The 288,358-nt window shown below is 38.6% G+C and overlaps 5 protein-coding genes and 1 long non-coding RNA gene across 10 annotated transcripts; 2 read left to right on the forward strand and 4 right to left on the reverse strand.

Moving 5' to 3' along the window:
• Positions 1-49,501: 49,501 nt before the first annotated feature.
• On the forward strand, positions 49,502-51,806 carry LOC307158370. The gene is made up of 5 exons (XR_013821220.1): positions 49,502-49,632; positions 50,620-50,692; positions 50,788-50,936; positions 51,071-51,173; positions 51,709-51,806. It is a non-coding gene; the product is annotated as an uncharacterized lncRNA (long non-coding RNA).
• A 32,523-nt stretch (positions 51,807-84,329) lies between these two features.
• On the reverse strand, positions 84,330-94,184 carry enc1 (ectodermal-neural cortex 1). The gene is made up of 4 exons (XM_079873012.1): positions 93,859-94,184; positions 92,420-92,719; positions 90,335-91,859; positions 84,330-85,520 (listed from the first exon to the last, which is right to left on the reverse strand). Exons 2-3 carry the CDS (start codon positions 92,711-92,713, stop codon positions 90,378-90,380), a joined length of 1,776 nt encoding a protein of 591 aa, XP_079729138.1. The 5' UTR covers positions 92,714-92,719; positions 93,859-94,184; the 3' UTR covers positions 84,330-85,520; positions 90,335-90,377.
• A 2,999-nt stretch (positions 94,185-97,183) lies between these two features.
• Positions 97,184-108,053, forward strand: hexb (hexosaminidase B (beta polypeptide)). Of its 3 annotated transcripts, XR_013821222.1 has the most exons (15): positions 97,184-97,933; positions 98,124-98,272; positions 98,819-98,884; positions 99,550-99,596; positions 99,726-99,836; positions 100,280-100,381; positions 100,913-101,045; positions 101,144-101,324; positions 101,438-101,524; positions 101,740-101,812; positions 102,135-102,309; positions 105,860-106,037; positions 106,867-106,957; positions 107,151-107,255; positions 107,611-108,014. XR_013821222.1 is itself a non-coding variant. In XM_079870922.1 (14 exons), the coding sequence occupies exons 1-14, from the start codon at positions 97,692-97,694 to the stop codon at positions 107,672-107,674; spliced, it is 1,626 nt and encodes a 541-aa protein (XP_079727048.1). In that variant the 5' UTR covers positions 97,184-97,691; the 3' UTR covers positions 107,675-108,053. The 3 variants fall into 3 exon arrangements, 2 of the variants coding, with proteins under 2 accessions (XP_079727048.1, XP_079727047.1); XM_079870922.1 differs by lacking the exon at positions 105,860-106,037 and having other exon boundaries at positions 107,611-108,053; XM_079870921.1 differs by lacking the exon at positions 102,135-102,309 and having other exon boundaries at positions 107,611-108,053.
• A 103-nt stretch (positions 108,054-108,156) lies between these two features.
• Positions 108,157-119,937, reverse strand: gfm2 (GTP dependent ribosome recycling factor mitochondrial 2). 2 transcript variants are annotated; one of them, XM_079870919.1, is made up of 20 exons: positions 119,391-119,937; positions 119,032-119,113; positions 118,880-118,925; positions 118,456-118,553; positions 116,574-116,699; positions 116,155-116,243; positions 115,909-115,997; positions 115,695-115,755; positions 115,430-115,615; positions 114,269-114,349; positions 114,011-114,159; positions 113,775-113,915; positions 113,290-113,389; positions 112,791-112,980; positions 112,620-112,696; positions 110,740-110,878; positions 109,506-109,688; positions 108,747-108,862; positions 108,483-108,665; positions 108,157-108,291 (listed from the first exon to the last, which is right to left on the reverse strand). In XM_079870919.1, exons 1-20 carry the CDS (start codon positions 119,424-119,426, stop codon positions 108,163-108,165), a joined length of 2,301 nt encoding a protein of 766 aa, XP_079727045.1. In that variant the 5' UTR covers positions 119,427-119,937; the 3' UTR covers positions 108,157-108,162. The 2 variants fall into 2 exon arrangements, with proteins under 2 accessions (XP_079727045.1, XP_079727046.1); XM_079870920.1 differs by having other exon boundaries at positions 118,456-118,539; positions 119,391-119,738.
• A 4,994-nt stretch (positions 119,938-124,931) lies between these two features.
• On the reverse strand, positions 124,932-152,694 carry aif1l (allograft inflammatory factor 1-like). The gene is made up of 6 exons (XM_079870865.1): positions 152,526-152,694; positions 152,270-152,331; positions 141,729-141,795; positions 136,736-136,777; positions 133,783-133,945; positions 124,932-127,912 (listed from the first exon to the last, which is right to left on the reverse strand). The coding sequence occupies exons 1-6, from the start codon at positions 152,548-152,550 to the stop codon at positions 127,825-127,827; spliced, it is 447 nt and encodes a 148-aa protein (XP_079726991.1). The 5' UTR covers positions 152,551-152,694; the 3' UTR covers positions 124,932-127,824.
• A 1,180-nt stretch (positions 152,695-153,874) lies between these two features.
• Positions 153,875-237,321, reverse strand: lamc3 (laminin, gamma 3). 2 transcript variants are annotated; one of them, XM_079872587.1, is made up of 28 exons: positions 236,520-237,321; positions 222,228-222,532; positions 211,890-212,020; positions 210,967-211,133; positions 205,721-205,909; positions 204,570-204,687; positions 203,012-203,110; positions 202,475-202,611; positions 196,376-196,492; positions 188,131-188,329; positions 187,053-187,156; positions 182,478-182,711; positions 165,011-165,199; positions 164,535-164,786; positions 163,825-163,978; positions 163,482-163,624; positions 162,766-162,944; positions 162,191-162,377; positions 160,942-161,183; positions 160,754-160,830; positions 160,382-160,516; positions 160,014-160,266; positions 158,735-158,878; positions 158,407-158,509; positions 157,346-157,548; positions 155,744-155,887; positions 155,426-155,525; positions 153,875-154,938 (listed from the first exon to the last, which is right to left on the reverse strand). In XM_079872587.1, exons 1-28 carry the CDS (start codon positions 236,887-236,889, stop codon positions 154,688-154,690), a joined length of 4,926 nt encoding a protein of 1,641 aa, XP_079728713.1. In that variant the 5' UTR covers positions 236,890-237,321; the 3' UTR covers positions 153,875-154,687. The 2 variants fall into 2 exon arrangements, with proteins under 2 accessions (XP_079728713.1, XP_079728712.1); XM_079872586.1 differs by having other exon boundaries at positions 157,346-157,536; positions 236,520-237,033.
• Between the last annotated feature and the right edge of the window lie 51,037 nt (positions 237,322-288,358).

The following is a 288,358-nucleotide window of genomic DNA, read 5'->3' on the forward strand; positions in this document are numbered from 1 at the left end:
TAGAAAGAGTGTTCAAGACAAAGGGAAGCTGGAAATGAGACCTATAGCAGGTTCTTTTGTCTCACGTATAAATAAGTCAGTGGAGTCAGGAGAGGTTTCATCAGTAGAGCAGTTAGTTCAGCTTAATGCATGTGTTTGCTTGAAAGCTCTTTGAAGTCATCCCTAATGTGCTTTTGATAAGTCAGGCATTATGGGTAATTACTTCGCTACTTGTTGAGAGAGAGAAAAAAAGAGGGAGGGATAGTGAGAGTAACAGAAAAGAGAAATAGAGATTCCCCAGAGGTGTATTGTCCTGCTTTCATAGTCTAATTTCTGCAAAACAGCACACAATTTTGTATAATTTGTTAGAACAAAGGAAACAGAGAGAGACAGAGCAACTGAGAAAGAAAGAGAATATTAAAATTTTATTAAAATGAATAAGGGTCCTGATGACCCAAAGCTCATAAGATATTGGAACAATATAATTATCCATTATTAAACTTGCTGCAGACAGCATACGCGGAATAAGAGTTTAAGACCATTATCTCATGGACCTCAAAAATGATTATTTTTTAATATCCATAAATCTAGTGCAACCATTTTTTCAGCATCATGAACGAACTGAGGAGCATCATCTAGACACACGCAGAGTTGCTGGGAATCCAGCACTTAACATTTTCCCTCAAACTTCACTCCAAAAAAACATAATTAAGGGTTTCAATAAGAATTATGAAATTATTCTGAATTGTAAACAAATGTAGAGGCTGAAAAAAGTCATAATAAAAGTGCAATCTGTGACTGTTTCTTTCCATTTCCAGAGACTCCAAGGGTGTGTGTGGGGGGATTCCAGTCTCTGTGAGGCTGAACATGTTTAATCTGTAGGATACAGTTCTCTCTTACTCATGCACTGATGGGGGATTTCTTCAGAAGCTTCTCTTCAAGCTCACATTTTCCAGGAAGATGAAATGACAACATAAACACAGCAAATACTTTCCTTCCGAGGATTCTTTCCTCAATTGTTCAGATATGTTCCTCACTGCATGATCATATCATCTGAATTTGAAGTCTTCACTACAATTAAATTAATTGAACATTTCCACCATTATTTCTAAGGAGAAAAGATACATTATATTCATACACATAGTACATACAGTATATATATATATATATATATATATATATATATATATATATATATATATATATAGGCTATATATATATACACTGTAAATATACACACACACACACACACACACACATATATACATATATATATATTATACACACACATATATATATACTGTACATATATATATATATATATATATGTATGTATGTACAGTATATATATATATATATATATATGTGTGTGTATATATATGTATATATGTGTGTGTGTGTGTGTGTATATTTACAGTGTATATATATATATATATACGAAAAATAGTAAACAAAAGGTAACATACAACGTCGAAGCATTCTGTGATTACTCAAGAGCACTTAAGTTACAATGCTTTTAGGAAAATGTCCATAATTCTAAAATGATTTATATACGCAGTTTTAGGATCTACTTTGGATATCAATCTGAGGAATTACATAATAAAAAAAAAAATCCGACAAAACCTTAAACGAAGATCTTCAAAACAGCAGAGCTCTTGGTCACTCTTCTCTTCTTTTCTCCTTTTTTTGTCATACAGATTTTCAGCAACCCTCATCACAAGGGTTGAGAATGAGAGAGGAAAACCCCAGATCCTTCTGAGGATTCCTGCTTCCCTTTGTTCTTATTTTGGATACCAAAGCAAGAAGAAAGTGAGGATGTAATCCCTGAAACACGCTGGTGCTTGACATCAACAAACACACTGTCAGCTTTTCAAAGCCGGGTGTGTGCACTCATGATTTGCCATGCATAGAGATGAGAGATACGAGTGGAAATGTGGTGGATATGCAATAGAGTGCAAGACACAAACACAAACAAACACATGCATTTTGACAATGACACTCTTTTTCACTTGTAGTCACAGCCTAGACAAGTGCTCATACACCAGTGAATGTCAGACTGCTTTAGTTGTGCACAATCACATACACACATTTGAGAAATGCAGCCTGCATAACATCAACAGTCTAGATGTAGATCTCGTCATGTCACTGCCTGCAACATCAGGTGCATTCTTCAATCATAACGTTGCCAGAGTGCACATGAAAACACAATCAAACCACCCAAGATAAGAAGTTCCCAGAAGGTCAATGGTCCAATGGCACCCTTTTGACTTGTGTGTGTGATCACGTGTCAAGTGGGGAAAAGAAATTAAAAAAATCTAAGAAACAAATATGTCGTAGCAAGGTAGCATGCAAGTTTAACTTGGTCAAAACTGGTCATCTAATACAATCACTAACTGATAGTTGGTGAAAACTCAACCAGGGGGTATCAGCAAACTTCCAAGGTGGAATAAAGATGACTTAAAAAGTATTTAAATAAAATTATTAATATATTCAAATAAAATGATTAAAAAAAGCACATAAAATCAAGAACAGAATGTTTCTCAATTCACTAAATGCCTATATTTTTTTAATTAAAGAACATGCTGTTCTTGAAACTTCTGTAATCACAATCACATGTATTGTGGGCTAATTAAATATATAAATAAATCCAGTTTAGGCTAATAAATAAAGGTTTGAAAACAAGCAACTTTGTCATAAATACAGCAGAAATACTGAAAATATTTTAGCCTGCCCTACACTCTTAAAAAATAAAGGTTCCAAAAGGGGGGTTTGACAACAATGTCATTTTTTGGTTTCCTCAAGTAACCTTTTAGTAAAAAAAATTCTTAGTGAAGAGCACTAACCTGAAGAACCGTTTTCCATTCCTTTTGTGCAATGGAAAGTTTCCATTGATGTTCAGGGTTCTTTATGAAATCATAGTGCCAGTAAGAATCATTTTTTTGCCAACAAAGAACATTTTCCTTTGAGTGTATATGGGCGTCATTTGACCAATGTGTTGGACGATAGGGACTTCCCTTAACAGGGAACATTCTCAGAACTTTAGCTAATGTTCTGGCAAGGTTCTTTATGAACAAACATTCTTCCAGTCACATTAATAGAACGTTCATTCAAAGTTATTTAAGTTGATATTTCTAGTTTTTTGTTTCTTTTTTTCAGATTGTTCAGACAGAGAACATTCAGAAGTAATGTTTTCAATAATACTTGCAAAATTATGAAATAGAGAAAACATTACCTAAATGTTTTTTTTCTAACGTACACACATCCAAGGAAAAAACATTAAAGGTTCCATATAATGTGTTCATAACTTCATGGGAACATTAGGAAAATGTTCTTAGAACATATTTTTGTTAGCTGGGTTTGAGTCACAAAGGTTGAAGCACTGGTTTAGATGGTTTATCAGGACCTTAACTCAAGGGGGACAAGAAAATTCAGACTAACTCTGACTGATCTGATGCGGACCTGGTTGAGCTGGTTCCTTAATTACGTTGACAAACCAATGACCTCATATAGTCAAGGATCACAGTGTCTTCACTGCTGACTAATCAGCTCTCAATTTGTATCCGGCCTCTGTATTAGCATGCTATCATGCTAACAGATTCACCCAGGCTTAAAAGCAACGACTAAGCATAAGTGTTCAAAAGCAGTAAGTGGTCGGTCAGATAACTTTAGCAAAACATGCCACTACTAAAACCTTTGCCAAAAGCTTATTTCCACAGAATGGCTTAACCTCTACTCGACAGAATACTAAAACCTTCAAAGCAGCTGATGGAGAAACATTAATCAACCAACATTCACTACTATGACAGTCATTGCAGAGGGCCTCAAGGTACAAACACATTAGACCGGGGCAACAGCTCATTCAATGGATGCAAATGAACACACCATCCTCAGCGGACAGAAGCGCTTCTGTGGGACAGTATAATTGTTGTCATAAAAATCCATCATCAGATTACAGCAAGGCAGTGTGCGTTTTGTCGCATGTGGAGGTGTGCGGGTGCACTTAGACGTGATTTATTCAGCGCAGGCCATGAAGAACGAACCTCTGCAGATGTTCATTTAAGAATTGTAAATTAATCTCCTTATCGGCACAGTTTTACTGCGCTATCTCTCGGCAGCTTCTGACACCTTCACTTAAATGCTTTAACTAATGTTCATGGCTTGTTACCTTCCCTCAGCTTGCTTGTTAACCGACTCAACCCTGTTGCACATCCAATTTATTTAGAAGTCGAGGTCAGAAGTGTTGTTCGTGGACTGCAGCAAATTTTCATTCACACACATGAAGCCATTATGCAAAATGAACATTTCTTCTCTGAATGAAGTGTATCTTTCATTTTGATTTTGATTTTTCATTAATGCATGATAGATTGCTTGAACTCAATGTCTTGGTCAAAGGTGGGAAATGGTCACAGTGTACGTATTTTCCGTCACATTTTCCATTGCATGAGTCATCCAAAGGCTCATAAATATTTAGACAGCATGGAGACATTCACAGGGTCACAGGAAATGGATCTACGCCTGCAAGCTCACCTTTGACAAGCGCTTGAAATCACAAAGCTGTTGGCACTTACAACTAGAAGGGAAAATGCATTTGCTGAGATCGATCATCAAGCATTAAAAATGGGTGGAAGTTACTCAAAAGAAGAGTAAAGAAGCAGTATGGATGTGTGCATCCTTATTTGTGAAGTATTTAATATTCACTGAGCATTTTGTGATACTCTGTAAGAAACTCTTTGTGTTCATGCAGGTGTCAGCATTTGTGTTTACCACATGATCTCATGTGTGCCCACTTCACGTATGCATGAATGTATGCGTGTGCATGTATGTGAATGTAGCCCATCAGTCTTCACCAGGGCTCTTAAACACTGCTCTTATGTCCTTGCTCTGAATAGGTCATTTCTCCAAGATCCTGACAGCTGCTCTGGAGGGGAGGAGCAGGAACAAGAGGCCCATCCTAAACTCACCCTTCTTGGGCAGACAGCTGGGCGAGACCCTGGCTCTGGCCTACAACACTAGAGCCTTGTGTGCAGCTCAACATCTCTCTCTGAGCAGCTTCAGCAGAGACTGACAAATACTAACAAACTGCATATGACACGGTATATACTGTAACATGATATTTTTTAAATGTTTAAAAGATCTGCATCAACTGCAGAATGCAATTACTTAATTTGCATATGACCTTACTATATGCATGTTTACATAGTAAGCATAAGAATCCAATTGTGGTTTTGGAAACTAATACCATCATTTTTTCAAAATCCAATTTTGTGTAAAATACAGCAGATTAACTTTTGGTGGTCTGATAATGAGAAACTAAGTTAATATGTAAAATTGCAATTTATATTACTTCCAGTTAATTTGTCGCAATCGAAATAGAAGGTCAAGTCATTACTGCAATGCGGTCTGGTTGTATACTGAGTTGATCATGCATACAGAAAATGTGCATAATGGGTAGTATGGCATTCTGAACATGTCTTGAGACAGTTTCTATCCTTCTGTCCATTGCAGTCTCTTAAAAAGGAAGTATGCATTAATTGTGGACTCTTTTAACATGTTAATATTGCGTGGTTTCGCAATTTTAATTGCAGCATCTGTCTGCGGTCTGTCTTTTGTATGTGTGTCTGTGAACAGGAGAGTAAGTCACAGCAGGAAGTATAAATTCCCTATTTCTGTAACTTGGTACAGATTAGACTAGTCTGGTGTGAAATCCAGGATAAGCGTTTAAGAAAAGAAGAGGATATTCACCCAGACCAAACACTCATTCGTACACTGGAACAGGAACAGTGCTCAGCAGGAGCCCGGCACAAAGACATTCATTCCCAGCAACATGCCTTCTCTGAAATTCAGCCATCTTTGAGCTCTTTTAACTGTGAAAACAAGTTCAATAGACAGAAAGGCTGGAAAAAAAGTATATACTGGAAATATAAATAAAAGGCAGTTAATAAATTAATAGCAGGATTGTTTAATCAAATTAAATGTTCTATATAGTTACCACTAAATGTAAACAAGACAAAAATACTGATGCAAAGGTGGCTGACCCCTTCAAGTCAAAGAGATATTGTTAGCGAGAACATCATTTTTTTAATTATACACACACTTATACATACTGTTTGAATAATGTCCAAGCATTCTTCTGACATTATTATAAAACATTTTTATACAAGTTTTCAAATGAGCTTCAGTAACACTGAAGTGTGTGGTAGAAAAATTGCTCCAAGTCATTACAATGTCATTTTTTTCAGCCATGGAAAGCCCAGCAAGCACTGAACAGTTCTCAGAATTACCCTTCACATGACACGTCTTGCACATGTTCCAAATATTAAGCAAAGACATTAGCATTTGCATAAAACTTACCTGCACAATCAACATGAAATTCAACTTTATACGGTGGTTTAGCCTGATCGTTAAAGATTTGAACTGGTAACTGACAGTTTGTAGGTTCAACTAAGAGTCACATGACAGATCTTAGTCTGTGAGACCCAATTTCACGCATTATACTCTTTGACCGAATGTGAAGTTCCTGTAGTTTTCCTTTGTATGACAGATACTATTTGAACACTGCAGCAAAAAAGGTCTTTCGGTGCTTATTTTTGGAGGTTACAAACGAGTTGACACAAGATGCACAACTATGCCAGTCATGAGAAGAAAGAGGAATTTGCATTAAAAAAACGATTTCACCTCATTGCACGATGTGGTGGTTGTCAATACTTCATTCTAACATAAATCTGAACCGATTGTTGTATCCCACCACCCTGAATAGACATCAGATTATGATAATATGGCTTCATCAAGAAAGAAATCTGAAATCTGCATGCGCACGCACACATTACTTAAATCATTAGTTGGTGGTCCATTTCTTTATGTTTTTGTGAGAGTACACTACCATTCGAAGGTTTGGGTGAATACAGCAAGAATAAACTAACTTCTATCTCAAATAAATGCTTAGGCCTACAATTTATTTCTATTCATCAAAGAATCATGCATGGAAAAAGGTATCAAGGTTTCCACAAATATATTAAGCATTATTAATGTTAAAGGGTTAGTTCACCCAAATATTCTGTCAGTAATTACTCACCCTCATGTTGTTCCAACCCCATAAGACTTTCGTTCATCTTCAGAACACAAATTAAGATATTTTTGATGAAATCTGAGAGCTGGCTCACTCCTTCATAGGCTTCTAGGCCATTTCATTCTGCCGGCCCAGAAAAGTTAGTAAAGACATCATTAAAATAGTCCAAGTGACTACAGTGGCTCAACCTTAAGTTTATCAAGCAACGAGAATACTTTTTGTGCGCAAAAAAAATAATAAAAAATAACGACTTTATTCAACTATTCATTTTCTTCCGTGCGGGCCTCTGATGTGAGTTCACGAGAGCGCCACGACGCATGCGCGAGAACTGAGAAGATGACACAGATGGGTCTCGATAGTGAGTGTAGTGTTTAAAATGATTCTAAAGTGTGCATTTCCTGGATGTCCGAATCGTGAGAAACCAACAAGAAAACGTAAAAGTGCCTTACCAACTGAACTCACGTCAGCTAACTTTACTAACTTTTCTGGGCCGGCAGAATGAAATTACATAGAAGCCTATGAAGGAGTGAGACCGCTCTCAGATTTCATCACAAATATCTTAATTTGTGTTCTGAAGATGAACGAAAGTCTTACGGGGTTTACTGACAGTAATTACTGACAGAATTTTCATTTTTGGGTGAACTAATCCTTTAAGTATGGCTCTTTTTCAACTTTGATGATAATAGAAATGTTTCTTGAGCACCAAATCAGTATATTAGAATGATTTCTGAAGGATCACATGACACTGAAGACTGGCGTTTGATCACATAAATGCAGCATTGCTGAGCATGAGACTTCTTTGAATGAGATTTTTTGAATGCTAGTGTACATATTTCCTGCTCTAAATAACTTGAAAGACCCACCTGCCTTATAAAACACACAATGACTTTAACAAATAATAATTCAGACATGCATGTCACTGCAGATAACTGCACATACCTCCATTTCTCCAGAAATAGTGTAGAAAACACATACACAAACATCCAGTCCATTCCTCTCTGCAGCACAATTCACCAACACAAGCACATGATGAACCTGTACACATACAAATATTGCAAAAGGACAATTCTGGTTACAATTACTACAGAGCTCTCTCTCACACACACAGAGACACACACATTCTTCATGTGCCACCCTGCGTTCCCCATTCCATTCCAGGGTGTAGTTCTGCTCCATCCAATCGTACAGCACGTTATTGTCTTAAAAGGCAGAGCGCATTTATTTCCTTGACCGAGAAAACACTGATCTATTTTCATTTTTCTCTTGAAGCAGCTGGATGTCACACCTGTTAGTGAGGAATGCAAATTGAGGTTCTGTGTGAGTTTGTGGGTGTGTTGGGGCAAAGAGAAAGTTTAAACATTTCCCTCTCTCCCGCCTAGCATGCAAATCAAACTAAAATCACATTGCATAAGCTAACGATTATCTCAGTTGATTTGATAAAAATGCATATGGAACCTAGGAGAAAAACAGAAAAATCAGGGGACAGTGTCATTGGCACTTTCCACGAATGCGGTACACTTTGGTGTTTTATTACTTTACACATCGGAGGCACAAACCACAGGTTTTTATTTTTTTGTGAAAACTATTAGGTATGGTCAGGAAACAACTAACCTACCATGAAAAGTAGCTCATTTTAAACATTTAAATGGGGATTGGCCTGTCCCACTCTATCCAACAATTCAATTCAGACAATTCAATTAATAAACAGCAACATCATAATTTTGACATAATCAGATATAAACAGATATTCAATAGTAGTAAAAAAATGTTTTAATTATTAATATTTTGTTTTAAAATTAATCATTTAAATGACCAAAAACATAATATTTAGCCAGTTGTTCATGCTGACATTTTGCTATTATATATATATATATATATATATATATATATATATATATATATATATATATATATATATATATATATATATATATATATATATTCCCCCTGCAAACCTCATTTAAAATGAATAGAAAATAAAATCAGCACATATAATATTTAGTTTGACCTCTTATGGCTGACGATCAATCATTTTCTAAAGGTTAAGCATCTGCTTTAACTGACCATTTATTAAAAAAATTCCTTCTTAAGAGTATCAGGCCCTATATGTATATCCTATTCAAAGAAAGTTCAAAAATAACTGGAGCCTAAAGCCATTTTTCTTAGACTTGTCCTTTAACGGAGGGACAGTCTGGAATGTGGACGGACAGATAGAAGGAATGGGACAGAGAAATGATGCAGGCCAGATTCTGTGTCCCTGTGAGCACTTCAGCTCTTATAAATCATGAACTTGCACTACCTGCTGTGCCACGGCTACAACCAAGGCCATTATTTCTGACACCTATGGGAAGATAAAGAGATAACGAAAAAAATAGAATGAGAAGATTTTAGATTCGCTATAAAAACAGAGAAAAACAAAGAAAAGCCACAAACGACTGAGATGAGTAATGACCATCATACATTGCTGCTCACAACACATTTGAATGAGTGTGGGTGTGAGAAGAGAAACTCTGTCATGCCAGACATCTAATTTAAATATCAACAGCGTGTGCAATTACTCTCATGTGTGCACAAATACACACTTATAAACATGTCATCTACGGTGTGTTTGTTCATTTAAAGCAAGTGGATATACAAATGAATTCTTCCTGTTGACCTACTTCCTGGGTTGGTCATACAGTAAAAAAAGTATCTACCCAGTGCGTTTACACACCCATAAACAAAGACTGGATCAAATTTTTTTTATTAAAAGCTGCCTGATTTTTGTTTGCATTTCCAAAGTAATTACCTAATACCAGTACATCCTCAAAAATTCCCCGTCTCCTACCAGCGAGCTGTCGCCAGCAGTGTTTATTCAGGGCTAATAATGATGAAGTACACCTGCTGCTGGATTAAACATGTTACAGCTGTATGTGTGAAAATGACTGATGCTCTCACTAGCTTTGACAGTACGCATTTTAATGTCACATCTCCTCTTATGCATGTCCATAAAAAAGGCATGAGAGTTGCATGGCTAATATTAAGACAGCTTTTCTTTTCTATTTCCAAAAACGTATTGTATATCTGTAATACATGTTGTAGCATTGTTTAGCTAGCAAATGTTTCATTTTAAATGACTGATGTGCTGCCAGTGTGTAATATGATACAGCAATTTTGGCTTTAATCTTCGTCTAACTGCTTTATTTGATGTGCCAATATAGTTGATTTCCACTTTATCTAATATCCGTGGGCTGACAGGATGCCTTTTTGTCCTGTGGGGGTACACGGAGAGCACAGGAATGAAGGAGAAGAAAAGACGAGAGAGGTCTGGGGTGTTTGCTCTGTTTCCTGTGGGGCAAAGTGGGGTAATATCACTCCCAAGCCCCTTGATACTACACAACAAGAGGTCCATTGTGTTGAGAGAGAGAGAGAGAGAGAGAGAGAGAGAGAGAGAGAGAGAGAGAGAGAGAGAGAGAGAGAGAGAGAGAGAGAGAGAGAGAGAGAGAGAGAGAGAGAGAGAGAGAGAGAGAGAGAGAGAGATGGGGTTACTCAGCTGTTAAAGGAATAAATCCCTCTCTTCAAAACTCAATTATATGAAGTCTAGCTCTTTCAAGCCACTGAAGACAGTGCAAATGCATATTACATCATTAAATCCCAAACTGTGATTTTGCCAGTGCCGTTTCTCAACACACATACAGTGACCATTATAAAAATGTCAAGGCTGTCAAATTAAGTTGCAGTTTTACTCGGTTTAATAAAATATAGGGGAGGCCGTGGTGCATGTTGTATAAAGTTGTGAACAGAAACTCTTTGTTCCTGACAATAATTTACACAGGGATAAGCAGTAAATCCAAACTAATTCAGTAGATCAAAACTATGTCTGTATCCAAAGAATATTATAGCAAAATTTGAGACACAAAAGCACGGAGTTGCAGTTAAATCAGGATTTGAGCTTGGACCCTTATGCATGCTAAAAGAAAGTCTCACCATTAGACTAACCCATCCTACATTTACACACAGAACGAACTACTAAGTTGCTACAAAGTTTTTTTTATCATGTTAAAAAAAAGATACATCAATAAACATCTAATTATTTTCTTTATACCTGCTAAGTGGTCGATAAAATAAAAAATATAACCAAAAAAAATATAGGTATCAAAAAAGTATAATGTTCAGCATGAAAAATAGCTATTCATTTCAAGATTTGCTAAAGCTTACATTTAACAATGTTATTTAATTACAGAACAAAAAAACTAATATTAGCCTATACTGATAATATCGTATTATGGTAATGATATACCATGCAAGGTGTCCGTTCCTGTTGCCCTAATACCAAAGCAGAAGAATAATTTCCTAGCATAGTTTTGTCCTGGACTGTTAATCATGAAAACACCAAACTTTTTCTATTCCAAAAAGTACTCTGTTACTAACTTAACCTCGGTTCTCTGAGAGTAAGGTAACAAGTATTGCGTAGCTATACGCAATGGGAAAACTCTTTTTCTCGAGAATATTGAAGCCTTTATTTTAAAACGCAGTGCAGCTGCACAGTGAGCACAGAGCAGAGCTGACTATAGTGCACTCATTGGCTGTGCTGCGGGAACTGCACGAACCTAAGGCGAAGTGGCTGACGCGCAAGAACCAATCATGGTGCTTGGTGCTTCGTGCCCGAAGCCCGCCAGAATGGGCGTGGCTTCTGGCTATATAAGAGGGCCATTTCGCCATAGGAATCAGGTTTAAATCAACTGAAGCGACAGCACCTGTACCAAGCGTAATAACACGGCAGGGTACGCAAAACTCGTTCCCTTACTCTCAGAGAATCGAGGTTATGTAAGTAACCGAGTACGTTCCCTTTCGAGAACGGTCTCTTGTATTGCGTAGCTATACGCTATGGGAACCCATTTTAAAACGCTGTGCTATCAGCTTAACACTTCACTCGAAGCCCAAAGTTAATAGTAGAGCTAAGGTCAAATCCAATGGGGGCCGGACCATGTAGGGCCCCGCAGAGGGGTAATAAAAGGCTTGGGCTCCCCCAAGGCCAAGGCCTTTATACAGAAAGAAATTGAGCCTGCAGAGCAGGAACCTCTATGTTATAAAATCTTACAAATGTGGACGGCGAGGACCAGCCGGCCGCCGCACAGATGTCTTCAATTGGTATACCACTGGACCAGACCCAAGATGAGGACCCAAGATGAGGACCAGACCCAGATCCTCTCGTGGAATGAGCTCTAACGCCAATGGGGCAAGGAAGGCCCATTGAAGCTGAAGGCTGACTGCGCATGCGTCGCGACTGAGTGCTTTGTTGTGTTTGGAGCTCCGTCGAATTAATTCAGAAACCTTGTTTTTCTTCTTTACACTCTTTTACAAACGAACTTTTTCATTTTTTATAGCATGTGAACATATCTGGAATACTATTCTCCTTAAAAAACAATCGGATTGCTCTGATATCGCTACATATATCCAACCTTTCGAACTTCCGCTACTAGCCTTAGCCCGCTAGCATTACACGCGTGGTCGCGCCTATCGATCGACTTATTTACACCCGTATCACTGAAAGCTATAATTCGCCATTATAGCACATCTGCTATAATGGCGAATATAACGGATGTGTGTCTAACGTTACCTTTGAGTGCAGGTGAGGACACCTTCGAGCTGCATTCTGTGCAGTTAGAGCTGGAATCCGTGGAGAAGCAGATCCGCGACCTACTAGAGAGACAGGCCGAGCTACGAGATCGACGTTTCGCGCTTGAAACATCACGCGCCGATGCTCACAGGTCAGTGGTTAGTAACCTTTTGACTCCGACCTCGTCTACTCCATGTGTTTCTCTGCCCAGGATGCGATCATCCCTGGTTTCATTCACTCCGGCACCGACACAACAACATGGACCCTGGGTGATTCCACAGCGGAAGACGCGGGCCAGGACCAGAGCTAGGACCTCTCCGCCCCTCCCGGCCTTCGAGATCTCCACCCGGAACCGCTTCTCCCCTCTACGCGAGACGGAATGCGACGCTGTGATCATCGGCAGTTCCATCGTCCGGCATGTCCGTGCTACCATAGGTAAAGGTAAGGTTCGCACTCACTGCTTTCCTGGTGCTCGTGTTCTCGATGTCGCTGCACAGGTTCCCGGGATTCTGAACGGTGACGAGCCCGTCGGAGCTGTCGTGCTGCACGCGGGAACGAACGACATCAGGCTACGGCAGTCGGAGGTTTTGAAGAAGGACTACAGGAGCCTGATCGAGACGGTACGCAGTACATCGCCTGAAACAACGATCATCGTGTCTGGACCGCTTCCCACCTACCGACTAGGACACGAAAGGTTCAGTAGATTATTTGCTCTAAATGAATGGTTAATGTCATGGTGTAATGAACAGAGACTGCTCTTTGTAAATAATTGGAATCTTTTCTGGGAGCGACCTAGGCTCTTCCGTGCTGATGGCCTTCACCCCAGCAGAATCGGAGCGGCTCTTCTGTCGGACAACATCTCCAAGACGCTACACACCATATGACTAGTAAGTCAAAGTCCAAATCACACTCTTTGCTGTCCAAACTTAATTGATATAAGTACCAATGTAGAACATCATATTGAAACTGTGTCTATTCCTCGTTTAGTGAGATCAAATAATAAATCTACTGCAGGATCTAAGAAATATCTAATTGTGATTAAACCAGAAAATCTCAATATTAGTGAACAAAAACAATTTATAAAGCTAGGTCTTTTAAACATCAGATCGCTTACACCTAAGGCAGGGGCGTGTCTAGAGGGGGGGCACGGGGTGGCACCGGCCCCCCCTGGAATATGATTGGCCCCCCCTGGTGCCCCCCCCAACATCATTGGGCTAGATTTACTGTCAACATGACAATGCCCAACGCCATTGGATCAGAGCGCTGTCAATCACTGCTTGATTTGCGATTCGCAAAGCAGAATCTCTGGTCGCGTTTTTCAAACAGGAGTCAGGAGAGAGACACCTCGACATGTCACTGTTTATGGTATACACACTCAATTACAGTATATTATATTGTTAATTTCGTTGACTAAAAATGTTCGCCATTATTTTCGTCAACGACATTTTTTCACAGACGAACACGAGACAATAACTATATCAAAAACAGTTTTAAATGACGACAACTATGACGAAAATGTATTGACATTTTCGTCAACGAATAAAAAATAGACGAAAATGTTAGGGAGGGACGATTGGGGAAGAGATCCAGTCAGAACTGATTTGCGTTTGTGGTAGATGCGCACATTTGAATTGTAACGTGCTGATCTACCCAGCGGCACACGAGTTGGAATGCGCTTCATGCTGCATCATGTCTCACAAATTGTTCAAAAATGTAAACGTCTGGGAGAAAGAGAAGGGCAGACATATGGACACATCTGAATAAGAGTGACGACGCGAAAGAGAGCTTTATTCGGTATGTTTTTCTGTGTGAACACACACACACGCGACCCGAAGAGTGCAGCCCTGCACATAGACAGCTAAGCGCGCTGCGCACAAAAGACTGAATTGAGCTCTCTTTCGCGTCTGAATGGACAAATACACACAACATGTCCGTTTTTGAGAGTATTCACGTAAACACAGTCGGTTATGTCTTTACAGAACGTACAGTTGTGAGAATATCGGATGTGCATTAGCAGTGCAATTGGATCTGCACACTCGGTCTTAAAGTGACAGTGCGTAATAAACCTAATGCCTTCAGTACACTTAATATTGTTCAAACAACAAAAAGAGAAAAGCATTCACTGCTCTTTAATAGCTTTAATAAAGATTAATTATATTTAATTTATACAAATAAATATATCTGCTTGAAAGAATAAACAATGATGTAAGTAAAGACTGCATAATCATTCATTGAAAAAAAAAAGACTGTTCTACTTTAGGAGAAGTTTTTCCAGTTGAATTTTCTGATTTCCCATGGCCCCCCCCTCACTGGTTCTTGGTCCCCCCTGTGCCCCCCCATTTAAAAAATCCTGGAATCGCCCCTGACCTAAGGCGGTTATTGTAAATGAAATGGTCACAGATAATAGTTTCGATGTACTTTGCCTTACTGAAACCTGGCTTAAACCAAATGATTATTTCGGTCTTAATGAGTCTACTCCTCCTGGATACTGTTACAAGCATGAGCCCCGTCTGATTGGTCGTGGCGGTGGTGTTGCTATAATCTATAAAGATATTCTTACTGTTACTCAGAAAACAGGTCACAGGTTTAATTCATTTGAAGTACTTGTGCTAAATGTTACTCTCTTAGATGTAAGAAAGAAATCCATATTATCTCTAGCCTTGGCTACTGTATATAGACCGCCAGGGCCTTACGCTGATTTCCTAAAAGAGTTTGCAGACTTTCTCTCAGATCTTTTGGTCAATGTCGATAAAGCATTAATTGTTGGAGATTTTAACATACACGTAGATAATTCAAATGATGCTTTAGGGGCTGCGTTTACAGATTTATTAAACTCCTTTGGGGTCAAGCAAAACGTAACTGGTCCCACTCATCGTCTTAATCATACGCTAGATTTAATTATATCACATGGAACCGATCCAACCGATATAGATATTATACCGCAAAGTGATGAAGTCACTGACCATTACATGGTCACTTGCATACTACGTACCGCTGAAATTTGTCATGTTGCGCCGCGTTATCGACCAGGCAGAACAATCCTTCCAACAACTATAGATCATTTCTCAAATAGCTTACCTGATCTATCTCAGCTGCTCAGTGAACCCAAACAAACAGATGAACTAGAGGAAATGACTAGCACTATGAGCACCATTTTCTCTAGTACATTAGACATCGTTGCACCAATTAGATTAAAAAAGGTTAGAGAGAAAACTAAAGCACCATGGTACAACAGTGTTACGCATGTTCTAAAGAGAGAAACTCGTAATTTAGAGCGTAAATGGAAACAAACTAATCTAGAGGTCTTTAGAATCGCATGGAAAGACAGTATGTCACGTTATAAAAAGGCCCTAAAAGCAGCCAGGGCTGAGCATCTCCGCAAACTAATAGAAAACAACCAAAATAATCCTAGGTTTTTATTTAACACCGTCGCTAGACTAACAAATAAACAGACGTTACCGGAGCAAAATATTCCGTTACAGTGTAGTAGTAATGATTTTATGAATTTCTTCACTGAGAAAATAGAAAGCATCAGAAACACAATTGTAAATGTACAATCTTTAATGATGTCTTATGATTCAGCCTCAATTATCACCCCGCAAGAACAATTACAGCGCTTTGCAACTATAGGACAGGAAGAGTTAAATAAACTTATCATTGCATCTAAACCAACAACGTGTTTATTAGATCCAATACCAACTAAACTACTGAAACAAGTGTTACCTGTAGTGGAAGAGCCTCTTCTCAATATTATTAACTCGTCTTTATCCTTAGGTCATGTTCCAAGAATATTCAAGTTGGCAGTTATAAAACCTCTTATTAAGAAACCACAATTAGATCATAATAACCTAGCAAATTACAGACCCATTTCAAATCTTCCATTTATGTCTAAAATACTAGAAAAAGTTGTGTCCGCTCAACTGTGCTCTTTCTTGCAAGAAAATGATATCTATGAAAAGTTTCAGTCTGGATTCAGGCCGCACCATAGCACAGAAACTGCGCTCGTTAAAATCACAAATGATTTACTTTTAGCTTCTGACCAAGGCTGTATCTCAATACTAGTTTTACTTGATCTTAGTGCTGCGTTCGATACTATAGATCACACAATACTCTTAGACCGACTACAAAACTACACTGGTGTTCAGGGACAGGCATTAAGCTGGTTCAGATCATACTTATCAGACCGTTACCATTTTGTCTGCGTAAATGGGGAAAAATCGTAGATAACGTCAGTAAACTACGGTGTACCGCAAGGATCTGTGTTAGGCCCTCTGCTATTCTCAATATATATGCTGCCACTTGGTAATATTATAAGAAAACATGGAATTAATTTCCACTGTTATGCTGATGACACTCAATTATATATTTCATCACGACCAGATGAAAACGCTAAATTATCTAAATTAACAGAGTGTGTTAAAGATATAAAATACTGGATGACATGTAATTTTCTGCTATTAAATTCAGATAAAACGGAGGTATTACTTATTAGTCCAAAAAACTGCCCACAAAACCTCTTACAATACAACTTTAATTTAGAAGGGTGTCCTGTTACTTTATCCTCTACAGTAAAAGACCTGGGTGTTATATTAGACCGCAACTTGTCTTTTGAAAATCATATTTCATATGTTACAAGAACAGCCTTTTTCCACCTTAGAAACATTGCTAAGCTACGTAACATGCTATCTGTTTCTGATGCAGAAAAGTTAGTTCATGCATTCATGACCTCGAGACTAGATTACTGTAATGCTTTATTAGCTGGTTGTCCTGCATCCTCAATAAACAAGCTACAGTTAGTCCAAAATGCCGCCGCTAGAGTTCTTACTAGATCAAGAAAATACGATCATATAACACCAATTCTGTCGTCTCTACATTGGTTACCTATAAAGTTCCGTATCAATTACAAAGTATTGCTACTGACCTATAAAGCCCTAAATGGTTTAGCTCCCGTGTATTTAACGGAACTTCTATCGCCCTACAATCCATCGCGCTCTTTAAGATCACTAAATTCGAGGCTTCTGGTCATTCCTAGGATATCTAAGTCCACTAAAGGAGGGAGAGCGTTTTCACATTTAGCTCCTAAACTCTGGAATGGCCTTCCTGATATTGTTCGAGGCTCAGACTCGCTGTCCCAGTTTAAAACTAGATTAAAGACGCATCTCTTCAGCCAGGCATTCACATAATACTTACATTTTATACTACAGTTGAATCAGATTGAATGCATTAATATTGCGAACAGCAGCTACGCTAATTATTTCCCATATGCTTTTCTGTTGTTATCTCGGGACGCTAGTCCCGAGGTAAATACAGATCGTCAGCTCCAGTTTGTATCCAGCCTCTCATGGAAACTACAGATTCTCCAACACCCGTGCAGAGACGACTCGGCGCCTGTGAAGAGACGACTCGACGCTGGCTATGTTTATGCCCTAAATCAATACATGATTAACTAACTGTATTTCTCAATGTACATTTCTGAAATGCACTTTCTGTAAAGCTGCTTTGAAACAATATGTATTGTGAAAAGCGCTATACAAATAAATTTGAATTGAATTGAATTGAATTGAAGCGTAGGCTAAAGCGATAGTGTCTACTATCCATCGTTATAGTCTCTGCTTGGTTACCGGAAGCCCTTTGGTGCGGCCACTGAAGCATATGAAGAGCTGTTCTGACTGCCTGAACGGGGCAGAATGCTCTAAATAGACTGTAAGGGCCCTAACAGTGCAGAGTAGAGACACATCTCTATCTTCTTCCGAAGGGGGAAGAGCTGATAGAGAAATGACCTGAGCTCTGAACAGAGTCGAGAGCACTTTGGGAACATAGCCATGCCTGGGCCTGAGGACAACTTTGGAGACGTTGGGCCCAAACTCAAGGTACAGAGAGCGCCTGCAAATCGACCACTCGCTTGACCGATGCTAAGCCTACCAGAAGTGCGGTCTTCAGTGAAAGAGGCTTTAGATTAGCTAACTGAAGTGACTCGAAAGGTGGTCCCTTCACGGCCCTGAGGACCGTGGAAAGGTCCAGGCCGGTATAAAAGGGGGTCGAGGCGGGTTCAGCCTCCTGGCCCCTTTGAGGAAACGCACGACGAGGTCGTTCCTTCCCAGTGACTGGCCAGCCACAGGAGCGTGGAAGGCTGCTATGGCCACCACATATACTTTGAGCGTGGAGGGGGTTCGACCCGCGTCCAGCAGCTCTTGGAGAAAAGGTCCCGGGCTGCGCACCAGTCGGTGAACACTGACCATTTCAGTGCATAGAGGCGTCTAGTTGATGGTGCTCTAGCCTCAGTGATGGTGTTTAAGACCTTTTCCGGGAGGCTCCCGGGTACCCGTTGAGGGGCCATACGTGGAGGGTCCACAAGTTGGGACGGGGATGCCAGATCGTCCCGTTCACCTGCATGAGGAGGTCCCTCCTCAGCGATATAGGCCAAGGAGCTGTTTCCAGCAGCTGCGCCAACTCGGGGAACCAGACCTGGGTCTTCCAGAGAGGGGCTATTAGGAGGACAGCATTCCCTGATCTGTTCGATGAGCTGAGGGAGCATCGAGACCGGAGGGAATGCATAAAGAGGGCGGCTGGGCCATGTCTTTGGAAAAGAAGATTTGGCATTGAGAGTTGCCTTCTGAGGCGAAGAGGCCGACCTCTGCCTCGCCAAAAACACTCCAGATCAGCTGAACCATCAGGGGGTGAAGAGACCATTTCCCTGGGGGAACGTTATCTCTGGATAGCATATCCGCATCCTGGTTCAGAATGCCTGGCACATGCGCCGCTCTCAGCGAGTGCAGGTTGCCGTGTGCCCATAAGAGGAGTTGTTTGGCCATGATATGCAGGTTGTTCGACCTGAGACCGCCCTGGCGATTTATATAGGATCCCACTGACATATTGTCAGTCCGGACCAAGACGTGGTGGTGCCCCACCAGGTTTGGGAGGAAGGCTTTTAAGGCCAGAAAAAAAGCTCTCATTTCGAGGCAGTTGATATGTAAGCGCCTTTCCGGGCTCGACCAGAGGCCAGAAATGGGCCTGCCCTCGAACAGGGCTCCCCAACCTAGGTTGGAGGCGTCTGTTGAAATCACCATCCTCCTCGAGACCACTCCCATGTTCACGCCCGATTGGTACCAGTCGGCTACTTTCCAAGGAGCCAGGGCTTTGATACAGCCGTGGTTTACTTTGATGCGCAAGTGGCCTGAACGCCATGCATGAGCCGGTACTCTGGGCTTTAGCCAGCGCTGCAGGGGGACGCATGTGCGGTAGGCCCAGTTGGAGCACTGACAATGCTGAGGCCATAAGGCCCAGAATCCTCTGAAATGTTCTGAGGGCTGTGTGAGAGCCCGCCCTGAACGGGCGTTCAGAACGCACATTCCCCACTGTCTCAGGGGGGAAAGATCTGCGTCTATGCACTTCGTAAATGTACGAGGTGCCAGAGACAGGGCGAATGGCAGGACTGTGTATTGATAAGCCTGCCCCTCGAAGGCGAATCTCAAGAATGGCCTGTGATGGGGGGCTATCTGGATATGAAAGTAAGCGTCTTTCAGATCCACTGACAAAAAACAATCCCCTGGGCGAATTTGCGCGAGGATTTGTTTGGTTGTCAACATCCTGAATGGCCATCTCATGAGGGCCTTGTTCAGGTGTCTGAGGTCTAGGATGGGCCTGAAGCCGCCATCCTTCTTTGGAATGAAGAAGTAGCAGCTGTAAAAGCCTGACTCGCTCAGTGACAGGGGAACAGTTTCTACAGCTCCTTTTGCCAACAGGTTTGATACTTCGGTGTGAAGGATGTGAGCTACGGTGCTTCTCACCGTCATCTCGACCACGGCGCGAAAGCGCGGGGGTCTGCAAGCGAATTGGAGCGAGTAATCTCGTTTTATTGTGTTCATTACCCATTCTGACACATCGGCGATGGCTGCCCAGGCCTCGGCCCGATTGGCTAGGGGTTAAATGAAGTCTGGGGGTGGGCCGCCATGCAAAGGGGACCCGGCCACCCAGATGTTGTGAGTTGGAAAAATTTTCTTTTTGTGGTCTATTTGGGTCGCTGACAAAACAGCATTTGTTTGCAGGGGTGCGTGTTTTAGAACGGGCCCATTGACTGCAGTATGAACATCTCCAGTCGCCTGAACTGAAGAGGGGACTGGGAGAAGTGTGCAAGCTCTTTTTGAGGGTGGTCCAGCCGCAGCAGGACTCACACCCTTCCCTTTTCCTTTCTGTCGTGCGACAAAGAAGGGTTTCGAGGCTCAGGGTCCAGCACAACAGCTTGGCCAGCGGCGGTGTAAGCTCGGCCGGCGAGAGCTGAAGTGGCTCTGCAGGGTTTCGATGGATGAACTGCCTTGGATCTCCCTCCAGTAGCTGTGGGCGGGCAGAGGAGTGCGGCCACTGCTTCCTCTAGGGGGGGCAGCTTCTCGTATCCCTTCTCCTCAGCGCCATCAACGGTGGAGAGCGCTGCGGAGATGGATGTTCTCAGACGGGCCGAGTAGGGGGCGCACCATGATTTAGTCAGCTCGTCGTGTACCTCAGGAAAGAACGGCGCTGGTCTTTGACGAGGAGCCTGGTGGCGCCCCGGCAGGAACCATTCGTCGAGCCGGCTCTTAGCGGGCTAGACCAATCGAGCCTGAGGTCTTCAACGGCTTTAGTGAGGACGCGGAGGAGCTCTCAGTCCAAACACAGCCTCGCGCCTACTTCACTGAACTGAGATGTGGGGGCGGGGTCAGCTGAGCCCGCCCAATCCTCACACTCGGATGCAGCCAAAGACAGGATGTCATCTTCCTCCTCTTCTGATCCACCGAAAGAGACGAGGCCTGCCACTCGCCGAGAGGGGCGTTGGTCCGTCTGAGTGAACAGAACAGGTGAAGGGGTCTCCCGTGAGAGACTCAATACGCTCAGGCATCCTCTGGCCCCGTCGTTTCTTCCTCTGCAGTTCGAGGAGGGTGGGGTCATCTTCTGAGAAGAGAGCTAGCCGCAAGCGCAGCATGGAGATCGGCATACTCTCACAGTGAGAGCAGCCGCCTTTGCCGAGTGCATTTTGCTCTGCATGATGCACAATACGGATGCGGCATTTGAAACAAAGCCAGTGTTTTGAAATTTGCTCTTTTAACAGCGTGTCGCAGCTGCAAACACACTGTAAAGCGCTTTAATAGGATATAGGCTTCTTGCCGGATGGCCGCAGGTGAACGGCAAATCAGAAGAGGCGGCGTTGAGTTCTAGCGTGTAGATCGGGAGGCCGCTGTCCGCTGAGCTGCTTGCTGCAGGTCGCTCGTTCCGCTGCTGGGGCTCGTCGACAGCGAAGGCTTCTTAGCAGGAGAAACAGCGAAGTGAAGAGTTCGCTGAAGGAGATTAAGGGTGTACTCACACTAGCCAGTTTGAACCGTGCCCGAGTGCGTTTGACCACCAAAGCGCGGTTCGTTTGACTAGTGTGAGTGCTCCGAACCGTGCCCGGGCGCGGCTCGATTAGCCGGCCCTGGCCCGGTTGGAAGAGGTGGGCCAGAGCACGGTTCAGTTGGACTCGGGCGCGGTTCGCATGCAGTGTGAGCGCTAACCGTGCTGGAGCACGGAACAGGACGCGTGACGCAAACCTCCTCATACGAGCAGCACGATTACGTGAAAATTTTCGTGCCACAAAGGCGATAGATCTGTTTAACAACAGGCTGTGAGAGGGCTGTGGACCAAACGACTCAAAATTATCCACAAAGTAAACAGAGCGATGGACTCAGAGCGATGCGCGGCTCTTCCTGTTTATCCCGAAACCGTCACACCATAATGACGTAAGCGTGCTCCGGCACGAATGCTGAAACCCTATGTGAGTGCAGGCCAGTGGGGGAGTGGGGAGGGGGGACAATCGTACTCGGGCCCGGTTCATGGCAACCGTACCTAGTGTGAGTACACCCTAAATCTGATTCCTATGGCGAAATGACCCGCTTATATAGCAAGAAGCCACGTCCATTCATCGCAAGGCACGAAGCACTATCATCAGCTGCTTCACCATAGGTTCGTGCAGTTCCCGCAGCACAGCCAATGAGCGCACTAGTCAGCTCTGCTCCGTGCTCGCTGTGCAGCTGCACTGCGTTTTAAAATAAAGGCTCAATATTCTCGAGAAAAGGAGTTTTCCCATAGCGTATAGCTACACAATACGAGAGACCGTTCTAGAAAGGGAAACTGTTATGTCTGCATTTGTGTGTGTGCATGAATCAATTACTTGCATGGCAGTGAAATTGAGAGTGTGTTTGTGTGTGTGGATTAAAGAATATATATGTGAGTAATTATGTTTATGTACGCGATGGCAGGGCTGCAGGGCGGGGGGATCTGACAGGTGGCTGGATAACCAAAAGCTGCTGAGAGAACTACTTGTCTGAGATTAAAAGTTTTGATAAAGTGGTAATGAGAGAACTGAGGGAGAATGAGAAAAGAAAGGCAGAGAGAAAATGCACATTAGCAAATTTCATGTTTGAGCTACACACTCTCAGAAACTAAATCACTAAAACACATTCAGCAGTTAACTACAAATATCCTTTATTTTAATTTTATATTTCATTACTATTTCTGGCACCTTATTTTAATTTGATTTGTTAAATAAATTGATATTTTTTGTTACTGTTTTTGTTGTTGTTTATTGATGCTTTAGCCATATTGTATGTATTATAAGCACTAAAGTACTGAAACTAAAATTAAAAAGGAAAAAAGGAAGGGAAAAGTCACTAATAAAAGGTTACTAATAAATCAGAGCATTAACAATTAACAATTGAAGAGAGAACAAAGAGAAGAGGATAGGAAGAAATGCAGCAAAAGAAAGAACAAATGAAAGAGAAAAACACAGCTGGGACAGTAAAAATATTTAAGTGAATTTAAGTTAACTCGTGTAGGATGAAAAAAATACAAAGTTTTCCTGCATTCTCATAACTGTGGTCTAATCCAAGGCCAACGCTAAGTTCTGTACTGGGAAAATGAGACTCAAAACGGACACAAACGCTCCGTTTGGTGTTGTAAGTGACTGATTCCAAATGAGACGTGAAACATCCTCCTTAGTAATAAACCTCCTGCTGTGACACACACACACACACACACACACACACACACACACACACACACACACACACACACACTTACTTTGATCTTCAAAGCTTTGTCTCATCCTGCAGAAAATGACGACAGGCGCATGAGCAGGGTTGCGTGGGTAATTAAATGTACAACACTCAAAATACATTGACGGATACAATCCTATTAACAAAATTGACTACTTTCTCTCTATTTTTCTTACACAGTTTCTACAATTCTCAATAGCTTAAACAGAAACCATGGCCGTTTCATCAAGTTTTTAATTGATATGGTACATTCTCACTCCCCAGCTGAAGGTAAGTGTGCCAAAGCTGAATGGTTCATACTAGAGAGGCAGGCATTAGCTGGTTAGCATCAAAACTTTAGCTCCTGCTGTTAGATTTTGTAACTACACTATTATGCTGCCAAAACCCACTGAAAAAAACACATTACTAAACTTTCAAGATCATAACCCTTGTGAAAAAGAAGTATGCTTTAACATACATTAAAAAAACAGTAACACTTTACAATAAGGTTCATTAGTTAACATTCGTTAATATTTTAACTAAAATAAACACTGAGCAATACGTTTGTTACTGGATTGGTTCATCTTTGTTAACGTTAGTTAATAAAAATACAGCTGTTCATTGTTTGTTCATGTTAGTTCACAGTGCATTAACTAATGTTAACAAATACAGCCACTGATTTTAATTAGTAAATGTTGAAATTAATATCAACTAAGATTAATCAATGCTCTAGAAGTATTGTTCATTCTTAGTTCATGTTAACTAAGGTAGTTAACTAATGTTAACTAATTAACCTTATTGTAAAGTGTTAACAAAAAAATTATTACGGAAATAATTAACTTTAAAAAGAATATACTTAAGTGTAACCTGAATGAAAGTCCACAGTAGTCGATTGGCGAGTTCACGCGCATAGGTTATCACGCGCGTGAACTCGACAATCGACTACACTGTGGACTTCGACCGAAAACAGGAAGAAAATACAGGTATGTGCGCTGGCTGAAATAACATCATTTTTATTCATATCTTTCACATCTACTGCAGTCAGATTCACCGCGTTCACTCTGAAGGAATCACTCACATGGCTGGGCACTTGTAATGACACATCAAGGATGTTAAGAGGCTAAAAGCAGGTTTAAAACTTGCCCCATTGAAGTCAACAGGGTGAAAGCACTCTGACAGCACTCCAAATTTACAAAAAAATGAGCTCAATGTTAAAATTGACCGGAGTTCTCCTTTAAGTGGGTTTTCTAGTAGAAGAGCAGATACCGGGTGAAGTCAGCAAAAGTGACTTTTCAGCTAAAAAGGGACAAATAAGCTTTTTGGTTTAGTGCTCTTTAAAAAAAGGTTTGCAATAATATGGCCAGCAGCCATATCACCCTGTAGCCCAAGACTGGTTGCCCACTGAAGCTAAGCAGGGCTGAGCCTGGTTAGTACCTGGATGGGAGACCTCCTGAGAAAAACCAGGTTGCTGCTGGAAGAGGTGTTAGTGAGGCCAGCAGGGGGTGCTCACCCTGTGGTCTGTGTGGGTCCTAATGCCCCAGTGTAGTGACGGGGACACTATACTCCCAAAAGAGCACCGTCCTTCGGATAAGACGTTAAACCGAGGTCCTGACTCTCTGTGGTCATTAAAAATCCCAGGATGTCCTTCGAAAAAGAGTAGGGGTGTAACCCCGGCATCCTGGCCAAATTTGCCCCTTGGCCCCTGTCCATCATGGCCTCCTAATCATCCCCATATACTGATTGGCTTCATCACTGTCTCCTCTCCACCAGTAAGCTGGTATGTGGTGGGCGTTCTGGCGCAATATGGCTGCCGTCGCATCATCCAGGTGGATGCTACACATTGGTGGTGGTTGAGGAGATTCCCCCATCTATGTAAAGCGCTTTGAGGTCTCAGAAAAAGCGCTATATAAATGTAACAAATTATTATAATGGTGGGTGGTATTGAAATGTTGTCACAACAGTACTTAATTTAAATATCAGCATTTGATTGGTCAAATATAAACCATGCAGGTGTGGCTATCAAGTGCTGGAATGTCTGAGAAAGCACGTTACTGTAAGTGCCCTTAAATAGTTAAAGTCTAATACAATTGTTAAGGTTTAAATTATAATACAAACACTCAAACAGTATTTCTATATACAATATACATTTTTATTACATCTGTTTATGTGATAATTACATTTTATGCAATGATGCGCACGTTTCTTTGTTCTAATTTAACAAAGCATCAAGTTTTGTTACTGTCCCAATTTATCTTAACGCGTTAGATAAAATGGGACAGTAGAATTCACCTAAAGTGGGACATCATATAAAATAAAAATAATACATTGTTTAAAAAGTTGTTTTGTTTTACAGAAAATGTCGCAAAGCTATGCAGAAAGTAAAAATGGGAAAACATGTCAACCAAACAGAAGAGAGGTATCAGTGGAGTGAATAAAGAATGAAAGGGGCAAACAATTAGTACATGGTAAGAGTGGAGGCAGGCCAGGAACCTATACAGTAGATTTCTTTTTATTTGGCCAGGGCATGGTGTGCTCTAAAATCCACCTTTGAAAAAAGAGTGAAAGGTGTTATGAGTGGATGTAGTTATGCCTCTTGCAGAAAACCATTTTTGTCAGAGTCGTCTGAGAAGGAACTAGCAAACATGTTAAAGCTTCTTTTGCAAAGATGTGCAAAAAATAGCTTTTGAATATGCAAAAGCTAATGGATTTAAATGGTTTTCTAAAAACAAAAAGAAAACGGGTTATTACTGATTCCAAAACGTTTTAAAAATCATCATTAACACAATCCGCATGTGTGTATGTTTGAATAAAGTTAAACATTTCTATTAAAAAAAGGATTTGTACAATATCCTGTTGTAAAATTGTATTATCCAAGCACAAACTAGATGAAAATGTGTGTCCCACTTTACCAATTGCACTGTCACAATTTCACTGAAAACGGCTGTAAAATAAAAATGGGTTCTTATCATTTTTGAATCTCTGTATATTTTGAAAAAACACCCATATTCCTTCAAAAACCATAGTTGGAGATACAAGAGACCTTGAACAGTAGTTTAAAACATTAATAGTGTAGGTAGAATAGATTTATTCGCATTTAATACACAGTTTACCAAAAAGTTTACCAATTTTGCTGACTTCAGAAAAAGATTATTAAAACAAAATGATTTAAAAAGTGCTTTAATTAATTTTACATTACAAATAGCTCTTTTGTCTACTTTAGTGTGTTAAAAAACAGTCATGAAAGTGTATAAGTCAACTTAAGTGACTTTTTTTATTTAAATTATATTATCTGCAAGACATTTTTAAAAATATACTTTTAAGATTTGCAGTGCACTAGAAGAGCAGATTCCAGATTCCTATAATTAAGCACACTTCTTTTTCATAAGGACGTAAAAAAAGTGAGTTGCTATAGCCTCATAAACTAACTGTACTGTTGTACATGTAATGTACTCACCCATAGCAATTCATTAGCATAACATAACCAGGATACTTCCTTGACAAAAACTATTCAAGCAAATAGTCTGTCTTATTGAGAAGGACTGAACAAACGCAAACCTCAAAAGTCAATATATGAATTCATGACTCTACACGCCTCTTCTCCTCTGTGGAAAATGATCCCCATCTCAATATCCTGACAGAGCTGAGGGTCAGAGCTTAGGGTCAGCTGTAATGCAGTGCATCAAGAGGTTAAACACATCACAACAGAGGTGGGCTACGCTGGATAGTATCAGCTGACATGTGCACCACTGGAGATCAAACCACTGATCAGATCGGTGCTGGGCCATTTCTCTAACTGCCAGACTAATGCTGCATTAGCATGGGATGAGCCGGTCCATCTGAAGTCCACTGACCTCAGGCTAACGGTTTTCCCTGTCATTACACTGTCAAGTCATTTGTGTCAATGGCGCTAACAAATCCAGGCACTCAGCCGTGATTTTAGCGAGATGTGCTGTAAAATAAAACACCAAATGGAGCATGTGGATGCTGTGGATGTTGGGATATGTGCATAGATATTGTGTGCTTGCTGGTTACATCAGTGTAAAATATTTGTGTAATGCAGTTGTATGCTCATCAACCTATTAAGGCATTTCCAAACAATTTTTTTCTGAATTTCTGGCAAGAAAAACATTCATGACAAGATCTGAAAACTAAATAAAGCATCTTTATCAACTCCTTCACACTGAGACCAAAATATCAAATTGCAATGATCTGGGTTTTTTCATGGATTTATTAAGAATTCAGTTCCCCTCAAGTTCACACAGGTGTGGTATGACCACTGGTGTTGTTCGTCATATTGACAATAAAATTGAATGTGTTACAATCATTTTTAATTGTAGCTTAAGTGTCCAAACACTTTGAGGGGCCACTTTATATAGACAAATTCATGAATAAAGTTGGGTATTTGAGATGTGATGAGATGTCCAATAATAATTTCATGTGGCAGAAACTCAGTTCATAAAACCATACAGAAGAAGCATTGTTTAGTTATTGCTGTTCAAACAGGGCATTAGAATGGCTAAAAAATGTGATCCAAGTGACTTGGGCAGTGGAATGATTGTTGGTGCCAGATGGAGTAGTTTGTATATCTCAATGACTGCTGATCTCTTGGAATGTTCATGCACAAAAGTTTCTACAGAGAATGTGTGAAAAACAATGAGCATTCAGAGAGCAATGGCTCTGTGCAAAAACAGCTTGAGAATAGCCAGACTCATTCACACTGTAAGGAAGGTGAAAGTAACTGACATAATCAACTGTTAATGCTGTACAGAAGAGCAGAAGAGGACAAAACTGGGTTCCTCCTATCAACTAAGGGAAAAAGGTAAAGGAGGTTATAGTGGGCATAAGTGTAGATGGCAGAGTTACACTGTGTCTACACACAGGGGTATTTTGCGGGTGGGACGGGTGAGACATGTCCCCAACACTTTTTGCCAGGGTCGATATTGTCCCCACCACTTTTTGAAACATCTCGCGGCACAGGTGTACCTACAAATAAATAAAATATCTCCAGTTGACTAGCAGCAGAGCATTCATTTCGTTCGTTTGTTAAATAAGAGGCGATCTAGAGCTGAAATGTGTTGTTTTTTAAATCAAGCTGAGCACTCGTTGCTTCTCTTGTGGTTTGCGCAGTCTTCACACGGACGCGTGCTTCAATCTATTGCTTGACGCCATTGCTTGACTCTCTATTCATTCTGGGGAAAACAAACTGCACACAAACGTGTCCCTGCTTGATATATACAACCACTGATGAACATATTCGGTTTTGATGAAAAAAAAATATATACGAGTGCAGATTAGAACCCATAACCTCTGACACACTTGGCAAAAGTTCTACCACAAGACCATTAAAGTGCACAAGGAACTAATGTGGATCTAAAGATTTATTCACGTGAAAATTCTCGGCACTAACAATATATATTAGTAAATCTCACTAATATAGTAAATCCCCCCCCCCATATTTTAGTTATTTAAAGGGCGCATTAGTAATATGAGCCTGGCGGGTGCACAACGCGTGTACACTCTGCTTATTACACACACAGGGACGCGCAGCAGCACACAAACATGCCAAATATTAAAAATAAAAGGATTACAATGTAAAGATTATTATTGTGTACATAAAGATATGGTGGAATCCAGCTTGTCCCGTAGATGGTCTGTTGCGTGTTTTAACCTAGCACACAAGCTAATCTGTTTCCTCTCCGGAGGCGTTCAGTCTTTCCGCTTGCAAATTCCGCCATGTAAATAGCAATCTGCCATGGCTGGAGTGCAACTGGCTTTTAAAGGGAATGGGAAATGACACGCTGATTGGTTTATTGCATGTGTAATATATTGCATATATATATATATATATATATATATATATACTAATGCAGCATAAACACATAGGCTATATTGATAAAAATATAATATAATATATTTCTAATATTTTTTTATTATTTACATTATAAATGTTTCATATTTTCAAGTTAGTTAACAAAAGCACAAGCACACCTGCATGTACTAAAATATTTAGCCAAGAGACTATCACTGTGCTGAGGAGTGCACAGCCATTACTTTAAAAGTATAGTTATAATTATCTCCATGATGATCGGCCAATTGTCAACCGAACCACAGGCTCTACTCTTCAGCACAATGGTAACCCCAAAAACTCAGACATACCAGACAACCTTTTAAATTCCAAAAAAACAGAACATTAAACACTAACAGATCTCTGTTAATATTGAGCAAAACACATAAAATAACACTTAATTTTAACATTTAATCTCCTTTAACAGCAGAAGCAAAGCATGCTGGGAACTAGAAATCTGTTGTAACTCATTCTGTGAATGTGTGTGTGTGTGTGTGTGTGTGTGTGTGTGTGTGTGTGTGAGAGTGTGTGTTTGTGTGTGTGTGTATGTATATATATATATATATATATATATATATATATATATATATGTGTGTGTGTGTGTGTGTGTGTGTGTGTGTGAACATACATTCACATTTATATGGGAACATGCAATAAATGTAGCCTTCACAATAAAGAATAAAACTTTGTGAATATTGCATGTAATGCTATTTTTGTCTTCATTCATAAATATTTGATATGTATTAATATATAGCTATACATGGTCAATGCATATATTGCAGTATACTGAAAAATATAAACACTAGTTTCCCATATATGGAAATGTATTATGTAATATATCGCATTATATTTTGCATTATACTCCCATATATTTTTGTTCCAAAGAGAAGTGCACTTGCGCCGTGCGCTTTAGACCATGCGCTAAGATCGTTAAAATAGGGCCCTCAGTGTCCAAATTCACTTGCTTGTTTTCATTCACTCCTTTAAGAGGTCTATATTAATAAAGTAATGTATGGAATAGTGAATGAGGTATAGGGGGCAATTTTGAACATAGCCCTTCTCTCGCCTCCTAAGGGGGTGGAGCTAAAATGTGAGGAAAAAAAGCAAGGAAAGGAAACGAGGATGCACAAATAAGAAATGAAAAGCACCAAATAATTCACTAAGGTCTGAAGTGAGACATTTCATTTGGGATATTCCCACGTCCAACCTTGTCTCGAACATAAGACCAGATGATGACGAGACGACACCAATGTCATTAAACGATAACTGTGACTATCAACATGAAATAACGTTGATGAAAAATTATTAACTACTAGTTAAAAAATTAAAACTTGACTAAAACCACACATTATGTCGAAAAAAAGAGGAAACAAAATATTACAGACTGTTTTTAACAAGCCACTACGAGCTTTCATGCTTGCTCCACTAGGAGACTGTACGGCCTAAAATGGAATGTTTTCACCTCTTGGTGTAGAGAGCGTGGGTGTTGGACCCAGTTAACTGCCCAGTGGCTTCAGTGCCGGAGTTCCTCCAAGATCGCTTCTCTGCTGGTCTTATCCTGTCCACACTTAAGGAGTATGTGGCAGCAATAGAAGCATTCCACACTTAAGTGATGGACCCCTGGTGAGGCACCAGTTGGTCGTACAGTTCCTCCATGAAGCATGGAGAATGAAGCCTGTGGCTCATGCCAGAGTCCTGGCCTGGGATCTGTCGGTGGGTTCTTGAGGGGTTATCCCTGGCCCCCTTCGAGCCACTTCTCATGCTTAAGATTGATTTCCTTTTGGCTATTACATCCCTTAAGAGAGTTGGGGACCTTCAAGCTCTATTTCTCCTCCCTGCTTAGAATTTGCTCCTGGGAGGGTGAAAGCTATCTTGCACTCTAGACCAGACTACTTGCCTAAAGTGCCTTCCAATGTGGCGAGGTCTACAATTTTACAGGGCTTCCATCCTCCACCCGCATGTGTCGGAGAAACAAGAGAGGCTTCACTTACTCTGCCCTGGGCAGGCCTTAAGAGATTTATGTTCAGAGGTATTCTCAATGGAGGAGGTCAGACCAGTTATTAGTGTGCTTTGGGTCACCCAGAAAGGGATCCCCTGCCTCCAAGCAAACAATCAGCAACTGGACCTAGGCGTAAGGGTTCATTCTACTAGAAGCATACCATCTTCTAAAGCCCTGCTCTCTGGGCTCTCCCTGCAAGAAATATGTGATGCTGCAGGCTTGGCCACCCAGCATACGTTCATGAGATTTTACAGTCTGCACCTTTCTTCTACACCGGGCTCACAGGTGCTCTCGTCCTAAGATGTGCCTGGACAGTTTTACACTAGGACAGGCATTAGTCTGTGTGGCGCAGTGGGCATTTCAATCCCCAAAGTGTCATCATACAACGCAGTTCTAGTTCCCTCGAAAAGGAACGTCTCGGGTTACGAGTGCAACTCTTGCTCCCTGAGAAGGGAACGGGATGCTGCATCCCTTTGTCACACCTTTGTATCCCTTTGTAGCTTCCGTGTACGCTGTCACATGCCATGTTAAGTGTTACGTCATGACGCAGCACCAATCAAGATTGGACTAATTTCACATGCTTCAGACGCTTGCACGCCGAAGGTGTTCTCCAAAGTGTCGTCATACGACGCAGTCCCCTCAGTGAACAAGGGTTACAGTTGTAACCTGAGACGCTCTCCCAAGAAGGTGACCACCGCTGACGCACCGTCACACCAACATTCGTGCTGAACTTCTTCCTGGTTCTCTTTACCAAATGAAAGATGAATGTAGAGCAGAATCTTCATCAGAAATGCTCAGCTCCGAAGCGAAAGCTTAATGATTGAGTGCTGCATGCTTTCTTATATACGTGGCACGGGGAGTGTTTCACGATGCAAATCTCACTCGCCAATGTCCATTGGCTTGTTCTTCTACCACTCGAAGGTGATTGGTATCCCAATTTGTCAGTTCTGTTCTGACGTAACGTCGAACGTGACTGACTGATAAGGAACTGCAATTACGCAAACTCTGTGTGACATTAAGGGCCCTATCTTACACCCGGCGCAATGCAGCGCCAAGCGCGGCGCAAGTGTTTTTTTGCTGGTTTCAGTCCGACGCAGTTATCATTTTCATGTCCTGCGCCACGTTGTTTAAATAGCAAATGCATTTGCGCCCATTTGTGTGCCCATGGGCGTACTGGTCTGAAAACGAGGTGTGTTCTGGCACATTGTTGGCGTGTTGCTATTTTGAGGCAACAGAAATAGACTGCGCCATTGACCAACTGAAACCTGGTCTAAAGTCAATGGCGCAGTATTTTTTTTTGTAAAAAAGATTTTTTTTTTCACTATCAAATAATGTAAATAGCGAATCTGCCATGGCATGCGCGCAACTGGCATTTAAAGGGAATGGGAGATGAGACTCTGATTGGTTTAACGCATGTAAATCCCAAAACACACCCATTATTCATTATGAGAATAGGGACAACCCTTTTAGACCATGCACGCCGACCATTTTTCCCGTCGTTAAACTAGCAAAAGTGGATTCGGACACACCCTAAGTGAACTTGCGCCATGCGCTTTAGACCATGAGCTTAGATCGTTAAAATAGGGCCCTAAGTCTTCTTGCTGTTGTTTTAATAGAAAAACAATAATGTCCTTTGGAATGATTGGACTAGGAATTTCTCTGTTTTAATTTTTGAGAGAAGTTTCTTGTTTTACCAGTTTTCATAATGTAGACAAATTTATAGCTATGAATCATATAAATCAAGAAACTAGATGAGGTAAAATAAACCATGCATATGAGTTGACATTCTCTTTATTTGAGTTTATAGGTGAAAGTGCAATAACTCTGATGAAATGTAAAATACATTTATCAAATGACAACAATCGTTGTGATTATAATTTTGAGCAAAATATTTTGGATTATCAGTTTAACCATTGCAGCATGACGAAAATGTGACTAAATTTTTAGTGACTAAAACAAGACTAAAATACTCAGACATTTAGTCGAATAAAACTTGACTAAACAATAGACTAAATATCATAAAAACTAAATGTACATTTGACACAGGACTAAAGGGGGTCGCACACCGGACGGGAAGCACAGCGCCGCATCTTTAAAATTCGAACACATTATTCTTTATGAGTGTACACACACCGGCGGTTCCATTCGGCGACTGTCCGCGGCGCCCAGCTACGGCTCAGGACCTTGTTCAAAATTCTGCCACGCCACAGAGCGCCATTTACATAGTTTTATATTAAATTTACATTTATTTGTCTCAATTAAAGCTTTATTGCAGACACAGGTCAATATAACACATCATACAGTACAAAAAGGAGATACAAAATATACATAAAAAATTCCATATTAGCCTATAGGATATACAGGTTATTGCACCAATGTCGTCTTAACCTAGAAGTGTATCTATAACAGCTTTTCAGAGGACTGACTAGGGCTTCAATTATATGGTTCACTGACTTGTCCAGGCGACACATAAAACTAAACATCAGTTGTCTTAAGAGTGCCTCCCAGGTTGGCACTCTAGTAGAATAAATATGATAAAAACTAAAAGTACATTTGACACAGGACTAAGACTAAATTAAAAATAGTGGACAAAAATGAACTCTAGTGCATGGTTCATGCTGCTATTGACGTAATGGTGGGGGTAATATTATCCTCGTGCATATTAGAACTCTCAATTCCAATTTAGCATAATTTAAATGCCGCCACCTACCTGATTATTATTGCTGACCATATGCATCCCTTTAAGATTCTGTCATATTCTAATGGATTCTAATAAAGATATTTTATCTTAACAACTTTTCAACTCGACATAACAGTGGTTTTCTGTAAATGTTTTTTTTTTTCATAGTCTTGAGGTAACAAAATCTGGAAAACAAAAGAAGATATTTTGAAAATGTCTTTTGAAAAGTGTTTTTTGTCCATACAATAAAGTGATTTTTGGGGTCCAATGTTTAGACCTTTCAAAATATCTTCTTTTGTGTTTTTCAGAAGAAAGAAAATCAGGTTTTGGTAAAAGATTACAACATTTTTAGTTTTGGGTGAACTTTCCCTTTCAAGTTGTTATATATATTGCTACATTTTTTCATCACACAGCGGCCAAGCAAAACTATAAGCTCTTACAGTATAATGATTATTGTACGATCATGTATTGTTTTCATTAATAATTAGTCAAACTGTGCATGTGTACTGCAGATGTTGTTCTCTGTAACTAACTCTCAGAGACCCTGATGTTTATTTTATTAGACGAGGTTAACCATCTTCCTGCTGTTCATGGGACAATGAACTATTTGTAAACGGTATTGTATTGTGCGTCAGTGAATTTGTTTTTGGACAGGCCATCCCAGCTTTCTCTGCATTTTATATTTGTACTGCTAACTTAACCATAATAGAGAGGAAACCTGGCATTGAGAACACATCTTCTTTCTCTATGTATCTTTGCTCTCTCACTTCTTATCTCTCTGTGTCATTTGAGAGCCAAGGAACTGTTTTTTCAAGCCTGTTCTTCTGCTTTAATGAAAATCTGCAATGGATCTTTTGACAGGAACTTGCACTCAGATGATTTCACTTATTGTTAGCGGTCAAGCGGTTTTTCCAGATCCTCTGAATCACACTGAGGGTGTGTTGGTGTGAACCACAGAAGAGTCATTAAAATTCATTCATTTTTTCACGCTTTCCTATGAATACTTACCTCCACAAAAGCAAGTATATACCTTTATCTCACTTACTTCCCCTGATACTCACACACACTTACTTGAACAGGTGAGTCATTAACATTATGCCTATAAAAACATAAAAAGGTAATTGTTTTGTTGAAAGCCTCGGGCTGTTCTTTACCACGGTTGTCAGACCAGTGTGTAAAGAGAGAATCTGGAGAAAAGGTCCACATACCTGTACCAGATGACAGAGCTTTTTACTGAGAATATAACAGAACGGTAAAGCCTGCATACCGCACATAGCAGCTTGATGACATACAGTCACATGCAGGTTAACTCATGTGAACCCTTGTGAAATGAATCTATTAATTAGCATTGGCATAATTTCAGAGAAAGGGCAGAAATAGCTTCACGCCTGGCAGAATGTCTTGTCGCTATATGAAAATGCTGCAATCATGCCTTGTTTATGAGCTGATTATACACCTTTTGATCTTTTTCTTGGTAGTTTAATGATTATAACATTTTTATGTTACTGATTAATATTGAATTACCATGGTGGAGGTTAGGAACTGTTAAGCCCAATTTATACTTCTGCGTCGAACTTACGCCGTAGCTACGTCGTAGGCTGTGTGTAGCGCGCGTACCCTTCGGCGTACCCTGACGTGCACCTCTCCAAAAATGTAACAACGCGCCAACTCTACGCGGACGCAAGCGCTGTGATTGGTCTGCTAGGACCGCTCCCTCGGGTTTCACATGCTCCCTCTGCACGCGTCAACGCGGACAACGACGCAGAAGTATAAATGAAAACCAACGCGTTGCCTACAGCGTAGAGGCTCCGGTGTAGGTCTGACGCAGAAGTATAAATCAGCCTTTAGTCTGACTCTAAAGTGGGTTGTGTGTCTGTGTCTGTGTATTTAAGACTATGAGTCACACAACAGCCCGATTTCAACCGACACAACCAGGTCAAGAGGAACTGAATTACACCGAGCTACCCAGCATCATGGATGGATGTCAAAGACAGTCTTTTCAGAACTAAACATCTCTTCATTAGTTCTATATATCTTTCCTAAAATACACATTTCCTTCCTTCCTGAAATCTTTCCTCATTCTGTTTGATTTCTGTCTAGATTGCCTTCTGGATTGTCATTTTGTACAGAAGTCTTAAGAGACCATGCATTTTTTTTGGTGATCACAACACATTTTTCTTGTGATCTTAACATAACAAAAGTTGTCACAAGAAAGCACTCATCATTTCTCTGGTCGGCCGCAAACTATTGAATTGACATCTGTCACACATTATACAATCATGCAGACTGTTTAAAGGAATCTCTGGCACCAGAGACAGCTTGATAACCATCAGCCATCATAAAGATATTTTAAACTTTTGTTTAATTTTCTTTGTGATGTGTAAACAATCTGTAATAAATGAAAAAATGATTAATAATGCTGTTGTTAAGGTTACCACCTCAGTTGTATGCAACTTCTACTTAGAGCACTGGCAAAATATTATATATATGTACCCCTCACCCAGGTCCTACTCGTCCCGCTCTGTGTGGGCCTCGAACCCAGGTCTCTGATGTGGGAGTCAGGCACTCAAGGAGGCTAAAAACTGCAGCCTCTAGCATCAGTCGCTAGCACCTCTTGAGATCAGGGAAGTGAGGTTTTACTCACACAACGCCTCCGTTACACTCACCCCCTAAACCTCACTCCCATCCAGGTCATGGCACCAATGTGACCCCTCATCCAGGTCCAACTAGCCCCGCTCAGAGCAGGCCTCGAACCCGGATCTCCAGCATGGGAGTCAGGCACTCTAACAAGGAGGCACAGTGACTACTAGATGACCTCCGTTACATATACATAATTACTCTATACCATTCAAACGTTTGGGATCAGTAAGAATTTACAAAAAGAATAATAATTAAAAAAAATAAAAATATTTTTTTTACTGACCCCAAACTTTTGAACAGTAGAGTTTATATAAGTATTGCGCTCAAGAAACTTGGAATCACAACAAAACAAGGCAGAAAATAAAATAATATATGTCCTCCAAGGGTTTCTGTAGTTTTGACAAACACATACAGTAGTTTTAAAGCATTTCTGTGAAATGACAGATATATACTTTCTCTCTCTTTTCAGCCTCAAAACATTTTTTACATCCAAAGATCATTTAATATAGGGCAACTTTAAAAAATGTCACAGATAGCTTACCTGTAGTGTTCTAGATGTCTGTTTTCTCTCTTTCCATCTTTTTCCTTGCTATACTTTTCAGAAAAAAAAGATATAACAAATAGGGCCAATAATATTACATATAGTGATATAACACACAAACATTTTAAAAACATAAACAGTTTTTTTTTTCAGAAATGTGTTGAAATAGCTACTTGGTCAGGGGCATTGTTTCTAAAAAGACACAGGGCAGATTTAACTAAATAACTAGTAATTAAAGGTCCTTAAAGGAGAAACAGCTGCGATGCATGCCTACATGCATCTTTTGTTCATAATCATAACCCCACCTCTGCTTAATGTGCTCTTTCTCTGTCTATTGTTCATCTTTTCCTTTTTCCATACAGCCAATTTCTGTCATACATTGTGGGTGTTTATCGTGGTTTGTGTTAGGATAATCAAAAAGTTTGAGCTGTGCAGTTTTGTTTTGTATATTATTGTTGTTTACACCTATAGCCAGGGAAGATTCAGTGACTGTAATGAATCTCTCATGGAAGTTGTATTTTATAGGCAACAAACACACTAAATATTCTAAGGATGAGTTGACAAAGACGCACACAAATGAGCACACACACACACACACACTGCAGATAAGAGTTTTATGCATCACACTGCCAAGGACTGCTCAAGATTGGGCCCATAAATCAAACAGACTCCCTTTACACACACAGACACACATACAAACACACACACACACACACACACACACACACACACACACACACACTCACACCTACACACCCTCTGCCACTGCGTCCTTGACATTAAATGGATTTTTTCTCTACCCTTCCCGGCAGTTTCTTCATTACTGAAGTTATGGAGCTATGATTTATGTAGCTATGGCCATCCCCACTGCACAATTTTCAGCCAAACAACTGCACATCCCATAAAAAAAGAGAAGAGGAAGATGTCCCTTTTTTATCTTCTCTCTCCTTAATTCTCTCTCTCTCTCTCTCGCTTGCTCTCCCAAACTCTCTTCGGCACAAACCGCTATGCAGGGGGTAATATAAATTGACAATGTTATGTGTGCCTCTCTATTTGGCGAGATGATTTCGCACACGGTTGCTGACTATAGACTGTACATTTGAAAAGAAATGTGCTGAAAGCAATCTCCCATGGTAAACTTCACGATAATAAATAATTCACTTCCCAAAAGAAAATATCAACACACCTTCAGATAGAAATAATGCTTTTGAGTGATTTATTGTTTGTTAGTCTCTGCTCAAAAGGTACAGGATAACTCCTTGATCTCACACCTTGGCTTTCATCCTGTTCTGAGACTGGTAATAATTTTATACACATCCTCACACAGAAATACAGTGAAATCTTAGCACAAATTTCACAGAAATGGCTCAAATGTCAGCATTTTCTCAAATTTTAAAAATGTTTATACATTCCTTCTGAGAACTATACAGATTTTGGTCAATTGATGAACTGATCTTTGCAACATTGACTTTGTTATTGAACTGGATTGAATCAAAACTGAACTGGCTTGAGCTAAATAATGTCTTCAGTCGGGCTGCTTTAAAGCTGAAACTGAAGTGGTTTCATAATTGATGAATTTTGCAACATTAACACTGTTATTTTGTTGTTTATTACAGTGAAGCTGCTTTGAAACAATCTGTATTTTATAAAGCACTATATAAATAAATGTGACTTGACACGTGTTTTGACCGTGAGGTGTATTTGGATAATGGTAGAATTAATTAAATCACAAATACTAAGATAAATGCAAATTTCAGTCCAGGAAATTCAGTCTGTAAAGAATACAGAGTCAGATATGACAAGATATTTATTTGTAGAGACCATTTTTATTTTGACAGAAGGCCTATTTGTAGTATTTGACTTAGTATTTGGTATTTTCTCAAATGACAGGAGCACTTCAAAAGTGTATGCAAAATACCAATACTAATAAGTCAAGTCAAGTCAAGTTTATTTATATCGCGCTTTTCACAACATAGGTTGTATCAAAGCAGCTTCACAGTATTAAATTAAAACAATACATCAATTTTTGTTTCTAGTGGAACGTCCACGTTTGGTAATGCTGATCAATAGTATCGTTGATTGATTAATTAAATTAAATATCCCCAAATATCCCCAACTGAGCAAGCCAAAGGCAACAATAAGCCTTATTTTACGGTTGATATTAAAATTCTATTCGTAATTCTATATGTTGTTGTCTAACACTGTAAAAAGAGAATATATATATATATATATATATATATATATATATATATATATATATATATATATATATATATATATATATATATATATATATATATATATATATATTTATATATTTCTTTTTACAATGGTAAAACAAATAATTTTAAATACATGAAATTCTACAAATGAACTTAAGCATCACAACATTATAACGTAGCCTACATTATTAAAAAAAAAACCCAGATATAAATTTTGAAATTGGCTAAAGATTACTTAGAGGTTATTAAATTAATGTATTAAAGATAAATTATTTTAAACGCGTGTTAGATGATAGCAAAGATAATCGAAATGTAAAAATAGAAATTTATATGCACAATTAAATATCCAATATCAGTCAATACATATGAAAAATGTCTAATATCATCTGAAAACTGATAATGCACTGATTGTGCATTTGTTCTGACAGTTCAAGTTCTCAAGGTCACAAATATTTGATGATTACTGATCTAGAAATAGTTCCAGAATCGTACATATATATTTTTGCCATTCCATAAAATTTTTACATTTTCAGTGTGCTCTCAGACTTTTGGACCCAACTGTATGTCCCTTACATAAGGTGGGTGTGTGTGGGTGTGGGTGTGGGTTGGTGTGGGTGTGGGTGGGTGTGGGTGGGTGTGGGTGGGTGTGGGTGGGTGGGTGGGTGGCTGGGTTGGTGTGTGTGTGTGTGTGTGGCAGATTTTCATGTATGGTTGACATGCACTCTCAAACAGTATCTGAACACGTAAAGACGCATCACCTCGATGATGTAGCTACAAGGTTAAGTTTGTCAAACACATAATAAAATAGGATGTAAGAGGTTAAATTTAACATCACCCCTTCATTTGTATGGCTCATGTATTTCCATATTCATATTTTTACACATTTTCATATTCTTCAACTATGTCTGCAGTGACTCCATGGAAACCACATCAGAGTGGGAAGCGCTATAGACAGCTGCTATAAAGAGTGAGAGAAATCCGTGACTTGATCTGTAATAATAATGAAAGTTGATTTGAGGATTATTTAGCTATTCATCCATTCAGCCTTGGTAATGAGACATTTCCAAGAAGAGCAAATGAATAGTGCAGATGAAAATAAAAGAATGAGTATCAGACACGAGTTGAATGAGAGGAGAAGCAGAGGAGCGAAACTAATCTAATCTGTGAATTCTTTATTTACTTCTATAGATCACTGATGAAATATTGGCCTGTGATCTAAAGTTATTTGAAGATCTGGGTTTAGAAATGCATAATACTTAAAGGTTGTATCAGCGATTTCAGGCCCAAACATAAATGATCACATTCATCTACTCTTTCCTAACGATCCGCTAGCTACCCGCCCCATAAGCTGAGGTGAGGTTTTCGCGTGCAGCCGTCATAGGCAGCCGTGCACGAGCGCAAAACCTCACAACACCCACCCCTGTCGGTGATTTATTGGAACACTATTTATTTTGTTTTTGAGTGGTTGGTGAAACCAATTGTTTTTGTGAGCAGAACTGCAGATCTCAGAGCTGCCTATGGAGACGCGTTTTTTTGACGGCATACTTATGGGGCGGGCAGCTAGTGGATCGTTAGGAAAGAAGATGAATGTGATCATTTATGTTTGGGCCTGAAATTGCTGATACAACCTTTAATGCTCCATATACATAATGCAAAATGAATCCATATGAGTTGTTATTTGAGTTACTGTTGACTTTCTATCAGCTCAAACCAGTCTAATCATTCTCTTCTGGCATCAACAAGGCATTTTTGCCCACAGAACTGCTTACTGGATATTTTCTCTTTTTCTAACAATTCTCTGTAAACCATAGAGATTGTCGTGCGTGAAAATCCCTGTACACCAGCGGTTTCTGAAATACTGAAAATACACCAACAATCATGCCATGTTCAAAGTCACTTAAATCACCTTTCTTCCCCATTCTGATGCTCAGTTTGAAATTCAGCAGATCAGCTTGACCAGGCACGTGCACAGGTAGGGCTCAACCTGTGCAGAGCACATGCCCTTTTTGCCCTTACACTCCGAAGTGCCCTTTTTTGGTGGAGGTTTTTTTTTTTTTTTTTTTTTTAAATCAATGCTATTGGTCACCCTTTACGTCTGTCTGTCTGTTTTACAAATATTTAGCCAATGAAAGTTCTTAAAACGAGCTTGTGTAAATCTTATTCGATCCTCAAGCTGTCAGTAAGCTGATAACTCCGCTCCCTCTATATTCACTGAATCAACTGAAGTTCCACAGCAGCCGCACAGTAGTAATAGACAGCAGCTGAATTTTTGAAGTTTTGCGAAGGGTAAATAAATATCTTGTTGTCTGAATAAGTACTACTAAACACTATGTCTATAAAGGTTCATATTTTATTTATTTGATGTCTGACTCACTGACTGAGACATGTGGGACGTCGCCTGAGAGAGAGGTCTAGGCTAGCATTTGCCATCTAGACCATGTCTGAATGCCTAAATACATTGAGCTGCTGCCATGTGATTGGCTGGTTAGATATTTGCGTTAACGAGCAGTTGAGCGGGTGTACCTATAGGCTGGTGTGTGTATGCTCTACATATTTTATCTTTAACTATATATTATAATTGTATATACTTTAAATGTATTCTGTATAAAGTACTAATATTTGACCAATCACAATTAAGTATTCCTGAGAGCTGTAATAAATGCACAGTGTATACATGGATAGTGCTGTATCATTTAATAATAAACTGAGCAGAACAGACAGACAGTCAGAAGAAGATACCTTTGTATTTGTAGGTGTCTCTGATTTATTTCTGTTCATTTATTATTAAATATTAACTTAATTAAGTCATGGACTCCATCACGGACAGCAAGCCAAATCAGTCTAACTTCATTTGACTCAAGGTTATGAATGTGAACTCATGAATAATGAATATTCCATAATAACATTTCACTCCCTCTGTCTTTTCTCTCATATTCACTGAATGATGACGACAATATAATCAGAACAAGTGAAAATGAGTAGGCTGCGCTATACTCCCAGGGTCAGATAGAGTTACACCTAACACACACTGAAACACATGTGCAGCTGCAGAGATGAATATCTCATAATTCTGTAAAATGCAGAACAAAATGTATTTTTCCACTGGGGCTAACCGAGGCTCTCTATGGAGAGACAGAAAAAGAGGACCGTCGAAAGATGAGAGAGGAGGAGATATATGTGGCAGAGTCAGGGTGGAGATGTTAATCCGATGAGGTAAAACTGTCACACACATTCCAAATGTCTTTTAATACATCCATGATGAAGACATACACATGAAGGAACTCTTACGTATATGGACTGACTCTCTCTACTGACAGACTCATACTCTGACTCATTTCCACACAGGACGCTTGTCACATTACATCAAGGCAGATGTGTTCTAGCTCTCCACTTCAGTGTCTAAATATTTTGTCCTTTTCTCTTATACACGTACACGTACACACGCACACACACACACAAATTTAACTAATGAATCTTCTCATATATTTCCTCACTGTTGCTATAAAATAACAGCCTCTGCACATGCCAACATGCCAAAAGATTTATGTCTTTTTCTCCAGGTTGTTCAATAAATAATTTCTCTCCTATGTGATGTGATGACAAAGCTGAGCTGATCTGAAATATGTTACACTCTATAAGTTTGCAAACACTTACAAACAGACAAAGCCTCAGGGCCAATCATTCACCTGACACACATACAAACTCTCTGTTCTTTTGCCAAAACTCAGCTGCATTTCAGGTGTTCAGTTTTTACCACAGTGTCTGTCCAGCATATTGCATAAGCTCTGATATCATTCTCTATTCTGCTTTGGCTGGAGGTGTTATTGCATAAGTTTAGCAATATCACCTCCTCATTTCTGTTGCATAGAGACAGGGGGATGATGAAGATGAAGATCTACTAGTAGTGCCTTTGTATTTGTGGTGTACATATTTATACCGCATTATGAGTATGTAATGTAAAAAAGTAAAATTCTAAAGTTTGGTGTCAATAAAAAAAAAAAAAAAAAAAATTACAATAATGTTTAATTTGTTAATATTAGTTACTTTATTGTATGAACATGAACTAACATTGAACAGATAACTAAACAACTAAACTACAACTAACAATTTATTCATCTTTGTTCAAATTAGTTAATAAAAATCCAGCTGTCCTTTGTTTGCTCATACTTCACAGTGCATTAACTAATGTTAAGAAAATACAACATTTGATTTTAATAATGTAAAAGTAAATGTTGAAATTATCTTTAACAAAGATGAATAAATTCTGTAGAAGTGCAGTTCATTATTAGTTCATGTTAACTAATGTAGTTAACTAATGCTGACTAATGAAACCTTATTGTAAAGTGTTACCGACATTTATAATGTTACAAAAGTTTTCTATTTCAAAGAAATGCTATTCTTTCGAACTTACTATTCATCAAAGAATCCTGAAAAAAATGCATCATGGATTCCATAAAAATATTAAACAGCACACTGTTTCCATAATAAGTAAATAATAAGAAATGTTTCTTGAGCACCAAATCAGCATTAAACCCCAACGTGTGTGTTTTGGCTTCACAAACCACATGTTTAAATGCAGGACTGATCCAGTTACAGTCTCTCTCAATGTCAGACTGATGTGAGGTCAGTTTACATCTGAGTGGCTGTTACACTCTGCTGGAATCCTCACTGACCCTGAGAAAGCCTCATCTCTGGAACAGGATTTGATGCTGTTTTCACAAGTTTCACGAGGGGGGTTACACAAAGATAAAAGACAACTTCCAGACACAATCTCTTGAAGACATGATTATTTCGTTTTTAAACAGAGGACTTGCAGACATGTAGGCTACACAAATAGACAGACAGAACCACTAATACTTGAAGAAAGCTTTCTATTTATGTTTTGTCAAAGATAGGCCAATTCTTGTTGATGTAAATGAGAAAATCAACACAAGAGGCTGTGACTACTTTGCTATCATTTCAAGAGATATGCCGGCTCGCTAAAGTGACGTTGACAAAGGAAGCTGATCGCTGCTTGTGTACTGTTGTGCTGAGTACATTAGCGTCTGATAGATTAGACACATTACACTGCTAAATGGTTTTCACAAATACACAGACTCATCACATGCGCATATGAACACAACCCCATACAACGACGATTTCAAATGTAATACATATACATACTGCAAAACTGGTAACATTACAATAAGGTTTTAATTTGTTAACATTAGTTAACTACATTAGTTAACATCAATAACAATGAACAATACTTCTATGACATTTATTAATCTTAGTTAATGTTAATCTCAACATTTACTAATACATTATTAAAATCAAAAATTGTATGTTAACGTTAGTTACTGCACTGTGAACCAACATTAACAAAGGTTAATAAATACTGTAAAATATATTGCTCATTGTCAGTTCATGTTAGTTAATGCACTAACTAATGTTAACAAATGAGGCATTATTGTAAAAGTGTTACCCCAATATTAAATAAAAAATAAAATAAAATAATGAGTACTTAACAATGCTTCATTTTAAAATATCTAAACATCTTTAAAACAAGATGAAATTGCTTAAGATACTTTTTCAGAGAATTCAGAGAATATTTATAATATATATTTATTTATACATTTATTACCTCATTGGCAAACTGTTTTTTATTTTTATTTTAAGCATAGACCTCACAACATTTTGTTAAATGTATGCTTAAAACAAGAAATAAACCATTTTAATAAACAATCTTGTTGTGATGTTGAGACATTTTTATGTTTTTATTTGATGTTTTAACAGTATGTGAAAAATATGGAAATGCCTTGATATAAATTGTAATGAAATGTTTGGGAAACATTGTTATATCTACCATGGCAAAAGGGGCTTAAGCCCAGCAAACAATAAACAGAGAAGCTAATGCTCAAACTTAAGCCAGAGAGGCAACCAAGGCTTACTAATGCTGCCTTTAGTATTTCACACTGACTACTCCCTCACAAAAGGCTTAAGACTCCCTTCACTTAATTCTCCTCTCTCTCTCTCTCCCTCTTTCAGTTCCTGCTCCTATCATTATTTGCCATTTTCAAACCTTTCCTTTTGGCAGCCATTTGGCCTGTGTTTTTAAATGGGAGAGACTGTAGTTTCCAGCTGTCCAGAAGAGTCAACACACGCCTCTGAGGAATGCGACCTTGCCTTTTCGGGTTTTTTTTCTTTTTTTTTCAGACATACAGTGAATGTTCAAAACCAACTCAGAGCAGTGGGTTATTCTTACAATAAGCAGACGTGTACAGGCTATTGTTGAACATCAGTCTGGCCAGCTTCTAGCTCTCTGCATACGTCTTCTCACTTAATTAATCAATTCATAACAAAACAGGATCTTATACGAAATGGTAAATGTTCTCATGAGTTTCTTCCCTGATGATTCAATGTGTATGTGTTGTCATCTGGAAAATGTCATATTTAGAGTGTTTGCTTATCTGGAAAATATTGCTGAAGTAGTTTCTGCCTCAAAAAAAAAAAAAAAAAAAAGAAAAGAAAGAAAGAAAGAAAGTGAATTACGCTATCTTTAAACCATAGCTATTTCTCGTAAATGCAACTATATATCTCCTAATTGTAACTTTAGAATTGCAACTTTATGTATCACATTGTTTCTATATAACACAATTACCTTTTTTAAATTACCTTATTTTTATTACTTAAGGCAGACACAGTTTATACTAATACTAAAGGTCCACACCAAGAATAAAACAAAACAAATATTTGAAATGGATAATAGCTGGTCTGAACCTAAGAAGGCTCAATGCTGCTAGTCATTCATCTCTCATAAACTTAGAAACGTAGAAAGCCAAATACTATAAAAGTTTACAAAAAGATGAAGGACAAGCAAATAAATATCTATCTAAAGGTTTGCAAATTGATCTAAATCCATATTAAATAGATAGGGCATTTACATAATATATATTAATTGGTGAGTTTTTTTTTAAAGGGGTCCTATTATGATTTCCACTTTTTCAACTTTAGCCATGTGTGTTGCTGTTTGAGCATAAAATAGATCTGCAAGGATACACAGCTCAAAGTCCACTCCAAAAGGAGATATTTTATTTAGCAGGTCAAGAACTACAACAAATGGCTCGTTTGGACTACAATGCGATTTTTACGGATCTTATGAAGTCATAATGTTCCTCATTTAAATAATCCCAGCCTGAGGAATATGCAAAAAAGGGGACGAGGCCTGGTTGAGCTGCATTAGAGAAGACAGTGTTGTCGCCATGTCAAAGAGACATTGTTTTTTCCACGTTTCCAAAACTCATTTGTTTGATTTTCCTAAGGCTGATGAACTTAAGTTTATCTGTGTGCTGCACATTTTATGAAGAACAGCTTGTTTTCTGTTGCTTTTGTAAGTTCTCACTTTTGAAAGACGGTTCACCACTCCTTAGGTAAATGAACCATGGTTTAGTGATCGATTATTGTTTGTATTATCTTAGTTTTCCGACAAATATCACGATTAATTGGTGGATAACATCGTATCTATACTGTATAAGAAAATTACAAAAATCATACCACTCTGATACATCCTGTGAAATCCGTGCTTGCAAAGTCCGTGTCATGAAATCTGTTTTGCACAATCCTCTTGTTCGCTAACATTGTCAGGGTCTGAATCGGGCTCAAAGTGGTTTGAAATTGTGTCATCATTAATATTTACACCAGAGAATAACTCGCAGTTATGGAGGGGCAGGACATTTCCCGAACACACTGTGGGATTACAAATTTAAGAATCTGTTTAAGATCAGGGGTCCCATTTATAAAACTGTGCGTAGGATCCTTACTAAAAGTGTACGTGCGCTCGAAAGCCAAAAATGGCGTACACCAAAAAATATTCAGACTTATAAAACCATATGTATGCGAGAACCTGCGCAAAATTTCCTTTATAAATCCCAGTCAGCGAAATATTGTGTGCCCATGCATCTCCTCCCCGAAATAACCATATGGAGCTAGTTTTACAATGCATATCCTCATCTGCATATCATTTGCATATACATATTCATCCATGTGATACTACATTTAACGGTACAAGACATTAGGAAAATATGAGATACGGATGTGCCATCACATTGCATTGATAAAAATCATTTAGTAGCCTATCCTTGCCTTGTTTTTGAATAAATAAATCAAATAGTGTAAAATACATTTCAGATAAAGTTTTTCTCAATCTTTTCCACTGGCCAAATAGTATTTTTAATTGATTTATATATTTAATGGAAACAGATAGGCCTTGTTGTGCATTATTTGCACGAAAATATTTTCTCAGACAATCTGCTGTGTGTTAGATAAGCAATTCTCTTTGTAGTTCATACATTAAAACAACATGCCACAGGAAAAGTGTCCAAAAGCATCGCATCCACTACAAATATTTATATTTATTGAATATAAAAAAATATTGTAACTTAATGATTTCATGTAATTAACTCTATTAATGAGAATGGTATATTTAATCTAAATGTTTATATCAGAATTAAAACATAGTTTAAATCATTCTTTTATTTATTTAAACTGTTATTGTGAACATACATTGTATTTATGATTAGGATTCATAATGAAGATTTACGGTTTTCCTTCATCTGCCGTTAGATAAATATGCGTTAGTTTCACTAAACGGCCCAACGCGCTCGCTGGCGCGGACATTTAAAGGGTAACTAAACCCTAAAACAGCTTTTTTTAGTTAATGATTTGTAAGACTGGGTCTTTATTAGTGCTGTTCATTGATTCGAGTACATTTTTTGACATTTGGGTATAAAGTGTTTTAATTCTACAATATATGGTGTAAAAACGTCTGAGTGCTGCCCTCTTCAGTTTGAACGGTGGCTACTGCAGTTGAATTTTCCTATTGGATGTTGTGGTACTGCGTGACGTAAGCAGGTACCAGCTCACCACGTCCTTGGCAGCCCCTGGAATAAAAACATCTTGTTTCGTCAAAACCACTGTAGAGAGTCAGGAGTTGGAATTGCGAGTATTGAAAACGATCAGGATAGCGTATATTAGCATCTAGATAGCATAGCATTTATATAGTTATTTAGCTTCTCCAAACAGCTCGCGCTGAAAAGCGACGCAGTGCCAAACGCTGCTCCTCCTGCATGTACTCCATCACTGCATATATTTTTAGTCACAATTTATGTTCCTTCCTATTAGGCTAAAGTTAAAACTCTGAGGTCGACAAACGCGTCAGCGCGTTTTGCTGGATTTTTTCACATAGCAGCAAAATAGACTTACAATTTACATTTATTACATTTATTGTTAAACAGACTTAAGAAATATGAAAAAATAAACTGTTAAATGTCTATTTTTTATATGTCCACTTACAATCGAAACAAAACATTGTGCTTTTGTAAAATAAAGAAAATAAACAGGGTGTGCTTCTTGCCTCTGCGTCTCCATGAACTTTTTTCTGGAGCACGTCTCTAAACTTAAACAAAATACTAGTCACACAGGCATAAGCAATATCTTTATAAATATTTAAGTCTCTGCTATTAAATTATCTAATTCAAAACGAAAACAAATATTCTCTGTTTATGTAATCTGAAAAGATAGAGATGTCAGTCATTCTCATATGGCAACTCATCTGCGCCTACAAAGAGAGTGCGCTATTGAAACGAGTCTCAGGTGCACGCTGCGGCTACCAACAGCACATGTTCTCAGTAAAGAATCCTGCTGAAGATAAAACCAAGTCTCTGGGTCTTTGCTTCTGGAATTTCCAACAACCCGCTACACTGTAAAAAATCCAACTTGCAAATTGTTTACTCACCTTAAGATTATAAGTTGAGTGGGCAAATGTTTGAGCGCAATGTTGAGTTAACTTATAAAAACTATTTAACTGCATGTTTAGTACTATTTGTCCAATGAACACAAAAAAATAAGTTGAGAAAACTTAATGTTTTGATTTCTGCGCTGGAACGTTTAACTTCCCACCATCGCGCATGCGCAGTCTGTCTCTATGTACGTTACACGGGGTTTCCTCCTTCAACCACGCTATCGAAGGGACTGGATTCATCTCTGAGGTAAGTTTTATTTTGCTTTATGAATGAAAATAAGCTACATTGATTGCAGACATATGTTGGTAAAATATAGTATTATGTTAAAAGATATTTTCTGTGGAGACGATAAGTGTCTATTGTTAGAGATTATCCGCGTAGCACATGGCTAACTTACTTAGGCCTAACTATTGACACCTAACGTTAAAGTGAGGAAACATGCTTGAATGAGAAAAGACAAGAACGTGCACGAAGTTTAAAATGTTAAGCGCAGTAAAGTCGTTAAAAAAGACTCAAATCTAGTGCTTGCGCTGATTGAGACAGAAGAGAGCTGTTTATCTCAGACAGAACATGAGTGCGAATTCAGTTATCTTTCACGGCTTATTGCTAATTAATAGTGAAATACACACAATTATTTCAAAAAACCCTCTGTGTGTGTAGTATTCATGTAAATACAGTCGGCTATGTCTTAAGTGAACAAACAATGTTGTAAAATCCAGATGTTTCAGTATTAAATCTGTGCAATAGCTCTTAAAGTGACAGTAGTCTATTCAATTTAAATTCAATTTCAAGTTTATTTGTTATATAGGCCTATATACAAATGTCAGTGACAATTTGTACATGCTTAGGTTGAGGCTCAGGCATTCTACAGTAGTGCAATATAATTCAATATAATACAATTTAGAGGGGAAAAAAATATAGGCCTATATATGCTAAACAAATGTTATGTTAAAAATACGCATGTTTGCTTTGTATATTAAATAATGTTTAAAGTGAAAATATGTTATCTGCCGCTGTCAGTGTCCTTCCTGTTAATCAACGAAAGACAAAATCGCTCACTGCTCTTTAATAACTTTTGTATTTTTAAGGAAAAAATGAATAAATTTTTTTTCACATTTGATTATTCCATTTCTGTAGTATTTTTACTATATGTAAATTAACCTACTGTAACTGTTTTTTTTTTTTGTTTGTTTAATATGAATCTTTATGTTATGTTGTATTTGTCCCTTTTAGACTAAAGAACATCAGTACAGCAACAAGAACCTCTGATGTGCTAAAACAGTGGCCTTTGTTTTTGAAAGATCAGGTGAGTTTATCATTTTTAGTTAGTAGAACTGAATTAACGTGTAGGCCTACACTTAATTCTTACTGTTTTAACAATGTTTTTTTTTTTTTTTTCAGGGTCTGTGCTGAGTATTACAGGTTTACACAAACTAATCAGAAGAGCACCTTTTTCTGTTAGTTAGATGAATACACATCTAATTGTACAAAACAAGTGGTGGAGCGTATACGATGAGATGAAGATCCTCCTAGACCAACTTAATCATCAGGTAATTATTTTGCATGAGGTCATATCTCTCTGGTTAAAGGCTGAATTTTGCCATCTCCTTTTCAAGGTAATTCCCATGCTTCTCTTTGGATATAACATGCATAGCTTGTTCCATATTTGTTTTCTGTCTTTCAGACACAGAAACTACAATGTGCTTGGTCAAAGAAAGGCTACAACTCTCAGAGCTCTACCTTTGTTTATGAGGGAAAAGTCAGGAAACATCCTGAAGACTTGCCTGGTAAGAAGATGTGTGTCACCAGCATATACACTCACACTTGATATAATTTCACCTGTTCACCAGATCCCCATGACGTTGTGCCACGTGTAACTATATTAAAGGAATAGTTCACCCAAAAATTAAAATTAGCCCATGATTTACCGTACTCACCCTGAAGTCATTAGGTGTATATGGCATTCTTCTTTCAGACAAATACATTTGGAGTTATATTAAAACGATTCCTGGCTCTTCCAAGCTTTATAAGGGCAGTGATATAGTGGCAGACTTGAGGGTGAGTAAATCATGGGCTAATTTTCATTTTTGGGTAAACTATCCCTTTAATACTGATATGGCATCTAACAGCACAGGTGCAGGAAATTGGGAGATGTATTCTGTTTATCAGTTTTAGTTCTATGGCTGAATTTGAACAAGCTTAAAAACATGACCACCTTTACTTTTCAAGTGAAGGTACATGAGCACATGTTTAGGGTCACTCTGTGGTGTAAAGTAATTTAAAATAAATAAAAAAGTTATGTCAATTTATTTTCTACTGCAGGACACAGAGCCAGAAGACATTCACAAGGGGAGAAGATGAGGATCTTAACTATCATTGAAGATGATGTTGCAACTGTTCCACTCCAGCCCAATTATAAGGTGCCTCTCTGTAGTACTATAAGAGCAGATTGGGCTAGATAATGTGCAAGAACTTTGCCACAGCTGTTACTCTCATCTTTGGCTTGATTTATGCCCTCAATTTGAACTGTCCTAAACAATTAAAATACATAAAATACACTTTTGACTAAATTAAAAATTGTTTATTGGTCTTGACTTAAAGTGCTCAGCAAGAGTCCAGTCCTTCAACAAATTATTGTTCAAGTAGCTGCAATCCATATGGATATAAGATTGAGCATTTATTTGTTCCAGTTTGTACTCTTATTTAGTGCATAGTCTTTTTATGGATTCATTTCTTCTCTAGAACATAAAGATATAAACCATGTTTTATATAAATGTAACACATATGATTTAATCCATGTCTTCTGAATACAATCGGATATCAAGATTTAAAAAGAATTGTTAGTTTATTGTTTCTCCCAAAACTGTATTACTTCAGAAAATACAAATTACAGCTGCATGTCTTTGTGTCCTATGAGTTTGAGACAGAAAAAAGTAAATAATTATGATTTTGGGGTAATATATTCCTTTGAATAAAAAAAGAAAATTCTTGTCATGATGACAGCTAATTGAAATGACATTTTTATTTGCCTTCAACATGCTTCTGAATAAATGTTTTGTTAACATTGACTCACTGTTTTCAGTTTTTGACTTGGGCAAAGTTATTGTAGTTTCCAGTCTTAACATATTATTACTTAGTACCAATTTCCTTTAGGATTTTTTTGTTCACTCAACTTCAGACATTGAGACAATTTTTTTTGAATTGGCTCAACTTAAAAAGGTTTGTTAAAAAATAGTTGCACCTCTCCAGAAAACTAACAATCTTAAGTTAACCCAATAAAAAAAAAATTGTAAGACTTACAACTTAATTTCAGTCAGTCTAACTGTTATTTACAAAAGTTGAGTAAACAAGAAAAAGCTAAAGGAAATTAGTACTAAGATTTTTTTTGTTGTACTGGCTTAAAATTTTTTACAGTGTAAGCACTGCCAATCACAACACACTGGACCAGCTAACCAATCACATTTCGTATTTCAGAAGGAGGGGCTTCATCGAAATAGGCGTGTTCGAGCCAGACTGGGGAGAGAGGTGCTGTAAAATGTAAAATATGTGAAAAAATAATGTGTTTTTTGAACAATCAAGCACAAAAACATATTCTAGTACACCCCAAAAACAAAATCAAGACTTCGTAAAAGGGCATAATAGGACCTCTTTAATAACAGGATGAAGGAGAAAAAAAAAAAAAAAAAAAAAAAAAACAGGATAAAAAGTTTTGTTGTACAGGATAAAAAAAAAAAAAGTGTAGTATTTTTGGTTGTGAATGGGTCCATAAGAAATGCACTGTTTCAAAGTTGTCTCGTGGACTTCTCACCTGGATGCTTTTGCATTTTTCCCCACATTTTTTAAGATGTGTGTCTGATATTTATGGACGAACATAATGTTTAAAGTACAATGCACTGTTTTCCAATGTGACTGAATCTAGGCTGAAGGTTGTGAGATGTTACTTTGCAAAGTTATCAGAGGATTACTATAATTAAGCAGTTAGCTGCAGTGCTTACTCAACAAACAATGAGTATTTTCTAAGTAAGTGTTTTTCCTTTTCACCCCAGCCTCTCTTTCTCTATTCTTGTTTTTTCCCCTCCAACCTATCACTCATTGTTATTGCTCTGTTTATTTTCCCTCTCACTTCTGCTTGGCTAACACGGCTCTCATTGCGGCTGGACAAATGTGTTTTTGAAAGACCATGAGAAATGTAATCTTATCATCTGTCAAAACAAGACCCCCAGCTTAGCGGGAACCCAATCCCGGATCAGGACGTTAGCATCGAGCCCGGCTCAGACTGGACCGTGTCATATGGGGCGAGTGTTTTTGACACATAACATAGCGCTGAGCACTAAGCTTAGTGGACCCTGGTTGTATTCCACTGACCCCGATTTCTAGTGACGCCAAGATGAATTGAAGAGTAAGAAGGTACACACGTAAAAAGCCTAACTTTAAAAGAGATTAGAATTATTCTGGTTAATTAGCGTGGCTGTTGAACAGGCTTAGAGTGCTTAAAAGAAACGTGCTGAGTTAAAGACTGTAGAGACCACCCACTACTGTATAGTAGGTACCGTATATCCCATGACACACTGACCTCAATGTTCATTCATCTCTCACACACTCATATATATATACACAAACACTCTTCCCCTTTAATTTATAGCTCAAATAATACTCCTCCACATGTGCATATCACTGGCACACACAGACAAATTACACAATCCCACACAAAATGGATAAAGTTACGTATTCTATTATTTTGAAGTTATATGCAACTCTAAACTTAATTTGCGTGATGTTGTGCCAGGCGGCGAAATTCTGCTGCACTTGATGTGGCTCATTCAAACTAAAACCAGGAGATGCTAAAGTTGCTTTAACAAAACTCAGAAGCTGCTATGTACTGCTTTTTCTTTGGCATCACGGTTCAATTTTCAAAAGCAAAGATTTAAATGGGTGAGAGAGCGAAGTCTGGTGGTAAAAAAAGTGCTCATTACTATCCTTACTTACTATGGATAACTTTAGGTGTCTAATTTCAAGAAATGTGTGTTGAGATACTCGTGTGGTTTGACTACATAACACGGAAGGCTTTACACCAAATATATCCCATAAAATTTCCATATGAGTGTGCATACATAAGTCTATGTGCATACACAAAATCTTGTTTATACATCCTTGTTCATACTATGGGAACTTCCCTGCCACATAGCCTATGTCTTATGAATGTTCTAATAGACTAACCACACTTGATGCAACTTGACAAGGTTCCAGTGACAGGTAATTTGACTGCCCACATTTTACGATGAAATGGACGGAATGCCATTTATTGTGTCACATTGTGTCATTGACATGGTGTCTTCATTGTGAAATACACACAAGACATTAGTTAAAATATAACTAATATCTTACTGCGTACAAGTAGCCTACACTATGTACTGTAAATGTGTTCGAAAACATCAACCCCCTGAGAATTTTGACACTTTGCACTTTCAAAAAAAGAGAGAAAATCAAGTTGAACAATTATTGTAAGATAAAATTGTTTATCTAAATTGCTTTGTGACAGAAATCACTATTCACACATGTAAATGTCCAGTCAAGTTTATTTAAATCAATTTAAATATCAACCTAATGCATCCTTGCTGAATAAAAGTATTTTTTTTTTCTTTAAAAAAAAATTGTACTCCGAATTTATGTACTGTGATTGATTTGAACCCAGGTCCCCAATGCACACTAATTAAAAACAGCACCAGTATAGACTAACACATCTTGCACTTACATAAATACTAAACGTTTTGTCATCATCTCGCCTAGGGCACCAAATGAGCCAGAAACTGCCACTAGTGCCGCCTCAAAAAAAGTCGCTTCACAATTCCGCTGACTGTGTTCTCTTCTCTCAAGAAGTGAATTAAGTTATTAGACAGGTCAGTCAGAGTCTCATACAAACACAAAAAGAGCAAGAGACACATGAGTGACCCAGTCTACATATTCAAATTTTCGCTCTCTTGCTCTACTAAATAGGACATTTCCATTTGACACAAATCAGGAGAACAGAGTCAGACAAGTTAAAGACAGTGTAGCAGATAGCAATTGAGTATAAGGCCATGTACCGGTAAAGCACAAGTTACACTAAACATAAAATGTGCACAAACAGCACAATGCATGAAGTCATAATGGTATACTTTACAATAAGGTTTATTAGCTAACATGAACTAAGAATGAACAACACTTCTACAGCATTTATTAATCTGAGTTAATATTAATTTCAACATTTACTGATACATTATTAAAATCAAAGGTTGTATTTGTTAACATTAGTTAATGCACTGTGAACTAACATGAACAATCAATGAACAGCTTTTTTTTTTATTAACTAACATTAACAAAGTTTAATAAATACTATAACAAATGTATTGTTCATTGTTAGTTCATATTAGTTAATACATTAACTAATGTTAACTAATTAACCTCATTGTAAAGTGTTACCATTATAATCTATTAACACAATTGAATCAAAGGAATGAAAGTACCATTTTAATCAAATTTAGATAATAAATGAATATTCTAATTTTACAATTTATTAAATTAAAAATAATAAAATGCACTAATAAGTGGCATCATCATATTTTCAGTTTGTTCAAAGAAACATAGGGAAACACTTTATTTTACAGTGTCCTTGTTACAAATGTTACATGTATTTACCGTAGTAATAACAAATTATGCATAATTACATGCAACTAACCCTAAACCAAATCCTAATCCTACCCTAACCGTATAAGTACATGTAGTTGCTTAATATTACTCAGTACTTAAATATATAATTACACTGCAACAATGACACCTTAAAATAAAGTGTAACCAAACATAGTTATTAGTTTCTCTTGTTTATCAGGTCAAAATAGGACGTACTACAGCAGTTACTGTTGCAATATTCAGTTTACTCAACAGGTACAGCTGGAAGTGATCGTAGTTGAATTGATTGTTGCTGGTGGTACTGGTTTGTGTTTATCTTGAATAATTTGAACAATAGACTGAACATTAGGGAAAAGCTTTAAGTACTGTTACCAAACAATGTGTATCTGTTTGTTTCATGTGTGTGTGTGTGTGTCAGTATGAGGAAACAAGTCTCTCAGCTGGATGCTAACGTGCAGATGACAGTGTGGATCAGCTAGCAGCTCCATAGGATAAAAGAAATGGGGGTTAAATGTGCCCTCTGACCTTTCCTATTAGCAGCATAATGGCAGAGGACACTTGCCATTCATATCTACCTCTGCCTAAAAGGATAACTTCCAACAGAGAGGCCTTCAGGCACGCACCCCACTGAATTCAACAATGAAAATCACTGCCCCCACTCCCTCTCTGCCCAGCAATCCCTCCGAATCACTAACTGCCCCCTCTAGAGCCAAACCGATCACTTCAGACCCCTAAGCAACCCCAAAAAAACCCCATAAACTTAAGCAACCTACTGACCCCAATCTCCAACAGTCTACTAATACTTCAGAGTTTATTAAAGTTTAGTGGCCAGTCCAACAAGAGCTCAACTCAAAAAAGCACCCAGAGGTGCTTAACTTATTAAAAAAGTCCTTTTATTTATGGAAAAAGCCAGTAAAAGTCCTTTGCAAAACATACAAGTGTGCGGGATCTCACGCGATCACCCAGTTTTGCTGAAAAAGTTTTTTGGTATATCCAAATTTTTTTTTCCGAAGTGTTGACAACTTAGTGTTAACTAATAATTGTTGCAAACTGGTACCACCAACAAAATATTAGTGCATTTGGAACTGGGCGTCGTTACACCACATCCTTATGCATCGCTTTCTGCCAGGACTTTTACGGGCTTTTCCCAAATCACGGAAGTGACCTCAACGTCCGGGTTAGCGGTAGCATAAGCCATCAGGCAAGTGTTATTTAAATAAACTCCTGATGTACTTACAAACTTTCCAATGCCTCGTTTTATGAGTACAGTTTGGCCATGATTTGGCCGTCTGAGACAAATTTTCTGAATCCTAAAAGATTAATCTGATACTGTAGGTCAAAATCAAAGTATTTTATCGCTAGTTTGACATGTTCACCGATAGCTGATTAATGACCATTGCATTCAAATTTTACCTCCGATGAAATTGTGACAGTGTCAGAAGTTGAGGCACAGTCCTGTAGTGTGGCTTCTCCTACGACCAGTGGCGGCTGGTGGGTTTTAAAATAGAGGAGGCACACTAAATTTTAGCGGTCGGATCCCCTCCCAAGTGTTTTTTTTTTAAAAACTGCCTTGAAATGGCTTTTCTGGTCACTTTTAGACAGAAAATTTACAGAAAACAACATATACCAACCCGTTCTCATACCCAAGGCGTCACTTTCAACCATGCTTCAATATCTGACGCTCAAAGCACCCTTTAGCGTCCATATGAGACGCATAACCCTACCACAGACCTAAACCTACCCAACCGAAGCGTCACATATTGACGCTAAAGGGTGCTTTGAGCGTCAGATATTGACGCTTCCGAAAGCGTCAGTTACATGACGCCTAAACCTACCCATAACCGAAGCGTCACATATGGACGCTAAAGGGTGCTTTGAGCATCAGATATTGAAGCATGGTTGAAAGTGACAAAAAGTGACGCCTTAGGTATGAGAATGTGTTGTATATACAGCAAGACAATATAAATATAATTACACTCACCTAGCCTATCACATGAAGCAAAAATCCACCCTTCTGTCCTTTAAATGTCAATTAACAGAGCACGTTTGGCCGCTGATTGCTGTAGCCTGTAGTGGGGAGAACAAGTATTTGATACACTGCCGATTTTGCAGGTTTTCCCACTTACAAAGCATGTAGAAGTCTGTAATTTTTATCATAGGTACTCTTCAACTGTCAGTGACGGAATCTAAAACAAAAATCCAGAAAATCACATTGTATGATTTTTAAGTAATTAATTTGCATTTTATTGCATGACATAAGTATTTGATCACCTACCAACCAGTAAGAATTCCGGCTCTCACAGACCTGTTAGTTTTTCTTTAAGAAGCCCTCCTGTTCTCCACTCATTACCTGTATTAACTGCATCTGTTTGAACTCGTTACCTGTATAAAAGGCACCTGTCCACACACTCACTCAATCAAACAGACTCCAACCTCTCCACAATGGCCAAGACCAGAGAACTGTGTAAGGACATCAGGGATAAAATTGTAGACCTGCACAAGGCTGGGATGGGCTACAGGACAATAGGCAAGTAGCTTGATGAGAAGGCAACAACTGTTGGCGCAATTATTAGAAAATGGAATAAGTTCAAGATGACAATCAATCTCCATCGGTCTGGGGCACCATGCAAGATCTCATCTCATGGGGCATCAATGATCATGAGGAAGGTGAGGGATCAGCCCAGAACTACATGGCAGGACCTGGTCAATGACCTGAAGAGAGCTGGAACCACAGTCTCAAAGAAAACCATTAGTAACACACCACGCCGTTATGGATTAAAATCCTGCAGCGCACGCAAGGTTCCCCTGCTCAAGCCAGCACATGTCCAGTCCCGTGTGAAGTTTGCCAGTGACCATCTGGATGATCCAGAGGAGGAATGGGAAAAGGTCATGTGGTCTGATGAGACAAAAATAGAGCTTTTTGGTCTAAACTCCACTCGCCGTGTTTGGAGGAAGAAGAAGGATGAGTACAACCCCAAGAAAACCATCCCAACCGTGAAGCATGGAGGTGGAAACATCATTCTTTGGGGATGCTTTTCTGCAAAGGGGACAGGACGACTGCACCGTATTGAGGGGAGGATGGATGGGGCCATGTATCGCAAGATCTTGGCCAACAACCTCCTTCCCTCAGGGTCTTCCAGCATGACAACGACCCAAAACACACAGCCAGGGCAACTAAGGAGTGGCTCCGTAAGACGCATCTCAAGGTCCTGGAGTGGCCTAGCCAGTCTCCAGACCTGAACCCAAAAGAAAATCTTTGGAGGGAGCTGAAAGTCCGTATTGCCCAGCGACAGCTTTGAAACCTGTAGGATCTGAAGAAGGTCTGGAGGAGTGGGCCAAAATCCCTGCTGCAGTGTTTGCAAACCTGGTCAAGAACTATACAGGAAACGTTTGACCTCTGTAATTGCAAACAAAGGTTTCTGTACCAAAGTTCTGCTTTTCTGATGTATCAAATACTTATGTCATGCAATAAAATGCAAATTAATTACTTAAAAATCATACAATGTGATTTTCTGGATTTTTGTTTTAGATTCCGTCACTCACAGTTGAAGAGTACCTATGATAAAAATTACAGACTTCTACATGCTTTGTTAGTGGGAAAACCTGCAAAATTGGAAGTGTATCAAAAACTTGTTCTCCCCACTGTATATCTTAGCTTAGCCTAATAGGGCGTGGGGTCTTGCTTCATTTTTAATTTGTAATTATAATCATTTTAATCGAATGTTAGTTTGATAATACTTTGATAGTTTGATAATTGATCAAATATTTAATCTCTCTACTCTCCATAAGTAGTTGGTACATCAGCGGTGGCAGTTCAAATTAATATCACGTAATTTACGTCTCTTCAATGATTGGTTGATATACCAAGGGAGTCTAGCCTCCTCTGCCATGTTTCCTTTCTCAACACTCCGAATCGCTGAAAGCGAAATACTCAATGGTGACTGGCTAATTATTTTTATTTTTTTACCAAGTCTCTGGCTATGGATTTGCCTCCCCCTCCCCTTCTCTATCCCCTCAGACTCGTGTTTCGCAGATTCGACAACAGTCAAATCAAAAACCAATAGGAGCGCAGAACTTGATGGCGAAATTAGTGAGCCAACAACAAACCACACACACATCTTATTTTTTTTCCATTTTTCTTATCAAGAAAACCCACAACAAAAATTAATGCTACAGATGTTTTTATTTGCTAGCCACTATTTCTATCCTGCATGTAATTGCAGCCCTACAGTCTTCACGATAACAGTCCTGAAGGACTATTATAAACTGTACAGTGATTACCCGGCTTTAGAAAAAAACATTACTGGTGTGCATCTTGAGTCAAACAATGGCACTGATATATTTTAAGATATGTCAGTTCAAGATGCTTTCAGTTAAAACAACTCAAACAGGACATTAGTGTTTTGGACCCCGTTTACACCTTTATTTAAGTGCTTGCTTTCCATTTAAAACTTCATACTTATAATGATAGCTCTTAACATCAAGTGTAAATGGGATCTTGTGGTCTGTTAGCAGACTCGCTGGTTCTGTTTGTGCTGAACTTGCTGTATGGTTTGTCCACTATTTCACAAAGGACCAGTTTCCCAGAGTTGACTTATACCCAGTTCGGTAATGTGTGGTGATTGCTCACTGCAAGCTCAATGTTCCTGGATTAAGATGATGTTGAGCACATGAAGCTCCTGCAGAGTTTCAGTCTGACCCAGTATATGTACAGCATCGTGATTCACAGAGTTCAAACATAGTCTGGTCTGGAGGTCTTCTGTATGTGAAGGTTTATGGAATCAGCTGTTGTCACATCAGAAGGATGCTGGGCTAAAGGTTTCCAGTCTGTGGTCGATGACTCTCTGAAGCTGGTTTGTCTGGGTGCCTTTAAAATGTCTGGCCTGGGGCCCTTTTCCAAAACACATGTTAGTGATTTAAAGAGGAAAAGGGGGGTGCGAACTGCGAACGAATGGGTGGGTAAATTTGCATCTTTGTGTGAACATGAACACACTGGCTATGGGTTCATTAAAAAAAGATGCTTAGAAACAAGTGACAAGATGTTTATTTATGAAAAATCCTGTCACGTTTTGAATGAATGCACAGCCAGTGTGCAAACATACAAATTTACCCAGCCATAATAGCAAACAATTACTTTAAGCACTTTAACCAGATATGCAACACATCTTCATCCACAATTTCTATTTCCTTCATTACAACATCATAACACTCATCTATCAGCCTCTCAGCCAGACAGACCTGGCAAACATCAGGTTATGAGTTTATTTTTTTTATTTTTTTTTAAAGAAAGGAAAAAAAAGGTAGAGACAGACAGACAGACAGACAGAAAAAAATAAGGTATGAGAGGAAGAGATCTGGAAAACATTCAAACCCTTAAAATCCTTAGTTTGGTTGATTCGTTGTCTTTTAATAGCACAAGGGATGTGGAAGTATAAACAAGGTTAATAAATAATAAGTAACCCTGCTTTGTAAATATACTACTACCATGCAACGTTTCAACACGTCTCGCTTGAAAAACAAAGAATCAAACTGTTAATCTGTTTTGGTCATTTACAAATTAGATTTGCTGGAATACAAAAACCCAAACAAAACATGGCATAATGAAATACAATTAGCAATCCAAAATCCATATGGTCACATGGAAAGCCATTGAATGACACAGGATAGCAGTGGAGGTTATAAAGGCCCTTGCTGTAACCTCTGACTTTTGACCTCTGTACTGAGAGTACTACAAGTTAAACAAATGGACTGTTGTAGTAGAACAAGGACTGATACACACTAAAATTACAAGAGTCATGAGAGCTGACACACATGATCCTCCTGCGGCTACAGGAAATGTGGAGATGAAGAGCTGCCCTTTGGATAACCTTCCTGATATTGGGCCAGAGAGACTCAACCTGAACTCCCAGTAGGATGTAGATGGAGAGTGAGAGAAAATGTATGACAAAGGTACACAACAACAAAAGAATGGGTGAAAAAAAAGACTGGGATAAAAAAGGAGGAGGATAAACAAAGTGACGATGAGTCTGATTGACTGTCTGAGGGATATGAGTAATCTGTGTGGCAGGGGAGAAGCTTCGGGCTAACAGATAAAGCAGCTCCCCCAATGACATCAGACTAGACCTGATCAGGAGGAATTCCTCTGAGGAAGAACCTTATCTGGGAAAAATGGGCCTCATGTCTGGTAATGGGCTAGGAAAGGATAAAATGTGTGCATGGAGGGGTCAAAAGCAGCATCAATATGAATAAGGCAAGACAGTGTGTGAGTCAGTGTTTGTGATTGTTAGCCCTCATTCTCTATAAATGAAGCAAAGAGCTTTTCAAACACACAAACAAAACAAAAACATGTAACAGCCAAAAAGATAAAGAGACTAAAATCATGCGTATTTGAAGATAAACCTCCACATCATGAAGATCATTTTTTGTGGTTGTTGTTGGGGGGGGAGGTGGTGGTGGGGGGGGGGGGGGGGGGGGGGGTGAATGGAAAATGAATGATGATATTTAAGATATGTTTAATTGTTGTATTTTATTTATTGAACTTGGCTTTTCCAAAAAAGTAATACAAAAGATATTAGAGACAAAAAGGAAGCTTGTTTAAAGGTGCTTAAATTTGAGAGATCATAGCCTAAATAAAAACAAAACAAAAAAACAGCAGATTATAGAAACCAAACAATGCAACAAGCCTGTGTTTACATGACACTTTAAATCATCAGGTTCTTCTTCAGTCTGAATGGCAAAATGTAAACAGACATGTGCACACTGAATAAGCTGACAGCAGCGGTCGTGCTTACACACAATGTGAAATTGGGCTAATAGGCCAACATTTAGGTTTTGTATAGACCATATGACATTTACCAGATAAAAGAACACTTGTTTCAGGATTTCATGATGTGGAGGTTCTTTATAGCACTTTCAAAGCATGGTTCTTTATGGAATATTATAAAACGTGTTCTAGCACCAAAAAGGATTCTGCTATTATTCTGCTGTCTGCTATTGTATAAGCCAAAGAACCCTACACTGTTAAGAAAGATTTTTCTTAAGAGTGTATTTGTTTTATACACATACATTAGTGTGGCTATATACAATTACAATGATATAAAGACGTCTTAACAGCAGGTATGTGAACTCCAGCTCGAGGAAGGACTGGAGACAAAAGCTCCATTTAGGTCCACTGATCCAGCTACGATTGGACCATTTGAAAGAGTAAAGGGATTTAATTGGCTCTGTGACACAAGGCATCACTTTCTGTCTTGCTCTCTCTTCTGCTCTCTCTCTCTCTCTCTCTCTCTCTCTCTCTAGCATGCTTAATTAACTCAGTTCAGTGTCTGTTTTTCCACTCAGATCACTTTGATTATAAATGTCAAAAGCCATAAAATTAGTGTTCCAGAGACTGGATAAAGCACAAATTACCATATAAAAATATCAGCACTGGAATAATAGATGTTCACGACATTGGCCTTTGGTTATTGCTTCCCTCAGGGACACAGTTATGAAAGTAAAGTAAGCAAGAGAAAGAGAGAGATTGTATTTTGATCTTTTTGATTCATTAATTTTTATAACGGAAGTATAATAAAAAGTAAAACATAGTATTGAAACGCATGCACTGCTTTCATCAGTGCACTGATACCATGCTGTTTATGATAAGGCTCATATAAAAACACAGTACTCTTTGTTCATAATCTTTTAGATTACTAGTACAACACTCTAAAAAATTATTCTGTGGCTTAGTAAATATCACAGTAATATTTAACTTTATTAACTTAATAAAAATCTCTGAATATCATTTACTTGATTGTTTGAGTTAAACATACCAAAATAATTGACTAAAAATCCAACAGTTAATTTTATCTAAAATTTACAGTTATATTTAAGTTTTTTTTTGACTAACCAGTTATTTATATATAATACACTTAATATATTTGTGAAATTTCTATCAACATATTTGAGAATGGAGAATTAAACTGATCTGTATCAAGAACCACAAATTTACCACAAATACTTAATTCAAATCAATATTATTCATATATTTAACACACTCTTAAGAAATTGAGTAAGTTTACTAAATTACAACAATGCACCCCGCCCCCACCCTCTGAGCTGACGACACTCAACGGTTGAGTGAGCGCGGGCTGTTTGAATTCTCTCCAGTCTCCAGTCCAGAACAGTTCTCTCTTCTCAGGATCGCTGGGTTGTATGGAATACTATTTTACAAAGGTTTAGAGAAAATAAGTTAATATTACTCATAAATAAAAACAGTTAATATTACTCATAAATATTGGTTTTAACTTTTTATGTTTTTCCCCAATTATTTCTACTCAATTTTATTTGTTAAATGTACCAGATGCAGTTACTCAGATCTACTTAATTTTTTTACTTACATTTACTCAGTTCATACAGTGTATTGTGGTAATTGATTCCACTACTTTAAAATTTAATCAATATTTTTAAGTGTAAAAATGTTTCACTAAAAAAAAAAAAAGAGTAAATCATAGTAAAACTTTTTAGAGTGAAAGAAGTTATTAAGACCAGTTAACAGATACAACTCATAAAACAGAGTGCAGCTGATTACGCACAGTTAAAGTTTACTCAATATCCTAGTATTGAAGCGCACAGTGTTTGGTGTGTATGAGAGAGTGAATGGGAGGAAGTGAGGTGTGGGAGGACACTCACAGCGACACTCTCATCACTCAAACTACACAATAATGTAGAATCATCACATCCATTTCAGACCCGAGTCATTTCTGTGACAGATTCACATCAGTCTGGAAAGTAAACAAACATAATCAATTATATTACATCTGAGAAACTCCTCATATCACTTCTTGAAAAAAGAGAAACTCAAACACTGCAAACTGACAAAGTGAGTTCACTTGTAATTTAAAAGGAATTAGTCTCAAAATGAGAAGCTTTTAGCAAAGGAAGTTGAAGTGTGCTTTGGAGTAGAGTTTCAGGATATACTCCCTAGCCACTTCTTAATATGATTAAGTATGATTCAATATGCAAGATTTAATCTTGAATATTTAATGCTCATAAGATTAAACCATATTCTCATTTAATCCGATTGAATTATACAATTAAATTGATGCTTTTACGAATATGAAGAATATGGTCTCTTTTTATATAAACTCATTTACGTAAATCTATGTGCATTAAAATATAAACTCAAGTAAAAAAAATAGGGGGGTCAGATTCAAAAAATAAAAAAATAAATGTATACTTTATGCATTAAATTGAAAAGTGACAGTAAAGACTTTTACATTAAAACAAAATATTATTTCAAATAAATGCTGTTCCTTTGAACTTTCTATTAATCAACTGTTTAGTTCATCAACATTGATATTAATAAAAAAAATTATTGAGCAGCAAATCAGTATATTAAAATGATTTCTGAAGGATCATGTGTAATGATGCTGAAAATTCAGTTTTGCATCACAGTAAAAAAAACAAAACATTTTTTTTAATGCAATTGAAAAAAGTTATTTTAAATTGTATTTATAATATTATTTCACAATATTACTGTTTTACTTTATTTTGATCAAATAAATGCAGCCTTGGTGAGCAGAAGAGACTTCAAAAATATTAAAATCTTACTGACCCCAAACAATTCTCAGATTTCAGTTGTTCATTTGTACACTATAATCAAATGTCAGTTTTAAAGCTTCCCTTGTGTTTTCATCTTTTCAGTCATAACATTGCTACAATTATGTATGTACATTTATGAGCGGTGGTGCAACATTAAACTTTTTTCAAATAATAATGATTTTACATTGATTAAACTTGCAAATACTACATAAAATAGTACAGAGTAAAGGAAGAGAAAGTACAAACACACACGCACAAAATCTTTTTTCTATTCCCATCCTTCCTTCCCCACATCTTGTGTCCAAACACATTTCACACATGCGTCAGAAACGTTGACCTAGATTAGGCCGCTTGCTAAGCTAATATCAGAACACAAAGGGATTAGCCTAAGATTTGGATAAAACCATCTGTGGGGTAATAGTTTTCTGCCAATTACAATCTAACATAAACCAGGGTTCATACACATTTTAACCAATACTTTTCCATGACTTTTCCATGACTTTTCCAAGACTTTTTGGCACATTTCCATGACGCCTATGTATTCCTGAAAATGTCAGTCGACATTATAAGAATAAAAATTTGTGTTAAAATTTACCCTCAAAATTAATACCGTACATTAGGGGTGCGCAATATTGACAAAAATATGTCTCGATATTTTCAAAATTTTTCTTGATAATAATTAGATGATATTTTACTGATTGTGTTTTTGTACTGGTACCCTGGCCGGTTTAGGCCTGTTGTTGACAGCAGACTCACGAAGATATTCATATTTTTTATATTCTATGCAGTGGTCAGTTCACAGCAGTGACCGAAATCAACATTTTTATTAAGGGGCAAAATTTGCCACATTCATAGAATTTTGCCAAATTCTAACATTCAAATTAAATTATATTAGAATAACACAGTACGAATGTCAAATTAAATCATTGAATTAAAATCCATCCTTGCAGTGCAGAGGTGACACAGAAGTGGCATCAAAACTGGCATTAGCCTACTATATTTATACTTCATTTACAATTGCATAAATAAAGCTATTCAATATTTAAATGATTTATAATTTTAACTTTTTAATTAAAGGATACTTTAAACATTAAACTAAAACCACCAGTAGGTGGCGGCAAGTCACTGTCTTAATAAGCGAGTTATTGGAGTCATTTATTCAACCGATTCGTTCAAACGGCTGATTCATTCAGAAAAACAAGTGATTGTTCATTGAATCGTTAAAATGATTCATTCAAAACGCGGATTTCATTAAATAAATAAATAAATAATCGATGTCTGTTGGACTACAACTTTATTATGAAATTCTCGTCGGCGATATAAAGTGAAAATTGACAATATTGTGTCCAAAAAGTAACTCGCAATGTTAACTTTATTGTTAATTTAACTGTTGTATAAAATAAATAGCACATTTGCAATTGTGCAAAGGAAAACGGCACTCTTGCTCATGTGATATTCTAATATAACAACATAATATGATATAAATATAAGACAAAAACTCATTTGGGGGCATAACTGCACTGACACATCACGCAGTGAAAGCAAGCATGAGAGACAAACGCGATGTCAGCTCGCACTCGCAGTGCCTCGTACATAGTTAAAACAATGATTACAATATCATCATAGTTCATAGACAATATCGCACACACTCCTAAGAACATATAGAATGAACTCACAATTGAACTGACTTTTACCCATTTTCTTCTCTCCTCTCGCGTGCAGGAGACAGACGTAGGCTAATATTCTGCGTATCGTTTCACATGCGGCCAGAGCAGCAATCCTCTTTCCGCTACATTCTCGACCCACCGGTGCTTGCAAAACTTTAGCATACTCGTGCCACTTTCCTGCCATTTCAATTAAATTTCTGTCAGCACCGACTTCGCCTCAGCAACATCGCAACAAGTGAATCGGAAGTGAACTGAACGTTATGCCGCCCGAAATAAGGACGTTAAGACAACGCGAAATATTTTTTTTATTAAACAGTTTTTGTATTAATCACATATTATGCTGTGTTAAAAAAAAAAAAAATCCATGACTTTTCCAAAACTTTCTGGGTCTTTTTATTTTTCCAAAACCTTTCCAGGCCTGGAATTTGCATTTTTCAAATTCCATAACTTTTCCAGGTTTTTTCAAAACGTACGAACCCTGATAAACACAATCACTTCAACAACTCAGCCATGCTACATCGATCCTTTCAATCAATTCATCCATTCACTGAGAAAATGCATTCGCTTGGTTGCTAGTTTGTGGTACTTGAGTGTTTTAATGTTTTCCAAGAGTGTGGCCTGTTTACATGGCGTCCTGACAGACCAGACAGTCCAGACATAGTGTCAGATTGGATCGCGTGTACTGTCAGTAGACTTTGTTTTTCGTCTCACTCAATGATGTGACTCATCCAGCAGACATTTGTTTGTGTAAACACAAATCATCGTTAACCCTTGTAAAATAACCCTGGTGTTTACTAAGCAAATAAGTCAGTGATGTCCATCCAGCGCCTAGACGTGTTGTTCTTCTGCAGCTGTCCACCTATTTGTCAAGTTGTGTTAGTAAACTTTGAGATCTTCAGGTCCTTAAATGGAAAGGGCTGTCAGTGAGTCCACAGGCTCCACCCAGACACATTCTGCATATTAGTGTGGACTTTAAAGGTAAAAACAGACCAGCTATTAATGAAAAGCAATATTAGATGAAAATACACTTTAATCTTACCCCAAAATGAAAATTCTGTCATCATTTACCATCATGTTGTTATCGTAAACTAAAACTAAAAGTAGGCTATTAAAAACTTTTTCGTTAATTGAAATAAACCTGAAGTCAAAAGCACATAACAAAATTACTCAAAATTGAAATGGAAAAAAAGCTAATTCAAAATATGAATTTCCTTCTGAGGAACACAAAATATGTTCTGAAGAATGTTTTTCAACTGTTTTTGTCCATTAACAGAAAGTAAGTAAGTACACTGTAACAATTGATCAGTTGACTTAACTTTAAAAAGTGAGGAACCCTGTCGCCTCAAATTATTAAGTAAATAAACTTAATGCATGCAACTTGACAATTCCACATAACTTAATTTTTTCAATTACACGTGAAGTTTATTTAATTAATAATTTTAAGGCAATGGGCTTCCTCACTTTTTTTTAAGTCAGATCAGATCACTTTTTACAGTGTACTTAGAAATATCTTTTGTGTTCCACAGAAAAAAAAGAATGTCATACACATTTGGAATAACATGGGGGTGAGTAAATGATGACAGAATTTTTATTTTGGGTGAACAATCCCTTTAACTCAGTCCATAGTTGTGTAAATGTGTCCAGCTTGTGTTTACACATGCACGTACACACAAAAAAATAATGCAGACATGGCTGTTTGAGAGCATGCCAATCATGTTGTATGTTTGCCATATGACTTTTGCTGATTGTACAGTATGTTTGTGTGGTCCCTAAAAAAAAGATCAATAAAATTTGTTCAGAACATAGTTTTTCACTCAGAATGTATGTTTGTGTTCCTTGCTCACACCTCTAAATTCCTATTTTACAACTTGCAAGGTAGGCTTGCTCGCTATACAAAAAAAAAAAAAAAAAAAAAAGATTCTGGATCTTATTTAGACACACACAGCGAGACCAGGCAGGAAAAATGAAGGGAGAATAAAGAAGAAAGAGACATTGATACCTTAAAAGAGATGGGGGAAATAGAGAAACAAACTGAAAGAGAGAAGGGAAGAGGGAGACATCCAAAGAAACATTCACTGGAGAGTCTTGGCAGACTATCTCGGCAGCCTACAGTTAATAGGCCACCGTGGGAGATACAGGACTCATGCACTCACTCACACACACATACATACTCACATACACAACAATTGAGAGGACAAAACATAATAAAAAAGATCCCCAGTACTGTTTCTTGAGCACTGTGGAGGAGAAAGTGTGCTGTATAGAAAGGCTACAAGGTGAGGTGTCACAGAAAGAACATTTTACCAAAAATGTTACAATTCCAAACAGCTATTGGAATTCCTACGATACTTTACTAATTACAAACTCTCCAGGTTCCTCCTCTCACCCAAACACACGCTCGCACACACTCCATCTGCTCGCGTGCTGTCTAATTAGGGAGCAGCTCATTTAACTGATGAAAGGGAAGGCGGACCCCAAATGGCAGACCGCAATCCCAGTGAAGAATCCAATGCCTCTGGTGTTTTACCTTATTAACAACACAAACTGGTGCCTCAGAGGCTGCCTTTGGGTATTTGTGTGCTTTTATGCTGCCTCGTTAATGGTGGCTATCCTAACTTCATACGTCATTGACCGATTCGACCCCTTATGATTAACGACACGGTCTCTTATTAGTGGGGGTTTTTTTTATTGAGGGGTTTTTAAAGAAACCGTTGATTTGGTCTCTTTCTCTGTTCATCCTACACATCACACACACACACACACACACACACACTCTTAATGGTTGCGTATTGCAAATGTTTCATATTTGCATCTTGTTCTAGCCACATAATGACATGGAAATTGTAACTTTTAGTGAACCTCATCCAGTATGCCTATATGCAAGGAGGATTATTTTCTTTGTCAAATTTAATGTAAAATTAAAATGGCTAATTAGTGTTTTCTTAAAGACATGACAAAAATTCCTCTGTTCGATATAGTGCAACACATCTATTTCACAAGTTCACAAGTTCATATTATCCAAGCATAAGATATGGTAAATGAATTTGCCATTGCGTTCTAAAATTCCCCCTTGTACTACAGAAAAAAAATAGAAATAGATAAAAAAAAGATAATAATAATAAAATAAATAATAATAATAATAACAACAAACAAACAAACAAACAAACAAACAAACACACAAATAAATAAATAAATAAATATATATATCACTGCAAGCAGCAATTATCGGGCCAAGCGCAAAGACAATAAGACATGCCAACATGGCTGGGAGTGTCAGACCAACTGCAACAATGAGAAATTAAAGACATTTAAAGATGATTTTAGCCAAAATTTGCCATAACTAAAAGTATGATTTAATAGATTATCAGGACACATACCGAGTCCAAGAATGTAAGGAGATGACTCCCGTGAAAATAAGTCAACCAAATCCAAAGTTATAAACATGTAAATAAATTTTTACCACTAGGTGGCGCTGGTCCGAAACTTCTCACACTCTTTCAGAGCATCATGCCGATGACCCATTCCAAGTTTTGTAACGATATGTTCATGCGTTCATAAAATACAGAATTTGTTACAAAATTTAAAATGGCCGACGCCCAAAATGGCCGATATGGAAAAATTGGACATCAGTCGACTCGGCATGGCGCCTTGAATCTAACAAGACAAACTTTATGATTTTTGGACAAACCGTTCAGAAGTTATAACCAAAAATAGCCATTTTTCGTACCTCCAGACCAGTAGGCGCCGCTGCGCTGGAACACAGCATGTAGCCTCAGGTTATGCTTGTGATGACATGTACCAAGTTTGGTCTGAATACGATAAAGCGCTGTGGAGATACAGCCTTACGTCTGTTTTCGCAAGCACTATAAAATTAGTTTGCGTGGTATTCGAGAACAGTTTGACGAATCAACTTGAATTCCATAACTTTTTGTTGGCATGGTCTGAAGATGATCTGATTAAATTTTCGTGAAAATCGGAGCAACGGCCTAGGAGGAGTTCGAAAAAGTATTTTTTTTCTGAGAACTCAAAATGGAAGAAAGATTTCCATGACAGAAAATTACATCAATCGGCTTGAGCCAAAGAATCAGAGGAAAGATTTTTGAGGACAAGAGGACAAGATTTTTGTTTCTAGCCTTTACGGTTCAAAAGTTATTAGCTTAAACATGAGTGAAACTTAGGACAGTTGGTGGCGCTAAAGGGATTGAGTTAGAGACTCCAAATTTGCTATGGTGACTGTTCAGACTGTCCTCTATCAGTGTGCCAAATTTCATAACTTTCCCACAAGTGGTTATCTGGGTTGCCATAGACTTCCATACGTAAGAAGAAGAAGAAACAGAAGAAGAAGAAGAAGAACGCCAACGATTTCAAGAGGTGCCTACGCACTTTCAGTGCTTGGCCCCTAATAATTTATACAAACACATACAATAATACATTTATTTAGCCAGGATATATTAAATGTATCAAAAGTAACAGTAAAGACATTTATAATGTTGCAAAAGATTTCTATTTCACATCAATGCTGTTCTTTTGAACTTTTTTAAAGAATTTTTTTTAAACTGTTTTACTGTACTTTCATCATTTTGTTTTCTCATTTTTGCTATATCTCTTCATAAATTCTATACTGCAAAAACGGATCAGAGTAAAAATTAAAGGTATTGATAAAAAATGTAAAAAGTAGATAAAAATCAGTGACTGTGGTACACTGAAGTCATAAATTAACAGTTTTACCAGATTAGGCCTATGTCATGTACGTCAAGTGCACAGCCCTTTCTTAACTAAGCATTAGGCAAGTATTTAATGTTAAATTAATCAAAGCAACAGAGCAAACAGTCAATATATGTCCGGGTCAGGGCAGGCTGATATTGACAACATCCCTCCCTCAGTAATTACTTTTCCAGTTCGTTAAAGACGAGCGTCTTTAACGAGAATGGCAGAGACTGATAAGAGTCTTGCCTGGTCTCGCGGCAGCTGAAGCATGAGCATTCTGTCCTTTAATTAAAGGTCAATAAACCTGATATATTTCTCTTTTCTTTATTTCGGTTTGAGCCTGAGTGGAAATTCACTAGTCCATGCTGCTGCAGGGTGTCCATCACTGATTCAGACTGATCAGTGAAGCACACTCCTCTAGTCTGTTGTTTTAAATGAGGTTTTCTTGTTATGACAGCCCGTCTGTCTCAGAGTTTCTCCAGCATTTTCAACAGCTCTGGGATTAATGAGAGAAGACGGGTTTAGAGAGACTGCAGTTACTCCCCCACCCCACGAAAAAAAAAAAAAAATTAGAGATTAACAGCTTCTTTGGCACTGAAAAACAGCATCAAATCTGTGTGTGTCGCTGTGGTTTTGGGTCTGGCTGTGTTTTCAAAGCTGATGAATAGCAAACTGTACCCAAGTACGAAATAATGACATTTAAACAACGTTTTACCAGTGTTTATCGCAATCAAAGAATCACAGTCGACCTTTATCATGCAGGTGCTGGAGTTAATGGAGAGGGTGACAGTGTGTTTTGATATGTAATGAGCTGTTTCTAGTTCATGATAGAGGTTAAAATGAGATGGCAATAACAGGGTGTAAAAAGAAAAATGTGCACTTACAAAGAGTTGAATTCCAGAAGCAAGGTTATTATACAATGGTATTATAGAATTAAAATGCAATTGAATTAAATTGCATCCAAATTGTATGTGCTAGCTACACTACTCAATAAAGCATTAAAAATTCATCCCAACAGTATTTTTTTTTTTTTTTTTTTTTTTTTTTTTGCAGGATAATTATGACAGTGGCTGGTAGGTAATCTATACCGAATGATGGAGATATGCAAAAGAGAGGGGGGGGGGGGGGGTAAAGCTATTGAGATGTTATTCAACTCTGACAGGCCTCGTAATACTGATCCAAAGAGTGCAGCCAGGATTTGGAGGAGAAGAAGAGGAGAGAGGGAACAGGCTTGGACAATTCCAGTCTTTTGTGTGTGGTCTCAATCACAAGCCCCTTGAGACACACCCCTCCTCTGCTGCCTTCTGTCTCCATCCAGCGCTCTGTTTACACAGTCACTTTCTTTTCCCTCTCTTCCTCTTCTTATTTAATGTGCTACAGGTGGGCCTGATCACAAACAGGCACTACTGAGGGCAGCTAACCTTCTTGGAGGTCAATTTATGGGCCATTATGTGTGTGTTTATTTTTGTGTGAGGTCTCAGAGTTTATGTTGGTCATTTGGGAATATATTTTGCTTTTAACCCTGACTGAAACCAAAAACATGATGGACAATGTCACATCATATGAACTTTTGATTTTGGTACTGAACCTGGATTAAGGATTAGTTAACCCAATAATGAGTCACAAACTCACCTTCTTGTTTTTGAATCATGTAAGCTATATGTATTTATTTTCAGAAAGTTACTTTTAAAAGTAATGTGTTACAATATTGTGTTACTCCCTAAAAAGTATTTTTTATCTAAAGTAATGTTACATTACTTTTGCATCACTTTTTCCTGTTTGTTTTTTAATAACAAAAACACAAATGTTCTACTTTTGTCAAATGTAAAGGCCCTTTCACACCAAAAGTGAAATAATGAGGAAGGTGCAGGAGAAGAAAGATCAGCACTCCTCAGCAATAAAAACACACTTATTAGTGTGGCTGATTTGGATCATCGAAGGTCAGCAGCAAAGACATTGGCTAATAAAGTGAAATAAAAATAAATAAAGTACATTTGTGTAATTTACCATATTAATTGTGTTTATGTAATATATTCTGAGTTTCCATTTCACTGTTTTTATCCATGATGAGGAACACTGAATTTGTGCACATTAATCTAGAACTACAATAACCATCATGTTCACACAGCGCACACAACACCTCTGCACCTTAATTAACAATTTCTCTCACCAGGGGGACGACTTGAGTGTGGTGTTGGAGTCGAGGGCCTTGCTTTACAGTGGTTTGCCTCATACTTAAAGGTGCATTGTGTAATATTTAGGAGGGTATGTTGACAGAAATGCAATATCATATACATAACTATGTTTTCAGTGGTGTATAAAGACCTTACATAATGAACCATTATGTTTTTAGTACCTTAGATTGAGCCATTTCTATCTATACACTGCGGGTTCCCTTACATTGAAATAGTCATTTTGCGCCGACATGTTGCAGTAGCCCTATACGGAGAAACTACTACAGAGCGCGTTTCGTCACTATGTTGTTCTTCGTGCAAAGAAGCTAGCTAAAGTCAGCGAATAAAACACTGACACAATGATGAACAAGTAGCAATAACATATCGTTTTACTGAATAATTAAGTCAAACATAATTTCTTACTTAATCTTTGTAAAGAAACCTCATTGCTTAACTGGATACTCTCTGCTGTCTCAGACGACAACATATTTTCCTGTCGGCCACCGTAACTTCTGTTGGTTGCAATTCGCAACCTCACCACTAGATCCTGTCCGATTTTAGGGGAAAATCCGGTCCATCGGAGACGTCCAATAGATTTCTTAGGCGCGCTGAAAGAACACAGACACAGTGTAACCACCATGGGAAAATCTCAGAGTAAAACTAGGAGTTGTGAAAAATATGATAAAGCATTTCTTTCTGGCATCATGTTTTGCCAGACGAGAAGTTTATCTGTGTATCATCTTCTTTCACGCTATGGCTGGCGCTGAGCCAAAGACGGATGTGCTCAGCGCTTGTCATATATCACAACTATTCAGTATTTTTAACCATAAAATGTTTATTTTAGGTTTCAGAACAATACATGTATAGTTTGTAAAATACACAATGGTGTCTATGGAAGCAGCATTAACATTTCAAATTATATTATATTAACACCGACGAGTTTTATTCATATCAGATAGACAGTGTAAGTAACTATAAAGTTAACTCTATTCTTCTCCCAGTTCACCGGCCACTTACTTGCATGTATTTCGGGAGAAATTGATGAATTCACGTGCTGTAATAAATCCAACAGACAGTAATCTCTGAACTGCGGCCAAAACAAACATGACGGCGCCCATCTCACAATACAGATCAAGATAATTTATAAATGTTTTTAAACGACAAAACAAATTCACTTACACATATTTGAGAATCGGAATAGAAGATAGATGATGACATGGTAAGCAAGTTTGTTAATATTTAGAAATAAAAGTGCTACATCTGTCAAACAGCGCTATTTTGGCTGTGGTGAGCCTGTTGTGTCTGTCAGCCATCGTGATGGACGATGGTATCGTCTATTGGCCCAACCCTAGTGTAAAGCACTTTGAATTGCCATAGTGTATGAAATGTGCTATATAAATAAACTTGCCTTGCCTAGATGCCTCTAAACATTACACAGTGCACCTTTAAAGTTGAGGACCTTCTCTGTAAATATCAGGTCATTCACTTCATTTCACCCTCTGCGCCAATCCATTGTGGTGTTCCACAGGGATCCATTCTTGGCCCTCTTTTGTTTTCCCTCTACATGCTACCTTTAGGCTCAATATTCCAGAAATATAACATAAATTATCACTGTTACACTGAAGACCTCCATATATCTTCCAATCAAACCAGGAAATGACTTTTCAATAGATAATCTCTTCACATGCCTTGATGAAGTCAAGACCTGGATGACAAATAACTCACTGCAACTGAATGAAAATAAAAGAGAAGTGCTTCTACTGGGTCCTGCTGCTACCAACAATTCCATTAAAACACAGTTAGGTTCCTTAAGTAACAACCTACACAATCATGCAAAAAATCTTGGAGTCTGTTTTGATCCTCTTCTCCAATTTGACAAGCATGTAAATGCAGTTGTAAAGAGTAGCTTTTTTCCACTCCGCTCTGTAGCAAAAGTGAAACACTTTCTTTCTAGTAAAGACCTTGAAATTGTAATTCATGCACTAATTTTCTCTCAATTGGATTACTGTAAATCTCTGTATGTTGGCCTACCTCAAACTACACTGTCTCGGTTACAGATGATTCAAAATTCAGCAGCCACATTGTTAACAGGAACTAAGAAAAGGGATAATATCTCCCCTGTTCTTGCCTCATTGCATTGGCTACCAATAAAATTTAGACTCGACTTTAAGATCCTTCTTTTTGCATACAAGGCACTACACAGTTCGGCCCCAGATTATATTTGTGATCTTATTAGGCCATACACAGCCTCTAGGTCACTAAGATCTTGTGATCAGTTACTTTTATCTGTCCCTCGTTTTCGTTGTAAATCAAAAGGTGATCAAGCTTTTTCTGTAGTTGCCCCAAAGCTCTGGAACAGTTTACCTTTAAACATCAGGGCCTGTCCATCACTGGATACCGGTACTTTTAAATCCAGTTTAAAGACCTTTTTTTACTCTTGCGTTCGAGTGATGTTGTGTATGTATTTTAAAGTAGTTTGTTTTCTACGTTATGTATGTAGTAGCCTATACATTGAATGATTTTGATACTTGATTTTTATCTCCATTTCTTTTTCTTTTTTTTTTGACTCCTTTTCTCTTTATTTTATTTTTATTGATTTATTTTATTGTATTGTAACACACTTTGGATCAACGGTTGTGTTAAACTTGTGGTCTATAAATAAAACTCGACTTGACAGAGCTGTACAGTCAATAAATGGGGGGGGGGGGGGTAACTTGCACCACTTATTTAAAAAAAATAAAACAAGCTATTTTGTTGTAAATTTAAAAGAAACATGTTAATTTACTAGTTAATTGGGGAAAAAAACCTGTTTACTAGTTACCTGAAAAAGTGACTGATTACTCCCGTTACTTGAAATGCGCTACCCCCAACACTTTATTTTGCTGGTGAGTCACCAGTAGGCTACTGCACTCACGTCACGAAACTGATGAACGATGACATCATTTTCGTTTCCTTACAACAGTTTATGCTCAAGGAAAATGGCCAAATATTAGCACTGTAGCTAACACATGGATATTTTATAAACACAGTGACGATATGACAAGACTTAAACAAAAAATCGCGAAAATGGAGCGTAATACAATCACCTAACTTAGCTTATCTCTGTCACAGCTCACTGCAGCAACGTAAAACTAAAAACATAGGCCTACCTTGTATCTTCATGCCTGCCGTGATTCTTCAGTGGACATGTTTTGATTGTCTTTGTGTAACTTGAGAGATTACTCTTAAAATATTATTTAGAATATCATAAACTTCCAGAATCCATAGACAACCAATCTCCCCGTCCTTGTTTGATGTTTAATTACGTAAAGCGGTGTTTCTGTCCACTTCGGTGTGGGCGGGCCCTGTCGTGACGCCATATAAAAAAATAAATTAAAATAAAGGTCTTATTATTAAAGCAGTTTGCGATTGTCTTTCATATTGTTCATATTGATATTTTCGAACAAGAAAAATGTACATTGGTTGGGCTACAGAACACAGGTTTAGGGATGTCCAAACATTACATAACATTTGAATTCAGAAAAGGATATAACTAAATAAGTCAATAAATAAATGAATGAATGAATGAACTAACGAACGACCGTAAGAGGAAATAAAAATTAGCTTAGAATTCTTACATAATAGTCCTCACAAAAAATACACAAAAACACCAAAGTGTGAGCAGAGTTTTAGTAGCTTTTTTTGTAACAGGAAGTGGATAAAGATTTAATATAAATCTTAATATCTCCTTGAAAGTGAGAAAAATGGGGGAAAACATTTATAATCGTATGTTTATTAAGCAAAATAATTAAATTACAAAGAAAATACACATTTTCAAATAGCCTCTCAAAAGTGAAAAACCCAACCTTAAAAAAGAAAATCTCAAAGTCTTTATTTATGAAATTTACAATGAGCTGGCAAATATCTTACCAGAGTTTTCTTGAATGATCACAATGCCTAAAAAAGATGCAAGAGAGTTTCTGGTTGTGAATCGCAGAAAGTACAATTCACATACACTCACGTAAAGGATTAGGAACACCATACTAATACTGTGTTTGACCCCCTTTCGCCTTCAGAACTGCCTTAATTCTACGTGGCATTGATTCAACAAGGTGCTGAAAGCATTCTTTAGAAATGTTGGCCCATATTGATAGGATAGCATCTTGCAGTTGATGGAGATTTGTGGGATGCACATCCAGGGCACGAAGCTCCCGTTCCACCACATCCCAAAGATGCTCTATTGGGTTGAGATCTGGTGACTGTGGGGGCCATTTTAGTACAGTGAACTCATTGTCATGTTCAAGAAACCAATTTGAAATGATTCGAGCTTTGTGACATGGTGCATTATCCTGCTGGAAGTAGCCATCAGAGGATGGGTACATGGTGGTCATAAAGGGATGGACATGGTCAGAAACAATGCTCAGGTAGGCCGTGGCATTTAAACGATGCCCAATTGGCACTAAGGGGCCTAAAGTGTGCCAAGAAAACATCCCCCACACCATTACACCACCACCACCAGCCTGCACAGTGGTAACAAGGCATGATGGATCCATGTTCTCATTCTGTTTACGCCAAATTCTGACTCTACCATCTGAATGTCTCAACAGAAATCGAGACTCATCAGACCAGGCAACATTTTTCCAGTCTTCAACTGTCCAATTTTGGTGAGCTCGTGCAAATTGTAGCCTCTTTTTCCTTTTTGTAGTGGAGATGAGTGGTACCCGGTGGGGTCTTCTGCTGTTGTTGCCCATCCGCCTCAAGGTTGTGCGTGTTGTGGCTTCACAAATGCTTTGCTGCATACCTTGGTTGTAACGAGTGGTTATTTCAGTCAAAGTTGCTCTTCTATCAGCTTGAATCAGTCAGCCCATTCTCCTCACCTCTAGCATCAACAAGGCATTTTCGCCCACAGGACTGCCGCATACTGGATGTTTTTCCCTTTTCACACCATTCTTTGTAAACCCTAGAAATGGTTGTGCGTGAAAATCCCAGTAACTGAGCAGATTGTGAAATACTCAGACTGGCCCGTCTGGCACCAACAACCACGCCACGCTCAAAATTGCTTAAATCCCCTTTCTTTCCCATTCTGACATTCAGTTTGGAGTTCAGGAGATTGTCTTGACCAGGACCACACCCCTAAATGCATTGAAGCAACTGCCATGTGATTTGTTGATTAGATAATTGCATTAATGAGAAATTGAACAGGTGTTCCTAATAATCCTTTAGGTGAGTGTATAGGCTACTCAATTTAAATTTTGACACAATAAAGGTTTTAACAGGAGAGTAAGTTTAAAATGCATGTCTTTACCAATAGATACTTGTTTGTAAGAGTCTTCTTCCACAAAATATTGTCAACTAACCTGTTCTATCTTGAAACGACATGAGGAGTGGAGACAACATCATTAAGAAATATGATATATTTCTATTATTTTTTTGATGTGGATGATTTAAAGTATAATCTTCCTATATATGAGTCAGTCGGGTCTGGGAGAGGTATTTCAGAACCTGTCAAAACTCTATTATAACATTTAAATAGCATAATGAGTTAAGAGGTTGTCCAGACCTCGCGCCAAGACGTCTTCAGAGAAAAGTGCAAGTGGGAGAGGAATTTATTTTGATTAAAAAAGAATAAGGATGAACACAGATAAATCATTTAAATTAAATGCTGCAATTTTTCATATTCCAAATTCATGTCCATTCTGATTTCATTGTGACTATAGACAGCTGATAAAAGCATCGTTTTGGTGAAGAAACGTTAGAGCTGCAGAAAAGCAACAAGTTAATGCAACTGACCTTTTTCACATTTCCGGAAGTCATCATAGTTGGGTAACTTATGAAGTGAATACATTAAATATATATATTTTTGTGTTCCAATTTGCTCAAATTGTCTGAGAAGGTCCATTATGGAGATGCTTTTCGGGTTCTAAAAAAATATGGAGGTTAGGAAGGTTATGAAAATGAAAATGAATTACAAACAATTATAAAAATATATTGAAGTTATGACAGAATTTGTAAATATATTATATGATTTGTTTTGTTTAGAAAGTATGCAGCTTAGGTTCAGAGGTTGTATAGTGATCAGCTCATAAAACTACCGAAACCACAAGGAAGGATGTTTTATTAACACGTTCAAATGATCTATCCAATCAGCACAAGAGGAGGCCTATACTGTATATATGCAGCCGACTCGCCATATGTTCCTCGATAGTTTTCAGCATGACTCCATTACCCCTTCTCCTCACACTCTCCTGGTACTATCCTAACTAGAGATACGGGGGGAATACTCTCTGGGTTCGAGCTCGGAACCCCTTGGACAGCACGCCAATTATGCATACTTGTACTGATTTTTCTGATTATTAATCGTAAAATAATAAAGGGTGTAAGACGTGCCACGAGCGTTGGTAATTAGAGAATGCCATGAGAGAAAGAGATGCTTGTTTTGCCATTATTTTGCTATTTTTATTATAGCAATTGGCTGAATAATGATGCTCTGCACCTGATTGATGATTGGATCTGATTTCACATAGAGCGGCCTATTACTGGCCAAGAGACAGTGACATCTCAAGTAGGCTCTTACTATGGCAGAAAACACAGAGCATGTGCCAGCTCACTGGGACTGACTGACATGTTGCCTGGCAACAGGAACTTGAGGGATATATCACATGACTGTGTTGATTGTGTGTATATATGTATGCAGATATGTAATTGGGTTTTAAACTATATTGATTGGAGGAAACTACCATGACATTACACAATCCATATCTCCAATATAAGCATTCATATTTATTATCTTAAGTCGACATGTTATTATCATAGAGATATATTGTAATCACTTGGGTTATATGAGCCTGTGAGAAGTGTGAATTTTATGTCTTTCTAAGGGTGTGATTAAGCACATCCTTATCATCTTGCCATAGTGTGTGCTTAGGTATGTGTCAGGAGCGTGTAAAACTGGTCTTACTTTAACCTGTTGGAAGGGAGTCACTTTATCACAGGAATGTAAACACTCTTGTCCTCAGGACGAGAAGGTTTGTAACGCGTGTCACTGTGTGTGTCTGTTTACTCATGGTAGACCTTACGCTAGGCAGGATGCAGAATATTATCGTTATGGTTAAAAATAGACTGTGGTTATTTGATATTCATTAAGGAATAAAAGGAAGAAGGTAAAAGGATGATAAATAAACATAGGAGGAACTTCCACAAGAAATGGCAAGAGGACAGGAAAAGGAGGCCTGTGGTGGAGGAGGTCTTTTTAAATTTTCATGCTTCACATCAGCTGCCAGAATTGCAGATAAGGGTCAGGGTTGCCATAGCAACGCTGGAATAAAAGGGAAAGTATCTTATGGGTCACGTATGGCTGTTACTTCCTGTCTTGTAGACACACACACGATGATCTCAGCCTTTTCTGTACATTTATAGGGGCCCTTAATAAACACACACCCATTTTAACACTTCGTACAGACAAGTGCTGCTTGCCATATATAGCTGGCCAGATATGTGAGAAATGTTTTTAATAAGCTCCAAATAAGCCATGCTGGAATTAAAAGCTTTATTTCTCTGCATAAAAGAATGGTAACTTACTTCAGAAAGCATATACTAAAGTTGTTTTTTTTGCCAGTTATGAAAACCTGAATAATGCAATACGCTTTTATATCCATCAAGAGGAAAAACTCTTATCTTTATTTAGCCATGAATTTCACATTGTGAAAAAATCACTTGTACAAAATAATGTTAACCGCAGTGGTTGAGATAAAATAACAATACAATTATATAACACAACATATAGAAATGAAAAGAAAAATGACACCCACAAAAACAAGAGTACAGGCCAACATTGACAATGTTTTAGCAATGCGTCTGTTTGTGAAGGCATACAGCGTTTAAGAGTTCTCAATGCACACAGGCTTATGAGTCACTTCCGAATCAATCTTTCACTTGAGCAGGAGGACAGGGGGAAGAAGGGAGGGTAAAGAGGTAAGAGGGAGAGAAAGGAGAAAAAACAAAACACTCAACTATTACCAGTTCAAATGGAGAGGGGAGCAATGATTGTTGACCATTGCTGTGGCAACTGTGCTATGTGAGGGGGGCAGAACTGGGTTTTCTGATTGGCTGGAGGTCAGAGTGTGCAGTGTTCTGTGAAAAGGTATTTTGGAAGGGGGAGGCGGGGGGTGTAAAGACCCTAAAGACCAAAGTGAACTTTTTAAGCAAGAATTTCCTGGAGGAGATGGAGATGAGAGGGTTTATGGGAGGAACATGAACCCCATTGCTACCATTTTCTCTCTCTCAGGGATTTCAATTCAGTTTTGAAGCTGTGCAATTGAACAACATTAAATTTTATATTATATTTATATAAAGCTATGTAATTTTTTTGAAGCATGTAGAACAACTATAGCATAGCAAACTGCCAGTGTTGTTATTCAACCCAAAAGTCACCGTGTAGCTCCACAGTGAAGACTGAAACAGATCATCTCTACCGGCAGTGCGTTTGGCATCGACATGAAAGCACTATGGTCCGTGCCCTTCTGCAGACATTGCTTTTACTCATTTTGAGACATTTGGGATCTAGCTTTATCATTACACCATTGTGGTCATCATCATTAAATTCAGCTGATTCAAAATAATCACTTTTTTATGCCACAGACTATAGCAACTAACAACCACTCTTAAAAATAAAATTCTTTATTGACAACTAGGATTTCGTGACCATTTTAACACCAATTGAACCGTTTCAATGCACAAAAGGTTCTTTGGTTATAAGATTATTAAAATGTTCTTCCCACTAACACTTTGTCTACATGGGGCACTGGGTCACAACAGCTTGAGTCAGTCTACACTGACTGCGCCAAAGCGAAAGTTCTGAATCCATTCGTACTGTTGTTGGAAGTAGTGCACGTGCATGGGGTATGCTCAGAAATAGAACGAGGCATTGGTTTACTGTCTGTGTCACGTCACATCCAGTGTAGACAGTATCTCTTTTTACAATGGGCTCTATTTGCTTTTGTCGAGTTGCGCCACTCACGTCCAGTGTAGACATGATGTAAGAAAAAAATATTCTTTGAAAAGTTCTTAGGGGAACCCAAAACGGTTCTTCTATAGCATTACGTTTACTTTTAAGAGTGATCCAGCAAGGTGTCTGTGACATATTCCTAATCCAATCATAATGTTCACAGCACAGCTGAACTATAAGGATCAGTCAAAGTTACAACGTTCTGGTGACAGTTCCAGCTGTTCTGAGAGCAGCTGCATACGTCACATTCTCCAGCTAGCTTTTACATGAACCTTGCAGCCCACAGAAACCCTGGGTCAGCCTGAGCTCCAGTCCTGAGAGAGGCAGGGGAACAGAGGCTGCATACTGGAACGAGTTTGGCATGGGGTCACTAGGCACTGGTCGAAAGCACTTGATAAACTATGCTGATGTTATAGTAGACGAAACTTAATGCTTTTTAAATGGTGGTTTGAGGTCCAATTATTCTGTTTAAAACAGAAGTTGATGCAGGTCAGTGCACCATTACAACCAGGTGGATTGATCTGTGGTTTAAGAACAAATGATGTTTAACTTTAATTAAATCATTTAAAGAATCTGGATAGTTCACCCAAAAATGACAATTCTGAATTTGAGGGCGAGTACATGACAAATTTAATTTTTGGATGAACTGCCTACCCAGTTTGAAGAATTTTCCTTGCCGTCCCCTAATCTCTCAAAACCACTTTCCCACTCCCCCATCTGCTGACCTGCCCACTTGCACCCAGGGTAATCTGAGGCTATGACATCATTCGGCCCATTCTTATCCTGTCAAAGACCTCTGACCCCCAAGCCTCCCTGTTTTTGATCAGATGAGCAAGAGGCTCAAGCGTTCGCTGACCACTACAAATTCCACCTGCTCAGTCAAAATTACCTTACGTATATGTGCAAAAAAGCAGCAGGAACACAGAGCATTTTGGGCCATGCGTGGGACAAAAACCTGTTAACTTTTATACATCCAAACATGTATACAAGCCAAAAAAATAAAATAAAAATAACAATAAATAAAAAAAAATAAAAAAATTACTAATACACAATGGAAAACAAAAAACTTAAAACTCATAAATTAAGACTATTAATAGACACTGAAATATTTTTAAGCCAGACAGCCAGTTTCTTGCACTTTTCTCGTTTTTGTCCTTTTTTTTTACAGTTTAGTTGTTGCCATAGAGACTGCATTCCCTCACAGGGTGATGAAATGGCTCTCACATCTTCTCTCTCTCCTTCTGTCGTTCACGTTTACCGTGACTGTATGTGCTTAGAATAGTACAGGCAAAAACAGTGAAGCAGAAGTGTCTCGCACAATTCGAGTTTTGTACAGGAGAATCTTGGAATTCGAGTCGGTCAGTGATCAGAAGCTGGAAGGATAGTGTTTGTCGGGGGCATGCTCACGCTGTTTGTCGGGTGTTTATTTTGTAGGGGGTGGGAGTATGATCGGGTGTTGAGTGGGGTCAGATGGACTCTCGTTCAGACTAACATGCTGGGACATGCCTCTTCCGCACTGTCACATACACACAGCTGGCGCGTGTACCTTGGGACACACTGTGCCCATGTCTATTTTCACACCAAGCTGCTAAGGTTTGTTCAACAGGAACAGTTCAGCAACAGTCTGTCCTCCTTGTACAGACGTGTGAAGGACAAATACGTAAAAAAGGCTCTCATGTTTCCTTCTGTCCTTTTTATTCTTTAAACCAGCAAAATATTACGTTTATCAGTCCATTACGAGCCCGCCTCAGTCTCTCTCCTTTTAAGCAAGGTCTATTTTTTAACATCACCATGGGATAAGAAAAGGTATATACATATCAGGATGTGAAGTACTTTTCCTGGAGTATCTTAACATCTCCAATCATGCGTTGAGACTCCTGTTGATCTTCCCAATCAAAAGCTTCCACTCATCCTTCATGCAGTATAGAAATTAAGACAGGCATACAGGTCTATTTTAGCTTACATGGCATCAGCATTGTTAAAAAACAAAAAAACAAAACGGTCAGTACACAAATGTGGGGTGGGGGGGGGGGGGATGATTTATGCTGGTTATGATGGAAGCAGACAGGGCTTTCAGGATGCATCGCAGTTCTTTTGGTTTTCACTGTGAAGAACCACGTTCTGATACTTCACAAAATGTTGGATACGACATCACAACGTTCTTGAAACTTCCAAGCAGGAAGTTAAAATATTTTGGCGAACTTGCAGCAGAAAAAAAGCTTTGTGACTGGACTTTGTGCACAATACTTAGCTCTTATGGGAGAAAGTCTTTTTGTAAAATTGCACAGAAGGGATATAGCGTTTCTTCACAGTTGGAATCCAGTAGACAATAACGACGAGTGGACACAAGGAACTCTGTGGAAAGAAAAGACAACAAAAACATTAGAAATGTAAATTTAAAAAAAATAACTCCCATAATTTCACATTTACGGCACACATTCACACACGCATTTCAGAAAAGAATAACATGTCATAAACATAATTTAGACGTTGACCCTGACCATTTGTTTCTGATCGTTTCTTTTTCACCCTCAAGGAAAAAAACAAAAGAAGAGGACAGGTCAGACCCTCACACCTGCTCAGCAGCAGATACAAGCCAAAAGAAATTACACACACAAAGCCCTGTACTCTTTTAAAAACCGTCTGCATTCAGTCAGATCATTGGTGGTATTAAGCTAAGAAAGAAGCATTTAGGAACCTAAATCACAACTAAATGTAGTGCAACAAAAGCTTCCTCTTCTGTCTATTGTTGCACCAAATGCGATTTTTCCTCTTTGGCTTTGACTCCGCCATCGTTTTACAGCCTTAAGCTTCTGCAAAGGCCAATATCTATTCTTGAGTCACGTGTTCTCTTTTTCTCTCAGGGCCTCTAGCTCGAAATAAGAGAAAAATGGAGTGAAGTTGATCATTTGAAAACAAAAGTCCCCCAGAGCATCCAAATCAGGTTGTTAGCATGCATTCTCCCTCTCTTTTCCTTCCCAAATCCCACTTTCTTCTTTTAAGTTGTGCATGGTTCATAAAAACGACAGTAAAGGGCAACAGAGCCCTGCAGTTACAGAAGAAACGCTTGCCAATTAAAACACACTCAAACAGAATCCCAAAGAGACTGGAAGGGGGCAAAACCAAATCCATCCCTCCATCGATCCCGGGGCCGGCTGGGTGTAGATTCTACAGAGCTGTTTTTGAAGACAAAATGTTCAATGAACCATGGCACCATCTAAGCAGCATGGAGCTGACGGTGAATGAACACAGCTTAGACTAATGACCTCCCTCCACTCCCACACCAAACAAACTCAAGCCTGGCATAAACACACACACACAAGTATGTGTAGATCACACTTGTGCACACGCGCATGAACATACAAGCTTCGCTTTTTACCATGGTGGAGGTTTTCCATTGATGTCTGTTTTTTTTATACTGAGCTAATGATATTTTCTGTCTCTAGCCTGTACCTGTCCTTTCAATCTTTCTTTGCTGTCTCCACAAAAAATATTAAGCAGCACAGCCGGTATCAACATTGATAATAATTAGAAATGTTTGTTGAGCACCAAATCAGCCTATTAGAATGATTTCTGAAGGATCACGTGACACTGAAGACTGGAGTAATGATGCTGAAAATTCAACTTTGCCATCACAGGAATACAATTACATCGTAAAACATTCAAATAGAAAAGTTATTTTAAATTGTAATAGTATTTAAAATATTACCTTTTACAGAATTTTATCAAATGTATGCAGCCTTGGTGAGACTTCTTTCAAAAGAGAGAGAGGGAAAAGATAAGCGATAAAGAGAGCAGTGTGTCAATGTACGTAGGAAAAGGGAGGATCTCTGTAACCAGATGCATTCCCATGGGAGAGAGATAGCAGGAGTTTTGAGTGTGAGAAAACATAGCCAGTCGGAGAGAACGAAAGAGCAAGACTGAAAATCTTTGTTTACCCTCCCTTATCCAGTCCTCCCCCTCTCCCCTCATCTCTGTCTTCTCTCTCCTCCCACTCCTCTGGCCAGCAGTGAGGCTCCTCATTGTTAGTAGGGAGGAAGCTTGCTTAGAACACTTCATGGTCTTTTAAATGCATTGGAATGGCTCAGTGAACAAAGGAAGGACCACCACTTTGAAATTAACTGCCCTGCCGAGGTGGGCAGCATTTCACAGGCACACAAAGTCACAGAGACTTTAAAAGCAAAGCTAAATGACCAGCACCAAAGGGTCAGGACTGGAATGGGTGTTGTTTTTCATTGGGGAGGAAGTTAAGTTGGTGTAGAGCTTGTTTAGTCTACTGTCCTGTTTGGTTGACTGTCAGTATTTAGGGGTTATTCTGTTCTCACTGCACCTTCCATAGCAGAGAAGAAATGACTGTATAAAATATTAATTTCATTCTACCAGGCAGAGATAAAGCTTTCTATTGTTCGTTGCTTTCATTCAGAGAGTAAAGAAAACTGTGCTTAATTTTTCTTGTTTTGTCTCTTCTTTTTTCCACAATGTCTTTGGCTCTTTTTGAAAATCTTCTCATAAAATAAGAACAAAAATGTTGTCTATACGTTCTCTTTTTTTCCAATGAAATACTCGCAACATATAAATGCATCTAGCTTGATTTCAGTTTTGCCCCCCCAACTCAAATCACAATGTGAATTACAAGGATTCCAGCACAAATGTAAAACATGACGATTAACAGAACCGAAACCATTTATGAAAAAACAACAGCTATGACTCACTCACTTTTATAGATTGCTTAACTTCAGAGTAAAACAAGCATGAGTCAAGCCAAAAAGATTTCCGAATAAAAATCATTTGAATCAACAACAGCGTGGGATTAAGCTGATCTCTGATCTTCCACTAGTTATGAATCTATTGAATTCATTTTTGTTTTGCCACACACTGACAGTGTACATTGACTAAATCCATCAGTGTACATTGACTAAATCCATTTAAATTAAACCTGATTAAACCGACACAGTAGAAACAAGTATGCTTACATGCATATCCATCGGATTACAGCAATTAATTTTTTTTAGTCACATACACACCTCAGTCCGACTTAAATTTTTTGGTGTCATTTAATTAACGTACCAAGATAATGTGATTGTAGCTCTGCTTCTTCCAGCATGTACACACATTAAGGTGTGGTCATCATACATTTCTTTTGGTCAACCCAGCTAAATCTGCGTGGGGAAATCTTTTTCCATTATGCAAAATTCCTGATTGTGTGGATTCCTAATTGAAATGACTGGATTTCCTGCATAAATTCACCAAACAATGGTAAATGTGACACCACCTTTAATCAGAAAGAGAGCGGTGATGAACAATATATATTTAATCATTCATATATGATTATGTATTGTGGCATGTATGCTCAGACAAAGATAAAGACTCTAGCTCAACAATATAACAGTCCATTGTAAACGAACTGCATAGTTACTGAACTGTTGCTCAGACTTAATGCAAGCATGCTCCATGTTGTCAACCCACTGCTCATTCAAACACACCTCACCATTTCTTTCTCCCTCCTCCATTCACCCTACCTCTCTTCCCTACTTCCTCCACCCTTAGACAAATTTCCCCCTCAGGAACAATAAAAGTCTTCTATTCTGCTTCAATTACCCTCGGTGCAACGCCCCTCACTGCACGCTCATAACTCATTCAGCCCTACCGCAAGCTGCCTCCTCACAACAGAGGCACACAAACACACAGTTTTACTTTGGATCTAAATTTTACATGTGAAGATTTGCATGTGCCCACACGCATATTAAAATTCAGGTGTAGTCTAGCATCTTTCTATGGTATGTGCGTGAAGTTTGAATCTCCAGCTCAAAGATGAAGGCTCTGAATTCTCTCAAGCAAGGATCTCTTTTTTTCTCTCTCTCTCTCTCTCTCTCTCTCCCAGACTGGAGACTGATCAGATACAGCAGAGCCTCCGTATCAGCCAGACCAGACAGCGCACACAAACACTGCATCAGTGGGCATATCACTGCTGAGAGGTAGATACTGGAAAGCCTGATGCCCTTTTCTGATGCAGTCCTGCTGTGACCAAAGCCTGTTTTCCTGGAGACTGAGCAAGGCCCAGTGCTTAACAGCTAGAATTTTTATGGACTCTCAGGAGACGTGACATCTGTAGCAACCTATTATAAAACGTCCATTATTGCTCCAGCTTTGAAAGTCCTAGATTAAAGTGAAACGCTGAGATTAGCACACCTATATATAACAGAAGAATCACTTCACAGAAAAAAAGGAAAACTGTACAAGGACCATCAGACAAGAAATGAGAAAAAAATTCAGAAAGCACCGGGGAGCTGATAGTTAGAAATAAATATATCTGATTGCACATATTAGCAGAGTTGACCTGGTTGATATTCATAGCATGCTGCCTTGCCATTCCTTTCCTCTCTGACTCCTAACAAAGTCTAATTGCTGTGTCAATACTCAATTTGCCACTGATTTTAATAAGGTTCTTTGTCAAAGTATGCACATTGCAGCTCATGAGGGATAAATTATATCTATAATCCTCTATATCCAAATGTAGTGTGCATATGAACAAACAAAGAGCCATGTAACCTTGTACATAGGACTTTTTCCTGTGTGTCAGTATGCTTACAAAGAGGGTAATGTGCATGCCATCCACAACACTGGGACTCAGAGTTAATTCAGTTGAAAATTAATTTTGGGAAAATTAGCAAATATTATTTTAACATGTTTAATGAGATGCATCCAGCCCATTGTTAATTAAGGACATTAACACTTCCTCTGAAATTCCCTAGAGTTTCAAGGAAAACTTATCTTAAATGTATTTCAGTCCTTACAAACTACAGTGACAATGCAGACATAAATAGCACATATTAAAATTCTATACTATTTTTTATAAATTAAGTTATTTTAGTGTACTATAAAATAATAAATAATTTAACTCATTTTAAATTAATTTATGCATCACAACTTTATGTTGTACAGTATAAAACTGGATGTTCTGAATGGATTTTTACATTTGATAAATATTGCATTTAACAGAGTTATTAAATTATTTGTTTTAAAATATGAATTAATAATACAGATAACAAATCGAATATTGTCAGATTACTGGTATGGTACCGCTACATAATGAATCCCTTTCTATAACTGGATAAAAAAAAAATTATATTACAATTCTGGTCATTTTGTTTTTAGATTGCACAACCTACCTCAGAGGAACAGCAGGGTCACAGAAGGAAGTACAGGCGTGCTTCAGGCTGGGAGGTGTTTCCAGGTGCTGACGAAGGCAGTGGGGATCAAGGAATAAGGTACGGTAGTGATGCTGTTCCAGGCATCGAGCGTAGGGTCATAGCAGTCCAGGGTTTTACAGCGCTGTGTACCAAAGTAGCCACCCACCACATAAAGTTTGTTTCCAGAGGCCACCGCCTGGCAGCTCATTCGTTTCGCTGTAACATCTCCGACTTTAGTCCACTGATAAGTCTCACTGCTGAATTTGTAGGCAGAGCAAGCAGAGAATTCGGTGTCACCCCCCATTACAAAGATCTGGTTGCCGAGAACAGCAGCTGCAGTGTAGCGCCACGGCTGCGGGCAGGTCGCCGGGACTGTCCAGCGATTTTCTGAGGGATCGTAGCACTGAACTTTGGGCAGCTTGTCGTGGGCCACACTCGTCCCTCCGAAGGCGAACAACTTAAGCTTTACGCTGACCACAGCTGCATTACTAACTCCTTCTCGCAGTGGTGCCACCATGCTCCACTTGTTAGCAACTGGGTCAAACTGCTCTACCTGCTTCAAGGACACAGATGGTGATGCAGGCAGACAGCCAGTGGCAGCTGTGTGACCTCCGACAACATACAGGCAGTGGCGTAACTCAGCGGAACCGTGACCGAAACGTGCTATCAGCATCGGAGCCGCTTTAGACCATTCCTCCTGTAACGTATCGTACACCCAAACGTCCTTAGACACACCGTTCTCAGAGCCCCGGCCACCTGTCACGTACACTTTGCAGCCAATGGCACAGGCGCTGAACTCCTTTCGTGGGCTGGGGATGTCCGCCTTTGGAATGATCTCTTTGGCCTTCTGGTCCACCAGGTAGAGCTTGTCGCACATAAACGTGGGGCCGCCCAGCAAGAAAAGGGCATGACTGGTCTTGCGAGGCCGGGCGCAAGGACTGTTGACGACGCCGTCGTTTTGCAAGATGCGCAGTTTGCAGCGGATGGCCTCGTCTACCAGCTCTTTGCTTTTAGCCTGTGCGATGATGAGCTCCTCCGTAGAGACGTTCTCCATAAGGAAGATGGCAGGCAGGAGAGCCAGACGCACAGTACGGAGCAGCTCTGGAAGATGACAGTGCCTCCTCTCCAGGTCGTAGTTCACCCAGTTGAGAGCTGACTCGTAGACCAGACGCTCGTCCTCGGTTTCGAGCTCTTCGTGTGCCAGCAGTTGGACCAGCATGTCCTTGGGAAGCTGGAGAAACTCTTCAGTCTTGCAGATAGCCGGGAAGTTACTGAGACACATGCTCCAGGACAGCTGGAACAGCTGGGTGCACTGGTGAGCATCCGAAAGCAGCAGCATGCCCAGGCAATTGGATGGATGGAGGTTCTTCTCCAGGAACTCTGCACAGGCATCACGAATGTCCTGAAACTCCAGCATGTCACCGGCCTCAAGAAGAGACTCTGCGTTCTCCTCGTTTATTATTACTCTTGACGAGTATGCGTAGTCCAGTAGGAGCTCCAATACCTTGACAATGTGGAGTAATAACAAAGTAAAACCTCTCATTTTAGTCTAACCGAGTCTAACTGCAATATGAATTACTTGAAGCCCACAAAGCTATTGTTTTGCAAAAGCAAGTCTGATGTTCAAACCCAGAGGTCCTCCAAGTTTCAGAACTCTCCAATCAATCATATGTTGTACCTTTGAGAAGCATACAATTTAAAGAGACCCCCCCCCCCCCCCCAAAATATTTTTGTCATTTACTCACCCTCATGCATTTCAAACCTTAATAAAACACAACAGATGATATTTTGAACAGTGTTTTTAATGGTTTTGTCCAACAATGAAAGTCACCAGGGTCCAAAAAACATTGGACCCCACTGACTTAAAGAAAGAAAGAAAAGAAGATCACCTTCATTCATCAACATTTTTTCAAATGATCTTATTTTGTGTTCCACAGAAGAAAACCATACAGGTTTAGAACCACATAAGGGTTGAGTAAATTATGAAAAATATTTTCATTTTTGGGTGAACTATCACTTCAACACACTTGGACTAGAATACAATACAAATTTAAACAACAATACCTCTGGATGAATGGAGTCCCTGAAGTCCACTTCACTGTCCTGACTTTCTCTCAGCCCTCCGCTAAACATTGCTTCAAAGTAGCGGCTGCAGGCGGCCAGCACAGCCCTGTGGCATGGGAAAGAGCGGTTTCCAGCGTGGAGCAGAACATCCGTGAAGAGTCTCTGCTGACGAAGAGCATTCAGGTGCATTAGCACGCTGTCTGCGTACGAGGACTTGTGGAACAGGTAGATGTTCATAGAGCCCGTGCTGGCACGAGACTTGCGGTTCTCGTGGACACAGACAGACATTTTCATTGAATCCTGAAACAAAAAAACAGAGAGAAATCGTTTCATTGACAAAACTGGCATACTGCTGGGCTTTAAACAGCGCTATTTAAACCGTTTCAGAAGTTGACTGACATTGTTTTGAACAGTGATATGATCAATACTACACAAAGAGCATGTCAAACCTCAATAAGAAGGAAGAGAAAGATGAAGTAATTCTGCAAACACAACATAAAAAAACAACTGGAAGCCTCTCTGATGTCTAGCCGACTGGAATGTGAACAAATGCAAGGGAGTCTAATCATTACCAGGTGTTCAAAGGCGGACGAATAAGGAGGGGAAACTGAAGGGGGAAAAAAAACTTTCAGAAGTAAACACCGCTGCCTGAAATTTACTGTGGAAAAGCGAACAAAGAGTTGTGCACCAGGCACAGAGTCAACACTAAGTGTGTCAATGTCACCGACTGCCATCTGGTCGCCTTTATGGTGCACATTCAAATCCAATCAGTCTGAATTTCCATGTAACCGATACACGCCCCCTGGTCCCTGCCGGCTGTCAACATCCCTCCGGAGAGAATTTAATTGTGTTTCTGCTAATGTTCGAACTGAGCTAAATACATTAAGGACACAAAAGCAATGGTGATGTATCACACCTGATACAGTCCAATAATCCATTTAAATTGGCCACAGCTGTGAAGTACAAGAGCCAGAAACCCTGTGCTGACATTGGCCATTAATTATTTTGCAACACAGCACTGAAAAATAGCAATGTGAATGACTGTATACATAAAGCATAAACAATCAGTAAATAACTTACAATAAAATAAAGTGTTATAACAAGTAGACTCTATGAAAAACTGCGTTTAAAGCACCATTTATGTCTGTGCCAACAGATGTTACAGAAATCAAATTTTGAATGATGACAGATGACATCACTCAGACACATCACTGTTTGTTTTATTTAGTATTATACATTACAACCTAAAGTATTATTACTATATTATAATACTTTGTTTTTTTATTTTCACATGTTAATATAAACAAACCCTCATCAAAACATATAGTACCTTATAGTATGGAAGAAATGTTCAACCAACCTACGGTGACTAAAGAATGCACGTGCATTTACATTTATGAAAATACAGACTTTTGTTAAAATTTAATTAAAAAAATTACCTGTTCAGGAGCAATGAAGACTTCAGTTCCGTCTGCCTTGGCCCTCGAACATGCCACAACGCGACAGGGACAGTCACAATACTGGCGGCGCCTCGCGCTCTGGTAACAGCGTCCGATGTCGCGTGGATAAACCACAAAATAAACAAATGAAGAATAATTTAATCCAGATGCTTTTAACGTAAGAAATTAGCCTACAAGTATAGTTTGGTATATTGTTGCTGAGTTACATAGAAAACTAGTTCCTCTATGTTTGTGACTGCGGTGCATAAATACATTTGCTCGTATCGTCATACAGCAGCTCTCGCGTGCAGGTCTCTCTCAATAGTGAACAGCTGACGGGGTGTGAGTTTTTAGAGAGGAGGAAGAAAGAGAGGCGGAGCGCTACTGCTCTTTAGGAGAATGTGGGAGGAGATAGACTGCTAAACTGGCAGAGATAAGGAGATTGTTGGTGGGGCTCATTAATAGAATAATTAAGGAATTTTATGAGGCTGCATATCACCAGGGGGGTTGTGTGTATGAAAGTATTCAAAATCATTGCACGAATTAATGCTATACATTTCGTAATAAAAAGTCAAAAAGCGTCCATTTAAGAAGTGCTGCATAAGGTAAAAGTTATCCAAATTAATAGCAACTTAAGTGGAAATGATGTGTATTCAAGTGAACGGCGTTAATGTTCAATCATCTAGTCTAAACTGCACAAGGAGTTCAGCCTAAACTTTGTTCCTCGATAGAGATACACTCACACGTTGCTTCAGACTCAAGAGCAGACTGTCTGCTTCAGAGCTATTAGTGAATTTAATTTACGGAACAATGTCGCCCCCTGCTGAACAAAAGGCGCACTTGCGTTGTCTGCATCGTACATCCTCTTGCCATATGTATAGGTGGATTCTACATTTTGAATGAACATTTCCAAGATTGGTCTTGCAGTAGTGTGGTAGACTTAAGCCCCCGTGGACCTAGTAGCCTATGTTTCTTCCCCGAATTTACTTCTTGTGTATACAAAAATCTCACTGGATTATTGCAATACATGGCAAAAGGAATGATTGGAAATAAGTAAACTGATAAAGTGCCATCTAGCAGATGCCACCTACTCGTCATCAGCAGTGTTGTGGAAAGTTACAAGTAATGTGTTACAATATTGCGTTACTCCTTAAAAAAGAACTTTGGATAAAAGAACCTCTGGGCTGGGCTTGCTTGTTTGTTTTTTAATAACAAAAAAAAGTTCTATTTATGGCCCATGTAAAGGCCCTTTCACGCCAAAAGTGAAATGAATAAGCCTCAGGTTTAAGGAAATGCAAATTCACGCCTGTACAGTAGAGGGTACAGCTCAAACAAACCTTTCAGCTGTTCTGCCTTTCTGGATTGCAGGAGAATAGGATGCAAGGGAAGAAAGTTACATTTGTATGGCTGAATTAGATCATTGAAAATTCAGGAGCAAAGACATTGGTTAATAAAGTGAGATTAAATAGGCTACATGTATTTGTGTTATTTAACATATTTAATTATTGCATGTTTGTGTAATATTCTGAGTTTGCATTTGACTGTTTTTATTCATTTGAAGGAATACTGAATCTGTTTTTGTGCAAGTGAGCTCACATTTAGTCTAGAACTGCAACAACCATCATGTTCACACAGCGCACACAACACCTTACTCTCGATTTGGACAGGAGAGCTGTCAGTCAATAAATGAGAAAACAAAGTAACTTGCATTCTTGTTTGAAAATGTAGCCTAACAGATATTTTGTTGTAAATTTCAATTTTTTTTAACTTTACTAATCTACTTAAAAAGGTAATCTGATTACGTAACTCGCGTTACTTGTGCCCAGGGGCGCCATGAGGAGTTTTATGGGGGGTATGACAGAATTTTGGGCCCCCTTCTTCCAGATGAATGTGTTTTTTCTTTTGACTTTTAATAAGAAATTTAAATAATTTATTAGTTAACATTTATATTATTAACATAACATCTTTTTAAGGTTTTAATTTTAGTTATCTATCTATCTATCTATCTATCTATCTATCTATCTATCTATCTATCTATCTATCTATCTATCTATCTATCTATCTATCTATCTATCTATCTATATATATATAGCCCTGCTTCCCTTCCATCTCGTTGCAGTTTTAAGTCTTACACAGACAACAATCAAAAGGGGGCATTCATTGCCCCTCAGTCCCCCCTCCACCTTGGAGCACTTGGAGGCTTCACCCCCAAAACGTGATTGATTTGAACCCTTTGATGAGTTGGATCACACCGATGTGATTAACCACATAATGTTTAGGCTATTTGAGGTTTCAGACATTTAAATGAAGTAGCTACTGTAAAAAAAAGAAGAAGACATTTTTAGTTTTTATTAAATTCAAATTCCATATAGCCAGATGCTATTGGAAGCTGCAATAATAGCCTAATCCTTTCAATCATAATTTGACAATTTTGACAATTTCAAAGTGTTTTATTCATATCGGACACACATTGTAGGAAACAATAAAGTTTACTATGTTCTTCTCCCAGTTCACCGGCCATTTTTATTTATTTCGTGAAAATCTGAAAAAATTATGAATTTAGGATAAGCTGATCCCGTAGAAACCATTGGCACCAATGTACTTAGGCTTACAATGCTTTAGGGGAAAAAAAGATTGGTGCCAATGGTTTATAGCCTACGGGATCAGCTTAGGATGCTTTGGGAAACGCAGTCCAGTTCTGTAGGGCTACTGAATAAAAATTCAGCCAATATTTGCTCACCCTGATGTGTTCTAATGCCATTATGCTTTCTGCTTCGTTTGAACTTTCATAATAATAATAATAATAATAAATAAATAAATAATACATTTTAATAGCTTAATTGATAGCAAAAGGTTCTTGGATCATGGTTTAACTGTTGTTACCATGGTCTGGGTGAATACTCGATTCTGATTGGCTGCAGGGTGTCCATTAAAAAGTGATAGAGGACGCCAAGGAGTTCTGGTGAAAGTACTGTTTACCGTTCGAAATTAATAAATAAATGCGCTGGCTACATCAGCTGTGAGTAACCATAGCAACAGGCAGTCAAAGTAATACTTTTTGTTAAAGTCAAAGTAATTACAGTTTTGTTTTGATACAATAAATTGTAAACGGATACTTTGAAAGTATCCGTTTACAATTTATTGTATCAAAACAAAACTGAATGGTTCTACGAGCTGAGCGGACTATAAATATCGCCGAAACCAAGTTATTGTTTGTGAAAACTTTTCGATTGTAAAACTAATTAAAGTATAAACTAATGTTTTAAAAATGTGTTATTTGGCAAGTGACCATGGTATAAGAGGGTTAATGCCCTTCGAGGTGTCCATTGTCAGGTATTAATGGACTTCGGCGGAGGCTTAGAGGAGCTCCTGATCGGTGCGAATAAAAGTGGCAAGAGCCCTAAGAACCCCAGAATCGAGCAGAGAGATTATGCTGCACCTGGGGACTGAGTTGACTATTCGACAAAGGGTATTTTCCCCACTGATGGACTGAGTGTTTCGAGTGCCTTTGCTGACAAAGGGGTATCTTCCCTGCTGACGTGAGCTCATCTACTACAAGCTGAAGCATGTTTCACTTTAGTTTTGCTGTAGCCTACAAATAAGTATGACTCACCCTCGTTTTGCTCTGTACAAATGCAGAGATAAAAGAAGTGAGGTCTGGTTATGTGTGTAGTTCTTTAAAGACCGAGGGAGGTGTGGCGAATTAGGTCCCATGATTTGAGTTAGTTGAGGTAAACGCCGCCCCTACTACAACATCCACACACAAACCCGTGAGCTCCTCAGACTGGAAGCAGTAGTCAGCTGACCGCACAGCGTTCGACAAACAAACAGCCATGTACTTTCTGCTCAAATTTGCGCCGCTGTTCTTAGCGGTATCCGTCTGCCACGGGTGGCTCTTCGGCGACTTTGTTGGAAAACAGAAAGAGGTGGATGAAATCTCTCTCTGGCCGCTACCGCAGAAATTCCAGTCGTCCGCCGTCGCTTTCAAACTCAGCCCCGCCAGATTTCTGATCGTCCACGCGAAAGAGTCCTCCGCCGGACCGGGCTGCAGTCTACTGGAGAATGCATTTCGCAGGTACTGTAACATATCTCATTTATATTTATGCTGACATTGTGTTATGAAAGACGCTAATGTTGAGTTTTAACAGGAAGTACAGTAACGTTAAGTTACCATGCGAGTATTTATAGCACTCTGCGCGCCCTACCACGTCAAACATACAGTAAGCAATCGATTTGGGTTCATGAACTGACCATTTGCCTTGCAGATATTTTGAATACGTGTTTGGCGAACTGAAGAAGCACGAGAAGAGCCGAAAGAAAGCGTTTGATTCCGATCTTGTGGAGCTTAAGGTATGGATCACAGCAGCTGACCCGGAGTGCGACGGTTACCCGAGTCTGCAAACCGACGAGTCATGTGAGCTCTTCTCCCTTCCGCCTCTGTGATCCACAACACCGCAACCTCAATGCTCTCTAATCCAATAGAAGAAGGGAAAATCCAATAATAGACACCTGTTTGTCGGAGTTGTAATCTGGTTAATGTATTAACGCGACGGGATCTTTTTAGATGTAGTAACATTTGACCAATGCAAAGTATTTTGTTACGTTTTTCTTTTTAATATGTTACCAAAAAGAAACACTTTATTTTAAGGTGTCATTGTTATGTGTAGTTACTTTAGTAATAACTGTAAATTATGCACAGTTACATGCAACTAACCATAAACCAAACCCTAATCCTATAACAAGAACATAGTAAAGTAGTTACTTAATATTACTCAGTACTTAAATGTAGCTATATTTACAGGTGTAACAAAGACACGTTAAAATAAAGTGTAACCAAAACTGCATTATCAAAGTCAAAAATCACTTATTGTTTCTTCAATCAGATGTGTTGTGTGTGGACTGGGTGTGAGTCAGTGAATGTTTTGGTTTGTAACTGTAAAGTTTTGCTCTCTTTGTGTAGATGAGCTGTCGGTTGATTCACCGTCTGCTGTATTGAAAGCTGCTAATGTATGGGGAGCTTTGCGAGGTAAGCGAAACTACATAATGGTGTTCTTTTAGCTTTCTATTTATCAGTGAACCAGACAGAATATTCCACAAAAACTTTGAGCAGCAAAACTGTTTTCAACATTGATAATAAAAAGAAATGTTTATTGAGCACCAAATCAGCATGTTCGAATGATTTCAGGATCATGTCCAGGACACTGAAGACTGCAGTAATGAATGCTGAAAATTCAGCTTTCCATTTCAGGAATGAAATTTACAATATATTGCAACAGAAAAAAGTTCTTTTAAATTGTCATAATATTATTGTTTTTACTGTATTTTTGATCAAATAAATGCAGCCTTTTTAAACATAAGGGATGTTTTTGATTCAAAAAGAAAATCTTTTGATTTTTAATGGTAGTGTACATTTTACAAACTCCTTTAACAAACACAGACAAACTTTAAAGTATTTTCTTGATGACATTTGTAGGACAGGGAAAATGTAAAATGGGTCACAGGCACAGCTTATCACGTTTAACAACCCCATATACTTTAAGATAGCAGTTCAGTTACATTTCTATGCGATCCCAACATAATAAATTATGAGAAGAAGAGACTGCAGTCTTTATATCCTGTTCATATAAGATGTTTTATCATCATGTGAGGTTTCCTCAATGTGTAACTTCCTCATATGCTTATTGTTGTAAGGACTGGAAACATTCAGCCAGTTGGTCTATGAGGATGACTATGGAGTTGTAAGTTCAAAGCAAACCCTTATTTGCTGCATTGTTGTACTTGATTAAGACTTTATGTATGAATTAATGTCAACTATTGATCCGTCTAAGCTCTTCTCAAATCAAAGCATCTTTTTGTCTTCTCAACAGAACAACATCAATAAGACAGTCATCTCAGATTTCCCACGGTTTGCCCATCGAGGGATCCTCCTGGACTCGTCTCGCCACTTCCTGCCACTCAAAGTCATTTTGGCTAATTTGGTGAGCTGAAATGATTTTCTTTATAATGACAGACTTGACATAAAAACATACATGGGTCTAGAGGGGCATTTTCTTTTTTACCTGCAAAATTGGCTGTGATTTATTGGTGACTTAGCATTTTTTCATTAATGTACAGTTTCCTCATTAGAAGACACGTGTCAGCTAAATAGCTCAAGGATGTTATTTTATTTGTAAGACTGGAAAGTCAGGTTCTTTACGTTCACACATGACAGTAATCACAAGACAAGATGGTGATCATCACAAGGTTTGTCTAGAAAGAATTGTGGCCAGCGCACAATGGTGAGAATTTGTTTGTCCGTAGCTTTGTAATTTGATCTAGAATTAAATGTTCCCATCAATGGACATTGGTGCAATGACCTTCCCAGGTTTTGAAATGCTTCTTATTCCACAGTGTTCAGTAAAGAGACATCTCATTTTCACAGGAAGCTATGGCGATGAACAAGTTTAACGTATTCCACTGGCACATTGTGGATGATCCGTCATTCCCTTATATAAGCCGTACATTCCCCGAGTTAAGTCAGAAGGTGAGTATGTGATGCGCACACACACATTCCCTTTTTTGGACATTACCAGGGCACAAAATATATTGTAGATTTCATTTATACAGGTTGTTAGTGGATTACCACTCTAGAATCCTAAAAGTGTGGCTCCAACTCCTATTATCACTTATGTTTGTGGTTAACATCATGTAAATAGGTGAACACAAGCTAATGTATCAAACTATAATTACACTGAAACATTCCAGGTTTATTTAAAACTTTTAAAATAAAGAATTTTGAAATAGTTTTTAAATGTATAGATAAATGTATTTTTTTTTTGTATTTTGCTGCATTGAAAGCGAAAGGTAAGGAATAAAAATGTACAACAAAATGATGATACTGCCGTAGGACGTGTCAGTTTCCTTTTAGAGTAGAAATTTCACCTTAAATCAGTAGCATTAGCTTCAGTTCACATGCTTTGGGCGTAGAATCCAACTGCCACTGTAAAAACTGATTGGGGAAATGTTTATTTTTGTGTATTGATCACGTTTTCGCTATTTGTTCTGTGTTTGACAGGGAGCCTATCACCCATTCACACATGTGTACACTCCATCTGACGTCAAGATGGTCATTGAATTTGCCCGTATGAGGGGGATCCGGGTCATCCCGGAGTTTGACACGCCAGGACACACACAGTCATGGGGCAATGGTTAGTTGGTGGACAAGATAAATGAGGGCTTTATACAATAATGTTTCAGTTACCGATTAATTTAACAACTGTTTTCTCTCTGTTGCTCCTTCCCATAGGCATAAAGGATCTGCTAACACCCTGTTACAGTGGTTCTACTCCTTCTGGAACATTTGGGCCGGTGAACCCCATCTTAAACTCCTCTTATGAGTTCATGGCCCAGTTTTTCAAAGAGATCAGCACTGTCTTCCCTGATGCCTACATTCACCTGGGGGGAGACGAGGTTGACTTCAGTTGTTGGTGCGAAGAAGAGAGAAGCTTCTTACCCAAATCATTTTCCAGAATATGAACCCAATGCCAATAATCATATTGTATATCACACAATACTTACATTCTACTCATTGTTCCTGTAGGAAGTCCAATCCCGATGTTCGGAAGTTTATGGAGCAGCAGGGCTTTGGCACAGACTACAGCAAACTGGAGTCCTTTTACATTCAAAGGTCAGAGCTTCAGTAAAGTCAGGAAGTCCATTTATTTTTGGCTTGTAATATAAATAACAAGATGGTTATGATAGTTTTCCTATTATTTTCCCCCATTAGTATCTAATTGTAGTTATAGTTTAATATTTATTGTCTCCCTTAGCAATTGTGTTAAAGTATAAATCAGAACACAATCTGGCAAAGTTATTCTTACATTATTCATTAATGACAATCAGGTTACTTGATATTGTGGCTGCTACCAAGAAAGGTTACATGGTGTGGCAGGAAGTGTTCGATAATGGGGTGAAGGTAAGGCTCATCTCTTCTTATCTGTGTGGCAGTCTTATTTGGATCTTAGTTATTGGGAGCTTTGTTAGACTAAGCTGTTATTATTAAATTACAAATTCTAGTAGGTCCACAATGCTTTGTAACTTCAAATGACTTTAAATCAAAGCCTAATCTACTTTAACCTTCTTAATCACAAATAGCTTGACTTGCGTGCTTGCTTTTTCACAAGTCACTGCTCACATACCACTAAATTAGCATTTTTAACTGTGCTTGCAAGTAAATGTATTTGTTTGCTTGTAACAATTTAACTGCCAAAAAGAGAGAAAAAAATAATTTGTTCCAGCTGAAGGATGACACTGTTGTGGAAGTGTGGATGGGGAACAAGATGGAGGAGGAGCTACAGAATGTGACTGGGGCAGGATTTACAACCATTCTTTCTGCCCCTTGGTACCTGGACTACATTAGCTATGGACAGGACTGGCAACGCTACTACAAAGTTGAGCCACTCAGTTTCCCTGGTCAGTTTCTTCAGCCAAAGTCTCATATAGTTTGGTTTAGCACCATTAGTTTATTAATCTAGTGATCGTTTGCAATTTAAAGTTAAGAAAGATGGTCCAGATTAAGTTTTCGAGTTTTAATCAAATATATTTAAAAAAGATAGAAAAAAAAAAAAAACCCTTGTATAGGTTTTCAAGCACTATACTTTTTATTAATTTTTAAGCTGGTTTTTGCACTGAAAATAGCCATGTAAGCTGGCCTAGTGTTAAATCACCTAAAGGCTTGGGGGTTGAGGATGTTGTCTGGGTAGAGATGGTCTATAGAGTGGTGCAGGTATGACGTCATGTTGTAGACAAAAACACTGAAACACATTTTAGCACTTCCAGTTCCATCGTTCCTAAGTCAATGTTTTTTTTAACCCCCTGGGGTCGGCGATAGTCTAGCTTTTTTTCTTATCAGTGCAAAAGAGACTCAAATAACTCCGTCGATTTTTGTCATACAGGCAAGTGTTATACATCATTCAAAACTGTTAAATGTCTTCTTTTATTTTTTTTATTTATCACTTTATTTGTGTACACTAATAATAAAAACAAAATGTTGTGTTTTTCGTAAAATAAAGAAAATAAACATGATGCGCGTTCTCCCATCTCTCTCAATGTGAAGTTCATTCTGAAACGCGACAGAAAATGATCTGTAACTGTAACGACATGTACAGTTTCTCCAGTCCGAGCTAATTAACTCTAATCTGACCACGCGCGCACGAGCGATTGACATGCAAATAGTCCACGTGGGCCTGTAAACGCCCTCATTACCTCAAAACAAAGAATCGGAGACTACAGTAACGCACTTCTCTGCTTTTCATTGAGACTGTGTTTGTGCTGTGCTGTTTACCTTGGATTTACCTCAGAAGAATTAGAAAGAACGCGATTTGAAGATGAGAAAATTTTTAAGGTAAGACATTTCCACTTCTAATAGTAAGCATATGTTATTGTTGTATAAACTTTACATTGTAGCTACTAGTTAAACTGGTGCCAGACTAAAATGTACGTTTTGAAATGAGATTGGAGTAAAAACATGAAGCCTATGTCGTACATATATGTAGGATATCTATATACAGAAACATGTTGAAATGTGAACTAGAGGCAACCTTTCAATGCTAAATGTATATACATGTACGACACGAGGATGTTTTTCGATAATAAAACACAGCATGATAAAAGTAGGCTAGTATGAGTGTTTACTCTAATATGGTGATTATTATAATGTTTAGACCCGTGTTTACTGTTAAATACTTTGTTTGTGGATATCTGCTCAAACGTAGATGGTAACAATGTTTCATGGAGCGGCTCGATCGCTTCAGTAAATGTTCTCTGCACGCGCTGTGAGTTTGAGTCAGTCGCGCTGTGCATAGGCTTCATGTTTTACTCCAATCTCATTTCATAACATCATAACGAATGGAAACATTTGAAGTAACATATGATAATCAATATATTTTTCTCTAGTGTAGTGTTGCTGATGTTCCTTTTTAACGATTTATAGGCCGCCTGCTATAGGCTATTGTTAATATTATTTTATGCAGCACTGTACGTATATCCCTTCAAGGCACAACAAACCTGGTGTTCATTATTTATATGTGTGTGTGTGTGTATTTTGTACATTTTAAATCGCAATTTTAACCAGAAAAATCTAAAATGTATTCCCAAAATCGTGCAGCCCTATAGTTTCTCTTGATATCAGCATGTTCACAGGTGTTTATTTTTATTTTTTTATACAGGGACCAGATGCCCCACTGATGAGTCCTGCTGACTTCAACATTCACATGAGTCTCTGTACATGGTAAATGAAAAATCAAACACCTTGGAAATGACAGGTATGTACTATGTTTCATGAATGCCACAAAGGTGTGTGACTGTTCAAGTCTCTGTCTTTAGATCAGTGTGTTAAATAATGTGCTTTTTTTGTCCTTTGTTGTGTATCTTTGGATTATGTTGTGTTGTAAATAAATCCAAACAATCAAAAAGCCATTCTTTTTTAAATCTCCTCATTCTTTGTGCAAGGTGAGAATGATAGGGCCTGATAGCACCTGATAGGGCCATTATGGGAGGGTCTTTGTCTTTCTCAGGTGTGAAAGACATTAATATTCATGATGTGTTCACGTCTCCTCGCATAAAGCTTTCTTAAACAAAACATGTCTTAAAAATTTAAAATCGATATATTGTTTTATCTGAGTTGACAGGATGATTTTCACATAGTTTTGGAGCAAATATTCTAGGCTACGTGATACAACACAAAAGTCTTGTGAAGAATTAATCAGCATGGGTTTCATGAGCTTATTTCAGTGACAATTTTTGTTTTGTTTTTTCACAAACCACGCATAAACGTCATTATCTCAAAACTACAAACTTCTACATACATGCTTGCTGACATATTATTGTAGCAGAGTTTGTGCTGAATACAGTGTAATTAGACTTTAGCCATGAAAATGTCACAAGTAACAGAAATAAGCACAAATATCAGACCATGTCAGAACACCTCCAGGGCCCAGAAAACACCTCAGACCCCAGAGGGTTAAATGGGATTTTGGCTAAATGGCTGAAATAAGGTCTGTGGTGAACACAAGCTCAAGACACTTTCACGATTTATTCTATGACATAAAATACAAAATACATTATTTGAAAGAAGTCTTTTATGCTCACAAAGGCCACCTTTATTTCATCAAAAATAATTTCTTTCTGAAAATAAAACCTCACCTTACTTTTGAGTAGTTCCTCCTCCACCTTGCTCCAGCCTTGTTAAAATCAATACACCAATATCACTGCAATAAACATGCCTTCATCTTATTAGATGCTAATTTATTAAGCAACTGTTTTAAAGGGATATAAATAAACATTCTGTCATATACTCACCCTTGAGTTGTTCCAAACTGGTATGAATTTCTCTCTTCTGCTGAACACAAAAGAAGATTTTTAGAAGAAAATGGGTAACCAAACAGTTGATGGGCCCCATTGACTTCAATAGTATGGAAAACATTTTATTGAAGTCAGTGGAGTCCGTGAACTGTTTGGTTACCCATTTTCTTCAAAATATCTTCTTTTGTGTTCAGCAGAAGAGAGGAATTCATACAGGTTTGGAACAACTTGAGGGTGAGTAAATGATGACAGGATTTTTATTTGGGTGAAATATCCCTTTAACTGTTGTCTGGCTCAAATGCCATTAACTAATGATCTGATGAGAAAGCATGCATGTTGATTCAGAGTATCTGACAATATGAAACTCAATGGGCGTATTTCTCTGGACTACATGTAGTGCCAATTTTGATAAACCGTCATTATTTTTGTCACAATTGGTAATTGATTTAATGCCAAATATTGTATAACTATATTTTGTCACTTTAAAGCAGCTATGTTTGTGACTAGTTCTTTATTACCGTGCTGTCTCCGCTTGATCACTTTGGTATCTCTGTAAATCTGATATGAAGACCTTAAATGGAGTCCAGAAGAATTTGTCTACGTTGAGGTGTGTCCGTTTGTGTGTTATACTGTACATGGGTGTGTATGTGTACACATGTAGCTGAAAGCCGACACAAAGATCCATGTGTGGAAAGAACGGCCGCAGTACCAAGATGAGATGGCGCAGGTAACGGCGGCTGGTTTCAGTGCTCTTCTCTCCACACCCTGGTACCTCAACCGCATCAACTACGGCCAGGACTGGGAGAACATTTACAAACCCGACCCCCAAAATTTCACTGGTGTGTGTCATTCGCAGTGAAAGATTATGTGGATTTATTTGGGCCTCTGTTTCTGTTCGACCTGTTCTGTTTCTAATTTGTTAATTCAAACAACATCTCATGGTTTGGGGTAAACAAACAAAACAAAAACAAACAAACAAACAATGACTGTTCACATAATACATGATTATGCTAGCTATGTTGGAGTTTACCTTTTTTTTTTTTAATGGGTCAATCTGGTGAATTTTCTTGTTTAACGTATTTGAGGTTGGTTTTAGTTTTTGAAGGTCAGCCACACAATCATAAACAACAGTGAATAGCAAAGATGGCATGTGATTGTAGACAATAATTTACACCACATATCCTTAAATCAATGAGGATCAGCTCTTTCAGTCCAAAGTTTTGTCATAGTAATGGCATTGTCAGTGACCCGTTTTCCTTTAGTAGATATGCAAACATGCTTGTCACGTGACTATGGCATTTTATACAGACTGCCAGTTATTTGTCTATTCGGTCACAACCCAGTTAAAATGGTTTTCTTTGTCTCCAGGTATTCTGGTGTTTGTTTGGGGTGTTTGACATATGGATACAATAGACACATATAGAGTCTTACTGCTTAAAGTTCCAGTCTCAAAAAGGACCAACTCATTGCTTCTAGTCGGACCATATTTTATCCTTTCAGTGTTGTAAAACATTCAGTTAATTGAATTTATGTTGCCCACCCATGAAGGGAAATCTTGTGACATCTTCTAGCTGTTTGAATTGTCTTGCACTAATCACAGTCTTACAATTAAACTGAATCTATATACTCTTAATTATGATTTTTTTTTTCATGGCATTTTGACAACAGGCACCGATGCACAGAAGAAGCTGGTGATTGGAGGAGAAGCTTGTCTCTGGGGAGAGTATGTAGATGCCACCAACCTCACTCCTCGACTCTGGTATGACTGCAACCTTAACTAAGAAAAAAATATATAACTCAACTGTACAAACAAGTTACAACACAAAGACTAACCATATACAAAGAAGCGATTAATTAATGGAGTTTGTACCAAAACTGAAACCAAACCTAGTATTTATTTGTATATTAGGAATTATGTAAATATGTGGTTTTTTGTTGTTGTGCCATTGCAGGCCAAGAGCCAGTGCTGTCGCTGAGAGGTTATGGAGTGATAAAAGCGTGACAGACGTCAGTAAGGCCTATGATCGTCTGACCAAGCATCGCTGCCGCATGGTCAAGTGAGTTAAACTATGACGAGTGGCAGATTTAATCATGCAATCCCAACTAATACAACATATGGTTCCATTATCTTTTTTATTCTTGCATTATTAATGTGTAATAATCATGATCTTAGGAGTCCTGTGTTTATTTTTGGATTTATTTGTTTTTTAGATTCTTGATTGCTTTATTTATTTTTGATTATAACATTAATTTCTTGTAAGGTAGTTTTCAGGTTCAGTTCATTTCTTATTTACTAACCATTTCCACTAACATACAACAATACAAAGTAAATTCTAAAGATTTGCACAGGCATATTTTTGTATATTTCACTGGTGAAAGTGAATTTTTTTTTCCCCCTTTTTTCCCAATCAGGAGAGGCATTCCTGCAGAACCTCTATTTGTTGGCCACTGTCGTCATGAGTACAATGGCCTGTAAACTTCAGGATTTAGTTCACATTAGACAATTAAAGGGAATCGCAGGACAACACTTTAAAACGTCAAACCATGTTAGCCATTCCAATACTATGATTTGCTGTTGTATGCACTGAACCAGTTATCCAGAACTTGATTATAATTTTTAAATGGACACTTCTGTACATCTGGATTATCTTTGTAAGCTTAAATTTTATTAAATGGTAATGAATATTCTTGTGAATAAATTTTATGGAATTTTGAAGTCTTTGAAATTAGGTATTTTTAATTACTTTCCAAAGCTAGGTATGAGTGTTTTATAAATGAAATAAATATTTAAATAAAACATGGCTGCATTGTTGTTGTAAAATTGTTACATTTCATAAACACATACATACATATACATATAGTCTCTAAGATTTATTTTCTGGACCATATGGAAGCAGCCAATCACAGAACAATCAAAATTTGTATCTGTATATATGGTCAGTTCAGCTGGTGACAGTTACTGGTTCAAGCCAGTCCAGCCATCTTGTTCAGCAGTGTGTTCTGGTCCTGAGTGTTCATGGGGTCATAGCTGGACAGCTCCAGAGAAAAGGTGGCGTTCCCAGAGGTCAAAGTGCGCAGAGCGGTTGAGTAGCCCTTGAGGCAAAAAAGAAAATGTATATAAAATTTGTATTCCTAATGTATTTATGGAGTATATGGTAATCATCCGGTGAGTTAAATTTGAATGGCCTTACTATACATATTGATATATAATGTCAGTTAAATTGTGCTATTACTGACACATGTCATGGTAACATTTTTAGTGACAGACAGCACTGCACACTTACCATTATCTCAGCCAAAGGAACTGTAGCCATCAAAACCTTGTTTTCCTGTCGAGTTTGGATGTCGCATACAGTACCACGTCGCTGGGCGAGATCTGCAAGCACAGGACTCAGATGTTCCTCCCCTACCGTCACTTCCAGAGCCATCACCGGCTCCAAAACCTGCCCTCCAGCCAGCTTCAGAGCCTGCATGCATACAAACAGAAGGACATAAAGTCAGATGTGACGTTATTTGAAAATGATGGAGACAGGATAGTGTTTGAGTACCTTTAGCATGCAGCGGGACACACAGGCTGACACCATGGCTGCAGAAGTGCCTGGTTCCAAACCTACATGCTGGATAACTGTCTGTACTCCCTGTAGAGGAAAACCCAGCACAGGACCTGAACAGAGGAAGAAAAGGGAGATGGGTTACCAATATAGCATATGGCTGACAGGGACATTAGACCTATAGACAGGCCCAAGTGTAACGCAAAACTATAGCTGAACAGCCAAAGTATCAGTTATACACCACTGTTTAAAAGAGTTTGGGGTCTGTAGGATTGTAAGATTGACTTGATGTTTTTTAAAGAAGTCACTAATGCTCACCAAGGCTGCATTTATTTGATCAAAAATACAGTAAAAACAGTAATATTGTGAATGATTTAAAAAAAACTATTTTAATATATTTTAAAATGTGATTTATTCCTGCGATACCAGTCTATACTCCAATCTTCGGTGTCACATGATCCTTCAGAAATCCTTTGAATATGTTGATTTGGTGGTCAAGAGACATTTCTTATTAATATCAATGTTGAAAACAGTTGTGTAAACCATAACTTTTAAGATTTAATGATAATTAAAAAGTTAAAAAACAATTTATCTGCAATTAAAATATTTTGTAACATTATAAATGTCTTTCCTGTCCTTGTTGAAAAAAAGTATTCATTTATTTGAACAATATATTAATCGGACCCCAAACTTTTGCATGTTAGTATATATGAACGTAATGAATGACAAAGGTTTTAAAGTAACTATTTCGGTTACCTTGGAGGTAGGCGCTCTGGACTCCATTTTCAACAGCCTCTCTGACATCAGCAGGGAGTTGAGCTTTTACTTCCTCCTCAAAAGTCATGTCACAAGAAGAGCTAGACTCCTGCATCAGAGCATGGACAGCAAGCTCCACAGTAACAACATGCCTCTTGTCTCCCAGAGTACGATCTAACGAGTCTGAAATGATCATACAAATCATACTGGAATTTACTCTTACTTTAATATTTGCAGACTGTTAGGTTAGGGTTAGTAGAATAAGTTGATATGTACTTGCAAAGGTACTTATAGTCCAGGGCTACTCTACTCTGGCCCTCGAGGTCCACTTCCCAGCAGAGTTTAGCTCCACCTTCACCTTCCTATAACTTTCTAGTAATCCTGAAGACCTTGAGTAGCTACTTCAGGTGTGTTTGATTAGGGTTGGAGCTAAACTCTGCAGGACAGTGGACCTGTTATAGTCAGTAGAATGTCTGTTGGGGGAGCATCAAAATAAAGTGTTGGCAGATATAAATCAGTTTACTAATACTCTAAAGGTAAGTTGACATGTAGTTGCAAAGTTAATTCTAGTTAATAGAATGTGTTACCCCAAAAATAAAGGATTAATAAGCACTGCTGATATCAATTGTTTGGGGTCAGTAAGATTTGTTACTAATATGTTTTGTTTAGAATAAAAAAAATAAAATGATCACAGTTTCCACACAATATTAAGCACTACAACTGTTGATAATATTAAGAAATGTTTCTAAAGCAGCAAATTAGAATCATTTCCGAAGGTTCATGTGGAGTAATGGCTGCTGAAAACTCAGCTCTGCCATCACAGGAATACATTACATTTTAAAATATGTTTAAATAGAAAAGAGTTACTTTAAATTGTAATAATGTCTCACAATACTACTGTTTTTATTGTATTTTTGATTAAATAAATGCAGCCTTAGTGAACATAAGAGACTTACTGACCCAAAACATTTGAACATAGTGTACACTGAAACAGGGCACGTGACTGGTCATATATGCTGTTCTGTTTTTCATTTTATTGTTTTATGCCTAGTCTTTACCATGGACAAAGTCTATTGCAACCAATAGTTTTACTGAATCATAAAACAGTGAAGCAGACAAACAAAACAGATGTACTGTCACTGGGAAATAGTTTTAATGATTCATCACAAACAAAGCGATAACAGAGGTAGACTTGCAAGTAATGATGAGGAGGTGACAGTTTGCATGGCCTTACCTGTGGCAGTTGCTGACTGGACGATGGTCTCTCTGTAGGCCACCTGCAAGGGTCCTAGATGTGTTTCGATGTTGTACTCTCTCTTTATACGGTCATGGATGATCTCAATGTGCAGTTCTCCCATGCCACACAGTACCGTCTGTGTGTATGTGGTTAAATAAGTGAGCAGGAGAAAAAAATACTATGGAAGTCAATGGGGTCCATCAACTGTTTGGTTACCCATATTCTTCTAAATATCTTATTTTGAGATAAATAAATATTTCAGCAGAAGAGAGAAATTTAAACAGGTTTGGAACAACTTGAGGGTGAGTAAATGATGACATGATTTTCATGTTTGGGTGAACTATCCCTTTAACGTCCATAGCACAAATGATGCAGGATGAGTTATTTGTCAAAATGTAATACTTAGGATTAGGGCTTCGTGCAAATCACTAAACTTAAGATGGAACAACAGTAAATATGTAAAGTGTCCCTGTTATGCTTTTTCATGTCGGGGGTAAAATAGATGTTTTTGATTGTAAGTTTCAAAGATCAAAGTGCACAATAAACAGAAAGAAAGAAAAACTTCTGAACTGCCTGAAACAAGCTGTCAGTAATTACTTATAAATACTCACTTCCTACACAAACCTATGTAGGTTTGTGAAAAATAAGCATAATGCTAGCCTATGGTCTTCACTGGCTGCCCACGAATAGAGTCTACTTTTCCAGGGCTCAGCTACAACTAGTGTTTGAGGGCGAAAACAAATCCACTTTGCATGCACTTCGGACAAGGACAGTAAAACCAACACCATCATTACAGTTCATATCAGTGTGTATAAAAGTGCTGAAGTAGCGTCCAAACCTGAAATACAGATATGGTAATAAGTGTTTAGTTTCGACACGCACTGTAAGCAGTAGACTAATCACAACAGACTGGGACATCTGACCAATCAGAGCAGAGTAGTCTCTCAGGGTGTTCACACAGCAGGTTCTGTTAGCACAGTTCATCTGATTAAGTGTGAAAGCTTCTAAACGAACTCTAGTGCGGTTCGACTGAAATATGAACGCTACACGGACCATCTAAATGAACCAAAAACAGGGCGTGATGTCAGTTTTTTCTCGTCATAGGAGCTATGTTGCCCTTTACAGTTCAGTACAGTTGTCAGAAACGCAGTCTCCTTGCAGCAGATCTTCGTTTGTGTGCAACGGAGGAACTGCTGCAGCTGTTTTGACTCCTTTATACATTTTATGAACTTTTCATGAGTTCTCAGCTGGCCAAAATACCATCATATATGTGTGCACATACAACGAGAACCCAGTTCACAGCATTGTTTTATATGTTCGTTAAGTTCCGATATAAACGACAAAATATATATATTTTTTTGTATCTTTAGGTTTGGTCTTAAAAATGACATCCTAATGCATGATGGGATACGCTTAGCCTCGAATGCCGTTCCGATGCGGTATTCAAGATAGTGTGCGTTCAGGGCACTGAGCTTTGTGCACGTGCTCTCAAGTGGCCAAGACCGCAAGTTTGGGTATTTGGAAATGCCCATTGTTTCTGAAGTGACTTTCAGCATGTTTCCTGTAACAAACGTCTGACGTTTACGTTTTATGTGGCGAGAGAAAGCCACATAAACCAGGCGAAATCCGATCAGGGCAGTCAGACTGAAACGGATTTCCATAAATGCGATTTGAGTAGGATTTCAAACCACATATGAATGTAGCTCGATCCAGATTTTTAAAAATCGAATTTTGTGATTTTTAGCCGTTCACACAAGCTAAATCTGATCAGACTTCAATCGGATATGCACAAAAATCTGATTTGGACAGTCTGAACGTAGCCTAAATGTATTATGAACCAAGAGGACCGAACTACAAGTGTAAACAAATGACTTTACCTGTCCAGAATCGGGGTCTGTTCTGACTTTCAGACTTGGGTCTTCCCTCTGTAGGCATTTGAGTGCATGCTCCAGATCTGTTTCACAAATCACACTGAGATCTCAACCCTGGCACTTGCTGCAGCCCTATAGGAAAATGAATTTCTGAAGACTTATTCACAATGTTTTTACCTGCTTGTTTGGCCATAGTAGGAGGTTCAATGGAGCAGAAGAATACAGGCTCAGGGACCTCCACCCCTGCAAGTACCAGACTGCTGCTCTCCCTGTGCGAGCTCCCCTTGCTCTCTGCTTCCTTCTGAGCCCGTCGAACCGCAGCTGCCGCAGAGGCTTTGGAGGAGACGATGGTGTCGCCTGTCACGGTCTGACTCAAAACACACAAAAAGATTAAAAAACGAAAATTCTATTTTGTTAAGGTTTATAATGCATGAGATGAAGACTCCATTCCTATAAGCTGGCAGAAAAAAAACCCTTTATTCTACGCAAGTGTTGTACACATAATGGTGGCTGCTATTTTGTTTTAATCACACGACCACTAGAATATAAGTCACTTTAACAGGGTAAAACTGATATTACTTATTTCACCTTATTTCAAGGGTGTTATATTATTTTTGTCCTCTTTAAGCGTTTCAAACAATTTGAGTGTTCTTTGTCCCATGAAAGTTGAGTTTACCTGTTTGAGTCCTACTGTGAGTGCAATGTTTCCCGCAGGCAAAGAAGGGATTTCTATGTGCTGATCAGCAAAAGGCACGAGAAGACGACTCATTCTCTCCCTGGAGCGACAAACACACAAAAGATTGTTCTTGAGAGTAGAGCTTAAATAAACTATATCTGGAAAATGTTGTAAAATATCATAATGGTCAAGAAATGAATCGTTAAGAAGTGAGGAAATCCAGGAATCTGGAAAGTTTGTTAACACCAGTAATTGTCTTTTTATCTTTTTTTTTTTAGCGAAAGTGCATTTTTCAAGCGCAAAACACAATAACAAACGTGAAATGCTGCAAAAGTAAAACATTGATCTATCCATTTTTCTTTTCTTTTTTTCAAGAATGATAGCAATTTAGCATTGTACTCAATGAGTCTCATTTATTGAAGATTGCACACAAGTCTGACATCAAAAATCATCTCCTGAAAATATAAAATGTTTACTGAACCTACGTCCCATTCCTATTGATGTTGTACACTGCTGACTGAGCCTTCATGCTTCCTGAATAGATTCTAACAAACACAAGTGGACCCCTCTGTTTGTCATGGACCACTTTGAATGCCAACGCACACAGATCATCCTTATACCAGCGCCTGGAAAGACAGGAACACACATACATAATCATAACATGATTTCTTGTCCTTGAGCAGAATGAGATGATGAGGGGGCTGAAGGATGGTGTACTCACACCAGCTCATGGTTCCTCTCGTTGGGGGCAGGGAGGTAAGCAGTGATGGCATCCAGCAGAGGTTGAACCCCTTTATTTTTCAAAGAGCTTCCACACAATACTGGCACCCCCTTACGAGCTAATGTCACTCTCCTCACTGCCTCCTGAAACTGGATATTCAATTTCAATGGTAAATATCCAGGACACTCCACAATAACTCCCTTGCCCAATAAAAAGAGAAAAACATGGAGCATGTACAGACAAACTGTATATTCTTACCTTCCCTGCAGGCACTGCATCAAAATTTTCACTGTACTCTCCCAGAAGCAGCTCAGCAAACTCATCATCTAGATCCGCTACCTGTCCACACAGTTCAAACAGAGCACCTATATCAATCTATAGACTTACAGCAATGTGGAAACTTTAGCAAAATTTACAAATATCTGAAATTCATTGCATAGATAACAAAATATCAAAAAGCACAATACATTTAAAGGGGTATATCAGACAAAAATGTAAATAATTAGATCTAATTCGTTGCAAACCGGTTTAACTTTTTTCTTCTGTGAAAAATAGAGGATAATAATAATAATAATAATAGTTTAATTTATATAGCACCTTTCCCAAGCTCAAGGACGCTTCACAATGACAGTAAAGAACAAACAATCAGTTCATACATAAATGGACAATAGACATTTGCCCAGTCCAAGAAATGAGCAGTTGCATAAGTTGCATATCCTGCATAACTGCAGGATACTTTGACAAATGTCTTAGTATTGTTGTTTATTCCATACAAGTCAGTGGGGCCCACTGTTGTTTGCACACAATCAGTATTTCATTTCATTTCATTTTCATTTTATTGTCCACAATGTGGAAATTTGCCTTCGGTCTCATAAAAACAACAATCAAACCAACAACAACAAAAACAACAAGAACAACAAGACTAACACACAGACATCTTCAGGGCAAAATGCAGAACAGCAATAGCAATTACATTACAATAGCCTACATCAACGGGACGTGTTGTTCAACGTCCGAATTGCATTAGGAATAAAATAATTTTTAAAAATATTACGATTTGCCCTAGGTACTTTGTAACGTCTGCCAGAGGGAAGAAGTTCAAACTCCCTATTGAGTGGATGAGAGGGATCGTTTGCTATTTTAAAAGATTTTTTCCTGAGAACTTCCTCATACGTGGAACTTAATTGTTTCTGACTTCTCCCTATGATTTTTGAGGCGAGATTTACTATTCTCTGCAGCTTGCTTCTCCCTTTTACGTTTAAATTACCATTCAGAATATCTTTTGTGTTCTGCAGCAGAAAGCAAGTCGTACATAAAAGAGTAAATGATGACAGAACTGTACTTTCTAGTGTACTCAAAATAACACTAAATGTATACATTTCTTATGTTACTTTCAGACACATTTTTTTTGTGTTTCACCTGTTCTATCAAAGTTTCCCTGGCCTCACTGACAGCCTGGAGCACATCTGGGTCATCTGAGGGCTGGAGGGCGCTGATCTCAAAAGCACGACCATCATATGTCAGTGAGCTCCCCTGCCAAGTCATTTTCTGCCTAGTGATCAAATCCACCAATCCGGTAAAGCTCTTTCCTGAGCCAATGGGAATCTGCAAATGATACCAAATATCAAGACTGAATCTTTTCATTTGTAAATGTAGTTGATTACCATGTTTAAAAAAAGGTTACCTGAAGGAGAACAGGGTTGGCCTTTAGTTTAGTCTTTATGCTGTCTATTGAGTACCTCAAGCTAGGAGAAATGAGAATGAGATTAAACCTTAGTGAACTGCAGTCAATCATTCAGATCAATAACACATGCTATTTTTTAGCCAACATGGTAATAGATGCTTTACATTTAAGTGTGAGATTTTAAGAAATGAGCAGTAAAATGTTTGTTTTTAACCTAGCTGCAGGCTTGTCCATCTTGTTCAGGAAGCACACACAAGGGATTTTATGTTTTTCTGCCTGCCGCCACACAGTCATGGTTTGAGCCTGAAATTCATGTCAAAACCACAAAGAAAACCACCTTCTAAATAAATAAATTATATTTTTCAACAGAAAACACATTGCCCTAACAATTTTTTTAAAATTAATTCAGTTATCAATTTATACAATGATTCATTATATTAATACATAATTTCAGCCAAACCTCCACTCCAGCAGAAGCATCAAACACAGCGACCGCTCCATCCAACACTCGTAAAGCTCTCTCAACCTCCAGAGTAAAATCAACATGACCTGAGAAAAGAAAGATAATCCATCATGATTGTGTATAACCTACATTCATTTGATAGGGATAATTAATTTAATTTAAATTGGGATAATATTTCACAATATTACTTTTTGTACTGTATTTTTTAGCAAATAAATGCAGCCTTGGTGAACATAAGAGACTTAAATGAGTATCAAGTGAGTGTGACAAATTAGTTAAGAGATATATGCATCCATAACATAATGCCTACAGATCTTACTTCAATTTGGAGGGGTGTGGGTGTCACTTGCCCTGTACAGAAAACTATTCTGTAGGTGTGAATGAGTGTGTGGACACACGTGATGGCCCAAGTGTACCTGGCGTGTCTATAAGGTTAATCCTATGATCTTTCCAGTCAAAGGTAACAGCAGCTGACTGGATGGTGATTCCTCTCTCCCTCTCCTGGGCCATGTAATCAGTTACAGTGTCTCCATCATCAACATCTAAACACAACATATGACCATTTACAATGACACTTACATCACAGAAAATAAAAACATTTATTTAAGGATCATGATACTATCATATCAATACAGACAGCAGTTTTCATTTTCATTTGTCTTTTTTATTAGTTTTTTAATATTTCTATTTAGCTTTGACAATATTTGCTAGATTATTGTAATGCTCTTTTGGGTGGTTGCCCTGCACGCATAATAAACACACTCCAGTTGGTCCAAAAGGCAGCAGCTCGAGTTCTTACTAGAACCAGGGAGTATGACCATATTAGCCCCTATCTGTCAACACTGCATTGGCTCCCTATTACACATCATATACATTTTAAAATATTGCTGATTACTTACAAAGCACTAAATGGCTGAGCTCCCCAGTACTTGAGCGAGCTCTTAACGCATTATAGTCCTTCACGTTTATTGCGATCTCAAAACTCTGGCCACTTGATAATACCTAGAATATCAAAATCGACTGCTGGCGGTAGATCCTTTTCCTATTTAGCACCAAAACTCTGGAACAGTCTTCCTAACATTGTCCGGGAAGCAGACACACTCTGTCAGTTTAAATCTAGACTAAAAACACATCTCTTTGACCTGGCATACACATAGAAAATGATACATTTCTATTATTCAAATCCGTTAAATGATTATTAGGCTGCATAAATTAGGTCAGCCGGAACCGGGAACACTTCCTATAACACCTGATGTACTCGTTACATCATAAGAAGAATGGCATCTACGCTAATGTTTGTCTTTCTGCTTATTCCAAGGTTCACTGTAATCAGCTGGATCCAGGCCGTATCCAGACCAGATGGAGGACCTGCGCCTAGACACGACCACAACGCATCCCTGAAGTGTCAGCAGAAATTGTGTCAACTAGACTCATCGAAGGCTTCATCGACACAACAGCCATTGGCACTGATCCTCAACAAACCAGTCTCCATCCCGGTGTGATGACTCTGATCTTAAACCAGATGGAACTGGTTAATATTCTGATTGTTCCAAACCAATCTGACTTCTGACCTGTAATGCTGCCTGAATCATAATCATACACTGTTCATTCATTGGTCAGAGGAGAACTGGCCCCAACTGAGCCTGGGTTCTACCAAGGTTTTTTTCTCCATTCTGTCACCTGATAAAGTTTTGGTTCCTTGCCACTGTCGCCTTTTTCCACCTTTGTTGCCATTGGCTTGGTTTGCTTAGTTGGGGACATTAAATTTAACATTTAATTTAATTTTCAACAATAATATTGATCTGCCTGCATTGACACTATTATACAAGAACTGACCTGAGCTGGACGATGACATCACAGTTTACTCCAGAGCGGCTCATATATATACAGTATATATATATATATATGAACTAAATTAATAACTTTTTTAAAACAAAAATGAAACATCACTGAACTTACTTAAGCTGGACTGTGATGCTATTTTCTTCTGTAAACAAACTTTTTTGCATTATTTTCCTGTTATCTCTGTAAAGCTGCTTTGAAACAATCTGTATTGTAAAAAGCGCTATATAAATAAATGTGACTTGACCTGACTTTCATTCATTTTGATTTAGTAATATTAGTACTTCAACTTATTTTATTACAGTTAGCTGCCATGGCAACATTTCCGATTTCCATTTAAGTGTTTTAAGTTTTTCATCTAATATTTAGACATGTAAATAATTAAGCATTATTTACATTAATGATAACAGCATTGAACATATTCTTCAGCTTTTTTCTTTCTAAATGTCACCTTACCTCCGAGAGCCCGTGTGTAGCCAGAGTAGTACAGCATTCTCTCTGTCGTGGTGGTCTTGCCTGCATCTATATGTGCCATGATGCCTATGTTACGAATTCTGATCAGCAACATAATATAACCATTTGGTGTGAATAGACCATTATGCTCAAGAGGAAATTTTAAAAACATGCTCATGCTTAAAGAAAGTTACCATAGTTTTACTACATTGACAATAATTGTAGTGTCTGTGGTATTTTAGCAAAAATGTAGATTTACACCATATAAGCTATTATTAGCGAGTCAGACAGTCTCCAATGTGACTGTTTTAACCATGGTAATAAGTCATCACCCATGTTTTGTGTGTGTGTGTGTGATATTACATGTCCTATTACAAATACCATTCAAGAACAATTAAACAGTAGCGCTTTGTTCATCATATCTTACTTTGAGATGTCAGGGCTGAGCATTGCTCTGAGTGATTTCACCTCATCTGCAGAAAAAAAAAGTTGACAGACACACACTAGTTTAAAATTTGCTTAAAAATTACTTACATTATAAAATTTGCAGAACTCTAATTACCCATTTCTGTCATTTACCTTGAAAAAAGCTATAATTTCTATTCATTGCCACACTCCATCTGCATGTCTGTGAGGATCTGTTCATCAGGTGTCTGGTGCTCTGAAGGGAATGAATGAGTTCTGTTCTATCATGTTAGGTCAAACCCTTATAAAAATGTACCATGGTAACACAGTTACAGTTAACGATGATACAAATATATGAGATGTCTTTAAAACAATTTATTTTAAAACAGAGGTGGCTAATACCAAATTACCAAGGTTTTACTGTGGTAACCATGGTATTTTAGAAAAAAAGTATTGTTATCATGGTAAATTACTGTCAATGACAAATGCCTTAACATCTAATGCATTCAAGACAATCAACCGCACAAACTTACCCCTCGCAGGATGGGTAACGTTACACTTAAATGCATTTTGGGGAGGAATGTTTGATTGAAGAGTTAAAGCTTCGGTTGTACAGTATGATACATGACTGCTGTGCTTTATCAAAGTCACGTTGAGATCGGATTTGACATTTAATTCATCGTAGCGCTTGGACGGATGGGTCGGGCCGGGCCTCACTGAGGACACGATAAAGTAAAAAAAATAAATAAATAAAAAATCGTATATTTTATGTTTCCCACTGACAGCATGTAATGTTAACTGGTAGTTTTCAAATTCTCTATTCAGATTAATTCCAGTCGGTGACAGTTATTGGACGCACACGTGTTGGTGCATCTGTACATAAGTCCGTTAGAAACATGAATGAACGGACAGATGTTCCGGGGTTAACCCGCTGAGTAACGTTGGAGTTGTGGGCAAATTCCAAATGGAAGTGAGCATCCCTATGCCCTACTCCCTTCGAAGGGCAGAGCTTTGAAGTGGGGACTTTGGAGGGCACTTACGTGTCATTATGTAGCCGTTTGGAACGCACTTGGCGAAGGGAGCAACGAAAGACGACGTAATTTCCTCCTTCACCTGGGATGTTCCCATGACAAGGCAGCACCAGACATTCTCTGGCAGCACCAAAGCCCGTCTACTCATTAGACTTTCTCTGGCAGCACGGTGTCCATCAGCTGAATAGCTGTTCTTACGACAGAAATGTCTAATTACTGCTGTTAACATAACTGTTAGTAAATATGCATTTTATACAAAAAACGTTTTTAAAATATGCGTTATATGTGTTTGTGTGTAAGTGTATTTCTCTGCTCTCGACTTTATAACTTGCCGTCTCATCTACATTACACACATTTCTTACCTATTAAACTTTTTAAACGTAACATGACAAAAATGTGTGAAATATCACGAACAAAACAACTTGAATTTCTCTGTTTGTAAGTTAACTCGAACTCTTCCGCCATCTAGCTTTCAAATTAATCACGAGTATTTACTGGGTCACATGACCATAAATGATAAAAGTACTTCCTTGAAGTGACCATCGCATGTTCCCTTCGCTAACGGCCTAGTGGAAGGGCCCTTCGTGAAGGGATCTAGTTGTTCACTTTAGTTTGGAACACCCCTAAAAATGGCGCCCCCTTCCCGAAGGGCCCTTCAAGGGTGCAAAAATGCCGTTTGGAATTTGCCCACAGTAACAGTTTTGAAATTACAGAAAATATTAGGTATGATTGTATTATTTGTCTTTACGAGAAATAAGACTAATATCTAATTGCAACAATTAGTATACGATCTTCAGGAGAAAGTCCAGATTAATGGAACAATAGGATTGGATTCACTTTACCCTGTTCCGTCTACATTCAGTGACCTAATCTGGATACAGCAAGAAGTGTAATAATAATAATAATAATAAACAAAGAATGTTGTATTGCAGTCACAGAAGCATTTTAGATCTTAAAAATACCTTTAAATACATCAAAACCTGAAACCATTAAATAAATGTAATCTCTCTGAGTGCCCCACCGATTGCTGTGCTTTACCACTTCATCCCAGTAGGGAGCAACACAGTCCATTATGACACTTCAAGCCTGTTCAACTGACAGTACAGCCACACATACTACAGAACTAATAATTTCATATAAAATTGCTGGTACTGCGGAACTTCAGTCTGTGCTTGCTGTTGTTATTTTGCCAGATTACAAGAAATGTGTGGCAAATTTCCTTTTTTGTTTTAATACATGGTGTCTCTCAGGCAGAATGTGGAAAAAGACAAGGTTCAAGACAGACAGATATGGACCTGCTGTTTAACTATGTGGAGGAGGTAAAAATGACTTCATTTTTAAACATTGTTTCACATGTAGGCTACAGATAAGCTGTATAAAGAACTAGACTGTGGGTAAGAACAAGGCCACTTTTGTCTAGATCTGCAAAACAGAAGTCTAATGAGGAAGTGAGCTGGACCACTGGGTGCACTCTAATGAAAAGGTCCTCTTCATTATCACCATTCTGGAAAAGCCCCAAAATTAACTTCTGTTTTTCAAAATGTTAACAAAAACATTGTGAAGTAGTTTAGTTTGTTGTTGTTTTTCCAGAGCAAAATTATGAAAATCTGTGTCAGTTCCTTTCTTGACGTTCCGTAATTTTAAAGTTTTTTTTTTTCTTCGCCATGCTTACTTTAAAACTAACACAAAAAAGACCTAACCTACACACACACACACACACACACACACACACACACACACACACACACACACACCACAAAGTATGGTGGAACAAACAAACTCTAGAACTAATATCATCCTGTGACCATTACCATACCCACAATTACAGCATATTTTTGAACATGATTGAGATCAGACATGCTAGTTTCACAGGCTACAGCTGAAGTGCAAAAGTTATTTATGTTCATGACATGTGTATGTGTAAATATATGTGGTTTATCGTGCTTTCCGTCTGTTCACATCTAAGTCAGGGGTGAGCCAAACTCGGCAGGACCCTTGTGAAAAAGAAGTGTACTTAATTGCATTGAAAGCATACTTTTTGTGTGCTTAAAATAATAAAAGTATACTTTTTAAAAAGTGCACTTGCAGATAATATAATATAATTAAAATTAAAGACCACTTAAGTCTACTTAAATGGAATACACTTTAATGACAATATTTCTTAACACACTTAAGTGCACTTTTTACAAATGCACTTTGTAATATCTAATTAAGCTTAACTTAAAGTACACTTTCTTCACAATATTTCTAAACACACTTAAGTGTACTTTTTAAAAATGCACTTTGTAATAATGTCTAATTAAGTTTTACTTAAAGAAAGTACACTTTCATCACAATATTTCTAACACTTAAGTGTACTTTTTAAAAATGCACATTATAATAATGTCTAATTAATTTTATTTAAAGAAAGTACACTTTCATGATAATATTTCTAAACACTTAAGTGCATGTTTTAAAAAAATGCACTTTTTAATAATGTCTACTTAAGTTTTACTTAAACATTTTAAATAATTATGATTTTATAGTGTTTTAAAGTTATTAAAGTTAAAGTTATGAGTTATTAAAGGACATTTATTTTGATGTATTGACTAATATACTAAATAAAATAAGAACTTTAATGGAAAACATGGAAAATAATTGATTTTAATTTCAACTCAGGTGTGTTGTCCAAAAATAATTTGTTAATGTAGTTTAAATATGTTTAGTCTATAATATATACATGTGCATTAATGCACTTGAAATGTATATTTCCAATACATTTGCTTGTACATTATAATCACAACATATTGTTGACATTTTTGTCCGTTTTATACATAATATTTGACAATAAAATGTAAATTATGAGAGGAGTCTTAGCATAATGTTATTTAAGCCAGCGCAAATACCTGTATTTACATCCTGTTTTCGGTTGAAGTCCAAAGTAGTCGATTGTCGAGTTCACGCGCGTGATCATAGGTAACTAAACCTATGCGCGTGAACTCGACAATCGACTACTTTGGACTTCAACCGAAAACAGGATGTAAATACAGGTATTTGCGCTGGCTTAAATAACATCATTTTTATCCATTTCTTTCACATCTACTGCAGTCAGATTCACTCGTGTTCACTCTGAAGGAATCACTCACATGACCTGTGCACTTGTAATGACACATCAAGGATGTTAAGAGGCTAAAAGCAGGTTTAAATATTGCCCCATTGAAGTCAACAGGGTGCAAATTTTAAAAAGAGGATAACACGGTGTAGGCAACACCGATTTTTGTCGTTGTTCTCTGTATTGACAGCACTCCAAATTTACAAAAAAATGAGCTCAATGTTAAAATTGACCGGAGTTCTCCTTTAGTTGCTTGTCAGTGCATTGAGCAGTGCACTTTAAATCAATTTTAAAGACACTAGAAGCAATTACAAAAGTAAATATAAAGTTGTATTAAAGTCCCACTTAAGTGGTACCAAAAAATCCCTCTTAATGACAACTTATTGCATTTTATTTCAACTTAATATGTGATATATTTTAAATCAATTATACTTAATGTGCGTTCAGTGCACCGAAAACATTGCATTTAAGTCACACTTAAGTGTATACATTTAAAGTATATTATTTGTATAATAAGTACACTTTATAAAAGTACACTAAAGTGTACTTTTTTTTCACAAGGGGGCAGTGTTGGGCAGTAACGCGTTACTAGTAACGCGTTACTGTAACTCAGTTACTTTTGACAGTAACTAATACTGTAACGCATTACTTTTTAAATAAATTAACTCCGTTACCGTTACCATATGGTGCGTTGTCCGTTACTTTTTTAAATGAATTATGTGCGGCAGTCATGGCGAGTCAAGGCGAGAGCAAGGCGAACAAAAGCAAGGCGAACAAAAGCGAGGCGAACAAAAGCGAGTCAAACGCCGCGAGCGCCCTTGAAAGTGCGCGAGAGAGACTGTTGGAGAGCGCGCTCGGAAGTGCGCGAGAGAGACCGATGTGTCCGAGAGCGAGCTCGAAAGTGCGCGAGAGAGACCGATGTGTCCGAGAGCGAGCTCGAAAGTGCGCGAGAGAGACCGATGTGTCCGAGAGAGACCGGTGTGTATGTTGGAGAGCGCGCTCGGAAGTGCGCGAGAGAGACCGAATGTGTTCGAGCATAATATAGTTTGTTTATAAAGAAATTACACACTTCAGCATTTGAATAATATCTGTAGCATATTGGTATCATCTGCAACGTTTTAATTAGTTTACATATGAAACAAAACTCCAAAATAACCTGCAAAGAACGTTCCCAGAACACATCTGACCGGTTGTGAACACGACACGTGCGGCAAACACGACTAGAATTTGGCTTAAATAACCTCTGATGGTGACGTTCTCTGTAGGTTATAGAAATAACCCCCCCCCCCCCCCCCCCCCCCCCCAAATATATTTTATTATTATTGTTTATTTTGGTACATTGTTCAGTATTATATTGAGAGCACATTTTGTTAAACTGCTTACTTTCGTGAGGACGAAAATATTTCAAGTAGGCTATACAGTATGTCTACCAGTTGTAAAGGTGTGTGAGTTTTATCATTTTAATTTGCACTACAAAGAGTGTATGTGTATGTATATTTTTTATTACTGTTTATTTATTTTTGGTACATTTCTTAAGAAGCATCATTTATTTTTAGACTTATTTCTTGGCCAGTTGTTGACTGTGCAATAAATATTAAAAGTTCTAAACCTTCTATTGTTTTGTTGTTCCTCTATAGTAAAGATAACATTTTAATATTTAAGGTAATAGGTGTCTCTCACAATGTCCCACACCAAATTAACATTAAAATAGTGTGAATTAGTGTACAATATTTTATAATAATAATTTATTCTATTTAGTGTCCATTTTTCATTTAACTTTTTTTTTTAAGTAACGCAATAGTTACTTTCCCTGGTAATTAGTTACTTTTGTAATGATGTAACTCAGTTACTAACTCAGTTACGTTTTGTGAGAAGTAACTAGTAACTGTAACTAATTACATTTTTAAAGTAACTTGCCCAACACTGCAAGGGGGACAGTGGCCCTCCAGGGGCAGGTTTGGAACCCTTTGCTACAAAATGCTGTACGAAAGCTCTGTACATGCAAAAAACATTTTGTGTTATGACTACTGTAGCATTTGTTCTGGACTAAATTATTACTGATACACTGACAAATCGGTTTGATATTTGATAATCGGTTTGTCATTGTTTGATGTTGCATGATCAACAAACAGTAAAGTCTGATTGAGATGATTCAATCAATCAATCAAACTTTTATTACAGACTCAAAGTCCAAAAAAAAAAAAAAAAAAAAAGACATTGAACAACATAAACAACCCATACAATTTTGTAATCATAGAGTTACAAAATACACCAGTACCAGTGTCTCCACAGAGTTTGCTCCTTTATCTGTTGTTGGTGTGAGTGGCACACACACACAGACACTCGTTCAAAAGAGACACACTTATAAGACAATAATGCATAATGAAATTGTGTGCCTTGAATTCATTCAGTTGTGTTCGACAATCACTAAACCTGTGACATGAAAACTCTGCTTGTATGATCATTTTTTATTTTTAGAAATACTAGAAAACTGAATAGTCTGGAAACACATTTATCCATACGCTTTTCTTTTTTTCATACTTCTCCAGAACTGAAAATCACTCAAATCAAATTCCATAATTTTCTAAACTGCATAGGAACCGTTTTATTCTGCAAGGATGCTTTAAATTGATCAAAAGTGACAGTTATGACATTTATAATGTTACAAAAGATTTCTATTTCAAATAAATGTTGAATCAAGAACTTTTGAATTGGTAACGGTTTTCAGAAACACACAGAAGCTGCACAAATGTTTTCAACATAGATATTAATTAACTTATTCTTGAGCATCAAATCAACATATTAGAATGATTTCTGAAGGACCATGTGACACTGAAGACTGGAGTAATGATGCTGAAAATTCAGCTTTGCCATCACAGGCATATACATTTTTCAAACAGAGAATAGTTATTTCAAATTGTTATAATATTTCACAATATTACTCTGCAAAAATCTTACAAAAACGCAGTGTACCATAGACTTCTATCATGTCAACAAAGTTAATCAATTAACCTCCTTCCTAATCTCCCTTTTGTAAACATTCAGGGATGTCTTGATTTAGTTTTTTTTTTTTTTAAGGAAGTTTGCTCATCTTTCATAATACTAATATTGCAAGTTTTCTTTTAGGGTTAGAGTTTTAGGTATTATGAAAGATGAGCAAACTTCCTTAAAAAAAAAAACCTAAATCAAGACATCCCTGAATGTTTACAAAAGGGAGATTGTCACATTTTGCACAACTTTGGGGGACAATTTTTGTGCACACACACACACACACACACACACACACACAAATAAAAGAGGTCCACTATAAGTTCAGGTGTAACAGTAGGGTATTTACTTCCTTTGGTGTTTGCAAAAAAAAAAAAAAAAAAAAAGCCTAGTTCTACTTTACAAATGCCACTGCTAATTAATATGCTGACAGAAAACTTAACTCATTAAAAATGCATTTCTAATAGCAATACAGTGCAGTCATCAACTTACACTTCACTGCTTTAAAGAGGAAAATGAAAATGAAATAAACTTGAACAGAGGCACAGAAAAAAAATACGATGTGACAGAGACAAATAAAATTTGCTTTGTTTGCAGATAAGATCTGAAATGGAAGTGAAAGCTACACCTGCTACTGCTGACTTGTCTTCGTCTTAATTAAAAAAACAAAAAACAAAACAAAAACCTCTTGAGATAATTTTCCTTACCTTACACAGCACATCTTATACAAACAAAACTTGATGAGGCCAGTGGAAAATAAAATAAAATAGAGGACAAAAGCACTACTGGAATATTTGCATCAGAGCTGCACAATATTTTTGCTTGGGTTAAAAACATGACATTTCCAAGGACTACATCACACAACGACATTCTTGGAATGTCTCAAAAACGACTCCAAGCACAGACACACACACACGCACACAAATAAAATCCATTTCAAAGATGCTTCACTCAATCTTCACTCAAAACCTCTGCTACATTAAACTGAGCGAGGCACTTGGAAAGAGTGGTTTCAAACTAATCTGCTATAGTGACAAACCAACCCTCCTACAGATCTAAAAAGCTGTAATCAGTGGCACCTCCTTCCTACATCATTCCCAATTTAAGCAGGAAAATTTATAAAAACTTGCCTTAAAGTGTAATTCAAAGCGTGTCAGCACAATATGTGTGTATTGCTTATACGGTACAATAATGTTACAGATTACAGTCAATGGACGCACAAACAGGATGATAAGAAACAGAGTTTGAAGACTCACTTCCTGTGTCTTGGAAAGCAGTTTCATGGCTGAGGAGTAACTGAATCTTAAGAGCCTCACGCACATCTACTGTCACACTATAGGACAAGGTGAGCAGAGTTACCAAAATGCAGATACGACTGAACTGGCAAACATGAACATATTGAAATGAAAAAAAAAAACAAAAAAAACAAGCACACATTTAGGAGAACACGAAAAATCTTAATTCTCAATCTTAATTCAAATCTGTCTTGCAAGCTAAAATTGTCATCCCATACACACTATACTTAGTACACTGTACGCAGTGTTACACACTACACTTCACTAGTACTTCAACCACAGGATTTGTGCTTGTAAACACTATTAAAAAAAACAAAACCTTTTTCATATAAATATATACATTTGTTTACTTATAAAAAGCTACTTTGCGCTTTGACTTCTTCACAGCAAATATATAGACATCTTTCACTTTTTTTTCCCTTCATTTTGTCCTCTATGAACTAAGATTTCCCTGGATCTTGGCAAAAAGATTCTAGGTAAGGCTATAGAAACCTAGCACCCTAATGGTAAATGGGCGGGATTTGCGAATGCAGGGACGCCAATCAAATCCATCTTCACTGCTTTATGGTAGGCTGGTGATGTCACGTTTGGGTGGGGGTCCACCGTGTTTACCGCTGCTTTCGTTAGCTTTGTCTTCAAACATCATAACCCTGTAGAAGAGAAGAGGAAATTTCTTCAGGAAAGTAAGGAAAGAGGAAAGGAATTCAATTTCAACCATAAGATCAAAAATATTCCAGAACAAGGATGTAGATATATATTATATGCAAACTTGGCACCTAAGAGTAATCAGAACCTTGATTTAAAGTGGAAAATCAAATGTCAAAATATTAGAAACATTTATGGTAAACTATGTAAGCCATTAGATTTGCAAGTATTTTAATGTGCAAGTTTAATCTCCCAACCTGAACACTACAAGGGAATGTAAGTGAGTCCATTAACTTCTGGTTTGTCAGAAAACCAAAAAAGGTGCTCCTTAAAAACAAAATTAGCTTTAAAAGTTTGTTTGAATTATCAATTAAATATGCAAAATAACTGAACACTATTAAATCAACTGTAATTTAGATATAATATAATAATAAAATATGCTATCAGAGGTCACCATGTATAATACGCACATACACGTTAGGCACATAAGGCTTCTATTAGGGATGGGGCCGATCCGATCCAGTATCGGTATCGGGACCGATACCAGCGTAATTCACGTATCGGATTTTCCCGATCCAACCTGCGGAGATATCCGATATCCTCGAGTCATATCTGCACTCGTTTTAACGTCTGCTGAAATGACTCCAAAAGTGATTCCCGCCGGCTAGTCTGCTAGCTGGCTGCAAACTGTGGAATGGATTTCCTGAACGGAGGCGCGGCTCAATGAGACACAGAGTTATGAGAGAGACACACCCCCGCTCAGGAAATCCATTCCGCAGTTTGCGACTAGACAACAACGTCTGCTGTGCCTGTATATATACTTCACACTGACTGGAAACACCGCAGAGCAAGACAGCAAAATGAAATGTTTGCAAAGCTGTAATTCAGAGTCTTTTGAAGCTCCCTCGCGTCGTACAAACACAACGAACGCAATCAAACATTTAAAAAAGCATCACGTTGCTGTGCGTTCACACCAAATGCGAATAGCGCGTCAAATTCGAATCTACCGCGTCTATTTTGAATCCATTCGCGCGTCCAGAGAAAAATTGACGTGCGTAAAAAGCAAAAGTTTGAAGCGAAATTGACGCGCGTCTGAAGCAAAATCCGCTTGTTTGTTTGCACGATGCTGATGTTGATCGAGCATTAACTGCATCGGAGCGAGGATCACCCTTCAGATAGTGTGTGTACGTGTAAAATGTTTAACGTTACACTTGCACTTTTCTTATATTTCAAGACGCAAGTAACGTTATTTGACATTTTGGGAATGTAATAAATATTGACATGACAATCAATCTGAAACCCCAGTTGCATATTTGTTTTCAGAATGGGATTTTTCCTTTTAACAGGATTTCCTGTTTTTCTGACTTCCTTTTCTGACCTTATACTTACCTCAAGTTGCCTTATATGCATGCATGCATACATAGCCTACGTAACTTACATAACATATCATTACTGTTGAGAGTAGTGTATTTCAGCATCATATAAAATAAACAATAATAATAATATTAAAGCAAGCACAGCTCTGGTATCGGAATAGTATCGGTATCGGCCGATATCCAAATTCAGGTATCGGGATCGGATCGGAAGTGAAAAAATGTGGATCGGTGCATCCCTAGCTTCTATGTCTAACTACAGGTATTTAAGAACACCACACACAGGGAGTTACAACGTGTTGTGATGTCCACTCTGTGTCCAGCACTGGCTACAAGCAATCGCAGCTTCCCACTCAGCAAAACAAGTGGATTTGTAAAGAAAGCTAGATATCATAAGTGCACTGCAAGAGAAAAGAAATTGGACCAGCTTGAGGAGCCACAAAGGCTGGATCAGACTAAACCTTGGTGTTTTGGAGATATGAGATAAGTGAGAACAGAAGATGACCGTGACGGTGAAGAACTGCTGACCGATCTATTCAGACCATGCGACTTTCTGTTTCAGGTAAACCTTGGAAATCTCTCATAAGCCCTTAACAAGCCCTAAGTCAACTAACAGCTAGTCACAAATCACCCATTCACAATGTGTAGAATTATAGGATTTGAACACTACTTCAGCACATAATTCATCCGATAGAGTTACGGACAGAAACCATAACACAAATTGTGCAGTTTACCGAAGAGAGGCATGCAATTCATTTTCAAAATGTCACACATACCAACTTCTGCCTGGTGCACTATAAAACGTTTCATACAGGATTCCTTTGTGTTATCCAACTGTACCATCTGCTAAATGTTGCCCGCATTCTCCACCATGTCTACCACAATCATATCCGTTTCATTCAACTCTGCTATGGGTATTTACTTGTGATTCAACATACACCATGACACCTCCAATGGTTGTTCCACCAGCACGTTTTGTACTGTAATTCTCAAATCTGAGCACTTTTGTGTGTGAGACTTCGAAACTCCAGTCTGTGTGTCCACTAAAAAGCCTTGTGAAAACGGCTTAAGAAGGTTTCAATAAATCATGAAACTTGGCACAAACTAGTGTGTGTCGCAGACAACTTTAAACTACAACCATGTCGTTCACAAAAAAGAAACAGAAAACATTAAGTTGAAGGTTTTGTTCATCGCTTCCACTGTATCGGCCAATAATTACATTCTATGACTCGACTGGTAGGCGCTAAATTTGGCCGAACTCATGAGCCGATCGCAATTTGATGACGTAACCCCAAAAAAGTTTCCACTGACGTGCATGTAAACAGTATAGGCTACAGATGAGGCTTTTGGGCCACATTCTGCTTTATAACTTTGCGAAACATTAGTAAACCAAAGTAAATCGCACAACTTTACTTAGAGCAGGTCGTCTCGACACACACATAACATGATGCATAGATCTTAAAGGAGAACTCCGGTCAATTTTAACATTGAGCTCATTTTTTTGTAAATTTGGAGTGCTGTCAATACAGAGAACAACGACAAAAATCGGTGTTGCCTACACCGTGTTATCCTCTTTTTAAAATTTGCACCCTGTTGACTTCAATGGGGCAATATTTAAACCTGCTTTTAGCCTCTTAACATCCTTGATGTGTCATTACAAGTGCACAGGTCATGTGAGTGATTCCTTCAGAGTGAACACGAGTGAATCTGACTGCAGTAGATGTGAAAGAAATGGATAAAAATGATGTTATTTAAGCCAGCGCAAATACCTGTATTTACATCCTGTTTTCGGTTGAAGTCCAAAGTAGTCGATTGTCGAGTTCACGCGCATAGGTTTAGTTACCTATGATCACGCGCGTGAACTCGGCAATCGACTACTTTGGACTTCAACCGAAAATAGGATGTAAATACAGGTATTTGCGCTGGCTTAAATAACATCATTTTTATCCATTTCTTTGAAGGAATCACTCACATGACCTGTGCACTTGTAATGACACATCAAGGATGTTAAGAGGCTAAAAGCAGGTTTAAATATTGCCCCATTGAAGTCAACAGGGTGCAAATTTTAAAAAGAGGATAACGCGGTGTAGGCAACACCGATTTTTGTCGTTGTTCTCTGTATTGACAGCACTCCAAATTGACAAAAAAATGAGCTCAATGTTAAAATTGACCGGAGTTCTCCTTTAAGAAAATCCTCACATTGTGACATGACATGCTGCCTGGCTAAAGCTAAAGGACTTCCAGGATCTGATCTTGTTGTGACCATGACAGTGTTTTCCAACATCATTTAAAAGTTCAACCAATGGAAACTGGATCTCAGGTTTGGTGGGTAGGGAGTCGGGACGATGTGTCGAGACCAACCAGACACTGTTTTATAGCTGGAGTGCGTTTGGATTGGTTTGATCGCTCAGATTGACAGGTCTTGATTTGCCATATGCCATGGAATAGGAGCGCACAGCTGAAACCGCGCTGGAAGACCAAGACCATATTTATATGCAATTATAAATATTTTTATGCTTCGTGGCATTTACACATGTACCTTATGTTCAGTTGTGTTTCAATTGTTTGGACTTTTGATAAAAAGGCTACCATGGTTCCAAATACCATGTAACTTTTGATTACTTTAAGATATCAACACAAAATTAGGCCCAGATGCAATTGTTGTGTGAACAACTTAATTAATGACCTGTCATACTTTCTAATAATCCTCATGTCAAGTGTGAATAACAACAATACAAAACAATAAATTGCATCACTTTTTCTGGGGGTCTCTCCGCAGTTTTGTAACACAAAGAACCACTAAACATGATCAAAATATACAGTACAGGCCAAAAGTTTGGACACATTACTATTTTTAATGTTTTTGAAAGAAGTTTCTTCTGCTCATCAAGCCTGCATTTATTTGATCAAAAATACAGAAAAAAATGTAATATTGTGATATATTATTACAATTTAAAATAATTGGTTTTCAATTTATTATACTTTAAATTATCATTTATTTCGGTGATGCAAAGCTGAATTTTCAGGATCATTACTCCAGTCTTTCAAATGATCCTTTAGAAATCATTCTAATATGATGATTCATTATCAAAGTTGGAAACAGTTCTGCTGCTTAATATTTTTTCATAACCTGTGATACTTTTTTAGGATACTTTGATGAATAAAAAAAAAAAAAAGAAAAGAAAAAAAAGAAGCAAATGTTTTCAAGATATAAATCTTTTATAACAACAATATACACTACTGGACAGTAATTTGGGGTCAGTAATTTTTTTCTTTATTTTTTTTAAAATAAATCAATCATTTTATTCAGCAAGGATGTGTTAAATTGATAAAAAGTGATAAAGAAGATTTATATTAAAACAATTTTTTATTATTTTGAATAAATGCAGTTCTTTTTAACCTTTTATTCATCAAATATATTAGGCAGCAGAACTGTTTCCAACACTCATAATAAATCAGAACATTAGAATGATTTCTAAAGGATCATGTGATTGACTGGATGTCACATGTGACACTGAAGACTGGAGTAATGATCCTGAAAATTCAGCTTTGCATCACCGAAATAAATGATAATTTAAAGTATAATAAATTGAAAACCAATTATTTTAAATTGTAATAATATATCACAATATTAAATTTTTTTCTGTATTTTTGATCAAATAAATGCAGGCTTGATGAGCAGAAGAAACTTCTTTCAAAAACATTAAAAATAGTAATGTGTCCAAACTTTTGGCCTGTACTGTATTTTCTTCAAAATTTGAAAGGTTTTCCATCAAATGAGACAGTGTACTTGATGATACCCCTTTTCTAGTAAAGGTATAAGCCATTACGTTTAAGAAGGCCTATGCCACTTACACGTGAAATAATTAAAAATGCCTTCAGAGTGTAAGTGGTTAACAGTGACAGTCAACAGAGTGCTTACATATAACTTATAAAAAGCTTGAAGGATCGAGATCGGCTGATCATGATGAAGAAATTGGTAGTCTGTATCTGTTGCAAAAATCCTGATCGGAGCATCCCTAATTTTTTTAAATGACATTTACATTTGTCAACAAGACCACCAAAACAATGTATGTTTTATCCATTTCATTTGATAATTCCAATATTAATAACTGACAGCCAGAGTTTAATTTTATCAGTCACTCAAGGCCATTTAGTTATTGCCTTAGGTATCGATATAGTATTGATATTGAGGTACCAAGGCTGTACCGTACCAAAGCCAAATTTCTGGTATTGATTCAACCCCTAGTGTCTCATGATGATAACGACATCACCTGTCACAGCAGATCCCTCTCCCACTGAGAGATAATGGCACAGATATGCTGATCCTGCACTGGATGTGCTGACAGGATTAAACACACACGTCAACATATCTAAAAATAGCTGGACTCAGTTAAAGCAGGAAAGTCCAACAATTCTGCATAATGGAATTTGCCACTATTAAAAACAAAATGGACATGCACAAAGAAATCGCAGAAACATGTTTAAACACACACACTTACAGTTTGAGAACAGCTGATCGCTTGCCAAGCATCATTTTCACAAAGTCCCTGTAGTTGATGGTGTCGCTGACGCCCCCCGTCACCTCCGAGATCATTTTCTTCATCTCCAGATGAGTCTTTGGCACACCCAACTTCTCCATCATTCGTTTCATGCCCATCATGTCTGCCAAGGAAACGCATACAGCCATCACACAAACACCTTCATCATACCAACAGAGAACTACTACACACAGAATAACAGCTTGACAGATAGATCTCTAATAAAGATGGCATGGCTGACTAGTTGTCCATCAATGAACTAGTCAATTAATGAGGTCATTATTTAGCCCAAATATTTGTTGAATATCTGTCATCAACCCTTTTGAAGGACTGCACGGCCTATACACATGCAGATGGATTTTTTTTTTTAAGTGTGGTATCAAGATAAAAATGGTAAAAAAAAAAAAAAAAGTGTCCTCTAAGAAACTGATTGGCATGGTGAATATGATATATAAAAAAAATTCAGCCTATTTAAAGAGTTTACTTAAAACAGACTAGCTATGTAGTTTTGCACAACCCTAACACTCACAGAAATGCATTTAAACTTTAGCAATGGGCTGGGTGTGTGAAACAGCCACAGGGCTCATACTACAACACCAAACAAAGAACTGTCACTGTTTATCTGCCCACATCATTTGCATTAATGGAAAGATTTCAAAGACTTATTTTATCCTCATTGTGTATTCAATTTTTGTGTCCCACATTGTATAGTATGCCCCTCTCTCATATAAACATACGTGCTACTCACAAACCACACATTTGTGCAAGTATACCATGAATCAGCCACTTATGTACCCTCATTTCTGTGGCACAAACTTTCAGCTGTTTGGATTCACAATCAGGAATGATGGCCTATGCCACTTTCCTCCAACATCTGATATGGGCAAGCCTGTCATTTGCATAGAAATGCATTTCTGAGTGAAAAAGTGGAAAATAGGACAGGATTTAATTTTTTTTTGAAGATTTGATTGCATTGTGAAAAGTGAGCTTGAGCCATGTTATAATATATATATATATATAAAATAAAAATCTGCATTTTTCATCAATGACTACGTTTACAAGCTGTAAATGTTCGGGTTCTGGTCGGGTTAAGGTCACTATTTGGGTTTCTGAAACATTCGGAATAACCACTGATCTCATCACGTTCTAAACTGCCAGTAGGCAGTGAAGCCACCGGAAGTGTTCGAGCGGCCATCTTACGATTCCCTACCAGCAGAGGGCTCCAGCGCCCGTTATACAGAGATTGGTAGCTCCGACGGCACTTTTAAGATGACCCGCTGTGCAGTAAACAAGTGTAAAACGACGTTCACAAAAGGATGTAGAAAAACTGCCCAAAGGTTGTAATTCAAGCCCTACAAGTAATAATTTATATGCAAAATTGTCGCTATGCCCGTTTTGTTTTCTCCGAGGCAAGAGTAATGCTGCTGCTTCTTCAAAAACAACGATAAAACAGTCAACAGTAGCCTATAAGAAACCTCAGAGCAGCAATAATCACAATTACGGTAAGTGTGCAATAGCGAAACCATTTGACAGCTTCAAAAGAGCTTCGTGCAGACTCCGTTTACCGTTACATTAACCCATACAATTTGTATTATGCATTTCCTGAACATGTACTTGCTAATCAAACACTTTATATGAACAAACTACTAATCTATAAAAAACAATCGGTCTTCCGACCTTTTACTATTGTGTCAATTGATGTTGATATGCGCGAGGGAGAGAGAGTATAGACCAGGGCTATTCAATTAGTTTCATTCGAGGGCCGCATTATCAAATCGAAAAGTTGAGGTGGGCCGGTGGGTTGGTTTGGGGGTTTATCTTATTTATTGAAACATAACAGTTTCAATAAATAAGCTAAAGTAACCCTAAAGAAGTGTGGTATTTGGAAATGTGGTACCCAACAGTATGCAAATATATAAAACCATAATAAATAAAAACTTGATAATTTACAGCTGTGTACAACTATTTTCCTTGGAACAAATAAATTATTTATACAAACTTATAGCTGTTGGTGAGAAATAATAATTATTTTATTTATAATTGTTATGCTTAAATGAAAATATTCTGACAGTGAGACTTGTTAACCACAGGCTCCCACTGTATAAAAAATGCCTATTTACTTCCGGTACACTGCACGCGGGTTTCTGTATGCGCCGTCTCTACTCAAAAGACCAAGATTCCTTGCGAATAGAACATGCGCAGAACACAAATCAATGTTCCTTTTGATGGGGATATGCCGATACGCGTTTACATGACCAAATATTCGGGTTAGAAAAGGGGTACCCCAGGGATCATAGTTTTTAAAAACCGGGATATGAGCATATTCGGGTTTTTGCCGGTGTTTACATGGCCGTGCGCGACCGGGTTATTGCTAATATTCCGGTTTTGAACGGGTTATTGGCTGCATGTAAACGTAGTCAATGTAAACAAATAAAACATCTAATACAACTCTGTGACTGATGTAACCACAATGTACAGTAGGTGGGGATAAATAACAATATTACTAAAACACTATATAATAGTATGTATATATATATATATATATATATATATACTATTATAGGCTACACCTACATTGTGGTTACATCAGTCACAGAGTTGTATTAGATGTTTTGATTGTTTACATTGATGAAAAACATTACATTGATGCTCAATCTTTATTCCATGCTGTTTTGACAATGAAACTGAAACATGTACAATGCAAATTTACAGCACACAGCAACTTCTCCATATCTCTTGAGTCACTCCTCCTTTTTCTACAGCACATGACAGTGACCGTTAAGTTGGTTACAGGTGTGTTCTCATGTTTCCCATCTATCAAGCATGGTATCACCTACACAGTGGGCATGACAAAAGAGCCCTTCCTCACTAAAACTCAGACTTAACTACACATGCATTGCACACACACACTTACCGATATCCCCCTGATCATTCAGGTCAAACTCTGCATATTTATCTGTGGATTGGAAAAAGCAAACAACATTTTAATAGTTCAGCAATAACAATGCAAATGTACAAAGCATAAAAACACACACAAACACAAAACAGGGGAAATCAGAGGGAAACAAGAGGGATTTTGGAAAGCCCTGCATTTCTCAGCGATTTTAGCTGAAATTAGGCCTATATTTCACAAAAGGATGGCCAGCTAAATCTGTAAATGAGGACAGCTAGTACCAGATCTGAATCCTTGTCCTATTTGATTTTGCTAGATTATTCTAGTTCCAGAGTATTTCCTCTCTCTCTCCTCCTCCTCCTCTCTTATTCTGTGTTGTTTCAATCTCACAATGTGGCTTCTGTTGGAGTGGACACATTAAAAGTGTAACGGAGTCACCGTGAGAGGAGGCTGATGGGAAGGAGAGGGTTACAATGGCCCCCTGTGAACACAAACACAGCCTGTTCAGCCCCGAGCTGAATGAGTGCGTGTGAAACAGAGCTGGCAAGAGAGGTCGTCCATCGAAATGCACTGATGCTGCCTAAATGTAACTCATAATTTTCCCTGCCTGAATCACTATCTCTCCAAATGGCTTTATTTTTTGGATAGCATCCCCCCTTATTCTTAACTGTAGCCTATTCTATTTCTCCAAACCCTCATTTCTGGATATAGCTAGGGCAGCGGCATACACACATACTGACATTAGTGGGTCAAACACTGCGGCAAGTGCTCAGACTGTGTGTGTGTGTGTGTGTGTGTGTGTGTGTGTGTGTGTGTGTGTGTGTGTGTGTGTGTGAGTGTGAGTGTGAGTGTGAGTGTGAGTGTGAGAGAGAGAGAGAGAGAGAGAGAGAGAGAGAGAGAGAGAGAGAGAGAGAGAGAGACTTCATTTCCACAGTGTCAAGAGCAATCTCAAGGGTTGAGCTCTATTCCTGTCCCTTGTGCCTTTGACTTATGTCCTTTCAGTGGTTTTCTCCCTCAGTTTAACAAGAAATCATTGTAACATTCAGAGCCACTTGACCCCTTTAACCTGATCACTCCCTCTTGATAATGACCCACAAACCCAAATGTACACACTGTGGATGGCTGGTAGTAAATAATTTAGAGTCCCTTGAGTCTAAAGTCAACATGAAAAATCAAAACCCATTATATTCCAGAATCTGATGCATTTCTGACTGTCTGAATGAAAGGGGGGGGGGGGGGGGGGGGGGAGAGGGGGGGGGAGGGGGGGGGGGGGGGGTGGGGGGGATGGGGGGTTAAAGTGGTTAGAGGGGAGGGGTTAAAAAGTAAGAGGATTCATGATGTCAGATAGGCTACACATATACAAAAATTCTGAACAATTCTGATAAGCAGATGTTATGGCAGATAACTGATAGAATAGATGATATTAAACATGTACACTATTTTGTCTAAATAAATTAAATCACTAAAAACAAAAATCAATCATTTATTCATTTATCAACTGAATTTAAGCATCACAACATTATAATGTACTGTATAAAAATGAATATTCATTTAAGTATTAGTGTATTTAAAGATAAACTTCAAGTGAACATTAGATGATGGCAAAGGTAATCTAAATGTCAAAATAGAAGAAATGATATGGAGTTTAGAGATTTGTATTTATTGTAATGACATCTGCCCAGGGTTGTCAAAAGAATCGGTCGATACTGAAATTTTAAAAACAATGTGACGATACCAACATTTATGCAGTACCGGGTAGTACAGAGTACAGGGTAGTACAGAGTACAGGGTATATATGGTATCCGCTAATAGCTGACTGCTTTCAAACACTACCTGTTTATCTGTGGAAGCAATCTGTGAAGTAGGGCTGCACGATATTGGAAAAAAAATTACATTGCGATATTTTTTTCCCAACGATATATATCGCGATATTGCGAGCCATCAATCCAGGCTAAAGTCAATAATTACCATTCCATGTTATTAATAATTTCACTAATAAGCAAGCTTCATTACAAGTAACAAAAAGGCCACTTAATATTTTATTCCAGAAACATATTTCTCTCAGAATTCGGTGAACGTTCTACGCAGGACCTAACGTTCTTCGGGTTCTAGGACCTGAAAAATTATGTTTTCTGTGCTGATTCAGTGACGTGTTCATGTAAACGGCACCTAGACCCAGCAAAAGTAATGATTAATAATATGTAAAATATTACAATGAGACATTTTAATTGTTTATTAATAAACAAGTGTTTTCTGTAAAGATGAAGTTGACAATATAAGTTACTGACTCGCGATCTTCGCAGCAGTGATCGGGAGAAATGCACTTTTCATACAGATTAAATATAGCTATATTTTTTTTAATGGTTCTGTTTAAAAGTAGAGATTTCTGTAGATAATAGATATATTTCTTTCTTTCTTTTTTTTTTTTTTTTTAGGTGTGTGAGGCGAGTAGGCTACCTTTTACGCTGAGTTTCGGTTCATGGATCATAGCTTCAGGCGCTGGCTGCTATATTTAATTATTATTAGGCTAATCATTATTAAATCCAGGAAATTGGATAATGAAATACTGATTAAAATTAAGATACAATTAATACAAAACGAAATTCGTTTTAAAGAAAGGCTTTGTGCTTTCTGTTTGAGGTCTCTGTGAAAGTTTTAAAGCAGTCTTTTAGTGTCGCTTTCATAACGGTCGCGTCCGTAATATCACGTAACATTGTTTTTTCCTCATAAATGCGAACACGAAAAATAAACGAATGTTTAAAAAAGACAACCATCCACAACTTTATAACACTCCAGCAAAGTAGCCTACCTCTTTTTGGTCAACATCCTCCTTTTTGTAGACGAAATAGGCTAGTCCCAAATAGCTGATTTTGACTTTTTTTTGCGGCGGATCCTCTTCGTCACGCATTTTTGAATGTTGGCTGTGAGCGCGGTGAGCTGCGGCACAGCGAACCAATCACTGTGCAGGCACGCAGAACGCGTATGTCACCCCAGCAAAGAGCCATACAACAAACTCGTGTTTACTGTGTGCTACCGTTCTCTTATGGGTACTACTAACGTTACCCTTCACATCGCATGTTCCGGCGATGTGACTATCGCTCATTCGCACATCGCGATGTCGATGTTAAAACAGATTATACTACAGGGCCGTTGAATGCTTGAATCTGATTGGTTGACGAACGTTCTAAGGTGTGCATTATTTTCAGGGAAACGCACAGCTAAAGTAGTTCCAGGCAGGTCTTGACCGCATTACAGTTCCATATCACTTCGCGTAGTTAACGGTAATAACGGAAAATAGGATACAATTCATAACAAGAAAAAACATTTAGCCGCATGCGCTTGATCTGCAATTTTCAATGTCTAGCTTCACAATCAATGGAAACATGCAGTTTAATTTGAATAAATAAAGTATATAGTCCTATCTATAATCAATAGAAAATTAAACTGAATATAGGGTAAATAAATGGATAATCCTGCAGCACGGATTATTATTGCAGATAATATAACACATAAATAATTATTGATAGGCCTGCTTGTTAAAAGGGATTTGTGTTTCATTTATTTGGCTAGTCTGTCATCTGTCAATAATAGAAAAAAAAGAATGAATTCGAATTAATTAAAAGGAATTGAATTAATAAATAAATAATAATATTGACGCACATGCTTTTCTGTCTCATTATTGCAACATCTCTCTCTAATAACTGCATAAAGCCGAGCCGAGGACACACTTTAAGGCCGGTTATGAATGTAATTTGATGACTGATCATGCCCAAACGCGTGTTCAGTGCGTTCAGTCTGTGTTCAAAGTCGGTGTTTAAAATCTGCTGCGATGAAAACAGTCAGAGAATGTGTCAGCTAGTCGTGTGTCCCCAGCATTAGTCTGCTATCAGTGGCTCAAACCTCCGTTACTAACTCTAAAATGACGTTTTGGAATTAGCAACGGAGGCATTGGATTAGATGCGTAAGAAATTAGTCCTACATACAAGAGCGTTTTAATGACAAAAACTTTACAAACGTCTTGAAATACATAATCTGAACAATGTTTCGAGGTGTGGTAACTGTAGTATAAGCAGAATAATTGACGACAGGCCGTTGAATTATTAGAAAAATAATGCACACCCGAGGTGAACGGCCACTCCGCTTCGCGTCGTGACCGCATTACCACCTCGGGTGTGCATTATTTTTCTAATAATTCAACGGCCTGTCGTCAATTATTCCTTACATATCGTTCAGCCCTACTGTGAAGCACGTCAAAGGTTTCGATTTACAATGTATTTTTGAAGCGTTAATCATTGTAGCCAATCACAGACATATCTGTTGATCATGTGAACACAATGGCCAATCAGAGATGTTTAAGTTAGTCAGAATCCGTTCAACACCACTTTGTGAGTTTTCGTTCAAAACTCGCTTTAGAGTCCTAATGTGTATATACAAACACAATTTTTTTAACAAGCATACCATCCCTTTAAAATATAAAATGGAGCAAGTTATTATTAATTATTACAAAGAAAAACATTTCTTACTTGGAACAACACTACCTGGAATCAAGTAAATACATAGTAAAGTAAATATTTACTTCAAACCTTAATGGGTCATCTTTTAAGAAGGGTTAACATTAGAAAGAGCAGGAAGATGACTTCAGGATTCAGGTGGCTGAAGTTACCATGAGGGTTTTGCATAGAGAAAAGCAAAACCACATTTAAGCTTTGACCAAAAGACTCAGAGGACTGTTCGTTTACATTCCAGTTGTCTTTTCCCACACACACACACACACCGTTATTTTCTCTCCCACAAGAAGCACATGTCCAAAACCCTTAGCGCTAAAACAACAAGGGGCCAAGACCAGTACATTCCTGCTAGACCATATGAAGAAAGCAAGTCAATCACACATGATTAAACACCCACTCAAGCTCTCTTAGCATTCACACCACAAACAATTAAACGTGCGCATATAAACATTGGAGAAAATGTGTTTTTAAAATATTTCAACTATCCTTTAGTTTGCAACTCTTACTTTTAAAAGAATCCAACTTCTCTGGTAAATCCTCCTCATCCCGGTACTTCTGATCTTCCATAAACTCCTGCAAATAAAGAGAGTGAAAAAGTGAGCATGATCTCTAACTGGAAAAGACAGGGTGGATGAATGATTATGAAATGACTATGGCTGTTCTTCCTCATGGCAGAAGACCAGAGTGTGAGCAGAGTGCCGATTCTCCACCATGTAGTTTTATTCTCTAGATAGAACAGTGCCTTTAAAACTTTTTGATGGACACCCAAATATAATGATTCCCTACCTAAAACAAAGACAGCTGTATATTGACATGTATAAAGACCCATATGAGTATGTGGCTACATTGAAAACAACTGATCATTTCATTAGGGGCTTTCACACCAGAGGAACCTTCTCACAGTTCTTATAACTAATGGCGGAAGTACCCACTTTTTGGCATGTTCACACTACAGGAACTGGGAACGATTTAAGTTCTAGGAACAGGGCTGTATCTAGGCATGGGCAGGGCAGGGCTGGGCTGAGCCCACCCAAATGTCTGCCTTGCCCACCCAATCAGAATTTAGGCACAGATTGTGTTATTCTGTTTTTTATGATTTGTGCATTGATTACAAACAATCTAAGGTGGGCTGTGTGATAAGAAGTTTGATAAAGGGCTGAAGAATACCCAACCAATCAAAAAAATAACACCAGAACATTGCAGAAGGCTGTTTTCTCTTTTCTCAGGTGAAGGTAACGGCGAGGGGTGTTATACACTCAAGCTACAGTGTGTAGCAGAAAAGCAGAGGCTGACAATCACGATTCAAAGCTGGCAGAAATATTAGCGTGCTATCAAGGTCCGAATTACGGGGAGTTTTAAGTTGCTTGTAAATATTAATATACATTTCTACTCTGACTGACTTTAAAGTGTCGTTTGGCTAGCACTAAAATGGGTCATGCCATGAGCAGTTGAAATTCATTAGAAAACCTTGCTTATTTAAAGGGATAGTTCACTTTGAAATTAAATTTTGGTATGTTTTAGCTTACCTCAAGGGCATCCAAGATGTAGGTGTCTTTGTTTCCGCAGTAGTTTCAATTTTGATATTTTTAGGTCAAACCGTTCTTGTCTGTCAGTCATATAATGCAGGTCTATGGTCACCACCTCAAAGAGCATGCACAGAGAAGTCCAAATTAAACAATTCCCCATCGTAAGTATTGATGGCCTAAGACACGAAACGAGCGGTTTGTGTGAGAAAACAAACAGTATTTATATCGTTTTTACCTCTTGTACACTTTCCGGCGCTTGCGCAGGCTAAGCCAGAACACGCACGCTTCCTGGTGTGTGACGTGTTGCGCAGACTAAGCCAGAACGCGTGCACACGTCACACACCCGGAAGCGCACGCGCCCTCAGATCACTTGGACGTGGTTGTGTAGAGGTAAAAACGATATAAATACTGTTCGTTTTCTCACACAAACCACTCGTTTCGTGTCTTAGGCCATCACTGTGTACTTACGATGGGGAATTGTTTAGTTTGGACTTCTCTGTGCATGCTCTTTGAGGTGGTGACCATAGACCTGCATTATATGACTGACAGACAAGAACGGTTTGACCTAAAAATATCAAAATTTAAACTACTGCGGAAACAAAGACCCCTACATCTTGGATGCCCTTGAGGTAAGCTAAAACATACAAAAATGTAATTTAAAAGTGAACTATCCCTTTAAAGGGATAGTTCGGCCAAAAATGATATTTAACCCATGATTTACTCACCCTCAAGCCGTTCGAGATCCATATGTCAATCTTTTTTCAGTCGAACACATTTTCAGTTATTTTAGAAAATGTCTTAGATCTTTCAGTGGTTATAATGTGAAGCTATGGGGTCCACCTCCTTCAAGTCCCAAAATGTGCATGCATCCTTCACTAAAGTAATCCATCCGGCTCCAGGGGGATAAACGAAGGCCTTCTGAGGGTAATCCGTGCGGTTTTGTCGTAAAAATATACATATTTAAAACTTTATAAATGAAAATAACTGGCTTCCGGTAGCGGTCGACGCGCGTTCACGGAGATGGTTGCTGGCGTATGACGTAGCGTAGGAAGCGTCGTGATGTAGAACGTTTTGCTTTGCTCTCTGGCTGCGCTGTCACGTTCGTTCTACGTCACGACGCTACGCTACGCTACGCTACACACCTACGCTACGTCCTACGTCGGCATCGATCTCCGTGAACGCGCGTCGACCGCTACCGGAAGCCAGTTATTTTCGTTTATAAAGTTTTAAATATGTATATTTTTTACGACAAAACCGCACAGATTACCCCCAGAAGGCCTTCGTTTATCCCCCTGGAGCCGGATGGATTACTTTTGTGAAGGATGCATGCACATTTTGGGACTTGAAGGAGGTGGACCCCATAGCTTCACATTATAACCACTGAAAGATCTAAGACATTTTCTAAAATAACTGAAAATTTGTTCGTCTGAAAAAAGATTGACATATGCATCTCGAACGGCTTGAGGGTGAGTAAATCATGGGTTAAATATCATTTTTGGCCGAACTATCCCTTTAAGGCGAGACACGGCAGGCAAAAACATAGATTTTTCATGCAGTGGTCAGTTTTGAGATTTTGGGATAGTTTACTCCTTCAATATATGTTCTTTCAAGCTGCTATAAAGAAAACGTTGAAAATATACATTAAGGTGTTTATTTTATTACATTTTGTTTACTTGCGGCGGTAAGTTTCTCCTGAATTTACCAAGAAGTTAGCATTACAACACGACATGCCGAGTTCCCGTCTGTTTACTGAAGTCTGTCATGACCGGTATCGTTGTAAAGCTCTGAGTCTCCTGCACAACGCTATGTAACCCAAATATGGGCATTTCCTTTCTATCAGTAACCAATCGTGAATGTCCAAAGGGGGATTTAAAGCTAATGACGAAATCTCATTTAGAGCTATTAAATCTTTAAATGCCATTTTCTCAAAATTGTTTTTTTGTCATTCTCCAGTACAAACATCTCAGCCTATGTAGCACCTATGTACACCAAACTTTACAGTTATACACTTACCAGTATTTTGAAAATATTTCCACAGGAATTTGTTAATAAATCATTCCTGGCCTGATTTATTTTACATTTTATTAAAAAAATATGGCGAAAATTTAAGGCTATGGACAATATTTTTTGATTTCCTAGGTAATGAAAGCATATATCCTGAAATCCCTCTGAAATGTATTTTTCATCTTGTGTGTAAACAAAATGAAAAAAGAATACCTGGCTTTATAATATGTTCAGATCTATCTACTGAAAATATATGCAAAATCACACATATTTAATGAGATAATGGCAAATTTCCATAATTAAACATACATATTTCAAAAACTTGTAATACATTTTTTTATATACTTGTATAAGTAATCAACTGAGGAAGTTTCATGGTGATATCTGTTATTAAAATGTTTTTACCTGTAGTGTCTCGCCTTAAGAACGTGCATTTATTGCATGGATGTAGTGGTGTGCGATATCACGATTTTTGATCGTGGACGATTAAAATGTCTCCACGATCTGCTTTTGAAGAAATATCGTAGTATCGTGCTACAGTCCATTCTATTAGTGGCAGTTCTGGCGTCTCCATCTCAACATACTGTACAATGCGATGTACATATGTTAACGCAGAGTTAGAGCTACACTCACGGGACACTGCAATTCACAAAATTATTTCCATGTGCTTAAAAGCCTTGCCAGTTAAACATGTCATTTGCGTGCTGATGCACTGTTCTAACATACGCTTTTCTGAGTGCATAAACCCGAAGCGCACATGCACTAAAAAGCCTGTCAAACAGTGCCTGGTTACTGGTCTGGAGTTAGTTATCTTTCAAGTTCATTGCGTTAATACTGTCAAATACACACAAGGTTTACATAAACACAGTTGGTTATGTCTAAAGTGAAAGCAAACATTTGAGAGAAAATTGGGTGCGTGACTTATGCGTGAATATTCGATGCGTGCCGGTCTGTGACAGTAGCCTCATAGTAAACATGATTGTCCTTAAAGGGATAGTTCACCCAAAAATTTTAATTCTGTCATTATTTACTCACTCTAAAGTTGTTCCAAACCTGTATTAATTTATTTCTTGTGCTGAATGGAAAAGATGATATTTTGAAGAGTGTGGCTATCCAGAACAGTATCCAAACTCACTGCTCTTGACTGAGAACATTAATAGTAGCTTTAATAAGAATCAATGTATAATTTATACAGTGAAGTCCATGTAGTTCTTTTTATATTTGTTCATTTAATACCTTTATTGAATGCTAGTTAAATACACCTAATGTGGCTGAAAAAATAAAGCACTGTTTATTTCATTTGTATATTATGTTGTGTATATGCAATGTGTATCTTTGTTCTTTTTTTTTTATAACAAAGAAAATGACAAAGATTTTTATCTTCTCCACTTTGGCCTAAATGTCTGCCACTCTTTTATTTTATAAAGTCAATGTCCCTACGATAACAGACTGCCGTGCATCTAATAAATTATTCAGTCAAATTATTCAGTTCAAGCTTACTGCAACAATGGAGCTGCAAACTTCACATACTTTTGAAAATGCAGCATTTATTTGATTCTGGTAAGCGCTCATTGTCACAGTTTGAGTTTTTTTTCCATGAGGGGGTTTGGTGTCACGACGGCTTGGTTTCCAGGCCGTTAAAGAACGCAACACCTCCCGGGCATCCTGTAGAATTCAACCAATCAGATGACAACTTCGGAAATCCTGAAGTGTTTCCAGTTAAGTGTGCCGTTTGCATCAGACGTTTAGTCAGCGGTCGTCTGAGGCTGAGACTACGTAATGAGTGACTTAAAGGTTCTCATACCTTTCTGCCAATGAACCTGTATAACTTTTTTTTTAACTGAGGATTTTTAAATATATCATATTAGAACAAGCTGCTTAAATATTTTAGAGCCATTGCCCATATAAATTCATTCAGATTTTATTAACTTTTTCAGATAATTCTCTGATATTTTTAGGCTTTGTGGGATGCCTTTCCATTTGTCAGTTTTGCATGGTGTGATATTTCTAACATAATCAGGCCGAAACAAAGTTCACTTAGTTCGAAACAGCTTGCCAAAGCCATCATTCCAGAAAGGTTCACTCCAGCTTGTAAACACCTTCAAACTACCACTGGTCCATGGCAATTATGTAATAGGTAATAATTTGGCCAAAATTGTAAGAGAATTAGTGTCAGAGAATAAAGATGCTTAATAAACGCAGGCAGCTAGCTATGTAAGCAGCAATAACAAAACAAAAAGGACTTTCAAAGTCCTTTCAAAGTTCCTGTTATTGGAAAACTGGACAAAGCAGAACTAAAAGACTAACACAACACTGATTGGTTTATTCTGCCATCTCTGTTAATGATCTATGACATGACAAGATTCTGACTGAGGCCCATAAATCAAAGATCTACATGCGTGATATGGGACTTCACTATCAGTGAAACATTAAAGAGAGTGTGTGTATGAGTATAACGGCGATCACACAGCGTGTGTGGGTGGATTTTGATTATGGGTGGTTGGAGATGCTGCTGACTAAGTGAAGGCTTTAAAAGCAAACAGCATGTGTGTGGATCTATATGTTCCCAAGGAGCATCAAGCAACCTAGAACATTTAATTATGACTCATCAGCACGATGAAAACTATGCTGTGAGAATCAGACCTCTGAGTCACACTGAGAGATGAAGAGCTTAAGTGCCGCCTTCTACCTCAGTCACGACTAAACATCAATATTCCTTCACACCAAAACTCGAAACTGTGAGTTTGTTTCATTTGATACACACACTGTTTGCTTTTCACTGGTCTGCAGTATTTCAGTAATTGAGACCTCAGATTAGTAAGCATCAAGGACTGTTTTGGTGAAGGAATTTCCCTAGCAGTAATTTTGTGTGGCTCAATATTGCAATATTTGATATTATAGCCATTTTCCCCCCATATAAATAAGGGTTACGTTGTGGTTAGCAAGCACAAAGACGAAGTTGATTCCAAAAAATAAAAATAAAACAGGCTTTATTAATAATCCAAAAACTCTGAATGAACAGGAAAGAGAATAACGCAAACCACACCATGCATAACGAGAACTGACAAGAACAACTGAGAAACAGGGCTAAAACTATAGGGCAGGGGTGCAACAAAGGAAACTAAACTAGACACAGGTGAAACAAGGAACTACAGAAACAAATGAGAACATCATCAGTAACTAATGGAACTGAAACTAAACAGAGCGGGAAACAGGAACTAAAAGAAAAAGCAGAATGTCAAAATAAGGGTCCACATAACACTGTGTCCTATCCAGACGCGATGCGATAAGATTCCAGCGACAAACAATTTGTCTGTCCACACTAGGTGAGATGCGATTATGAGAAGCGATAAAGTCAATCAAAAATCAAAGAACATGTGGGCGAGCTCTCTCGGCAAGCTCCCGGCACTCGCAACGAAACGGATAATGATCAAATTCATGAATACTACACCATTTTAACATTATTAAAATACATCCTGAGTTACTGATACAATATTTGTCATAAAATACACTGAGTTGACAGTTTGAACTTTATTTTTTTCTTTTATTTATTTTGAAGATCTGAGATGAATGGTCCATTGTTGCTTTCAGTACGGCTATAAAAAGACACACAAAATGATATTCAAACTCACATTAAATGCTTTTAACATTAAATAAAGCACATAAACAGTACCTGAGATTATCATTATTATACTTTGTGTTGTTGTTCCAGCTGCGATGTTGCAGAAAAATAGAAACCATTTCTAAAATAGAATCATCGCGTGTCGCCACTGTGGCTAGGACAACAACTTTTGATTCACATGGAAAAGACAGCTTTTATCGCGCGTCTGGTTGGGACATGGTGTAACAGAACATAAACCTGACAATAGACTCGTTGGGATATTGGTATAACAATTAGCTATGATCCTTGAATCTGACTGGACGAGAGGCTTTCTAAGACTGGTGATATTTTACCAGTATCAGCACTGCTTGTCTCATTGCGCTCTAGACAGGCTGTCAGCCAGTGCAGGTTAAGCCACTAGGTGACTGCAAGGGACTGACTTTGAACGGGTTATTAAAACCGTTCATTCAAGTGATACGTTCAAAAATGAATTTCATTCATAAATGAAACTAGGTATTGAAATTAAATTTGAGCGCCACTTTCCAAGGCTCAATCAGCAAGCAATGCGTTGCACTGAAGCTGATGCTTCACTTCATAGATTCAAGCATTGACCAGTGCTGATGCCATAATCCCCATTCATGGGACCTTGACCTGAAGAAGGACAGACAGGTAATCGCACGCCATCCATCTCTCTGTCTGTTTAGGCTTGTTTAGTGCAAATCCATGGAAACTCTGTATAAATCACAATGGTAAACAAACTCTTAAATAAAAAATTGTCAGGAGGGAAAAAAAAATAATTCTTCACTCTTATCATTATTAACTTATTTAACATGTAATACACATGCATGAAGTGTAAAACAAGGGCATAGCCTCATGGAAAAAAGCCGTGACCATTGCGGTTGCTTGCCGTCCTCTGTGGTTGTCTAGTCAGTATCGCGGACGATATTAAAATATTACGGTTATCGTGACAGCCCTAAACACCCTTCACTGAGGCAAACAAAACATGCAAAAATTACACCACAGATACATTTTCCAATGTTTTGTGGTTATACCACACATAAATAAGTATTCTTTCTATCAAGAACATATCAACAGAAATTAGCCTATATTTCACAGAAAGAAATGGAATCTTATTTTAGCGTTTTTATTTTCATAACAATTAGGCACATTTCCCTCAATTTATAATTACCATAAGGCAAGCAAAGAGATAATTTTCATTGTTGTATAAATAAAAACAAACATTTTATTTAATATTAAGCACATAATATGCTGTACCATAATTTATTAATTAATTAAAAAAAAAGATAGTCCTGACAAGATGATTTTCATTACTGTACTAAAATAATGAGAATAACCCATTATTGGTATTACGAATAATATTTAGGATAATTGAATGGGAAATGTGTTTAAAGTCACAAAGTAACAGAAGTAGAGAAAGTATTTTGACACAATACAGGAGAAAAGATTGTCGAAAAGGATGGAGGCAGATCTGAAAGTGAGCTGGAGGGTGATTGTAAGAAAAGGGAGGGGTTAATGCAGACCAAATGATTGGAAAAATCTGGGATACATCACAGAGAAGTATGTTGTTTCACCAGAAGGTCGAGTAATGACATTTTGATAAAGAACAAAAAAAAAACAAAAAAAACATGTATGGATGAATCATTAACAGTTACAGTAAGATCAAAAATGCATTTAGAAAATAGGCGAGATTGTGAATTTCCATTTCATGCTGAAATGTCATAATGTCACAAATAAAAAATTATTTAAAATAAAACGCCCTAAATTGGCTTCAAATGCATTTTGAATATAATTTACCATTTTATGTGAAATGTAACATGCTCTTGACCCGTTTCCAGAGATTCCCCTCTACACTATGTGCATTTAAGTGCTCCAGATGTAGGCCAGACCATGACATAATTTTCTCATCATTTCTAAATGTCCATGTGACCAAACCAAGCTGTCACTCCCTCCAGCCGCAGAGAGAGAGAGAGAGAGAGAGAGAGAGAGAGAGAGAGAGAGAGAGAGAGAGAGAGAGAGAGAGAGAGAGAGAGAGAGAGAGAGAGAGAGAGAGAGAGAGAGAGAGAGAGAGAGAGAGAGAGAGAGAGAGAGAGAGAGAGAGAGAGAGAGAGAGAGACTGCAGCACAAATGCCACTGCTGCCCACTCCTCCATCTCTCTCCTACATAATGGGTCTATTCATGCTGGATCACAGACACCTGTTTCCCGTCTGAGAGCACAGAGACAGCCGGCTGCGGGGGGACACGCTGCCTCTTATCACTTCAAAGAGGGCTGATTTTAAATATTAGCTTTAAAATAACACGGGTCAAGAAAATAAGCCTCTTGGGATTTTCGTAAAGGTCTGGGATTGTTTGAAACGCCCAAGACCAGTTCACCTCTTATACTTAAATGTTAAGTACATGTAATTTTTTTTTTTTACAATGTTAAAGTTGACATGAAATGGAAGTTGCAGAAGTCTTTTCATCCCCATTGTGACATATATATCCAAGTGAAATGGCAAAATTTTCCAAGTGAAAATGTAGGGCAGGACTTGATCAGTGGGGCTTGCTATTGCTCCGTTGTGATGTGATTGACAGGTCTTCCCACCCTATCACTATTTAAAAAATATAATAATAATAATAATATTTATTTATATATATATATATATATATATATATATATACACACATTTTTTATTTAATTATTTTTAAATAATGATGTTCATGGATAAATCATTTCTAATAGATAATTCAATATTCCATTAAAAATAAAAGAATTGTCAATTAGGATTTCATGGTGACTTTAAAATATTTTCAGTTTAATATGCTTAGAGTATTTGTATGTTCATGTTGATTCCCCCAAAAAACTATAAACTTACTGTACTGATTGTTTGAACATCCTGCTGGACCCGGCCAGCATTGGCTCAACCAATGGCTTGAGTTTTGGACTGGGTTATCCAAAACCCAGTTTGACCGAACAATGGTTGACAGCCAAACTAGGGGAAACCTTGAGCATTTAATGGTTTAGTTCACCCAAAAAGGAAAATTATCCCATAATTTTCTCACCGTCAAGCCATCCTAGGTGTATATGACTTTCTTCTTTCAGCCAAACACAATCGGAGTTATATTAAAAAATATCCTGGCTCTTCCAAGCTTTATAATGGGAGTAAATATTACCTTGTTTTTTGAAGCCCAAAAAAGTGCATCCATCCATCATAAAAGTAATCCATACAGGTCCAGGGAGTTAATAAAGGCCTACTTTTATGATGGATGGATGCACTTTTTTGGGGCTTCAAAAAAACAAGTATAATTTACTCCCATTATAAAGCGTGGAAGAGCCAGGATATTTTTTATTATAACTCCGATTGTGTTTGGCTGAAAGAATAAAGTCATATACACCTAGAATGGCTTGAGGGTGAATTAATAATGGGATAATTTTCAATTTTGGGTGAACTAACCCTTTAACGCAGTTGTGGATGACTCATGGGTGGGCTGAGCTGAGCACAGATGTCTCTCAAACCCTAATTAACGTTAGCCTAGCTGCCTACCGAGATAGCGATTTTTATCATTTTCACAGTCTCGTGCATGCAGCAGGAATATGGATAAAATCCTGACTTCGTAGGCAGCTCAATAGGTTGAGACACAGCCTTGCTCTAGATTGTGAAATGATCTGCGGCTTAATGTGGTCGAGCTGTCTAACTAAATTAGGTCATGTTGCTGTAAAACCGAGCTTAACAATTCCGCTGCTGTCCAAAATAACATTTAACAGTGACCACGGTGAAGAAGGGAAGTAAAAATCTCACTGATGTTTACAGACAAAGCGTTTGGGAACACAAGCTTGAATGGAGGCGGTTCAATGCCAATGAAATAAACTCGCTTCCAGATTGAGACAAAAATAACCTATCAACGTTAGCTTATTTACCTTATTGATTTCTTCCAGCTTCTCCCTCTGCTGTGCTTTGAGCAACCCGAAGGTTTTCCCGCCTGAAAAATGAGACATTGCGACCGTTATACACACATATGGATGTTTTATCCAGGTTGTCTGGTGCACTTGCAGGCATGAGATAAGGACAGTCGGCCGCTAACGACGCGCACACACACGCGCACAGGACAAAAACATGCTTCGCGCGTAAATAAAGCATCAGTTTACTAAAAACAGATTAGTGACAACTATATACCTTGTAAATCCTGGTTGGAAGGCATGCTGGTACGGTCGAGAGGAGGTAATGAAGGAGGAGAGACTGGCGATAGATGAACACTCGTGTCGGTTGTGAGGAGAAAGAGGAATCTCACGCTAGTTAGAATCGCAGGCGCGCAGGTCTCCCTATGATGCGCTCACTCACTGCCCGCCAGCGCCAGGAATGCATCCACAAACGCCATCGTGTGGTGAAGAGAGGTTATGCAGGCCGAAGGTTAGCGCCGTAATTCCAAATATAGATTTTTTTTTTTAAATTTAGTAAATTTTGCACATATCGTATTGTATTGCATTTGCACTGCTGCAAATATTGCACTTTTTTTAATTTTACGCTCTTATTAAAATACATAGTTATAGTATTTTTTTTCTTGTCTCCTATCTTTCTCATCTTGGCGTTTACTTTTTAACTCTCAGCTTATATCTGTGATTTTATCTTTGCTCTGACCTGCAGTCAGAAACATTTCATTTAGTGAAATTACTGTTACATGATTTATTGTTGTGCATTTAATAAATACTTTTACTTGACTAGGGTGGGTTTAATCAGAGACAGAGATTTTAATACTTTTGCTTCCAACAATGTGCCTTTGATACCTACAACATTTGGTTCGTCAGCTATACTTAAAGGGATAGTTCACCCAAAAAAATAAGTGTTGTCATCATCTACTCACTCATCATGTTTCAAACCTCAAAAGAAGATATTTTAAAGAATGTTGGTAACCAGGCAGTTTACGGCACCCATTGACTTCCATACTGTTTTTTCTTCTTCTATGGAAGTCAATGGGTGCTGTAAACTGCCAGGTTACCCAACACTCTTTAAATATCTTTTGTGTTCAACAGAAAAAGAAACTCATAATGGTTTGGAACAACTTTAGGGTCAGTAAGTAAGGACAACATTTTCATTTTTTGGGTGAACTATCCCTTTTACAGCTTTATCGTATTTTGTTGTTAAAACAGTGTCTTTGAGTCCGTGTATCAACGTTAAACATGTAGCTCTGTAACTGATCACTGATATCTGTACATATATGACAGACAGTTGTTATGAATGCAGGTTTAAAGTTTGTGATGCAATGTGTGTTATAGACTTAAAGTGTGAACTGATCAGTTTGGTTTTCTGTTTTTGACATAAATGGTTCCCTTTGTATTAAAATGGAAGATAAGCTAAGTGTCTGTAGTCTTTGGTTTAATGGGGTTAAGAACAGTTAAATGGTATTAGCTTAGTGAATGGGCCAGATAACAGATGAAAAGCTCAGTCTTCACAGGAAGCATACTAATGCAATAAGCCAAGATACATCAAAACTGAAAAGAAGCAAACAATAGCCACACAGATATCCATGTTGATAATATATTCCAAATAATGGAAAGTTATAGCTATTCATAGCCAATTCCTTTTGTAACAAGTATTTATGAACAGATGGATAATAAGCACACCATTAAATATTTAATATGCCATGTTAGACATTAAATAAGTAATGTTGCATGTCAACAGGCTCACAAGTAACACACTGATGTTCAGTGTATGACCACACTATTGAAAGCAGCATGACACAATATGTTTATTTGATCTTGATTTACTGACTTTAAAACCAAATCCTCAGTTTTCTCAGATGCAGATGCACTGAGATGCATTGCATGCTCAGTGTAAATTAAAACAACCAGATTAATTTGTGTAGATGGCACCCCCAAGTGGCCAAAAAAGGACTATATCATTACAGGAATGCCCATTAGTTTTAGGTTAATGTATGGGAAAGTTGCATTTTACTACAGTACATTGCATGCAAACTTCATAATATAATAAAGTCTGCAAAACATCAATATTCAAGCCTAATTTCAGTGTTATTCTATAGAGAATCACAATAATGATCACGCTGACAACTACTGGTGATTTCAATTCAAAGTGCTAGTGTATAAATGCATTCGCCTGCATTTTTGACTTCTTACCACTAGAGTAAATAAGTCACTCTGTCTTCACAATAAATGCATGTTTATAAACAATTTACATTTTAATGTGTCATTTATATGGTCAGTATTGCTTTTATAACAGACACAGCTGAAAGAAGAATACAGAGGGGGATTTCAGAGGTTTGTTCACTTTCTATAGCTTTCCTTGATTACTAGATAACTGATCGACTTCTTCCTCCCACCAGCTCAGTGCCCTTTTTGTGGGCATGTTTTGGGCAAGTTCTGGGCGATGTCTGTCAGACTGTCTCTTTCTTCTCGTATGTCCTGCAGGTTCTGTTCAAGATTTTGCAGCTGTTTCTCTTGATCGTGTGCAGCGCTGCGAAGCATCTGGATCTTTCCGGTGAGAGACGGACTCTCCACAGCAGCCTGGAGAACATGGAGACGGGACGCTGTCTCATTCAGGATACGGTCATAGTTCTCCAGCACCACATTAGCTTCTGCCAACATTAATGGGAGAAGAGTATGATTTTGAGATTATTCATTTATTGGAAGAATACATTTTTTTCATCTTTTTGAGAAAAAAAACTAAGAAACAAAAAATGCATCTAAAACAAAGCAAAACAAAATATTTAAATAAAAAGCACACTAAAAATAAAATAAAACAAAGCAAAAACAAAATATATAAATAAAAAGCACATTGAAAATAAAATAAAACAAAGTAGAACAAATCAAAAAACAAAACACACAACACAAAAAGCAGAACAAAACAAAAAAACAAAACACAAAATTCATCCTCCAAACAGCTTTCCTTATGTAGGATTGCAGTGATAAAATAAAACAAAAAAATAAAAATATAATAAAAATAAATAAATAAATAAAATAAAAATAAATAAATCCGTTCATCCTCCAAACAGCAAACTCCAAACTTGTCCTATGTAGGGTTGCGAGGATAAAAATGTTAATAAAATAGGATTGTGAATTTACCCAGTTGTCTAAGGAGCAGAGTTAGCGTGTTTGTAAAGAACTCTAGCTGTTTCTTGGCTGTCTCCATGTTGTCTATCACACTCCTTGAAGAATGAATCTCCTGAGGAGAAATGGCACATCAACAAAAACAACCTCCTCGGTCACCTAATCAGGACATTGCTGATCAGCATCGTGTTTAAAAAATAAAAAAGTTTTTTTCTCTGGTACATGTACTGCAGTGTCTCAAACCCCCTAAACAGACCGGCAATGACATTGAGGTTCTAGCCAACTGGACAAACACCGGCAATTCCACTATCAAGTTAAAGCCAAATTGTTTACCTCCTCTGCCTCCATGCTTTCCTGTTTCTGCACAGCTTGGCTTTCCAGCTCAGTCAACTGCTCCACGCTGATGTCCACAGCTGAACGCAACTGTCCAGATGCATGTTTTGCCCGTTTCCCCTGTGTGAGAGACGCTTTGGCATCCTGTCATGAATAAAAGCATAACAAGTCTTTTAGTTCCCATCAGTCCTTGTTTCAGTCTAGGCTCCTCGAGGCAATGCAGTGTATACACATCTTGGGGTTTAGGGACTTGATTTGATTAAATTGCCTTTCAGAGTGCACAACTTCTATAACCACAATGTGATTAACAGAATTAACTATACATGTAGCATAAAAATGTTACCAACTAATATTTTGATTGAATTACTTGTCATTTGGACAGAAACTTTAGCTAAACATGACTGACAGTTTAAAGGGGTCAAATGACGTGATTTCTTGTTTTTCTTTTTCTTGTGTGTTTTGTAGCTGTTTGTGCATGTATGAGATCTGCAGAGTTACAAAGTCTCAAACCTAAAGAGATATTCTTAATAAAAGTTAAGGCTCAGCCACGCCTTCCTAAAACGCTTCATTCAAACACGCCCCCACAAATCTACGTCAGTCTGTGGGGACAGAGTTTCATAATACCGCCCAAATGTATACGCAAAGAAAGAAGGCGTAACTTTTATTCTCGCTGTATTATTGTTGCCGCCGGCGCCGCCATGTCATGGAGATGCTTTGTTTTTCGTTGCGAAAGCCAAACTACTTTCTTTGGCCTTTCACAATTAGAAAATAGTGCTTAAGCTTTATTTACAACACTGTTCCAGAACAGTACAACTAACATTTTCGACTGTGTGCTGTGCATTTTTCGGAAGACTGTTTCCAGAACCTGGAAGAATACGTTACAAGGCCGGCTGTGCACAAAGGCTGATTATAGAAAGTGGGGCAATTCCATCTCTGCAGCACATTCTGGTGCTTCTGACTCACAAACGTAAGTATGTTTTCATATTTTAAGAATTTGCTACCGACTATTCAAACGTGAGTTTTGAGCAGTATAGAGTAGCGATTGCTTGTCGTTTCTACGATCACAAATGCAGGCATAGTTTTATGTTTACATAGTGTTATCACACCCGTAGCGCAACGCGAAAAAATGGAGTATAAGTCATTATAATCAGTAATTATGTCCCCAATGAAATACAACCTTACAAATCTGATACGATCAGCTGAAGATGGCAAAGTTGATCGATCAGCTTGGTCATCTGTATTTTCCGGTTCCGAATCGGCTCGAATTGATAAGGTAGCCAACCGATATTATCACTTGTCATTATTGCTTTGGGAGCTGTTGTTCCATATGGTAAGGGGCGTGACATTTCCGTCACACGCTTTAGGTTTTTGGGCCAATCACAATGCACTGGATCGCTGGCCAATAAGAGCACACGATGAGCTTTGTAAAAATCGCCGCGTTTCAGAAAGGTGGGGCATAAAGGAGCAACAATAATGTACAGTATGTGTAAAATAATTACTTTTTTTAACCTAAAACTGCGTGAACGCATTGCATTAAACCAAATACACAAAATAATGCTACCATGATCATATGACCCCTTTAAGTGCTTCAGCATAGCCTACTTTAGCCACTGCATCTGCAGTCTCCTCTGCTTGTTTAGCTGTGCTGCTCGCAGCCGTAGCGTTCTCCACTGCAAGTTTGATCACTTTCTCCGTCTGCTTGACTTTTTTTTCCACATCCAGCAGGGTCTTCTCTTTCCGCAACTTCTCTCTCTTCAGATACCCTTTGCTGAGTGTAGGCAGCTGAGGCCAGTCTTGTTCCATGTCTACAGCAGAGAACATTATAATGTAAAGTACATTTTAACATTTTCACATGTTCTTTCTTCCATTATACATTATATAGTTTGCTAAGATGTTTTAATGTAAAAAAGAAGTCTCAAGTCTCCTTGTTTAACAAGGCTGCATTCATTTGATCAAAAATACTGTAAAACAGTAATATTGTGAAATATTATTACAATTTAAAATAACTATTTTCTATTTTAATACATTTAAAAATGTCATTTATTCCTGTGATGGCAAAGCTGAATTTTCAGCATCATTACTCCAGTCTTCAGTGTCACATGACCCTTCAGAAATCATTCTAATATGCTGATTTGGTGCTCAAGAAACATTTCTTATTATTATCAATGTTGAAAACAGTTTGCAGCTTTAATAATTTTGCACCAACCATGATAGATTTTTTTTTTAGGATTCTTTGATGAATAGAAAGTGAAAAAGAACAGCATTTATTTGAAATAGAAATTATTTATAACATTAAAAAAAACTTTTCCTGTCACTCTCCTGTCAATTTCATGCTTTCAAGTTAATGTCTTTCAAAAAAAGAAACTTTTGAACTATAGTGTTACTGTACGCCATTCTACTGCTGTATTTCTCAGTCCTCAACTCTACCATTAGTCTTTATACTTCTAAATTTCTTTAATTTGTTCATTATAAATGCTTAATTTTAATCTCAATTAACTCAATTGGTAAAATGGTTTATTATACAATATAACAAACATATTCACTTACATATTATTTACCACATTTATTGCTCAAATATGTTCTGTCTAGTGTCATAATTAGAAAAAAGGAGTCCATGAATCAACAGCGGAAATATAAAAGAAGTATAAAGCAGAAATGATTACCTTCCAGAACCTTCTGTAGAGACAGGAACTCCGCCTCAACCTCTTTCCCTGTCACCACAGAGGAGACGGCTGACACCTTAAATCCCTCAGCCACAGCCGTCATCTTCAGATAAAAAGACAAAAGATGCATCTCATTACACTGTCTTTTGGCAGGAAATTGTCACATTTGAATTTGCTTTGAGCTGAGTACACATCCCTGTTGTTTTTTAACATTTCCCACCAGACTGACTGGCAGGAGGTGCTGAAATTCACAGGATGAAAGAACTGCTAGACCTCTAATTACTAGGACATTTTTTTCTTCTTCTTTGATAGTGCAGTGAAGCTTCACCTCTTTGAGCTCTTGAACAGTTTTCAGGTGTTTTTCAGCACTGTCCATGTGGGGCTGAATTTCCTCTCTAGTCATATTTATCATATGCTCTTTGGACTGAACAGAAGCTTCCAACTCGGTTGTTCTGTTCATCAGGTCCTCGCTCTGAAATCCAGATGAATTTGAATTCAAAAACTTTTTTTATTATTGCAAGAAGTTACATTTTTTATTATTTTTAGTCATATCAGCATCATTAGTTAGTTTCATGGCAAATTCAAAGTCTTTTACAACAAAAGATACAAACAATCGACAGACATCTTAGATATGATATATTTTTTTAAATCCAATACATTTTCCTTATGAAACCTTTTTAAAAACATCCTTTAAGGAACTTTCTGAATAAAACCACTGCCTATTAGCATTAAAAGATACAAGGAAACAGTCCAAATAAATATGTCTTGGATTATGCAAAGAGCACTTATTTTCCTAACAAAACACACGGTTAGACCATTAAATAATGTTTATGAATGCTTCCGAAGACTCAAATGATGATAACAAAGCACTAATTTATGTTTTCCATAAACCAACTCTAGATGTTTGAGATTTTAATTATTTAAAGGGATAGTTCAGTAGTTTGGAACAACTTGAGGGTGAGTAAATGATGACAGAATTTTCATTTTTGGGTGAACTATCCCTTTAATAAAACTGCATGCATGTTGACCAACAATTACCCCCCGTTTCACAGGCTTAAAGGGTTAGTTCACCCAAAAATACAGCCGAGAATACTTTTTGTGCGCAAAATTATTTTATATATAATAATACACAAAAAGTAAAAGGTTGAGCCACTGTAGTCACTTGGACTATTTTAACTTTTCTGGGCCGATTTGCTAAATTACCTAGCACCCTATGAAGGAGTGAGCCAGCTCTCAGATTTCATCAAAAATATCTTAATTTGTGTTCCGAAGATGAACGAAAGTCTTACGGGGCTGAAACAACATGAGGGTGAGTAATTACTGACAGAATTTTCATTTTTGGGTGAACTAACCCTTTAAACCTATAGTCCCAGACTAAAACGCATGTTTGAGCTGTTTTAACTGAAAGCAATTTGCACTGACATAACTTAAAATATGTCAGTGCCATGTTTTTGTCTCAAGATGCACACCAGTAATGTTTTTTTTTCTAAGCCATGTTTATTAAAGCCATTAAACTAAAGCCTAATGAAAGTCTGTGAAACCGGGTCTCAGTGTATTAAGGCATCAATAGCAGTTCCACAATCTCCATCGAGACTACATGGACAAACCTCTGTAAGTTCTGGATCCTGGGTTGCTGTGACATTTGTTTGATTAAACATCTGTGAGAAAGATGTTACATTGAACTCCTCCACTGTGAGTGTGAAATTGCCTTCTGTTGTGCGTAGTTCTGATAGTGAAGCAGTGATGTTCTCTAAAATGGCGGCTATCTCAGAGTTGTGCCTCTGAAGTGACAGGTGTGTCACTAAAGTCTCATTAACCCCAAGGGTCAGATTCTCCTTCAACTGCTGCATCTCCTCTAGCCTTTAGGACAAAAATAGATAGAGAGTGACATTTAAAAATGAGTTATTAAGGGCCAATACCCAAAGAACCGCAAAATGCGTTTGATGCATACAGACACAAACATAATGTAACTCACTTCTCTGTGAGATCTTGTACGTGAGACTCTGTGGAGTTGTCTTCTAGTAGAATTATCAGCTGTGAATAGGTTCTGTTAGCCATTTTAAAGGCATATCCTGCTGTCTGCTCTATATAAGCTGCCATGTCTGTGTGACTGTTAAAAGAAAACATTACATATGATCATTGAGTAATGACAACATGGTTTTACATTGCTTTAACTAATGAAAATAACTTTTTATGTTATACAAGATTCAACTCATTTTTTTTAAAGTCAGTTTAATGTAATTTAAGTTGAATTTTTTTTTTACAGTGTATAAACCATGTTTGCAGAAGTCACATTTAAACCTTGAATATACATTAAGACAGATTTGTAGTCAATATTTCTGCAAACCTTTTCACTAGCACCTCAGATTCGTTCACTATGGCATTCCATTTGTTTGGTTCTTTAGGGATTACAGAAGGGATGACCTGAGAATAAGATGTTTGAAGAGAATCACAGAGACATAAAAAGCCTCCATTAAGACATGTTCTCTGGTCAGACAGATTAGACACTCATTTAATTGATCTATGCAGACTCACCATGCTGTTAAGGTCAAGAGTCATCTTCTGAAGCTGGTCCTGCATATTCAGAGCAGTGGATAAAGTGTCAACAAGCTCTTGACACTCATTTTCACCCTTTAGAGTCTTTCCTCTCTCTGATTCTTTTCCACTGTCTGTCAAATTGCAGTTTAGAGCTGTTGCAATGCTACGCAGCTGCAGCTGTAAGGTCTGGGCAGATGTTTCCAGCTGTGAGAACTGCTTAATGAAGGCCTCACGAGCCTCTGCATCAAAGAAGAAACATCAGTGTTGCATCGGCAGTGAGTTTCCAACAAAACAACTGTCACTGGCAAAAGCAACAAAGCTAAAACAAGACACACATTTGCATGTGCATCCAACAATAAAATCTCACTTTGTTGATACGTACGTTCCACATTTGTCTTTAATAAACTATGATAAATTGTGACTGTCCAAACCATAGTGGACAAATTTGTTTTAGATTTACATTACACTGTTCAAAAGTCTGGGGTCGGTAAGATTTTCAAAGAAGTTTCTTATGCTATTTGATCAGAAATACAGTAAAAACATTAAAACTGTGAAATGCTGTTACAATTTAAAATCTATGTAAAATTATATTTTTCTGATTTGGTCCACAAGAACCATTTATTATTATTATTATTATTATTATCGATGTTTAAACAGTTGTGCTTGTGCTGCTTAATATGCTTTTAGGATTCTTTGATACACAGAAAGTTCAAAATAACAGCCATTATTTGAAATGTAATTTTTTTTGTATCAATGTAGAAGTTTTACAATCACCTTTGATCGGTTTAATCTTTTTGGAATAAAGGTTTTAATTTATTTTCTAAAAATCATACTGACCCCTTTCAAACAGTACTGCATGTTATAGTATACTATTAGATTAGTTCAACCCTCAGAAAAACAGAATAATGGTATTTTACCATTTAATGCCATTTTAAATGCTGATAAATTCTCAGGACAAAAGAGGCTAAAAAGATTTTTAACCCAAAAATTCTTTCTTCTGCTGAATACAAAAGATATTTAGAAGAATATGGGTAACCAAACAGTTGATGAACCCCATTGACTTGCATAGTAATGGTGCCCATCAACTGTTTGGTTACACATATTCTTCTAAATATCTTCTTTTGTATTCAGCAGAAGAAGAAAAAATTAATTCAGGTTGGGAACAACTTGAGGGTGAGTAAATGATAGAATTTTCATTTAAGGGTGAACTATCCCTTTAAGGACTTTTGTCTAAAGGTTTTTTCACCTTGAATAGCAAGGAGGTCCTCCAGGGCATTGGGCAGATAGTCTTCAACCTGGTCCTTCTGTATATGATTGTCCAGGCCATTATGTTGGTGCCTGTACTGCTGGCGCCCACGATACTGCCGACTGTTGCAGTCATAACCACTGAGCAGCGTCTCCAACTCCTGCAGTCTGGCTTTCAGTTTACTGGCCTGTACACATAACAATGTAAAAAATCAAATAAAAACCATTACCAAAACTTGTGAAATAAAAATGTAGAGATAATGTGTAAAAGTAGCAATAAAAAAAAAAAAGTAAACTCCAAAGCACTCAATTACAGCAGTAGATGTAGGTTTGATTATCACACCCACTGAGCTTTCCACAATCATTTAAAGGGCAGAGCTAAAATCATCCTTGCATTACCACCCATTCATGCTCATTATGAACAACCAGAGAGACGTAGGCCATGGGAGCCTACAGTCTCTGAGCAAAGGAACTTAGTGAGTGGGTGAGATAACAAGTAATTGTGAACTTTTAATCTGCAAGGCAACCATTACATAAACAGATCATTTCTCATGCTTCATCATCTCTCTCACTCACCTGGTCTCTGATGAGACTGTAGCACACAGGGCACTCCTCACATTGGTGGGTCAGGCGGTTCTGGTAGTAGTTCAGTTCACACTTGTCACACTTATAACCGACAAACCCATGGCGACAAGAACACGTACCGTTGTCATGGCACTGCATTGAGGTTGAGCCCATGGGGTCACAATTACATGCTATAGGTGGGAGATTGATATTATGTTATTATGATATTATTAAATATATGTATGGAATATTAGATATACATTCATTTGTATACATTTTTCAAAAATCATTTAACATTTTTTTGGTTTAAATTCTTCTAGAATTAATCAAAACAAAGTGTTATAGTTGTAATTTTACTGAGCTGAATTCACAGTAAAATACGGTTTGGTTTGGTTTTGTTCCATGTCTGTCATGTTATCCCCTGTTCTAGTCATGTGATCCTGCCATGTGTTATGTGTTGTCATGTTGTCATTGGTTCATTGTTCACAGGTGTCCCTTGTCTTGTCATTAGTCTTGTGTGTATTTAAGCCCTCGTGTATGCCTTGTGACTTTGTCAAGTATTATTTTCCTGTAACCACTGTGGTAAGCGTCATGTCCATGTTTAGGTTTTGAGTTCATGTCATGCCTTTGATTTATAAAAGTAAAATAAATAATTAAATTTTAAATAAAGGATTTTTTTAAAAGGGAAAATCTGTTTTGACAATTATGTGTTTAGTGACACTTAATACCTCTGCAGCCTCTAGAGGAGAAACCGAAGAATCCCATTCGACAAGTGTCACATGACACCCCCAATACACCTGTTCGACACATGCACTGTCCTGTGACTGGATGACATACTGAAGAGGAGGAGCCAATGGGATTGCAGTTACACCTATAGAAAAGAAAAAGAGAGTGCAGCATTTATGCAATTTAGTCTATAGGCCAATAAACAGGCAGATAGACAGACAGACAGACATACATGCAGAGCAGACAGATAGATAGACAGATATATAGACATGCTGACAGATAAATAGACAGGCAGGCAGACAGACTGATAGACATGCAGACAGACAGACATATCCCAAACCTTACATCTCACAGCCCAAGCCTGGCTGCAGGTTGAAGTAGCCAGATTCGCACTGTCCACAGTCTCTTCCGGTCACATGACTCAGGCAAACACAGTTTCCTGTGTCCGGGTGGCAGTCACTCGGGGAACCTGATGTCCCAGCCACGTTACAGGCACAAGCTGAGAAACATAAGTTTACAACCTTATGATGCAAGATACACAAAAAGTTATGCCACCAATTTTTTTACGAGTTACAAAAATTTCAGAAAAATCTTCTCACCCACATAATGATAAATGTTGTCTATATCATGCACAAAATGTTTTTTTAATGTCTTCATTCTAATGAGGCATGCAACAAAGTTTTTGAAGGATAAAATGCTTGATGTTGCTGAACATCTCAAAAACAATTTAATATCAGTTTTGAAGTCTCAAAACACCATTGATGTTACACAGAGTTCTTTACTTTTTATACTGAGCTAATGGCACTTTCTGTCTCCTACTCCTTTGAGTTTACTTTTTTACATTTGCAATAAGGCACTATGCATGCAGTGTATTTATTAAGCCATTGGCTGGTTTTCACATAATAGGTCATTTCAGATTACACTGTCCTTATACGGACAAAGTAGGCAAAAGCTCTTGATACACATTAATACTTCCTGTAGTGACTATACACACCCGAAATCAACAACCAAATGTCTTCATTGTGTGCCACATTCATGTTTTAAATGACACTCACGTTTGCACTTTCGCTCTGGATTGGGTTCCTTGGCCAAAGCGTTGCCATAGTAACCGGATCTGCATTTTTCACAATGGTCCCCAGTCGTGTGTCCAAGGCATTTCAGACAGCGTCCAGTCATGTGATCGCACACGCCCACAGCGTTGGGATCCACATTCCCATTACACTCGCACATCACACACGGTTGCACCGTGCCACCCCAGCCCAGAGGGTTTCCATAGAAACCATCTTCACACAATTCACACCGTACACCTGGGAATCCATTCAAATCCATTAGCAGTATTTACATAGCCTACTATTCATTGTTGCTCTTTGTGTTTGTGCTTTGGATAGAAGCATCTGCTAAATTACTAAATGTACATTTATTTACAGTGAGTGCATAATGTACTTCAACTACTAATGTATTTACTTATTAATGCTGAACTGAATATTTGTGCAGAATTATGCAAATAGCACATAAACTGACTGCAACTGACCCCTTTGGCCTGTCGGACAGTTGGTACAAACCACGTCCCCCGTCTCTGGTACCTGGGCGCAGGTGGTGCGATCTGGACAAGGACAAGGTAAGCAGTCGCCTGAGATGTCAGTCAGTGCATTGCCATAGTAACCATCTTCACAACGCTCACAATAATGGCCAGTGGTGAAGTCTGTGCAGTCACACACACCTGCAATAAAATACACACAAAGAGAGCTTATACAACAAAAATATGATCCTCTTTTGATGAGAAGCGCATATGTTCAATCATCAGATTCACTGAGCCTTGCACACGAACACACTGAAACTGCATGAATACAATATGAGTTTCTACAAAAGCAAACAAACTCAAATGGCTTTCTGGCTCAGCGCAGAAACACCAGGGTGTGAGCATCACGTATCAATTTATCAGCTCAGACAAGCAGTTCAACGCTGTCAGTGTCAGCACGAAAACAAGCCACAATATGCCATTGGGCAAAACACTGGGCTCCATTTGGATTCTGCCCACATGCCCTGACAGTTTTCACAGAGACACACAAGTGGAGATTTACTAAACACATATACTAAATAAAGAAGAGTACACATAATATAAGTAATAAAAATGAATAAATATAAAAAATTGTAAAAAATAAATAAAGACATATATATATATATATATATATATATATATATATATTTTTTTTTAATCATACAAAATTAAAATCCGATAAATATATAAAAAATATATTACATGTTTTATTTGATTTATACACACCCCTCCACTGTTAAGAAAAAACAGTGCACTACCCAACTTAGGCAGCAGATGGCAATATACCATTACATATAATGCGTGTGAGTGAGAGAGAGAGAGAGAGAGAGAGAGAGAGAGAGAGAGAGAGAGAGAGAGAGAGAGAGAGAGAGAGAGAGAGAGAGAGAGAGAGAGAGAGAGAGAGAGAGAGAGAGATGTGACCAGTCTGTAACTATGCAGCTTGAGTGTATTTGCTCTAAAACCATATTACTGAAGCTACTGAAAACTGCCCAAACGTATCTGCCATCAAAAGCTTATGATTATTTATGATTCAGTAGTAAGAACTCAATTAAAATCATTCATGATTATTTATTCTTTTTACCAATAAGAAAACAAAGTTCAAACAAATTCTCCAGATACGTTCTTCTATCAGATTATTCGACTTTTATAAATACTACACACGTATATTCATGTTAAAAGAACCTCATTCTTGACCTTTGTGTGTATGAAATATGTAGAGCACATGAGATGAATTGTAACGCAGCTTCAGGAAGGACAGGAACCCAGAAAGATCAAAGAAAATAACACCATAAATAACAGACTCTAACACTCGTAACATGCATTCCAGGGAAAACCTCTACTGAACTGAATCAGCCCTACTAACACTGGAGTTCTCTATTGAGAGAGTTCAGAGACAAATCACCAGCATGGCAAAAACAGAAAGAAACCAGTGATAAAAAGTTCAATGATAAAAGTTAGATAGAAGTTCTATGCATAAGATACCTTCAGAAACTTGCTAATAAATGATTTAGACATGCAGATGGTTTGAATAAAAGCACACTATTCTGTGCAGTGTAAATTGATGGTGAAAAACAACTCGGTCTGTCGGTCAGCGAGGTCGTGTGAAGATACTGGCTCTCTGTGTTAATCTGAAGGCTAATTTACTATAGGCCTATCAATCGGGTAATCACATCATTATCATTCAAGGACAAAGACTTCAGACTCCTGTCCCTCAAAATCACTAAATGCCACAGAGATTTTGCCAGGTTAACACTAATAGATTTAATAAGGTTTCACCGAGAGAGATAGTTGGGTGCCTTAGAGCAACGAGAGAACGAGACAGAAATAACCCAGAGGAAAAAACGTATTGCTCAGTTGCTTTTTCTAAGCTCAGGAGACATAGTTGTGATTCTCCTATATCTCATATATCTATATATTTCTATTTAGTATCAACAGTGTTTCAGATGTTTCTCCTAAAATTCCTTAGGAGAAATAAAAGTAGACACAAATAAGACCTGAGAAATTATCTGAAACATACAGAACATCTCTTTATTGCCTTGCTGCAATCTCTTTTAAGACTCATTTATAGGAATATTTTATTGTCCAGAAGTTGCTTTTTCTAAGCTCATGAGACATAGTTGTGATTCTCATATCTCATTTTAATATCAACAGTGCCTTGGATGTTTCTTCTAAAATGACTTGAAAGAAATAAAAGTACGCAAATGAAACCTGAGAAAGTTCTGGGAGAAAAGAGTCCAAAATGAGAAAGGGCTATGAGAAACATCTCTATGCTGTAATCTCTTTCAAGACTCCATTATAAAATGTTTTATTGCTAAGGTTGCTCTTTCTTTTTCTTTCTTTCTTTCTTTCTTTCTTTCTTTCTTTCTTTCTTTCTTTCTTTCTTTCTTTCTTTCTTTCTTTCTTTCTTTCTTTCTTTCTTTCTTTCTTTCTTTCTTTCTTTCTTGTGATTAGCTTTGGGGTTTTTCACTTTTAATGGACAGGATAGTATGCAGGGAAAATTGGGAAAGGCGAGAAGGGAACAGGGGCAGGAAAGTACCTTTAGCTGGGACTTGAACTCATGCATGCTGTCAAGGGTTACTAGTTTAAATTTATCTTCAATGGCAATGCATGTTGTCTTTGTGTGGATGAATGAGATTGAGACTACTCAGAAGGAAGAAAAATCAAAAATGAGATCTCTTTAACATCTCAAATATTTCTCCTAGACAGGAATGAGGTTACTTTAATATAAAATGGAGACTTCAGCTCGAGTCTCCTGCTTCTCACGCTTCAAAACTCTAACACTCTCACATTTGTCTCCTTTAAAGTTTTAGAAGAGACCTCAACATCATCACACACTGTGCTCAGATTTTCCTCCAAAATGAAAGACTCCAGTGGTTTAATATTTGTCTCCTCTGCACCTTTACTAACAATTTCTCTCAGCATGGGGACAGGAGAGCTGTCAGTCAATAAATGGGAAAACAAAGTAACTTGCTTTACTTATTTTAAAAGGTAACAGCTATTTTGTTGTAAATTAAAAAAATATATATTTACATGAAAAAAGTAATATAACGACTCAATGTATTACCCCTAACACTGGTAGCGATGCACTGATATGGAAATTATATTGGGTAGATTGTGATAACCACAAATTATTTATATTATTTTAAAGCCATTGCCAATAACAGTAATAAAATGTAAAAGGAAAACATATTTTTGACCAATATAACAAAGAATAATGCTAAGGTGCTATATTTGTGAATAAAGTATATGAATTGTACATACAGTATACACACACATATATACACACACACACCCATTTAAGTCTATATGTACATAATATATACACACGCACATGCAAATCTTGGAACACATACTGCCTTATAAGCCAGTGTGCCATCATTGTGATATAAGAGATTTTGACTGCCATTACTAGATCCAAATCAGAGACAGAGGAAACAAAGAGAAAAGAGCAAGAGGCAGAGAAGAACAGACAGATGGACCGAGAGATCAATAACGGGAACCAGTGTGTGATAACTTCAATGAAAAGCACCTTAGTTCATAAGGAAGTCTGGAGTCTTTAAAGAAAAGCGGAAAGGGTGTCTGGGTTTTTGTTTTTTGTCTGATTTTATAAGCAGCTGGGTTCGGCCGTGTTCCTCTTCCTCTGTTTATTTGTTCTGCTGAATTAGATTTAGGAGGCATTTTATTTTCAGTCTTTGGGAGGTCTGGGAACACAGTGTGTGTGCATAGGCATATGTGTCTGTGTCGGTCTGACCTAGAGGAAACAAAATTAACTCGGTCTTACTAAAAGAACCACCGCTCCATATATCACTTCACCAAGACAAACTTAAACTATCACAAAAATCAATACCACTCTCTTACACAACAAAACAGAGGACACACAGCAACAACACAACACAATACAAAGTAAAAAAAAAATTGTACACTCAGCTATGCCTGGGACAAAAAGCACCAAAACAAGAAAAATGTGGTCTTTTTATGAAGTCAAAAGACTTGGATTATAGTACACAACATGGACCACATTTATGATACTTTTATGGTGATTTAGCATCCTTTTTTTTTTCCTATTTGAAAGTTTTAGTCTCCATTTATTTTAATTGCATGGAAAACATTGTGTGTGTTTATGGTTTTATGGAAGAAAGAATGTGAGTTTGAGAAATGATCTTTCTTTTTGAGTGAACTAAATGTAAGATTTTCAAACACTAGATTCAAACTTATTAACTGAGACAACATTAAAAAAATGTTTTTTGTGTGTGTGACAAAATTCACATTTCAGTTGTGTTGTCACCCCAGTCATGTTGCAATCCAAAGGCAACAGGTTGATGGAAAATTTTGGACCAGATTCATTCAAATCATAACTGAGCGCTTCAAGATGACATTATGGGGTTAGAATTGTTGCATTATTCCAAATAAATAGATTAAGATTCACAAATAAATGTAAAGAGTTTCACAAAAATGTATAAAATTCACAAAGAATAAAAAATGAGATTTGCAAATAAAAAAAATATTTACAAATTTCTTTACAACTCTGCCTGCCATTTATTTGTGTACCGCTTTCTGTGCATTTGTAAATCGCTGCACACATTTGTGAATAGCTTCTTGAGCATTTGTAAATCCCCATACGCATCTGTGGATTTTGAAACAGTTCTAGCGTCGACGTGCAGACAAATCCACAAATAAGTGGACTCCAAATAAGTGGATTCTTGCACCCTTGAAAGGAGCAGTAATAATCTTTGGATGCTTGCTGGAGTTTAAGGCCTCTTTATATTTCCATCAGGATAAACTCAGGGAATTATGATCATCACAGATCCCGAGCATCATGATCAGTAACACCCTCTCTACGCAAGAGGCGCGACACAGCGCGTCAAAAGCAAATAGTGCCCCATTATATTTTCACTGCTGCTGTAGCAGTTTCAAATAATGTAAAACTAGCATGTTTGAAATGTTAACACATTTTTCCCTATGTGACGTCTGTTTTCTTAGCTGCAGATATGAACTGTCTGCATATACATGCGATTACACGAGGACAAATGATTTGCACATTCGCTTTGCCCAGTGTAGATAGCCTCGCATGGAGTAGACACGATGTAAGAAATTACAGAACATATGATTTTGCCTTTTAAAGCACAATCGCGGTGACAAATAGCTATAGGACATAAATAAATGTCATGTAGAATACCAAATATGAGCCCAAATGACCACCTGCGATGTAACAGTATGAGCCTCAGCATCAGCGTGTACTGGGGTTGGATGCTGCAATTAAAAATCTTGCAATGCTGAAAAATACATCTATGCATTTAGCCTACATGCTGATGCTGTAAGTTACTTTTACCATAAAAAACTATTAAGTCTGATTCATATGAAATATTATTTGTGTGATCAAGTGTTTTAACCGATCAATAAATGCATATCGCTTGTCTACCGGGCATATTTCACTTTTAAATGCATCTCTTGGAATGCTAAAACCTGTCACAAGTTTTAAAAAGAACCCACCTATATCTTCTCAACAAATATCTTCTCTACAAACAAAGGGAATCGTAATACAGGTATTTAATATTTAAAATGCTACTTATAATGCTCTATAGATTGTTAGATCCACGGAGCTGATCACATGCAACATTACAACTCCTTGACTGAAGAAGTGGGAAAAGCTGTTGTGTGACAGTAATTTCACCTATTACACAAACTCTTGATCACGAGGTTGAACCCAGTTATTCATTAGTCAGCTACTTATTGATGCTTTTCTGTTCTATCTTGAATAACGTGACGCTTACATAACGCGTTGTTCCGAGATGTAAAGCGCTGTTTCTCTGGCTTTTTCCAAGGCTTATACAAATTGTGGCTTGGCTTGACACACAGTCTAATGGTCTAACTCTAACAAAATCCAAATTTTAAACATCTTTTGCTGTAGCAATTTTATGGGCCTTACGCATCCTCCCTATTTGAGCCAATGCTGATGAATGATGAATGAGCAAAGTTATTTCAGAGCAAGATCGCCCAGAGTGTAAAGCCAAACGTGATTGGTTGTAGCGAGAACGTGCAACCAGAGCCATAGAGAGAAAGAGTTGCGACACTCCCATAGACCTCCGTTGTAAATAATGGCGGCGCTTTTAACCGCCTACTTCCGGGATTTGAAGATCGGAATAGTTCTAAACACTGTCATTTTGGCGTTGGACACCATTCACTTACATTGCTGCGCGTCGAGTTGTTCTAGAGTTAAGTTGCTGAAATATCGACCTCTTTTGATTTGTCAACTGTCTATGTTGTATCAGAGGCCCTTTGCGATGCTTATACTGGTCTTCATTTGTATATGCACAGCGTAATTATTTATATTTTATGTTGGTTGTTTCAACCAATTTTCAAGCACTGCCTGCTAGCTAGTGCGACTTCGTCAGCTGTGACAGTAAGAGTTCGGTAATGAATCACTACCACCTTTATAGCAACTTTTATTTAATTAAATTTTTTGGGATGTACTAACTTTTCATTATGTTTTATTGTCTTGAGTGAAGTGGCTTGTGAGAACAATGCTGGACCTCTAGGATTGTTATGGGATCACCAGTCCTGTGGATCACCTGCCCCTGGTTTTTGTTTTTCTTGTTCACACACACCCACACAAGCACACATTTTTGTTGTCTGTCATTGTTTAATAAAAAATATTTAAGTGAACTCTGAACGGACCGCCACGGCAGACCTCTTTGCGTGATCACGAAGGTAGGCTAATGGCTGAATCAAAATTTATAAGCAAAATCACGGGAATCAATAGCCTAATACAGCCCAGTTGTGCTAAAATAAATATCATGAGACGTCCATCATCAGATGAATGATATGGAAAAGTTAAGTTAGAGCCGCTAAAGCCAGTGCTACCCATGCGAACATGAACACTGAGCTTTTCCCTCCAAAAATATAGCCTAAAACTTATCTCCAAATGCAAAACTGACATTAACTAAATGCAATAATGCAATAACAGCTGAGAAAGTACTTGGGTGTGTGTTTTATTTTATATTTACCGTTCAATAATGCAATCGCTGCTGTCTGTCCCATAGAAGAGCATGACAGCCAGCGTATGTTTTAGAACTATTGGGGCTTACATGAACCACGTGACAGCCATAGCGGCGACATCAAAGAGTGTCGCAACTCTTTCTCTCTATGGCTCTGCGTGCAACGAAAGGCCAGCTCAATGTGGCCGTTATCTGATTGGCTTGAGTAAACGGTGGGTGGAGTCCACTTATTTGTGGATTTGTCTGCACGTCGACGCTAGAACTGTTTCAAAATCCACAGATGCGTGTGGGGATTTACAAATGCACAAGAAGCTATTCACAAATGTGTGCAGCGATTTACAAATGCACAAAAAGCGGTTCACAAATAAATTCCAGGCAGAGTTGCGTTTGTAAAATAATAAAACATTTGTAAACATTTTTTGATTTGCAAATCTCATTTTATTTATTTGTGAATTTTATAATTTTTTGTGAAACCCTTTACATTTATTTGTGGATCTTTTTATTTGTGAATTTGATAAATATTTGTGAAACTCTTTACATTTATTTGTGAATCTTAATCTATTTATTTGGAATAATGCAACAATTCTAACCCCATATGACATGACATTCCTGTCAGCATTGCAACTGTGATGAGAATGTGTGCAATACAGCTGCAATGATTAATCACATGACATTTTTCAGCACAAAGAGCCAACCTGGTCGTATAAAGAGAGAGACAGGAGGGAGAACGGGAAGGTGAGAGAGGTTACATTTAATTCTGTTTGAGTGTAAAAGAAATGCTTGCTACCATCTGTCTGTCGGCCTCTGCGGATGTTAAAGTTGCCCTTATGGTAATATGAGACAGATGTGGCAGCTATTGACTGGCAGGCATTTTGTCCCCATAATGTAGGGTTTACACACACACACAGAGAGAGAGAGAGAGAGAGAGAGAGAGAGAGAGAGAGAGAGAGAGAGAGAGAGAGAGAGAGAGAGAGAGAGAGAGAGAGAGAGAGAGAGAGAGAGAGAGAGAGAGAGAGAGAGAGAGAGAGAGAGAGAGAGAGAGAGAGAGAGAGAGAGAGAGAGAGAGAGAGAGAGAGAGAGAGAGAGAGAAACAACCACTTCCCTGTGCACAGATCAAAAGCTGCTGGCTTGGAAATTGCATTCATTTGCATTTTGAACCAAAAGTCTCCTTATTCCCTTAAACTGCTTCACGACTGACAGTGATATCAGTTTAACATTCTCTCACAGAAAGTCCATATTTATTGGCTTATCAATCAAGATTAATCAAGCTGATGTTACATTATGTCCAATTAATGGTCACAAAAGAGGCCAGGTTCATTTTATATTCAAATCAGAATCCTAAATGTGTACAGACTCATCTGTGCTATGCAAAACAGGATGATATCCATGGCCAGAGGTATGCTGGGATTATCATATCAATGTCTTTATTTGAAATCTTGCATTTCTTCAGGCAAGTTTATTCCCAGCACCTGACATTTGTACCTTTCTTCTTTCTGAATTATTCACTTCTTCAGGGTGGCTAAATGTCAGAACCTCCACATGGGCCCTTCCTGGCTCTTTGAGAGGGGTGAAAGAATGAGAGTAAAAATAAAGGCGTCCCTCTCTTTCCAAAAACAGAGGCATGAAAAGGTCCCATCCCTGCAGCTGTCCTTTGGGAAAAGGGCGCTCTAGACGTCGGACTTCATCAATCATAGCGCGGTCGAGCTCTTTAGAATATTCAGTACAGTTTGGTCTACAATACTTTATAGACCTAATAAGACTGTAGCATTTTCATTTAGGAGGCTCCAGATGGTTAGCCAGATACTTTTTTTTGTTCCTTAAAAATATTTATTTAAAGGATAACTGTCACCAAAATGCAACCTAGGGTCTTTTTGTTTATCTAACCGAGGCAAACTTTCGTTTAAATGTATAATTACCATATAGTTTGACAGTATTTTCGTTTTCAGTCAAATTGCCTTTTGAGTGGGAGTGCTTGGGGCACTTCTATGATAGCATTAAAAATCGCTATTTTTAAAACACTAAGAAGGCTCGACACAACATGAAACTTTGCTCGAAGTATCACCAGGCAGGGGCTCTACACATGAACTCTAGCATTGAGAATATTGTTTGTGTACACAGAGTTTACTAAAAAGAAAGATTTTGAACAACTCGCAACGTAACAGGGAGGAGAGCAAAGAAAATTTGTTGTTTTGTCGTTAGTGAAAATCAATATTGACCTTGATCGACTATTTTTGACTGTCAAAATGCCGGCGGACACAGCTACAGTGAGTTGTTCAAAATCTTTCTTTTTAGTAAACTCTGTGTACACAAACAATGTTCTCAATGCTCGAGTTCATGTGTAGAGACCTGGTGATACTTTGAGCAAAGTTTCATGTTGTGTCGTGCCTTCTTAGTGTTTTAAAAATAGATTTTTGATGCTATCATAGAAGTGCGGTCAAACTATACGGTCATTATACTTTTAAACGAAAGTTTGCCTCGGGTAGATTAACAAAAAGACCCTAGGTTGCATTTTGGCGACAGTTATCCTTTATTTAAGAGTTACTTCATGTATGCTTTTTTTTTTTTTTTTAACCATTTACTGTTTTGTCTTGAGCAATCTTTCAGTATATAGACTACCGTTCAAAAAATTGGGGTCAGTAAATATTTTTGTTTTAAATTATTTTTTATTAATTTTATTAATTAATTAATTTTATTAATTCTTATATTCAGCAAGGAAACATTAAATTGACTGAAAAGTGTCATTAAAGACATTTATAAGGTTACAAAAGATTCTATTTCAAGCAAATGCTGTTCTTCTGAACTTTCTATTAAAAAATTTGAAAACTCTATTCCTTCAATCTTTCACTTGAAGATGTGTGCTCACTATTCTGAAAAATAGACTGCAAATTTTCTATTACACACGCAGTTGTCTTTTCTCACTACAGAATATCTTCCAGTTATTTTCCCTTGTCCTTTCATCATCTTTTTTTCACCTCCTTTATAAGGTCTGCTTCACTATAGGAACAATGACAGTAGGAACAGAGAGAGAAAAAAATCAGAATAGAACATACAAAAAAAAAAAAAAACAGCCTTTTAAATGTATGACTCACCCTTATAAAACACATTTTAAAACACATTTGAACACTGGACATCATATAACACGAGGATCTAAGAATATATTTAAGTCTGAGGTGACCATTCAACTCTCTTTGTACAAGCGTGTGGGACTCTGTGCGTTTTTTCTTCTTTGTTTGCTGGTTTTAATTAAGTACATTTTCAGACAAACATCCTTTGCTAAGAAAAATAGATGGATGTTATTTTTATGAGGTGGTTTATGCAGTATAAAGTAATTCATTGTTTTTGCTATATTTACTGATCTAAAACGAATGCACATCTACTTCGCAAAGGATGCGGAGAGAAAGAAAGTGAGAGCAAGAGAGAATTAAAAAGACACAATGGACCAGGGTGAGATATGAATGCTATCACACTCTCTGACTGTTCCAGTTAATGTATACAGAACACATTTATATGAAAACCCCATTCTCAAAAAGCCACTCTTTTTCTGCTGCTCTCTCTGTTCTTTCCCTCATTCTTCCAAGACAAATACAAGCTCTCTCCACCTAATTTTATGGATGGGATCCCTTAAATTAACACGGTCAGGAAAAGCACTCAAGAAAGAGACTAGAAAACACACACGCACGCAAAATATGTGCATCCGAAGGACATATGCTTGACTTCATTAGCCCTCCAGCACAACACTGTGCCACAGTTCCATTTTTCTGCCACAAATATTAACATTTTCCAATCTGTTGTATTGCTCGCAGGAAAATAGAAATGACACAAACGGGTAGACTTTAAATATATCACAATTACGAAGCACCACTGGTTTCAGCCCGAAGAGGCGAGCTTCCCTCCTCTCTTATCTCGGACCAAACAAACAACACCTGTGCTAAGTGACAAGACTAATAACCAATTAACAGCCAATTACAATTACCGTGAGAAACACCCTCTCACTTGGAAATAATAAATCAAAGGGGCGTGGCCTGTCAGCGAACTAACCATTCCTGAAGCGGGAATGAGATCAAATCAATGCTCATCAAAGGACTAACAAAACATAATTAGGCTTACGAATAGGAAATAAGATTAAAACACACTGAGATTTTGGTGCACAGAAAAATGAGGAGTGACGTATACATATGCTAATAATAAGCGTGCTGATTTTCAGCGGGGACCTTGCAGGCCTAGTTCTATTTACGAACCTGGAAAATATTTAAGCAGCTAAATGACAATGAACAGCACCCGCTGTGACTTGGGCAAAATCTGCTTTGAAGTTAAACAGGTTCATAAATAAATAAAAGGAGTGGGCTCCTCCTTTTCTCCTGGGAGTTGGAGATTTCCTGTGCATACTTTCGTTCGATCTTTTGCCCCCCTTGATCTCCTATTGCTTTGATTCCCTAGTTCCTTCTTCCTTCCATTCCCTCCCTTTTTCTCACACACTCTCACTGTGCTTCAACCTTTTGCCTACCTCGAGTGGTAGATAAAGTCATGTCTGACATTAATTTGTAATGTTAAAGACTTGTACCAAACTAATCACACATTACGCTCATAATAAGAACGATGGAGGTTTAATTTGCCGCATATTAAGAGAGTGAAATTACTCATCAGTGTGAAAGAGAGACAGACAGACAGAGAGAGAGAGAGAGAGAGAGAGAGATGGAGAGAGAGAGAGAGAGAGAGAGAGAGAGAGAGAGAGAGAGAGAGAGAGAGAGAGAGAGAGAGAGAGAGAGAGAGAGAGAGAAAGATGGGAGGACAAACGTTCAAATCCATGCCAGGAGTCGTCGCTGAAAGGAGACAGGCACAAATAAACACTGTTTGTTGTGCAATCGACATTACAATTAATTAGTCGGTGGTTGGCTCGCAGGTCTAATAGAGGAAAGAGTAGTGAGCGTGAACTATCTACCCTGTACAGAAAGACAGCCTGCCATTCTGCTAATAGGGTCACGGAAAGAACAAGAGGAGGAATGAAAAAGTGAGAGAGGAACAAGGGGAAGCAATACAGAAAATGACAGGAACAAGAAGAGGATTGTGAGAGGAACATTTGAGTTATTGTGCTGGAGGTATAAAAATGTGTTTGGAAGTCAGAGACAGTATAAGCAGACCACTTAAATGAATTTGGAGAAATTGCAGCGGTCTATATGGTGGCTGTAGGAATAAAGTTATATTTTAAGATAAAAGAGCAAATCATATTTTTGATAGATGGATTACCTGTTTTTTTTTTATTTTTTTTTATCTATATAGGAGCTGTACTTGTATGTCTATTACACAACCATTCAAAAGTTTGAAATGTGAAACTCTAAATACAGGTGCTGGTCATAAAATTAGAATATCATCAAAAAGTTGATTTATTTCAGTAATTCCGTTAAAAAAGTGAAACTTGTATATTATATAGACTCATTACATGCAAAGTGAGATATCTCAAGCCTTTATTTGTTATAATTTTGATGATTATGGCTTACAGCTTATGAAAACCACAAAATCAAAATCTCAGAAAATTAGAATATTACATGAAATCACACAGTAATTACACAGTGATACCATGGTCATTGAACCAGGTTTTGGTTCTTTTGGCAGTGTGGGCAGGTGCAAATCCTGCTGGAAAATGAAGGAAGCATGAAGTGCTCTGGAAATGTCCTGGTAGACGGCTGCGTTGACTCTGGATTTAATAAAGCACAGTGGACCAAAGTCCTCTTTTCTGATGAGAGCAAATTTTGCATCTCATTTGGAAACCAAGGTCCCAGAGTCTGGAGGAAGAATGGGGAGGCACACAATCCAAGATGCTTGAAGTCCAGTGTGAAGTTTCCACAGTCTGTGTTGGTTTGGGGAGCCATGTTATCGGTTGGTGTTGGTCCACTGTGCTGTCCACTAGGGGTGGGCGATATAGCCTCAAAATTATATCACGATATTTCAAGAATATTTGCGATAATGATATTTATGACGATATAAAAAAAAAATTTGACAATTTTTTTTATTACATTTATCTCACCTAAATGTTTGCTACTCATTGTGTTTTTACAATTGGGTAATTTTGTATTTTAGAGTTTACACAACACAAGGAAGCTTGATTTCAATCTTTGAATTAAATTGAAAAAAGTAGCAAAACATATATACAAAATAATAAAGATACAAATAAAGAGGAACGTTTTTGGGTAGGTCTAACACTATTCAGAAATACTACAGAAACTGAATAAGGTAATCAAATGTAAAATAACACTAGTCCTGACTAAATTAAATTAAAGGCTATTAATTCTGATTCCTTACAATGAAAGCTATCTTTTGTTGTTTTGACGACAACATTAATGACAGACACATATGGCTGCTGTCACTTTTAGAGCTAGTGCCGGTGTTGTGCCGAATTTTGACTCCTGCCAAATTATTACCCCCCTCGTTGAAGTCAGTACCTGATTGCCTAATCCTAACCCCACCCCTAATTCTAACCCCTCCCCCACAACTAATCCTAAACCTACCAATACTAGGGGGGTAATAATTTGGCAGGAGTCAAAATTCGGCACGACACCGGATCCATTACTGTTATATGTCTGTCACACTGTCACGCACGTTTTATGGTTATTTCAGACATAACCGACTTTTTACGAATATACTAACCATGACCGGAATTTTTACACAATTTTGCCTGTTTTTTCCCCCGTTAAAGCAATATAATCCGCGAAATAGAACTTTTGTTACTCGCGAGCTGTTTGTGAGGCGGCTTTACTGTATGCACGCAGAGTAAACATCTCTCAGAGAGCGCGCGAGAGTACTGAATAGTTTAAAATCGCAAATGTTTAAACTGATAAGACTTAAAAAGAAGTGAAAATGATCAACTTTAGTTACGATGCAAGTGACAAAAGACAATTCCGTCATGTCCTGACTGCTAAACACAAGAGTGTGGTATCGACGCTTGACTTGTGCAACCCATTTTGAAAGCGAGAGAGAGAGAAGACGCGGCACCGCTGAAAACTCACGCGGTTGGTAAAATCAATATTTGCGGGGGAATTTCCCGCATTATAAGTGGTAGACCTGCGGGAATTATTAAAATACTATTGAAGTAGCTCCTTTTTAGGTACTAAATCGTCATTGGAGGCTGACTTGCTGCTCTCGCGCTCAGACAGGTGTTGTTATTGTGCGTGCTAAGGAACGTAATGCGCCATACGTCATTGCATCGCTATATCAGTGATATCGCGATATGACACTTTTTTATCATGTAAAAATTTATACCGGTATTATCGTGGACGGTATGATATGGCACACCCCTACTGTCCACTCAACGCAGCCGTCTACCAGGACATTTCCAGAGCACTTCATGCTTCCTTCAGCAGACACGCTTTATGGAGATGCTGACTTCATTTTCCAGCAGGATTTGCACCGGCCCACACTGCCAAAATAACCAAAACCTGGTTCAATGACCATGGGATTACTGTGTAATTACTGTGTGATTTCATGTTCTAATTTTCTGAGATTTTGATTTTGTGGTTTTCATAAGCTGTAAGCCATAATCATCAAAATTATAACAAATAAAGGCTTGAGATATCTCACTTTGCATGTAATGAGTCTATATAATATACAAGTTTCACTTTTTTAACGGAATTACTGAAATAAATCAACTTTTTGATGATATTCTAATTTTATGACCAGCACCTGTACATTGTTTTTGAAATTCATCCTTCTGTTCATCAAATGTAGCATTTAATTAATCAAAATACAATCAAAAACATGTTTACAGTTTAAAATTATTACTGTTTAAAATAAATGTTTTCTATTTTAGTCACTTCAGTTCAAAAGTTTTGGGTCAGTAAAAGTTTTTGTTTGTTTGTTTGTTTGTTTGTTTGTTTGAAAGAAATTAATTATTTTATTTAGCAAGGCTGCATTAACTCGTTTAAAAGTGACAGTAAAAGCATTTATAATGTTACAAAAGATTTATATTTCAAATAAATGCTTTCCTTTTGAATTTTCGAATAAAGAATATTTTAAAATAGCACATTTTTTCAACATTGATAATAATAAGAAATGTTTCTTGAGCACCAAATCAGCATTTAGATAATTCTGATTAGACATGTGCCGGTATTCAATAATGCGATAAATCGCGGTAATGAATATGCACGATATTGTTATCGCGGGCACTTCAAAATTCCGTGAAAAATAATAGATCAGAATTTATATTTATAGAACGCGCATTAGCTTATTTTCCATCAACCGCTTAAACATTAACACTGCATATATGCCGCGCGAAACACGTGCGCACTCTGATGTAAACAATCCCCACTGTACAGTAGAAGCACTGTGTGTATGCGGCGCAGTGCGCACTCTAGTCTAATGTAATGAATCCTCACATGGAGAAGCAGCATGGCGGAAGGAGGAACGCTGCCGACGATTTATCCCCCTTCTAAAAGCAGGCTGTCAGCTCTACGCATTCAGTGTGAGACACACGCAATTTACACTTTTCACACGCTCTCGCGCCACACATCCATTTTCTCACGCAGAGAAAAATCACGGAGCAAAGAGGACACTGACACCGACAGACTAGACAGAGCAGATTACTTTTGATATGAAAACAATTATCAGCTCTCATGTTCTGTCCATTTTATTTCGAAATTCAGACAATAAATACCGTCTTGGCGCTTGTAAATGTGACGTGACCGATCCCTGTAGCCTCAGTTCAAGTAAACCGATCATCTGTTACTTTTTATTTAAAGATACAGTACAACTTACCCAAATGTATAAATGCCTCATACATAATATCGATCAATCAGTGTTTTTCAACCACGGAAAGAGGTCAATAAAACTGCAGGTGAACAATTTTGTTACAGAACATTACATTTAGCCTACCTCAGGAAAGCCATTTAATGACCAACACATTAGGTGACTAGAAAAAATAGCTATAGAGAGGAGTATTTTGTTAAATATGTGCACTATATTACATTTGTATTATATTTTTACTTGTGTCATAATTGTTAATATAATGAAAACCAAATTATATTTAATTTAATTTAATTAAATTTTTAACCTTTAATAATACCAGCTGACAGGGTTCTCGATCTGTATGTTTACAGCATTATGTGAGATATATTTTTTCTTGAGAAAAATTAACATGTAGGCTATCTACTGTAGCCTACCTTTAGAATATTTATCCAAAGAGTCAATATTGAATCAAGATTGAAATCTAATCCCAAGAATTGAATTGAAATCGTGGAAATTGTGTAAAATTCTGTTTAGTTACCAAATGTTTTGACAATCACAATTACACCTATTGTGATGCAAGTTTTTTTTTTTCCTACCTTCTTATTATTAGCACATTTGAAAATGGTTGTGCTGCTTAATGAACTGAAACAGCAGAACCATGTCTTTTTTACTTGTTAAAGTAGTAAATACACATGCATTTCTTGTAAGTCACTGTACATTTTCAAGTGAAATTTCGGTAATATAAATGGCCCAACACAAACACATTTTTCTCAAGTCATTATATTGTTTTTATGAGAGATGAAGGCTATTTCGTACACAAGAACAAAGCAAACACGGTCTAACCAGCACAGTGACAGAAGTGTACACGAGAGTTTGTAGTTTGAGAAAAAGCCCCTTGGTGCTTGAAGCTTCATTGAAGAGCACACACTAACACCAGCTTTATCTGCCACAGTCAAAAGAAGATGCTGCTGGCCTTTAGGAAGAGCTAAAAGAAAAAGACATGATACTTGCATGATAAATGATTAGAAAAATTATTATCCTGGGTGAATAAGTGCCAGTTTCTTTCAAAAAATGTCTTAGTGTTTCAAACTTCTGAATGTTAAGGTGATGATACACAGGGCAACTTTTTTAGCAATGTTGCTGGGCAATGTTGCCGTCAACGGGCAACCAAGTGAGACACAGACAGGGCCCACGACCGATCTAAATGATCCAGATAGAAATGTATTGCCCATTTTCAGTGGGAAAGTGCCCAAGCAACAATCGCTCGGCAAGATTGCCCAGCAACATTGCTCAAAAAGTTGCCCTGTGTATCATCACCTTTAAGGGATGTAGAATATGGTCATGCAGAATAAGTCATTAATATGTAATGAACTAATAAACTGCTAATATCCTAGCTAATAACCGACTAGTTAATAATGATAATTGGACTCTAAACTATAGTGTTACCCATACTTTTGTATAAATTGAATCAATAATAAATTGTAAATGTGTTCAGCATTCTGCAACAAAATATTTTCAGATTTTCTAGACTATTTTAAGTGGTAAAGTGAGCTACTGGGATCTACATAGGAAATATCTGCTCAGAGGCGATACCAAGCTGGCTGCCACAACCGACTTGGCTTCAAGGAACATTGTTATGGTGGGGAAACAGTATATGATGTATCATTTAAAGACATCATGCATGGAAGCTGTGTACAGACTGCATGCTAATAAACAAACACACTCCCAACCTGTCTCAGGATGGCAGGTCCCATGTTGATTGCAGTTGCAAGGTATACATTGGGAGAAGGGTCCACCATTGGGAGTCTCCCTAGTGAATCCAGGAGCACAGAGTTCACAGAACAGCCCTGTGAATCCTGTGGGACAAGTACACACCTCCACCCATGGAGCATGTGGAACCACATCAGGCTGGTAGTTTGTCTGGTCTGCAGATTCAAGGGTTACCCTGGAGAGTTGAGAGGTGTCTGAAAACAAGAAAAAAAAAAAAAGCATTACCTACAATATTTGTACAACCTACTAATAAATAAATACACACTACTATTCAAAAGTTTGGGGTGAGAAATATTTTTGTAAAGAAATTGAGAAATTTATTCAGCAAGGACTCATTAAAATGATCAAAAGTGACTAATTTTTTTTTTACATTGTAACAACAACAACAACAAATTGAAATAATGGTTGTTCTTTTGAACTTTCTATTCATCAAAGATTCCTGAAGCAATGTATCATGGTTTTTGCTAAAATATTAAACAGTACAACTGTTTTCAACATTGTTAATAATAAAAATGTTTTTTTTCAAATCAGCACCAAATCAGATCATATCAGAATGATTTCTGAAGGATTATGTGACACTGAAGACAGTAACAAAATACATTTACTTGAGTACACTTTTTGAGTATCTGTACTTTACTTGAGTAAAATGTTTTCTGGAAACTTTTTACTTTAACTTCACTACATTTGAAAGACAAATATTGTACTTTTTACTCCACTACATTTCTGTCAAGGTCCTTGAGTAGAACGTAGTAATGTCAGTCAGGGGATGATTTTGGTTCCAAACTTGCAAGGGGTTGCATTTTGGATGGAAATGAAAGTCGGATTGAGTCAGAACCCCACGTCGGATTGAAGTCAGAACCCCACGTCAGATTGACGTCAACGTCGGACAGACGTTGTATTTTGGTTGGAAATGAAAGTCGGGTTGACGTCAATCTGACGTGGGGTTCTGACTTCAATGAGTGCACTTATTCAATCTCACATTCAATCCCACTACTGAAACTGTGTTCTAGAAATAAATTTGATATTGAAATGAGGGTAGGTAGGCTGGCATAGATAGATGGCATAAGGTACTATAACTAATACATACAATAATGCAACAATAATAAAACAATGCATTGACATTTACTTTTTACTTTTGATACTCAAGTATTTTTTAAAAACGAGTACTTCTGTACTTTTAGTAAGTAAAAATGGGTCCTTACAACTTTTACTTGTAACAGAGTAATATTTGACCAGCAGTATCTGTACTTTCACTCAAGTAAGGAAGTTGGGTACTTTGTCCACCTCTGCTGAAGACTGGAGTAATGATGCTGAAAAATCAACTTTTCCATCACAAGAATAAATTATATATATATATATTTATATATATATATATATATATATATATATATATATATATATATATATATATATATATATATATATATATATATATATATATATATATATAACTGTCACAAGCTGTGGCTGTATTAAAGCGCATAAGGAGGAAGGAGATATCTTCAGGAGAATTTTTAATAGAACAATCCAAACAATAAATAGGAGAATCAACGAGGAGAAACATACCACATACCCGTAAGGTTAACAAAAGCTTGACAAAGAACAGACAGAAACTGAGGGCTTCTATACATGGAAAACAAGGGGAGCTAACAAGACTGATTAACAAGACACACCTGAACTAATTAACTGATTAAAAGATAACAAACTCAGACATGAACAGAACAGGGAAACCAAACTAAAAACAAACATAACCCTGACAATAAAATTATATGCTTTGCTGTAATTTTAAAGTCTTTAAAAAATATAACAAATCTTACCCCCAAATGGTTAAACGGTAGTGTAAATAAATAAAATAAAATAAAATAATCATGCTTCTAATCCTTGGGGCACAAAGAAGTGCCATAACAGTAAAATGTATTGAGACACTGTGTGACAGAAAGACTTTATGGGCCCTATTTCAACGATCTGAAACGCAAGTATCAAACGCAAAACGCAAGTAACTTTGTGGGCGGATCTTGGATCTAAAATGGGTTGGTCTGAAGTAGCTTCATTACTCATAAATGTGGTTTGGGCGTAACGTTAAATAAACCAGTCAGAGCATCATCTCATATTCCCTTTAAAAGCAGGCGCGCTTGTTCCATGGTGGATTGCTATTATAACGGCGGATTTGCCAGGCACACGCCAGGAGCGGTTCACAGCCGAGGAAACCGACGTTCTCGTCAGGGCCATAAAAGACAGAGAAGTGACATTGTATGGGGATGGGAGAAACTCACCCAAATTAGCTTCGGTTAAACAGGCATATAATAATTTGGGTAAATGTGTAAGCTAGATTTATGCCTATTTTTTCACACCTTCATGGATACCACAATGATTTCCCTCATGTGGAATATTTTTTCTTGTAATTATGTATGGTTTGCAAAAATTGCAACTGCTGCGTTTGTGTAGATTGTGTAGAGAAGCAAAGTGAATGCGCGTTGTGCACACGCTACATTATGGCCAAGCATGCGCCCTTAAAATAGCATCAGAACGCGCCACTGACTTTAGACTAGGTTTTTCCTGGTCTGTGGCGGAATTGTTTTCTGGAACTGCAAATAGCACCAGGAAACGTTTGCGCCGGAACACGCCTCCTCTTTTCGCTGAACCGCCCCCGGGAGCGCAAGTTCATTCCCTAATTTACCGACGTGCATCTGTGGAGGGAAAAGTCTGCTGTGCGTCGGGTGCAAAATAGGAATTATACATGCGTCGTGTACAGTCAATTGCGCTAGGTGCAAGATAGGGCCCAATAAGAAAAGTGCTCATGGAAGAGTTGTGTTTTTTTTCTCTGAAAGTAAAGAAGGTTTTAGCCGATCTGATGGATTTGGAAAGAGCATTGCACAATGGAGCTACACTGAATGTGAAATCATGGTGTCCCGTCCACTTGTAATTGCCCTCACGATGTAGCTTGCATAGCTTGCCTACTAAAGCTCCCCTCTGCCTCTCTCTCACCTTTGCTTACACACAGACAGACATCAGGACCACTGGGTGCAAGCAGATAGAATCTTTGATCACTGTATGAATAAATGAACAAGGAATGAATTAATCAATAAGGGCTGAGTGGGGAGAGGTGGAATATGGTGAAGGTGAGTGGGTCTTTGTTTCTCTCAGGGATCCATACCGCCTAATAAATAGTGATAGAGGGAGGCTGTACACAGTTCAAGATTCTCTCACCTCAACTCTCTCCTTCCCTAGGTTCTCAGAGTCCTATCATCTCAACTTTCATATCAGGACATGGCCAGAAAGAACAATGTTTATGTGTGCTTTTGAGAGATACCGGCAGTTGTATTTGTGTGTTCATATAGACAAACTGATTATCATGTGTACATTGTACAAGAAAGGGAGAGCAGTTCAAACACATGCACATATTTCAGCACACCAGTTTCCAAGAATCAATAAGAGGACCTGCCAGTGCAGGACGTGGTAGAGGAATAATTATGTTCTTTGGTAAGCTGTAATTTACTTCTTTTGATGAAGAAAACAGACGAGAGAGAGACAGAGAGTGTGAGTGAGAGAAAATATATTCACAGTGTTCCTCCGTATCAAACTGTTTGTCTCAGACTCAAATATTGCAACATTCATTCTTAATGTATTTGTAAGTGCTTGGCAGGTATGCAGTTTAGGTTCCTCTTATAGTAATTTTTTTTCTTTTTTTTTTTTTTGAGTGAAGATGTCTGCTGCTTTCTGTTCTGCTCCAGTCTAAAAATTGGACTTCAAAATGTTTAACTTACTTATTTAAAATAAGAGTTTTATTGTCTGTTTTACTTTTTTATGTGATATTTATTTATTAAATCTATAGAAGTTAAAAATGTGGGCACTATATTGATATTTATAATTATTTTATATTATATATAAATTATTTCATTCATTCATTTAGAATTATATTTAATAAGTCCTTATCACAATCACAATCATTACACAGGAGCAATGTTAAATGCAATACACTCATGACATTGCTTTTCATTAGCTACCTTTGTAAATTTTCCAGAATGAAAAGCAAACCCATCATTACATTATTATTTATATGTCAATCTTTTGATCTGTTCAAAACAACATATGGTGATTTACATTTTGAAAAATAAAAGGACGAATTCATGCCACAATGAAGAACATTCAAACCTATAATTCACTCAGCTATACTGTGTATTCCACTATGTGATGCTTTCTACTTGGCACGTTGATTAAGCACATCACTGCACATCTCTCAATGAAGCCCTTTTTCAATTCAATCTAAACGGCACAGAAATCATGTCACAATGAATGCCATCACTAAACAATCACAGGCCAGGAAAGAATTGGCAGGGGCATGGCCAAAGTTAAAGGCTCGTCTAGACTTCTAATCAATCACTGAATACAGTACAGTCCAGTCTACCAAATTTAAAATGCTTGTTGCTTCCACTGTTTTAAATAAAATTATCTTAGTCTGCAATTGATTGCATTTCAGTGCCAGTCTTTTCCTTACATATTTGCATAAATGTGCACACATATAAACAATGACTTACAGTTCTGGCCCCCTGCATTGCTGATGTGTAGAGTAGTTAGATTGTAAAGCATTCGGAGAAACTCAAATGGGGCTATAGATGGAATTACGTCCTTCTCTGTTAACCTGGAAAGCAGAAAGCAGAAACATAATAGTTAGAAACGTGACTGTGTCTGCTACGATAACTAGTGTTTTTCTAGAGAAAACATTGTCCCTTAGACTTTATTTTACGTAAAACCGAGGCTCTTCATTAAGGCACACTAGGTCTAGTCAATTTAAGTCAATGCAATTAGGAATGTCTCTGTATGAATGAATGAATCGTGGGACATTTTTTATCCATTTTCTTGTCACTCTGGTAGGACAGTACCTGTCAAAACAATAAACGCAAAGGAAAAAGCTGCCATGAACAAAAAACCTTCAGGTTAGCCTTCCAAGTAAAAGTGTCATATGCTGAAACACACAACAGATTTCGAGACTGAAACCACATTTTTTTTGTAATGTTTATTCATGTTATTCACACAATTAGAATTATAAAAAAAATACTTGATAATAAGCCATGTGGTCTCAATGGAAAAATGTTTCAGTCTGCCATGGAAACTGAAATACCTTCTTTGGAAAACACAAAAGAACACCTATTTTAAGCAATCCCTATAGCATAGCCCTGTTTCCACCTGGTATTAAGATGCTTTTTTTGGTGATCAATTCACAAGTTGTCAGTGCTAAATGGAAACGGTGGAAAATGATGTAGTAATTGCTGTAATATCTAGCTTTTAGCAGTGAAGGTGCGTCTTACACTTCCATGAGAACAACCACATATATATTTCTATATATTATATATCTAAACATGTAGTGCAGTCCTGTGACAAATCAATGATAAATACATTGTTTCTTCATTTTGTGCCTAAAATTACAGCTAAAACTTGAAAACATTTCAGTTTGAATACTAATAATCTGGCCACATGTAAGTGAATAGTGGGGAATAACACACACACACACACACACACACACACACACACACACACACACACACACACACACACACACACACACACACACACACACACACACACACACACACACACACACACACACACACACACCTGAGAGTGAAGGTGTTGATGGGTATCTTCTCCAGTGGGGAATAAGGATCCTGTTTAGAGTACAAATCAGTAGAAACCAATATTCCAGAGCCCCCCAGCAACACGGTCACACTTCTGGGCAAGAGTTCCTCCAGCTCAGCCGTAAATGTCACGCTAAGGGTCCGTCCGTAACTTAACAACATGTTCCCCAGATATTTATCTGCAACATAAAGATAAAACATTTAAAAATTCCAATGCATATTCCAATTTGTATATGACCATGGTGTGATTAAGCAAACATGAGTGTAAGATCTATCTGGTAGCAAAATGGGCTGTGGATTGTGTTAAGTGGTTTGCTCAAGGGCAGCACAGAATTTTCTGGAACACAAACTCACAACCTACAGATTACCAGCACATTACACCAGCTACTGAGCTGAAACAACCCGATTACCAAAGATAAACAGCGTGACAGATGACAACTCTAAAAATATAATAGGAGGGCAAAATGTTCTGTTCACATAAGGAAGTTGATTGTATTTCTGGTTTAGAGAAAATAAGAAGGTTGGATCTCACTGATCTCATGGTGTCTGTACATCTCTATATGCAGGAGTGTAAGAGGACGATCTTAATTGCCACTCATATCCTCCTGCCTCATTAAAGATCTTTAGTAAGACTTCAAAGAACCACATGCTGAGCTATACAGTATATATATATATCTATATATATATATATATATCTATATATATATCTATATATATATATATATATATATATATCTATATATATATCTATATATATATATATATATATATACACAGAGAGAGAGAGAGAGAGAGAGAGAGAGAGAGAGAGAGAGAGAGAGAGAGAGAGAGAGAGAAATGATGAAATTTCTGCTACTGTTAGGCCTAAATCCCTAAACTTTTGAAACTCATAGTCATCTCCAAAGTCATCTCCATTGAATAAATCTGTATTGTAAAAAAAGCCAGACTGCATGTTAAGTAGCTGGCACATTTGAACCCTTAAATGCATACCTCGGGTCTATAGTGACCTGGGACGTCATTCACTACCCTCCTCGTTATTAATTTTTTAAAGTTAGACATCAACCTTCTTAGTATTCTTCCATCAATTCATTATATTATCTTTTTTTATTTTTTATTGTATAGGGTCACTAACGGCTCGAGGTATGTAACAGTGTAGGTATATTTTTTCTGCACGACAATAATTGAATCTTTGATGACTGAATAAGTCCAATTCAACTTTATTCAACAAGGTGGCAATGTCTAAAACACAATGAAGTGAAGTTTCACTCAAAGTTACTGCAGGCAGAAAACAAAAGAATAGGAAGTATCATCAGCAAAACTTGAAATGGCTCACTAATTTACTGCAGAGCAAGTACTGAACACAATTAAATATTAGTGTCATTGTCACTTGATGGTGGATCTGGTGAAGAAGATCAGAATACTGATTTTGAAGATGTTGAAAATGATGAGCCACATGCTGAATGTACTGGGAAATGAGCGGTGACGATGGTATAAAACATCTGCTCAAACTGCCAAACACTTCAAAGCTACAAAAGGTAAAAAAAATATGCATTATTTTATTCTTCTGTAATTGTTACTCTAATATCAGGAGAGTTTTATATTATCGCGACAGGTAGAGATCCGTGCGTGTTAGATATGGGCCATTCTACAGAATTGGTGCAAACTGTTGTATGACAACCAAAAAACACATTTAAAAAGACGTCACTACCAAACACCTTTTTTTCTGCAATTAAGCAAACTTTTTTGGGTGTAATTCCATAAAAAATAGTTTTTATGTGTGTACAACTGTTCAGAACTGTGCTAGGTAACCATGTGCTAGCTATCATCTTTGAACTATAGGCTCAAAAGTATCTTAAATTGTCACTACTGAAACATGTGGTAAAGTTTCGGTTGTGACATCATGGTTTTTTTAGTGTTATTCGATAAAATTTAGTTTTTGTGTGTGTACAACTGTTCAGAACTGTGATAGGTAAACCATGTGCTGGTTATCATCTTTGAACTAGGCTCAAAAGTATCTTAAATTGTCACGACCGAAACAATCATGACCGAAACATGGCATCATTGTTTTGGTAGTGACAAAAGGGAACACGTAATCATTTATTTGGGGGAAATTGTTTGTACAGTTATGCAAATCATTAGTATCTTAGTATGTTTTAGTAGTGTTTTAGTATGCGTGTTAAAATTCTGTAATGTGATGTGGTCGCTACCAAAACATTACTGTCACTACCGAAAATGTGCCGTCACGACCGTAACATGGATGTTTTGTCTAAAATAAAGTATACTGAATTATCAACTAAGATGTAATTATAGTGTTTGGTTCAACATGGTCTTTAACAAAGAAAGACTGGCTTCAAACTACAACAAATCTTCTAAATTACACTTGAAATATTGTTAAAATTGTAATTGATTTACCTGTGAAAACTTTTTTTTAAATAGCAAAAAATATATTTACAAGGTAGATGTAAACAAAATATTAATAGGTCAATATAAGCCTTCTTATTAAATTATTTATTATTGTGTTTAGGTGGTGTCACGGCTTTGCCGGGCTCCTCCTCCTGTCTGTGTGTTGCGTCTGTCTCCTACAGGTGAGCTGGGTGCAGGTGTTTGGAGTTGTGCTAATCAGTTCCTGGTCTAGGTCTTTAAAAACGCTTCAGATGAGACCAGGGAGGAGATCCGCCGCCGCTGTTCCGTCTCTCCTGCACCGTTTAGGATTTTTGTTTCGTTTATTCACTACACCGCACTATACTAATTGCATACACTGTTATTTTTCAAAGCCAACTTCATTACTGACTGTATAAAATCTATTTTGTTAAAATTCTCTTTATTTAATACATTTATTTATATTGCTATTCCGTGTGTGGTCTTTCCCTACTCTGTTGCTTGCTTTGAGCCAGGCTTGTAACAGTGGTGACAAATTTGGGGAAAGGAAAAATATTCCAAAACTTTCTGAAAATACAATATGATAATTAACTGCACAATTACTAGAAATGTGTACCTTGGATATTATACAATTTACACACATACAATTTACACACATACAAAATTTGTGGAAAAAGACACCTTTTTTTTCAAGACGTTTCCAACTCTGACTTTGAACCAATTCTGTAGAATCGCTAAAGACCCAAATATGTAATAATGATTGGCGAAACATTCATGCATTTAAGGGTTAAATCGAAGCCGCAGTGAAGCTTGCCATTAGCTCTATTACACTGCTTTTGTTGCAGCAGTATTTGCAATATCGGTGGAGAATGCAGCAGTATGTGTTATTGAATCTCATTTCTAATTTCTATAGCACAGGGCTGGTGTTCTTGTAGTATGTTTATGTACAGATACTGTGTAGTGGATTTACACTGTATCTGTTTTCCGAGGTTACTTTTCATTTTTTTCAGTGCATTGCTAATTAATTGGTATGACTTAAAACATTGCTTCATTTGTTTGAGTATTACAAGAGTTAGGCCATCCTGTTCTATTATACGTGGACAAGAAGCCTTGAAATATGATATGAGTTGGGGGGGAAAAAGTAGTAAAACTGCAATTATGAAAAGAAATTCTGATATATAAAGTTACAAATATAATTGAGGCAAAATTCCAAGTCACACACACCTATTCCTTACAAGGTGTGTGTGTAATTATTTGTTTTTGATGGGGCGCCTCAAGCAGCTAGTGCCCCGGGGCCTCGCAGGACCATAATTCGTTCTTGGGGCCACTGTATCTGTAGGGGGTTAGATACATTTAACTCCCCACAGAAGGTAATGCTTGCTTCAGAACATTTTCCAGAGATGAGTTACACTGAGGACATAAAGTGAAAGTAATACCTGTGAAAAATGTGATAGAATAGGATGGAGAGGGTGAGCTAAGGGAAAGACAGACTGTACAAAATGTGTCCAGACATAGAATAGCCAGTGGTTACAGTAAAATTGTTTTATTGTATTGGGGATTTGAAAGAAATGCCTACACCTGCTGGCGGTGATTAGATGCTCTGCTTAAGGATAGTTTTTGTGCTACTATAGTGGTTCAATGATGTCGACCCTTCCTTTTCTTTGTCTCTCAATACTTCTAACTTAAGGGCAGTTCACACAGAACTCATTTTTGCATTCCACAGCACTACTTCTCCATGGTTTTTCAATGTAAACATGAGCTAGACAGACGTGCTTGACCACTGCGCTTGCCTCTTGTATCTTTTGCAGTATCTCGCAGATGACAAGTTCAAACTCAAGTTTTTATTTATTTTTAATCTCAAAAATGCATTCATTTGAATGGCCCTTTACTCATCAGTTACCCATCTACGAGCTCATTTGATAACCTAAACATTAGGTCATGATCTATACAAAAAATATGTGATTTAATATGTGTAAAGTTGTAGCAAATATTAGAGGTTACAGCGTTTCAAATGCAGGCATTCAAACCATTTATCTAGTTTTGTAGCTGTAATGGAATATGTGGTGGCTCAAATTCTTTGTATACTCTGGCAAGTCCACAAACAAATCATAGGAAAATTATAGTTCTTCCTGTTATCTAAAGCATTGGCCACTCTGTGGGTTAAAATCTCTCATTGGACCATTACCTGCCTGGCACCCCTATAAGTTTCTTGCTCCCATCATCTCTTCACCATCGAACTGAGCCCTGAAATACATGCACAGCGCCACATGCTTCACCTGAAACAAAGAGCTGTAAAACATTCTAAGCCCCGACAACCTGAAAGCTTGTTAGATACTTAGCGGGAGTGTGTTTTCTTCTCTGCCCACCTGCCGTTCCACATGCAGAGACAAGTATGAGTCAACTTCAACAAAAGGAGGCTAAAATGTTCTGTAACTGTTGGATTCCTGTTGTTTTCAGGTCTGACAGCATGCTGAAACCTTCCCTATGAGAGCTTATTCACAAATTCCAATACCCATAGTGATGCTGAGGTGAAAAAATAAAAAAATAAAATGTTGACAACGGGTGTTTTTCTTCCAACACCCAACACAGACTCTACAGAGACACTTGACAATCTGTATCTGGTGGAAAAATTGAAGCTGTAAATGAGAAAATATAGTCAAGCGGTGCCAAATAATACAGTATCCCTTGTAGCTTCCAGCACTGCCTGTTTAACTCCTATCTCTTCAAGATCAGATTTGATCAAATGGAGGTGTTAACCCTCTCTCAGACAAACAAATAAATCGTCACCACGACGGAAAAGCCTGGTGACATTTAGCGAGCCGCCATCAAACTTAATCAATCCAGGCTTTAACTTTTCCCTGACTCAATTAAACCCACTGAGCCTCAATTAAATTTCCTCAGCTTCACACAAACATTCCCTCTGAGGGGATGGATTGAGCATCTCGTCGTTTTTATAAGGTGAGGCCTGCTGAAATGCATTTTCTACATCTTTCTGGAGTTTTGAGTTTGTACTTTAATGGGCAAAATCTAAAGAAATAATCTATAAAGAAACGGAAATTAAACATTTTATTTTTAACATTCAATGTGTAAACAGCTGCAATAAACCATAACAAAATAAACACCAAAACAAACCATACATTTCTCAAAATAACAATGACGAGTTGTTGTAAAACAAACGACGAGTAAACAATGACAGAATTTTCCTTTTTATGTGAATTTAAAGCAACAAAAAAACAACAAAGATCCTGTTCTGTTAAACAGAAGCGAGGCAGATCAGTCAGTGAGGGTGGACAGGCTTATATATCAGGTATTTATTCAGTATTTACCACTGAGCTTTTCATTGCAAAAAAACCCTGTAGCATCATCAATGCGGCATATATCAGGCATTTTAATAGTGGTGTCTGATCATGAATGTAATTGGCCTTATTGCTGCAGTTCTACTGACATTTCTGCATTTTACAATCAGCACAATCTTACATACGAGAGGAGAAGTTGGTAGAGACATTACGATTAAACCCCAGCTTTAAACATCAATCTCAGTGATTAAAGGATTGAGCATAATTTGTGCCACTTGTCTCAGTTGATCACATCTGATACGTCTCGCCAGGAGCCATGATTGCCGGAGAGATTTATTCCAGGCATATGGTTGGCTGTCAGGGTGCACTGGCCAAGTTGCTCATGGACACAATGTGGTACCTGGACGCGACTCTCTGAGGACGGGGACGTTTAGATCTCCCTCCAACCCCCATCCATCTCAAACTCTAATCTCTCGGCGACCTCCGTTTCTCTCCATCTGTGTTTGTGACTCCGAGACAGCTTGCAACCAGCTTTTGGGAGGTGTGTATGTGTGTTTATTTGTGTGTGTGTGTGTGTGTGTATGTGACATGTTGTTTTCTCCTCAAAGCTATGATAAATGTTCCACTCTGTCCTCTCACCATGGAGCAGATGTACCTCTGGGGAGATCACACAACAAACACACACACACAGTCTGGCTCAGTCAGCCAGCTAAACTCTTGGCTTGGCTGCTTGGCTATGGTATCTTGTCACCCCTCTGTTGACATGGCAGCTTCAGTGGTGTCAAAAGCCCAAAGCTGTGCCCAGCTAGATGAGCTATTCAAGTGAAGAATTATTCGCACACAAACACACACACTCATAATATCTATTAAACTCCTTACAATACTCAGTACAGACTTAATCAGGGAAACTTTCCTCCTTCACATAGCAATTTCCTCTCTGCTGAGACCGGTGATGTGTGGAAAGCATTAAAGATCAAAATAAAGCGCACAACGCAAATCAGAGAACGAAGTTTATAAAAAGGATAATCTAAAAAAGTCCTTGAGTGCTGTTTGAGTTGTCAGGGTGGCTGTACTCTAAATACACGTGGCTGAGGAGACACAAGTGAACGGGGAAACAGGGAGGGAAGGAAAGCAAATGAGATCGTTAAAAGCATCGTGGGAGCAATAGATCTCTGCGCATTTTAGCCGAGCGGCCAGAACGGCATAAAAAAGCCCTGCGCTGCAGCGATAAGAGAAACGGCACCAAGTGCCCCAAAGAGCAGCAAAAAGGGCACTGCTGCATCTCTGCAGCCAGTCAATGGTAGGAAAACAAAGATGGATGAGACTAAACACGCACATTAGGGCATTATAGATACATAAGAAACCTTACTATTGATCACAATGCATCACAAAAAAAGACACATTCATGTATTTTAAGGGTAATCAGTCCCAAAACATTGTGTTGGTGTATATTTGTCTACATGCAGCCCATGAGAAAATGTGTGAGACACGAAGACATGATGTTAACAGGATTTTTCCCAGAGTGAGCGGCCAAGTTGGTCTGGCTAAGTGTCTCCCGTGGCGGTAAATTGCTGTGTAGACAAGAGTAAAACCCCTCAGCCTGTCTACTACACTCAGGGGACCTGGACTAAATCTAGCCTCTGGACTGGCCTGTACAGCTGGTTTATTTTCAGAGGATGCTCTATGAAATACTATTTATGGCCAAGCATGCTAATTCTAGCCCCCTGTTTATCATTTGTTTGCTTTTGCAAAATAAAGAAAGCTTATATTATATGACACTACCACACAAAGTCAAACTAAGCTACATTTCTTCTTTGTACAGTTGCTCTGAAGAGAACAGACTTAAACAATGTAAATAATATAAATCAATTGTGTTGGTCTAACTTGTAGATATTGGATAGGATATTAGGATATTAACTGTCCTAAAATGTCTCTAATTGGTAGCATAACTATATAACAACTAAACTACTATGACAGAGTCATCATGCCTTAAAATAGCTTGAATGTACTGTAACTCTACACCCTTGCTTCATTTAGTGTACGTGGACCCATGAATATGCTAATTAGCCCCGCCTCCACTCACGCCAGCTCAGAGATCCACTCGGCCTAAGGTAAACGCTGAACAATGGTATCGCTCTTTACAACGTTGGACACATAACGGTAATAAATATGATTAGCCTTTTGCTTGACTAAACAGCTAATAATGTGTTGCTAATGTTACACAAACCATGTTCCCGTTTGCCACCTCAGGTAGTACCAACAAGGTATTTTGTGACGTAAGAAACACCAGCAATTTCAAAATGCATTTTTAAGACTATCTATAGATCACTGCAGTTTTAAAGAGAAAATACTCAACAATGGTGTTGACTTATGAATTTGCACATGGTTTTTCTTAAAGCATATTAAAAACACCACACAGACATATAAACAACATTAAAAACTTGATTTTCACAACAGGGGACTCTACTTAGCCTAGAGTAGTTTCAAGGCAGGCCAATTCCAACCAACACTTGTTCTAAGGGAAAGTGTATAGCCTAGTTGCTGTCCTACCAGGTGCTTTGTAGAAGCCATTCTCCTCTCTGTAGGGCAATAGATAGACTTCCCCCTCCTTCCAGATGAGGGATTGTTCGTGCCCTTCGGAGAACACACCCTTCCAGCCATCTGGATCTGAACACAGAGCACACACAACAAAGTCTGAGATTCCTGGTGAAAATGATTCCATTTCCCATTTTTTTATTTAATATAAAAATGTTCTTTACAAATTGAACGATCAGCATAACAAATTGTAAAAATTTCTATACATTTCAGAATGTGTAAGTTGGTTTGTCTCTCATTTGCTTTAATGGCAGCAGCACTTGAGCTGATGTAAAGCCTGGTGGTCATGTTCTCCAAAGTAATTTTAGATGATCCAAAGAGTGTCTTGTGTTTCAATGGAAGCAAAACCATCTGATCGACTGTGCAAAGTCGCATGATTAATGTCACAAATTTGATAACTCAATTTGAATGATATGAAATATGGGTGAAATCTGAAATGGTTGTAATCAATCTGACATCAGAGTTTTATTTTTGATTTAAAATGTTGAAAATTCCAAACCTTTGTTGAAATGGGATCTTAAATACACTGAACAAAATTATAAACGCAACACTTTTGTTTTTGCCCCCATTTTTCATGAGGGCAGTAAAACTGCACATTTTAGAGTGGCCTTCTATTGTGGCCAGCCTAAGGCACACCTGTGCAATAATCATACTATCTAATCAGCATCTTGATATGCCACACCTGTGAGGTGGACGGATTATCTCAGTAAAGGAGAAGTGCATTGCATTGTTGCTAATTGTTAGCATTTGCATTTAGAAATCATAAATCAGATGTATGTACAATAACATTGCGATGTCCAGCAATCGATTTAAATAGTACATTGGGTTTAATTTGTCGTTTAATGAGGTCTAATATATGTTGTTAGTGGTGAGAATTTTCATGTGAATAAATTCAAAGATCCGATATTTCAAGCGTGTATTTAAATGGTCCAGTGGCAGAACTATTGCCAAGCGTGTCAGAGGTTCTGGGTTCTAATCCGCACTCGTATTGTTTTTTTTTTTCTCATCAAAACAGTGGTTGTATGTCAGGCAGGGACACATTTGTGTCCATTTTGTTTTGTAATTTCACCGGAACGAATAGAGAGTCTCCACAACGAATTGAAGCGCGCGTCCGAGTGAAGACTGTGAGCAAGCTACAAGAGAACATAGTATCCGCGCCATTCGGCACGCGACATGTTTCAAAAGTGGTGGGGACAATATTGACCTTAGCAACAAGTGGTGGGGACGTGTAACGGTCACCAGCTGGAGTGCCCTTGAGAGCCACCAGAGGGCACTCCACATAAGACTATTATCACTCACAAACTACATTTCCCATAACTCACTGCCCGGACTCATCATCACTTATCACTGATCACATTCACCTGTACCTCATTCACTGATTGCATTCACCTGTGTCTCATCATCCTGTTAGTCTCAGTCTATTTATACCATGTTCATTCATTCACTCACCGCAAAGTCTTGTTTAAGTGTTACACTGCATTTCTGAGCATTCTCATGGTTTTCTTGTCTCTTGGTTTTGGATATCTTGCCCTGTTTCCTGGATTACTCTCTTGCCTCTGGTCCCTGGTAGTGATGGGCAGATCGAGGCTTTGTGAACCAATGAAACTATTGAACCAAATGTGCCATATTGTTTCGAGGCTTCGAATCAATCCGACACCCGTCTCAACGGTGACACCTAGTGGTCACTTGCAGGTGTTGATCTGAAACAACCTTGACGAGCCATTACATTTTTTTTTTTTTTTTTTATTATTGTATTTTTCTAATATGTGAAGCTTGTAACTCCTCACTGTGCATAATGTTATTTTGGTCCTGCAAAATGAATATTAATAAAAGAAATCAAGCCACAATGTCTCACTTTTTTAGAAATTTGTATTCAAAAATATTAATTTCTCTGCCTTGGAAGGACTTAGCCTACTTCTTTTTTTACAGATAATTTCTCCAGCCTTTGAAAAAATCCTCTCACAAGGGACACTTGTTGCTGGCATGCAAAGATATTTTTTAGCTAGGACATACAAATGAGGAAAGATTACTGCTCTCTCTTTCCAGTAAGTTAGTGGATCATGAGTTCTGGGCAAAAAAAACAACAAAGTTAGGTTATGAACGTTTATGCTCAGTGTGCAGAGAAAAATGTAATGGAATGTATACCTACAACAAATAGGAAAAGCAAAATGAGGTCGTCACTGGCAGTATATTGGGTACTCATACGTAGACCTATAAAATGTATATTCACACAATATTATATTATATTCACATTGAAGCTATTTTTAACATGATTGGCAGTTGTGATTGGGACATTAGGTTGTAGGGCACAGGGCTATGGACTTTCTAAAAAGTTTGTAATCTATATACTCTGTCTGTCTCTAGCCTATCAGTCAATTTGTTGTGCAAATTTAAATATAAGCCTAAATAGCCTATAACTAATCAAATCGCACTATGTCACTATATTAACAAAAATCCGCTATCTCAAAATCAAACTCCTCTCACAAAAACCCACGAGGTCAATATGCGTTGATTTCACTTTTATACAGATGTGCGATTGTGTGGTCTGTTCCCGACCGTGTCAATCAAACGCTGATTCGGCGGACCACACCTGATGAAACACTTAGTGAAACACTTCGAGGCTTCGTTTGGCCATAGTCACGTGACATGGGTGTTTTGAATCACGCTTCGGATCAGTGTTTCGAAACATCTGCGCTTCGGGATCTCGCAAAGCTTCGGAACGACTGTTTCGCGTCAGCCATCCTTAGTCCCTGGATTACTCTCTTGCCTCTGGTCCCTGCCTGTTTTGTTTGTTTGTTTGTTTCTTTGTTTTGACTGCCTGCCTGTGTATGACCCTTGCCTGTACATTGGATTACGCCTCTGGATTGCCCCATACAATAAAGCTGCGTTTGGATCTCAACCCTCGTCTCGGAGCAGTTCGTAACAGAAGACTTCGCCGCACCCAGATCCAGCAGCTATGACCTCCAGGAATCCAGCAGTACGGATCTCGCCTGATCTTCCCAGCATGAGCCGGGAGTTCGCTGGACAGATCGCGGCCTTGGCCCTGGATAGCCTCGATCTGTTCCAGTACACCTGGGGGTTTGTTCCTCTCGCTGCCTCTTGCTCTCTGGGTGACAAGGCAATTAAGTTGTGTTACCGGCTGGGGTCTAAGGAGGTCGACCTGAGGGAGCTCCCCGATCTCTCCGGTCTGGATTGGAGAGAGGCACTCTCCAGATGTCTGGAGAGCTTCCCTCCGTGGCACGCCATGTCACCGTCTGCACTTCACGCCAGTCCAGCCGAGCCTGCACTTCACGCCAGTCCAGCCGAGCCTGCACTTCACGCCAGTCCAGCCGAGCCCGCACTTCACGCCAAATCTGCCGAAGCCAAGGCAGTATGCGTCATGCCCGCCGCCCCTGAGACTGAGAGCGTCATGCCCGCCGCGCCTGAAACAGCAAGCGACATGCCCGCCAAGCTAGAGCCTTCACCGCTGGTCTCGTCCAGCCCAGAGCCCTCTTCACCGCTGTTCCTGTCCAGCCCAGAGCCCTCTTCACCGCTGGTCCTGTCCAGCCCAGAGCCCTCTTCGCCGCTGGTCCTGTCCAGCTCAGAGCCCTCTTCATCGCTGGTTCCGTCCAGCTCAGAGCCCTCTTCATCGCTGATCCTGTCCAGCTCAAAGCCCTCTTCATCGTTGGTCCTGTCCAGCTCAAAGCCCTCTTCATCGCTGGTCCTGCCCAGCTCAGAGCCCTCTTCGCCGCTGGTCCTGCCCAGCTCAGAGCCCTCTTCGCCGCTGGTTCCGTCCAGTTCAGAGCCCTCTTCATCGCTGGTCCTGTCCAGCTCAAACCCCTCTTCATCGCTGGTCCTAACCAGCTCAGAGTCCTCTTTGCCGTTGGTCCTACCCAGCTCAAAGCCCTCGCTGCCGCTGGTCCCGTCAAGCTCAGAGCGCGCTGATCCTGATCCAGAGACTGAGCTTCACATCACTTCTGCCGATCCAGAGACTGAGCGTCACGTCACTTCTGCCGATCCAGAGACTGAGCTCCACGTCACTTCTGCCGATCCAGAGACTGAGCTTCACGTCACTTCTGCCGACCCAGAGACTGAGCTTCACGTCACTTCTGCCGACCCAGAGACTGAGCTTCACATCACTTCTGCTGATCCAGAGACTGAGCTTCACGTCACTTCTGCCGATCCAGAGACTGAGCTTCACGTCACGTCAGCCGATCCAGAGACTGAGCTTCACGTCACTTCTGCCGACCCAGAGACTGAGCTTCACGTCACTTCTGCCGATCCAGAGACTGAGCTTCACATCACTTCTGCCGATCCAGAGACTGAGCTTCACGTCACTTCTGCCGACCCAGAGACTGAGCTTCACGTCACTTCTGCCGACCCAGAGACTGAGCTTCACATCACTTCTGCTGATCCAGAGACTGAGCTTCACGTCACTTCTGCCGATCCAGAGACTGAGCTTCACGCCACGTCAGCCGATCCAGAGACTGAGCTTCACGTCACGTCCGCCCGTCAAGAGTCTCGTCCCGCCGAGACTGAATCTGTTCCTGAGCCTGAATCTGATCCTGATACTGAGCCTGAATCTGTTCCTCTTCCTCTTTCTGCGCCTGTGTCTTCGGACAAGATGGCCGACTCCACGCCTGTGTCTTCGGACAAGATGGCCGAATCCACACCTGTGTCTTCGGACAAGATGGCCGACTCCACGCCTGTGTCTTTGGACAAGATGGCCGAAACCACGCCTGTGTCTTCGGACAAGATGGCCACCGCCGAGCCAGTGTCTCAGGACAAGATGGTCTCCACCGAGCCAGTGTCTCAGGACAAGATGGTCTCCGCCGAGCCAGTGTCTTCGGACAAGATGGCCGCCGCTGAGCCGGTGTCTGTCCCTGAGCCATTGTCTGTTCCTGTCCCTGTCCCTGTGTCTGTTCCTGTTCCTGAGCCGGTGTCTGTTCCTGTGCCATGGTCGCCTCCCTGGCCGCCTGAAGGGTCGTCTCCTCCCTGGCCGCCTGAAGGGTCGTCTCCTTCCTGGCCGCCTGCACAGCCTGCTCCTTCCTGGCCGCCTGCACAGCCTGCTCCGCCCTGGTCGCCTGCACAGCCTGCTCCGCCCTGGTCGCCTGCTCTGCCCTGGTCGCCTGCACAGCCTGCTCTGCCCTGGTCGCCTGCACAGCCTGATCCGCCCTGGTCGCCCGCACAACCTGCTCCGCCCTGGCCTTCCGCCCTGCCGGAGTCTTCAGGTCCTCTTCCGCTGCACGGGCCTGGCCCTCCATCCCGCCCCCGGGTCCTCCTCCGCTCCACCTCCCTCCTGGACAGTTTTAAAGGGGGGGCTATGTAACGGTCACCAGCTGGAGTGCCCTTGAGAGCCACCAGAGGGCACTCCACATAAGACCATTATCACTCACAAACTACATTTCCCATAACTCACTGCCCGGACTCATCATCATTTATCACTGATCACATTCACCTGTACCTCATTCACTGATTGCATTCACCTGTGTCTCATCATCCTGTTAGTCTCAGTCTATTTATACCATGTTCATTCATTCACTCACCGCGAAGTCTTGTTTAAGTGTTACACTGCATTTCTGAGCATTCTCCTGGTTTTCTTGTCTCTTGGTTTTGGATATCTTGCCCTGTTTCCTGGATTACTCTCTTGCCTCTGGTCCCTGGATTACTCTCTTGCCTCTGGTCCCTGCCTGTTTTGTTTGTTTGTTTGTTTCTTTGTTTTGACTGCCTGCCTGTGTATGACCCTTGCCTGTACATTGGATTACGCCTCTGGATTGCCCCATACAATAAAGCTGCGTTTGGATCTCAACCCTCGTCTCGGAGCAGTTCGTAACAACATGTCCCACCCATCCCACCCGCAAGTTAGTTAGTTATTATTAATGTTAGTTACATAAAAATCACATAAAAGGTATTTGTAGATATCTTTTTATTTTATTTTATTTTATTTTATATTTTTTACAAAAAGTGCTTGATTGCTTGAAAAGTGAATTGTGTGTGATTGCAGTGGGAAGCGAGAATTGTGAACACTGATATTCAGTATGAAAATCATGTTAAAAAGTGTAATTGATAAATTACCTTCTAGGAAGTCTGAAGTAATATTCATAGCCATGTACCGATTGGAGGATGAACAGGCAAGGGAGTGTCCAAAGCAAAAACATTTCTTACAGCCATCTGGGTTATCCAGCTGGAGGTTGAAGGAACCTGGTTTACACCTATAATACACACACATACACATTAAAGCAGATATAAAGTACTGGTAGAGAGTGTTCAGTTTTCCTCAAATTTATCAAAATAATTTATGTAAACATTTGGAAAATGTGGTGCTTATTTATTGAGTTATGCGCAGAGAGGTGAGGATATGAGCATTTCTCATTTCTCTTTCTCATACACTGATTTGTGTATGATGTGGACATACTAGGAGGCCACAAATTGATTTGTGTCACTGATCTGCTCTGTGCTAAATATAATAATATTAATGTCTCTTGCTCTAATTGCGCACATGCCAATGGTGAAATGCATGCAAAAGGTTGCAGATGAGAAATAAAGAGAAAAGACATGTAATTTTAAGACAGAGAGAGAGATGGTGTGCCAGGGTGAGGAATAGAAGGTCACCTGTTGCAGGACTGGCCCTCAACATTAGTCTTGCAATAGCAGTGCCCATCTTCACCTGAACACACTCCTTCACTGCCCCTGTCATCACACTTGCACAACCTGTTTGAACACACATGCACAAACACAGATATAAACAGATGAATGAGCCACCACTGATGTTCCTGTAGTGTGTGGCTCAGTTGCCTTATTGGCCATAATTTTCCTACCTCACAAGTAACCTCTCTCCCCTCTTTCTCTCATTTCTTTCACGTTTCGCTCCAATGAACCAACTAATTTTTATCCAAAAACACTGACCCAAATGGGCCATATGAAAGTGCAGTGGGGTATACAATTTTTGTTTGACGACGTCTGCCTTTCTCCTGTGTTTTCTTTTGCATTACACCATTATTTGCATCATTGAGTGTACATATGCAATGTGCAAATCTCCTCAGGTGGATATAATCTTTCTTTCTTTCTTTCTTTCTTTCTTTCTTTCTTATAAAAAAATTATAAAAATTACAAAATTTAACAAATGGTTTGAATTAAATACACACTACCGTTCAAAAGTAAGATTTTTTTCTAAAAGAAATGAATACTTTTATTCAGCAAGGATGCATTACACTCATAAGAAAATGACAGTAAAGACATTTAAAATGTTACAAAATATTTCTATTTCAAATAAATTATGTTCTTTTAAACTTTCTATTCATAAAAGTATTCTAAAAGAAAAGGTATTGCGATTTCCACAAATATATTAAGCAGCACTGTTTTAAACATTGACAATAAGAAATGGTATTTAATCAAAAATAAAAGCAGTCTTGGTGAGCATAAGAGACTTTGATTTTGATTGGTAGTAATAATTAATAATTAAAACAATTGAGATTGAGGTCAAATATGAAAGATAAAATAAAGTGAGAAAACTAAAGACTAAAGACAACAAGAATCAGCAATAATAAACATAAGTTCAGTGTTAGATACAAGTGCAGATACAAGTGAAATCACTATTCCTCATACTTTTATAAACAAGTACTGTGGCATTATCAATCAATCAATCAATCAATCAATCAATCTATCGATCTATCTATCGATCTATCTATCTATCTATCTATCTATGTTAATATGGTATCATAGAACAATTTTTTAAGATTATTATTCAGACACAGTCTTTCCTCTTGTGGAGGCCATGTTTTCCTGCGTCTTCTGGTTATACATCTTGTCAAGGTTGTTCTCCATTTTTGAAACACAAATAGTCAGCAATAGTCAAGGTGTAGTGTTTTATCCTTAAAAAGGTTTCTGGTGATATAATTATGTTTCATTTGTGGTGTAATTTGAATTAAATCAAATTAGTTTTGCAGTATTGCTCTGTTCCAAAGATTAGTGTGATGTACTGTAAATGGACCTTCTAGTTTGTTTGTAGTACCTTTATAATTAATTTATATTGGCCGAATTCTGCACTGCATTACTTATTTGAGGGTTTCCAATTTACTAGTTAGACATGTTTGCAGAATTCTGCATCCAAGAATCAAATGTTTTTCCTTATTTGACGAATTCTCGGTAGAGATACTCTCGCTATCATTACCTGCATCCATCAGGGCCGAGAGAATGGAAGCCGGACTTGCAAATGTCACACTTTACACCAGACACACCTGGCCGACACACACACACTCCCTCTGCATCACACTGCAAACTCACAGAGCCTGAAGAGAGACAGAGAGAAGACAGGTTTTGCCAGACTGACCTTTGGGTCTTTTAATGAGTACATGGATAGTTTTAGTTGCATTAAAGAATTATTTCCTCGTCAAAAAATTCTTCCAATAAAGGTTAATAAATGCGAATTTTAACATATTTTATACACACATTTTGCCACCTGAAGCAAAATCAGATATTTCAGATACAAGACGAACGCGATTAACATGTAATTAAACAGTGACAAATAATTTTAAAAGTGCAAATTTTTTCCTCCTTGCATTCTGGGAATTTTAAATCATTAATATTGCAATATCTAAATGTACATTAATATTAAAAACATATCTGAAGTTGTTTAAAAAAAAAAAAAAATGTCCCCCATATTTATCACCTGTAGTCTTGCACATTAGCTGTTTCCAAGATCCACTTTTTTTATGTGCATTTTGGGATATCGCATAGAAAAAGCTGGATTGAAATACCAAGATGCACATAAATTCGAAAAATGTGTATAAACAACGTATGCGCTCAATTGAGGCGGATACATTTTTTGTCCGATGATGATGGAAACACATTTACCGAATAAATCCCTCCATGCGCAACAAAAAACTCATGTGACTTTGCCTCAACTGTGGATGTGACTGGATAACTGGACTAACAAGCAGACCAGTTTCAATTCACAGCACCTCAAATGTTGGTTTGATCATTCTGAAATGCCTGTGCCAAAGTATGCCATCAGAATAATTTTGCACAACTTTGGATGGAAACATAACTATTGCTAGTGCTACTATTGTAGAAAATCCCTGTTTGAATTTCTGTGGATGTGTGTTTGTGTGACTTATTTTTCCCACTGTAGTTTCTTCAGAGCTGTAGGCTATATTTGTATGTATATATGTACATTTGTATGTATACTGTATGTACATTTGTAGTGTATGAGAAAGAGAGCATTTAAGTCCGAGTATGGGTTAATGTAAGATACTAGTGAAAGTGTGCATGAGTGTGACTAATGCACAATTGCTTTGCTGAGTGTGTGTGCGTGTAACTCACCCATTGCATTACAGTTGCAGTCTTGGCAGGGCTGTTGCGGTAATGATCTAAAGAAGTTCTCTCTGCATCGCTCACAGTGAGGGCCAGCTGTGTTTTCCCTGCAGCCAACACAGCGCCCCCCACTTCCTGTGCTGCGGTACTGCTCAGCATCAAACACGCATTCATCAGCAAGACCACTGCAGTTACACTCTGAGAAGTAACAGAAACAAGTGGAGGAAAAGATATGGATGAAACAAAACAAAAGATACAAAAATACCAAACTGCTTAGAAATAGCAATGGACATTCATTTAAACCAGCATGTTCAGTTTCATTAGGCCTTAGAACACACACACACACACACACACACACACACACACACACACACACACACACACACACACACACACACACACACACACCCTAATAAGCTCCCTTGCCACAGGCCCCTTCTGTCTTGTGGGACATGACTCGTTTTATTACAGTTCCGTCAGTCTATTGACTCTGCAATAACCATCACATTATCACTCTCTAATGGGATACAGTTTCTTGAGTTGCCACTGAAGAAAGGATTACACACCATTATACTAGAAGAGACATACAACAGATAGGGAGAAATGCTTATTAAAGGAAATGTACAATTTTATTTTTTGACATTAAAATACTTTCTACGACAGACAACTATAAGAAAGCAATTTTTGCATTTCACCAAAATGTTCACTACCATTCAAAATATTCTATTTCAAATCAATTTCTACTTCAAATAAATGCTGTTTTTTTTTTCTTCTTCTACTATTTTTCAAAGAAACTTGAAAAAAAATATTAAGCAGCGCAACTATATTTTCAACCATGATAATAATAAGATCAGCATATTAGAATGATTTCTGAAGGATCTGAAGTCTGGTGTAATGATGGTGAAAGTTCAGCTTTGCCGTTACAGGAATAAATGACATTTTAAAATATATATTTAAAAAATATTTATTTTATTCAAATATAAAAGAGTTGTTTTAAATTGTCACAATATTTCACAACTGTTTTTACTATATTTTGCAGCTTTGGTGAGCATAAATTTGGTACCGACCTCAAACTTTTGAACGGTAGTGTCCATGGCTCAGGCACTTAAACACTGTTTTTTTGAAAACCTGGCCAAACACAGCAACATTAAGTGCACGTACAATACATGACTTGTGAATGAAATTCATGAAATGTTGATTTTAATTAAAAAAAAACAGTAATTTGATTTTTTGTTTAAAAAATGCATTAATGTAAATGCAGGCGTTTTTGGGACTAACAGATCTAGATAAAGTGATTGTAGCTCGGCTTCATCGATCATGTAAACTTGTTTATTGGACTACAATTGGCCTCTGCATTAAGCGCATGATTCAAAAGAAAGATGACATGCAATGTGTATTTAATACTTAAAATACTCGATTAGACATTGTGTCATACATATATAGAAGAATGAAGACTGTAGACTGTAGATCAACTACCAAAAACCTGATGGAGCTCCATTATAACTGTGCAACGTACTTATTGATTTAACCAACAACGTTAACGTGGGGCAGGACCACGTGTTTATTGAACATGAAGTGTTCAGGAAACCTGTTTGAAAACATCTTCACCTTTAAATAAAAAGTATTACTGTAAAATGATTGTGTTCAATGACAGCAACACCCAGCCAAAACAAAAGAACTGCGAACAAACCTAAGAAAAAATTATATTTTCTGGTCAGTTAAAAAGTGGCGGGTTTCATGTAGTTGCAACATGTACTTATAAATATTTTAGTAAATATGCTTGTTAAAGAGATGTGTGGATGTGATGAATAAATATTTCTAGGTTGTCCTAATTACTCTTCAATTTTTTTGATGGATGCAGCCATGCAAAGAATAGCAATTTAACAAACCATTTATATTGCAGAAGTTGTGGTAACAAACCGTCAAAAATGGCTGAGAAAAACAAGCATTTTTTTTTTGCTGCAAGCTAGATTTTCATCTTTTATCTCATGGTTTCTCTCCACTTTCAAACTAGAGGGTAAAAAAGACGTCCTTAGTCAATTAACGTATCTGTTTGAAGCATTACGAGAGAGACATATGGTGGCAGCTCTGCGAGTCTGCCATGCAAACGATAAACTTGGCACAGTATGTGATGAAGAACTTTGTAAAGCAACCATGCATGGAATGCATCTGCAGTTGATTCCACCTCCTCACCAATAGATAGTGCTGCTTTTGAAACCAAAAACTTGTTTATTCACTAAATTCACTTTGATGGGAAGGGACAACAATTACCAACAGAAACCCATCTGTTGACCACTGAAAGTTAATTAAAGGAACGTGGAGCTTAGTGGAATACAGAATGAAAATAATTAACATGGCTTTTTTCGGCTTATGGGCTTGTCAGAATTGCCAATTACAGCATTCCCCTAAAGTATTTACCAGAGACGCATGACAGCACACGAACATACAACACATTACACAAATGAAACTTTCTTAGTTACTGTGCTAAAAGGCTAACCGATGCGTTGTTTGATTGAATTACTGACTGGTGTGAGCATAACCCCATTTCCAGAAAAGGACATTTTGTAAAATGCAATAAAATCAAGAATCTGTGGTTTGTTAACTCTTTTTAAATTTATTCAAGTGACAAAAGCACAAAGAAAGGTTTTCCAATGTTTTCCCTGACCAACTTAATTGTATTTTGTAAATATAAACAAATTTGTATTTTGATGGCTGCAACACACTCCAAAAAAGTTGGGACAGAGGCATGTTTACCACTGTGTCACATCACCTTTACTTTTACTTACACTTTTTAACTGTTTGGAAATTGAGGATAGTAATAGTTGCAGTTTTGCAGGTGGAATTTTTGCCCAATCTCGCAATACACAAGACAGCTGCTCAACTGTCCCTTTTTCCCAGTGTAGCAGACTATGTTAAGTGACAAGGGTTTTCCAAAGTACTTCTGAGCCCATGTGGCTATTTTTAACACCGTATAACGGTTTCTCATGCAATGCCATCTGAGGACTCGAAGATGGCGCACATTCAACGGAGGTATGCAGAGGAATGAGCTTCGTATGTGGATTTTTTGTTTTCTTCAAACTAGGTTCTTCTCTGTCTGCTGGTCAAACAGGACCAAACTCAATTGCGTTTGCAATGATTGAAGCTGTTTTTTTTTGTTTTTTTTTGGTATATATTTTATAGTTTTCACATGATTGTATATAATTTTATTCAGTATTACTGTGCGATTACTGTATTATGTTTAATACAATGTTGCTTCAGTTAAAAACAAAAACGCATACTGCCCACTCAATTGGACATCTGAAAATATATTTGTAAAATATGTGTAAAAAAAGTTTTTGGGCCCAAAATAAAACCACACACTGAGAAAAGTGAAAAAAATTCAATCACAACCAATGTTCAAAACGCAACAAGTTAACTTTTTTTGAACGTTGATTTGAGAAGGTAAAACTCTGTTAGCTCTAACTGAATTTCATGTTTAATGAACTTTAAAACATTTAAAAATATGATGCTGATGTGGAGACTTAAATAGATGCTAAATTTCTCAGATAGGCTACTTTAAAGACAACGCACAGATGGGCCCTCAGCTAGAACTTCAGTTTCTTGATTGATTTAAATTTACATGTTAGTTTGAAACTGAGAAAACTGATGAAAACCATTTATTATTAATTAGTCAAATGAAAAACATTGTTAAAATGGATAATGTAATGTATAATTTACTTGGGGCCAAAAGCACCTTTTCTTGATTAAAATCTCAATGGATTACAGTGTCACTAAATTAATTAACCAGGTGATGAAACTTGCAGGATTAACTTCAAGCTTTTTATAAGATCATAAAAAGAAACAAAGTGTAGAATAAATGTTTTGATACAATATAGTTGTGTAGCAGAACACACACGAAAATAGGAATATATATATATTTTTTACTAGGGGGGGTGAATTGCTGTTTCATGCATACTGAGTTTTTTACACTGTTAAAGAGTTGGATTCCCATGCTAAACATGGACAAAGTTTCAAAAGTTAAGTTGTACGTTTGAAGGAGTATTTTTGTTCCAAAAATACTCCTTCCGGTTTGTCACAAGTTTCGGAAAGTTTTTTTCGAGTATGGCTCTGTCTTACGTAAGATAGAGCGGAATTTCCTTATATGGGTCCTAAGGGCACTTCTCCGCGGCCGCGCGCGCACTCGCAGACCAGAGAGAGAAGAGAGCGAAAGCAGTACGTTACCTCAAAGCGCTATGCTCGGCTTTTAGGGAAGTCAATGTCACCAAAGAAGTGGGTTTTTGGTTGGCAGGGCAAGACAACCCTGCACAGATTCCCAAAGAACCCAGCGTTAAGGGAATAGTGGATGGAGTTTGTTTTTTCGAAGCATCAACGGAGGTTGTGCACGACTCTTTGTTCCCTGCATTTCGACGATGATTGTTTTATAAACAAAGCCCAGATCGACTTATTTGCAGATCGTCTAATGCTTAAGGATCGAGCAGTCACGGTGAGTAAACTACTTCAAATGTCTCTCTGTGTTGTTGTTAGATCAGTTAGCACAGCTATAGCACACCGCCCACACGGCCCGCCCCCAGCCGCTCGGTTTTTTCCGGAAAGACTCGGTACAGCCAATCTTTCACCTCTAAATATAATAAAACTAAAGACGTTTTGGAGATATGAAGGATGCAATACTACTCTATAGGTACTCAAGATTAACAGGAGATTGAGTGAAAATGAGCATTTCACCCCCCCTTTAATCATAAACACAGGAGAAATACACGTTAAAGATCCATTCATTTAAAAGGGACTGAACAAAACAGGGAGTTTAAATACAAGACGAACCAAATGACTGACAGTTGATAATCATACGTAACCACAGAAACAAACGAGGAGATAATCAGTAACCAAAACTGAACGGAATATCAAAATAAGAGTCTGTATGTGTATATATATATATATATGTGGTTTTAGGCCGATCATGATAGGCCGATCATGATAGGCCGATCATGATAGCATGATAGCAGATCATGGAGATATTATATATATATATATATATATATATATATATATATATATATATATATATATATATATATATATGTATATATATATATATATATGTATATATATATATATATATATATATATATATATATATATGTATATATATATATATAGGCTATATTATACTTTATACATTATACATCACATCTGAGTGTAGGATTTTCAGGTTTGTGATGGATCTACTCCAAATAGACAAATAATCAGGCCGTACTCACTCACACACTGGTTGGCTGAATCAGCGGTGGCCCGTGCCCATGGCCGGTCCTGGTAGAAGAGAGCACAGTGCTGACAGTCGACCCCTGCAGTGTTGTGCTTACAATCACACACCAAACCTCCCTCCTTATTGGTTATGCAGTCACTGGCATGGCCGTTACACTTGCATCTGCAAGACAGTTGAGAGCGCATTATTAGCATTATTTCAAGGCTCATTGTATTCTGTGGACACTCATAAAAAAAAATCACTTTGCCGAAAAAAAAAAAGCTCAGGATGTGGCATTCTGAGACAAGATTTACAAATGAGCCAGATGGTTAAATTTAAAACCAAATGACATCAAAACACAAAGCAAAATTTTATATGCTACAGGGACCTTAATAGAGAATATGAATTGGCAGAGTTGATCAATATGTCAAAAATACTAAGTAGAATCACATTCTGACCACAACGTTTGCCATTTGTTTGGCAGAAATTACAGCTTAGCAAGTGTTGTGTATTTTCACCAACTTGCACTGATAACTAGTATTAACATTTGTGCACTTTATTATGAAGAAAAAAAAAAAAAAACAGAGAAAAGGCAAATAGACACTTTGATATACAATATGAGCTGATAATGAAAAAAAAACAAAAGCCGACATGCACAAACTATATACAGATGGCGAAAAAACACACAAATACACAAACACTGTCTCTTCCACATCCTGTTTATACTACTAATACACTTAAGATGTAGAACACAGATCAAATGGCTGGCAAAACTCTCTCTCTCTCTTAATGAAGCACAGCTCCTCTTGGTATTACATCACTCACTTGCCATTTTCCGTCATTTGCTCCCATTCTCTAATTTCTCTTGGTCAGTAAACATCTGCCAATGAAACAACGGTGGCAGCTAAAACACATTCAACATTAATCGTGTTTATTCACCTGCCCCCCACGGAGAAATCAGATATGGCATAAAAATACGAGCGAAGCACTTTGGCATCTTTGAAGAACTCGTCTCCAAAAGTGTTTAATCTGTCCAGAGAGATGAGAATATCTGTAGCCGTCACCCAGTCCTACAGAGAGGAAGAGAGAGGAAAGTAAAATCAGAGAGAAAATGCATTAAACTGAACACAAGTGACAGTAGAGTATTTTCAGCCTGATCTCACGGCAATTCGTACGAATTCTACGAGGTGGCTAATTTGTACGAATTCATACGACCTCACTCGCACGAATTAGTACAATTTTTGCTAAATCGTACATATTTTACGAATTGCCCAACCGTGGGTTTAGACAAATCGTACAAAGTTTAGACAAATCGTACAAAGTACAAAGGACAATGTAAAATTCCAACGCTATCTCACGACCAATTCGTACGAATTCGTACGAATTAGCCACCTTTTTATCACTCGTACGAATTCGTACGAATTGGTCGTGAGATAGCGTTGGAATTTTACATTTCCATTTCAAATGCTGTTCTTTTGAACTCTCTATACTTAGTTTAAAGAATCCTGAAAAATACGTAATGGTTTCCACAAAAATTATTAAGCAGCAAAAGCACAACTTTTTTCAACATTACTAATCAGAAATGTTTCTTGAGCACCAAATGTATCAATGTATTAAAATAAATCTAAATATTATTTGAAGAATATTTACTTCATATTAGGTTGACAACTTATTGCTTAAAACTACGGGTTGTATAAAACAAAATAATTATGATTGAGCTCAGAATCTTTAGAATAATCTTAGATTAAAACCATAAATCATATATCAGCTTTAATTCAGTAAAGGTGTTAAATTTCAGAATGCATTTTATTAACAGTTTAGAAGTAAGTTCAAAAACAGATGTAGTTAAGGTGAGAGGTCATAGAAAATAGAGTACAGTTAGATACCATAATATTTTTCATAATTCTTGTGTTGAAGTGAACTTCAAGGAAAACAAAGCTAGCACCTCTGTGTATTCATGTATATGTGATATAGACCAAAGCATAAAGAATGAGATGGTAGAAAGAAATAGAGCCTTCCTCATTTTTATTTTGTATGTGTGCAGCTGTGTGTCTGGTCAAGTGTGTGTTTTGGTTTGATCATGTGTGTTAGTGTGAAAGCAATAGAGTTTGGTCATCCTTATCAGTGGCTGGCTTGTTGACCCCTGTTCTGTCCGTGTTAATGGGTTTTGAGCCCAGTGTGACAGCCTGGCGCGTGTAGGTGAGAGCACACATCTTTCATTCTGGGGGAACAAGATAAAAAAGGAGCGGAGCTGGCCAGCACGTCCCTGCCTCTCGGAGGGATGGTAAAGTTTATTCCTTTTTAGAGCAGTTGAGTAAACAAAAGAAAGAAACAAATAACCCCTCCATGTCTCTTTGTCTTTCTAACGATGCTCGTCTGACTCTGCTTCTGTTTTTACTATACATGTCGCTCTGTTCTTCTGCTTCCACTTCTCTGTGTACAATATTCTCTATCTTCCCCTCAGAGTGTCTCTCTTTTCTCTCACCCATCCTTAGCTCTCCACAGTTTTTTAATGCCTACTTTACTTTTTCAACTCTCTCTCTCCTGTGCCTCTCTTGTTTTTGTTTTTGCAGTTCTTGTGCATCATGCAGAAAAGGTCTTATTTTGGGGGCGAAACAATGTGCAATGAATCATAAACAATAACAGCTCCAATACTACAGAGTGAGAGGAAGCTATAGAGAGAGAGATACAAGCTGTGTTCTACAATCTAATGAGTTACCTATAGGCAGTATTTTAAGTCATTGTGGATGCGCTGCCGACGTGAAAGCTGTGCCAAAAGGTAGGCAACTTAATTATGCTGCCTTCTAAGATGTCTTCTTTTAGCAAATGACTGGCACCACTGCATTTATCCCTTACAGTGGTGGCAATTATCACACACTACAACAAACTCCAAGATGTACAAGATATTTAAGTATATAATGCATAAAAAATTATAAAAAATATAATATAATAAAATGTAATATAAAATATACGGTTAGACTTTATTTTAAGTTGCAGTGTAATTATACATTTAAGTACTAAGTAATAATAATGAACTACATGTACTTACTATAGGGTTAGGATTATGGTTTGGTTTTGGTTTAGGGTCAGTTGTATGTAGGGCATACTACATGTAACACGTAACAAGGACACTGTAAAGTGTTACCAAATATACATATTGTATAAAATCATTCAATACTTAAAACCATATTAAAAGTATTAAAACTGAAGTAATAAATAATTCAAAAACGACTGGTAACACTTTACAATAAGGTTTCATTTGTTATCATTGTATTAACTAACATGAACTAACAATGAGCAATATATCTTTTTTTTACAGTATTTATTAATCTTTGTTTATGTTAGTTAATAAAAATCCAGCTGTTCATTGTTTGTTCATGTTAGTTCACAGTGCATTAATGTTAACAAATACATTTTTTGTTTTTAAATATGTAGGCCTACTAGTAAATGTTAATTAACATTAACTGACATTAATAAATTCTGTAGACGTATTGTTCAGTCCTATTCTCATTTGATTTTAATAATGAAATTAAAATTAAGATTAATAAGTGCTAGAAGTAACCTATTGTTCATTTTTAGTTTATGTTGACTAAGTAGGCCTAGTTAAATGTTTTTAATGTGCTTTAAGACAAACCATGTGCAAATTCATAAGTCAACAGCAACACCATTGCGGAGTATTTTCTCCTTAAAACTGCAGTGAAAAAAGACAGTCTCAAAAACGCGGTTTAAAGGGTAACAATTTAATTAAAGGTGCTCTAAGCGATGTTGGGTGACGTCTTGGGTGACTTCTTGTTGACGTTCGAAGTATTGTCAAACAAAACGGAGGCTAGCTCGACCCTCCCTCCTCCTCATCCCGTCCCCTCCCCCTCCCTTCAGTGCTTCCTGAAAACAGGCTTTTCCCTCTTCTTTGCTATTTGTTCATCGGAACGTCGTCTCTTTGGCCGTGTGTCGGCCATATCAAAATTTAAGAGAATATAATTCTAACGTTAGTCGTTGTCGTTGTCTAGGACATCTCTCCTCTAGCTAACTTCCCTCTTCATGCTTCTCTCTCCTCCACTCCCCACACCCCCCTTCATGTGCACGCGCACTAACCCCCCAACCCCCACCCCCAAATCATTCTTGTCGCTTATTGGCTGGAACACTGTTTGTTATGTTTTGTGGTGCAGGTTGGCCAAGTTTGTTTTTGTTGCCATTTGTGGAGCCTGGGCTGTCTACAGAGACCGCGTTTTTTTACAGTGTGTTCAGGGGACAGGCAGCTAGCAGGCAGGATAGTGAGGAGATGTTTGCTGTATATGTGACAAAAAATGTTTCAGCCTAAAAAACGAGTGACATTGCTTAGAGCACCTTTAAAGGGTACTTTAAATATGAAACTAAAACCGCCAGTAGGTGGCGGCAAGTCACTATCTTAATAAGTGAGTTGAGGGAGTCATTCATTCAACCGATTTGTTCAAACGGCTGATTCATTCAGGAAAAGCAAGTGATTGTTCATTGAATCGTTAAAATGATTCGTTCAAAACGCGGATCAGTCCAAACATCATCGCTGTCTGTTGCATTGAGACTCTGCTATGGTTTCATTTTGAAATTCTTGTCGGCAAAATAAAGGGAAAACAAACAATATTGACAATATTGTGTCTAAAAAGTTAATCACAATGTTAACTTATTGTTAATTTAACTGTTGTATAAAATAAATATCACATTTGCAAGTGTGCACTCTTGCTCATGTGATATTCTAACATAATACGATATAAATAAGACAAAAAACTAATTTGGGGATATACAGTAGGCTACATAACTGCACACATCACGCAGTGATAGCAAAGCATGAGAGACAAATGCGATGTCAGCTCGCAGTGCCTCGTACAGTTAAAACATTGATTACAATATCATCATAGATAATACATATTGCACACTCCTAAGCACATACAGAATGAACTTACAATTGAACTGACATTTTCCAACTTTCTTCTCCTTTCTCTCCTCCTTTCAGGTGCAGGAGACAGAGACGTGGCTAATATACGGCGAATGACGCGAATTGTCATGTGAACAAGCAAATCCACAAAGATAGAACAATAAAAAAGAATACGTACGCTAATTAGAACATTTTAATTTGGAAACCATTTAGATACGTCTAAGTCAAAGTGTCATCTAAAATTTAAGACCTTTCATAAGTAAAAATAATACTTTTTAAGACTTTGTATGGCCTTAAATTAAAAAAAAATCTAATTTAAGACTTTTTAAGGATCCGCAAGAACCCTGTTTCACATTAAGCAGCACAACTGATTTCAACATTGATAATAATCAGAAATGTTTCTTGAGCAGCAAATCAGCATATTAGAATGATTTCCGAAGGATAATGTGACTGACAACTAGACTGGCTTATTTAAATAAGCTGATGACTAATTAACTGAGGATAGTGATCAGGTACAGTATCAAAGGTGGGCTTGTATGAGCCAACAGAAAAGCAAAGAGATGCTTAGCTTTCTTTATGTGCCGGTTTATGAGTCAGGATTGGAACTGTTTTGTCATCTCACTGCACATTTGCCATGATTAATCATTTTGCCACTTCACATCTCAGCTTACAGGCTCAAACCCTGTGCCAAGAAAGAAAGTCCCCTGGGTTAGTATTAAAAGCACATGTAATGCCATGAGGCAACTATCAAAAGACATTAATGGAATATGGATTATGGATATGGAATATGGATATGGATTAATGGCTAATCCATTGATTAATGGCTAATCCAAAAATGGAATATGGATATGGATTAATGGCTAATCCATAACTGTAAATATGGCACCAGAATATGCCTACAAATAAAGTTAATTTGAAAAACTGAGAGACAGATTAAAAAATAACTTCCTATTGAACAAGCATTCAAATTTCCATTAAAAGAGCTCAAAGGGTTAATATTCTAACACAAATGATCCAGTTATCTATGGCAGTGACATTTAAAGTAATGCAGATTGTAATGAAAAAAAAAACTTAAATAAAAAAAAACTTCAATTTTTCGCTCTGAACTATGGCTGAACTATGGCTAGCATCCCAGCTGAACTATGGCTAATTGTCTCGAGTGAGCTGCTCTTTGAAATATTACTTACATGGCAGGATGGAAGTATTATTTGAGAGGTTAATTATTAGATAGTTTATTGGTGGTTCTTTGCACAAACAGCAGCAAGCACTTAATTAGTCTTCATTTGCTTCGACCAGTTTGGCTGATGAGTTCAGAAAAACTGCTGACTAAGGACAAAGCGTTTAAGTGAAAATTGAGAAATAGTGTCTCTGTTCTCAATCTCTTGTCTGTTTTAATTTATTTTTCTCCTTTGAAGAGTTTAGAGTCACACTTTCTACTTTTTGTACAGCATTTCTTGAAATGTTTCACCCCCACCCCTGGCAATTCAATTCTCAATTGCATTTTCTGTTTTCGCATCTTGCGGTTTTGCATCACCCTTCTACGTGCTCTCTCCATCCTCCTGCCATCTAAAGTCTCCTCCCCTCTTATATGGGTCGTAGCCAGGAGGGTCTTCATGATTAGAATGCATCAGGAAGAGGCTTGTCCCTCATTTCAAACTGAATAACATTTTTTAATTTGATTGCTTAAGTTCACTGTGCTACTCGTTTTATGTGCTCTATCTCTCATTCTCATTCAAAGCTGGTGTTCCATTTTAAAATCCAGCTCTCAGCCAGAGAGAGAAAGAGAGAGAGAGAGAGAGAGAGAGAGAGAGAGAGAGAGAGAGAGAGAGAGAGAGAGAGAGAGAGAGAGAGAGAGAGAGAGAGAGAGAGAGAGAGAGAGAGCATGCATGCCAATTTAATGGATGACTGAACAAATTAAATTTGAATTCGCAAGACAACTTTCATCTTCAGCATGGATTTTGTTGGTGTGGGAAAAATATATATAATAATGCCTTTCAGACTAAAAAAACAAATATCCCCCTTTGAAGTAATCCATTACTTTGCAGAAAACATTCAAGTATCTGGTTACAAGGTGTGTTTTCACCTTGTTACCAGCCAAATTGTTTAATAATGATGAAAAAGGAAAAGCCTGCATACATTAATGGTTTAACATCAGACTCCTCTCCCTAAACAATGTCTGAATAAGTGCAGAAAGCGGTGCAGTGCAGGGATGACATCAGAACCCGGAAATCTAATTTGTCACTGGTTCCTTTGAGATTTCACCATGGGGTTTTATAGGGGTTTTCAATTTATAAGTAAACTAAAGCCTGTGGTAAACATAACTTGGCAATAGGCTTTTTGTTCAACAACCTGAACTGCACACACCCACACCTATCACACGATGAAGAAAGACGAAGGCAGATCAACAAAGACGAGGTTTAATCACAGACAAGTGATAGACAATAACAGCGTGTGCTACACACACAAAATATAACCGACGAGGGACTGAACATAACAGGGAGTATTAAGTACACAAGGCAAATGAGGTAACTAAACAGGAACAGCTGGCAAGACTTAACTAATTAGAAACCACAGTGACTATGAGAACTAATACAGACAAGACAGAAACTAAACATACATGTGACAGCACCCTAATCTGTATTATCTAGACGTTTTCAAAAATAAACATAAGTGCTTCAAAATTCGTGTTTTTCGGTATGGGTCATTGTAATTTACTTTGTAGAAACGTTGTTGGTCACCAATGCTGCATTTATTTGGTATACAAATGTATTAAATTTAATGTGGTAAATGTATTATTTTTTTAAAGTGTTGTCTATTTTAATATATTTTAAAATGTCATTTATACCTGTGATTGCAAGACTGAATTTTCAGCATCATTACTGCAGTTTTCAGTGTCACATGATCCTTCAGAAATCATTCTAATAGGCTGATTTGGTGCTCAAGAAAATTTTCTTTTTATTATCAATGTTGAAAACAGTTGTGCTGCTTAATATTCTTTTGGAAACCATGATAGGCCTAAATTTTTTTAGTATTCTTTGAAAAAAAAATAGAAAGCATTTATTTAAAATTTGTATAGATAGAAAGATATATACTTCTGAATAGTAGTTTATAAAAATAAATAAATAAACAAACAAAACAAACCATTACTTAAAATCAAGTGCTAGTCATCAAATTGTCCCAAATTAAAAATGTAAAAAATAAGATCACAGAACACTGAACTTTAAAGATTTTATACAACCTTTTCAAACGTTTAGTTTAGCAGACATGACTGCATAGAGCATACTGCGAGTGCTGTTTTCCCCTCTTTAAGCTTTTTTCTTCTCTCAAATTATTCTCAGATTGAAATACAACCCAGGGGGCCTCTTGTCTCTGTCATCTGATTTGAAGTTCAAACTTCCTTCCTTTTCTCTCATTTTTTTTCTTCTGAGAGGTTTAAGAGTGGAAAAGTTAAATTCTATCAACACAAATGCACAGCACGAGACACACTAGGATAAAATGCTATATTAAAGGCAGGATGCTGTCTGCTGGCATCAAAGCTTATTAAATATGGTTTTGCAGAGGAGACAGAATGGGTCAACCATGTGTCAGGGTGTGCCTCTTTTTTTAATGTAATTAATCTTACAATATTAGTATGTTAATACTGATAACATGTTCATTTCTCAATTACACAACTACTAAATGAGGTTATAGCTAGTGGTAGTTATTTAATATGCCTACTTGGCCTATAGGTTTAGGATCAATAGAAAACGTTTGGCAATATCAGCCTCTGGTAAAGTTAAATAAAAAAACAATACCTTTATAGGGTAAAAATAAACAGACTCAGGCCACTGATGAAACAAGTGCTGTCAATCGATTCAGTAATTTAGGGTGAGTTCACACTTTGCAGTTCGGTTCTTTTTGTCCGGACCAAAAAAGAAAATGATACATTTAGTACTGGTTTACTTAGCGTTCACACCATAATTTTTTAACAGCAAACCTAAAGAATATATTTTATGATGTATATTTTGCAACAGAACTTAAACATCAAAACAGTGTTGTGTGCTGGGCTGGGCTTAATGCACTCGTTCTATGTGCGTACATATGATGATATTTTTTTCCAGCTGAGAACTCACAAAGAGTTAAGAAAATGTGCAATGGAATCAAAACACAAAACAGCACCTGTAATATACAACGACTATGACAAGAAAAAACAGGTATGATTGAGCATTCTGTCCTTTTAAAAGGTGGCATCTTGTGACATTAGGCCTACGTTCTGTTTTTGGTGCGTTTAGATGTCTTTCCATGTTGCGTTCATATCTCAGTAGAACTGCATGTTTGTTTGGAAGTGGACGGAGACCAACCTTTTCAGGGGTTTTGGTCAGTCTGGTTAGACTTCCAATATTATGGCTATGCTGAGTGTGGGCCAGTAAGAAAACTAATTTAGATATTTTGGAAAAATGAGAACACAACAGGAAATAGGAAAAAAATTGTATCATAACTCTTGCTCTCTAATTTTTTATTGATTTTGTTAAACATTTTTAGCAGGGTATTTCTTTTGAGTTTTGAATAACAGCTCTGAGTCTTCTCCTATAATGCCTGATGAGTTTGGAGAACCTGACAAGAGATCAGAGACCATTCCTCCATACAGAATCTCTCCAGATCCTTCAGATTCCCAGATCCATGTTGGCACTTCTTCTCTTCAGTTCAGTCCACTCATTTTCTGTAGGGTTCAGGTCTGGGGACTGGGGTGGCCATTGCAGATGCTTGGTTTTGTGCTCAGTAACCCATTTTTGTTTTGATTTTGATGTTTGTTTTTGGATCAGTGTCCTGTTGGAAGATCCAAACATGGCCTGTTATAAGATTTCTAGCAGAGGTTATCAGGTTTTGATTTTTTATCTCTTGGTATTTGATCGAATCCATGATGCCGTGTATCTGAACAAGATGTCCAGGACCTCTGGCAGAAAATTAGCAGCATTAAAGATACTGCAGAGTATTTCATTTTACATATGGGGTTCTTTTTATAACGGGCCATGTTTGGATCTTCTAACAGGACAGTGACCCAAAAACAAACATCAGAATCAAAACAAAAATGGGTCACTGAGCACAAAACCAAGCATCTGCAATGGCCATCCCAGTCCCCAGACCTGAACCCTACAGAAAATGAGTGGGCTGAACTGAAGAGAAGAAGTGCCAACAGGGATCTGGGAATCTGAAGGATCTGGAGAGATTTTGTATGGAGGAATGATCTCTGATCTCTTGTCAGGTGTTCTCCAAACTCATCAGGCATTATAGGAGAAGACTCAGAGCTGTTATCTTGGAAAAAGGAGGTTGCAAAAATTATTTAATAAAAGGGGGCCAATAATTGTTCCCAATGTGTTCTGGAGAAAAACATTTATTTCATAATGTGATTTCCCCCCCACTTTCATTTCTTTTACTTCAATAAAAGGTTAGATTTTTGCATTTTTTTAAAAAATATATAAAATATCAAAAGGATAAACAATGCAGATTTCTTTTTTACAGCCATCTTTGATCATATTTACCAAGGGGGAAAATAATTCTGACCAGCACTGTAGGAGTCAGAGACATATAATGATAGCCATGAAATTACGCTAAGCAAGATAAATGAGTCGGTTATTCTACTCCAAAATTTTTACTATTGTCATTAACCACAATACATCTGTTTTGGAAGAGACACTGCAGTGGAAATGTTCATGACTGATACAAATAAAACAATTTTTCTGTCATGTATGTATATACACAATTGGAAGTTGTTAGTAGGCAAATAAACTAGTGAGAGTGTGAATCAAGTGTATTTTCTGAAGGTCTACAGGACCAAAATGTCCATAGCTGCAGTCAGAAACACCCATATAAGTGTGTATTCACCTACTGTATTAAACAGTTAGGTGAGCTCTGGCAGCTGCCTGTCACCTTTGATTTTCTGAACTTCATCTGATGGCTGTGACTGCATCTCTGTGTGGAAGAAGCTCCCTAGAAATCTTTGGGAAAAGTTGCAGGCTGTATTTAGTAGCACGGCATGCTGAGCACACTCATGTTTAGCCGCGAGATTCTGCTCTGAAAGTCTGAGAGTTAGAGAAGCTTGACAGTGAGGTGTATTTCCCTCAAAGCTTTCCGCTGGAACAACAAAGCACAACCATCTACATATCTATAGGCCGAGGAGATGAGCTGCTGACTAAAACAGCAAGTTATTGTCAACAAGCCATGAAGGTAAATATTTACGCATTTACACTGTAAATCCCTTAGGATTACATTAGAAATTATTCATGTTTATATTTGGCATTCTAAAATATGTATCCAGATGGACTGAATATAAAATCATTCTACTGCATTACATGACAGACAAAATCTCATTGTAAAATAACATGACGTACCTGTAACACAGCACTCTGGTCGAAGTTGTAGGCACTGGGTCGTCCTTCCAATGTGGAGAAGGCCACATTTCCGCCGGTAAGTGGAGAGATGTCACTAAACTCATCCGTGCAGAGTGCCGTCCTTTCCTTCTCGCCTGGACGTATGAAGCCCTTACTGTCCCTCCCGTACGTCTTGCGACAAGAAGCACTGTAATATTGATATGGTTGCCATGGTCCATTCTCCTCTGTACGCTTGTAGATGGCGAAGCTCTCTGGTCGGCTGGTGTAGAACTTCAAACGTACATATGTGATTTCAAAGGCCTTGCCTTGGAAAAACAACAACAATATTAATGTCATGTTAATCTGGACAGATCCCACAAAATTCAGTACCTTCCTAAGTTAATGTAGCCTGATAATTAAAGCCCATGACAGAATTAAAGTGACCTGTAAACTGAGTTAATGTAAGATTTGTATCTACACTGAAAAAAAATGATAACATCTAAATTAACTGGTTTTATCCATATTCAAATGTTATTTAATGCAACAACATTAATTTGAAAATAATAAGGTAGAAATAGGTGTTTAGGTGATATTTGCAGTTTGTACGTCCTTCATCTATATCGAGCCAAATCAAGAATGTGCAGGTGTTAGATCTCTAACCCTAATGAAAAAGGAAAAAAGGACGAGGACACTTTATCCAATTTAGAGTGGAGGGCAGCTTTCTTGTATCTGTAGAGAATACGTGGAGTTTGTGCCTTGAGAAAATGGCATACTTGGTGGTACTTTGTCAGTTTAATTGCTACTCAAATCTTATTGTCCAAATGAACTGGAGAGTTCTTTAACCCTGGGTTGCTCCAGAGGGACTGTTCCTGCAGCCAGTGCACTGGAAGAGATAACTGACTGATAACACACAGCTATTTAATTTAAACCTTTTTAAATTTAGTCAGATTATTGTTGTTCTGCCGTGTTTTGAGGTTTGCTAAATTGCTACCATCTCTGTAAAACTAATTTAATTATTACCAGTGTTGCTGCCAAAAGATCACTGAGTCGTCATCCACTAATAATTCCCACAGATGGCAAATGCCTGTATGAGGTCAGAATAAGCAATAATCACATGACCGTACTGATACAGATGAACAGCTTGATTGCAGTGTGATATTGTCCACAAAAATTCAATAAACATGAATTTAATATTGAGTAACTTATGTTTTAGGCACAATATTACCAGTTATTTTCTCTCTTTTTTTTTGCCCTGCCAGGAAAATCTTTGGACATACCATTTGAACACTGTATTAATACTTCTGTCTTACATTTTCGTCGCCAGTTTTGACGTTATCGTTGTGTGTCGCGTTAAGTGAAAATACAATTACAGATATCAAGAATTATAATTTTTACTAGTTGAAATTCAATTGTTGATATCAAGAATTAGCATTTTAACTAGTGAAACAAGTGATGCTTTTAAATATTAAATTAAAATCGCCATTAGGTGGTGGCAAGTCATTGTCTTTATGAGTGAGTCATAGAGTCATTCATTCATGCAGTAACGAAGTTACTGTGAGTGGCTGTAATTATGAGTGAATCATTGAAGCAATGACTCTCATGATTTGTTCAAAGCCGCAGATTCATTCACAAACACTGCTGTGTGCTGCTGTTCTGCTGTGGCTTTCGTGGAGCTATTATTTTGTTGAAAAAAATACTGACAATACTGTGTTTAAAATTAACATCACTATTAATACCTTTCATTTGCTGAACTGTTGTATAAAATCAGTCGGTACCAGTCGGTACCGATACCATTAAAATTTTACGGTTCTCGGTACCAATTTCGGTACCACGGCAAAATGTGTTAAAACTATTTTTCTATTTTATTTAACAATTTAAAAAAAATATTCAATTCAATTCAATGACTTAATTATTTATGACGGTAAGCATAAGTAAATTAAGCTATACATATAAGCATTGAAGGCTATATGCTGTTTAAACAAATATTGCTAATAAAAAAATCAAGTGAAAAATAAACAACCTTCTATGCACACATTATTATTATTATTATTAGTAGTAGTAGTAGTATTTTTAATACATGGTGACGTGGCTAAATCTACTGTACAGTAGCCTAATATAAGTAGCCTAATATAATTATTTCTGTCAATTTTTTTCAAGTTAAACCGAACTTTTATTTTGACGGGTTGCCGTGAAGACCTTTGAGTTTCTGTGTGTATGATATGACCATAGACTGTAAAAAATAGGATATGACGATAGTTTTTCTCAAAAGAAACGGTAAAATGCTCATGAAGTGACTCTCAGAGCGGCTCTGGAAATGAATTTCATCGTCATCATATAGTGAGGCCGCAGAGACTGAAAACAGCGTGCTTCAGTGTGTGTGTGTGTGTGTGTGTGTGAGGTAAATGAAACCGCGCGTTTGCGCCATTCATTCACACAGAGACCAGCAGAACATGCAGGGTTAATATTTAAATAGTATTTTTGCGGTTTAATATACGCAGACACTATATATATCGTGGTATATATCGGCTACAGTGCTCCTAGTAAAAAAGTTAGTCTGAAGCCCCGCGCTTAGATAAACACGGAGCGACTGAAAGCAGGTGGGTACCGGTAGGCTACTACAGAAATGCTGGTATCGTCACATTTAAAAAATTTCAGTACCGACTTGGTACCGAAGTACCGGTACTTTTAACAACACTAGAAGAGAGTTTAAATCTTAAATCGATCTCTATGCACAGTCTGTGTCTATATTTGTTCTTCATGCTAGTAAGTAGTAAATCTCCAATTTTACAAAGGTAAGCTACATGGTCGAGAACGGCAGTAGGCTATAGCGCGATTAGCCAAGGCAGCATTGTTGAGTGAATGCAGTCAGTTTTGACTGCAAAAGATGAGGTAATTTGATCGGATGTCATGTATTTACAGCATTTTACCTGCTAGAAATACATGCTCAGTTTTAATGTTATTTTAAGGTGGGGTAGAATTAATTAAATGAACGCAAACCTCAGCATTTTGTTCGCGTACCCCCTTCTGTCACCTCACGTACCCCCAGGGATAGGGGAGAGCGGGCCACAACCTAATGCACGGCTAGTTGTAACACCCTTGTTTTAAATACTTCCACACATGCTAGCATGACGAAACTTAGTGTATTTACTAGATGCCATATAAACACTCTATAGAGAAAAATTTGCGGCAAAATTCAAATCTTTGGAAGATACTAAAGTCTCCGGCACGGACACCAACGTCTCTGGCACGTCTCCGCTGTTTCTGGCACGGACACCACCGTCTTCGGCATGGACACCAACGTCTCCGGAACGGACACCACCATCTCCGGCACGGACACCACCGCCTGCGGCACGGACACCACCGTCTCCGGCACGGACACCACCGTCTCTGGCATGGACTCCACCATCTCTGACACAGACACCAACGTCTCCGGAAAAGACACCACCGTCTCCGGAACGGACACCAACGTCTCTGGCACGGACACCACAGTCTCCGCAACGGATACCACTGTCTCCGGCACGGACAAGTGCACAGACACTGCCGTTTCCGGCACGTCTCCGCCACGGACAAGTGTACGGACACCACCGTCTCCGGCACAGACACCAACAACTCCAGCACAGACCCCACCGTCTCCGGCACAGACACCAACGTCCCTGGCATGGACACCGCCACGGACACCACCGTTTGTGGTTGCTGTGCCTATGCGAAATGAATGGCTGGAAAAGTGGTCTGCTGGGATGCCTGAATGGAGCAAAACAGACTAGGTTAAGGTTAATTAAGGTGTTTTTGAAACCAGAAACGTCTGACGGGGCGGTTGGAGTCGTCTGCGAAAAGTGGGTCGGAAGAGGATTTAGTATGTGAATTTCTGAAAAGCAAGTAGGCTGAGAGAGTTTGGTATGGTTGGATTGGTGATGGGAGATTGAAATGGTATATGAAATGGCCTTTCCTGGTTTGATCTGTCTTACTTTGCTTTATGAAGTAGGAGATGGTTTCGTTGTCTAGCACTGATAGATCTGTGATTGTGGGGTTGACTTTTGGGTTCAAGCTGGAAGTGATGGTGAGTTCTGAGCATCTGAGTAAACCGAAAAAAGCCACTATGAACATTGCGTCCAGTATGCGGGCAGTGTTGGCGGAGTGGTAGCATCGGTGGAGGGTGGAGATGCATACAGTAAGCATGTCTAACGTTATTGGTTGTCTGGCATCTGGGCGAGTAGGTTGTTTTTTTTTGGATGCCTTTGATGAGCATCGATGTTTGAGAGTTTGCTATCTCTGAGGAAGGCGAACCAAAAATGAGTTTGTGGAAGAATTGGATTCCGCTTAACCCTTGATGGAGCAGGCTTTGAGGTTCTTGATGCTTTTGAGATAGGATATGAATGAAGTGATGGCGAGCAGAGAAAAATTGGGAAAAGGCAGGTTGTATGTGAAGTGGAAAGACTTTAAATGCTTCCATGCAGTTAAGTAGGATTGGAGGGTGCTGGGTGAAACGGCTTGAAGAATGGAATTAAGAGAGGCGTCAAGAAGTGGTTTCAATGGGTCGTTTATGTGGATATCAGCTCTGAATAGTGAGGTACTGAGGTTGGGAATGGGTCCACGTCTGGTGCCAGCAACCTGAATTTCTGGAAAGCAAAACGGAGAGAGTCAGCTATTTGATTTTTGGACCCGGGAACATGTTTTGCAGTTATGATGAACTGATCGCAGGCTGCAATCCAAATAAGGCGTCTTAGGAGAGGCATTAGTACGGGGGAATTTGAGCGGCCTTTGTTGATGCAATGCACGGTTGCTTCGTTGTTGCAGTGCACTATGATGCTGTTAGTGGACCATTCTTTACCCCACAGGAAAGCTGCTACCACTAAAGGATACAACTCGAACAGCGCTGAGGATGTTAGTGACTGCGGTGAGTCTAACAGCTGGGCGGGCCATGTAAACGTGAACCAACGGCCTTGGTAGAATCCCCCGAAACCGATAGAGGGAGCTGCGTCAGTGAACAGTTGGATATCCACAGGGAGAGAAATCAGATTATTATAAAAAAGGACAGGCTGTTCCATTGTTTAAGGAAGGTTAGACAGAAACTGAGCTCCTGCGGGAGCCTATGGTCACATCACTGCTGCGGCAGTGGAGAACATTAGCTAGAGAAACTGAGCTCCTGCAGGAGCGTGAGGGGACATCACTGCTGCGGCAGTGAAGGCAAGGTTAGCCAGAGAAACTGGACTCCAGTGGGAGCAGAATGGACTGCTGTGACAGTGAAGAAGGTTAACCAGAGGAACGCCAGAGACGGAGCTCCTGTGGGAGTGGAGGAGATGACACTGCTGTGGCAATGTGAGAAGCGAGTGGGATCCTGCGGGAACGGTGGGGAAAGGTGGATATGGTGAGCTTGTAGGTTTAGAGTTTAGAGGGCAGCCTAGCAGGATTATGCGCCTCTGAAGTTTAAGTGGCCGAGCAAATATAGCAGTTCGCATTTAGGACAGTTTAAAATGTCTGGGAAGGTGGGTAAGACCAGAAATATCCTTTGATTTCTCCTCGTGCAGTGCGGCCTGGAAATTAACTGTATCCAAGTTAATGCCCAGAATTCAATGGATGTGGCTAGACCCATGGTTTATCCTGGGTGACTGGAATCCAAAGCTCACCGGAAACCGTGTGGGGCTGAGAGATCGATTGCTAAATTATTTATATTTTATTTATTTTGAATAAATACATGAGAAGCCTAAACGGTTTATAACCTGCGTATATTCACCTCTGGCACATCGATTTGATACTGTAGTCGTTGTTTGATCATCAAACAGCAAAGTACAATCTGATTTAGATGATCGTTTGTTCCTTTATCTGTTGCTGGTTTATTTATTTAGTGAAGTTCAAAAGAGACTCACTTATGGTGAAAGACAAAGAGCTTTCATAGAATTTTGCGCCTTGAATTTATCCAATTGTGTTTGAAAATCACTAAGGACTACTAACTTTGCCGTGGAAACACACTGCTTGTATGAATTTTTATTAAAATTTTTCTCTTAATTTCTATGGGTCACATTACCTGCCGATTTTGTTCGTTCTGAATCAGATTTTTAGGCGAAGCTTTGGTTTTAAATTACTTTAAAAAATAAAAATACATCTGTGCTATAACTAAGTTTCTAAGCGATTTTTGTAGATAAATTTCAAGACAGCGTTAACGATAGGTTCTTAATGATTCTGTGTGCGCGCAATCTGCACGTAATGTGCGAGCTACTGTTTGTATGTGTGAGTTTAAGCCACAAGGAAGCAGCGTGTTAATGACGGCAAATAATTTGAACAGAAACAATTTAAAACATGTATTCCCCCGATCAAAATGAATATCCAGATGGCATAACTGTGCTTGTGACTCAACGACTGAAGCAATGCGAAATTTAACCAGGGGCATTAAAACGAGAAGGTTTTGAGCCTGAGGGGGTATTGATACATTTTGTTAGTTTCATTTTCCAAATAACCAGTGGTGGAATGTAACAACATAAATTTACTCTGGATTGAAGTATAAATTTGAAGTACTTTAGATTGTTATTCAACTCTTAATCACTTATTCACTCAGTACACTTAATCTCAGAGGCAATCCACATCCCAGGTGTGATAAACAGAGCAGCCCACATTTTTTCCAGAACAGGGCCTCTCCCAGGAGAGTGGCGGTTGCACACGGAGGTAATAGCCCAAATTTGGACCCGATACGGGACAGCTCATGTAGATCTCTTTGCTTCTAGGGAGACGACCCATTGCCTTGGATGGTACTTCCTCACAGTACAAGAGGGCAGTTTAGACCTGGATGCTCTGTCACAAGAGTGGCTGACAGGCTTATTATATGCTTTCCCCCCCTTTCCTCTGATTTCCCAGGTCCTCCAGAGGAACAGGGAGGGTCATTGCACATTCTACTAGTTGCACCACACTGGCCGGGAAGACCATGGTTCCCGGACCTAGTTCAGCTGATTCAGGGTCCTCCGTGGCAACTTCCATCACGGGCGGATCTCCTATCCCAAATATACGGGCAGATTTGGCATCCAAACCTGATGGCACTGCAATTGTGGATATGGCCTCTGCAGAGTCCTTCCCTCAACAGCTAAATGAAGCGGTACATGAGACACTGAATAACGCCAGAGCTCCATCTACTCGTGCTAATTACTCCATAAAGTGGAGAATTTTTTCAGAGTGGTGTTTAGGCATGAATGTTGATCCAATAACCTACTTTGTGCCACTTGTCCTTAGTTTCCTGCAGGCTCAACTGGATCAGGGCAGAGCAGCCAGTACAATCAGGGTTTATGCTTCATCTATTTCAGCATCTCATGGGGGAGTGGATGGCCAGCCATTAGGCCGACATCCCTTGGTATGTCAGTTCCTGAAGGGAGCTTGTCGCTTATGTCCAAATCGCACTTGGGATTTGCCTTTTGTACTAGATTCTCTCACTAAGCCCCCGTACGAGCCTATGACTGATGCAGATTTATAAGCTTTGTCTCTCAAGACAGCTTTTCTCTTGGCTATATGCTCTGCTAAAAGGGTAGGAGAATTGTGCACGCTATCCATTAGTGAGGATTTTTTATGTAGGAGGCTGTATGGCACAGGGGTGACGCTCTGGCCCAACCCTGCCTTTTTACTGAAAGTACTTAATCCTCAGTTCAGAAATCAAGTTCTGGGTGTAGTTCAATTTTAACCCCCTTCTTCACAGGCAGATCAGCAGAATTTGCTCACCCTATGTCCAGTAAGGGCATTACACACACATTTTACTCAGACCTAGAGGAAGTCTCATTCTCAGCTTTTTATTTGCTATGGAAAGGCCAGACTGGGGTTGCCACTTTCTAAACAACGTTTGTCACATTGGTTGGTTGAGGTTATTTCCCAGGCTTATACGGAACGAGGGTTACCAGTTCCAATGGGAATACGGGCCCACTTGACCAGAAGTGTAGCTACTTCATGGGCTTCACTAAAAGGAGTTCCGGTGGGGGAGATTTGTGCTGCAGCATCATGGTCTACACCATGTACATTTGCGAAATTTGACGTCGACATAACTGGCACAACGCCGGATTCGGATTCTGTAGTTCCTCGCGACCCTGTTGACATGAGTCATCCTATTAGACCGTAGTTTCATCAGAGTGAGGTCGAAACAGATCGTAAGTTATGAATATAACTATGGATCTGTGAGTCCGAAGGATGACCGTCACTATCATTGTCGCTCGGAACACTAGGGCGTTCAAGATAAGAGAATGAGCTGGAAGTTTAACTCGCCTTTTATAGCGTGTGACGTTCTGCTTTCCATGGTCATGGGCATGACTTTCTTTACATAAGGTCTCGAGAGAAGGCGGAACGAAGGTTATCATCCTATTAGACCATAGTGACGGTCATCCTTCGGTCTCACAGATCTATAGTTATATTCATAACTTACGTTCTTCGGCTGTGTCCAAAATCACCCCCTATATCCTCATTCACTATTCCCTACATACATTAGTCCACTAATATAGTGGACTCCACTTGAGGGAGTGAATGAAAACAAGTGAGTGCGCTGGAAGGGCTGCCGCTTTTGCATACTGTAGTCTGTGCTTGCTGTTATATAATTATTTGAAACTTTGCAAACTGGCAGCTCCAGTAATAAGATGAAAAGATTTATATTAAACTCTGTCATGGAAACTATGTATAAGCCTTAATTAAACAATTTAGTAATCAAGTAAAAAGGAATTTATACCTGTATGATAATATGCTGTAGCCACATTGTACCAGCTTATTCAGCTGCGGGCGCCATCTTCTGGTCAGATGCGGGAATTCATTCAGTGCGCAACTCTCACAGTGCATTATGGGTATTCTCTAGTCGTTGAGTGTACATTGGTTGTACACTCTTTATTGGGGTGCATTGTGGAATTGAATGAGTGCACTCGCTACTGTCCACTATGGTTTCGGATACCAAATGGCTGTCCCCTCAAAATAAAGCCCTATTTAAGAGTATAGGGGGCGACTTCAGACACAGCCTATGGTATCCGCAAACAGTGATCGACCGTCGCACAACTCTGAACAAAATTGAATGATGTCAAGGCATAATGTGATTGGTTATAAAGTAAGCCGTTACGCTTGTTCCAATGGTAGAGCCACGGACCTTCGTATCTCCCAAATAATAAGACCATCTCTGGAGTCTGGTCTGCTCTGGCATCAACACAACACACATGTGTTGTGGTGCTCTCACATTGCAGATAAATATTTTGTAAATAAAGTGGTAAATTATGTTTTTTTGCTCAAAAAAAGCACTCGCGTCACTTCATTTATCACCACTAAATTTGAGGTTAAACCACTGGAGTCACATGGATTACTTTAACACATGGATTCACTTCTGATGTGCAGAAATTGAAAGCTGTTAATAACCACAAGGTACAAGTCAGCCAGCAGCGAGTTTGATTAAGAAAAGAATCAGAAAGACAGATTGTCTGATTGTGTTATGAAATTATGAATCAACTGTTTTGGTATTGACAGTCCTTTGGAATGACAAGAAAAAGGTACAAAGACAGAAGAACCCATTATAATCAGTGATGTTGTCTACACTGGATGCGGTGCGACGCGAGCGACAAATCTCAGACAGTAAACTGATGCCTCGTTCTATTTATGACGTACTGACACAAAAGAAAAAATGCTTTGCAATGGGCGCTTTGCCGCGTCCAGTGTAGACAGCTTTTAGCTGTTGCGATGCGAGCGACAACGGTCGCGTCTGGTGTAGACATGGTATTAGCTCACTCTGCCTATAACGCAACGTTACAACATCAAGCAATATTCCAATAATTCATATGATTATAACACTTTATATAGGGCGATTTGTGGTTAAACCACTGGAGTCACATGGATTACTTTAATGGCCCATAATGCACTATATAGGGGTAGAGAACGATTCAGACAGTGCTTTCCATTGGGGAGAGTGAAGTCTGGTTCCAATTTAATGTCACGAGAACCGCCGCAGCGCGCACAGACTGCTCCGGTCTGGAGATGATAGCACAGAGCGGATCATATGCACAAGTCGGACAAGTCGGAGCAGACCACAAAATGTATTGGATCCATTTGAAGTCGGTACAGAATGCTATATTTTAAAGTAATATTGAGGAGATTAGGAGGAGAAACGGTTAGACAGACTCAGTGTTAGAAACAGCCCTGACGAGTAAGAGATAACACCGGTGCCATGCAGCAATATAAATTACACACTTTTCAAACTACACATTCTCAGCATGATTATGTTCACTGTTTTGCTTTAGTAACAGTTTCATATTAAATCTAAAAGGGGAATCTATTACACTGTTTCAGTGGATATTATGTCAACACACTGGATAACATTGCAAGTTTCAAGGCACTTCAGTGGGCCTTTAATTTCACCTCAGCATGTAAGAAGAAAATCTTGGCTGGATTTGGTCTCCAGCTCTGATCTTGATGACTGGAACTGTCAAAACAATTAATCACTCTGCAGGACCTGAATTTGAATATACAGTAAGCTATATATCATGTGTTTGTCTCCCACAGTTTTAATGTGTTCATACAGTATGTTCATACTGTACCTTTACAGAAAGACACATGACAGCTGTTATCCTGGAAAGAATGAGTAGACTAAACTTATCTGTGTGGGTGAGTTGTGTCTGAACTCAACTGAACCTGACCAGACTCAATATTTATAAACTATAAAGAGCTGCATGTAATCATGTCTGTGTATGGTAAACTGGAACATTTTTTTTCTTTTATTAAGATTTGGGAATAAAACAAGTTTGTAAACACTATAAAATGAATGTACAACAAAATTGATGACTTGAACTTAAAGCACAGAGTTTACAGACCAACCGAAAACTGTTTAGTAATGAACTGTTACATATGTGTCTACATATGTGATATTTTTGTGTTTGCACTTGGTCTAAACAAGGTTTGTTAAAACAGTATGATTTGCATACAATGATCTTAATGTTGGGTTCAGTATTTTACAGCAAACATCTATATCACATATTGGGGACCTTTGAACATCTTTGAATGAAAACCACAATGGAAACCAGATGTGGAAACATTCCTTAGAAGTCTGCATATGTGTGTTTGTGTATGTTTACGTGTGTGTATAGGAAAGACCTGACCTGCCACTGGACCTCTGCTGCTTTCTGTGTTTGTCTTATTCTTTGTAGTGTTTTCTGTACCACCCCCATCGCTCGCTCTGCTGTGTGTGTGTGTGTGTGTGTGTAGGCCTCCCTAGGATGTATTCTGTTTGGTTTGGAAATGTGAGAAGGCCTTTCACAGACATCCAACTGCAAGGGATCTTTGAATCAGAGCAAACACAAGAACATACACTTTCTGTTTTGTGCCTGATTAGCCTATTGAAACCATTTTAATGTCATTTCATCTGCCATTTTTTCTCTCTTTCACAAATTGTGCTTCCAAGAATATCTTCAAATCATATTTACACTTCTGATGTGCAGAAATTTAAAGCTGTTAATAACCACAAGGTGCAAGTCAGCCAGCAGCGGATTTGATTAAGAAAATAATCAGAAAGACAGATGTCTGTTTGTGTTATGAAATTATGAATCAACTGTTTTGGTATTGACAGCTCTTTGGAATGACAAGAAAAAGGTGCAAAGACAGAAGAACCCATTATAATCAGTGATGTTGTCTACACTGGATGCGGTGCGACGCGAGTGACAGTAAACTGATGCCTCGTTCTATTTATGACGTATTGACACAAAGGAAAAAATGCTTTGCAACGGGCGCTTTGTCGCGTCGAGTGTAGACAGCTTTTAGCTGTTGCGACGCGAGCGACAACGGTCATTCTCATTCTACCTATAACGCAACGTTACAACATCAAGCAATATTCCAATAATTTATATAATTATAACACTTTATATAGGGTGGGATGGGAAAGTGTGTCCAAACTTTTGACTGGTACTCTACTATAACAAACAAGTAAAAAATATCGGCCAATATATCGATATCCAAAAATCCATATCGGTCGGGCTCTAATAAAAACCTAATTTAAGTACTGTAGTAAACATTCATATCATAGCATATTATAAATAAAATATTGCAATTTTAAAATCACCTTATAATAATAATAATAATAATATTAATAATAATATAGCTGCATGCAGCGATAAGGGGGCAAGCCCAGAAGCGATGAACAAAATGAAAAGAAGTACAGATCGGAATGAACATATTGAACAAAAAACACATTTATAATTCAAGAGGAAGAAACATTAGCACAATGCTTACCCAGATAATGAAAAAATCTAAGTGACACAACATCACACACAGACTTTTACAAAGTTGTACTATGTAGGAATTGAACCCACAATCTTTAAATCACATGCTTGTTCCTTATCTCTGTGCACCACTCTGAAGACACATTCTCACCCACCTGCCCAGGTTCAGTAATTCAAGTGAGGATGAACTCAAAATGAAGATTTTGTATGTAAATGCACTGCATGTTATATTTAATAAATTCAGATTAGATAATTCTTAAAAAGACACAATGCCTGGAACAGAAGAAACTTTTGCACCACTTCTAGCCACAGTACCTCTTGCTGTCTGGGAATGTGCCACACAGGATTCAAACCCATAAACTGAAATGTTCAGGGCCTGGCTTAGAAGAGAGCCCCACTCATTTGATGCACATTCACTAGGCTGCCAAGGGGAGCTTTCAGCTAACTAACTAACATAAGACAACAAACACAGGCATGGTCAACTTCGGAGAGGTATTTCTCTGGAACAGTGGCGAATATCAAAAATGCGTTCATTCATTTCTGAGCAGTTTGGTCCAAAGACCGCTGAGTTCAAATTTATCAGGTACCCTCAAGACATGCTATCGATGATCCCTACCTAATTTTGTGCCGATAGCTATTGCAATTTCATGACGAGTTTTAAAATGGCGGACCGATGGTTCATCTGATCCTGGCAAAATCAGTATCCACAGAATCAGAATGACACAAGGAATCCACAGGTTTTGATTTTTGACAAACTGGTCAAAAGTTATATGCAAAAATAGCAATTTTTCAGAACTCATGACCTGTAGGTGGCGCTGTTCCCAAATTTGTCATGGACCCTCAGATCATGGTTTCATTTCGATGGATCAAAGATTTGCCGAGATACAGCCTCTGAACCAATTCTGCATAAACATTGTTAAGTTTGCAACATCATAACTTTTGAACAAAGATGAATAAAAAAAATTGTTCAGTTATTTCTGTGTGTCTTGGTCCAAAGATCATCTGATCAGATTTTGAACAAATCTGGACAAAATCTGAAGGAGCAGTGTAGTGAAAAAATGGAATTCTGTACTTTTCAAAATTACCTCTACTTTAATGGGTGGAGTCTTGATGTAAGATGTTGAATGTGGAGCATGAGGAGAGGAATCAGGTCTACTAAGTTTTATTTTTCTAGAAAAAACATAACAGTTAACCATATACTATAACCATTTGAAAAGTGACATTTTTAACTGGTTTCAGCGCTATTAAGTTTGCCCTAGAGACCCCAAAGTTGGTCAGATTACTATTCATTACCATCAAGTGAGAACATTATCATAATTTTCCTACTTATGGATCATGGGGCTGCCATTGACTCCCATTTGGGAATAATAATAATGAAACTAACAAATGTTGGCTGCCATCATTTTGAGTTCTTTTAGCAAGCTGTGGCAGTTAATATGCTAATAATCAAAGCTGTTGGTGTGTCAGCTGAGTGTCAGCTACTGTTATGTGTAGTCTTTACCCATATTTAGTGAATGTTTGTTATTTTTACAAATGCTTTGTTCAAGTGCTTCAATTCTGCTACATTGGGTCATAGGGTTAAAGAAGAAAGAAAAGAGCAAAATTTCACAGAATACAAATAACAAAATAGTTTCAAAATAGTTACATTCTTACAGACATATGGGAATGCTTATGATTGAAAACACTGTAGCGTAAAGTCTGCAGGGCAATAATTTAATAGAACTAAACCAGCTGAGATATCAGAGTCATCCAATCTGATAGGCCACCAAAATGACATTAGATTTCTCAGGTGTTTACATCAAATTCACAGTTGGGAAACGCATTGTGATTAGCAGATTGAGACTGCTCTTGGTTGCTGTTTAGTCAGCATACAGTTTACAGAGCACAGCATGCTGGGTTGAGTGTTTAATATATTAAAAAACAAGGATTTTTTTTTAAGTTTACATTTTCCATCTAATATTCCTATTTTATTTTATTTGAGATGTATTTCAATTACCGAAAACAATTTTGATCAGTTTTAGTTAACACTGTTTCTACGAATTTCAGTACACATTTTGTGTTTTTGCACATTGTTTCACACTTTCATCGATATTAATGCACAATAATGGTGACTTACGTAGATGCAGTGTGATGTTGACTGAATTAGGATACTGAACTCCATAGAACATGGATTGGCTCTGCCACCAGGTAGGCTCTTCATCCGTGTGGAAGTCAGTCAGGTAAGTGGCATTGCGATTCAGTTCCAAGTCCGAGGCATCACAATGGTGACATGAGCGTGTGGACCCTGTCTGCATGCAATAGTCCTCTGGTGGGATACCACACACATTTGAAACGATAACGGAACGATTGAAGGCCGCATTCTCGAAGTTAGGCAAACAGCGGCTCGGGACACCCTCCTCATCATAACAAGAGTCCATTCCAGCAAGAACATGGGAGAAGGTGGTGAAAAGCAGAAGTAAAAGAGAGTGAAGTGCAGAGGAATCCATCCTTCTGCACAACGGCCTATAACAGAAACGACTTCAAAAGAGCAGAGAGCTCGAAAACAAGTCTAGCAAATAATCCAAATCAGAGCCACATGCTACAGGAAAAAACTTCAAGGGAAGTTCAACAGTTCAGTGTTCAAAGGCAAGCATAATGAAGTATGTGATATAGCAAACACACATGCAGATACACACATTTTGTGTGATGCAGAAACAATTCTCTGAGTTTGCATGCAGCAATAAAGTTTCATATAATATACAAGTTGCATGAACACATACATTCAGAAAAGCAGGAAAGGTATAAAGATACTGGAATATTCCTCTATCCTCAGTCTTTTTCCTCAGTGCATTTTTCTTTCTATCAGCATGTGTTTCCACTCTAAGAAGCCGAGGACACAGACTCTCCTTCTCTCTTGTAGAGATTCCCAGACAGACAGAGTAGAAGGAAGAGAAAGATTGGAGGGGAGTTGACTGGGGTTGACCAATAATTAGATAAATAGAGGGAGGGGCTACATGAGAGAACGGATAAAAAAAGTATAAAGAGGAGAGAGAGAGAGTTTGGAAGAGAGGCGCCCTCTTTTGTAAGAAGAGATAGGAACTGCTGTTAGCATATGTATTTCATTAAATAACTGAGGGATCAAAGTTGACCCCAATAGCCCCTGCTGGTTGATGCCCATAACTACAACACACAGCAAAAAAAATAAAATAAAAATGATCTGAGTACATACAAACTTATAGTATATAGAATATATGTATTTTTTTATTATTTTTTGTATTAAAAAAAAATATAGTATTTTTGGCGAAGATTAAAACCTTTTAAACTGAATCCCTTCATTTACAATTCAGGCATGTATATAATATATAGAATAATAATTCATAGAATATATAATTTATGTCTGCCATTATTCAGTTATTGAAATTAGTAATTTCTCGAAAAACTCGATTAGTCTACCCAGGTGTGTATTGTTTCTCTTGTTATCTTGTTAAGCTTGTTTGGTCCTGTGTATATGAATATAGCCTGTAACAAATTTGCTCAAAGACTAAATACTAATAATTAATCATAACTTGTACAATAAATTAATAAATTAATAAATAAATCAGTTTGTCCAGCGAACACTTTTGATTATTCATTAATTCTTAGAAAAGGGTATTTTTCATTAGCCTGGCTCTCCCCTCCTACGTACTTCCGCTCAATTTTCATTTTTCTTCAGTACTCCGTCTGGGTTTGCGGTATATTCTTGGGTTTTCTCCGGCCAATTTTTTGGCGGTCCAATCAGCGAACAGAGGGAGTGGCTGAGAACGATGACGTTGAGGTTGTGCGCTAGTTTGAGTTGTAGGGTTACGTCACGACCAAACGTTAGTGATTGGTTATGGCAGATCCAGAGTGGCTCTGGGCAGATCCAATAGTTTTAAACTTCAACAGAGAACCCGCCTTCAAGGAAGTTAACGCTTGTCAATGGAGAGTGGCCAGACTCTCTGTACAAATAAAATGTACGAGAGTCTGGTAGGACCAGGCTAATTTTTCATGGCCACAGAAAAAAAATTCTTTCTTAGTGTAACTAGACCAGAAATTGTGTTTGCTACAAGCAAAGAACCAAATATGTAATGTGCACAAGTTCTATTAATTAAATCACGAACAAAACTAATCTAAACACACGCATACACACAATCACACATACATGGGTAAAATGGTAAGTGATAGAATGAAACTGGAAACGGAAACAGGGAATGAAGCTATGGAAAAGATTAATTTAACTATGAAAAGAACCATCAGCTTATTATTTTCAAAGCCTTGTAGAAGGGTTCACAGCTCATTACTAAACCTCTGATAAGTCAGTTAATTGTACGATACTTGCATTGCCGTTGCAGTTGAAGCAGTTTCATAAAGTTCCTGATTTGATGGTCTATGAGTCTATCTATGGCATTGAAGTTGCAATCGATTTCTTCTGCGTTGAATGAAGAAGATATGATGACCTTACACAGTTATAGTTCAACTCCGTCATGGTCGAGGAAGTTGCACATGGCTTTATGTGTTGGGCCTGCCGGCCCAATGCACAGCAACCTGCAGAAACAGGAAGAGAGAGAAGGAACTTGTGTGAGGCTTTTAACCCCCTGAGGTCGGCAATCACGCCGGCGTGATCTGCTCGCTTTTTTCCTTATCAGTGCAAAAGAGAGTCAAAATACTATTTTGATTTTGATTTTGACATACTTGTGTTATACATCAATCGATCCTGTTAAGTGTGTATTTTTTTGTGTATACTCACAATAAAAACAAAGTGTTGTACTTTTTGCCAAATAAAGAAAAATAAACATGAAGCCTTCTCTCTGTCAGTGAAGTCAATTCTGAAACGCGTCCGAAAATGAACTGTAACTCAGTGAATACTCAGTCAAACAGGCACACAGGCACACAGGCATGAAGCTTGAATTCTTTTCTTTTAAATGAAGTAATTTATATAAAAAACAAATATTCTCAGTTTATGTAATATGTATGAGAGAGATGTCAGTCGTTCTCATCTCAGCTCATTAAGTTTTAATGTGACCCCGCCCACGGAGAGCGCGCGCTATTCAAACGCAAATGATCTGAGGCATCCAAGCAAACCTGTGAATGCCCACATCAGCTGGATAAAACACACGGCGAGTTCACTTTCAGACTCATGTACTTTACAACGCTGTGAGGAATAATACTATCTTAATAATAATCCTGGAAAATTTACCTCAGAAGTGCTGGAAGTTTCATTTCGAGGAGCAACAGATCCAGCTGAATCGTGTTTCTGTGTGTGAATGAATGAATGCACAGATGCGCGCTGTTGTGTAGCTACCAGTGATGCGCGGGTCAATTTATAAACAACCCGCACCCGACCGACGTTTTCAACTAACCCGCCCGCAACTCGGACCGCAAAAAAAAAAGTAGAAAATATTGTACCCGACCCGCTTCCTGACCCGCATTTTTGGACAGAGCGCAGAGCGGCATTTTTAAAAAGACGGAGCGTCGCCCTATTTCCTGCTCCAATTTCGCTCCGCGCACACCACGATTCTGAAGCATGCTCAGTCAAGCCTGACTCAGTCTACTGTTGATGACTGCAAGATGGATTCTATTTTCAGTCAAAACTCGGCTCAATAATGGAGTTCAAAAAGTAGGCTACTTCAAAAAGGAAAATAAGAAGTCACAGGTGTAGGCTACTATAATATAAAACTAACTATAATGTGGTAGAAGAAAACGAATGTGGAGACATCATTCCAGTCAGTAAAGATTCATTTTGGAATCTAAAAAGACACATCTCTCGTAAACATGCACTGTGATGTGAACACGCTGGGAAGAAAGCAAAAGGTTAGCAAATTGAATACGGTAACCTGTAACAAAGTGTAAATTAAATATAGCGTAATATTCAAACAATTGATACAAGCCCATTTCAATTTTAATCCTGCGCGCTGCGCAAAAGTTCAGTTATAAGAATGTTGGCCTAATAGTTAGGCTAATTTAGCCTACTTTTAAAACGTTAATGTATATTTTTTCATATTTTTGTTTATATAAATTTTATTTATATTATTAGGCCCATTTATTCGTTTTATTTTACAGCAGTTTGTGTGTACAATGGATATACGCCCATTTAAATTTTAATCGTGCGCGTTGCGTAAAAGTTCATTTATCAAAATTCTGGCCTAATAGTAAATTTACTTTTAAAATTTTTATGTAGGCTATATTTTTGTTTATATAATTGTTATTTATATTATTAGGCCCATTTATTCGTTTAATTTTACAGGACTTTGTGTACGTAGGCTATATTCCTTCTTACATAGCCTAGGTCTAATTTGTAATTTGAAATAAAACATTTCTATTTGAAAAATGTTGTTGTTGCTCATTAGTTCTTTAGGAGGTAAGGCTGTGGTCTAAGCTAAAAGTGATATACATGTAGATTTTTTTTTTTCCTTTATTTGAGTGGAGCGCGGAGCAAACTGCGTTGAGCGCTGAGCGATGATGAGCGGCGGCCTGATGTAGCTTTGAGCGGGGGAGCGAACATTTCCGTGAGCGATGATGAGCGGACATTCTCACCGCTCCACTCCGCTCATATGCTCTCTAGTACTATATAAATTACAAAGGTTTAATTGGCATCTTTATTTCAAACGACCCGACCGACCGCGACCCGAATATCATTAAAAATATTTTTGGATGACTCATAACCGCGGGTAACCGCGGGTGACCGCAGGCACCCGCTCATTTCGGATCAACCCGCGCATCACTGGTAGCTACTACAGCTGGCAAAAATACTGTTTAAATATGAATCGCGTTTTTGTGCGTGAATGAATGAACAGCTTTTACCAAACTCTACTGCTATTCTGAGATGAGTAAAAATCGACTAGAAAAATCGGATAGATGATAAAGTTTTTACTGTAAAATACTGCCACATCAAATAAGCTTATAATGTTGCCAATTTCTGCTCGTATATATATATATATATATATATATATATATATATATATATTTTATGTTTTGTCAAAAATAAAGTCATCAACTAAGATGTTATTATATTGTTTGTTCCAGTGTAGGCTATATTCAAACTAATGAATCCTTAACTTTGAAATACGTATGATAAAATGTATACTTTAGTTTTTACAAAGAAAGATTACACTGGAAATATTGTCAAAATTGTAATTGTTGTTGTAATTGTATAACCTTTTTAATAAAATAGCAAAAAAATATAAATACAAGGATAGATGTAAACAAAATCTTAAAAGGTCAATATAAGCCTTCTCTTTAAATTATTTTTATTGTGTTTTATTAGTGACACATTTGGGTAGAGAATATATTCCAAAACTTTCTGAAAGTGTAACGATTCATCGACTACATCGATGTATCGATTTATATTCCTATGATCCAACTACATCGATCTGTGCTCGGCAAGTTGGCCTTCCGGACGACATATATCGATCTAACATCGTTTTAAAAGGTAATGAATCGATTGTATTGATACTAGGAAATAACGCATTGGATTTAAGCACGTCAGACTTTATATGGATGTTTTTTTCTTAGCACTTTTAATGGTAAAGGCGTTAAACGTTACTCGATTCAGTCTGCCTATCTGTGACGTCGTCGCCATGCGTGACGCGCCAGCAGCAGCGCAAAGACAACAAGCAGCGCAAAGTCTCTCACCTCAGGAAAACGGGCTTTCCTGTCCTCTCAGCCGCTATACTGCAGTAGCGCGTACTCTTCAATTGCACGCGCAAATGCACCGTCGCGCGCTGTATCACTTCACTAAAGCGCAAAAGAAATACGAGCATGCAACGTCGTAAATTAGTAAGTTAAGAAATAAAAGTAAAATACCAATAAATTACGTTATTGGTACGTTATGTGTGTTGCTATTTATCAGGAGCAGTTTCCATGTTTCTTTACCAGTTCTTCTAAGTATTGTTTATCACCATGGTAGCCTAATTGTTGTTTGTTTCCATAACAAAATGCCACTTACTGGTTATTTTGTATATTTTTATATGACTGTGGTGGCTCATACCAAGATTGTATTAACAAAAACTAGTTTGGGACTGCTATTTAATAGCTTAGCCTCGCAGTGCCTACTGTTTATCAGTATTTGTCATATTCTTACAATTTTTTTTGTATGTTAAGTAAAGGGGGACTGAACTTGTGTGTCAACAATTTTTGTGTAAACAAATGTATTATAATAGGCCTATATAATTCCTAAAAAGGTGGGTCGCGGCTTGATGACCATGGGGAAATGTGGGTCCCATGGCCAAACTATTCAAAACATCATTCAATGTTGTGATAATCGTAATCAATCATCACAATTACAATTTCAAGGGAATAATCGACAATTATAATTTTTGTCATATTCGTGCAGTCCTACTTTATTCAAATAAAATGTGAATGCATTTGACATTAATTGTTGTTTACTTGTTTGCTTATATCCATAATTAATTGATACCTGATTCTCTTACAAGAATTTTTGGCTAAAAAGTCACTGAATCGATTTCAAGTCACTGAATCGGTTCGGATCGGATCGTTCTAAATGAACCAATATCGTCCTTGAATCATATCGACAACCACAAATCGCGATACGAATCGAATCGTTGTTAAAACGAATCGTTACACCCCTAGAAAATACAGTATGAGAATTAACTGCACAATAACTAGAAATGTTTACCTTGGATATTATACAATTTGCAAGCACAATTTGTGAAAAAATAACAACAACAACTGTGTTTCCAACTGTGAACCAATTTTGTATTTTATATATATATGAGGAGCTCTTTTCCAAAACGCTATAAATCCATTTAAATAGTTTTCAGGAAAATTACATTTTTTACCTAGACCCACACATTTTGTGAATATTCAATTTATCCTGTTAAAATGTTTTTTGGCTCAGTCTGAACATGTTGAACAATGATTATTAAATCAAACATATATGTATATTTTGTCCTTGCATTCTTTCTTGTGGCTCAGTGACACACCAATAAAAGGCTCAATGAAAGGCTCATTATGCGACTCATTATGCAGCTCATTATGTGGGTCGTTGTCTTCTCAGGTGTGAATCACGCCCCTACGCATATTGCCTTTCCAAACAAAAAGTGTCTTACAAAATTTAAATCAATATATTGTTTTATGTGAATGATTAGGCAGGATGATTTTCACATCATTTTGAAAAAAAAAAAAACTCTAGGCGACAAAATGCATTATTCAGAAGTCTTGTGGACACATATTTAGTATGTGTTTTGTGGCCTTATTTCAGAAACTTTCATTTTTATTTTTTTCAATAACCATGCATAAACATTATTCTCTCAAAAATACAAACATGTATTGAGTCCTCACTCAAAAATACAACATGTTGCTCACATATTATGGTAGCCCTGTTTGTGCTAAATAGAGTGTAATTACACCTTTGCCATTAATATGTTTATAAGCAACTGAAAAAAGCACAAATGTCAGGGCATGTCAAAACATCTCAAGGACCCCAAAAACACCTTAGACCCCAGAGGGTTAATAACATGTAAACTGTTTAGCTGGAGATGAATACTTATAGAAAAATGTTCAATGGAACTTTGACTTAACTTTATGGAAGGACACCCTCATGGTGTCATCTTGAACACACTGCAGCTGTGACCAACTATGGAGTGATGTCCAAATCAAATTCAACAATTAAAATTAGATTTAATTAACAAAGTAACTGCATATTTAGTTGAACAGTGTCATGAAGGAATACACCTAAAACAGTGAAGGTGAAATTAGCTGAGAATAATTACATGTACGGATAGAGAAAGTGAGAAGGCAGAAACCAGAAATGGGGTTACAGGAAAATGGTTTAGATCACTTTACATTGCATACACACAAGCTGTAGTTAAAGGCGTCAAGCAAATGATGCTAACTGATGAAGTCATTAGTTAGCTTAGCCTTAGCTGAAGGGGCAGTAGGTCATGTCAGCTTAACCGGCTCAGGTGATTTGCTTACAATCTAGCGTCAGAGTGACATATACTACAATGTATTTCATTTCATTTGACTTCATTCAATTTGTTTTACCAGTTGTCTTTCATACCAAATAAGTACACCGAAGAAATCAGAAAGATTTTGTCATCTAATTTTATTTTTCTTCTAAATATTTGCTCCTTTCGATCGCTGTCCTTCATAGAGGCAGCAGCCAGAATAAAGCCCCAAGAGTCATTTTTGTATCCTGTGCTGTTTCATTCAACCGCTGGTTACATGTGTAAGAAAGATAGGGGGAACAGAATCTGACAGCAAACAAACAGCTGTCAGAATCCGTTCCCTCACCCCCATGATGAGAGATGTTGATGTAGTGGCTTAAAAGATGCTGATTCTACTATGTGTGTGGATAAAGCTTAACAAGCATTAGTTTAAATATTTGTTTTTGCATTTTATCATTACAGGACAGTATGTAGACAGGAAGCGAAGTGGAGAGAGAGAGGGGGGATGGGATAGGGGCACAAATCGGGACTCCCAAAACACTAGGCCATTGGCACCATCTAGCTGCCATCAGTTCTGTAAATAATAGAATCTCGTTTTGTATGAAACAGGGGGAAGAGAATCCGACGGCAAATAATCCAACTGTCGGAATCCGTTCCCCCACCCATAAGATGAGAGATGTAGTGACTTAAAAGATGTTTGTTTTACCGTGTTTGTGGATTGAGCTTAACCAGCATCAGTTTGATAAATATTAGAACCTAATTGTGTAAGAAACATGGGAGGAACAGAATCCGATGGCAAACAATCCAGCTGTCGGAATCCGTTCCCCCACCCATATGATGAGAGATGTTTATGTAGTGGCTTTAAAGATGCTGATTCTACTCTGTGTTTGGATAAAGCTTAAACAGCATTAGTTTAAAGATATATATATATATATATATTGTCACGGGTGAGAAATCACACAACAAGGTAGCTCAGTGCAATGGCCCCGGAGGGTGGATTTTATTTACACTTGAAGTGAAGGTGATGGGGAAAAAGGTGCTCGGCGTGATCGTGTCTGGTGTTTCTAAGGTGTCCTCGTGTCCGTGGAGGGGTGTTCAGGCGTGCGTGCTGAGGCCGTCGGTCACTCGCTGCCTTCTGCGTACAAAGAGAGAGAACGTTAGTACCAGAGCGATCTGCATGAGACGTGAGTCTCCCCGAGTGAGAGCGGCGGCGGCTTCTTAAGCTCTGTGTTGACGAGCGGCATCTGGGACCGATCGGCCGGTGATGAAGACGTGCAGGTGCAGCGTGTTGGTTGCCAGGGCGACGCTGATGAGCCCAGAGACACTCGTCACATTCCCCCCCCCCCAAGCGTCGTTCTGGCCCTGGGAACGAAAGGAGATAGTAGGGGTGAAACAAGGGGTGGGTGGGGAATGACCTCCGACAGACCTGCGTAAGCTGTCCATATCCGCGAGAGCCCATCTGCGTTGGCGTTGGCGGCCCCGGCACGATGACGAACCTCGAAGTGGAAGTCCTGGAGCGCGAGGAACCAGCGGGTCACCCTGGCATTGGTGTCCTTAGCCCGGGCCATCCACTGTAGGGGAGCATGGTCGGTTACCAGGGTGAACTTACGGCCGAGGAGGTAATACCGCAGCTCCAGGACTGCCCACTTGATGGCCAGGGCCTCCTTCTCAACGGCGGCGTAGTTCTTCTCAGCCGAGGACAGCTTCCTGCTGATGTAAATAATAGGATGCTCCTCACCTTCCTGGATTTGCGATAGAACGGCTCCGAGTCCGGTGTCGGAGGCATCCGTCTGCAGCAGGAAGGGGCAGCTAAAGTCGGGGGCGCGGAGTACTGGTGACGAGGTAAGGGCTGTCTTGAGCCGGGCGAAGGCCTCCTCGGAGGCCGTTGTCCACTGTATCTTCTCCGGCTGCCCCTTCCTGGTCAGGTCTGTCAGAGGGGCGGCTAAGGAGGAGAAGTTGGGGATAAAACAGCGATAGTACCCCGCCAACCCCAAGAAAGCTCGTACCTGGGTCTTCGTCTGGGGCTGGGAAGCGGTAAGTATGGCCTCTACCTTCTTTTCCTGTGGTCGGATGAGGCCACGGCCTACCTGGAAGCCCAGGTACTTCGCTTCGGAGAGCGCTAGGTGGCATTTTCGGGGGTTGGCGGTTAGTCCAGCCCGCCGGAGCTCCGAGAGCACCCTCCGCAGACGTTCCAGGTGTTCCTCCCATGCCTCGGAGTGCACGACGACATCATCCAGGTAGGCGGCTGCATAGGCCTGGTGGGGTCTCAGGAGGATATCCATCATACGCTGGAAGGTGGCGGGTGCCCCGTGCAGGCCGAAGGGAAGGGTCCGGTACTGCCAGTGCCCAGTGGAAGTGGAAAACGCTGTCTTCTGTTTGGCAGACGGGGTGAGTGGGACTTGCCAGTACCCTTTTGTCAGGTTGAGAGTGGAAATGTACCGGGCCCTCCCCAGCCGATCCAACAGCTCATCCACCCGAGGCATGGGATAGCCGTCGAACTCGGAGACTTCATTGAGACGGCGGAAGTCATTGCAGAAGCGGAGGGTGCCATCCGGCTTGGGTACCATCACAATGGGGCTGGACCATGGGCTGCGTGATGGTTCGATTACCCCCAACTTCAGCATTTGTTGTATTTCCTCCTCAATAGCCTGCCGACGGGCTTCTGGGACTCGGTAGGGCCGTTGCCTGACGATCACTCCAGGGGGCGTCCTGATGTCATGCTGGATGACGTTGGTCTGCCCTGGTTGGGAGGAGAACACATCCTTGAACTGACTGACCAGGTGTTGCAGCTCGGTCTTTTGGGTAGCCGACAGATGGGGATTCGTGTCGACAACCACGGGATCGGTGAGACTGAGGGCGGCTACCTGCTCGTTGGTCCCTTGCCATCTCTTCAGTAGGTTAATGTGATACAGTTGCTCCGCTCGTCGTCGTCCAGGCTGTCGTAGTCGGTAAGTTACCGGTCCAACCTTCTCCACTACCGTATAGGGACCCTGCCAGGACGCCAGGAACTTGCAAGCGGAGGTGGGGACCAAGACCATCACCCTGTCTCCCGGCTGGAACTCCCGTGGTTGGGCTGCCCGATTGTAGTGGCGTTGTGCCCGCATTCTCCACCAGATGTCACGGGTGAGAAATCACACAACAAGGTAGCTCAGTGCAATGGCCCCGGAGGGTGGATTTTATTTACACTTGAAGTGAAGGTGATGGGGAAAAAGGTGCTCGGCGTGATCGTGTCTGGTGTTTCTAAGGTGTCCTCGTGTCCGTGAAGGGGTGTCCAGGCGTGCGTGCTGAGGCCGTCGGTCACTCGCTGCCTTCTGCGTACAAAGAGAGAGAACGTTAGTACCAGAGCGATCTGCATGAGACGTGAGTCTCCCCGAGTGAGAGCGGCGGCGGCTTCTTAAGCTCTGTGTTGACGAGCGGCAGCTGGGACCGATCGGCCGGTGATGAAGACGTGCAGGTGCAGCGTGTTGGTTGCCAGGGCGACGCTGATGAGCCCAGAGACACTCGTCACAATATATATATATTTTGCATGTTAAAATTATAGGACAGTAAGTAGACAGGAAGCGAAGTGGGAGAGAGAGGGAGGACAGGATCAGTAAAAGTTCATGAGCCAGGACTTGAACTCGGTTCGCCCGAAGTGCAACAGTGTTATAAGACAGTGCACTGCCTACGACGCTATTGCCTGCTCACACATTCTGGTGTTATGCGTTGCTAAGAGAACAATGCCAACTAACAACACAACTCTAGCATAGCAGAGCTCGGGTTGTGCCAAAAGCCATAACATAACTTATGATTAATTATGAATATTTGGATCAGTTAAACTGATTAACTTGATGTAGCTAAATTAATATAACAATCAATTAATCAGTTTGTCCAGCGAACACTAGACTTTTGATTATTAATTTATTCTAAGAAAAGGCCACAGAAAAATAATTATTTCTTAGCATGTACAGTGCTTAGAGCGTGTAAAAAGACCAGAAATCATTAAATTGACTTTGCTGCAAGCAGAGACTCAGAACCAAATTTGTATTGTGGACAGCTTTTATTAACTAAATCATGAACACAACTAATCTAAACAAACAAAATACACACAATCACATATACATGGGTAAAATTGTAAGTGACAATGAAACCGAAAAATGAAACAGGGAATGAAGCTATGGAAAAGATTCACTTAACAATGAAAAGACCCATCAGCTTATTATTTTCAAAGCCTTGTAGAAGGGTTCACAGCTTATTACTAAACCTCTGTTTAGTCAGTTAATTGTACGATACTTGTATTGCCATTGCAGTTGAAGCAGTTTTGGTAAAGTTCCTGATTTGATGGTTCTGTGAGTCGATGGCGTTGAAGTTACAATCGATTTATTCTGTGTTGGATGAAGAAGATATGATGAACTTGCACGTTAGTTCGACTCCGTCATGGCCGAGGAAGTTGCACATGGCTTGATGTGTGTCCGGTCACGTACAGCAACCAGCAGAAACAGGAAGAGAGAGAAGCAACTTGTGTAGAGGCTTTTAACCTCTGAGGATGGCCTCTCCTCATAGGGGTCAGTGAGCCAATCGTACTTAAGCTTGCGGAGGGCATTTGCATAATGTAACTTGATTGGGTGCTGGTAAAGAAACTATGAAATATTTTTGTAATACTAATATGTTGCATAGATATCAACATATGATATACACGATCAAGCAGGCCATCAACATACAAATCCGTAGATATCAAGAATGATATATGCGGCAAAAGCACTATAAATTAATGTGTGACCACATAGGAAAATGGTATGCATGATTGTCCATGTCTCGAGTGATTATTCGACTGAGTGGGAATAGGGTATATTATCTAAATATTATATCATGAGGTATGCATAGAACAAAATACAACACAAGAGACAGTAAAAATCTTATACACAATGTCCTGGGATGCATATTCATTTATAGATCAGTTCGTCTATAAATGACTGCAGGAAAGTCTGTTTTATGGGCTATGGGTCTTTCCTTTGATCTGATGCAAATGACTTAGGAGCTCTCCATTCTTTTAAGTCATAAAACCATGGCAACCAGAGGCCTGGTTCTGTTACTTTTGGGGTTGTCACAGACACCTTGTTTTGTGGTTGGTGAAGGGTTTTAAAGACTACTTGTTAAATAGAACAAATATTTGTATCTGATTTGTCTGTTGTTACAAGCCCTTGTGTTTCTCTTGTGCTTTGTCAGTCAATGTTTGGATGTTCCTGTGTTTGGTGTTCCTTGTGGTTTCCCTGTTTTGGATTTGCTTCAGTTAAACATACTCTTTGCACTTAAGGCACGTTTACACAACAACAATATACTAAAAATGAAAACATTTTCCTTCGCATTTTTCTTGTACAGATGACAACATTGTCAAAACGATCCCCGTTCACACGGATCTACGAAAATGACTAAAAACACTGTATTATTCATGCCAGGTCAGTAGTTGGCACTTTGTAAACAAACACTACACGCCTATAGACTGACGGGTCGCATGGACGGGTCGCGGGAATCGGGGTGTTTCATTAATAATATTATTATTAGTGTTTTTTTGTTGTTATTAATAATTGCTCAAATACCAAATACAATGTATTTATTCAATTTCCGCATGTGCGTGTGTGTGTGTGTGTGTGTGTGTGTGTGTGTGTGTGTGTGTGTGTGTGTGTGTGTGTGAGAGAGAGAGAGAGAGAGAGAGAGAGAGAGATTATGACTGGTGTTGTTTATTGTAAGTGTTTGTTGCCTTTTTGGACTTGTTGCCTTCCACCTGCACTGTCTCTTCCTCTGTCTCCTCCTCTAATGGGCCTACCCTTTTTTTCATTGGTTGTTGGTTAAATCTTACTCAGATAAGATTGTGTAGGCCATTTCTCTTTTTTTTGATTGGCTGATAAGTGGCAGGCTCGACTAAGAATTCCAGGGGAGAAGCGCTTGAGTCCTGCTGGTTCCATAGTGGGAGCGGCACGGCCAGAGAAATTGTGGGCGCTGCGGCATATTAAATATATTATAAATAGTTTTTCCATGTGAGAAATACAATGTGTGGTGGGAGTACGTGACAAAAGACCGAAATGAGTGACTGTCACGCTCAATGTGTGACACTTAAGAGCCCTGTATATATCTAAAAGGACACCCAAACTCTGCACATGCGTAGATCTAAAGGCAGATAAGCTCCTCAAATTGACGCTTGTGGTCTTAAAATTATCAGTGGGGCCGAAAACTAATCATCTCAGTTTTATCTTAATTTAAAGATAAAACGTTTTAAACAAGATAAGATTTAACCTCGTCTAAGCACAATAAAAGAGAAGTTAATGCAGATGTTAATTCTCTTGATAGTTAAATATATGTGGGTGTCGTCAGCATAAAAATGGAAGGAAACGCCATGTCTTATTAAAATAGAACCCAAGGGTAGCATGTACATGGAGAAAAGGGAGGGGGCCAAGATCGAGCCTTGTGGGAGGCCACAGGAGAGGTGAGCGGCAGAAGAGGAGAAATATGTGTGTTAATGATTAGTTAACTTGAAGTGTGCTATTTTGAAACAACTAATTTTGTACTAAGTGTATTTTAGTTGTAATTAAATTGTAGTAAAGCATAACTTTAAGTGTATTTAGTGTACTAAATTGGAACAACTTAATTGGAAGTAACTTAGTATACTATATGCCTGTGTAGGGACTAATTACATGCTTGATTAGTGATATTAAAATGTACAAGTACATTACAAATTCATTACAAGTGTCTTCGAAAGATACAAGCAATATACCATAAGTGTATATATATATATATATATATATATATATATATATATATATATATATATATATATATATATATATATATAGTTTTCCTTTTGCCGTTTGTTAGGATAGGACAGTAGCTAGACAGGAAGTGAGGTGGGAGAGAGAGAGAGAAAGGTCCACAAGCCAGGACTCAAACTCGGGTCTCACAAAGCACAACGGCTACATGTCGGCAGACTTGCCCATGAGGCTATCGGTGCCGACCATAAGCGTATACTACAAATTGCAATTTGTCTTTAATAACAAATGCACATTTATAGACAAATAATACTTAGATATACTTTGTACAAAATACTATTGTACTGTATACTATAATGTATTTTGAAAGTATGCTTACAATGCATTGTTACATTGATCATTTCCAGCACACAGTTAAAAATATACCTAAAATATATTTTAATAAAGTGAAAATAAATACACTTTTAAAAAAATAAACTGAATTTTCACTTCAAGTATATTTTTCTAAAATATATATTTTTAGAAAATATACTTAAGTACAATTATTTTAAAAGTGTGTTAAAAGTTGTATTGTGAAAATAGTTAAAAGCATGATGCTAATATACTTTTAACCCTTTAAGTGTCACCCCCCTTTTTTTAAATATACATGAAAATGCACATTTCGACTTTAACTGGTTGTAATTAAAGAATGCTTTGGATTATAGAGGTAAAATTGGTCTTGTTTTAAAGAAGACATTTGGCAGATTTTTGTTGAAGTGAAATAAATTAAGAAAGTGAAACAAAAAAAAAGTTATATAAGTTTGTGTTTATGAAAATGTACAATTTAAAAAATTTAATTATTCATATTTTATATAAAATATATATTTTTAAAACCTGGCCGACTCTAAAACTGCTAGAAAATCAAAGCCAAAAATCTGAATAAGTTGTGTTTCAAATTTTAGGTTGATATCTCAAAAAATGAGCTTTCAGTGAGATTTTGTTTGGGCGCAGTACCAAACATTTTCACTAGGTGACAACCAGACTCCATTACTGCCCATATAAGGGCGCCTTCATTTCCATATGTGTTATTAAAAACATAGTAATATATTTTTTTCTAAAATAATTGAATGGATGATATCTTTTGAACTCTTGGCATGAAAACAAACTGAGGTTTCATCCATTCTTTCATGATTTTTCATGTTCATTGCTATTTCAAAATAAAGGTCTGAACACGCCTTATAAATATGAAAATATTCTTGTTGCAAATTGATAAATTACAGCTCCTCTCTAATTTATTTTGGAAATCATTCACCAAATATGAAAACGTCTCGGGTTACGTATGTAACCCTCGTTCCCTGAGTAGGGAACGAGACGCTGCATCGATACTCGATACTTTGGGGAATGCCTTCGGCATGAAGCGTCTGAAGCCTACTATACAACTATTCCAATCTGGATTGGTGCAACGTCATTACGTCACCCGTGACGTCGCATGTGACGGTGATCCGGAAGCTATAAAACGGTCACAGGAACCAGGAAATGTTAGCTTCTAATTGGTCAAAGCAAGTCGTTCTCAGGGGCGCGAAAAGTGTGGCCGAGGGATGCAGCGTCTCGTTCCCTACTCAGGGAACGAGGGTTACATACGTAACCCGAGACGTTCCCTTTCGTAAAGGGAACTCCCGCTGCATCGATACTCGATACTTTGGGGAACGAATACCCACGCCGCCACACTGAGAGAAAAACGCCCTGGTACAAAGCATCTGGTATACTCAAGGACGATAGAATGAGTAGAGGGAAGATCCAAACTAGTCTGTTATAAGATTTGGTGTAAGAAGGGGAGGTGAGGAGCCAGAGGCTCAACTGACCTCATGGAAAGGGAAACCCCGGACAGTAGAAATGATTAAATAAAAGGTGAAGGCCAAAGCGCACCTTGTACATCAAATATGAATGGTTTCTGCAGATAACCAACTGTCTACTTGATAAAGGGGAATAGCTCCTAACCCTTGATACCTCCTAGATGGATTGACTCCTCCCAGCCTGAGGTCTATATAGGAACCTCCAAGGCTATGACCTTGATCATCCGACACATGCGATGGAGGATGGAATACCTGAAGAATCATGATATTGCCTCCAGGCACCTCAGTACCGGGGCAAAAATATTGTAGAGTGGCTCCCACGCTCGCAAGTAAGAGGGGGCAGCACCACCACTCTTCCAGGGAGTAAGACAAGCAGGAAGCAGACTCAATAGATTCTTCTATATATCTATATATACTCATACATATATACCTATATGTCATCCACAGGACATGATGGGTGCCAGGGATAGCCCATCAGCCTGATGCCAATAGGCTGGATGAAAAAGGATTCATCCTCCAATCTACAGGAACATGGAGTTTCAGTGGGAACGTCCTTTCGAGAACATCCTTAGAGGCTTGTGGAGGGCACTGAGGCCGCCATAGAGGCCCTAAGCATGAACAGGAGATCCCGTTAGAGAGCGGGATGGAACACCAGTACTGAAGCCAGTGGGCAGTAATAAACTGGGTTCAATGCCCTCCCCAACTTAATTGTTTAGTTCCTAGTAGAGTGGGGTTCTAGTATGGATGTCCTGACCACCTCGGTGGAAAGGGCAACCTAATTATGGGTGAGACCCCCTCAGGGGCCAGACCCATAGTCTCCATAACTCTGGTCGGGGATGAAATAATGTACCATCAGCCTGAGACAGAAGATCTCTCCTAATAGGAACTTTCCATGGAGGACCCTCCAAGAGACTAATAAGGTCCGAGAACCAAATTCGGGCCGGCCAGTACGGAGCTACAAGGAGTAGTCTCACTCCGTACCTCCTGACCCTTTCTAGAACCCCAGGGAGCAGAGCAATCGGGGGAAAAGCATACAGATGTGACCTCGGCCACATCTGTACCATGGCATCCAAGCCCAAAGGAGCTGGATGTGAGAGAGAGTACCAGAGCGGGCAATGAGAGTTCTCGTGAGAAGCGAACAGGTCAACCTCCGCCCGGCCAAACTCTCTCCATATAAGCTCAACCACTTCAGGGTGGAGCCGCCATTCCCCGGGCCTCAGCCCCTGCCTCGACAGGATGTCTGCTCCCATATTTTCAACCCCAGGAATATAAATGGATCTGACAGAGAGAAATTTATCCTGGGACCAAAGAAGAATTTGATGAGCCAATCTACAAAGAGGGCGAGATCTCAAACCTCCTTGGCGGTTGATATAAGAGACCACCGACATATTGTCTGTCCTAACAAGAACATGATGGCCTCTGAGGTTCACAAGGAAGTGCCTCAGGGCAAAAAATATGGCCAACATCTCCAAGCGATTGATATGCCATGAGAGATGATGGTCCTTCCAAGTACCTCGGGTGTAACGGCCCTCCATAACCGCACCCCAACCCGTGAGGGACGCATCCGTAGTCAGAGTCCTTCTCTGACATGGTGCTCCCAACACTGGGCCCTGGGACAGGAACCATGGTTTCTTCCACATGACAAGAGAACGAAGGCATCTGCTCGTAACTCTGATCGTGCGAAAAGGGTTTCCCAGAGGAGAAAAACCCTTGTTCCTGAGCCACCACTGCAAGGCTCTCATATGGAGCAGACCAAAGGGAATTACCGTGGAAGCTGCAGCCATAAGACCCAAAACTCTTTGAAAGTGTTTGACAGTGATAGCCTGGCCTAACCTAATACTCTTCATAGTGTGAAGAATAGTATTAACACGAGCAGGAGACAATTGTGCCCGCATCGTGATGGAATCCCACTCTACTCCCAGGAACGTAGTTCTCTGAAGAGGAGTTAAGGAACTTTTCTTCACATTGAGTCTCAACCCCAAGCACCTCAAATGACGTAAGACAACATCTCGATGTTGAATCGCCAGTTCTTTCGACTGAGCTAAAATGAGCCAGTCGTCTATGTAATTCAAGATACGAATCCCCTGAAGTCTCAACGGAGCAAGGGATGCATCCATACATTTAGTGAAGGTGCGAGGGGATAAAGCTAGGCCGAAAGGAAGGACCCTGTATTGATAAGCTTTTCCCCCAAAAGCGAATCTAAGGAACTTCCTATGTTGTGAGATGATGGAAATATGAAAATATGCATCCTTTAGATCTATCGTCACAAACCAGTCCTCAGATCTGATTTGTTGAACGATCATAGGTATAGTTAACATTTTGAACTTGAATCTCCTCAAAGATTTATTCAAAACCCTAAGATCTATAATAGGACGCAGCCCACCATCCTTTTTTGGAACTATGAAGTACCGGCTGTAGAACCCGGAATCCCTCTGCTCTAAGGGCACATATTCTATGGCCTCCTTAGCTAAAAGAGTTTGCACTTCATCTTCCATCACCTGAGCCTGATCAGGAGATACCAGCGTATGAATAACACCATTAAATCTAGGTGGTCTATACTGGAACTGGATTCTGTATCCTTTCTCGACTGTATTCAGGACCCACTCAGATATATTTTGAAGACCCTTCCAGGTGTCTAAATAATCTGCTAAAGGAATCAGTCTCTCAGGACTGACCTCAGGTGTAAGCCTCACAACATCATTATCATTTTTATGTTTACTTTTACTTTCGGTGACCTGAAGCAATTTTTTGGCAGGAGCTAACCGAATCACCTTTTCTCCAGGTCTCTTGAGAGGTAGCGAACATTTTAGAACCATAGATTTTATAGGAACCTTTCTTGTGACATGTTCGCTGGAGGTCGATGCGTCCCGAAGCGCACTTGGCGGCGGAAAGCAACATCGATTTCCTGAGGGCTCCGCGGAGCGAAGTTTTAAAAAGCCCACGCGGAGGGGGATGCCCTCAGAGACCTGGACGTCCCATCATGGTCTTTTAGCCGAAGCCTTCCTAGACTGAATAACAGTCCGCAGATCTGTTTTCATCTTGGAAGGCTTCGACTGAGGGTGTTGCTTCTGCCTCCAGGCCCCTTGGGGGGGAGCGCGAGAAGCAACACTCTCCTTCTGCCTAAGCAGGTGTGAGGAGCTGGCGGCGGTCTCGTGGGACTGCCCCCTGGCAGCAGACCCACGAGACCTGGAGCGACGGCGGGGGATGCATTCTCTGAATGCGGCTGACTGCCGTTTCGCCTCCTGAAACCTCTCGACGACGTTATTGACGCCATCGCCGAAGAGGCCAGAAGGCGAAACTGGGGCATCGAGAAGACAAGCCCTGTCCTTGTCCCCGATGCCCGACAGATTCAGCCATAAGTGTCTCTCCGTGGCTACCAGTGCTGCCATGGAGCGGCCGATGGCGCGGGCCGTCTCCTTGGTAGCACGGAGAGACAAGTCGACCACACGACGCATCTCTCTGATGTCGTCGTAGGCGACCTCCCCACTGTCGTCCACCTCTTTGAGGAGGTCGGCCTGGTATGCCTGCAATAGCCCCATAGTATGCAGGCAACTACCAGCCCGACCTGCCGCCATGTATGCCTTCCCAACCAAGGCCGATGTTGTACGGCAGGGCTTGGTGGGAAGCGCCGGAGCCCGCAGGGATGATGCAGCGTCAGGGGAGAGATGTGTTGCGAATGACTCTTCAACCCTGGGCATCATCCCATAGCCCTCCTCCCTGGCACCCAAAATACTCGAATACATATGGACATTTGGGCCAGATATTCTAGAGGAGAAGGGCTTATTCCACGATCTCGACACCTCAGTGTGGAGATCGGGAAAAAAGGGCAGACTCCGGCGTAGAGGCTGTGACCGAGTCTGCAGGAAGCGCTCATCGAGTTTGCTTTTTGCCGTCGCTTCCTGCACCTCAGAGGGCCAATCGATCTTTAATTTGGCCACTGCTCGAGTCACAACCTCTAGCAGCTCCTCAAAGGCAGGGGAATGTGGTGGCGATGTTTCACATTCCCCTGCCTCGATGCCCAAAATATCTAGCTCCTCGGAACCAGATAGTTCGAGCATCGGTTCCTCTGCAGGGGCGGAAGAAGCCGCAGCGCGGGCTTCCGCACCCTGAGCGGAACTAAAGGAACTAGCCTCAGAATGCTGAGAAAGAGCCGAAGCTGTCTCAACATTATCAGCTAGATCCTTCTGCGATCCCCATGAATGCAGGCGCCGCGCTGCCTCGACAGACGCGGGACCTGATCCACGAGGATCGCGAGGCTGGCCGGCCTCATTAAACATAGAACGCCGGGAGCGGAGCGTTCTTAGGGGCATTGTTTCACAGTTAGCACAGACAGCACCCTCGAACGCTGCCTGTGCATGCTCCGCTCCCAGACAAACAACACAAAGCGAGTGTGTGTCACCCTCAGCCAGAAAGCGTGGGCAAGGGGACGCACACCGCCTGAATTGCTTATCACTCGCCATCACTTTATATATATATATTTTCTACGGGACAAACAAACACCAAATAGAACAAACAGTTGTACATAGAGCGCTTGCTGAAGACCAGAAGCTAACATTTCCTGGTTCCTGTGACCGTTTTATAGCTTCCGGATCACCGTCACATGCGACGTCACGGGTGACGTAATGACGTTGCACCAATCCAGATTGGAATAGTTGTATAGTAGGCTTCAGACGCTTCATGCCGAAGGCATTCCCCAAAGTATCGAGTATCGATGCAGCGGGAGTTCCCTTTACGAAAGGGAACTAGAGTTTGTAAGCTTTCAAATGATATATAGTTTGTCAAGATTAGTTTATGTTTATTATAGGATATTACTGTTTTAAATATGTAATGATTTTGGGCCCACCGGTGGGCCGGTGACACTTAAGAGGTTAATATATTTAAAGATAGTAACATTTTTGGTAGTATATTTCCAATGTACTATTGTAAAAGGGAATATATTTCTAATACAATAAAGTATACTTTTTTTTTCACCTGGGTACTTATCTTGACCAAAAACGTTCTGTTCGGTAAATAAGACTGAAACCACTTAAGGACAGTACCTTTTATCCCCACGCATGACTCTAACCTAGAAATTAATGTGGAGTGGTCAACAGTATCAAATGCTGCCGTTAAATCTAAAAGAACAAGGACCATGGAGTCACCAGAGTCAGTATTTTAAAAAAATTAATTTAGCACTCGCAAAAGGGCCGATTCTGTGCTATGAGCTTTCCAGACAGGAAAATCTCAGAGATACAATTACAATTTAGAAAGGACTGAAGTTGCTCAAACACAATTTTTTTTTCCAAAACCTTAGAGATAAATGGTAAAACAGAGATTGGGTGAAAATTGTTCAACACAGAAGGATCCAGTGAAGGCTCCTTGAGAAAGGGAGTAACAGTAGCCACTTTGAGATTATCAGGAACAGAGTAGAAAGTGGTAGAAAGACACTTAAGAAAAGACACCAAACCCGGCCCAATAGAGTCAACAATTAATTAAAAAAATCTAAGGTGTATGATGTCATAAGAGCAAAAGGTGGGTTTAAGAGTAGTGATGGTGTTTTAAGTACATATAACGAGAGGTTCAAAAAGATTCCAGGAGGCAGGATGCAGCCAAGGGGATGGGAGGTTCAATATGAGAAGAGCTCACATTGTGTCTTAAAGGGGCTCTAGGTAACTTTTTAACCTTAACTGAACAGCTTCGGAGTCAGTGGAATGGTTATATTACTTATTTCGGGTTGAATGGTGGTGGTTTCGCACCCCCCTGGTGCCCGAGAGCGGAAAAAACTCACTTGCAACTTTGGGACGCGGGTCGGTGTCAGGAAGTATCGCGTGATCTCAGGTCTCGCGATGTAACGAATTGCTTGACGGCATTGCACACGTAATTACACGCCCCCATTCAAGCACCGGCTAGCTAAGCAAAGGGCAACGATAGATTTAGTTTATGGCTGAGCCTGTAAAAAGAAGCAGAAAGCTAGGAAATCTTTGTCGGAGGACCAACGAAAGAGGAAACGGGAGACTGACCGAGCAATAAGTCAGACTCGAGTAAAGTTAAATATCGGACTGGCTTTTTCAGAATGGTGAGAACTGAGAGAAACAGAAGCCTGCAAAACGGATGCTGACCTGGCCTTATTGCTGTTGCACTTGTAAGTATCTTTGGAATAAACTGTGTTTAATATTTAAATTTCAAGTAATTGTGACCTCAGGATGTTTGCTATTGTCTGTAAAGTTTTTTTTATTATGATCGCTGTCTGTTACGGGCTTACTAGTAACGTTACGCTAGATACTATAACTTTGATGTTAGGCATTGTCATAGCAAACACGTTTGATTTCTGTAGTTGTGTGGCCGTTCCTCTGTCGGTTTTATTTGTGTAACTTACACTTTTATTTTATGTCACTAAGTCAACGCGTCTGATAATAGGCAATAAACATGTTGCACATATCATGATCGAGCTAGAAAAAACGTTCTGATGTTTTCTTAGACAGGCAAAGGTAACCGTCATTCTACTAGATGAACCTTGCTAATATAACTTTAGACAAATATTAGCCTCCGATATATATATATATATATTATGCTCATGCCCACTCTCCCAAAAACAAACAAACACGAAAGCAGTAGTTCGCCTCGTTCATATCGTTCGTTCCCGGTAAAAATACTAGTATGCATGACAACACAATAAAATAAAAAAAATCGCCATCAGTTGGAAAGAAAATATTGCTTTACTTGCCTCGGTAGACATAACTGGTTTTGAAATAGCCGGTTCCTCTGCTCAGCTGGGTTGACAGCTGATCAGCTGGGTTGCTCGTGGCGAGGGGGGTGGGGTGACAACAGTTCGTTTTTACGACAGAGTGTATGAAAGCATTTACTACCAGACACTAGGGGGAGCTTCGTAGAGAAAAAACACTCAAGAGTTGCCTGGTGTCCCTTTAAATTAGAGATTTTGTCATTAAAAAATCTCAAGAAGCCTTCACAAAGAACATCAGAAGCAAGAGGCATTGTATTAATTGGAAAGGCCCCCAAAACGCTGTTGTTATGTAAATGAACGGCCAAAACGTGCAAAATGTTTTTCCGTTTTTAATTGAAAACAGTATTGTGTAAACGGCCCCTTAGATCCTCGCCTTTGCCTGCTCACTCCTAACGTTACAAATTGAATGACCCGCTATGGATCTAGCAGGAGTTCGTTTAATTCTTCTTCGCCAGGACGAGCATTCTCTTGATGACCACACCTATGTGTTTTTGGACTTGGCTTTTTAAACCCACTTCCCAGACAACACACGTTTTATCGTTCTGGACTCAATTAACCCCTCAGAAATCAACTTTCCTGTGTTGGTCCTCAAGAAACATTTAGTGAGTTTGCAGAGCGAGCGCTTCAGCTAAGCGGATCCCCCTTTGCCGTGGGCGATGTGGAGAAGAAGGACCCATCGCTTAAACATTATTTGGGGGTGGGCTATTCAAGGTACTGAAGTATTGAGGGAAACCCTAGTACTGCAGCACATCGCTGCTGTTAAGGCGATGCAGTTTAGGCAACTAAACAACCAAGAGAAATGTATGTCTACCTCAAATGTAACATTTGATCTGTACAGCATCGGGGGAATAACATTATAATCTCGTTCACGGTAGAGAAAGATGCATGTAGGCTACACAGGAACCGTGAAGACACTGAATTAAACATAAAAACAGCCCTCATCATAATCACAAATACACTTACATTTCTATAAATCAGTATTTATGAATGAATGGCTTGCTCTAACTTTTGCTCTGGTCTTCGTCAACAACACGCGCTTGCACCACCTGCTGGTGAGGTCGACTACAGCTCGGTAATCTACTGCTTTTCCTGCAATTCCTGGATGTTGATGTTGAATTTACTGTCGAATTTGAACCACTGAATTTGAAAGCAAATTTGTAAAGAGAAATAAAATGGACCGAAAATTGCCTGTTGAATATTTGTATTTTTAAACAGTTTGAATATTTTGGAAGTGAAATATGAAAGGTGAATATGGATTATTGAATTTCTGTTAATGAAAATGTGTTTGAAATGTTTTGGATTATTGAATTTCTATGAATGAAAATGGGTTTGAAATGTTTTGAATTGAAATATTCACAGCTTAAATATTCAACCATGTTGTATTTCAGCCCATAAAAATGCAAGCCCTAAAAATATAATGCATTAAAATGCAAGCATGGCTATATTTGCATATTTTCTTCATGTAGTGCAATTCAACAGGCTTTTTTGTTTCAGAAACATTTGGCATTATTTTACTTCCATATTCATTCATCAACGAATTGACGGTCTTTCAGTGTTTGTGGTAAATGACAATATAACTATTGATTTCAGTTGAGTTGAATGTAATTTGATTGTGTGCACTCATTAAGTCAAGGTAATCTCAAGCAACAACATAATCATTTGTTTGACAGACACGGCATGGAGTAAAAAGAATAGAGTGATTGATTTTCCTTTCTGGAAACCTTTTATATTCTCAGAGAGAATTCTCACCACACAGAAATGCAATCATTACAAAGGAACATGAGGAATAAATGCAACTCACTCATGACATTGCTTTTCATTGACAGAACTGTGATTGGACAGTAATTCAATTTTGTTGTGGCACACTTTCTACTCTGTTAAGACTGCAAAGCATACGACAGCATCATTCAGGCATATGCAATGATGTGTCTTATATTTAACTTGCCAAGAGTAAAGAGTCACACTTGCAATATAGCTGGATAAGTGGATTATATTTCAAGGTGTGAATGTTTTTCATTCCAACAGGAATTTCTACATTTTATTGTCTAAAAAGCAAATCACCATACATTTTATTGAAGAGATAAGTGGCTGTAAAAATAAATAATGACATTTTTGCTTTTCATTATAGCATAATATTAGGTTGCAATATGCAGGTCGCAAATGCAAACATGAGTGTATTGAGTTTTACGTTGTTTCTATGTAATGACTGCATTTCCTAAATTCTCTCCCATATATTTATGTCTACATTTGAAACTGTACTGGTAAAAAGAAATCTAATCGTCTTTGTCTCATATAGTATGCAGGGGTGCAATTTAGTGGCTTTATAGCACTATGCCACCAGGCAGCACCTCAGAGCCATAACTGCTGTAAAAACAGGCCACCCTTTTTTTTTTATTATTAAGATGAATGAGCACACTTCACTCAGAGAACCTACTAAACATTTGGGGGAGATAAAGGTGCAAGGGTAGGGGACCAGATATTCATTCATCATTTGCTACACAAAATCTCTCTTTTTACGAAGTGTTTTAACAGGTAAGGGTCAGTCTTATGGACATACAGGTTACATGCACATTTATTCATTTATCAGACGCTTTTATCTAAAGTGTCCTCAAAAAAATAGAATAACTCTTGAGAAGACAAGAGATTAGATAAGAGCCCAGCAAACACATTTACGTTGTGGCAACGTCTGTGGCATGTTGCATTTCTGCTATGGCAATGTTGCTGTCTACATGCTCGCAACTTTGTAACAACATAGAATTGTAAGACGCGATAGGGCTGTAGCAACGTTGTTGCGCGACATTCAGCAACTGAGAGACGACATTCTGAAATATATCCCATGTCCCATTAATGAAATATATAAATAAGACTGGTGCTCTTGTTGATGTCAATCAAATAGTGAAGGTAACTTGTATATCAATAAAGTTGTCACGGACTCAGCCACACCGGCACTCCCTCAATCACCCAATCATCACACTGACTCCACCCACTCGTTCACTCTCACCCGAGTTTTAATCACCCGCACCTGAACTTCATCATCCCCACTGGTTAAATACACTCACCTTCTGTTCCCTCATTGTCTGGTCTGGTCTTTGACTGGTTCACAGACCTGTCGAAAATCACAGAGTGTTCAACTACTTGCTCTTCTAGTATTGTTCATCGGAGTATCGTGTTTTTGTCTGTCCTGTTATCCGGATCCTCATCTGTTCCTGTCTCTGTCCAGTCTGCAGTCCATCTTCCTCCTTCATCTTCAACCAGCACTGTCCACTATCCTCACCAGCTCGATCTCTTCCACCATCACCAGCACGGATAAGTCCCATTCACGCAAACTGATTGAACTGCCTACCATTTCTCTGATCCGCTCCTGTATATATAACATCCTGCAAATAAACTGTGTTGATTGTTTATGATCCATCTGTGAGTGTGACAAATGTATACAATGTATTATATTTATCCATCATCCAAACCGCTTTATTCTCTACGGGGGCATGGGGATACTGGAGCCTTATTTTTTCTAATAGTAAGATATGATTTATTCATATTTTTATATATATCTTTTGTATTTTGATTTATTAAATTATTTCTTTGGTTATGCATTTTTTTGTTTTATTATCAAAGATGCTGGGGTGGGTAAAGTCATATAAACAAACTGCTGTAGCCTATAATTTAAGAAAGCTGATCTGGTTGTGCATACGGTATTGATTTTCTGTTCAAATGGGAGTTGAAAACTTCCTTTCCTTTCTATAATGCATAATTAATATATAATGGCCCAGATATATGCTTCATTTGCACACATGCACAATGCAGGTTGCCTATGTATAAGAAATGTGAGCCCTATTAAGGACAAGACCATCTTTTGGAGCTGATTTGCTTTTAGATGAATGGCCAGCCTAAATGTGTGTTTAAAAAATGAATTGAAATTATTAAGAGGAAATGAGCCATGAGCATCTCAGCATGGTGCTCAGCCAGTCACCAGCACACACAGACAATGAGAGCAAGTTTGTGATTTATGGATTTTTTTTTTTCCTGCCAATTTATGAATTACAGAAAGTGAACAGAAAAAGAACTAATCTAGATGAAAGAAAGACAGAGTGTATGTGTGTCCATGATGTGTGGCACTGCAGGGGGCTTTAATTGTACATTGGAGTGTCACATTATGGAAAGAGACGCTCAAACAAGGCCAAGGAAGTTTTTGGCAAATGAGACTGAGAAAGAGGGCACAGACAAATTTGACATGAGAAAAGAAGAGTGTGAAGAGATGATGAGAATAAGACATAAGACAATTAGGTGGTGGAAGAGGGAAAGGTGGGTGGATGCACAGAAGGTAGACTAATGTTACATAAAGATGAAAAAAAGCAATAATGGAGAGATGGGGGTAGTGGAGAGGACCAGATATAGAAAAGATGAGACCACTCCATCATGCTGTGCATCTCTAGACCCTTACATGAAAACATTCCGTATAGAACCCTAATGAATCTTGAGTGTACATAATAGTGACTGAAAACACAAAGAGAATACAGCTATAGACAATTCAGTACAGCCCTTAAAGCATCCTGCACCACAGCACAAATCCACTCCGTTGTGCACCTCTATTTAAACCCAAAAATTGGTTTCATTCTCACCTGTTTTGATTATAGTTTGAGCACATTTCATATAGAGTAAATGAACTGTGGTTGGGAGAAAAGAGAGCAAACTCAAATGATGCCCAGCTCACAAATGGACGCACATTCAAATGCATTCACGCATAGATAAAGAACAAAATGCGTTTTGTGATTACAATTAAATGAGAACAAATTAAACTGGCAAGGTTATCTAACCATAAAGAAAGTACATATATTGCATTTGTGATTATCTCAGCATTTAGCAAACGATAGTTTACCAAAATTGAACTGGAAAGTGACAAGGAGAGTACATAATTTAAGCAATATAGCCATGGATGAATGGATACTGCAAACAGATAAATATATGCATACATACATACAGTACATACATACAGATACTGCAGACAGACAGATACATACATGCATAAATAGACAGACTGCAGACAGATACATGCATACTGTACATAGATGGACAGGCAAAATTTCATTGTATCATATTAAAAACTGCATATAAATAATTCAACAATATCAATAGTATACTGCAATAACAATGCCAATAAAACTGAATTAAATTGAATTGACAAAAAGTGCCAGAAAGATACTCTGGTAATCCAGCGTTCTCGCGAGAGCACAAGTTGAATTTGCTCAGCGAGTTACTCTGGTGTCGAGTAATGATGCTCATTAAATATGCCCCTCGATCTGAGCTGCACCAATCACATCGGGCTATCTGATATAGGCGGGCCAGAGGCTAGCTAAACAGATGACGACAGCACTGTGACGTCGAAGATTAGTAAACATAGCAAGATGGCTATGAATACCAGTTGTTTGAAACGGCTTTGGCCGCTACAATGAACGAGTTAGACTTGGCTTTTTATCTAAAACAGGAACAGAAGACGCCGCTCGAATCGCTCCTTTGCAAGAAGGACATTTTTGCTGTTTTGCCGACCGGATACGGTAAGAGTATAATCTACCAGTTAGCTCCCCTGGTAGCTAAGCGTATGGGGCTTGTTGTGATTGGTCATAGTGTTATCCAATTGCGTGCAGTGAGATTTTCAAATGCATGCTTGGTGCCGCCCCTCGAGCTGGCCGATTTTCATTAGTCGACCTGGATTTCCAGGCTACCAGAAAGAGACAATATGTACTACAATTGCCATACCAATAAAACTGAACAAAACTGAACTGAAAAGGTACTGAGAAAGCAAGAGAGATAGAGAAATAGAGATGGATAGAAAGAGAAAAAGAATAAGAGAAAGATAAACAAAAACAGAGAAAAAGAAAGAGAGTGAAAAAAACTTGGAAAGACAGAGGGAGCAGAGCAGATTGCGGTCAGTGATAAGCATCTGTAAAGGTCAAATTGAGAATGCTGTGGAAAATAAATGTCATGGCTGCTTTGCCATTAGACCCAGAATTAAGAGCAGTGGCACTAATAAAACAGGAGTGCTTTTACTTTTGCACAAGAAAGGGCTGCTTTGGAGTTGTAGGTCTTCTATTTCAGTCAGTCTCTAGAAATAACAATGACCATATTATCTTAAAATGCATACTTAATACTACAGAGTTATTCAAAGGACAATACACATGAGAGTGACTTGCAAATTCATTTTCAAATTAATTCTAGGAAGGGAACACGTCATGCCTGGTGAAAAACAAATTCCAGTATATCTTGATGGAGGAATAAACTATTGTACTTTCAGGTTATCTGCATGTCCTTGTTATTTAGCTGACACAACACTACATTTGAAGAGAGTGTGTGTCTATATATATATTATATATATATTCCTTCTCGCTGTCCTCACAGACCAATTAAAAATCAGAAAAAAACCCTGAAATTTTTACTGACTTCTGGCTCCATTTGCCATAAATCATCTAAAAGATGATTAATTTAGTTAATTAATGAACTTGTCCTAAAGTACCCATATACATAATGAATCCTTAAGATAGATGCTCACACACATGCACACTTATATCATTCTGACTAATTTCTGTTCTTTCACAGAGGTGGAATCTCACAGCTGCATGGGTTTTCAATTCACAGTGTTTAAAAAAAAAAGGCTCGCTGACTCAGAGCTCAGTGTCTGCTCTCAATAGGAAAGATGTTCATGTCTCTTTCAAAGACTAACGAACGTCTGCATGTGTGTTGGATGTGTGTGTGCAAAAGATCTATATAAGCGATTCTCAACTGATGGGTCATGACCCAAAAATAGGGAGCAGGTCTGTTCTGATAGGGTCACAGACAGACAGGGGAAAACAATGCTAAATACTAAAAATGTTAAACAAATAAACAAACAAACAACGTGTAAAGGTATAACGTTTTTGCTTAATGTTTGTGTGCCAAGTCAAACTGGATTTTAAAGACATTTCTGCTTATTTTTATAAATATAATATAATATAATATAATATAATATAATATAATATAACAAACTTCTAACTCAAGGTTTTTAAATTCATAGGCTGCAAAGTGTGTGTGGCAGATGTTGGTGAGCCTGGGTCGGGTCAGTTTGTCATTTTATTCAATGGAATTTGTTTACAGTAAAGAATACCCGAAGACCCGCAACACAACTGATGCTGATAGAATGGTCCTGATCCTGATGTTTGTGGCATATGTTGAGGACTATAGATCCAATCTTATGGAGGAAGCATCACCCGAAGTTGGAGCAAGCAAGGACACATTGTAACGTGTTGCTGTAGCCAATTTAACAGTTGTATGGGATCTATTGGGGGAAGCTTACACCCCTAACAGCAGCAAAATCTGATACAACAAGCATGTTGTATATCACAGAACTATTGCTAAAACTAGTGTAGTTTGGCAGGGGAAGCATACACCCTACAGCAATAGCTCTGATTAGTGGCAGCAAAATCCGATACAGCAAGCATGTTGTATAATCACAAAACTATTGCTAAAACTAGTGTTGTTTGGAAGGGGAAGCATACACCCTACAGCAATGGCTCCGACTAGCGGTAACAAAATCTGATACAACAAGCATGTTATAGAACCATAGGACTAGTATTAAAACTAGTGTAGTCCAGTCGATGAAGCATACACCCTGTAGCTCTGAGTCATATGCAGTGCACCACTAAGCAATGAAGTACAGTGTGCTTCCTCATTCATGAAAATGATTTCTGCTCCCGTCGTACTGAATTCAATGAAGTACAGTGTGCTTCAGTGTGCATTGGTTGTGGAGGTGAAGATGACGACTCCCATGATTCCACACTCATTCACGGGATCATCAAGCTACGATGTTTTTAGTGTTGAATGACAGACCTCTGCGGTGAATATACCTAATTTGTATTTGCACAACATGTTACCAAAAATCTAGATAAGCTTTAGCCACAAGCATGTGCTAACTTTAACACAGAATGTTGCAATAATCGGATTGAAAAAATGCTAATTCTTTATTCTATGCAACCAGATAAGGCTAAAACAACACCGTGATTACCACAGCATGCCGCTTAGTACAGTATGCTCAATAATACTAGAAGCCTAAGTAATGAGAATATTCAATAACATTTGCATTAGCAACCAGTACAATACTGATAGCAATGTTGCTGAAACAACGACAAGCATTTTGCTGATACCTGGATAAGCTTAGCACAGCATGTGACAATGACACCAGATATAAGCCTAAAACAAAGCCATGTTCCAAATAATGACTGGGCTAAATAACCTTAAAACAACCATGTTTCCAATAGCAACTAACAGCTTTTAGAGCAGTGGTTCTCAAACATTTTTTGGTTGCACCCCCCTTTAAACCTTAAAAAAAAAATATCTGAGCATTTCCAATAGCTACTAAATAGCCTTAAGAACAATCATGTTTCAATAACAACATACAGCCTTTAGAGTAAGCGTATTTCCAATACACTATAGCTTTAGAAACGCTGTGTTTCCAAGAACTACATAAACCAAGCGTGTCCGATGCCCGACAATCAATGCTGAACTGACTCAACTGAATAGTGATTGTTACTGTGTCTTTTTAGAGCTGTGCCACAGCAGAAATGATTCCGTTTGCACCATGAATTATAGTAATGGGAAACCGAGGCTTTTTGAAGCATTCGAGTCTTTCATCAAATTGTGCCAAAAAAATGTTCTTTACTCAAAACTTTTAACACAATGTGCATTAGTGATCTGGTGGTCAGACTTGTTTTCTCCACCATATCTAACACATCACCAAACAAATCAGAAGTCTGTGACATACACTCACCTAAAGGATTATTAGGAACACCTGTTCAATTTCTCATTAATGCAATTATCTAATTGCTTCAATGCATTTAGGGGTGTGGTCCTGGTCAAGACAATATCCTGAACTCCAAACTGAATGTCAGAATGGGAAAGAAAGGTGATTTAAGCAATTTTGAGCGTGGCATGGTTGTTGGTGCCAGATGGGCCGGTCTGAGTATTTCACAATCTGTTCAGTTACTGGGATTTTCACGCACAACCATTTCTAGGGTTTACAAAGAATGGTGTGAAAAGGGAAAAACATCCAGTATGCGGCAGTCCTGTGGGCGAAAATGCCTTGTTTATTCTAGAGGTCAGAGGAGAATGGGCCGACTGATTCAAGCTGATAGAAGAGCAACTTTGACTGAAATAACCACTCTTTACAACCGAGGTATGCAGCAAACCATTTGTGAAGCCACAACATGCACAACCTTGAGGCGGATGGGCTACAACAGCAGAAGACCCCACCGGGTACCACTCATCTCCACTACAAATAGGAAAAAGAGGCTACAATTTGCACGAGCTCACCAAAATTGGACAGTTGAAGACTGGAAAAATGTTGCCTGGTCTGATGAGTCTCGATTTCTGTTGAGACATTCAGATGGTAGAGTCAGAATTTGGCGTAAACAGAATGAGAACATGGATCCATCATGCCTTGTTACCACTGTGCAGGCTGGTGGTGGTGATGTAATGGTGTGGGGGATGTTTTCTTGGCACACTTTAGGCCCCTTAGTGCCAATTGGGCATCGTTTAAATGCCACGGCCTACCTGAGCATTGTTTCTGACCATGTCCATCCCTTTATGACCACCATGTACTAGGGCTGCACGTTTTCAAGTTTTTCATTAACCGTTAACCGAGGCCCTTAGCGGTTAATACTCGGTTAACCATAGTGTGCGCGCCGCAACCCCGAGATAGGCGTAATTTGCGGGTGGGACATGTCCCCACCACTATTTTCTAAGGTCGATATTGTCCCCACCACTTTTGAAACATCTCGCGGCACGAATACCAGTACAAATAAACAAAACATCTCCAGTTAACTAGCAGAGCATTCATTTCGTTCGTTTTTTTTTTTTAGGCGATCTAGCGCTGAAATGTTTTGTTTTTTAAATCAAGTGATCAAAGTGCTCGTTGCCGCTGCGATCGAGAAGGGTCTTGTAAAACGTGCTGAGGTATTATTAATTCGTGGCCACGAAACAATTCACCTGAATATTCACCAATTCACAAAAAAAAGGAATAAAAAGCTGTACGAGAATAGTCGGCCTTCACTGAAGAGCTATCTTCACAGGTAAGAAAAACAGTTTAATAATTATTATTAATTCGTGGCCACGAAATAATTCACCTGAATATTCACCAATTCACAAAAAATAGGTCTTTAGCATTCACTAATTAATAGTATCAAACTGTTTTTGGCCACGTTGTAATTCGTTAAATCAAAATGAGGGAGGGAATTAGTTCAACGTGTCCACGATTTATTAAAACGAGGGAACAAATAAGTCGTCGTAACAACTAATTATTTAGATCAGTGGACAGGGCGCATAAGAACAAACAGTGAGAGAGAGAGCCCCGGCCGCGCGCGCGCACTCTCGCCGCCTTCAAACAACACGAGCGCTGTATGCTCTCTCTCCCTCGCGCATATCAACACAATAGTAAAAGGTCGGAAGACCGATTGTGTTTTATAGATTAGTAGTTTGTTCATATAAAGTGTTTGATTAGCAAGTACATGTTTAGGAAATGCATAATACAAATTGTATGGGTTAATGTAACGGTAAACAGACTCTGCGGGTAAAACTGTTGTGATGAAACTGGCCATGCGCGGGGTAAAACTGCTGGGGTAAAGCTGTGGCTCTGCAGACAGATATTATTGGGCTGCGATCAGTGGAGCGGATACTATGTTTGTTTCTGGCTCGCGCACAGCCTTCACTCTCGGACGCGCGCTTTCTTTGCCCGCTTCATATTAGAAAACTGGTCTAGCGGTCTCTGGTGGTGCAAAAATGTATTACAACTAAATTCAATGCACGCCATTGACGCCACTTAACCGAGCAAAATGTTTCACTCGGTTACGCAATTTTTAACGGTTAATCGGTTAATCGGTTAACCATGGACACCCCTACCATGTACTCATCCTCTGATGGCTACGTCCAGCAGGATAATGCACCATAACACAAAGCTCGAATCATTTCAAATTGGTTTCTTGAACATGACAATGAGTTCACTGTACTAAAATGGCCCCCACAGTCACCAGATCTCAACCCAATAGAGCATCTTTGGGATGCGGTGGAACGGGAGCTTCGTGCCCTGGATGTGCATCCCACAAATCTCCATCAACTGCAAGATGCTATCCTATCAATATGGGCCAACATTTCTAAAGAATGCTTTCAGCACCTTGTTGAATCAATGCCACGTAGAATTAAGGCAGTTCTGAAGGCGAAAGGGGGTCAAACACAGTATTAGTATGGTGTTCCTAATAATCCTTTAGGTGAGTGTACATATACGTAGAGTGGGATCAATACAGTTCTTTCTAATCTAATGTCATCGAAATTAATTTGTGCCAAAGAGACCACAACCCGTGTCATGTGTAGCCTGGTCAACGGATTCATATATTTATCAATAATTGTGATTGTAATTATAGTAATTGAAAAAATATTTTGGGTGTTCTGTTTGAAATATATATATAAATTATGCTATAGGGAAGGTGTAGTGTTAAATCATTTGAATAATGCCTCCATAATCATTTCCCTTTTTATGCATGATGTGGGGTCGCGAAGCGCCAATTTTTTTCAAACCCGCTGTCCTGACCTTCCGATACTGCATGACGTTCGAAGCTTCAAACTGCTTCGGGGCATCTGAGCTCCGGTATCAATCACTATTGAATTGTTTAGGGGTGACCCCGAATAGTCGAAGATTCGATGCTTCGATTGGAGGAGCCTGATTCGACTACCGATCTCACGGTCGAATCTTCGCAGAGGTGTTATGAAACGAGGATCATGCCACTTTGGCTATATGAGGGCGCTCAATGTCTGATTTCACATAGAACTACCGGTTTTCTGTCAATGCATTAATATTCAGCCTATTATGATAATGCTGTATATAAAAATATGCAAAGAAAGAAGCTTTTAATAAATATTTTTTAAAGTGCGTGAATAAATCCAAACACCCCGTGACAGATTTAAGTTTCACTTTCAATCCGTGACCGACAGAGGAGCGTCTTGGCGGCAAGGATTTAAATCTTTAACAATGTCTGGGATAAGAAAATCTAAAGTGTGAATGTACACCATCAGAAAGGATATTCTCCAAGGCTGGATTTAGCATCAGGAAAACCATGATCGCACTTCTGCCGGCCAACGTTAAGCCGGTGAAACACTCAGTTTCAGCCAATCTCATGTTAATCTTGAGTACCTATAGAGTAGTATTGCATCCTTCATATCTCCAAAAAGTCTTTAGTTTTACTATATTTCTAAAAGAAAGATAGGCTGTACAGAGTCTTTCCGGAAAAAACCGAGCGGCTGGAAGCGTGCCGTGTGGGCGGAGCTAAAGAATCACGAGCACGTGTGGTTTTACAATAAACAAACAGACACCCACAGCTACAGTGGCCAGCTAAACAATTGTATTTACACACACCATACATCGCATGCTCCATAGATACATTAACTATACGTGATCATGTTGTTTACTTGCTGTGCTTACGCGCCGATAGCTAACAACACACAGACATTTGAAGCAGTTTTACTCACCACCTGCGGTTCCAACGCACGACCGTGAACCTTTATCGTTGGGACTGCTCCATCCTTAAGCATTAGACGATCTGCAAATCCGGCGTCGAACTGGGCCTTGTTTATAAAACAATCATCGTCGAAATGCAGGGAACAAACAAGAACACTTGCACAACTCCGTTGATGGTCTGGAAAAACAAACTCCATCCACTGGTCCCTTAACGCTGGGTTCTTTGGGAATATGTGCAGGGTTGTCTTGCCCTGGCAACCAAAAACACACTTCTTTGGTGACATTGTTTATTTCTTTAAGTCCTTTGACTGCAGCGCAGCCGATGACTTCCCTAAAGCCGAGCACAGTGCTTTGATGGGCGTACTGCTTTCGCTCTCTCGCTCTGGTCTACGGGTGCGCGCGCGCCCTTCCGGGAGAAGTGCCCTTAGGACCCGTATAACCCCCATCTGACGTCACTCATGCCCATACTCGAAAAAAACTTTCCGAAACTTGTGACAAACCGGAAGGAGTATTTTTGGCACAGAAATACTCCATCAAACGTACAGCTTAATTTTTGAAACTTTGTCCATGTTTAGCATGGGAATCCAACTCTTTAACAGTGTAAAAAACTCAGTATGCATGAAATAGCATTTCACCCCCCCTTTAACAAGTTGGTTTTCCACGGGACATTCTAAAATGCTTAACGTGAAAAACGCTTTTAAAACGCTTAAAAGGCTTAATGTATGTCCACAGTACACACTTTATTAAGAAACCATATTGTGCAGATAAGCAGATGAACCCAGAATATGAATGCAATGCGTTCCTCCTATAATTTGATATTTTAATTGAACTATTTCAGGAGATAAAGCCGTAAACGCTTTTCATGTTTTAGAAGGTTTTTTCTCCGCGCGCACAAAAGACTCCAACGGACACAGACAGAGTGAAAGACTGGATTTGTTCTCTCGATCAGGTAGGGTAAGTGATCTCAAAACTTTTCAGCCGGTTCTAATTTGATTTTTGGATGCTGTGAACATGTTTAGTTAAAAAGACTGCCACTCCAGTTTAGCATTTATTGAGTTTAGCATTTATAAAGTTAAAAATTCTGGCTACTATCGTTATTTAATAATTTCTTTATTTTTATTTTATTTATTGATCTGTCAGGGTTATCTAATCTATCTATTTGTGGCTTGTGTTTTGAATATATGTTCCCCTGCACTTTAAGTATTTTGCACACATTTGCTCCTCATTTTCTGACTTGATTCTGATTTATTTCGTTTTTGTATTTTTATTTAGAAAGGTATATTCTGTTCTAATTTAATTTAGTAAATTAATTGTTTATTTTTTCGGTGCATCGATGTTGTGCTGTACTTAGAGCCTGCTCGCACAGGTAATTTAGCAGATTTAATTTGATTTGCATGTGAAATGCAAATCCTGTCTGCAGTGTGGCCTTTCTGGAGTTATTTATGTTATTTCTTAGTTTTATTTATCCAAAATGTTTTTATACATTTTCTTCTATATCTTTGTGTGATTTTCTGTATATCGCGGCTTTGAAATGTTAAAGCCCCACCCCCATCCCCAAACGACTAGATAAGCTCAAGCAACATGGATAGCATTAGCAACAAGCATGTTGCCAATACCCTGATAGCTTTTAGCAATGAGCATTAAAAAGGAACTTTGCTTAGCTTCGTGAAGACTTTCAGAGTTGAATGGAGAGTTAGTCACATCGAGTCCTGTGTCAGTAATGCAGCAATGCGAGCAGCAATGAAGACTTGAGGTCACTTCCAAATCAGGCAGCTTATGATCAATGAGGCGAATCTCGTGTTCAATTTCACAAACTTGAATTAATCTGAGGTGAAATCCTTGTGGGGAACGAATTCCTCTCGTTAAATTCTTGATTGCACGATTCCTTGTGAGATGATGCGGTTTGCCTGCCGAATTTCGCCATTTAATTAGCTCCTGAGAAACGCGATAGCTACTGATAATACTAAAGGAGCTTATATATGTATACAGTGATGGGCATCATATAGGTAGACGTGTATCAGCTGAGAGTCAGCTGATGAGAGCTTGATTAACATGACCTGCCAGAACTGATGCTACGCTTAATTTTGTATTAGATTCAGGGTGTGTGTGTGTGACCTTTCCAAAATCCAAAAGGTCATTATTGTTCGTCTTGACCAGACTGTCTCCGTGGAGTGAGAGGTGGGAACCATCATCCCCCTATTTCTCCCTTTTCTCTTAATCTGTCTTCTCTCCATACAGGGCTATTTTTCAAACGAAGTAAAAGACCCAGCAGGAAGCCATAGCATCAACCCTGTACCCCACAGATGAAAGAGAGAGAAAATGGGAGAAAAAAAAAAAGAACGGAAAATGGCTGTGGTTGGAAAGGGGGAGAATGATAGACAGAAAAAAACAAAACAATGAATGACAGATTTAGACTAGAAAAAGTGTGCGGTTATATATAATATATAATATATGATTTGATTTTTGTAAATTACAAACATGCACATCTCTAGTGGAATTTAGCTGTCATCCTTAATTTTGAAACTGATTTTTCACATGCCTCAAGAGACACTCTGGACCCCATCTCACATGTGTATGTGCAGTTGGATATGCACAATACATGCTAATAAAATGTCTGACAATTTTGAATATTCAAATCACCACGACAATGTGCATTTTTATGCTTTGGTGATCTTGTCTGTCGTCACCCCTGAGAGTAAGTCCAATACTTACCTAATTGCATGAGGACGTCAAGACTAAATTTATACATTTACACATGGTCATCTCAAAAGACATACATAGCCAGATGAGACAAATTACATCAGCAGGCTGACTGCCACCAAAAAATTACAAGTCTCAAGACATCTCTTTAAGATTCACCTGCTCATACTTACTTGTGAATGTCATTCTCTTATATCGTATTTATCGGAAAATAAGTCGTACCTGACTATAAGACCGAATTCCAACTGGGATTTGAAGGGCAGAGCCCTTGAAGTGGGGACTTTTGAGGAAGCAGGGCAATTGTAGTTTCCCCATTATCTTCACCTGGAATGTTACCATGACAATGCAGGACAGCATCCATCACCTCATTAGCTGTTCTTACAAAAGGAATTTCTTAATATTGGGGTTAAAATAGTTTATGTTTTAAACACTCTTTATATATGTGTGTGCTCTCAACTTTATAAAACTATCTACTATTAAATGTATTTCGAAACTATATATGAAATGCATGACAAAAATGTGTGTAATATATCACAACAAAACAACCTGAAATATTCTGTTTATACATTAAGTCAAACTTACCCACAAGCTTGCTTGAACTCGTCTCTCTGGGTCACATGACCATAAACAATAAAATTACTTTTTTGAAGTAACCATTATATGTACCCCTCACTAACAGATTTGTGGAAGGGCCCTTCATGAAAGGATTCAGTTGTTCAATTTAGTTTGGAGTGCTCTTACAAACGGTTGCCCCTTCCCAAAGTGCCCTTCAAGGGTGCAAAAAGAGCATTAAGTGCTGGGCAACAAATAATCGCATCCAAAATAATGTGTGTGTACTGTGTATAATTATTTTGCATATATAAATACACACACATGCATGTATATATTTAAAGGGGGGGGGGGGGGGGTACAATGGTGTTTCATGTATTCAGAGTTGTTTACAGTGTTAAAGAGATAGATACTCATGCTAAACATGGGCAAAGTTTTAAAAATATATTTTGGACGAATAACGGAGAATTTCTATGCTGAAAATCTTACTTCCGGGTTGGTACAAGTTTCGGCTGTTTTTTTTTAGATCGTGGATCTAATGACGTAGATCAGAGTGCAACTCCTTATATGAGCATTTCTCTCGGAAAAGCTCGCCCGCGAGCACGTCGACTAGAGGAGAGCGAGACCGCGCACATCAACGCGCTTCAACAGGAAATCATCGGCAGCGCTGCATAGGATTTGTTCAAGAATGTCTCCAAAAAAGTGTGTATTTGGATGTGAGGGAAAGCTTACCGTGTTCAGTTTTCCAAAGAACCCAGTGTTACAGGAACAGTGGATGCAGTTTGTTTTTCCGGGGCAGCAACGGAGTGTAGGAAGTGCGGTTGTGTGTTCTGGTCATTTCAGTGGCGAATGTTTTATTAACAAGGCTCAGGTCGACGCTGGATTTGCAAATCGTTTGCTATTAAAACGTGGAGCGGTCCCAGTGATAAAAGACCCCATTCATGTAAGTACAACTGGATCAGATTTCTGTCTTTTGCTGGAAATCAAGCACTACCGCTTGACTCTATAGCTCCGCCTCCAGGACCTCGGCTTTTTCCGGAGAGAATCGGAAAGCTGTATTTTTCTTTTATAAATTTAATAAAACTAAACACTTTTTTGAGATATTAAGGATGCACTACTACTCTATAGGTACTCAAGATTAACATGAGATGAGGTGAAACTGTGCATGTTATGTACCCTTTAAGAAAAATGTGTTATTTATATATAAAATATATATAATATAAATTATATATAAATATATATATATGCAGTACATACATGCAAAAGTTTCTTAAATATACATACATATATATATATATATATATATATATATATATATATATATATATATATACAAAATAATTATACACAGTACACACATATGTTATGTAAACACAAACTATGATTTTGGATGCAATTAATCGCGATTAATCGTTACCCAGCAGCACTATCATTTATAACAAATGCCTAGTCTGAACTGAAACTACGGGCCAGCGGGAAAGGTGCAATACAAGTAAACTTGAGCTCACGTAGCCTACCTCTCTCAATCGGCATTAATCCAAATGTGTGTTTTGCCTGCTTGACATTAGCCACAATTTGTAATTCGCTTTGGAATATAAGGTACAACATGTTTCATAACAAAAATGTGACTTATACTCCAATATAGATTCAGGTCTCCAGACTGTGATTAAATAATCACATATGTCACCAAAAATTGTGTGCATCCACACAATTCAGATATTATGCTGTGAGAATGCATGTGAACAATGAACACAGTGCAAGTCCATTTCATTAAAAAATTACTCTTATGAATGAGTCAGTCAAAAGGATTCAAACGTGCATGTCAATTAGTGGCTTGAATCAGATTTACTCAGTCAGTGAACTGTTCAGAGTCGTTACTGAGTTTACAACTGACTTCCTCACTGAAACAAAAATAATTTCTCAGTTTTCAAGTAAAACTCTAAGATGACTGACAGCTTAGGGTGACCATATACGTCCTGTTTAACCAGGACATGTCTGGCCAGGATTTCGAGATCGCCCAAAATGCCCGGGATTCGGCTTTTGCTTTCTACAGTCACCATTCATTATGTTTACATTATTAAATTATTTGACACTGACACGTACGTGCCAGCTTTGCAGGTCATGCATTCTGCTTCACACGGATTCCGATCGAGACGAAAACACAGGAATTTTCTTAGCAATGTTAAAACGCACATCAACCGATCACTTGTTTAGCGTTCATGTAAACACTACATTTAGATTCACCAATCGGAATTAATTCAGTCCTATTGAATCAAAAGGTGTGCATGTAAACAAAATGAATGGCGACGAGAAAGCAAAAGCCGAATCCCGGATATTTTGGGCGATCTCGAAATCCCGGCCGGACATGTCCTGGAAAAAGAGGACGTATGGTCACCCTATGACAGCTAGAAACGGGAACTAAACTGCTTCTGAACAAGCTAAACTGTAATTTGTCAACTAAAAAAGTAATTTGGCCAATGGTTCCCTAGTTATTTCTCCCCAGTCTGGAGTACTGACCTTCTTGCCTTCTGGGTTTGTTAATTTCCTCTAATGTGATATTAGGCACGTTATTATAAGTTTCTTTGGTAAGTAAGTAAGTGTCTGCTAGGAGCATAAATGTAAATTAGGTCTCCTGAAGTTCAATAATGACTCATTTTACTAAAACATCATACCTCAATCTTGGCTAATATCGCCGTAATACAATTAACAACAACCTTCTAAGTGAATAATACATGCACTACTGCTAAAATCATCTTTTGTCTGGCTCTCTGTGCTACTCCTGAGTTCTTCCCGGTAAATTAACTGTGCTGTAATGACTGTACCTTAACCAACCGCAATTGAAATTCCATAGAAATAGGGACAGCTTGCTGCTACGCATTAGTGCATTGCAATTAAATGAATAATTAATAGCACCGCATTGTATTAACCCGATAATTAATTAGTGGATGTTCAAGTACTAAAAAAATCAATGTCATCAGCATAAAGCGACAAGTTAGAGAGAGCACAAGTGACTTGGAAAAAGTGGTGTGGTAAGGTGGTTTACTGGGTTATTCTTGCTATGCAGTGCATTTTGAGGTCTTTTAAAAATGAATATGAAAAAAGGAATATGTCTGTGTTCAATGTTTCTAAATATTCTAGGGAAAACCACACTTTCAGAAAAATGTTCTGTCACATGATGGGGAATATAACACCATGGATGGGACACCAGGACGTAAATAAAGAGTTGAATTTAGTCTTTGCTTAAAAAGGTACTGTGAGTTACTGTAGTTCACATGAGGCTGTTAATTTAAAGGGATAGTTCACCCAAAATAGAAAATTCTATCATCTTTTACTCACCCTCAAGTGCAAACCTGTATACATTTATTTGTTCTGCTGAACACAAAAGAAGATATTTTGAAGAATGTTTGAAACTTCCATACTATGGAAGTCAATGGTGCCCCACAACTGTTTGGTTACCCATATTCTTCAAAATATCTTCTTTTGTGTTCAGCAGAACAATAAAATTCATACAGGTTTGGAACATATTGAGGGTGAAATGATGACAGAATTTTACAATGTTCGGCCCAGATTATCTGGTAAAGTGAGGCGTTTACAGATCCAATCCAAAACCTTCCTATCCTGCTCGCAGACACATGTTTAATATTTAGGATTTTAAATTGGGATGATTATCAGTTATCAGTTAACTATCAGTTATTTCACAATAGCCAGTTAGAGACAAGTCTACAAAGAGAAGTTTTGAAACAGCGTCCTTGAAACAAGCTAATGTATGGTTCTGTTGGACAGCGAAGATGGAGGAACCGCTTGTGGAAGTGTGGCAACAACACGACTGTAAGCCTACATGATGTAGCCTATCTTCGAAAACCTACCATGGTATGGACAAATCGAAAAGCTGGGGAGAAATAGCCTCAGTTTTGAACGTACCAAGTGAGTCTAGAAAGCTGCTAGCGCTGTCCAGTTTATTTTTCACATTGGAGCGGGTGTGGCCATTTGTGAATTTAATGTGTCTGGCTTCCGGTGTCATTCGCTTCCAGTTATTTTTAGCCGTACAAAAAATCTTGTTATGCTGCTTGATATTGCAAACTGGTATTTCATGCCCTATTATTTTAATGTATTGTCATAATTACAGAGGTGTAAATTCCAGGTTAAGAAAGTAAAAGTCCTCAGTATTTTGTTCCAATCACCTGGATTTGCTAATTAGCACAGTTTTTCAGCCAGAATTAGGGAAATCAGCTGGCTTAGTTCATGGGTGGAATAAACATATGGCAGGACTTTTACTTTCTGACCCCTGGACTTGACACCTCTGCGTAATTATAAACACACTGGTTTGCAGTGCAAATAGTTTTACCAATTACACCACTTTGTTATAATTCTTATTATTTCCCTCTACCGGCTAATGCATCGGACGTTTCACACATTCAAAGAAAATAGCTTACTTCCTTATTGAAAAATAAGGTGGATAAGTTGTGCTAACGGTGTTGCTAAGCGACAGTAAACATTTTAGCCATTGAGGCTAATGTCAGCTAGCATACATACACTGTTAACAGATATTAAAAACAGATAAAAATCTCACCTCCAGCTCTACTGATGAACAGAAAATGTAAAATATCCACTTCCGGATTAGATTACATAAGGTGCTTGATAATTGTAATGATATCTTAGTGTGTGATGCACCACAATTTCCAAATCTTGTAGTGAGTGCATATTTGAGATTTGAGAGAAGACAATCTGTAAAGATTTTTCTTATGTGCTTGATGCAACCAGATTTCCTAATCGATTAGGATCGATTATAGTCTGAGCCCAGCTTTAGTGTTCATTTGTTTTATTTGATTCATTTGATGTTTTGAAATTTTAATAATAGGGACTTTAAGCAACAGCTGCTGATTGAAGGGTAATAGCAACCGGAAATTAAACTGTTCATTGTCATAGCCAATGAACACAAGAATCACTAAGCAACAATAAAGTGGACGATTTAAAAAAAGCAAGAGAAGGGTTGCTTTTGGCATTAAATGATAAAGATAGGCTAATATTAAAATGCCACATAACCATAAAAAGTAATATTTACTTATCTAGTCATGTATCACTATGGCAAATCAACTATTCTCCAGTAGACGTTTATATTAGAATGTCATGAAGTAGCAGCCAAAGTCGTGTATTCGAAATAGAATGCCAGAACGCCACACTGTATTTTAATTTGTTAACACAATATTTTTTCTTTTGTCAAATCAACTTAGATTCACTAATGTTGTTCAGATAACAATTTTTTTTTTTTAGTTTAGGTTGATTAAACTAATGGCTTGGTGGCAATAAACTGATATAAAATAAAAACATTAGTTGATTCTACTAATAGATAGTTCACTAGACCTCTGAGTCTTAATTTTCCCTGCGCATGCGCCGGACGCCCGGGAGTAAACGACACAGACGACACTTGAACAAAGAAGGTGCGATTTTCTTCTCAGCTTCTTCAGAGGCAAGGAAAGACAGTTTATGGTAAGTAATTTTAAAATTCAAAGTCTTTATAGACTTCCACTGGGCCAATGAGGGCCATTGTTTCAATGGGTCATTGAAAGTGAATGGGAGAGACTGAAAAGTTTTCAGGAGCTTGTTCATTATGTTTACACATATGTGCATGTGTGCTTGCAAACATCGAACCCTTGAACCTTTTTTTCATCCGAAATTCAGCACTCTTTTGCTGCAGCGAAAAAACAATTACAAGATGTTTTTGGTCAGAAGGATGTAATTATGTCTTTTCAAACATTTCCAAATTCACGCCACAAATTGTCTGTGACTGTTAACCTAAGATTAGGTGCACTGACGTTACAGCATGACATGCAGGTCATGCAGCATGACATGTTGCCAAAAGGTATTGTGGAAGTCAGTCATAGCCCTTGGGCTGCACCTGTTGTTATGGTGTGGAAAAAAGATGGCACCTGCCGCTTTTGCGTAGATTATAGGGGCCTTAATTCTGTTACCATTAAGGACACCCATCCTTTACCCAGAAGATGCTTTAAATTCAGTACCATGAATCTTTCATCCGGATATTGGCAAGGGCAGCTTAATGAGGCAGACAAACCAAAAACAGCCTTCACTACTGGTCGTTCTTTATATCAGTTTACAGTGATGCTTTCAACATTTGATGCAGCTAGTGTTGCAGGGTCTGTCCTGGAAAACATGTCTTGTGTATTTAGACGATATCATCATCTACAGCAAGAATTTTGCAGAGCACATTCAACAATTGAGGGAGGTCTTCCAACGTTTGAAAGCAGCAAACTTGAAGCTGAAACCAGCTAAATGTTCTTTTGCTCAACAGCAAGTGACATTTCTGGGCCATATTGTGTCTTCTGCCGGTATTTAGCCTGATGTTAAAAACATTCAGAAGGTTAAGGAATGGCCTACTCCTGGAAATCCTTCAGAAGTTTGAGCCTTCTTAGGCCTGTGTTCATATTACGAGCGTTTCATTCGCTGCTTTGTTCAAATGTCATAGCCGCTGCATGCTCTAACTCAGAAAGCAAAGTTGTTTGTTTGGACTGAGTTAGAACAGAAAGCTTTCAATTCTTTGCGCTTACCAATGCTCCAATTCTTTTCTACCCAGACTTTTCAAAGGAGTTTTTGCTCTTCATAGACGCTTCCAACACAGCTATCGGAAGTGTTCTGTCCCAGATGAATGTTGACGACAAAGAAAGTGTCATTGCTTATGGCAGTCACATCTTGGCACCTACTGAGAAACGATGGTCAAAATATGACAGGGAGTTGTGGGCTATTGTTTGGTCCATTCGTCACTTCCGTCAGTATCTCATGGGTCATTCTTTTTTAATCATTACGGACCACAAGCCCTTGCTTAGTCTGAGATGAATGGTTTTGGATGGTGATCCAACGGGGCGCAGAGCAAGGTGGGCTCTGGAGATTGACCTCTATGAGTGGACCATTGAGTACCGACATGGTCACAAACACATGCTGATGCCATTTCTCGTCGACCTGACAGAGAGAGCAACATTTCCTATGACTTGGAGATCAACCCTGTCCATTTCGTTTCTGCTTCGATGCAGCCTGTGATAGCCGAATCACATCCTACTTCTGCACAGCCTGTTTCTTCTGGTGCAGGTTCTGTGTTTGAGCCTTCAAATTCTGCGTTTTCTGCCTTTTCCAGCGTTACATGCCTGGGTATGGATAGTGACGATATGCTACAGGCTCAGAAAGCTGACCCTGTTTTGAGCATCGTCTCTGAATGGGTGTTAACGCAGAAAAAAAACAAAACATGCAACGCTCAAAGGTGCTGCTAATGGATTTAGGTATTTCTGGAAAGAGTTCGCAAGGCTTACCTTTGTAGATTCTGTCCTTTGTCGAAGAGTCAGACCTCCACCAGGTGAACAGATTCTGCAGGTTGTAGTTCCACCTGCACTACAACGTAACATGTTTGAGACTTTGCATGGTCATTCACTCTCCGGACATTTCAGTGCACAAAAGACATTGCAACATGCTCTAGTGAGATGCTACTGGCCCCACATGTCTAGGGACATTACACAATGATGTGCCCAATGTCAAACTTGTGAATCAAGGAGACTACAAACACCTCATCAGCAGGCCCCAATGCAAAACATAGTCACAAGCATGCCTTTTGAAAAAGTTGCTGCTGATCTAACGGAGTTAGATGGATTAACTAGCCTGGATGCCAGCCGAACTTAGCCCCGCCCACATCATTTTTAGGTCGGGAAGTTCGGTCTGGACTTGATCCGTTGTGGAGCTATTATGCCCGAACAAAAGCTGTTCGGACCAATCAAATTGTCAGGGCGGGCTTTATACTATGATGGACAGATGATCAACAGTGTTTTTGTATTTTGTTAAAGATTCATGTTCACATTCTGAACTGTTTTTATCGCATTTTTTCTGTACCCCCAAAGTGTTTTGTTTTGAATTGCAAATGTAAGGAAAGCATATTTTGTTACAGATGTATTGTTTCTGTTTTGTATATCAGGAAACGAGGACGTTTCTTTTCATAAGGGGGAAGTAGTGTAAGAGTTAAAAGTGTAGCACATTATATTACAAGATTAATGCTGATGTTATATTTGAATATTTCAATGTTAATTCATATATTGTGTTAAAGTGGATGTTGTTGTGAGGACTTTTATTATGACGGGGGTACAGAGAGGAGAGCGGAAGAGAAAGAGTTAATAAAGAGAGAAAAGAGGCTAAAGAAGAACTTGTCTGTGTCCGATGGTTTTATTGCTATATTCCTAAAGTTATCTTTGGATTAAACCCCTGAGAACACCCACAAACAAGTATTACAATAGTGCTTGTAGTTCACTTGTGTTTTGTCAGTCGTTGTTTGCTGTTTATGCTCTGGTTCTGAGTTTCCTAGTTTCTCTTTTGTATTATTAAACCCTAACTTAAATCCTCTTCTCTGCCTGTTTTCTTTGCCTGCATGAATGCCCAACTACCTCCATTTTACAAGTTGTCGGTATGACATTTTTTTAATATGCTGCAACTTACCCCAATACTGTAACCCATTTTTTGAAAGATGGCGAACCTGGTGACCACCAACCTCTCATAATAATTTGTCGTCCAGTCATAATACTTATTTGAATCCATTCATTCATCTCTGCATCAGATCTTAGAAAAGATGGGGCAAGCACATAAAAACCTGGGGCCGTATTCACAAAGCATTTTATCTTACCACTAGGAGTACTCCTAAATCGCACTAAAAGATTTTAGCTAGGAGTTTTCTCTTAAAAGTTATTCACAACACCTTTCAGACCTACTCTTAGTAAAGAAAAATGACAACTCCTAAACTAAGAGTGAGTCTTCGTTGCTATGGATGACGTCATTACTCATGCACGAGCTTGACTGAAGTGACCACCTTGATTGGCTGATGATTGTAACGCGGGAATGATTCCTAACACCTCCCCTACGATGATGAGTGACAGGTGACAGGTCTGAGAATGCGTGCGCTACACAAGTAGTGCGAAGGACGGAAGATGATGAATAACTGAATAAATAGCCTAAATGAATAAAGAGTAAGGCAAAACAAATAGCCTAGTAGCCTAATGAAACATATGGATTGATGCAATATCTTTGCAACATTATTGAATTAATCTGTCACTATATGCCTCTGCCTAACATTTTAATTTGATTCACAATGAAACGTTACAATTAGTTTACATGCAGTGAGTAGCCTAGTTTTGGTTGTTGTTGGTGGCGTTATTGCATCCCTAGTTATGCCTACAATGCAAAATTGTTCCCTCGCGATTGGAAGCTCCTGTAGCCGCCGCATACGCATTTCAAAACATCGCAACGTGAAATGCCACAAAAAGCGGTTTGTGAATAGGTCTTAGTGAGTTAGGAGTCCTCTCGACTTCTTTTAAGCTGTCCCAGGCTTAGGTGCTACTTTTAGGGCTAAAATGCTTCATGAATTACTCTTAGTCAAAAAAATTAGGAGTCCTAAAGTTACGAGTGACACGCCCATTATTTTTAGGAGTTGCTCCTAAATTCGCCAGTTAGAAGCTACTTTTAGCCTTAAAATTCTTTGTGAATACGGCCCCTGTTCAGAATGGAAAGCAACATTCTGATATCATTTGAATAAAATTATGAACCTTAGACCAAAATTCCTGTATTTTAGAGCAGAACCACAGGCCATGCATCAGGTCTCCATCCTCCCTCTCACACCGCCAGCATTCGACAGAGTCCTTCAGACCGAGCCTAAATAGCCTGCTTGTGGTCCAATGAAAGCAATTCAATATTTTAAATTGGATAAGTCGTACTCCCAGAATCCTTGACACTACTTTACAATTGTTACATATTCTGATACAATCTTCATCACTAATTGAAAGATTCAAATCCTTGCTCCAGACTTTTTTAAGAGCAGAATGGAAACTTTAACCCACTTTATCCATTACCAATATGTAAAATACTGACGCCTCATGCCCTTTACTCAAACAAACTGTTAGTTAAATATTTCATCCCTAATATAATATATAATGGGGTCATAAATGTGTATGGTATAGTAGGAAAACCCCTTATAATGACAATTGGGCTAATGGAAGTTTCAGGGGAAAGAAAACCTGGCCTTTCGCAACAGGCAAAACTTACACTGGCCCCTTGTCTTACCTCAGGACAATCATTGCGTTATTTATCTGCTCACAGTGTGTTTGCTTGCATTTGTGTTTATCTTTCCTCAGACTTCTGTAATCCTTGTTTTAGCTCTGTCTTCCTCTTCAGGAGCTGTCAGAATTCATTCTCCTCACTTCTTTCCATACACTTCTCTCACTCTCACTTTCTCTTGCTCTTTCTCGCTCCCTGAGGCAAGGTGCCTTGGGCAATTGTGCATTTATTCATCAGTTTGCTCCTTTGTGCCCTTTGTATGTATTTCTCTGCCGCACACACAAACACGCACACACTGGTGTTCTGCTGTCAGAAGTGGAGATTAGTCAGTCAATCAGAGAGAGCCCGTTCTCTGTGATAAGACAGTCTGAAGGAGCTGTTCTTCACACACTGGTCCACATGTCTCTCCTGCCAGTCTTTAACCCCTTCTCAGGTGGACATTTGCATCTCTTCTGCTCTCTTACAGTAATGCATTCACACTCTGAACCTTCTTCTCACACACTGAATAATGCTCATGTTCACTGTCTGATTTTCAGACTGTTTCTCTTCTTATCTTTTTGAAATTTGAACATTTGTATGGTCAAAGTGTTTGGTATGCAAAGAGCAACTGCACATTAAGTTAAAAATAACTTACCAAAAATAAAATAACATAAATAGCTGCAACTTATCAATCAGAATTAAGAATTTTTTAAAAAGTCTAATTAGTTGACAAAAAGCACATAACAAAAATACTACAATTACACGGTAACACTATACAAGAAGGTCTCATTTGTTAACATTATTAATGTATTAACTAACAGAAAATAACATTGAGCAATACATTTGTTACATTATTTATTAATATTTGTTAATGTTAGTTAATAAAAATACAGTCGTTCATTGTTTGTTCATGTTACTTCACAGTGCATTAACTAATGTTAACAAAAAATTAACATTATATAAGATTAATAAATGCTGTAGAAGTATTGTTCATTAGTTCATGATAACTATATTAGTTAACTAATGTTAACTAATAACATTATTGTAAAATGTTACCACTTAAACTAAAGTAAAATAAAAAGTGAAATTAATATATATATATATATATATATATATATATATATATATATATATATATAATTCCAAATAATAATAATAATAATAATAATAAATAATATAATTGTCAGGCTTCTGGGTGGATGAAGTAGGAGACGAACACGAAGATGATGAATTCCAAGATTTTAATTCTAAATATAAACAAATACAAACAAAAAGGGAGCATGCGCTCAGAACAAAGATAAACCTAACATTAAACACATTGACCGACAAGTGAGGAGTGAACAGAAGGAACTTAAATACACAGACAGATGAACACAAGACAGGTGATGCAGATGATGCTGACGAACAGGTGGGTAATGAAGGGAGTGAGTTCAGGTGTGGAAACAAGGAGGATTCTGGGAACTGTAGTGCAGACAGGACGATGACAGACAGTGAATGTGACATTACTCCCCCCTCCCGGTAGGCGTGTCCTCGCGCCGTAGAAAGACCAAAGGGGTGGGAGGGTGGGCGCCCTGGAGGCTGACGGGGAAGACAAGGCAAGGGAGACAAGGCAGGAAGCCTCCAGGGCGGAGCAGACTGTGGGTGTGGTCACGGTGGAGCAGGCTGTGGGCGTGGCCAGGACGGAGACGACCCCTCGGGCGTGGCCAGTACGGAGACGACCCCTCGGGCGGCCACGGCGGTGAGGACCCCTCGGGCGGCCACGGCGGTGAGGACCCCTCGGGCGGCCACGGCGGTGAGGACCCCTCGGGCGGCCACGGCGGTGAGGACCCCTCGGGCGGCCACGGCGGTGAGGACCCCTCGGGCGGCCACGGCGGTGAGGACCCCTCGGGCGGCCACGGCGGTGAGGACCCTTCGGGCGGCCAGGGCGGTGATGTCCCCTCAGGCGACCACGGCGGTGATGTCCCCTCAGGCGACCACGGCAGTGAGGACCCTTCGGGTGGCCATGGCGGTCCGGACCCTTCGGGTGGCCATGGCGGAGAAGACCCTTCAGGTGGCCACGGCGGTGAAGACCCTTCGGGTGGCCATGGCGGAGAAGACCCTTCAGGTGGCCATGGCGAAGAAGACCCTTCAGGTGGCCATGGCGGTGAAGACCCTTCAGGTGGCCATGGCGGAGAAGACCCTTCAGGTGGCCATGGCGGAGAAGACCCTTCAGGTGGCCACGGCGGTGAAGACCCTTCAGGTGGCCATGGTGGTGAGGATCCCTCAGGTGGCCATGGCCCCTCGAGTGGCCAGGACGGAGCCCTATGGCCCCCCCCAAAAAAATACTTGGGAAAAGTCCCGGGTACCAGAGAGGGCTCGGTGCTGGGCAGCGACGAGGGCTCGGTGCTGGGCAGATCCAGCGACGAGGGCTCGGTGCTGGGCAGATCCAGCGACGAGGGCTCGGTGCTGGGCAGATCCAGCGACGAGGGCTCGGTGCTGGGCAGATCCAGCGACGAGGGCTCGGTGCTGGGCAGATCCAGCGACGAGGGCTCGGTGCTGGGCAGATCCAGCGACGAGGGCTCGGTGCTGGGCAGATCCAGCGACGAGGGCTTTGTGCTGGGCAGAACCAGCGGTGAAGGCTCTATGCTGGACGGGACCAGCGGTGAAGGCGGCTCTGTGCTGGACGGGACCAGCGGTGAAGAAGGCTCTGGGTTTGACGGGACCAGCGGTGAAGGCTCTGGGCTGAACGGGACCAGCGGTGAAGGCTCTGGGCTGAACGGGACCTGCGGTGAAGAAGGCTCTGGGCTGGACGGGACCAGCGGTGAAGAGGGCTTTGAGCTGGGCGGGACCAGCGGCGAAGAGGGCTTTGAGCTGGGCGGGACCAGCGGCGAAGAGGGCTTTGAGCTGGGCGGGACCAGCGGCGAAGAGG

Source organism: Squalius cephalus (genome assembly GCF_949319135.1).
Source record: "Squalius cephalus genome assembly, chromosome: 5".
NCBI lineage: Eukaryota > Metazoa > Chordata > Actinopteri > Cypriniformes > Leuciscidae > Squalius > Squalius cephalus.

What these genes read in the sequence shown, in the direction of transcription:
- aif1l (XM_079870865.1), bottom strand. Translation starts at nt 152,550, where the DNA reads ATGCCTTCCAACCAGGATTTACAAG. An exon ending in TTCCAACCAGGATTTACAAG is followed by an intron (nt 152,332 to 152,525) that starts GTATATAGTTGT and finishes CTCATTTTTCAG; the next exon opens with GCGGGAAAACCTTCGGGTTG. An exon ending in AGCTGGAAGAAATCAATAAG is followed by an intron (nt 141,796 to 152,269) that starts GTAAATAAGCTA and finishes CTTTATTTGCAG; the next exon opens with GAGTTTATGGAAGATCAGAA.
- hexb (XM_079870921.1), top strand. Translation starts at nt 97,692, where the DNA reads ATGTACTTTCTGCTCAAATTTGCGCCGCTGTTCTTAGCGGTATCCGTC. An exon ending in GAGGTTGACTTCAGTTGTTG is followed by an intron (nt 101,325 to 101,437) that starts GTGCGAAGAAGA and finishes TTGTTCCTGTAG; the next exon opens with GAAGTCCAATCCCGATGTTC. An exon ending in TGTTCGATAATGGGGTGAAG is followed by an intron (nt 101,813 to 105,859) that starts GTAAGGCTCATC and finishes GTACACATGTAG; the next exon opens with CTGAAAGCCGACACAAAGAT.
- gfm2 (XM_079870919.1), bottom strand. Translation starts at nt 119,426, where the DNA reads ATGCATTTAAGTGTAACGTTACCCATCCTGCGAGGG. An exon ending in GGGAAACTTTGATAGAACAG is followed by an intron (nt 114,350 to 115,429) that starts GTGAAACACAAA and finishes CTGTGTGGACAG; the next exon opens with GTAGCGGATCTAGATGATGA. An exon ending in TCACAGTAGGACTCAAACAG is followed by an intron (nt 112,981 to 113,289) that starts GTAAACTCAACT and finishes GTTTTGAGTCAG; the next exon opens with ACCGTGACAGGCGACACCAT.
- lamc3 (XM_079872587.1), bottom strand. Translation starts at nt 236,889, where the DNA reads ATGGATTCCTCTGCACTTCACTCTCTTTTACTTCTGCTTTTCACCACC. An exon ending in GAGGGCCAGTCCTGCAACAG is followed by an intron (nt 202,612 to 203,011) that starts GTGACCTTCTAT and finishes TGTGTATTATAG; the next exon opens with GTGTAAACCAGGTTCCTTCA. An exon ending in TCTGCTCCTTAGACAACTGG is followed by an intron (nt 154,939 to 155,425) that starts GTAAATTCACAA and finishes TAATGTTGGCAG; the next exon opens with AAGCTAATGTGGTGCTGGAG.
- enc1 (XM_079873012.1), bottom strand. Translation starts at nt 92,713, where the DNA reads ATGAAAATGTCTGTCTGTGTCCACGAGAACCGCAAGTCTCGTGCCAGC. An exon ending in GGGACTCCATTCATCCAGAG is followed by an intron (nt 91,860 to 92,419) that starts GTATTGTTGTTT and finishes CACATTGTCAAG; the next exon opens with GTATTGGAGCTCCTACTGGA.